General features: G+C 40.6%; 8 protein-coding genes and 1 long non-coding RNA gene across 18 annotated transcripts in view; 3 read left to right on the top strand and 6 right to left on the bottom strand.

Annotated features, from left to right (window-relative positions):
• Window positions 1–2,277: 2,277 nt before the first annotated feature.
• On the bottom strand, window positions 2,278–4,733 carry LOC118564157 (acyl-CoA-binding domain-containing protein 6-like). Its single transcript, XM_036141212.1, has 3 exons — window positions 4,252–4,733; window positions 2,808–2,872; window positions 2,278–2,449 (listed from the first exon to the last, which is right to left on the bottom strand). The coding sequence occupies exons 1-3, from the start codon at window positions 4,528–4,530 to the stop codon at window positions 2,293–2,295; spliced, it is 501 nt and encodes a 166-aa protein (XP_035997105.1). The 5' UTR covers window positions 4,531–4,733; the 3' UTR covers window positions 2,278–2,292.
• Window positions 4,734–11,960: 7,227 nt separating this feature from the next.
• xpr1a (xenotropic and polytropic retrovirus receptor 1a) lies at window positions 11,961–94,842 on the top strand. Its single transcript, XM_036141211.1, has 15 exons — window positions 11,961–12,454; window positions 17,132–17,183; window positions 63,439–63,540; window positions 69,836–70,056; window positions 70,208–70,357; window positions 71,000–71,083; window positions 71,499–71,580; window positions 72,778–72,965; window positions 73,071–73,250; window positions 76,887–77,052; window positions 79,289–79,489; window positions 87,641–87,807; window positions 89,704–89,843; window positions 90,724–90,948; window positions 93,647–94,842. Exons 1-15 carry the CDS (start codon window positions 12,386–12,388, stop codon window positions 93,702–93,704), a joined length of 2,085 nt encoding a protein of 694 aa, XP_035997104.1. The 5' UTR covers window positions 11,961–12,385; the 3' UTR covers window positions 93,705–94,842.
• Window positions 94,843–101,461: 6,619 nt separating this feature from the next.
• On the bottom strand, window positions 101,462–131,401 carry sin3b (SIN3 transcription regulator family member B). Of its 2 annotated transcripts, XM_036141210.1 has the most exons (19): window positions 130,923–131,401; window positions 128,782–128,888; window positions 126,954–127,107; window positions 122,700–123,062; window positions 122,227–122,382; window positions 119,566–119,691; window positions 119,241–119,330; window positions 119,007–119,126; window positions 117,595–117,804; window positions 117,279–117,395; window positions 116,879–117,117; window positions 115,525–115,708; window positions 114,234–115,095; window positions 112,533–112,702; window positions 112,273–112,446; window positions 109,121–109,213; window positions 108,935–109,026; window positions 108,640–108,838; window positions 101,462–102,759 (listed from the first exon to the last, which is right to left on the bottom strand). In XM_036141210.1, the coding sequence occupies exons 1-19, from the start codon at window positions 131,031–131,033 to the stop codon at window positions 102,523–102,525; spliced, it is 3,804 nt and encodes a 1,267-aa protein (XP_035997103.1). In that variant the 5' UTR covers window positions 131,034–131,401; the 3' UTR covers window positions 101,462–102,522. The 2 variants fall into 2 exon arrangements, with proteins under 2 accessions (XP_035997103.1, XP_012733330.2); XM_012877876.3 differs by lacking the exons at window positions 119,241–119,330; window positions 119,566–119,691; window positions 122,227–122,382; ... (2 more) ...; window positions 128,782–128,888; window positions 130,923–131,401 and having other exon boundaries at window positions 117,595–117,808.
• Window positions 131,402–131,580: 179 nt separating this feature from the next.
• Window positions 131,581–135,420, top strand: LOC110369484. Its single transcript, XR_002429099.2, has 3 exons — window positions 131,581–131,738; window positions 133,225–133,325; window positions 134,633–135,420. It is a non-coding gene; the product is annotated as an uncharacterized LOC110369484 (long non-coding RNA).
• Window positions 131,884–140,932, bottom strand: haus5 (HAUS augmin-like complex, subunit 5). Its single transcript, XM_012877935.3, has 19 exons — window positions 140,593–140,932; window positions 140,445–140,507; window positions 140,310–140,342; window positions 139,567–139,591; window positions 139,344–139,476; window positions 138,180–138,339; window positions 138,002–138,095; window positions 137,725–137,816; window positions 137,573–137,627; window positions 137,303–137,430; window positions 136,641–136,722; window positions 136,401–136,555; window positions 136,101–136,263; window positions 135,936–136,016; window positions 135,673–135,818; window positions 134,626–134,722; window positions 133,165–133,303; window positions 132,922–133,054; window positions 131,884–132,186 (listed from the first exon to the last, which is right to left on the bottom strand). The coding sequence occupies exons 1-19, from the start codon at window positions 140,688–140,690 to the stop codon at window positions 132,084–132,086; spliced, it is 1,980 nt and encodes a 659-aa protein (XP_012733389.2). The 5' UTR covers window positions 140,691–140,932; the 3' UTR covers window positions 131,884–132,083.
• Window positions 140,933–153,997: 13,065 nt separating this feature from the next.
• Window positions 153,998–161,304, bottom strand: rx1 (retinal homeobox gene 1). The gene is made up of 4 exons (XM_012877789.3): window positions 160,966–161,304; window positions 159,230–159,563; window positions 155,546–155,799; window positions 153,998–154,751 (listed from the first exon to the last, which is right to left on the bottom strand). Exons 2-4 carry the CDS (start codon window positions 159,540–159,542, stop codon window positions 154,272–154,274), a joined length of 1,047 nt encoding a protein of 348 aa, XP_012733243.2. The 5' UTR covers window positions 159,543–159,563; window positions 160,966–161,304; the 3' UTR covers window positions 153,998–154,271.
• A 10,728-nt stretch (window positions 161,305–172,032) lies between these two features.
• matk (megakaryocyte-associated tyrosine kinase) lies at window positions 172,033–191,168 on the bottom strand. Its single transcript, XM_012877755.3, has 12 exons — window positions 190,705–191,168; window positions 188,280–188,393; window positions 188,038–188,153; window positions 185,399–185,618; window positions 182,608–182,701; window positions 182,411–182,476; window positions 180,628–180,727; window positions 179,578–179,662; window positions 178,629–178,702; window positions 178,318–178,513; window positions 176,593–176,679; window positions 172,033–174,353 (listed from the first exon to the last, which is right to left on the bottom strand). Exons 2-12 carry the CDS (start codon window positions 188,391–188,393, stop codon window positions 174,126–174,128), a joined length of 1,380 nt encoding a protein of 459 aa, XP_012733209.2. The 5' UTR covers window positions 190,705–191,168; the 3' UTR covers window positions 172,033–174,125.
• A 61-nt stretch (window positions 191,169–191,229) lies between these two features.
• zfr2 (zinc finger RNA binding protein 2) overlaps window positions 191,230–242,385 on the bottom strand; it is a 56,458-nt gene continuing 5,302 nt past the window's right edge. For 5 of the 8 annotated variants that reach the window (XM_036141200.1, XM_036141202.1, XM_036141203.1 and 2 more), the window contains exons 4-19: window positions 223,575–223,809; window positions 215,622–215,950; window positions 215,271–215,459; window positions 214,837–215,077; window positions 214,411–214,592; window positions 213,044–213,163; window positions 211,744–211,889; window positions 211,206–211,341; window positions 209,302–209,507; window positions 208,430–208,598; window positions 204,178–204,352; window positions 198,354–198,442; window positions 198,105–198,200; window positions 196,473–196,584; window positions 196,189–196,286; window positions 191,230–192,791 (exon numbers count right to left, since the gene is read on the bottom strand). In XM_036141200.1, the coding sequence (XP_035997093.1) occupies window positions 192,627–192,791; window positions 196,189–196,286; window positions 196,473–196,584; window positions 198,105–198,200; window positions 198,354–198,442; window positions 204,178–204,352; window positions 208,430–208,598; window positions 209,302–209,507; window positions 211,206–211,341; window positions 211,744–211,889; window positions 213,044–213,163; window positions 214,411–214,592; window positions 214,837–215,077; window positions 215,271–215,459; window positions 215,622–215,950; window positions 223,575–223,809 (2,688 nt within the window). In that variant the 3' untranslated portion in view covers window positions 191,230–192,626. Of the gene's footprint in view, window positions 192,792–196,188; window positions 196,287–196,472; window positions 196,585–198,104; window positions 198,201–198,353; window positions 198,443–204,177; window positions 204,353–208,429; window positions 208,599–209,301; window positions 209,508–211,205; window positions 211,342–211,743; window positions 211,890–213,043; window positions 213,164–214,410; window positions 214,593–214,836; window positions 215,078–215,270; window positions 215,460–215,621; window positions 215,951–223,574; window positions 223,810–229,416; window positions 229,544–229,779; window positions 230,027–233,574; window positions 233,687–242,385 lie in introns of those variants that run through there. The other 3 variants (XM_021324231.2, XM_012877858.3, XM_021324233.2) reach the window with 3 other exon arrangements.
• The window catches only part of atcaya (ATCAY kinesin light chain interacting caytaxin a), a 32,215-nt gene continuing 24,427 nt past the window's right edge, over window positions 234,598–242,385 (top strand). Inside the window, exons 1-4 of one of the 2 annotated variants that reach the window (XM_036141206.1) lie at window positions 234,598–235,213; window positions 237,588–237,687; window positions 241,001–241,059; window positions 241,149–241,397. In XM_036141206.1, the coding sequence (XP_035997099.1) occupies window positions 237,611–237,687; window positions 241,001–241,059; window positions 241,149–241,397 (385 nt within the window). In that variant the 5' untranslated portion in view covers window positions 234,598–235,213; window positions 237,588–237,610. Of the gene's footprint in view, window positions 235,214–237,587; window positions 237,688–239,307; window positions 239,618–241,000; window positions 241,060–241,148; window positions 241,398–242,385 lie in introns of those variants that run through there. The other variant, XM_036141209.1, reaches the window with a different exon arrangement.

Below are 242,385 nucleotides of genomic sequence, written 5' to 3'. Positions count from 1 at the left end.
GCCATGACGCTTTGTTACACTAATGCAATCAGGTTCTTTTTCTTTTTTGAAGCGTGGGTGGTTGGTGCTTTTTGCTGGCTGTCCTCTGTTAGGCCGAGTCAGCAAGTATTTTCCCAGCACAGAATGCTGAAGAGAATGTGACGGGGTTCAATTGTGGTGGACAGTGATTCGTGATAAAAAAAAAAAGGGGGACATAAAAGGAGAAAAGAATGAAAAACGTGAGGGACGTGGAGGAAAAGGGCGAAGGGGCTCAAAATGAAAGGATGATCAGAGGGCACAGCAGACACAGAGTGCTCACGGACAATGAAAAGAAAAAACACAACAGTAGGTCAAAAAGAACATGTGAGAGAATCCTCTCTTCCTTCCATTTAAAAAAAGAAGAAGAAAAACAACATTTCCCATCCATCCATCCAGAGCTTACATTTGTAACTTTAGATCTACTCCTGCTGTTCACAGCCATAACGACGCCTAAGGGATCTCAAAACCATTTTATTAACTGCATTATTTTAAATTCCAAAGCGTGACAAACAGGTAATGAGTAGAGACGTTTTTTTTTACTGTCATAATAATATAATAATAATAGTAATATCATCTTTTTTTTTGTAATTGAAACATACATTGAAACATACATTACAACCAAATTTGTTCTCTGCTTTTAACCCATCACCCTTGGGGAGCAGTGGGCTGCCACTGTGCGACGCCCGGGAACCGTTTAACTGCAACATGTACAAAAGTAAAATTTAAGATAACTATGGACCAATCTGTCATGTCCACGTTTCATGACTTGATTTCTAAAAAATTAGCAGCAGCATATGATGCAGCCATATAAAAAGGCAGTGGAAGGGTCAAAGACTGGAGACTTGGAGTTGGTAATCTTGCCAAAAACTAAACAAACAAAAAAATCTCAGTTAAATTCAACATAATCATTCTGCCCAACTGTTTTATGATGTTTCTTGAGGATCACACACCATTTTGATGCAGAAAGGCAGTGACTGGCAGTACACTTCCTGGCTGTGCAAAGAACTACAGAGAATCGGGTGTTCTTTTTGACATATCCCTGCCCACCTCATTGACTTTACTTAACCCGAACATGGTTAGTTTGAAATTAACATGCCGAAAAACAACTTTTAAGGGAGCATCAAGTAAATGCATGGGCTGTTTAAAGACGTGTAAAAGCTTTGCTCCAGGGACAGAAAAAGGGAATGACTGCCGGGAGGCGTAACATTTTGAGGTTGTGACAAAAGACAAAGGTGATATTTGTAAAACTTATCTATAATGAGAATGAAACTGATGTCATCTCAGTCACTACGCGTGTGTTTGGTATTTGCTCCATTTGACAGTATTACAGGTCAACCAAACTATACTAAGAACCAAGGTGATGTTGAATATCTTCTAGAGGTAGACAACCTGTGAATTATTTAAACTTGAATCCAATTAAGACGCTTTGGTGTGACCTTGTGCTAAAACAAAAAAAACTTTAATGAGACAGAAGTATATAGATATATACAGGAGTGAGTCAAGATTCCTCCAAAACAAAGCAAAAGACTTATTGGGAGTTAGATAACGAATGAAACAAACCACTCATGTTTAGGGAGGTATTACTTTTTCATATAGGGCCTGATTGGTTTTGATCCCCCCGAAGATTAAAATAATTTAGATGATCTAAAAAAATGTAAGGGTGACAAAGAAGCATAAACAGAATACATCTGTTAGAGGAAAAAAGCTTTTCCACAGCTCTGTACGCTATGTGATTATTTTCAGCACTTTATCCTAACAATCATAAACTGATAGGCATATGGAGGTTTTAATGATCAAACCTGTTGTTGTTGTTTTTACTAGGTATGTATTCTACTGTCCTGTGGCAGCACAACTCTTCTGACAGTCAAATGACATGACGAAGTATGAAGCAAGGAAACACATTCAAGCTGACTGACAAGTTTTATTAAATTTATGTTATAAGGTTACTGATAAAAATAAAAGTATTTCAGAATTATATATTTATGCTGCATGTATAAAAGACATGGGTCACTAAAAGCTTGATCAAAAAACTATAATCTGACAGTGACATCTGCTGGCAAAGACCCTACACTACACCCACTCTGCACGTTTTACACAAAACAAGGTTAACAATGTTGTAATGAAGGATCGGGAGAGGTTTACACAAAGGCAATACATTAAACCAGACAGCTTTAAACACTGAAAATGTAAAAGTCGCACAAAAAGATTGGTTTTGCTCTTAGAATACAAAACATGTCCAGATACCTTGATGAGTTAAAATTTTCTCACAGCATGTTAAGAGCCAGAAAGCTGTAAATTATCACATCTGGATGCTGAGAGGTGCTCGTTTTTTACCTTTGTGGCGCCCTCAGGGTCTAACACGTTGACAAGGGAAATGTATTCTCGCATTGCCTGCTCCGGCTCCATGTCTCCAAGCTGCTTCCAGGCTTGCCTGTCATGATAACACAGTTCGGCTCACAATTCGGGACAGTTCCACTTTATGGGGTTAAATCTGGAACTGGGCTTGGTGCTTTGACAAAAAGACACAACGTTAAAGAAAATCTTACAACATAAGTTACAACAATAAAACCAGAAAAAGGTTTTATCTATGAGAAAAGAATGTGAAAAGAGCTTGTTACACCAAATGTTATTTAATTTCGACACAATAGCACTTACTCTACTTTTTTCCTCTACTATAATACACAAATGCAAACTTATATATAAACTTCATTTTTCAGAAAAATTATTACTGCATGTTGAACTGAAACAAAGCTAGAGTTGTTAACTGCTCAAATATTTAGGCAACATACCATTTTCGCTGTCCTTCAAAATCAAAGAAGCCAGGCTTTGATGTATTGCACTTTCCCACTTTGATCTGTTAATAGAAGCGGTAAACAATTAGCCGCCATAATATTTAATGAACCATAAAGAAGAGCTAAAACATGTGTGCCTATGGTGCGTTCCATTTATCCTCGGTAGTCGAAGTCCTCGACAGCCGGGTCGGGAAATTGAACTTGAACCTAAAGGTGGTATTACGAGTCCGAACGTTGGTGCAAGACCCGACTTAGTACTCTCTATTATTTATGTAACATTTAGTCAGTCATACAGATGCTGCCTTTCAGTGTTAATCAGACAGGATGTTTCAGCTCTGTTTCTTTGCACAAAGTACCACCCAGAACAGTGGTATAGTCATTTTTATTGTTTTAACAACAGTGTGAGCGTCCATGTTTTTTTCCCTACTGTCTGACAAGAGGGAAACTGGAACGCAAAAAAGGCCGCGATAATGTAACCTGCGACTCGCTAGTGCCGACCTCCGAGGCAAAAGGAACGCACCACTAGTTCATCCACAAACCTCCAAAGAGCTGGGAACTGTTAATGGCATGTACTCTACCTCGCAATAGTAATTATTGTTCTTAAAGTCTTACATGTGGTTTCATGTAGCAATTGCAAATGCAGATGTATTTTATTTTTACTTTATGAAACAGACCAGCAAAAATAGTGCAAGTTTTAAGAAAAATGAAGAAAAAGATTCTAGGGTTTACATTTAGTTTTTACAAATAAAAATCTTAGACATGTGGCTTTCATGACTTCCATCTGAACAGTGAAGGAGGGTATCAATCTGTGAAGCATCGGATCATCACAACTCTGGAGGAGCTGCAGAGATCCACAGCTAACTTGGCAAAATTATAAGTTGTGTATTGCACAAATTTGAACTTTAAGGCAGAGTGGCAAGATCAAAACCCATACTTAAAAGAAGGCCATAAAAATACCACAAGCCATTTAGGGAGCACAGCAAATGTGGAATAAGACACTGTGGTCATATGAAATATGATTTATATATCTTTTTGGCCTGTGTGAAAATTACCAAGTGTTGAGGAAAATTGACATTGCACGCCAGCCTGAACAATCCATCCCCACAGTGAAACATGGTGGCGGCCGCATCATGCTGTGGGGAGGCTGTCATTCAGCAGGGACAGGAAAGGTGGTTGGAGCTCAATGGGAGGCTGGCTGAAACTAAATACAGGGAAAGCCTGGAACAAAAGCTGTCAGAGGCTGATATTGAGTTGAGACTTGGGACAAAATATCTGTTTTCACAGATCCCTAGAACTTCTTGGGGAGGAAATAGCATGTTTGAATACTATTGGATGGCACCGAAGCACACGTTTGCCATTTTGCCTGAAGCCACACGGTGTCACTACCGAAATCCAACACACTCCTGTCTGTGGGACTGAAATTTTGATTTAAGTCGCTCACCTGCTTGTAGCGGGCATACAGGTACAGCAGCTGGTCCCTGCTGGCTGTCTGGATCAGATCCTTCACACGGTCGGCTGCCGACTCAAACTCCAGCTCCAGCTCGTCCCCCTCTATCTGGTCCCCCATCTCCATGGCGCCGCAGTCAAATTTACTCAAACCCAAGTCCGAATCAGAGTCCGAGCCGGCCCCGCCGAGAGGCTCCCCCGTGTCGGGCCGGGCTGGATCCGTACCGGAGCCCGTCGCAGTGTCCGGAGAGGACGACGGGGAACCAGAGGCCATTGTTATTGTTTACAACGAACCGCCTCCGACGACTAAGACCGCTGATCCGTGCGATGAACGTCAACAACAGACGCGCTGCAGGTGCAAAACATAAATCAGCGAAATATTGCAACGATTGTTTAAAAATCCGTCCGCCAAGATTCCTTATCAGTCGGATTTGTTTCGGCCGTTGGTCCGTCTCTGGTACGGTCGTCAAAAGGCGCCGGTCTAACTGACCTGCTGCTGAGATTAGTTCTGGGCTCCATGGTTCCGCTTCCTCCGAGAAACGTTCAGTTGGTAAGAAAATAAACGTTAGAAAAATAATATAATGATTAAGAAAAAATACATTTCATAAGTAGCATTTACATAACATGAAATCACCCTGTGGGATCTTTACTGTTTTTTTAGGGAGATGTTAAGTTGAAAAGATGAAATGTGTATAAAAACAATATTTAACTTCTTTTCTTTTTTTAAAATTTTACAAACTACATTAGCAATCTGTTTTCTAGTCTGAACAGCTTAACTGCTATAAAATTTTGTAAGACGGAGTTAAAACAGTATATTATATTTTATTAGAGCATTAGGCGTTGCAGATTCTATTCATATCACCTAGCTAGCTAACTAATAAGCCGTTAGCCAGACTCAACTGTTGAGTGTTCAAACGCCGGAATTTTATGTTAGACAAATCAACCAGTAACGTCATTATTTTTTTTAATAAAGATTTTATTCAACAGAAAATATTCAAGTCAGAAGTATTATCGGGTGCTATTACAAAATGGGAAAATGTAATTTATGAAAACTTCATTTAAAAGTGTGTTGTGAATTGGCGCTATATAAATAAAACTGAATTGATTTGAAAAGTTATTACTCTTCACCGGGTCTTATGGTGAATAAAACATTATGAAACGTGTAAATAAATAAATAATATATTAAAATATAATATAATAATGGAATTTTGAAATAACTAAATGCATATGAAGTTCTAAGCTTAATATTATGAAATATTCTTCATTCTCTTCATCGTGTTTTTCAAATAGTGGGGATAAAATGCATTGGCATCATATGTCCAGGTGAGGGTGCTATTGGAACAAGCACGTCCTACTAATTAGCTATTTTGGAACAACCATCCCTGTCTGGGTTGTTGGTTCAATTTAGGTCAAACTATTAAATGTTCTCTGGTTGCTCTCTGTACATGTTAAAAAAAAAAGTGAACGCAACTGAATTCATATTGCACTTCCATAATAAATAGAAATAGTTAGCTTAGTAGATTCTGCAAATGCATAAAATGTCTGTAGGTATGGGATTCTTATGTTATCATAATCTTAAGAAAAAACTCAAGTTTTCCGGTATCAGGGTATGAACACAAGGATGGAAATCAAAAATGGATAACATATCATATAATTGCTTTTATTTTAAAACAGAAAAGTATAGATTTTACCTACTGCTGTAATCATTGATTATTACTGTTTTATATTAGCAGTATCTAAAGTAAAAAAAAAATTGATACATAGAATAAGGTGAAATATTCGTTTTTAAATACATATTGTTCAGAATGTTAAACCTTTTTGTTTTTCTGCTATCAATAAAGTGAAACAAATTCAGCTACAGTCTGCAGTCAGCCACATATCAGACTTGCTGTTCGGAGCTCGGCAGCTGTCGTTTTTAAAGCAATGTTACCTTAATGAAAGTAAAATATTTTCCTATTGAAAAGTGATTGTAACTGGCATTGCTCAGCAACATTTGCGGGATGAGTAATCTAAAATGACTCTGTTTTTTATAATGCTGCAGAAAACTGATCACTTAAGCAGTGTGTCTGGTATCTTGGTAAAAGACTTTTAAACTACAGGGAAGAAATAAAGGAACTTTTTAGCTGTGTTGAAGCTGTAATGCTTTAAAACTTTATTATATTCTGAAGTAGGTCTGTGCACAATTGTCAGTGAGAAAATCCATATTTTCAGCGTCTTTCTAAGTTAAAAAAGTTAATAAAATAGGAAAATACAGGAAAATACCTTGAACGGTAAAAACTATTTCAGCGTGTCAACCTGGTTTTATTTACATTATACGACGCATTGAGAATGACCAAAATCAAGTTCAACAACTAACAGATATCAAAATAAAAAAATATAAAACATTTTTTAGAGATGTAAGTCTGTTGGCCAAAATTTGGTGACTTTGCTCATCCACTTGAATAAGAAAAGTTTATCAGTCAAAATGCAAAGGTTGTATCAACATTCTTCTTCCTTGATTTGACTATGTTAATCTTTTCTAGTTTCTCATCTGTACAATTTATAGGTAGGTAGGTAAATGGGCAGGCATTAGCTTGGTACTGATTTTTGAATTGTTTATATGTGTTGTTCAGTAAAAGACGATGAGTAAATTATGTTGTCTTACTCTCACAAACATTATGAGAGTGGCAAATAGTAAACTGCTCTGATTTGATTCTGTAACATTAAGTTTGATGAGCTTAGTCAGTCATTAGAGGCAGAAAACCCAAAACTAGGATGTAAAGTTATTTCACATCCACCTAACTGATGACCCAAACTTTTTTTTAATCCTAAACATACATTTTGCCTTGTTCAGTACATTAGTCTTTTGCTCTTCATATAAAAAAAATTCCATTTAAAAATAAATCTTACCTTGTTTTTAAATTATGATTGTATTTACAAAGAAAAAACAGCGATCTAAAACAACCAGGTCCTATTTGAAAAACATAAGTGCTCTCCTTGTTAAATAATGAATTGTTATTGATGAACAACATTTTTTGAGGGGGAGGGGACATCTTCAATAGCGACATGTAGGTCAGATTTCTACCAGACACGTAGAATTATGAAATTGCTTCAGAATGGACTGAAATGGACTCAATATCTCAAAAACGTCTGGCACTTTGTGACCTGGCAGTCTGTTCCGGCAGCTCCCGCTCAACTCTGACTTTGTCTTCTTTAAATCTATGTTTAGATGTGTTGTGGGTTTCTGTTTTTCTGTCTCGCTTTTACACACATTATGGAGCTGACCGTCTTGTGGACCACTTCGTTTTTATTTTCTCCTTTTATGTCATTTGTGTTCGGAGACCGTCTGAGTGGCAACGCTTCAATTGTTTGCACCAGAGCTGCTAGCTCTCAGTAGTTCCTTGTGCCACCTCCGATCGAGCGACCCAATATTAGGGCTGAACAATTAATCGCATTTTCAATATAATCGCGATTTTAAAAAACGCAATTTCCAAATCGCAGAGTCTGCAATTTTTGGCTATGTAACAATTGGGGAATCAGACACGTCCATTAGGTGTTGGTAAAATGTTTAAAGTGGGTTTGCCTCCACATGGAAGGGAAGACAGTTGCAGCAGTGAGATAATCTAATTGTATTACTTGTTTTAGAGTTTATATAATCATATATAGCATTAAGTACACTGCAAAAACGGAACTTAAAATAAGTAAAATGTTCTTAAAATTAGTGTATTTGTCCTTGAATTGAGCAGGTAAATCAGATTATTTGCCAATGGAATAAGACTTTTGCACTTAAAATAGGAACAACTCATCTCCATCACCTTATTTCAAGTGCAGGATGTCTAATTATCTTATTTTGGGGGTCAAAATACTCATCCCATTGGCAAATAATCTTTTTTACCTGCTCAAATCAAGGACAAATACACTAACTTTAAGAACATTTTACTTATTTTTAGACCCGTTTTTGCAGTGTACAGGTCAATCAGTTTAATACAAAGACTTGCTTGTTGGCTGCACTTTATGTTCAACAAGGATTGATGTCCAAATCAATTAAAAGCTGTTCTCTTGAATAATATTCTGATTAATAGAAACATTAAAAGTTCTTGTTTTAAATAGTCCTTGTTTACAAACATCTTTATTTAGAGGTCATTTTTGTTGCTTGTGGTTAATGCAGAGAAAGGTTAAAATTGCAATTTTGGTTGAAATATATTGTAGGCAGAACGCAATCATTACTGCTTCGAGTTTAGATGCTGTGGGTGTTTTAGCAACTAATCTGCACAGCGAGGAAACAAAATGATTTGTTGTTTGTATATGTTTAAAAAGACATGATAAATTAAACTGGGGGAAAAAATCACATTAAATTGCAATATTAAGAAAAAAAATCGCAATTAGATTATTTTCCAAAATCGTTCAGCCCTACCCAATATTCCCAGCGAGCTGAGGAGGAGGAGAGATTTTAATCGTGTTTCCCCGTCCTCCTTTCTCCCCACCTTCCTCAGAAATATCACCTGCTGCACCAGAGACAATAAAACGCTGGACTTCTTGTACGCCAACACCAGGAAAAGGAGGTTCAGATCCTGGTCCCCTGATGTGTTCAGGAGTTGAAACTTTAGACAAGACACACAATTGCTCTGGACTAGCTTTTAAAAGAGCTGTTGTTGAGAAGGTTCTCAGTGGCATTGTCAGGCACTGCTGGTGAGAGGTCCGTCTCCAAGGCCAGGTGGGATGGTTGGTTCAAGAGAGCCTTTAGATCAGGAAGCAAGGAGGAGATGAGAGCAGTGCAGAAATAAATGAAAAGGAAGATCAGGGATGGAAAAAACATCTACAGGAAGAAGATGGAGGACTTACTGCAGCAGAACAATGTGAGTTGGGTTTGGAAGAGTCTAAAAAAGTATTTCCGGTCACTAACCAAACCCTGAGGCTGTAGGACATTTAGGGTGGCTGAATAATCTGAACTAAGTCATCAGCTGGTTCGATCAGACGGTCTCCACAGCTTTGGAAGAACCCCTGTGTGGTACCAATGCTAAAGACCACAGATCCAAAGGAGGTCAGCAGTTACAGGCCTGTAGCGCTGACCTCGCATCTGATGAAGACCCTCGATATGTTGGTCCTCAACCATCTTTGCCCCTTGGTGAGGTCTTCTTTCCGCTTCAGTTTGCCTACCAGCCTGGTGCTGGGGTGGGTGATGCCATCATCTACCTCTTCCACCGAGCTCTGGCCCACCTGAAGAACCCTGGATGCACTTTGAGGATCGTGTTATTTCATTTCTCCATCGCCTTTAATGCCGTCTAGCCAGGTTTTCTGAGGGACAAGGTAGAGCTGTGAGGACAGGACCACCACCTGTTCCAGTGGATGCTTGACCACCTCAATGGGCCCCTACAACATGTGAGGATGCAGGACTGTGTCCCTGATCGGCTGTTCTGCAGTCCCTGAGGACCGCAGGAAGCTGTGCTGCCATCATTCCTGTTCACCCTTTACGTCTCCATCTACTCAGGTTCCCGTTCTTAGAAGTTCACAGATGACTCTGTCAGAGTCGGCCTCAAAAAGGAGAAAACGACTCAGACTCAGTACAGACAGGACTTTGTGGACTAGGGCCGATGGAACCATCTCCTGATCAATGCGGGGACCAAGAAGCTGCTGGTGGATTTCTGGACGTGTAGAGCCACCTCACTGACGCTGGTGAACATCTAGGGAATTGAGATTGTGGATTCTTTGAAGTACCTCAATGTTTAACTGAACAATAAGCTAGACTGGATACCCTGTTGCTCCTTTACAGGAAGGGTCAGAGCAGTCTCCACCTTCTAAGAAATGTTGTAAATTTGCCCTTACTGTATTCTTATTTATTTATTTTGTTTATGTTTATGTTTTATACCCACGTGTGTGTATCCAAATGCTTCCATTTGTGCTTCACTTTGCTGCTGGTACAGCTGAATTTCCCCTCTTTGGGAAAATAAAGGATATGTCTATACTAAAAGCAACACATTGGGTCTTGATTTACATAAAATCAAGAATAAATTAACATCTTTGAATCTAGAAAGAGTTAAAAAGCCTTTCCTAATGCCTTTATTGAACCAGAATGAAAGTCATTATTGACAGACAGAGAAAACATGGAATAGCAGTGAATCCTCCAAAGAGAATGGCTTACACTCCTCTGTTAAGGTCTGTGTTTATAGCTTCACAAAGGGCCTGCTGATGGCTCCCCATACTAAAATGAAAACTAGAAGAGACAGCTTCCTTCTGTTCAGTGGCCCCCAGACTCTGAAATTCTCTTCATTTGGACTTGATATCAGTGGAGTCTGGGGTCTCTTTAAAAAAAAAACAATTAGAAACATAGCAGTTTAAATGAGCTTTATATAAAAAAATTTGTTTTTTATGTATTGTTGGCTCTTGTGAAGCATTTTGTGATTTAATATCATGAAAGATACTATATATAAATACAATTTTACTTACTTTGCAATTTACAATTAGAAATAGATTGGCCAAAAGGGACACCTTTAAGGCAATTCAGAGGCAAAACCCACTTGAAACTAAGAAAATCATAACAGCAATCAAATGTGGTGGTAGAGCGATGCTCTGGGGCTGTTTTGCTGATTCAGAACCTGGACATCTTGCTTTAATTGATTAAATACAGCTCTTCTGGAGAGCAGAATTCAAAGGTTCCCTTTGACCGATATTAAAATTTGTTTGTCATTCTGAAGCATTTACATATGATAGAAAAGAAAAACAGAATCCTATCCTATCCTAAATAAGAGCTTTTTCGTGTCACTAAATCTGAGAAACTTCTTATGCAATAAAATCTATTTACTATGGCATTATAGTGATTGAACATCCTCATTTTCAGGTTATTAGGAATATGAATTTACATGTTGAAGTACACCCTGCTTAAAACAATTTTTCTTTACGGACAACCTTTTCCTAAACCAAAGCTAAAGTTAAGAAATACTAGAACAAAGGTTTAAATCTGAGCATAATAAAACTGAAACAAAACATGTTTTTGTGCAGAATCATAAACCAACTATTTTATGGTAGCCAACTATATTGTTCAGCTTTTAAAAGGATAAAAGTAAACTTTGCTTGTTATCCTGTTCTTTAAGGACTTCACGATGAGCTACAAACAAACAAACAAAACGGTAACTCGAACATCCAATTTGTTGCTGCAGATAAAATTGGACAGACTTAGTCCAACTTTGCCCTTACATTCTTATCCGTAAGAATTTTTTTAATCACAGTAAAAAAAAAAAAAAAGACAATTAGATTATCAGGAAAAAGAGTCTGCAACTCTCTGTTAGCCCATGCGTAGAGTTGCATGTATTTAAAGGAAAATATAGGCCACTTCTCTAATTTTATCTGTGAAGTTTGGGATCAAATACCCTTTGTTTTATTCTTTTGTTAAGAGTACAGGCTTAGGTCAATGCGGTTTAATAAACTGGCTTTAATGTCTATTGAATTAGTTATAATAATTCACATGCTTAGGCTCTATCTATAACAGAGACCCTAGCCTTTTTTCTGGGCATCTGTTGGAGAAGAAAGTATAACTAATCCAGCTGTAAAGTGTAGCTTCATTTCTGTTTTTTATTTATTTATTTTTATTGCAGACATGAAACAACGAGCTCTTCAGACTGCAAAGCCTATGTAGGGAAGCTGCTATTACCGAAGAAAGGAGCGGATTTCTGGAGCAGCAACAGTTATCAGGAGGTCCCAGCAGCGCGCGGCGCGACGCGGCGCCAGAGCGCGCCCTGCTGACGCAACCACGTCAGTGCTGCTCAGTTGCATGGCCGTCAGCAATGTCCCCAGAACGGCCCAGGGAGGGACCGAGCAAAGTCACGGAGCCACCCTCTCTCTCTCGCATTGTGCCGCCGGCCGGACCACCTGTTAAAGAGCAGCCGCTGCCGTCGCCTCGGTGCCGGCCGTAAAGTAGCATGCGGGACGGGATCTGCTCGGAGCGCACTGAGCGGGACGAGCCCAAAGTGAAGTGAGAAGGAGCGGAGAGAGCCGCGCTTCCGCACCGCACGTTCAGCCAGCAGCAAGTTGCCCGGCTGAACCACACACGCACGCGCACACACAGAGACGCACAAAAAAAAGTCGCGTCGACGGTAAAGGGGACAGACGCTCTCGGATTTAACGGAGCTTTTCAGGGGACATTGGTTTCAGCAAACATGAAATTCGCGGAGCACCTTGCGTCCCACATCACCCCAGAGTGGAGGAAGCAGTATCTTCTCTATGAGGTACAGTCAAATTCGTCCTGTAGGCTGTTAACAAATAAATGAGTGCTGGATGTGGACGTATAGGCGAAGAAGGATTATGTTTTCATGTCTTCAAAAGAAACGCAAAGATAACAGATATTATTATAAAATCCTTTTTTTAAAAAAGGCACCTTAAATCATTTCTTACAAATATGTTTACTTTTGAAGTTTAGCCTTCTCTTGAGAGCAATAAAAGACGCGAAAGATAAGAGATGCCCCATTGTTTATGGAGGTGGAATTGACTGCGGTTAAGAGCCAAAGGGAGCATTCAGGGTTTATTGTTGGTAGCTGAATTTAAAACACCTGAAATTAACCATTCAGCTTCTTTACCAGCTGAAAATCCTGAATATTTTTCTATATTTTAGTCATTCCCAATATTGTATTTGCATAAGCCGTAGAAAAATAAAAATGAAAAATTTTCTTCTTTTATTTTTTGCAAAGTAAGTATTGTCTTCTGTTTTATTTCTGAATTTTTTTTCCTCTTTTTTATTAGTTTTCTGTCTTTGAGTGGCTTTCCCCGTTTCTTTCAGTTTCACCATCATGCAGTTGAGGTTGCATAGATATAATGCAGGAAAAAATGGTTTCATTGTGGAAGGTCATAATTGCAGCAGACATCCAACATACTAGGAATTAATGTTTGATGTTTATGTTTCTGTATTTGTTTAAGGTAATCCAAATTGTATTGTAATTTGTTGCAAATTTGGACATTTATATGTCCCCTTTCCCCCTAATTTAAAGAAAATAGCTAATCATGGTTTTTTTTTTAATTGAAGATAGACATAATTAATATTTGTCACATTTAACAGTAATGGCTGCCTGTAATATTCACCCAGCAGTATTTTGATCAACAGGGTAAGGTGTCTTGTCAGCGATGTTTGCAGAAGTGGAGCGGTAGATCTTTGTTTATGCACATGCTCTTTGTTGAGGGATGTGCAGGACTTGAGGAGCATGTTATTTTTCACAACCTACATCTTACTGGAGGAGCTGTGGCGCAGACATGCTGCCCAGTTCCATTTAGTTCAATGAATTATAGACAAAGACCCTGTTCTCGTCACCCTGTGAAACCTACACCCCAGACCTAGCAGAAACTCTCTGCGGCTGTGTTATTTTGGTAACGGGCTCTGGATATTAATATTAAGTTTGAAAGTCACCTAGGTAGGCATGGAGAGCTCTCCATCTTGAGGCAAACAATCTGCTGCCATTTTTGTGGAATGAACATACTTTTATTTATATATATATATATATATATATATATATATATATATATATATATATATATATATATATATATATATATATATATATATATATATATATATATATACACATATACATATACACATATATGTGTGTATATACACATATACATATACACATATATGTGTGTGTGTGTCTGTGGCTGTGCGGTGTCTCTACATGTTTGTAGAGGAGCAGACTGATCTTGGGGACAGATGCATGGCCATACCAGCCATTTTACACCTCCAGTGTTTGCCAGAGCACTCACTGACCTGAGATGGATGATGATAGATTTTATTTCTGTCTTCATTGTATAGGTTTAAATGTTTGTAAGTGGTTAGAATTTTATGCTTGCATTTATAGTTTGTTGTATTTTGGCTAAACGTGTCCATATACTATAAGAAATTAAACGTGTTAAACGTCTAATGTAACGGCTCAGGTACTCTACAAATACTACATCATTCAAACAGAGCCGAAGTCCGTATGTCATGCTTTTCGTCAGCAAACGCAGTCTCTATAAACACTTTAGTGTTGAATTTCATTGACTATTTAGCTGTTTTCTTTGTAAATAGTTAAATCGCAGAGTTGCCCGCCTGTTGATATGCTTTCTCCAGCCAAAGAGAAAGACTGTGGATGTGTTTGTGCCTCCGAAAGGAGCCTCCAGTCTTTGTCTGACCTGTAAACACTATCAGCACCTGAGTGGGCGGAACCGCTCAATAACCGCTGCTGTGGACTGATCATGGACATCTTAATTAAAGAATTCGATGCCCCCGGAAAGTCAACATATAAGTTCAAACAAGTGGATTAAAGACATAAATTGAGTCATCTTTAATCTTGCAGCGAATATGGTTTAATGTTTACAAAGCAGAATATCTGTTTTATATATGATATGATATATACATTTGTATACTCATGCAGAAAACAACTGCGGCAGTGTAATCCGGTTATCAGCATTAAATGAAACATTAACATATCGTCTAAACATAACAGGTGTTTTTTACCAGCTCACAATGCAGAAAATGGACGCTTGTTTACATCGCCGTGTCTTCGGTTGGGGGGAACGTTACAGCCGTTCAAGTCTAAATTGAATATAGTTTTAGATAAACTGTCTTTTGTGTGCTGTTATTAATTAGCCCACTGGCCAGTTTTCCCTCTTCTCCTTTTTTTTTTACGTGCTGTATTGTGTGGGGGGAAAAAAAGTTGCCACCCGGGTAGATTGGTCAGCCCGTTTCTATGCAGATTAGAAAAATGCGGCAAAGTGAGTGTTCTGGCAAACAATGGCTTTAGTCGGCGAGGCACTTCATTCAAACCTGGAAACATCGACAAGGCGATTGAGCGACGGAATAATTAGGTGTGTGCTTTATCCTGTGGGATTGTAGGTATAAACCCTATATGCTAAAGAGCTGTTTGTTATGTAAGTGCACGTCCTTCCATCACCAGAGGCTTGTCCAGGAGGACGGTAGATGTATAAGGATGAGAAGGTTTTTTTTTTCATTTTGATGTAAAACAGTTTATTAAATCTCCTCAACAGTTTTTGGATCTCTTTTTACGTTTTAAGTCCAACATGGAAGTGAATAAACGTGTGAAACCTGTTCAGCGCTGATGTGTTTTGTCTGGCTGTGCGGAACAGTCTGCAGAAAGCCTGAGAGATAAAGATGTAGGTATATTGGTGTGTGGGCGAGAGAACAAGGTCTACTTTTGCATTTTATCTGTTCACTCATGTCATTTCTGAAAACCCGAGGAGGAGGAGGAGAGTGCGCGACTCCCGTTTCCAATTTAAAAACCAAATTACCGTCTTGATTCAAACTAAATGTGGATGTGATTTCAGTGGCTTGTTGGTCGTTCAAAGGTCAAACGTTGTACCTTGTCTTTATCTTAATTAGCCTGAGTGTTGTAGTGTGGGCATTGTAACAACTACATAAATCATTTGTACCAAGCAGTAGACGTGCTATTCATATGCAAAATACTACAGTATCACCATTATGTATACAACAGGCATGGCACAGCAACTGCTGAGAGGCCCCCCCTTTCTATACCTCCCTCCTCCTTTCCATCCACACCTCGTCGTTCCTCCCCCACTGGGAAGACATCTGGTCCCTTACCAGACCTGCCCTCTGCACTCCTCCTCCCCCCTCTTCCAGCCTCTCCTCCCATCCTCTCCACTCCTCTTAATGTACAGATCCACTTAGACGGAGCTGCCGTTTTGAGTGATCCATTGGCTTTCTGTTTGAGCCGCAGATCTCTTCATGCCTCGGAAGGGTCACTCGCTTGTGATTACATATAGCTCTCTGGCACCGAGATGCGTCGGTCAGTTTAAATTCAGCACATTGTGGCTTTTGAAAGGATTTGTCCCTGGGAGAACGTTTTTTGAGGAAGTGCATCTTCACTACTTTGTTGTAAAAAAGCAAGAAGAACCAATTTTCCTAGACAGAGCTGAGAACAGATACACTTTCAAGAATAGCAAAACATATTTCTTTTACTGTAAACCCGTCTGTACATGAGCATCACATAATCAAGGGTTAATTAAATGCTCCGTGCAACATTAATGTCAAAGTTTTTTTCTTCCCCTCTTAAAATCAGTGTAGTTTTTGGCCAAGTACTAAAGATTATAATGTGGATGTGCATGTTTTAAGGTATTCCTAATATGAAGTGGTGCTTGCTTGCAGGAGTGTAGCGTTCATCACTGTTTTTCAAAGATTTAGATTTCAAAAGTCAAGATGAGCAAAGGTTCCTATTTGTCAGTCGTTTTAGTTGGTGTTTGTTGCAGGTTTTATGTTATCTGTCATAAGCACCCTTAAAAATGTGCAGAGACTTACTGCTTGTTCGTACATGCTCCTCACAGGTGCAGTATTTCCAGTTGAGATGTCTTAGCTGGAAATACTCCTGAGTTCTCTGTGGACAGACGGTACAGTGATAGTGCTTTTGGTTACAACCGATATGCTGTTCATAGTGAGGATTGTTTATGTCTTTATAGAAACTGAAAACATGTACTGAGGCAAATCTGTATTAATAATGGGCGAGTAGAATCTCAGACAGAACTGCTGAATGGGACATCTGCAAATGAGATTGAAAACTTTTCTACCAATAGTTTGTGCAATGGTTTTCCTGTGCATCTGGCTTTCTCCCATGGTCCATAAACATGACTTAGTGTAATTGGTCTCTCTAAAATTATTAAAGGATCACCTGAAAGTGTCCATATAACTTTAGTTTTTCAATAGGCTGGATGTAATGGGATTTGAATCTAACTGTATGATTGAATTGTATTAAAATGACCCAAACTGAATTAAAACTCAATCTAGACAGAACTGGATTCCTTGTAAATTGATCTAAATTGGACCTGTGTGTATTGTATAAGAGCCCTGAGATCATATTTTTTAATGAATGGGTCAATGGCATTCATTCTTACTGTCATGTCTTCCCCAGGCCTTCAAGGACATGCTGTATGGGGCCCAGGACCAAGCCCCAGCCGTAGAAGGTAAGGACCCTCACTGTTTGGATAAACAAACCCAGGCACACAGACGCACAGAAACCCTCTCAGACACACTTAGATGCCCCCTGTTTGGGCATCCCCAGAATAACAACCCTTCATCTGCTAAAAATAGGTTCAAATTACTGCTAACCTGTTGCCACACTCTCCACAGTGTGACTCAACAAGTCCATAGTCAATTATTATATCATTACCGTTCCACTTCACTACCTTCGCTATGTCCACTGCTTAAATGAACAGATAGCAGCACAGGTGGAGAGAGGAAAAACAGCTAACGGGTTGTTTTGGATGCTTAATAAACGTTTATGAAATTCCAGTGTTGGTGAGAAACCGGAGGTGTCTGTGTGAAATGATTCCTCCTGTAGTTGTTAAACCATCCTAAACTGTCTAGAGCCACGTACCGCAGGCCCGAGTGGTGTAGCAGAACTCGGGGTTCTGTGCCAGCTTTGCTGTGTGCTGCTGCTAACAGAGCAAAGATAAGAAAGGGCACTGGCTATAATTACTCTGTGGCAGTAGACCGCAAGTGATGTGTACCGGGGGAAAGAATTCGGACCATTTGCTTTTTATTTCAGATGGAGGTAAACAACTTTCTTCAGTTGCAGGGCGGAAGTATATTTCATGACGCCGCGCTGCATCGCCAGTGACTGACGGCGTGTGTCCAGATCCAGTGGGGAAAAAAAATAGAACTTGACCTACATGTGGCGGCACAAACACGACTCCGTTATCTGCTTTAAACAAAAGTGTGTGGTGGGCTAGTTTTGTCAGTGATCCTCGTGGGCTGCAGCTCACAGGGTCTGGTGAGGATGGGAGAGTGACGTGACTCCCTCCATGAGCAATGAAGATGTAACATACTCTCAGTGAGCACGTGTGGATGAGCGAGCTGTCTGTTTGTGCGAAGAACCGGAGCGAGAGCCAGCTTGATAAACTGAAATCCGTTTCATACATTTGCTCACTTGGTTTTAGATTCCTGCAGATATGAAATAAAGCCGGTGGGATGCATGATGGAAATTACCGGATTGAAATCGGATTTATGCGTTTACATGGTTTTATTTTCTGTAGACACACAAGTGCGTGTGTTTGCCGTTGTGTAACGTCTGCGTTTTTAAATGACAGAACGGCATTTATATGTTAGATAAAAAAAACACACACGTTGTTTGATGATAACCTATGAGGCCTGTCTCTCCTTTGACTAGGGTCTTTAGGTGCTGCAGGGCAGGCCCAGTGTGTGTGATGAATTGTTTCCTGTCTCGTGTATAAACTGTAGTCGTAGGTCACTGCTCTGTCTCTGTCAGCCTAGCATGACATATGGGAACGTTTCGTTTGAGAAAAGACCGAATTGATCAATCAGCAGAGAAACATAATGTCTTATTCAAATGGGGTTATTATAACATTTCCAAATTTTGCTGCTTAATCAAATTGATTCATATTCATATCACACTTTTGCACAGATTATATTTGCATAGACATTAATATCCTCCGTAGTATTTTTTTTGTGTTCAGTGCACTAAGAAGTATTTAAATCTTTTACCTCTGATTAGTATTAAGGATGAACTTACAATCTTTTGCACTTTATAAAATTCATCTATTTTATCTATTTTCCTTATCAGTTGGAATTATTTTATTAGTGTTAATCTATTTAATTCCTTTACAGATCCATTATAAGTCCTTATCTTGGAAAAAATAACTATTACTAAGCCGGATTAATGAAACAGAGCAGGGCGTAAACTTCAATCCTAAAATGACAAAATGAAAGTACAAATGGACTTATTGTAGAGGACTAATAGTGTTAGATAAAATACGTCTCCTAAGATATTCTACAGATGTTCTTTGCTTTGGGATTGTCAGGGGAAACAGAGACTGCAATATAGGCAGCAGTAGAAACAAATAGCATTATTGAGCCCTGAGAAATACGTTCTCCTGTGCCCGGCTTTGTTTCTCCATTGGAAGAGAAATAAGATCAGCAGCTGTTATTAAATATAGGCCGACTGCATTGCTTTCTCTTCATATCTGGTAAATTAGATTAAAGTAGGGCAAACCAGTCAATTTTATTAATACTTTCACTTTTGTAATGAAGGCGGAAGGAATTCTGCCGGATTTCAGGATCAGGACACCCCTAGTTGTGTAGTTTAGCCAACACAACCTGCTTAAACAGTTGTGTTAAATTTAAACATTTTCCACTGTTATGTCAGAGGTAGAAATAATCCAAACCTGTCACCTTTAAGTTTATGTCAATGAAGGCTGCTTGATAACAGGAAAAATCCCATTCCCTGTTATTTTGGTCGATACTGAAAGAACAATTATTGAGCAAAATTGCTCATCAAGTTTGGAAACAAATTGCATTAAGAACCAAGTAATTGAAATGTAAAGCAGAGCATTATAAAAATCTTTTATTAATATATTTCTTTGCGTATTGGATTGTTTGTAGCCAAAATTGAAATTAAATTAAAATTAAATGCAAATTTGATTGCATGCACAGCCCTGTTTTTGATAACTGCATCCATCCATCCATCCATCCATCCATCCATCCATCCATCCAGGTCCACTTATCGTAGCAGGATCGTGGGGAGGCAGGTGTCCACTTCAGTTACAGTGCAAGAAGCAGCCTGGCTGGTAATTGGAGGCGGGTTACACCCTGGACGTGTTGCTAGTCAAGACAACAAATAGATACACAGCATCCATGTGCAGTAACAACATAATGATGTATCTTTAATAAAGCATTATAAAATAAACACTAATTCAAAAAGTACCAATTATCATGTTTCTATTGCGTTATGAGGATTTGATTAGAGGCTGTCTTCCTGTTTTTTTTTTTTCATTTTCTGTTTTCGGTCATTTCTCTTGCTTCAATATTTTGGTATTCAGAAAGTGTTTCGTTTGCCTGAGGGAGACAGTTTATTGAATTATAACAACTTGCTCACCCACAACGTTCCCTTACTGGCCTGCCTGCTGCACCTGATTAAGATGTGAGCCGTCCAGGAATGCTTTACCAGCACATTTCAAGGTCTCTGTCCAGGTTTCCATATTGTTAACGGAGTGCAAGACTAGGGCTGCACAACACTGGGGAACTAAGGAGCGCCGTCACTGTAATGAGCGTGTGCAGGAATATAGGACACAAAATCAGATCCAAGTTACGTTCTTTTAATCACCGGATTTTAGGAAGATATATTTACATAATTAAGATACGGTATCTTTATTCAAACTTATAATGACCAGTACATGACCCTTGATCCCTGATGCCTTATTCTAAATCGCTCCCTTTTCTTTGGTCCATGTATAGCTGTAATTAAAGCACACCTGTCTGAGTGCTCTGAGTGACAGTGGAAAACAGAGAACAGCTGGTTCCTCGTTCTTTATCCATTGGAATGAGTTACGCCACTAGCTAATTCAATTAGCGTTATTATTACACTGATAGAAGTCTTCTGAGATTAAATACGAAACATTGACACAGATCTGGGTTATGTAAAGGCGTGGAATAGTGTCTAGAACAATGTTCGTATGTGGAGAGATTTTTGTGTCCTTTTGTTTTGGAAGCCATTCATTCATTTGTTCATTCACCGAGTCTTTGTTTCTGCCACCAGCCTGTTAATGGCCTGTCCATTGTTTTGATGTTATCTATGCAGGGCTGCGCTGCTTTGTTGAACAGTGGATTAGATTATTATTGATGGTACTGGGAAATGCACATAGAAAGTGAGCCCAAGCCTCAATGTTGAAACAGTGGGATGCCACATTATTAACTTAAAAATCAGGGAAGAAGCTGGAGAATTTTCCTTTTACATCATAAGCTCTTGATATCAACGATGAATAAATTACACTACAGAGAAGCCAGGAACCCTGATTGGAGCACGGCTTATGTTAGACTATTATTTTCAATGTGGCGGAGGCTCTCACCACCTGTTCTCTGCGTGGCTGCCCTGGTTCTTGGTTATCAGTTGATGTAAGACTCAAAAGTCATGTTCTTCTTTGTTCTGCGGGGAAATTTAACACCACAGGTGATGTGTTTTTACCTGGGTACCCCATATATGCGTTTTATTGTCTTTAAACAGTGTTTTGATACTTGCATAAGGACCCCCACATACCAGGGGACTAAAGTACCTATACATTTATCCACCTTGCATACAATGTTTCCGCCGATTTGAGGCTGTGCATCCCATGACCATTGACCATGCAAGCCACAACCAGGACAATAAAACATCTGAACTTGTTTTGTATTTCATTTTAAGCTTTAAACCTGTAATAGTGCACTGATGAGCACACGTTGCACGTCTGTGGTTGTATATCTGTAACACAGGGATATTTATCAAGCAAACTTGAATTTGTTTGTTAAGTTTTTAAAGTATTGTTAGTGTTTCAAATCAGTGTCGAGGCAGGCAAGTCAAATATCTAAAGGCATGAAACAAACGGCAAGAAAGGTTACCTCCCTATGTGGGCAGATGGAAGTACAGATGAATCAAATCACTGATCAGATGAGAACAAACCTTTCATTGTTGCATCATGGACACCTGTTCCATCAAAGCCATCAAAGCTTCCTGCACTGCAGCTTGCAATGTCTTTGTTCGCTCAGCTCCTGTCACCGTGTGGCTCGCCGCTCTAAGGACTTGTTAAAGCTTTAATGGCTCCCAAATAAACAAGGTACCAAACATAAACAATAAAACACTCACTTGGCACCGGTCATGGGTTAGTGTGAGATTGTCCAAGTATGATGATGTCCAGTAAAATGATCCTGGTATTACAACATTAATACAGTAATAAAAACAACAACAGCCTTGAATCTAGAAAAAAACAACAATTATTCCCAGTGTTGCCAAAACATAATGTATTCCTTATTATGGCAATAATGATGTTATCTGTAACATTTGTTCATGGTTCAGTGGTTTTTAGGATAAAGTCTTAAGCAAAAACATTAAATAAACACCTTTTTGAAATGTAGTTTTCAAATGTTTTTTTTACATGGCCTAATCTACCTGTTTTTATCTGACCTTTGAGAAGGCCTGCAGTCAGCTGCTTGAGTATCAGCTTCTGAAGAATGATGGGTGGAGTCCCTTTAATCTCCTTGCAATCACTCCATGTCATGACCAGAAATGTTTCTAAACAGTCAACCTCGCCTTTCTTGTAATAGAGGGAAGGGTTGTTTTAGTCAGTGACAGTGTGCAGCAACAGGTGGGGGAGGGGATGTGCTGCATTACTCTATACTCTGTAAAATAGGAGAAAAAGATGGCCACTCTCTCTGGAATCTCATTTTAAAGGAATATATGCTGAATAAGCTTGTCTGCCAATCTTTAAACACTTTCGTCTGTTCAGGACGGACTGAGGCTGTGGTTTTTCCAGCTACAGTTAGGTTAGTGTAATGTTACTTACTTCCTAGGTCACCGCATGAGCCATCCATGTGATGAGCCATTAGGAACTAATACAGAGTGTCAGGCAAGCATCTATTATGACTCACAAAATCAGCAATTGACTTTAGATATTCGTCTTTGGACTGTGAGAAAAAACTGTGGCCTTCGGTAAGAACTAGTACAGAAGCAGCACTTTTAAATTCTACCCAGAAAAGCCAAATTCAGCTAGGCTCCAACCCCAGCCCACCTGCTTTGACCAAGTGCAAATTTAAACCTTTTTCTAATGAATATTTCTGTGTCTGGACCTTTCATGCCTCGTCAAAGCACCAACATGAGTAATGAATACAAATCATGGTAGCTGTGCTCTTATGTGGCTATCCATGCTGCCTGCTCGCCCGCCATTTTGTCCACTGTTTTCACACCCATGATGAGGGGTTAGTCAAGAAGCCGCTTGGCTGTGTAATACAGAGCTGATTGTTATTCTGCATGCATACATGTTTGAACAGCAGCTGTTGTTATAACTGTTCTTGTTCTTTGTTGGAGTCCTTCATCCATGCGAGAAAACACATTATAAACTATGTGATTTATTTACTTATTTGTTTGTTTGTAGTTTTGACAAATTTTCAGGAAACAATTATGCATAGTTTGTTTTTGTATTTGTCTCTTTGTTTTTTTGCAAGGATAAATAATTTCTGACTAGTTTGTAATCTAAAACATTAACAATAGGGCACCGTACACAGGTTGGAGGAATTTTAGTGTTTATTCCTATTGACTAGGTTAGCATCTGGTCAGAAATCCATTCTGAGACAGTGAAACAAGTCTTTCCCAGAGTCTCAAAAAGCCAAGACAATTCCACAATTTTAAGCCAGTGTGGTGTTCAATGAGGACAAATTATTAAGACAACCAAAGTGCTCACAGTTGCAACAGTATATCTAAGATCCCAGTAAAACCTGCTCTGCCAAGCTGAACAAAGATGTTCACAAGCCAACCAAAACAGATCAGGGTCAGGGAATAAAGGTATATATCAAAGGTATATATCTGCAAACAGCAGATTTTCTATTTCCCTAAACTGAGTGCTTAAATAACACATGCACCTGAGACAAAACATAGATATCTCTGTTGTGATGCATACTGACAGATCCTAGCAGGTTTTATGGAGGTCAGGCAGTCAGTGGGATTAAAAAAAAAACAGAACTGGGCAGGGGACATATGGACATGCAGAAAGACAGGTAGTCATGCTGAGGAGGGGGTAGTGGGACAGTGTTTTTTTTTTTTATCCAGGGTCTCCCACCCACTTGCATTATTGATAGGTTCTTTGACAAGCTGCTGCTCCTCCCCATCTCAGCACTAATTGATGTTTTTTTTTTTTTTTGTGGGGGTTGGTTCCATGTGTAGTTCTTAATCACGGCTCCGCCTACATTGAAATAGTGAAAACCCATCAGAGTTTAAGGCCACTGAATGCTTTCTTCTGTAGCTCCAAAGCAAGTAAATTTCTCAGCATCGTTGAGGCGAGCTTCAAGCTATGGAAGTCGTACACTAGTCCTTCGATGACGCGTCGAAAGGAAAAAGATTCAGCACAATCCGGGTCAATACGAATCTAAGATTACTACTCCAAGGTCAGGGACTCACTGAGCAAAGGAAACGAGCAATGACAAAGGAGATGGAGTAATTGATCAAAGAGTGAATGAAAAAAGATGGAGGACGCTGCTTTGTGTTTGCCTTGGTGGTAATAAAATAATTATTAGGGAGTCATTTTAAAATATAGGGCACCGAGAGCGTTTGTCAAGGATCAGTGTGGATCAGGAAAACGGAACAGAAACTGGCGGAGAGGAAGCAAAGTCCTTCACACAGCAGACAGACAGACTGAGTGGGAGGTCTCTGGGCACGTCTCCAATGCATGTTGCCCTGCATTAGCACTATAGCCGTCCCGCAAGAGAAAGACGGTGAGAGAAAAAGAACCTCGGCAGATGAAAGTCTTCTATCTGTCCATCCATTATTCATCGATGAATTAGATCTTGCTTGAATGAAGTTGAGGAGAGAGGAGGAGAAAGAGCGACTGAGGAGAAAAGGGTTGTGTTTGCGTGGAAAAGAGCTTGTTAAACATTAAACAGTTGGAAAAAATGATGTTTATTTTATTTGGGGAATTCTACAACAAGAGCAGGTTGCTGAGATGAGGACAAACAATCATGTTGTGTATTCTGGAAACGCGGCGGGCGGGGGACAAAGGGGAAGGAAAGGTTAATCTGGTCATCAAAGGAGTAAAGATGGTCATAAATCTTTACACCTCCTAAACATAACTATGAGGGGTTTTAAGGCTCATGACTTGCCCTGTCAAATGCTATCCCCTGTTAGCACTAGAAACATTCAGGACATCTGCACTGCTCTGATTTTATGAGGCAAGGCCAATTTATTTGTATAGCACATTTCAGTAAAAAGACAACACAAAATGCTTTACATGATTAAAATATAGGAAAATAAAAACTGAATAAAAGCAAGTTTGAATAAAATGTAGAAAAAATTAAACACAATAAAACATAGGAAAATGGAAACTAAAAGCAAATATTACAAACAGCTGGACAACAAACTTGAACTAATGATGTTTCAGTAAATCAGTATAACTAGAACAATCAAAGGCAGTCCTAAAGAAAAGTGTTTTTAATCTTGATTTAAAGGAACTCAGGCTTTCAGCACTTTTACCGTTTTCTGGAAGTTTGTTCTGCTTCGCCGTGTTTGGTTCTGGTTCTAGGTATGCAGAGTAGGCTGGAGCCATAAGACCTGAGTGAGAATACTGCAGGAACTTAAACTTGGTTTGTCCTTGTGTGGTGCAGAACAGGGCTGGTGAATATCTCCAGCGGCCATTGAACCCTTAACAGGTCTTCGATCCATCACAGAGCAACACAGGACAGAACCAATGTATGAAGAGAACCAATGTATGAAGAGAACCAATGTATGAACATTACCGCTTGCATTGCTGCAGATTATAAAAGATACTAGACCAGTTCTGGCCTTTGTGAATGCGGCAAAATTAGCTACAGCTTTAATTTACCTATAATATACGTAAATATAGACAGGCTTTTCCCTAAACGCATTCATATTATCTCTTTTAAATGCGGACAAACTGCATCAGCTCAGAGACTCTATTTGCTCATTAGAGGAGCTATATAGGTGCAGATTTCAAACCCTTTGTGTACTTTTAGGATTAAAATTACGTGCCTACTCAGATTTTCACACATTTAGCATCCGTCCATGGCTTTGGGAATTTGCCTGATTATCTTTCAATCAGGGCAAGAGAAGAAAATAGCTCTTGAGCTCTGCATTAAAAACAAAAATCAGTACATAGATGCAGAAAGTTGAACACAAATCCTTAAAAGGCAGCATCCTTCTGTGAAGTATTTTGTTTATCCCAATGAAAATACAGTTTTGTAAAGTATAGATACAACAATAGATTAGTGGAACTGGATGCCATGTAGCACAGCTGGGGTCAGGTATTTGAAGCATCAGGGACCTCAGCAATCTCATGCATGGAAGGCACATGAATGTGATTATATCTGTCATTGTTGATTGTTTTTCATGTTTTAGCACTTGCAGAGCTTTCAAACTGGAGGAAACCTCAGTTATTAGATAAGTTGTTTCATTAATCAAATGTTAAGAAACCTAATTGACAGCTCTGGCAGCCAGCCAACAGGTCAGCAGCGCCTGCCGGGGCGAATTTTGCAAATTTATTGTAGCAATGAAAACAGCGTGCTGAAAATAAATTTGCAGCTTTGGGTGTCATGAACACTGACATCACATCTGTGTTTTAACAGACTGGATGAATGGATAATAGAAGACACCACAACACAGGAGATAATGATAGACAAGGAGGAAAATACAGACTCTTGACCTTATGTTTTTGTCTTTGATTTTCGCACTCAGTTGTTCTCTGCTCTGTACACACAACTCAATAAAAGAGGTTTCACATCTATGCTTTTAAAGCTACGCACTCTCCCAGAGGTAGCCGCTCTGTGTAGAGTGAGTGGGTGTGATCGTGAACCACAGGTGATGACAAGTGGGCCATATGCTGATGTATTTTTATTTTTGCTAGTGTTGCAAAAAGAGGACAGCCATTTAATCTTTTTTCTCTACAAATCAAATCAGAATATTAAAGAAACCTTGAATGATAGACAAATCGGACATTCATTTTTTATTTTTTTTATATCTTAGTCTTTAAGTTATGTTATTTTTTTAAATTCTCAGCTCACATTATCTATTTTGATTAAAAATAGTTGTGATTTCGTGCAAAGCATGCTGGCTTGATGAGTTTATTCTTTGTATTTAATTAGGTGAGTATCATTGGGTGCTGGTGAGACACAGTGTCCTTCCATTTAGCTCTGTGCTGTCCTTTCTTGTTTCTCTGGAGAGAACTTGGCTCAGATTGGCTCAGAGGCATGAAAACAAGGTTACCATGTGGCATCAGATTGCTTTTCCCCCCCTCTTTATGTTGCAGTATTGCCTCTCAGATGATTATCGGTAATATCACAGGTGTCAGCGCCACAACTGACCACTACTACTGCGCTCTGAAAATATTTACAATGATAACCATCCGGTTTTTATACAATTATTATATAATACCAAGATTGACCTCTTGAAAGTCAATTTTACAAAAGATGAATGCATGTTTGATTATTGGATTTTAAGGGTGCCATCTACTACATTGGAAGAGCATTAACACCGCTTAAAGTTTTCCACATTCGGTCGCCGTACAACCCAAAACCTGAATGTATCTTATTAGGATTTTATGTGATACAGCCACACAAAGTAGTCCGTATTTATAAGGGGGAAGGGAAATGACACCTGCATTTCAGAAGCTTTTTCTCTGATATTCATAAATATAATCCACTAATTTGCTTTTCTCAATCAATTAATATTATAACAAATCCCAAAACATTGACCTTTGTGGTTGCAGAATGTGAAAAGGTTCAATGGCTGGGAATACTTTTTAAAGACAGCATTTTGGAATTTGTCAGGATTGTATGTTACTTTATTTTTTTTCTCTATTCTGCTTTTGAGTAGGGTGGAGATACTTACCAAAAAATAAGTATGTCCAGTTCCCACCTCCTTTCCAAAAGGAAGGCAGCGAGGGTTCAGAATGCCAGATGAATAGAAGAAAATAGAAAAAAGGGAAGGTGACATTGGTGATAATTGAAGGAAAGGAAGCCAAATCCTTAGGGTGCCGCTATTCTGAGATGTTACATTTGCTTGTATAAATGATGTGGGGGGTAAAAAAGAGAACACAGTAAGAGCCGTTCATAAAGGTGTTTGATAAATTGTTATCCCTTGTATATTGTTACTCCTTTCCTTTTGTGTCAGAGCTGTGATTTAGGTTTAACTTGTGTAAAGAAGTGGGAATTTTACGTTTAGGGAGCAGAAAATAATTAGTCTAGATTTATTACTTTTCTTATTTACCCTGCATCGTCTTATAATCCTGAGAGAGATCAATAATTCACAGCTATTCCCTCAGTCTGTCTGTCTTTATATTAAATGATGAATTATTAACAGTGTGCGAGATGGGAAATCTGTTGGATTTTCCTCTTGCCCATAAAACTTCAAAAACTGCTCTGTCACTCAATAGGAGGGTAAGAACAGCTTATTGGTTCAGTGGGTCAGCGTATGTTTCTAGATTTATGTCATATCAGGGAAATGTGTTGGGGTTAGACACTGGAAGAAACATGTCGCAAGTTTTACCCACATGTTTATTCTTTTTGTTGAGATTTGTGCCTTAAAATCCCCATGTCAGGACCTCCATTGTTTATTTCATAGTTCACCGAGCCTGTTACAGTATGCAGGCCTGAGGTATGATGCATATTTTATATTCTAACCATCGTGTGATTTATGTATGAAACAAACGGAATCTGCAGTCAAGTCATGACAATCAAGCATGTTTGTGTCTGTTGGTATGTTCGTTGACTTATACAGAGAGTGGTCTCAGTAGCAACTTTATAATTACAGACCTCCTTTTTGAGCTAATTTCCAACAGAAACAACTGTTTGTGTCTGTTTTGCATTTTGTCTTCAGGCAAACTGCATGGCTTCTTCTCGACAAGTGCCATCTGATAATTAGGCCCCCTAATCACCCTATTAATATGCAGCTCAATTGAGCAGAGAACAGCCTATTGTTCCCCTGGTAGATTAATAGCAGACATGTGTAAAAGGATCATCGAAGATTTTTCTTTTTTTTAATGACGATTAATGTTTTTGTTTTTTAGGTAAATTGCTGTATTGTTTTTCTCCGAAGAGTTTGCTTTTATTGCAGCCTGCAGTTGGCTTTGGAAAATGATAATAGCATTCAGTGACGGAGGTAGTGGCAGTGTGTATGCTTTAAAATAAAAATAAAAACTTAACCCTGATCTCTTTACCTTTTTGTTGAGTAGAAGCTGTGCCCAACTTTTTCTGTTACAGTTACCATGGCACCTCAGAAGGAGCCTGGAATCATCTGAGCCTCATTTTGTCCCCAAGACATTCAGGTTACAAACACAATAAAGCCACAACATGTGACACTAAAGGGCCAGGGTGGTGCTGTGAATTATAATGGTATCTGGTGGATTCATGCTGGTTCCCCATGAGAGGATGAAACAAATTTGTAAAAGAAATAGTGTTAAATTTGGTAACAAATCCTGCGCATTACTGTACAAAAAAATTACAATATCATGAAAAAGTTCAGTATTTATTGTCACTCGTTTCAGAAAGTAAAACTCATAAATGTATTGCACATAGTATGAAATATCTTTACTTGTTATATTAGTGATGAATATGCCTTACAGATAAGGAAAACACACAATTCAGTTTTGCAGAAAGATTTAATGTTAAATAAGTCAATTAAAGAAGGGATGTTTAAAACAGAAATGGCTCATGAAAAGTATATTCTACGCCCCAAACACTTGGTCAGACTTACTTTTGCATGAATTACTGCATCAGTGTGCTGTGGCATAGAGGCGATCAGCCTGTGGTGCTGTAAAGATGTAATGGAAGCCCAGGTTGCTTTGATAGCTGCCTTCAGGGCATTCAGCATGTTGGGTCTGGTGTCTGTCATCTCCCTCTTGACGACAGCCCATAGATTTTCTATGAGGTTCAGGTCAGGGGAGTTTCCTGGCCCATCTAGAACAGGAACAGTATGGTCATTGAAGCAGCTTTTGGTACTTTTAGCAGGTGTAAAGGACCTCAAGCAACATGGATTGCAACATGGATTGCAAACTTTACTTAACGTCTAAGTCCATTAATGAATGAGAAGTGTATAAACAATTTTAGAAAGCCTGTTTTTAATTAATTGAACATGAAAACAGGTGTTTTGTTTTCAAAATTGATACTCCTTTTACGTTGATTAATTGCTGCAGGGCTTTAAGAGGAATTTTCGGGAAGGGTCACTGGGCGGACATGCACACAATAGATCTACCTCTCTGATACCTCTACAAGGTGCAGCCCTGATTTGGTTTTCACTGTACGCTGCTGCTAGAATAATGGGCTGAGTGGGAATTCGAAGCCCAAGTGCTCGATGATGTTAGATCCTGGCTGCTTCTCTTTATACACAGATTTAGTGAGTGACTACTCCGTGCTGCTCAGTGGCATCCACAGTGTGAAAGAAACTCACAAACATGCGTCACGCGCACATACATATTACACAAATGCCACACGTACGCATGTTCTGCACAGCATGCCCAGAAACAAGCCATGTGCCTCGTATGCTTCCTAAACACTATCTTTAGAGCACACAGGCAGTTTTTTTTTTAAAAATCGCTGTGCTGCCCAGCTTTACAATAACATTTATTAGATCTTAAAACAGAAGGAAAATTATGAAGCTTCTGGGTCAGCAAAGGGCATATGAAACACTTCAAATCTGTTTTTTAGCCATTTTTTTTGGTAAACTTAACACTTCTATTTATATTTTTTTTAAAGAATAGTTGTTGTGGTTAAGGATGATGCATTTATGCCTCTTACTTCTTCCTGGGGCTATCAGGTATAAATATTAGCTTACAATATCTCTAATCTGCTAAATTGTTTTGCATTTTTATCTTTTATTGTTTTTGGGGGAAAAGGTAAACAAGGTACTTCCTGCTCTTGTAAATCATGCTAATGATGACACTGAAGCACCCCAAGGTCAGTGCTCACCTAATCAGATTGAGTCAGGAAATTGCCCTTAATCTAATAACGTTAAGCATTGGATTCCTTCCTGCTTGCCAGGATGGTATAGGTAAAATGGGCAATATGACGGATCATTTATGAGTTAAGAGTTAACATTACAATGCAAAAAAAAATGGAAACAGAACCTTGATGCAGAGAGATGGCTTGCAAAACCGAATTAAAAATTAATGGTGCTACTTTCTGCAGCATGCATTATTCACTTTGCCTTTGTTTATGCTGATGGCCCACATGAGTTTGTGTGCGTATAAAGAATAATATCAAAGTCAACGTTGACAATCAGAGCTGTTCAAAAACTAGTCCATGTGTCTTTGCTTACCAGTACTTATGGGTTTCCCTAATTTGGTAAAGGTTTTAGTTAAGGTTCACCTGATGTGATGTCATCTGTCTAATTTAGAGAAGCACTAATCAGAATTTTTGTAGCCAGTTTATGGTCTTTTACCTGCCGATACAAATTTTTAGCAGATGTAAATCTATCTTTAATAAATATAGTAGTACAAAAGATAAGAATATCATTCAGTTCTTTCCATCCTTGCTGCCATGACTGGTCATAAATCCTTTATATATGGATCAGAAGTGACTGCACGCTGCTAAGAGTACAGCTGTAAAGCAGGATTTCACTATTATTTTAAAATAAAGGCAAAATGATGACTATTGCGATATTCTTAGATGTCCTTTGAATCCAAATGAAGCGATTAGCATGACTAGCACTGCTAAAACAGCAGTTCCCCTGTGAATTCCCCATAGCTGGGGCATTCAAAGTGTGGCCCACTTGGCCATTGGTGGCCCTTGGGATTATTTTGTGTGGACCCGACTGCAATCTAAGACTATTAGATTGAGTGGTTGTTGCAGATGGAAACCATTAGGGTAGGAATTTTAAATGAATCTGACAAATTAAAATCTATTCTTAAATGGAAAATGTTAGGCACAACACAAAATGTTCATTTTTTACTAACCATGATTTTTGCTTTGATTTTATGCTTGTAGTAAACAAGATCACAAATATCTAGTAACTTTTTCTTATACAGCGCTATTTACCGTATTCCATTATTATGGGCAAGAATAGGTTAAAGATGGTCTAGACCAAGAAACATCAACCCAAAAATAAGAAAACTCTGCCTTTCTTTTCATAAAGCAAAGGTTTGAGATCCTTTTTATGTTTTTGTTCAGTAATGACTCACAGATGCCTTTCTGAATAAATCAGAATTCTTTGTTTGTTTTGTTAAAATATTGCATGTTTATTTTATTGTTGAGCTGGTTAGAATAAAATAAACAACTATGCTGATAAAATCAACTAGCATGTTTTAAAAAAAAACATAAATGATTTTGTGCTCTGCAGGTATCTCCAGCTTGATGCCATGTTTGATTACATGGAGTGAAAGGTCTAAAGAATAAAACAGAGTACTTCATTCAGCTTTTCTATTAGCTTCCTAAAGTCTTGTCTTTCTTGCACTCTCTCACTGCCTGAACCAACCACAGACACGCTGTCCTTTTAAATGGCTTCCTATGTGTGTTCACTGACTGGAAAAGCTTGAAATATGTAGTTTGAGAACGGTTGATCACCTATCGGGGCCAATCAAGGTGAAAATTGTCTGACTCCAATTACCAGCTGATTACTCAGTGCATTGGTAGTCTAAATGCAACGCTTCAATATCACATGTAGTCCTTAATTGCCTATGTTGCAACTGTGGCAAAAGGTTAAGGAGGTTGAAAGTCAAGTTTAGGCTTGCTGCTCTCTAACTTATGAACTGTTATAAGTCCAATCATTCTGACATAACACAGTACATTGTGTGTGAGGCTTTTGTTGCATTTTGACTCCACAATAACTTCCCAGTTTTTGTATTTTGTTATGCAGCTGGTGCCTGGTAAACAGGAAGAGACTACAAGCAGGATAATTTGTACTGACATCTGTATAACTGAACCTTCAGGAAAGTTCAGTAAATGCAACTTTACAAACCACTGAGTAAAGCAGATTATATGAAACTGTTGCCTTTTAGCAAATATAAAGAATATATTTATGTTGGAACCTTCTGTGGTGCAATTCTTGCTGTATTGTTATTTTAGTAGCATCGCCTACCAAGAGGAAAATTTTAAGTTTAGCATGTATCAACAGCATGAGTAAACAGACACATGATAGTTCTTCTTGCTTTGTAACATTTTTTATTCTATGTGTCAAGTCATTTTCAACTACTAATATGTAATTTCAAACACTTAGAAGCCTTAGCTGTATTTACTCAGGTAAACCTTTATTTGCCTTGTTTTGAGTGTCTGGCTGTTTCCTTGCAATACCCAACAGATGCTCTCTCAGCTGTTTCCCCATCACTTCCTTAGTCATGCACTGAGTCCGCTGCCATTATCGTCACTGGGAGTTTACACATAAAACTGGACTGTGCTGACAGTAAAATGCATTCTGGGTAACCTCTGCAGAAGTGCCACCCCTGCCTAACAGTGGATTTTTTCAGAGATTGGGGAAAATGGGTTCTGCTTCTCATAGGAAACTGCCTTGTTTCATGTCAATCTATCTTCTAGCTTTTAAATATCTGCCATGTTACAGAAATATGTCTGCATGCTGGTGTGTGTGTGTGTGTGTGTGTGTGTGTGTGTGTGTGTGTGTGTGTGTGTGTGTGTGTGGGGGATATGTTAGTATGTGTGTGTGGCTCTTATCGAGAAACTGCAGCTGCTACTGTTGTGAGAGTAGCATGGTAGCCTGGAGGGACATCTTTAAACAACTTGCACACACCTTGGTTTCCTTACACCACGCTGACCAGACATACCGACCTGAACAATTATGAATAGAGTCAACATTTTTCATTTACTTGTAATATATATGATGGACCTGTTGGACTCTGGAGAACGAGGAGAACATCTTAGTAATCAAGCTTCACTTTGCATCTTAGTTACTAATCCTGCCATATTAACAAACCGAATATGTCAATACTTACGGTGTGATCAGAAGTGTGTCTCCTCAATCTTAGTGTGCAACTAACTTTGCTATCATTGTCAGACATATAAATGCTGAGGGGTGCTTTTGCAAATGAGATGAGAAGCTTTGGTGTACTGTGTATAAATAACATGCATTGCTGCAATACTTTAACTTTATTTTTGATATGACACATTTGAGGTGACCGTTCTTGGTGTCATACATGATGAAGCATTTTAGGCTCTGGCAAAATCTACTGTATATTGGGTGTAAAGCTGCTTTCACACTGTTTTTTTTTTTATATTGCCATATATTCTGTGTTGAAAATATATTTGGTGAGTTTACAACCAGTAGTCTCACTTTCTTCATTGCCATCAAAATATTTCCAACACTCTGCATGTCTACAGCTAAATCTATGTATGGCCTGAGCATCAAGTTGAGTAAAAGTTCAGCCTACTTGAAACAAAATTAATTACGGAAATGCATAGTATGAAGGCACACCACTTCAAACATATTAGTATCTTAAGTAGTCCATCCAGGCAGTCCTTTGCAGTTGTGATGTTGCATATCTGATATTATGATGGCAAGTGTGATCTTTTATGTGTGCTGTACTGTAAATTTGTGCCGCTCAAGCGGCACCATGTCCAAAAAAATCAGTTTGGCAGACAAATTATATATGTTGCAATGTGAAATCTATAATGAGGTGACATTGTAAATGTCTTGTTCCTAGCGCATTCTCTCTTCTTACACCATTGAAGCGAAAGGCAGGTAGGCAATAGTGTGATGGGAATATACAGTAATGCTAGTTCCCTGGCCCCTTTCTGTTATTGGAATAGCCACCCTGTAAGGTAAAGGATAGCAGATTTAATCTACAGCTGCACTCGCTCAGCATTTGTCATGGTTACAGTAGAAAAGCCTGTGCTCTTGTTCTGCTTAGATTAATGACCTCAGTTTGGACTATTGACACAACACTTATCTGTTTTTATGAGTCCTGTGGCTTCTGTCTATAAACCCCAGAGGCGCATAGGAGTTCACACGCTAACAAGAGTGTACATCAACACACACACACACACACACACACACACACACACATCTTACAAGGCTCTGTTATTTTTAGCCTCCTATGAATTTTTTTTCTGTGTGTCGTTTTCAGCTCAGTCCTAATATGTCTGGGTCTAAGCTAAAAGGGTCAGCTGACAGACATTTTACGCAGCAAAACCTCTAAAACTTTCCCCCCACAACCACAGATGAGATGAGAGGAGCTGAGCTGAGCTGAACCAGGACAGGCGGTCAGAGCATTTATTTACTTTAGTGGTATTGAAGGTATAGGCTCTATTGCATCTTCATTGTTTTAATTGAAAGAGAGCAGGGATTTTTGATAAGTCAACTTTTTTTTATTTAAGAAGAATTTTTGTTCTTTAGTTCTTTTTTTCTGCTTGATGTTTGATATATGTTAAAACACAGTGAAAATCTAGGAGATACAGTATTTGAATTTAGAGATAGCTACATTTGAGATTGAAGAGAAAAGATTTCCTAATTAAAAAAATAAGTTGCTTTGACATGTCTTGTTGGTCAGAATTAGATTTGTGCTCAATTTTTGCACCAAAAGCTAAAAAAAGAAACTATTAGATCCTAAATCTTAGCATGATTTAAGATTTTAGATCTAACAACTAAGATGATAAAAAATAGCAATTTCAACATGCCCAAACAATCATCTGCTCTCACTGGTGTGGTTTTTTACTTAATGTTATTTTATCCCTGTTGGTACTGTTATTCTGAGTCTTTAAGTTCACAGTATTTCTCACTTGAGCCCACGGAGAGTCTACTCAGAGTAAAACTTCATCTCTCTCTTCATAGAAGACAAATGTGGACCAACAAAGTCACACACATACGCTCCAGCCTGTGTACACTCAATATTTGTACTGTTATGCAGCAATGCAGCAGATAAAAGAAAGCGAGAATGAGAAAAAGCAGATGAGTTGTCCCTGTAGGCTCCACTTCCTCTGTACCTACAGGATCAAACACAAAGCGTGAACTGAGCACCACAGGAAACGTCAGCCGCAGTTAGGATTACAGATTGCCTTGCCCAAACTTATGTCTGTCAAAGCGAGGGAGGTGATGTTTGTACGTGGGAGAGACAGAGGAGAAAGGAGTAACTGCGGTGACACAAACTGGTTCAGATACACAGCATGTAACACTTGTCATCAGGTGACATGCACACAAACATAATTTAAAACTGTGGAAGGTGAAATTGTGCTCTGGAAGACTCGAGTTTAAACCTCTCAGGTCTAGACTGGCTTTACCTGCGGGTTGCACTGGAGATATTATTGTAGATTAGAGCGACACAATATATGGAATCACAACTGTTTACGCAATTATAATGTATCCAATATCCTAATCGCAAAAAGTCCTATGATGTAATAATAGGTGGCTCAATTATTTCAGGTTCCAGGCATTAAAACTCTGCTTACCTTTGGTATATTTTGCCAGTTGCATAAACGTTTAATCTTGTTTTTGCTCACACCCCTTATAGATTTTAGAGAAAAACACAATAAAGCGAGAGGAAGTGATGGGGTCATCGTAATGATGGATAAGAGAGACAAAGATGGGGAATATGTTGGTTAATCGCTATCAATTTAGTCATGATATTCGTCAATAATATTGCAGTTTTAATGTGTTTCTGATATCTTGCAGCCCTTTTGTCTATTATTTTGAACAATATGCTGCATTTGATTTAAAAGATTCATATATTTTTAATCAACAGTTTAAAAACAAAGTTAAAACTGTCTTCTGTTTTACACAACTACTGGTGTGTCGATCCTGTAGAAAATGGTCTAGTAATAAATTCTCATACTCGGTTTAATTTATTCTCGTAGCACCTTTAGAGGTGCTCTGTTGAGGGTTGTAAGTACTTGGATCCGCTAACGGTAACTAGACAGTCAGGTGTATAATGAGTTAGTTGGATGTGATAATTGTGCCCTGTTGAACAGCAGCTGCTTGCCACTAGCCATGATTGGCTGAAGTGGAAATGGAGGCTCGTGATTGGCTAACGGGGGTTAGACTTGAATACAGGCTCCTGGTGATCGCTGCCCAGTTGCCTGGAAACAGCCATCCCTCTCTGTGTTAGTGGCCTTGGCAAAATGACAGACAGCATAAATGCTCTGCAGAGGAATGTGTCAATCTGTTGATTCTGCTGAAGATTTCTTTATCTGTTTGTTCGGTGGGTCTGTGTCATTCCATGAATCACGTCTCTTTATCGGCCTTGTTCACTGTGTTGTGGTACAAAGTAAAAAAAAAAAGAATAGAATAAAAATTGCAGTTTTTTTTGTCGAGTAAGCACAACATTTAGTCAATAAGATAAAAATGTTGTTTTGTCATGATTTTAATTCCAGTATCCGTTTGGAGGCGTTTTTCCTTTCCCTAAAGGCATTATTTGAGAGTTTCAGACCAACTGAAAAACCCTAGAAACCACAACGTTGTTGCTTTTTACTGGTTCTCCAAGTATTCTATATAATTTTGCTCTGTGTGCTGTAGATGCCAAGATACTTATTTAGCCTCCATATATTTATTCTAATACAGCCTACACGTCTCAGCAACGCTGCTTTTACTGGATGTAGGAAATCAGAAATCAAAATGTTTTTTGTTTAAACAAAAAGTTCCCGATAACTGTTTAATAATGACCCAAAAAATATTCAGCTCTACATTCTCTAACTTTGATTCCCTGTTAGAATAAGAAAACTAAAATGTCCCAACTGTGGCTGAATTTATTTAACTAAAACAGGGCCAACAGTTTATTTTGCCATTACAAATATGAACATATTACACTTTAACATATATATTTTTAAATATTCCTCACTGTATTATTTATTCAGTCACCCTTCTCGCTGCTCAGTATGTCTCTTTGTAATCATCACTACATCAATATGTACAGTATTGTGGTTGAAAAGGACAGTTTGGGATGTAATATCCAGGTGCCATGCATTAAAACTTCCCTAGCCAATGCTATTTAGAGTTCATGCCCGGATCTGATGTACATTTTAGTAACCGAGATGCTAAAGCTCCATTAGAAGATTTATTATACTATGATAGAAAAGAAAGAGAGACCCTGTATATTTAGGGGGATCATAGGTGCCCGAACAATGGAGGCACGGGCACAACTAAACGTCTATTGTTGCTGACCCATAAACATTTCATCACTGACTGCAGTCAATCAAAATGTATAGTCTGTATTAAGATGTACATTTAAACTTACAAATAAAAGAAAAAAAAAGAAATAATTTCCAAATCGTATTCCCCTTTTCCATCACCTTTGATGGAAAAGTCTAATTCACCCAATCTGTTTTGGAAATAATAGTCCTTTTATCACAGAGTGATCATACAGTATGAAGCCATGGGAAGAAAACGTAATGAAATTGAATCTGAATCCACTTTTTAAGCATCATAATAGTGCTATGCCTCTCTTAATTATCCCAAAACAGAAATAAATGCTGTAGAAAAGTTTGCAAGAGCCATGCAAACCGAGGCCTCAGACTGCTCAGCCCTGTCAGTCTGACACACGAGGTGTCATGCTGCCTGTGTCTTCTGCATCAAAGCTCCCCGCCATTCTCATGCAACAGCATCACAGTGATTATTTTCAAATTATGCCTAACAGTAAGCTGTTTCAGGTGGCTGATTAGTTCATCATAGCTGAGACGCCTAAAAGCGACAGCAAAAGGTTTTTATCTGTGATGAAACTCAAGGTCATGTAAACAGAACAAGGGCATCCTAGCCTTCGAAGACTTTATTACGAGTTAAAACCACAGAGCTACATGAACTTTTGGGTATATTTCTAGGATTCACATACAAGTCAAGCTAAATGTATTTTGTGGGATTTTTATTTTTATTTTATGACTCTAGTGGTCTTTTATTGTAAATGGATGAAGAGAGAAGGATAGTGACATGTGGCAAAGGCCTCGGGGTCAGGAGGCCCCTGCCCCACCGCTGTGCCCCTTTGTTGGAGATTTAAAGCCAAATCTGCTGGGTAGGCATGGTGCTCTAATCAAACCAGACACCGCAGGCAGCATCATTCTCCCTTAAACCATGCATACTCTGGCTGCACACAGGCTGGGAGTCCAGCAGACTGCCTACTAATTTGTTTTTCTTTGTGGCCAGACAGAGTAGGCCATGACTGCACACTCTCTCGGACACTTGTGGTCTGTTTTTGTTTGCGTCCCCGTTCCTGCCACCTCGCTGCAGTCGGTGCGCACGAGCCCTCTGAAGGAAGCACAGGCGGTTTGTGTTTGTCTCTCCGAGCGCTTGGCCACAGATTGCTGCCACACTGTGAGTGTCTTCTGCTTCTCATTTGTATTGCGGTCACAGTGTTGTACTGCAACAAGCATCAGGCGGTCTTCCATTCTTTGCGGACATGTCTCTAACTAAAAAATTGAGGGACTGGGAGAGAGTTTAAAACTGAGATAAGAGCACCAAAATGGGAATGAAGACTTGTTGTCATTTAAATAAAGGAAGACAGAGAGTTTGACACCGGAGACGCACATTTTTTTATGTGCAAACACAGAGTAAATTAACTCATTAAACCTATTAGGCTCAGTGGTTTGTTGAGTGGTGGCTGGAGCATAAACAGGCCTACAGATGGTCCGTCTGAGCTGAACTCTTGTTAAATAGCTTCATTAATACTTCTCTGAGCTGAAGTTGATGGGTTTATAACCTGTATAAGTCACGCCCACATGGGTGTAATGTATATGTGTTTTAGTTTCCTACCTACCCAGTTGTTTTAACCAACCAAACCTCCCCCGCACTTTTGTTTTTTTCCCCTGTAAAGGCCAGACTTTTGGGCCTCAGCTCAACTCCCAGTGTTGACATTGCTGTTGCTACCTTGGCCACTCCCTCGCTGATTGTCTCTGAAGGCCGCTGACACGCTCCCGGTGAACCCTCTTCTCAGTTGCCTTGACGACTGTTCTCTCACTGGGCGGGGTACCACTCACTTTCCCAGTGATGGTGCGATAAGTGCTACAATTATGTAAATTCTGTCCAACGAAAGTGTTTTTCCAGATCAATCATTGAGAGCTGAACAGCTCTATACGCGAGGCTTCCAGCGCTTAAATTCTATAGATAATAATCCATCCTGTATTGTTGAAGTGTGGCCTGTCTCCACAGCTATATTTCCCCTATTTCTACTTTTTTTCCAGAAATAAAAAAAGAAGAAAAAAAACAGTCAATGTTGACACTTTTTAGTTCCATATAAATTCGGCTGCTTGATAAGCTTTTTTTTTTTTACAAAAATCTATACAGATTTATTGTTTTTTCTCATAAGAGAGAATGAATATGAAGAAACTTAATCTCACTCTTTGTCTATACTAACTGTAACCAAAAAACACTTTACCAATTGCCTCCAATTGGCACTACATCAGGGATTGAGTACTCATCTTTACAACACCATCATTCTGTGCAACATGTGCTTAGGGTGTAGAACATGTCCTTTTCTCATTTTTGAAAAATAGAGATATTTATATAGCTTTAAAATTTCCACTCCAAAAATGTACAAAAATGTCATGATTTTAGGTGCTACTTGGTTTGCAATTTACAGCATTTTAAACTAAACATTTTTGGAAAAAATTGTAAAAGTTAAAGAAAAAATGTGGAATTTAAATATATAGATGCAAATACAGCTTTTTACTTTGTTTGTATTTTTGGAAAATGTAATTTCATTTATTTTGTAATTTTTAGTAGAAATAGAAATGTTATTTTTAATCTAGTTCTGTTCATTGGGGGTATGATTTTTCAGCATATTTTTGATTACGCTTCTTTACATTTAACTAATTTTGATTTTCTAACAGTTAGGGTTAAGGACGGAGGATTTTTTTCTTTATTTGTGTGTGTGTGAAAGTTGAGCTAACATTTAATTGCCAGAAGAGTCTGTGAGTATATCTACCATAGTCAGACTTTTAAGTATACACTAGTTATTAGAACCTTAAATCACCAGCTTTATCATGATATGATGTCATATTGATTTTTCGACATTTGCTGATATTACAAAGTCTGATGTGACAGAGATCGATAAGTTGCAATATCACCTGGCCTTTATTTGCATTAATATCAGCTCACACAAAGAAATATATGATTAGATCATTTTATTTCTAAACTGTTAAAGGTATCAGGCATTGAAATGATAATAATAATAATAATTAGCATTGTTCTTATTTTAAAATAATATTAATAATGATAATAATAGATCACCTGTTCACTCTAGTCTCGTGCCTGAATTTCAAAATAAAAGTACATCTTAAAAATGATGGATTAATATTTTCTTTTTGCATTGTTATAATTGGATCGTTGCTCCTTTAATCGATATATATATTGATGTGGATTGATGTATTGTTACACCCCTACTTGTCATAAATATACATAAAGACTCATCGAGGGGTTACATCTGAGCTTTGTTGAATCTACAGCTACACCCACTATGCGTGAAAATTTATTTTTTACCAGCGAATAACAGATGATTCACTGACACCATATTTGTACCGTATGCTCACGTGTATGTGTGTGCATGTGTAGAGGGGTCTGTTGAAAGGGCTCTTTTGAACTTCGGGTTAGTGCTGGTCTTTTGTTGTATGCCTGTCGGTCGCCCACGCTCTCTGCAGACCCCCTCTCAATCATGCAGTGTGAAGCCATCCTCTCCCTTCTCAACTCCCATCCTCCAACACAGCCACAGGCTCTTTCATCTATCCTCAGTTGGGCAAAGGATGGACTTTCTATGTGTGTGTGTGTGTGTGTGTGTGTGTGTGTGTGTGTGCATATTTGGTCTGTGACTCCCCCACTGTGGGGGGACAGCAAATGAAATGTGAACACTTGACTTTTCACCTTGTGTCCGTCTCATTCATTGTGTGCCATCAGCTGTACGAACATGGCAGCGTTTTTTGCGGATTTTTAGTAAGCACAAACACCAACACTTTGTGCGACATGTGTGTCAGCAGTAGAGGTGGATCGATTTTGTTCCTGGTGTTCCTCTAAATGGCAGTAGAAATGACATTAGAATACTAATAATCACTCCCTGACGTTGCTGATGATAAAGGTCAGCGGAGGCAAGGTAGGAGCAGGTTCTCCACTGGCGTGCTGCCCACAGTTGTCTTGTTTCACTCAATATAAGTAATGTATTTGTGTTTAGATTTTTTTTTCAAATCTGTTTTTTGCTCAACAGTCAACCATTGGAGACCATGGTTGCCTAATATCAGGTAAATTCCTAATGCTGCCAAAGTTGCGTATGGACTCGGAACCGTTTATTTGTTGCTGTTTATTTTATGCCCACTGATGCTGTAAAGGGTCACTCTTCCTACTACAGGACTCTTGATGCTTTGGAACCGACATTAAAACTGACCGTCTTGTTTAGCTGCTGAGCGAGTTTAGCAAACACTCTCATTTATTTATTTCACCACTAAATCTATATTCAATGATTCAGTCACAGGAGTTACCCTGTATAACTTCTCTAAAATCCCTCCTAACTCCACAGAAAGGTGTGACTGTGACAGACTTGGATCAGTTTCACCAGGGCAGACTCCTGTGTTCACTCCCTTTTATTGCAGAGCAGAACCGACAGATGTCCAGAAACACGGTGTTCTACAGTCTTAACTTTTTATCCTTTTACAGTTGAACTCCAAAGTCAAAAGACGTTTTGTAGCATTCGGATGTGTTTTATATGATTAAAGCCTGTTTATTCTATCTTTTTTATATAAAGTCCAGGATTTTTTTTTAAATAAAGGGTCTTCTTAAACCATTTCTGTCTCTGATATTGTTTTAACATTTAACTTTTCTTCCAGCAATTGTCTTGTTTGTCTCTCAGTATCCTTTGCCTTCTGTCCATCTGCTGTCCCCAGGTCCAAGTCCGCCGTAATCACTCCTCTTTAGCCTGGCGGCCCACACAGGACCTTTGCACTGACGCCTGCTCCCTCTCTGCCCCATTGCAGGATCATTCATAAACACGCTAAACAAACAGCTGGGAGAAATGCTGGGTGGGAAGAATCTGCTGAGCAGACCGCTGTAATTCAGACTGTTGCTACTCTCAGATGAAGTTACCAGAGCACATTGCCTCAAGCTTGGATTTGCCTGAAGCAATGTAGAAGCCAAGACTATGAGACTGGGGGAACATTTTCTCTTAAAGCTCCCTGCTTATGTGAATACAACAGGGTGCGTGAGCATTTTAGAGAACATTAAGCTGGATGTGTCTTTGCTTTGCCGTACATTTCGTGTTTACAGGAGTCTCGCTGTATGAGGACTATGTGTACTTTTCCTGGTTTAAAGCACAAGTGCTCTTTGAAGCACATTGTAAACGTCAGAGCTGCAGGGGCACATGTTGCAAAAACTCACAGACCTCATACATGGTGAAAGGTTAATGCAGCTGCTCCAAAACCCTGTAGGTTTACCAGAGCTGAGTTTATTACCTGAATTTAATGAAGCATAGCACATATACATTTATAAATCATGTTCTATAAAAACATATCACTGCCCATTTAAATTGCATGTTGGATATACCTACAGACCTTTTCTTTTGTAGTGCTTCTTTGTTTGTGCCAATACATGACCAATAGTAGCAGTGGATATAAGCCATAATTCAGTAAGCATCTTGGTCTTGGAGGAAAAATTCAGTTTCAGTGTTAACATATTTTGGGCAGAAAGAAATCCCTGCAAGAACACAGAAAAATAGACAAACCTGTTGGTAAAGTGACCCAACTTAGCAGGCTATGTGAAGCAAGACAGGTCTGCTGGTAATACACTTTACATAGAAAAATAAGTCATGTGTTCTTCCAGTTTGAGCTAACTGGAGCCCAACAGGCCGTATATCGGTATGTGACAATAAAATGCGAACCGTTCGCACTTTATTCGCACTCGCAGCCGAGTGCGAAGCGGCCGGGATGAAAATCAGTGCCTCCAAATCCGAGACCATGGTCTTGAACCGGAAAAGGGTAGAGTGCCTTCTCCGGGTTGGGGAGGATGTCCTGCCCCTAGTGGAAGAGTTCAAGTATCTTGGGGTCTTGTTCACGAATGAGGGGAAGATGGAGCGGGAGATCGACAGGCGGATTGGTGCAGCGTCTGCTGTGAAGCGGGCGCTGTACCGATCCGTTGTGGTGAAGAGAGAGCTGAGCCAAAAGGCAAAGCTCTCGATTTACCGGTCGATGTACGTTCCTACCCTCATCTATGGTCACGAGCTTTGGGTCGTGACCGAAAGAACGAGATCCCGGATACAAGCGGCTGAAATGAGTTTTCTCCGTAGTGTGTCTGGGCTCTCCCTTAGAGATAGGGTGAGGAGCTCAGTCATCCGGGGAGGACTCAGAGTAGAGCCACTGCTCCTCCACGTCGAGAGGAGCCAGTTGAGGTGGCTCGGGCATCTGGTCAGGATGCCTCCTGGACGCCTCCCTGGTGAGGTGTTCCGGGCACGTCCCACCGGGAGGAGACTCAGAGGGAGACCCAGGACACGCTGGAGGGACTATGTCTCCCGGCTGGCCTGGGAACGCCTTGGGATTCCTCCTGAGGAGCTGGCCCAAGTGACCGGGAGAGGGACGTCTGGGCCTCCCTACTGAAGCTGCTACCCCCGCGACCCGACCACGGATAAGCGGAAGAAGACGGACGGACGGACGGACGGACGGACAATAAAATGCTATGTTCTCTGAAATAACTTTGTAATACTTTGGACATTTCTCTCAATTTGAATGTCAAATTGATAGCTCACAAACGGTAGTCAACATGGTTACTTACGTCTATGTTGAAGGCCACTAGCTGAATACCTACACTAGAAGAGTAAATGCTGCACATCCAAATGTATGGTCGGTACCTGTGGATCCGTGTGGGCTGGTACCGCCACATCCATCAAAATAATGATTGCATGTGTTGAGCACAGCGTTTCTCTGTGGCATTTTAGGGTCCTTAAAGGACAATTGAAGCTCGCCGTAATGAATAACCCATCAGCTTGGCTGGGGCTGCCAGCAGCCACAAGGGCTCTATCTGTCACATCCATCACGAAAGGGATGGGTTGCTTACCAAACAAACAGGTGTGTGTGTGTGTGTGTGTGTAGACAAATGTGGAGGTTTGTTTGAACCTCTTAGATTCTGTGTTTAGGAAGAAGGATAGAGGAGGAAAATCTGATAACAGAAATGTTAATGGGGGTGGAAAGATGATGATGAGGGGGTTAGAGGGAGAGGTTGTCCTGGTCCAGAGGGGTTTGAGAGACACAAAGAGCTACAGCTCCCAGAGGACCTTTCTCCATCAGCACACCCTGCATATATTACCAGCTTGATTACGCTCATGATCCAACCAATAATGTAGCGATAATAATTCTCTTTCTCTCACACACACAAGCTTTTCACAAGCATGCTTACGTCCCCGTGGACAAACTCTGTGAGCTATCACGTGACTAGTTCCCATGGTTATTTTGTATTTTCCTCATACTAATTGTTCTTAACTGCACTAAATATGTTTTATCTTGGTTTATTTGTTATTCTTTAACAAGAATGAAAGAGAGAGAAAAAAATACTATTTTGTTATAAAAAGTGAAACTCTTTATTTTTAAACCTTTCCCATTCCACTAAAACAATCCTCAGAGAGTTACATGCTTAGGTTCCAGTTTCATCACCATTATTAGATTCATTACACAGCGTCTTCACGATGCTCTGGTAATTACAGCAAAAAGACTGATATGAAAAAATGTCAATTTCAAATTGCCTGGATAGATCAAATTTATATGTTGATATAATCTATACCAAAAAAGGGAATTATTCAAAGATACTCATTTGTGTCCAAATTAATTGCTTCATACATTGCCCAAATTGTCGCACTTCCTCTCACTGCAGCACTGCAATAACAGAGGGAAAGTATATGTGATTCTTTTTATCTACAAGACAAACACTAAAGAGTTGTTTGGAGGAACTTATGAGGCAGAATGACTACAAAAAAGGAAAGGAACGATGCTAAATGCTATCTGCAAGCTAATGCTACAAGCTAACTCTATGAAACTGGTGTTTTAAAGCAAAGTAAAAAGGTCAATAAAGCTCCTGGATCTGAAACAATGTAGTAAACCTCACAGGTGACATAAGCTAACGCTATCTGTTTCAATATTAGCTTTTCAGATTTAGACAATGATGCCATTCTGTTGGTTTGAGCTCCTCCATTGAGGTGCGCTTTCCAGGTGCCCAGTTTCAAACCACACAACACTCTGTTCCACTGCGGTAGGAATCAACACAGGAAAATATTAATTAGCCGACGACAGTGAGCTAATAAATAGAGAAGCCACAAAACAACCTAGTGCACCCCTTCATTATTCCACTATTTGATTTTAAAGGCATTGGAAGCTAATTAACCTAATAATAATACAGGTTATGACTGAGCCAGATTAAAGCTTGGTTTATGCTTGACGCATGTAAGTTCGGTGTCAAAATGAGACGCACTGAATCAAGCCGACACAACTTTTGCAGCATATAGACACAACGTGGCTTTTTCCCGCAGTAACCAATATTCTTCTAGACCCGAAGGTGCAGTTTAGGGCGCCTAAACTGCAAGCGTACACCACCACACTACATGTAGAAGGAGAAAACACAGTTGTTTTTAACATTTGTAATTCCCCCTTGTGTCCTCCAAGTTTAACAGTAAGTTCTTTCCATGAATTTTTCAATCTGTGGATCGTAGTGATCTTTATGGGCCTAATCATAATGGTGACTCTCTACCAGTAGAAGCTCTTGTTCGTCCGCCATGTTTTTCCGCACCGGACTGTCTGCATTGTTAGAAAATTTCCTGGGCAGAGCGGTGCAGAGAATTAGGGCATTGCGGAACGTCATTACTGAAATTACGTAATATGGCCACATGGCGCTATGCAGACCTCGCAGATGCATCAGACATAAACCAAGATTTAAAGAATGATTCTTTCTTTGTCCATCAGTAGGGAAATTTATTTGTACCATTAGTAAATTTACAGGCCAAATGGAAGCACACAGTGACGCATTAAAGATAAGCATTTATGACGCAGTAAAATAATTGCATGATTGAGTCAAAGGTACTCACTTCCATGAAGGAAGTGTATGTAGTTAGTTATATATATATGTTACTTATTCCTATGTTATATACATGTTAGTTTTATATTTATGTTGCTGTACTTATACTGTTAGTGTTACAGTTTTGTCAAACAAGGATATGACACCTAAATTATATATATCCTCCACGCGTTGGTTTTTACTAGTGTTGCGCCGATGCCATTTTTTGACCCCGATACCGATACCCGATACCTGGCTGTGCAGTATCGACCGATACCGATACCATACCGATACCATCTGTTTGAAACTGATGTGTGTGTGTATATATGAAGAACTGCATACTACCTAGGGTAGTAGAACTTTTTATTGCCTACCTGGAATGGGTGACGATAGTTGAATAAACTTTTGCCTCTCAAATGCCAGAATAGTGCAACTTTCATGAACTTATATAACATGTATAATAGTAGTCGGGAGAGAAAAGGCTGTGTTCAAGTGACATACAAACATCAAAATGGTATCTGTGCCCTATTTGTTGGTGCTTGCCGATACCGATACCACCATTTTAGTGCTGGATCTGGGCCCCGTCCGATACTGGTATCGGTATCGGCGCAACACTAGTTTTTACCCTGATTAAGAAAGTTAAAGTTCATTTTGTCATATTGTAAATATTGTTTTGCTTTTAATAAGAAATAAACCTGTGCCTTCAAAAGATTTTGTAATGGTACTGAAAATATTATCGAGCATAGAGTGTTTTTCGTGGCATCAGTATTAAGTTTGAAATGTTACTATTGTGACAAACCTGCTAAATACGTACCCAGAAAGACATGAACAGACAAGATTTATTTTGACAAGCAAACACACTCACAAACACCTCCAGGGGACCCTTCAATATGAAAGGATTTTTGTGTTTCGGTGCTAGGAGTGCTGTTTGTGCGTAAAGTGTCAGCATTAGACTAAAGGTTAGAAGGAAGCCTCAGGAGATGTTTTTTTCTTGGTTGCTTGGAGCAAATAGATCTATTTTTCTATCCATATATTGGTTGAGGGTAAAAAGATCTGAGTTGATTTATGGACCATTCAAGCTTTTTTTGGATCATATCTATTTTCCAGATGTATGTTTTTCTATATTTTCTCATTGTAGGCCTTTCCCTGCAGAGGAAGTGCATACACTGTCTCCATCTAAACTGATGTTCTCTGATATCTTTTCATTAAACATCCAGTTTAAATCATATTCTGGGAAACTTGTTGTGCGATATAATCTTCTTTTTGCCATCTGTCATGGACCAGTGATTTTTCATTCTTATTTCACAGTCCATTGGTGTGTACTGCTCTTTTTCTTCTGCTCTCTGGCCTAAACAGTCCCAGTATTGATTCTCAGCCACACAGTGCTGCTGTTTGCAATACAAAGGTACTAATCAACACCCATTGATCATTTTATGCTGAGTTCCCATTTCTTGTGCAATGTTTTTTGTTCAGCATGCCTGCAATAAATTGTCTCTGTTATGTTCTATTTTTTTTTTTTTAGTTTAATCTTCTGAGGATATAACTCCTGAAATATTTGTTTTAAAACACAATTTAAATTAGGAATAGATCAGGAACAGCGAGGCAGCATACTATCAAACAATCAAGCCCGACACATTCAATCATGTCACCATGACTGGGTCACATCCAGACGTGAGGGTAAACATTCATAGAAACGAATAGGGAACAGCTGCTCATTCGCATGCATGCACACAGCCACACGGTGATGGGAGAGGAATTGGCCACAACAGAGGAGAGGCCAACTCCTGGAGTTGGTTGCTAATGGCTACAGGATCCAGGGGAGCAGGAAAAGATGTCGATAATGACAATGTCACTCTGGGCCAATGTGAAAGCGCCTGAAAGGAACAGGATACCTACTCAAACTGATTCAGGACTATTGGTATATTTTTAGTGTTCACAGACACACAACTGCAGGGATACACAACTACACAGTGAAATGGAGCAACAGTTTTGTTCCAGCAAGGTAGCTGTGTGTTATTATAGTTATCAGAAATAGGCTCTCCTCCAAAAGGCCTTTTTGGCTCCAGCTGCAGTGTTTGAATTGATTTTTCTCCCCGAGATAACTGGAAGTATTTTGTATCTACTATATTCAGCATATGATTTCCCCCAACATAAATTCAGTATTATATGCTACATATAGCAAAATAATAATAATAATAATTCCTGTTAACTGTTAATTGACCAAACCACATTCAAGGTTGCACAATGCTGTGAAAAGCATTAGCCTTTTGCGAATCTCCTGTATTTGTCTTTTGTTCAATTTAAATGTTATAATACCAGACAGCCTTAGTAAATATAATATGTCATTGTCAAATGATTGCACTTATCAAGGGAATATATACCTATTAAAACTTCTTAACACTATATGAAAAAGTGATTGTCTCCTGTGCCACCAGGCGTTTGAGAAAATTTGCGATGAATGATAATCTGAATTGTGAATTTTAAATTTTTTTTTTGTTCTTTTCCTGAAACTTGTTAGTTTTACGCCAGATTTATTGACACACCTTCAAAACAGTTTTACTTTTATCTCATCAGTTCTGAGGATATTTTCACACAGGTCTTGGGGATCATCAATAAGTTTTTTGGCAAATATGTGACTTTCTTTTTTCTTTTCTTTTTACTTTTTGTCAGCAGTGCTTTTGATCTTGAAACCCTTCCTTGGATGCTATTTTTGCCCAGTCTCTCTCTTATCTTTGAAAACCTGCCTTAGCTGAGGTTGAAATTGAGGTCTGCAATTGTTTAGATATTGTTCTGGGTTCTTTAGTGAACTTCTGGCAAGGTTCACCGCTCTTCATGTGTTTCCTTTTTCTGGATAGTGGCTCTCACTACAGTTTACTGCTCTCCCAAAATCTTAGAAATGGCTTTTCTACTCTTTCCAGACTGATAGATGTCAACAACTGTTTCTTATTTGTTCTTTTTCGTCATTTTGAGGCATAATGTGTTGCTATTCGTAACCTTTTAATGTACATCATGTTGTTCAACATGTTTCTTAAATCTACAGGTCATAGAGTGATCAAACTTGAATGTGGTTAAATAAATTTAATTATGACTTAACAAGAGGGGCACTAAACTATTGTATAGTTTTAATTGCTTAATTAATTAAACAATGACGTATTCTGGTTAGACAAATGTGAAAATTAGTTTGATCTGAGGCATTTAGATGTGACAAAAAAGCAAAAATCACAACACTGCATGCTGCCAGCTGTAATTTCCGTATTTAATGTGCTAGCCTGTGCTTTTTATTAAGTCTGTCTGGTTCAGTAATGACAGAAATAATTTCCTTACTCCATCCATCAACACTGCCGCTTGTTTACAGCATCCACAACCAAAGAGGAGCTTGGAGGTATCCATGCAGTTTTTCAATTTCACCTAGATCTTGACTCTTATAATGTTCTCATCTTACATGCATACATTATATTTGATGAATACGAATATGTGTTCTGGTGAAGCTCATTTTGTAGATTAAAGGTAACTTTTGAAAATATCATCCTTCAAAAGCAGGTATAAAACATACTTTTAATTATGTCCAAGTTTCTGTATTAAAACGTAAATTTTTTTGTGTTGGTCTGATGTAACTTTCTAATCTTAAATGCTGTCTTTTCTTTTATTGTAATTATTGTATAATTTGCAGAAATCGGTCTGTGTAATTAATTTATAGAATGTGTTTCACTTACTGAAACGAGTGACTAAAATAAATTAACTTCTTAATGTTATTATAATTCATTGAATATAACCGTATATATAAATTCTGGTGCGTACTTTTAATTTAGAGCCTTTGATGTTTTTAGTAAATTTTAGTTGGGATTGATCTGAGACGTCCCCTGCATAATGATGCTCAATTCAGCCGTTTTAACAGCTGGCCATTAAAATGCCACTGAAGATGATGTAAGGACATGCAAACCCTGCAGGACAGCTCCAGTTCTCTGCTGTTTTAATGGTTACACTACAGATTCATTCAACTGATGATAGGAAGCTAGGCATATTGTTTCTTATTGGGACAGTAAACTACCAGTAATCTAGTTCATTGTGGTTTTTGGCAGGACTTTGATGGCTTCCTCTGCAATCTTTCAGTCTGTGTTATTTTCCGTTTGAGTGCGCTGAGTCTAGGATACCACAGTCATTTCTTCCACCTGGCTGCCTGTAGATCAGCAGAACAAGCTCAGCCAGGAGGAAAGATGAGAAGAGAAGTATCAGCGCACAAAGGAGGTGAGCATTAATGCACCTTCTGAGATGAGTGGGAAGTAATGACGGGACAACAAAGGTGCAAGGATGGAAAAGAGAAGCTAAATCGACAGATTAGAGGCTCCAGTCCTCCGCCCCTCTCCAGCGGGAGAGTGTTTCAATGAGGCATGAGCCACATTTTCAATGTGCTCTGATCTCTATTGACCAGATGATGATTAATATCAGTCATGTTTGCTGATGCTGAGAGCAGAACCTAAACCTTATTGTCGTTCTAATGAGCCGTGACCATGTAACCAGCCCTGACTAATGGCCTAATCTGACGGTGGCCGGTCCTAAAAAGAGATTTAACTCTAGATCTATTATACGTTACATCATGAGGGGTTCTTTTAACATTTTTCTTGCTTTGGTTCTTCTGTGTAGAGTTTAAGATCGAAAAAAAATTGTATCGAGCCATTAGATTGATGGTTATGGATATAAGAACAAATGGTTTTGGTTTGTTTTTATTGTTTTTTAAACAAAGTTGTTGATTTAAAGATTTGAAAGAAAAAAAAAGGTTTGTCTCTCTATGATGCAATCTTCATTTTTCCGCCTCATCACATTTAGGAAACAATTTTCCAGCAGCAGCTGAATGTTTTGCATTCATAAAACCTGTATTGCAAATACCAAAAGAGGCTCATACATATGCAAGCAGGGGCTGTGCAATCATGTGTTGATGTCTAATCATTTAGAGCAACAGGAATAGTCAAATGCCAGAGAGACTACGCCACGAGTCAAATGGTGGAATTTATGTTTGCCGTGTTGTTTTACTGTGGCTGTCTCCTACTTTGTGCAGACACTCGTGTCTCAGATGTATTATTGCATGTATTATACAAACTGTTTTAAAAATTCATTATTTAATGGAAAACTCCACACGGCAGATGTATGCAATCTAAGTTTATTCAATTGGAAACATTCAACTGACCTTTAAACTCATGAGTGTTGAAGAGACTTGAGTGACGACTCCCTAATGACCGATAATGGAGAACATCCCATTTATGACACATAGGTTAAAGCTTCAGCATCTAGTGCCAATATGGTGTATTCTTTTAGATGAGGTTAGTGTGATTGTTATACCTTTAGTTTGCCTGACATTTACCCTAGAATTATATTTTGAAGTAATAATTTCTGTAACATAGAGAGATTTTATGGATGTAACATAACTCGTGGTATGATGACCTTTGGTATAAATATCACATCTTCATAGTATCACAGTATTTGCACAAAAAATCTAAAAACCACATGTATTTCACTTCCTAATTGTTTTATTTGAGCAACAATAATTACCCTTACTCCTTCTGTCCATACAGATTATAATAGTATTATCTAAAATATTTTTGTTTTTAATTTGATTAATGCACTTCAGCTGAAATTTTTGAGAAAAAAAAACTTCTATATGTAGTTTTAGTGTTTAAGTAAATATTGTATTTGTACAGAATAATCACCATGTTTTTCTGTTCTGCTCTGTTATATCATAGCACAAGTTAAACAAGCTGATATTAGCTGAATTATTAACCAGGCTATCTGCCTGAGTTGGCAGCATGCAGACTTTCAGCTTGTAGCTTGACAACTGTACAGCAGCTTCAACACATTGTTACCTTTGATGGTAGCAGCCCATTCATTTTCAAGCATTGACTGTGTTTTTTAATACATATTATGATAAAGCATTCAAGAAATTGATAAATGATTCATTAAGTTACAACATATTTTTCAAAAAGCCAAGTAATTCTTCTCTGTAAAAGGGAAAAGTGTTGGGGCTCTTTTCAGCTAGCTAACCAGCAGTGTGCAGCAACTAGTTGGGGACTGGGGGGATATGGTTGCTCCATACAGCTTGATATAAACTGATGAGTTCAGGACTCTGTTTCTCTGACAGCTTGTTAAAAGGACTTTAGACCATGGGAATGACATGGCAGAAATCTTTAGTGATTTTCAAACCAGAACTTTTTAAACTTTTTAATGATGGCAATAACTTGATATAACAAAAGATGGCTTGAAAGAGCCCGTTAAGGTGGCATCTCCACAGGAGCGAGCGTGCCATGGTCTGGGTTTCTCTCCTGGACCTACTGCCCCCACGACCCGATCTTAGATAAACAGAGGAAAATAGATAAATGGATGGATATACGTTGGTACTGTTAAATATAATTGGCTAAATTTGCTTTAACATTGCAAAGTTCCAGTTGTATTTTCAACTGGAATAAGTATTAAAAGGTGTTAAAATGCTTTTTCATCTTTGGAAATATTTTTCATTTAAAAAAAACAACAACATTTTTCACGGGACATAAGCGAAGTCCTCTTATGTTCCTCTTCCCTCCAGAATGTTTCCACAGTAACGTTTCCCGTTAAGACCGCTGAAAGCAGACCTGCTGAAGAAGATTAGATTTTCCTTAATTATTGTATTATGAGAGATCTGAGCAGTACGTGAGTTTGCATACTAACACACTGATACATGTCCATAGCCTTTGTTAGACTGCTGACAGCCGTGGCAGACTGTAGGATATGTGATATTGACGATAATTATCAGATTAGAAAAGATAACACTGATGAGGCCCAGAATACAATTAGATTTAATACATACTAACCAAATATAGTGGAATAGATAGTGCAGTACCTGTATAATATTTGCACAGCAGACTTGATTGTAATAAATATATTTTAATGTTGTAAACTGCACAGGCTCAGATTGCCTGGTAACTTTTCAAGAGACGCAATCGAAGCCAAAATATCCTGGTGACGTTTCAGTGAAAGAGATGAATCAGGATTTATGTCAACCTGTTATCAGTTTGCCTTTTTCACGCAGTCCATATCTACCTGGAGAGCCGTGCAGGAAGTCAGCGAGACGCTGGGAGAAACCGTTCTGATCTTTAAGGCCATGTTCGGTGCTGGGAGGAGAGAGCAAAAGGTCTGGGCCAAACTTTCCCCTCATTTCTGGCTGTCAGAGATAAAACTTCACAGCAGCGGCAGCTTTGTAAATTAAGAAGCGTCTGAGAAGAAAGGAGTGAGAAAAAGAGAGAAGGGATAAAAAAACAAAATGAAGGGAGAGTGACTCAGACAGACGACGCATTGAAGGGCTTTTGTGTTTTCCTTTCCTCAGAAGAAGTGTTCAGCATTAATTAACTTTCCCTTGCTTGTCAGTGATGGTGTGCTGTTTTTTTTTAATCCTACATTACTGGGTCCATTTCTGTCCTCTGTCAGCGTCCACTTCTAACCCAACTTTATTCCTCTTATGCGTCCCTTGGACCTTCTCTGCACTTTGGACCCATGCACATTTAGGCTTTCACTAAGCTTCATTCACAGGGCGTTTTGATTCAGCAGCATGCTGTCCTAAATGAGTGTCCATCCTGAGGTTAACTACACTGTTCATATCTAGGCTTATAAAGGAAAAGGGGAAAGCTTAATAGGATATGGTTTAACAAACAGACGCACTCACTACGCCGCCCTTGGTAACCCAGTTGTCATGTAATGTCATGCAGGGGGGAATAGAGAAAACAAGCCTTTGAAAAACATGACCTATTTTATTGTTGCTCTCAAAAACTTTTGCCTGTTAGAGTAATTGTGTGAACTTTGTTTGAGGGCTTTATTTGGTAGTTGCTGCAGAGAGGAAAACGTTTCCGTCTTTTATATGTAGTTAGCTCCATTATTCTGAATGGGTAAACAATTTTAGGGTCTGCTTTTTGAGACATAACTACATATTGAGTTCATCTTCTCTGTGCCTTTGACTGAAAGTTACTGATTTACTGACTTCATGTCAACTAAAACAGGCCTCCCCCCCAGAGTCTGCAAAACTAATAAGAGAAGCACCAATAAATCTGCTGCTGATCGAACAGTTTTCAGCTTGTCTGGCCGTGAAAACTCAGTTGGAAAGTTAAAAAAAAAAAGTCAAAAATCTGATCTTTGTCCAAACAGTGAATGCATCAAACGTAGGCGTTAACAGATCTGGCTGAGGACAACACTCAGAATCAGAAAGAGCTTCACTGCCGAGTACGTAGTATTTTCCACATACGAGTTATTTGCTTTGTCTACACATAGACAGACATACAGTTGACATACATAAACGTAGAAATACTGTATATAAAGTGGGGTAAACAAATGCAAGTTGTTTAAGAATAAAATAATAATACAACTTTATGCAGAGAAAGGACGACGTGGCAGATATTTACGTGTGCATTATTTTGGGTTTGTGTTGTGCAGACGTATTGCAACGGGAGATGATATAGTGTACAGACATATATATATTTAGCAAAATATGAAAACACAGAATAAAAACAATTAAGAACTATGTGCAAAAATGCCATTTTATGCATAATATGAAACTAAATTAAACAGTATTTACATGCGATGACACATTTGTACTATCTGCAAGGGGGAAGTATCATCGGGGGACCCAGGCCTTGTTATTGAGGCTCGCTGCAGACAGGAAGAAGCTGTTTTAGTGGCGAGAAGTTCTGGTCCTGATGGACCGCAGCCTCCTGCCAGAGGGGAGACTCAGAAATAGTGCGTGTCCAGGGTGGGAGGGGTCAGCTGTAATAATGAGACAATCATTCCTGAATTGTGAAAGTAGTGGAGCAGTCTGTGATCTGGTAGTTTAAAAATATTATTACGTATCTGTTTTCTAATAAAATGTGATGAATTTACCTATGCAGTTGCTTTTGAGTTTAATCTAGCATTTTATCGTCTAAAGCGGTGATAATCCTTCAGCTGCTTAGACGTTTTAGCTTCTACCAGCATCTTAAGTTGTTCAGAGATTTGAAACCCTCTCCATACAACTTTTGACTCTATCTCTTCCTGTATCATGTGTCTGGTTATATTCCACCTTCTCTCTGTCTGCTAGGCTCTCGTATAATTTTTCAGTGTGTTTGGGTGTTGTATCTCTTTCCTCTGGTTCCTAGGATCATCTCACGCCCCATCTGGCCTCATCCCTCCACTCTTTTATTCAAGCGCCTGCTGGTAATTTGCCCATCCCGTGTCTCTGTTATGTCCTCTCTCCATCGCTCCTTCTCTCATCATCCACACGAGCGCAGCGAGCAAAACAAATATGTATTTAGATCTTCCCAGGATGTGTTGAGCATGGGATTCTGTTCATTGTTTGATATCCGCCCTTCTTAGTTTAGTTTTTGGAAGTGCTTTACTTGCATTGTATAAATAGTATAGAGCGTACTGGGATCAACAGTGGCTCTTCATCCTGCCTCGGGTCCTCCCTCGCTGGCATCCTAGCCCAGAGAGTGTGCATTCTTAATGCTCCCCTGGCCTCGATGAGCGAGATGATTGGTAGAATTAATTGTGGCTGGAGGGCTGAATGGGAATAAGTGAGAAAAAAAGGCGGGATGGAGGAAAGGGGGCAGCTGGGGGCTGGTGCTCATATTCAAGCACTTCCTTTAAGCTTGCCATCGGAAATCAGGTTTATTTTCATGCATTCTCTTTTCTTTTTTCTTTTTGGTCCCGCTAGATTAATATCAGGCCTGAATGAAGTCAGTCCTATTCTCTTTTATAGCTCAGTTTGGCTTTCTGTGTGATTTACACCTGTGGGCTTGCAAGGGGGGGAGATAACAGAATCCTCTACAGCAACAATCATAATGTAATGGCCTGCACGTATCCCCCAGAGAATAATGTTATCTTAGAGGTGTCGTTAAATGGGATTAATAGGCCCGAAAAAACAGGGACATGTAATTTGTGCGGGGTGTCTTCATCTGTGTGATTGTTTTAGCGGATTGTAAAAGACGATATGCTGTGTCCTCCACTCTGCAGTGTAATGACTGATGATATCTGAGGAAGCAGAGGAACCCAATGCCCCCCACACCCGCACTTATCTTTCTCTTTCTCTCTTAATTAAACACCGATTTTAATTGATATATATATCAACATCAAAACTTTATAAATTAAAAGTTTCTCATTATTGAGTTGGGGTTCATGTCAGGTTGTTGTCGTCTCCAAATCATTTTCCTGGTCAGCAGGTTTAAGGGTCTCCATGAAGGATTCATATGGCGGCTTTTTATGGGGTTGCTTTACAGAATGCCTGTATAGGAATATAAAAAGCTGGGGGTGGGGAGTGTGTGTGTCTGTGTGAGGGAACCGTTTCGGGGGTGAGTGCAGTAGGGTTCTGGGGAAGCTGTCTCATCATTTATTTATACAGTCTACAGAAGAAGGGGTTAGCGGAGAGAGAGAGAGGCTGCCGTCTACAAGCCGCCCTGGGAATACTGCAGGTCAAGAGTTGTTTTTCTAGCTACCAGCACAATTCTTTGTCTGGAAAAAAAAAGTGAAGCTGACAAATAAGCACAACATACCCGACTAAATCTAGTGTTTATACTGCAATTCTTCCTCCACATATGTCTTTTTTACTGGTTTAATTTAATGATGCAGAGTTTCCCTCCTTGATAGTGTATCGGGTGTTGTCTTTATTAGATTTTATATGAATATTCCTCTCTAACTATAGGAATCATCACGTTAGGCTTTGTGAACTTTGTAAACAATCATAATTACTGCCACCTATTCATATATAAGATGATGGGTAAAATTAGGTTGGCTTTTTTCTCATTTACTCTTTTTTTTTATCCATTATTGTAAAATCTTTCAGTTATTTAGTGAAAAAATACTTTGTAAACCATAATGATTTTAAACCACAAAGATTTGTTTGAATAATTTATCAGCCTGTTTAAGAGTGAGACAAAATGGGCGTCATAGTTGGACGCCTGTAAATTATAGTCATTAAATGTTGGTAAATATAATTACGAAATATTGATTTTTTTTTTCTCGCTGTTGATCTGGATGAAATAAATTCTCAATATATAGTACTTATGGTGGTAATACACACTCCTGCAGGGACAGGATGTTTATTCCCGACTGCTGTATTAAATCTTTCTCTCTCACACACACACATACAAGGCTGAGCTTTCATTTCTGCAGGGAACCTTTAAACGCTGACTGGAGGATATGCTGGAGGGTTCCTCTTTGTACCCTGCTGTCTGTATGCCAGCTTGGCTGCAGCCATCCTTCTGCAGACAGCCAAGATGCCACTTGTAAAGGAGGTCATTTACGTCTTAGAATAACCAAATGGCGTTGAAAGTTATTATTGAATCATGCAGAAGTCTACAAAATACTATATTTCTTGTTTAACTTTCTGTCGGCTTTGATTTTCTATACCTTTCATGGCTTTAAGCTCATTTTATGAAGGCTGTTGGACTCTTGGAAGTTGTCTGTGCCATCGTTTTTCCAGATAAGAGATAATGAGAAACCATGCTGTGTGACACAACAGAGACTCTACCTCCTCCGTCCACACGTCAAATCAACTTTGGGGATGAAACCGAAACGTTGACGCCATCTCCAAAATGTACAGATCTCATGCTAATGAGCTTTTTTTTCAGTATTCATATTTTATGGGTATAATAGGAATTTGGGCACTGTCAGTATGAGGAGTGTGGGATGTAGAACAGGCAAACTACATCTCTATGGTTGCTCTAACCGTTTATCTGGGAGTTTTCATTGACAAATAAAGTGGATGGAGTGAAATCAAAGATAAGCTGTTCTCTTTGTTCACATACATATCGTGCACTTATAAATGTATCAACACAGAGAGACGTGGGTGCATTCTGTGTCCTAATAATGATACTCCACACAAACTCACCAATGCATTCCTCAGTGTGCCAGGTCAGAAGTGACAGGTGCAAACTGATCATGATGCATTTATTCATACTGAATCCAGCTTCCTACATCCAGATATCCAACCAGACATCTGTGCAGGTCTCAGAGGTTTGTTGGGGAAGACTAGTGAACAAACAGCATCATGAAGACCGAGGAGCAGAGCAGACAGGTCAGGGGAAAAGTTGTGGAGTAGATTAAACCAGAGTTAGACTATAGAACAGTATCCAAGGACTTGAAAAGCTCAGAGCACTGGTTAATTTGTCACCTGGAAGTGCAAAGAGTATAGCACAAGTGAAAACTGGACAGACCAGACAAGGCAGTCAGAGAAGCAACTAAGAGGCTCATGGTAACTTCTGAAGAGTTGAAGAGATTCACGACTCGGGTGGAAGAATCGGCTGACAGAACAACTAGCAGTGTTGGATTTAATAAACCTCAGTGGAAGACTTGCACAAATAAACCCGTTGTTGAAGGAAATCCATACGATGTCCCGTTTGCATTATTAGTAAGTGGTTCCCAACCCTGGTCCTCAGGGGCCCCTGTCCCTCATGTTTTAGACGCGTCTCTATTCCAGCTCACCTGATTCAAATGATTGCAGGACCTCCTCTGCATGCCTTAAAGTGCTGCACTGTTAGGTCTAATAAATAAAATCCTAATAAAAAACATTGTTGTGTTTGTTTTGTTTTAGCATGATAAAATGTACGAACAGTTCTAGGGGTGTGAATAGATTTACCAGCTAATTTGGAGGATGCTGAGTATTGAATCCTTCAAAATTAAAGCACAAGAGCAGCTGTTTAGGTTTACAGATTTAAACCAAATTTTCTCATTAAGGTGTATGTTAATCATTCTACATTGTTTTTTCTTTTTTAGCTCAAAGTTGGGATAATGATCGGTTGAATGAATGGTTCGTTCTAACCCAGTTATTTTAATTGTAACGTTTGGTATGTGTGTTTAATGTTCCTCTATCCCTGCCACTTCTTGTTCACTTCATGCTTCACTGTTGTTTCCATTAGCCGTATAACCTTTTACTTTGAATTACCGAGCCGTTTGCTTGTTGCCTGCAGGTCTGACCCAAGCGGTGTATTAGCCCATCAGTCATTGTGTCAGGGTGCACCAGCCAGCCAGGTGCTCGATCACTTTCCCCAAGCAGCTAATGTTTACTGGTCAATCGTTTAGAAGTATAAATGTGGTTCCCTGCATGCAGTCATTCATCCAACCACCTGAAGCCGCCTGACAAGGTCCTGTTTACACAACCATTTTTGGTTGAAAACGCAAAAGATTAGTTGGGTCTCTACTGTTTGTGTGCACCACCATGGAGCGTGTTTTCTCTGAAAATGCCAGAATTTGAATACAGGTTCTGTAGTGTAATGTTTTGAAAACATCCTGGTCTCAGTTGTCGTGTACACAGGAAAAACTGAATCTGCCTGTTTGGGGACGCCCTTGCATTTGCGTGGGATGACTTAGCGGTGTTGAGTTTCAAGGAACATACCGTCTACTAGTGGCGTGTCAGGCTAATTATGCCATTTTAAATTTTCTACCTGGGTTTGTGCACAAAGATCATAATTAAAACGTTGTCATGTAGATGTGTTAACAGAAACGGAACAACAATCCTGTTTTCAATGTATCAATGATGTGTAAACGGGGCATGAGCGTGGCTCATAGCAGGTCCTGAGGCGTCTGAGCTCCCTGGGGTTTAATGACTGAACCTGTGTAGACATGTCTACACACATATGTAAACAGAAATGTAAAGAAAAATAAAATATTAAATTAATAATTTGATATTTAATCAATAGGTTTTTTCATATTTGTGAGGTCTTCCCTCCTTTTTACTACTGCTTTTGCTATTCAGTAGTGTTTTCTTTGACCATTCTTGAAATAATATTGCTGTTTCTCTTCTTTTTTTACCATATATAACAATTGTTTTAGTAGTTTTTTGTTTTTTTGCTATTCCCCATATTTTTGTTTTTATACTCAATGTGTTTCTTTATATAAAAAAATTGCCTTATTTCATGCTTCAATCTGACCAATTTTGAAATAAGTGAAGATATTTCCTCCCTCTTCTTTGGAAGCCACCCTTTAAAAGAAATCTAAATGAGTCCCTTATATTTCAGTTTGGGAATATGAGATGTGACATATATTTCAGCGTCTTGTGACAACATTTTGATGTCTCTCACATCATGATGTCTGTTTGTAGTGCTGCACATGTTAGAATAATTTTAAACTGCATGTTTGAACTGGAAAAATTAGATCTTTAACAATGTAAGACCTTTTGAGTGTTTTTTACTGAAATTCAATTTAATAAAACGCAGAATTCCTTTTCAAAACCAGCTCTGTAGATAACAGCAGTATGCGAGGCATCTAAATCTTTGCGCTAGACTTTGGATAATTCAGATTTTGCTATTATCTGGGCATTGTTGTGCAGTTTAGGATTACATTGTGTGATATGTTGCATTGATATTTTGCTATTGGGTTGCTCAAAAGCCACTCGCCTTTTTATGTTTTGAGTAAAAATTCTAATTTTGAATAGAATATGCTACTAAAACACCTCAAATTAATCACCTCATAGTTTGGTATTGCATTGGTTTGTAAGTACTGTTCATTAGTCCATGCTGTATTTAAGATGAAGTAATTGGTGATTTGAAGGGAGCTTATCAGACCACCAGAGGTGTTTATTTGTACCAAACATGTGTGTGTGAATGCGCTCTTTTACAATGACTTTCCATTGGCTGCATGTTGAACTCTGTCAGGTGTTGGGTAGCCTGTTGTGAATGAGGCAGAGGATTGTTTGAGACAGAGCATCAATACTGATTGAATTGGCGTGTCCGGAAAAAGACAAGGAGGGTTTAGTCAGACAAATGAGAGCCAGGAAGAAGCTTTTGATCTAATTCAGACTTTGAATGAAAGTCTGTTTGCCTGAGGTTTCCTGATCTCTTAAAGGAATATGCAGAGTTACAGGATTAGCTGTTTAGGTCACCTAATCATTAAGGAATACCTCGTCAGCAAAAGATGTTATCGCACGTTCAAGTTGCTCAGCACTTTCATGCTTTACCAGATGTATGAGTCCAGATGACATGAAAAAATGGACAGATGCAGTAACAGCTGTTGTATTGCAGTAGGAATACTCTGAAGCATGAATATTGAAGGTAACAATGCTAGCTAGTCTGCCTTTACTCACATGTAAACATGATGGACATCCCATTCTTAATCCAAAGTGCTCAAAACGATGGTGAGGACTTTGCAGTTTCAACTCTTCTGGGAAGACTTTCCAGAAGGTGTTGAATTGTGTTTGTAAGAATGTCTGGCTATTATTCTAAAAGGGCATTTGCATGGTCAGACACTGCTGTTGGATGAGAAGACCTGGCTCAAAGTCTCGTCTGTAATTCATCTCAAAAGTGCTCTGTTGAGTTGAGGTCAAGACGGTGAAGTCCTTCCACACTAAACTCTTTCATTCCCAAGTTTTTTGGACCTTGCTTTGTGCACAGATGCACAATCATGTTGAAAGAGGGGCCGTCCCAATTTCGTCCCCACAAAGTTGGGAGCATAAAATAGTCCAAAAGATTTGCTTTAACCCAAATTAATGGGATGATTACAACTCGTGAAAAAGACCAACACAGATTGGATTGGATTGAGACATTTACACCTGTGGAAACATTTTGGATTGTAATCGGTGATGTAAGCATTGGATACTGCTTGGCCATGGAAATGTATTTCATAAAGCGCTCTACATACTTCTTGAGGTAATCTAAAAGCCACCTGAAGTCTTCATGTCTGAACTTAATGCCTCTCCTGGGTCTCGGCACCATTTTATCGATCCGAGGGAAGAAATGCACACACTGAAAATCTCTTTCTGTAAGTATATTAAAACGACTCGCTGAACATAACTTCACAATAGGTGCAGCTCATCTAAGAGACTGTTTATTTGCATACGCCATTCATTTACAGTTTACACAACCCATCAGAACTTTCTTGGTCTCTCAAAGAAGGAAATCCAAACATGGTTTTATATTGAGAAGTTTTAACAGTTGTTTACACCTTGAAAAATCATTATTGATGCCATGAAGCATTCTGACAAACACCCAAGACAACAAGTCTGGCACTAAGTGTCAGGTTTTATCCAGCAGTTTTACAGATATGTTGTAAAATTAACCTTAACAGTCATTCCCATGGACCAAAGGAAGCACATAATCATCTTGACATGACGTGTGAGCATTTCATACCACCATTAGGTAAAAGGTCTGTGTGCTGTTTGTACAGAAACTTAGTTCATTACATATTTCACAAATATAATTACGCTTTCCTCGATAGTTGGCGACTTCTGCGCACTATGCGGGTCAGCATCTGCTGAACCAGCTCTGTGATTTTACTTGGTTTACCACTTTGTGACTTAGTTACTGTGGTTCCTAATCATTTCCACTTTGGTATAATGCCGCTAAGCGTTGACTGTGGAATATTTAGAACGAGGTGAATGTCATGACTGGACTTATTGCATGAATGGCAACCTATCACAGTAACACAGGAATTCACTGACCTCCTTAGAGCGGCCCAGATGTTTATTGAATCAGTCTGGATGACCAAATGCTGGATTTTATATGAGTGGGGTGATGGCAGGAAAACCTGAATCCAATGATTTGGAGGTGTCGGTGAATACTTTGGGCAATAAAGTGTCTAACGTCAAGATGTTAGATGAGTACTTAGCATCACAATTCTCTCCAAAACGTGGTGACATGGTTTCACCCTTCAGTGTCATTCGGCTTTAATATAAACTAAGCTTATATACGTAACTCCTCTATGTGAGTATGTTCTGGGTTTTATGAGAACTGTAGCTGGGCAATGATATTTTATATCCTCTCGCATGTACTCGTTTCTTCAGGGAAAATGTTATTTACCTTCTGTTTGCTTCTTTTTCTTCCTTTGCCTTCCAGTCACAGATGAAGACACGGTGAAGAGATACTACGCTAAGTTTGAGGAGAGGTTTTTCCAGACCTGCGAGAAGGAGCTTCTGAAAATCAACACGTTCTATTCAGGTATTATTTTACTCCAGACATTCTTTGGCTCCTGAACAGATTATACAGTAAATCAGATGAGTATGTTTTTTAGCCTGTGAATTTGATCAAGTCTAAATTGAACTGGCAACAGATTAATTACTATAAACGTCAATGGTTTTGTTTGCTTTCTTTCATAAAATTGCCATTAACAACCATACATTCATGATTACTCATATGAAGATGTACTTATGTAGGAAAGAAATGTGTTATCAGAAGCTTTTCAAAGTCAGTGTTTACATTTAAAAAGAGTCAGAGAACAGAATGAGTCCCCGTCTTATCTTTTAAACAAAGGTAACCTTGCTTAACCTTGTCCATCTGTCTAAAATAATCAATTCAAGTTCAGCTCCTGGCTGCTCAACACTGGTAAACTTCCCGAGCTTCTGCTTTTATAGAGGAGCTTGCAGCTATTCAGCTAAAGTAATATAATTTTATGTGCTGCTGATACATGCAACTTCTGATCTGATAAGTGTAATTAGTTATTATTGTGGCTCTGGCATCAAGGTTTATGTTTAACTTTGTACTAGAAATAAAAGTGTTTTTGATTCATATTGACATTAGATTTATTATTGCGCCAATACCTCCCTGTTGATCCAGTTTCATATAAACATAATTAAAGTTGGCCTATTATGTTTTTAAATTTAGCCAAAATCAGCCCCTTTGAAAGCAACTTTAACGTTAAACAATGGTGTTGCAAATGCTACTTAAAGGCTACTTTCCTGTCATTCAGAAGCCAGCCTGAAAACTGTTTTATTTGTCTTTGGTTTAATTTTGCTATTATAAGCTTTAAATATATTTTTCTTTCTTTGTCTAACCCTTATGAAAGTCCTAAGTACATTTTACTTCTAAAGTGTACATAATTAATTCATGGCTGTGATAAAAGAAATAGAATGAGCACAAAATCATGAGACGTCATCTAGAGTGGCGATTCACCACATTAGGGGCTGGCCCCTAACAGGGAGGGCTAGAGATCCCAGGGGGGTCATGATGCTATAATGCTACAGAAATGTTTCATATGTACAAAATAGCACACTAAATTACACTGCAATATTTCATTGAACCGCCATTAGGTTTGATTACGTCACACATTTGTGTGGCATTTTTTCGATAAGTTTCTGCAACGTCACAATATTTGTTTCCATCACTGTTGCATTTATTTTTCACCAAACCTTCTCCAGCACATCCCAAAGATTCTCAATTGGGTTAAGGTCTGGACTCTGTGGTGGCCAATGCACGTGTGAAAATGGTGTATTATGCTTCCTGAACCACTCTTTTACAATTCGAGCCCGATGAATCCTGCCATTGTCATCTTGAAATATGTCCGTGCCATCAGCGAAGAAAAGATCCATTGATGGAATAACCTGGTCATTCAGTATATTCAGGTAGTCAGCTGACCTCATTCTTTGGGCCCATAGTGTTGCTGAACCTAGACCTGAGCAGCTGCAGCAACCCCAGATCATAGCACTGTCCCCACAGGCTTGTACAGTAGAACTAGGTATGATGGGTGAATCACTTCACCTGCCTCTCTTCTTATTCTGATGTGGCCATCACTCTGGAACAGGGCAGATCTGGACTCAACAGACCATACAACCTTCTTCCATTGCTCCAGAGTCCAATATTTATGCTCCCTAGCAAACTGTAGGCTTTTTTGCAGTTAGCCTAATTGATTAGTGGTTTTCTTAAGGCTACACAACTGTTCAGTCCCAATGCCTTGAGTTCCCCTCACATTGTGTGTGTGGAAATGCTCTTAAATTCACTATTAAACATACCTAAGTTCTACTGTTTTTCTTTGATTTGATTTCACCAAACGCGCCGGTCACGATCATTCAGGATTTTTTTTTACCCCATTTCTTCCTGCAAAACAATCGTTTCCCACTGTCATCAAGTTTTTAATAATGCGTTGGACAGTACTTAACCCAATTTTAGTAGTTTCTGAAATCTCCTTAGATGTTTTCTCTGATTGATGCTGCCTACCAATGATTTGACCCTTCAGAAACAGACTGACATCTTTTCTGTGACCACAGAATATGTCTTTCAACATGGTTGTTTAAGAAATGAGAAGCTACTCATTGCATCAGCTTGGCTTAAATAACTTGTTGCCAGCTAAAAGATGACCACCCATGCAGTGATTATCCAATGGGAGGCTCGTACCTATTTGATTAGCTAAATCCAGGTGGCGACTTTCTTTTGGCCAGGCGGTGTATATGTGCACTATAAGCTTTTACCTTTTTTGTATCTTAACTCTGGAACAGCTTTGCTACTTTTTAGGCTTTTTTTGTGCCTTTTTTATTGCATATCTCTTTGTGTTTATAACAGAAACTCATCTAATGTGGTTGTTTATGTTGTTTGTTTTTTAATAAAGAGCTTTAAGAATTATATATACATTGACATTAAAACAACCAGGCTGTAAATAGGATAATTAAAAGTTTAGTAACAACTTGCTTTCTCACTCGAACAGTTTAAGTGGTGATATTCAGTTGCAGAATCAAAGCTGTCAAACAAATAAATAAAATGTAATCTAAATAGTAATTAAAAGCTCTTGTTCTTTTAAGGGAAACAAATGTGTATAGGAGGGAAAAGATGTATCAGAAGGCCCAATATTATTATTATTTTGCACAAAGGTTTTGTAACCAGTTACATTATCTTGCAGGTAAAAAAAAAAAAAGAAAGTTATTTTAGTGTTAGAAAACCCTGGGTCTAGTCTGGGTTGTTAGACTGAACCAGCCAGCAGCAGTCCTGCTTATGGGAGCCAGAGACCCTCGCGTGTATTTCAAGAAGCGAGGGAGACTGTGTGTGCTGTGTAACCTGAGATGTTCTCCATAATATATTCTGGTACCAGTACGTTGCTTCTTGAACTTCAGTTCATGGAAATGTGTCTGCAGTAAAGAGAGGTGGGGCCTCCGCTTGAGGCCATCTGCAAAACTGAGGTGGGTCGACAGAGAGACAAGGTTAACAGGGAAGATCGTTCCAGATCGTAATGATGGGACATTACGGGCTGATTGATGGCAAAGCCGGCAAACTGGGTAGAAGCCTTTAAGCTCGTCCTTAGAAGGATGTTTAGTCACAGAAGTAATGGAGGTTTTTCCTTTCTAACAAAGTGGAGTAATCCAATTATCAGTAACCTAGGAACTGATGTGGCTTAAGAGGACTCGCATTAAAGAATGTTTTGTTATTTAGGTCCATTATCTACTCTGGATGATTAAAACGGAGATCCTTTGCTTTCCGTAAAGAAATATGCTTGTTCAATCTTAGCAGGAGCAGAGCAATGTTGAATATATTTTCAAAAGGATAAGCAGAAAAGGACTATTCAAGCTGTTGTAACAGCAGTGGAGTCATACTACATCAGTAATACAGAGATTATCACTGTGTTTTCAGCCAGCAGGACATCTGAGGTGGATAAATATTCAGCCCCTGCACACACAACATCGATCCATTAGAACACAGGTGTCAAACTCAAGGCCCGTGGGCCAAATCTGGCCCTTCAAGGTAAATTATCCGGCCCTCGAGAGCCAAAAAAAAAAAGGCATATATCCTTTTATAGTGAATAAAGTGGCTAAAACTGTGCCTTCTGTAAGTGTAACCTACCCTAATATCAACTTTTTTTTGCAGATAAACTGTATAAACTGGGCCAAAGAGTGCTACTTTTATGTTACTGTGCATTTTTTATACAACCGTGTGAACTGGAATGAAATTATGAAATGAAAAGTATCATCTCTACACATGCAAGTGGCCCTTTTAATGACTTCATGATGCCAAAGTGGCCCCATATAGAAATTAGTTTGACACCTCTGCATTAGAAACAGGATGGTTCTTTTTCTTTCTGTTACCATATCTATATGACAGCATTTTCATTGCAAGCTCTGTGCACAAAACACTCGTTGAATCTCACCTGGAACACGCTAATCTCATACCAGGTGGGGGGGAAAACCCCAACAAAGAGTTTCCTCAGACAGGCAAAGCGTGTTCTCCTCCCTCACAAACCTCTACAGGTCAGTGAAAGAGGAGCCTCCTGGTGTGTCGCTGCGCTGTGTGGTTCTGCAGCCGCTCCCGGACTAACGGGAAGAACCTGCAGCGGGTGGTGAGGGCAGCAGAATGCGTTATTGGATCACGGCTGCCCTCCGTGATGGATATTTATACCTGCAGACTCCAGAAGCGCCATTGCAACAGACTCCACTCAGCCCGGACACATTTCCCCGCTCCCCGCTCCACTTCCATCTGGAAAGACAGTTTTTATCCACGAGTGGTCCAATCAATCACCCCTATCACTCGAAAGCATGTAGTAAATATCCAGATTGCTGCTGTCCTTTGTTTTGTGTGTGTGGGTGTGTGTGTGTGTAGTTATTCAAACAGGGAGGCAGGGTTGATTGGACCGTGGAGCGATGGAGATAAATGTGCGCTGCCTCCACATCACTCTGTCTGTTTCTCCCACTGAAAGGGGTCCTTGACCTCTTGAAGCCATTCTACTGCATTGCGCTGAAGTCCTGACTGTTGGACTGCAGGTTTATTATTGTGCATTAAACACCCTCCAGGAAGAAGAGCATGGTTTTGCTGCATTTGCAGGTGTTTTTTTTTTTAGCATAACAACTGTGTCTCCAAGCTGTGGTCGAACGAAAACCTTCACTGACTCTACTTTAGTTGTAAAATAAAACACCAGCGGCTGTCTAAGGTTCGTTAGCCATACAGATAAATGTCCCCTTTTTTTCTCCTTCGCTCCAGACTTCAGGTTTAATCTAAACCAGCTTTCAGAGGGCACTGGGTTTACTGGCTTCCCAAAGCCTCTTCTGTTGTTGTCTAGGAATTGTTATTACAGACTGCACAGTTCAAGCGGAGGGATTACCGAAAATTTAGACGTCAATAAAGAGCCGTGGCATTCCTGCGAGGGAGGTAGTGCGGTGGTGGTGTCAGGGTGAGTTCAGGCAAACGAGGCGTGAAAGTCACCAGCGAGGCCTCAGCGTCAGCGCTGTGACTTTATTAATTTAAAGGTGGGTAGGAAGCCGCTGTAGCCTTGATTTCCCAGACTGTCAGCCTGACTGCATGAATCACAAAATAATATATGCTGCTGCAGATATACAGCTGAAACCAGATACGTACTGTACATACACTTTATGCAAAGATAAATCCTTATCTGAGAGAAAGTCAGATTTCATGTCTTAGGTCATCTGGGATTACCAAAATATACCAAAGTATTTTTAGTCTAGGGAAGTAAAATATATTTTATAAATAATTTTACTTTCCCTAAGTTCAAATTCTTACATAAACTAATGATACTATCCCTTTAAAATTTTGGGGAACCCACATGATGGTGTCCTTGCCCTGTTAAGTTCTTACAGGTTTAGCAACATTTGAGTTAATTGAGGGCCACAGCTGTGGATGTATTTTATAGCAACACCTCAAACGGCAAAAAAAAAACTTCCAAGATTTCAGGAGAACCTCACCTTCACAAGTCTGGTTTAAATTTCCAAATATTTCCAAAAATGCCATCCGTTCAAACGAGTTTAAACACCATAGGAATGTCCAGCCCTCATTTCAATCGGGACAGAGACAGGTTCACATGGTGGTGTATTGAGGAAAAAAACTAAATGGAAATATTGCAACATCAGCCAAGGTGTTAAAATTTGAGCACAAATGGGTCCAAAGGTTAAACAAAGCATACCACCAGAAGACTCAGTTTCACCGTTTTTGTCTGGAGGACTGGGCCAGAACTCTAGTAAACAAAAGGTTGTGAAAGGTTACCCACAACCATTGGCAACTCTACCCGCTCCTTTGAGGAAACATCCTCAAAGGAGCGGAGGATGTATCCTTGACCCAGATAGTGGTTCCTCACTCACCCAGCAGCTTTCACATGCCACCTCTGCCTGTGTGCTTGTGTTTCCTGGAAATAACAGGAGGGAAGAAGGTTTTAAGAGGAACATTTCTACTGTTAAGTAGCAAACTCTTGTAGCTTCTTGAGGCTCTTTGAAGAACAATTTCCTCAACATTCAGAACAGCTGAGTTGTCTCCTCTTCAGTGGTCAGTTTCTGATTACTCAGAATTTCTAGTGTTGCAAAAACATTTTTGGTTTATTACTTTTTCTTCCTGTTGAGAGAAATGTATTTCAAAAATGACTCAATGCAGTAATGTATGCTTGCTGGGACGTCTAAATAATCTATTTTCTGCATGCTGGAATATATCACTTCCTCTGATGTTTCCATATTGATCTGTGAAGATGCCTTACCTTACGACTTACCTGAAGCCAAAAGTCTTTTTTTTCAGCACTTTTTCATCATTCTCTCTGTAGAAAAGCTTGCTGAAGCTCAGAGACGGTTTGCGACGCTGCAAAATGAGCTGCAGTCGTCTCTGGACGCCCAGCGAGAGAACAGCGCTCCGCCCAGCCTCCGCAAGCGCAAGACGATGTTCCACCTGTCGCAGGAGGAGCGCTGCAAGCACCACAACATCAAGGACCTGAAGCTAGCCTTCAGCGAGTTCTACCTCAGCCTAATCCTGCTCCAGAACTACCAGGTTCTCAGCACACAGCGTTATCATCACTTTGAATTTACACGAGCAGATCTGTGCAGCTCTGTTTCGCTGAATGTGTTCTGTACCGGTGTGCCGGACTTTTTCTTTTTTTTTTTTTTATTTAAATAACATCTTGGACTTGTGCCATCCTCAGAACCTGAACTTCACTGGTTTCCGTAAGATCCTGAAAAAACATGACAAGATCCTGGACACGAGTCGCGGAGCCGACTGGCGCGTGGCTCATGTGGAGGTGGCTCCTTTTTACACCTGCAAGAAGATCACCCAGCTCATCACTGAGACAGAGGTGACCGCTCACATCTCCACAAACCTTTCAGATTAGGGCTGTGGGATTTTGCAAACAATCTAAATTGTGATATATTTCAACCATAATTGCAATTTAATTTGGACTTTTCTCTGCATTAACCACAAGGAACAAAAATGGCCTGTAGATAAAAGGTTTGTAAACCAGGCGTATTTAAAGCAAGAAATTTTGCTGTTTTTTGTTAATCAGAATATTTTTCTTGAAGAGAATATATTTTTATTGATTTGGACATATATTCTTATTGAACATAAAGTGCAAAGATCAACCAACACAAAAGTCTATATATTAAACAATTTGACCAGTACTTAATGCTATGGTGAGATTCCTGAAAGTTTCTGGTAAAAAAAAAAAGTATTGATTATATGAACTCTAAAACAAATTAAAATTAGATTATCTCACTGCTGCAACTCTCTTCCCTTCCATGTGGAGGCAAACCCACTTGAAACATACTAAAGACACCTAGAGGACGTGTCTCATCCATTAATTGTTAAATAACCAAAAAAATGCAGACCTCTGTGATCTAGAAATTAAGTTTTTTAAAACTGCGATTATATTGCAAATGTGACTAATTGTTCAGCCCTAATTCAGGCCTTGTAATACTTGACAATTTACCTCTGTGCCTAGACCCTGGTCACCACAGAGCTGGAGGAAGGAGATCGTCAGAGGGCCATGAAGAGGTTGAGAGTTCCTCCTCTGGGGGCAGCTCAGGTCAGTTCAACTGATCACCTTTGCTTCTCAAATCTTTGCTGTGTTTGTTTTTAAGAGAAGTTAAAAGAGAAGCTTTTTATACACATTTCATAAGTGCTTCTCAGCTATTCAGCAGAAAAGATAAAATTGTAAGTTTCATATGCTTGTGGACCTTTTTACCCCATTGTTGATTTATTGTTGCTGTCTCAGTCTTCACTGTCGTTTCTGTCAGAAACTGTTTTCCCTCCATACACATAAAAAGTATGTATATAATATATTGAACATATAAAATAGATAAAAGCAGCCAAAGTGTTTTTTTTTCCCTTTAAAACACAAAATATGCAATAACAGAATCTGTGAGTTAATTTAAGCATAGATGCCCTGTTAAGGTATCTGATTAAATATGATTTTCTGTGTTTTTCTCTGCCTGGTGCAGCCTGCTATGGCCTGGACCACATTTAGAGTCGGTCTCTTCTGTGGCTTCTTCATCATTCTGGGTGTCGCCTTTGTTCTAACTGGTGAGTGATAATTAAAATCATGGGTTTTCACCATTTTCTTCTACGTTGCTGTTAAGGGTTTTCTATTTTTGTCCATGAGATAAATTGCAAAACTACAACAGGAGTTTTTAGTATTAATTTTTTTTCATCATACATAAACGCCCTCCACAACGCTTGGCCGTCATCACAGTTTAAATGGTTTAAAACTTTGAAGTTATTGCTGTAGATAATAGATGACTGTTGATAGTTGTGGGTCTAAAGATCCCATCTGCCTTGCCTGAGCGATACATACAGTCAGTTTTCTTGTCTTGCCGACTTTGAAGAGTGCATCAAAGAAATGGGTCTGTCACGTTATATTTATACCCCAGCAACAAAAAAAAAAAAAGAAAAAATGTTTTGAGTTACTTTTTAAAAGTTCTTAATCCCTCTGATTGATTTTAAGAAGGGTATGCTTTTAAAGGGGACATATGCAAAATCCACTTTTTTAGCCCTTGAATACATTTTGTTTGAACAATTGCATCAAAGTATTAGCTGCAAGTTACTAAACAAGGCCATGGACCTCCGGCTAACCAATTTTGCGAATCCGCTGTTTTTATTTCTCTTTTATTTTGTACTCCAGGCTCAAGGATGCCAAAGCTGCAAGTAGATAAATGCTCAGATGTTGGCTGTATTAACCTATATAATTAATTTCACCGTCCCTGTCATAGAGTGGAATCCTCTGTAGCCTGAAGGGGCGCGGGGAGTAAACTGCGTCCTTTAGATTTAAAGACACAGCACCAAAACGAGTTGCTCTCAGACGCGCCTCAGAACCGGGGTAAAAGAGGGGCTGTGGCGCCACAATGACGAGGAATTCAGACCAAAGCTTTGCAGTTCCACTATAAAGACCACAACTGGATGATTTAAATGCGAAAAGGAAGGCAATGAAAAGCATGATATGTCTCCTTTAAAGTATCGATGTGCATTTATTTTATAGAAATTTTAATGGCTGCTTATGTGGTACCTGTACGTTTTTGAAAATATTTTTTATGCAAGCTTTTTAAATAAATGTACTCATATTATAAGTTGGATCTTTTTTCCTGTAAAAAGCCAAAAACATTATTTCCATTCCATTTATTTGAGGCTTTTTGCACATCTTTATCACGGGGGGACCAGTAGGTTTGGAGGACTCCATTATCGAGCAAACTGTGTCACTTTTCATCTCCGCTCCGGTTCTCTTAGGTGCTGTTTTCATCCGCGACAAGAACATTTGGCCTCTGGTGAGGATCTATCGTGGCGGTTTCCTGTTGATCCAGTTCCTCTTCCTGCTGGGGATTAACACCTACGGATGGAGACAGAACGGAGTCAACCACGTCCTCATCTTTGAGATTGACCCAAGAAACAACCTGTCACACCAGCACCTGTTTGAGGTCAGCCCAGACGCTACGCTCTGCTGTCTGTGGTAATCGAAGAGAGCCGTGGAGTTGTCGTTGGAGCTTTGCTTAAATGCCGCTGTCTTTCTGTTTCTCCTGCAGATTGCTGGTTTCCTGGGTGTGTTATGGTGTCTCAGCATCCTCTCGTGTCTATTCTCAGAGTACACCTACCTGCCCATGCAGATCAACCCTCTTATTTTTTACGGCTTCGTGGTGCTCTTCCTCATCAACCCATTTAAAACCTGCTACTACAAATCCCGCTTCTGGCTCCTCAAACTGCTGGTTAGTCAACTTCTTAAATTGACAACCGTGAATCTCTCAAATGGAAACCAGTTAAGATGCTGATTAATCTTAATAATTATCTGTTTAATATAAGTTTTGATTTACAGCATTTTTGTTTTGTGTCAAGTTTCGCTACACATGTACTCAGCCATACCTTTCCCTAACAATACTATGATTTTAACAAAATAAATCACTATGTTCTGCATTAAATTCATACCTTAGTTAAACAGAAACGTCACTGCAGAGATATTAATGGTTTTCTCAGTTCGCGAAGAGAGTAGAACTGCAGTATTATACTGTTTTAGGGCCTGTAGGTTTGAAGATCTCTCATGCAGTGAGTTGTTTTGACTTGCTGGTGGCACATACCGTACATGCAGCCTCCGCAGTGCATTTGATATTCTGAAACAAGATTCAAGATGTCTGCATAAATCTCAGAGCATAAAGGCCAAGGTCTGCAACCAAAGCTGGATTCCCACGACATCACAGTCTAAGCTGTGCTTCAGAAGAAACCGCCGGGCCATTTGGATCAATATAGAGCCACATGGGCTCAGGAGTAGTAGCCTGGCATCCAGAACCGTAACCTGAAACTGTATTATGCAACATGGAAGCAGTACATCATCCCGGGACAGAAACACACGTGAGCTCTCTTGGCACACTCCCCATCAGGGGCTTTTCAATCGCAGGGACCTTTTTGTAAAGCATGGAGTTGTTTTCTAGGACTGTTATTTAACTTCATGACAGAAGAAATTTAGGCCCCGGTAGAGTTGTCGTCCTTTTGTCACTCACCAGAGATGTTTGGATGGACTTCTTTTGAAAGGAGAGCTCTAAGCATTTCAAGTTGTTTACATTGTTTTTGTCATTAGAACTCAGTTGTATCGGCTTTAACTTGTCTACAGCTTATAATTTCGGTTACCTTGAACCATTGGAGCTTTTAAGTCATTGATAAGTGCTTATAGCCAGTCTACAGGGAAAGAAGGAGTAACTTCTCCAGTCAGATTTGCTTTGTATGGGTTTTAAGCAGCTTATGTTCTGATTGAGGCACAGATAATCAACAGCCACGACCCCCCTGGATCGTTAACAGCAGACGCAAGACTCTACCCTGTTTGTATTTGTGGTTTATGTTTTTCTTTGGGACACGCCGCTGAGGCTTCATATATCAAAAAATTGTGAATAGTTCAAACTTCCTCTGAATAAAAAGTGATTTCTGTTTCATGGCGTTAACATTTGGGAAATAATCACAGTCAGCATCAGCAAGTCCACATCAGTGAAACCCTTTTAAAATGACGGCAGCAGTAGGTTTCAGTGAATTTACATACTCCATGTTCTGAAGCTTCTCTGCTGTGACAGTATTATGTTATGATTTTATTACTGATTAATCTTTTGACGATAGGCGTCTCTCTATCACAATCAACGGCTGAACAAGATGTCCGTCGACGCTCCCTGCTGTAGGAGAAGTTACACGTTTTGTGTCTGTGGATGCAATTTACATGAATGCTGTCGTTTTGCACCCCAAAGTGGAAAACAAACTTAAATGGGAGGTTCTGGGAAAATAGGTTTTTTGGGGAGGAAAAAAAATCCAGGACTTTTAACTCAAAGCAGGCCGTAAGATGGACATAAGGACAGTGAACATACTGTAGGTTGAATGCTGAGGCAAGCTGATGTTTTAGTTTAGTACGCTTGTACTGAAATAAGAGATCCTGCCCCTAACTGCATTTTTAAAAGTGTAATCTGGCTTTTGATGTTGCTTTTGGTGTACTGGCTTCTCTGTCACTGAGTGGCATTTCAGTGTAAACATCATTCCCGTGTTGTTTACACCTCCATATATTATTTAAACGTTTAGGCATCTGGAAATTTGCAGTCAAAGATAGAACCAGACTTGTGGACGTCCGCGATTCTCTTCCTGATATCTTTACTTATTATTTGTTTTTGTTTTTTACTGTAATGTCAGAAGGAAGCTGTGTGTTTACGGTTTTGCCTTTAAAAAAAAACACCCACAGGTGCTGCGTCATTTAAGTCAAGTGTCATGAATTAAACTCAGAAGCTTACAAAGCATCATTAGTGCATGTTAACATCAGAATTGGAAGAAGATATTTGATTTATTTGAGCTTTGTGTGTCTTGAGTTGTGCATTTTCCTGCTGTTGTCTTCTGGAATTGAAGCGTGTAGTGAACGGGTGTGAGGGATGCTTGTGTCTTCATCTCCTCAACGGAGGCAGGTACAATCCAGATATTCATCTGAAGCTGCATGTGTATTAAACCCCGTTCTTTGTCTCTGTCGCTGCAGGACAGAGGGTGGGGGGTGTGTATAAGTGTGTGTATAAGTGTGTGTGTGTGTGTGTTTTAGGGTTGGCTGGAGTGAGGCCGAGGCCAAAGGGTTGAGGAATAATAGAACAGAGCTTGTCTCAGGGGAGACGGAGGCTGTGACTGTGCAATCATTACCGGCATAGATCTATCAGCATGCTGATGCCCTGAGCTCTCCTGTCCCTCCTCCTCCATATAGACCCCCTCCTCCCCTATACAGGCGGCCCCTCCTCATGCTCTTGTCTTTTCCTTCACAGCGTCCCACAGTTCCCAGTGCGCTCCCTCCGCCCTCCTCCAGGGATGAGGCTGTAATCAGCCTTGATTGATTTGGCACCATCACAACAGCATAAGGGATTTTTTTTGAGCAAATCAGAGCAGATTTCTTTTTTATGATTCGCATGCAAATCAGTGAGTGATGTAGTATATCGCTTTTTCTTTTACTCTTATTAGATCTTTCAGTCTTGCAGTTCACTAAAATGTATTTTCGCCCTAAGAGCTAATAGGCTCTGCAACAGAAACCACTCACAAAAGGTTACAGTAGAACAAACCGCTGCAGATGTAACACGTGCGCACCCGTGGTATATTCAGTAAATGAAAACCTGCAGGATTAGCCCTGAGGCATCCGCGCAGAGTGGAAGTGGGCGCAAAATCCTCCTGATCGATACGTACTTTGATTGGCACGGTAAGAGAAACATGCAGAACTGATGAGCGTGTTTGTTAGTGTGTGCAACACAAAAAAAAAAGAAAAGGATCAATTTTTTCTGACATTTGGAGTGCAGAGAGGTTTTTCTCTGAGACTGTATACGGGGAGCCGCGTAGCGTCGCCGGCTGAATGTCAGATGAGGCCCGCGGGGTTAATGGAAAAAGTCGAGCAGGGTTGTATCATTTTACAAAGGTGGTCAATAGCTGGAGCTCCTGCCAAGCTCATATCCCAAATAACATGCCCATAGACGCAGCGCCAGGCCGGTGTGTGCTTGTGCATCGCTCCACTTATTAGCGACACAAATAAAACATGCACACCAACACAAAGCGTGACTCATCACAGCATCCTGCGCCGGGCCGATAAGGTAGTCCGGAGGATTTATTCTTCCCCGTGCTTCAGATTATTCAGAGCTTTCTCCCCGTCTTAAAATGTCTCCCTGAAACACTTCACCCTAATTATTGGATCACTTTGTCCTTGTTTCGCTTTTAACCGAGTGTGACATCTGAGCCACAGTCTGCTTTGGTAAGGTCATCCGTGGGGTTTTCTGAAATGCACCAGATGTTTTCCTTTTCAGGGCTTCTTTGCATGTCCTCTTCTCACCTTTTTATGTCTTTCCTCTCTGGTTCGCCTCCAGTTTCGCGTGTTCACGGCACCGTTTCATCGGGTGGAGTTTGCAGACTTCTGGCTGGCAGATCAGCTCAACTCTCTGGTGTTTGTGCTCATGGACCTGGAGTATCTCATCTGCTTCTACATATTTGAGCTTCAGTGGAGCGACAGCAAGGGGCTGCTGCTACCCCAAGGTGAGCCGTTGATTCAGATTGGCCCACAGCTAGAAGGTTCCTAGCTGCCTCCGCCTGCATGAATTACCTGTTTGCACGCCGACTTCCTTTTTGTTTTGGTCCAAAATCCTGCGTTTTGGTATTCACCCCAAGCTGTGTGATGTCCCCATGACGGACTAGCAACCTGTCCAGTCAGTATTATTCTTCAACATTTGCTCTTAGACAAGTTTATTTATTGTCCCACGCCTTGAACTGGTCCGGGTCCGTATGATTTTTTTTAATTTATTTACACGTCTTGCAAACAACAGCTGCAGTTTACACTAAGGTTATTTCATTTTTTTTTCTGCTGGAAATACATTATATGGTTATATGTTGTATATATTTAAAGAAATGTCAACCTTGTGTATATTAATATTTCAATGGCTCATATAATATTTTCTTTTCTTGTTTGTTTGGTGAGAGAATTGTCCATTTTAAGTTGTTCCTGCAGATAAAAGAAGTCAGTATCTATAGATGAGGCGCAGCACTGTGGTGCAGCAGTAGTGATGCCTGTTGGTGTGAATGTGAGTGTGAATGGCTGTCTGTCACTTTGTGTCTGCGCCTTTTCATTCATTGGATCCACTGTTCACACTGGGAACCTCCTCCTCACCTTGCATCACCCTCAACAACAATAATAATAGTGTTTAGCGTGCAAAAGCATTCATACCCCTTTAATTCTTTTCCCCACATTTTGTCCTAAAAAAATCACAAACCTAAAAGTTTGATAGTGGGATTAAAGCGATTGACAAACACAAAGTAGCGCATAAATGTGAAATGGAACAAGCTTTTCTACTGATGAAAGTCTAACAATGATGACCTTTCTGTGGTCCGCAGACGTCACCTAATCAATAAACATAGTTCACCTGTTTGTTGTTTACTTTTAGATCCAGCTGCTGCTTAAGGGCTTCTGATTTTAACTTTAATGATCAGACAGTGTCATGAACTGGTAAAGGAGATTTAAAGCAACGTTATGTTATAAAGCAACATCTCAAGCTTTGTTCGTCTCATGGAGGCTGAACAAGGAGAGCAATAACTAGAGAAACAGACCCATGGTAACTCTGGAGGAGCTGCATAGATCATAGCTCAGGTGGAATAATTCTGGTTTGTGCACTGCATAAATGGGGCCTTAAGAGAGGAGCAGCAAGAAAGAGCCATTGTTGAAAGAAAACCTCAAGAGGTCCCATTTGCCAGAGAGCATCTAGGGGACATATGGGAAAGAAGAAGCTCTGTTCAGATGAAAGTTAAACTTTCATCTGAACAGAGCAGTCCTTGAACGCACCAGTCTCCATCACACAGGTAATCTGTTGTGATGGCAACATTAAGCTGTCGGGATGCTTTTCTTCAGCTGGGACAGGGAAGCAGGTCAAAGTTGATGTGAAGATTCCCAAAAAAGTAAAAAAACAAAGCAACTGGACTTGTTTTCCGTAGTTGAAGACATTTTGCTTCCTCTCCGGGAAGCTTTCTCAATTCAAAAAGTCTGGAGTAATGTGGAGTAACAAGCTTTTACTTGCTTGTTACTCCACATTACTCCAGACTTTTTTTGGAATGACCATGACCTGGATGACTGAGAATCTTCACCAGCATATTGATGAGAAGAAGCTTGGAGCTAAATACAGGACAATCCAGGAGGAAAACCTATTAGAGGCCATGAAATATTTGTTACCGGGGTGGAGGTTCGTCTTCCAGAAGAACAAGGACCCTAAACATACATCCCGGGATACAATGGAGGGGTTCAAATGAAAATATATTCTTTTCTTAGAATACAAAGTGTAGACCCAGATCAGATGGAGAATCTGTAACAGCACTTCAAAGTAGTTCAGTAACGCTCTCTCCATCCAGTCCGTCTGAGCTTGAGCTACAACCATGCGTCTTTTTCCCTGTACACCACAATCATGCAGTACGTTGTGTTTTCTCATATAGTTGCACCAATAGTGGAGGAATTAAAGGTGTTCAAACACTCTTGCAATGTACTGCATGTGATAAGGGTCTGAGGTGTTTGGAAAATATGATGGATGTGATGCTAATTGCTGCTTTTTCTGTGCTCCCTCTGCTTCCATTCTGCCGGTTAACACAGAGCTAATGGATTAGAAATGTTTGGCTGCACAGAAGTCAATGTCTGACCGTCATAATGAAGAGTGATCCTGTGCTGGGAGGGATGCAGATAGGACATCATCCCCCAAAGAGAAAGAAACTGTAACTTTGTTGTGTTTTATTCCAGGTTCCAACGACCACATCTGCCACAGCTACTGGTACGGCCTGCGCGCCATCATCCAGTGTCTGCCCGCCTGGCTCCGCTTCATCCAATGCCTGAGGCGTTACCGCGACACCAAGAGGGCCTTCCCGCACCTGGTCAACGCCGGCAAATACTCCACCACCTTCTTTGTGGTCACCTTCGCGGCCCTCTACGCCACGCACAACGGTAAGACCCGGGGACAGGCGGCACATCGGTACAGCGGGATGACCGCTTCATGACTCATCTCTTCTGGTACTCGATATGATTTGTGCTGAGCAGAGACGATAGCATCATTTCCCAGACGCAGCGCCCGTAAAAGTCCCGTTTTGAATCATTGCAGACACACCGAAGAGAGATGTGAGACTTTCTGCCGCTTTAAATCAACGGCGCTGATGTGCTGCTGTGTTAGAAGAGCATGTCAACACACAAGCCTCTGAGTCTTTTGTGTGTGCGTGCTTGGGAGAGCAGAGGTGACCTTGAGTGCAATTGCTGGAAGCCGGCGTCGGTTTCCTTCTCTGTGCCCAGAGCTGTATAACGCAACGGAGAGGTTTGTCAAGCCGAGCTGCAGATAAACAAGATTCTGCTGTGATTCACAGTGTGGTTTCACTCTCAGGGCAGGAGGTTAGAGAGAGAAGAAATGTTCATTGGACAACAAATAGGAAGAAGAATCAAAGGGGCAGACTGCCACTGGAAATGTTGTGGGGGAAAAAAACACATAAAACATGAAGAAAATGATGGATTAACAGTCCAGTCACTCTCTGTGTGACAGCTTTGCAATTAGCCTGGCATTATTCTGATTGCAAAGACATGTCACACAGCAGCTCCCTTTCAAACTCTCCGATTTGTCCACATTGCTTCATTCAAAGTAGTTACCCCCCCCCCCCCTCCCTTTGACATGTATTTAATCTCTGGCATTTTCCCTCCAAACAGATTTACTTTTTCGGCAAAATGCCAGCGGTGAAACCTAATCTTCAGCCTTTCAAAGAGCTAAATGTTATTTCTCGCTCTGACTTTAGTCTTTTTCCTGTATGAATATGAATCGATACATTTTGCCTCTGATGCCGACCGCCGGTTCTTTTAGATGAACCCAAGCAGAGAGGCCGAGGCTGTAGAAATCTCTCCTTTTCCTTTTTTCTTTTCAAACCCACTTCTCGGTAGGAAAGACGTCCATTAGACCACATCCTCCTTCCTCCTCTGGTCTGAAGCCTGTGCGCCCTTCCATTAATGGCCTCTCTTCATGTGTTATTCTCTGTGAAGCTGTCTTTCATCCTGCATGTAATGGAGACTGAGGCCGACAGTTGGTTAAGTGGAACAGGAGGTTGGAGAGACGCTCTCCCGTGGATGATGATGATGATGGTGGTTGAGGAAATCGGCTGTTGTTGGGAAATTTGAAGGATCACGGTCAGTTGTAGCTCTTCTTTTTTTTTATGGAAAAAAAAAATAATTCAGCATCCAATCTTAGACTTCCTTCAAAAGAAACCTGCAGCCTCTCTTCCTCCACACTGGCGCCACGGCTGCCTGCGTTTCTCCGCAGCCCTGGCAGAGCCGCAGCCGGCCAGTGTCATGTTCACACCACCGGATCCAGCTGCAGACGGTGCCTCGGATGCCAGTCATTATCTGGCGACCGTCCCGGTGTCTCGTGTCACCTTCGCTGCTATCCTGATCACAGCCAGAAGGTTTAAGTGTTTCCTCGCTGTCAGACCGCCGCGCTGGTTCCTGCGAGTCGGTTCCCGCATTTAGATCCGGGAAAGCAAAAGGACAGAATACATCATGATGCTAATAAATCATGGAGCTCTCTCCGCCGCAAGGGGCTAAATTTAATAAACTGAGCGGAGTCGCATTTAGCGATCCGGAGCCGCAGCATTGGAGAGGTGTGTTTATTCTGCATAAACGGCTACGGAGGTATTTGTCTGTGTTGTGTCAGTCTTAAAGGGTTTTCCAAAAGAGTAGAGAGTCCGTCTTGCCAGTAGTAACTGGTTGAACTCGATCACATCCTCTGGTTTCGGCAGGCGTCCAGGACCCTTGCTGAACACTGTTACAGGCCTCACGCTGAAGCGGAAGCATTGTTTGGGATCAATACAGGATCAGATTTACGGCTGGCTGATTTATGGCCGCGACATTACAAGCCTAATGCTGATTTGAATTTCAGGGAGTTATTTAGAAATGACCGTTTAAGGCACGTTGTTAACTAGACGGGAGTGTTTCATATCTGGCAGGATGTGTGCAAGATGCACAGAGAAGTGCCTTACATGAATGAGGTGTAATTACCCCAATGCAGCACTCACAACAACCAAAGGTACCCCTGGCAAAGAGGCTTAAGGAGCCTCCGATTAATAATCTTTTTAATGCTGTAGCAGAAACATGTCCAGAGACATTCTCACTGAATGATAACCTCCTGGATAATATCAGGATCTCACTGTATTTACACAACAATTACTGTTTTCATTTAAAACAGAAAAGGAGCAGCTGTTTCTACAGTTGCCTAAATAGCATTGATTATTATAGTTATATTGTTAATACCGTAGCGGCATCTTGCCCGGTATTTTGTTCGGCTGCGCCGCCGTCCTGGAGAGGGATGTCGGCCGGTCTACTGCTGCTGCTGCTGGTGACCTCACGTCTGGAGAGGTCAACTCTGTCTTGCTCACAGACACAACTATTGCCTGAGCTTTTACTGTGATGAAATGCATGCGCTGGCTTTTATCTTCTAGACTTGAACGCTGGCTCTGAGTTTATCTACTTGGCTGTGTCTCTCTCCTAGACGAAGCTTCTTCAGAAGCTGCTATTGCAACCAGCCTTTTACTCTTCCATCACATTGAAAGTACTCCTTCAGTGAAGTACCCCAGTGCTGCGGGGCTTTTTGGGTGTCTCTGCTCTGTCTTCTCAAAGCCCCGGACGGTTGCGGCAGATGCTGGGTCAGAGTGAGCCTGGTTCTGCTGGACGTTTCTTCCTGTTAAAAGGGAGTTTTTCCTTCCCACTGTCGCTGCGTGCGTGCACTGTATGAGGTATTGCTGCAAAGTCAATGGCACAATGCAAGCGGCTGTCCACTGTCGCTACGTAATCATCCAGGAGTGAATGCAGGAGATCAGTGAGCCGATGCAATCTTGTGGGTTTCCTTAGGTAGAAAACTTTTTAACCAATCGGATTTGACTGGTTAGACTCTGTAAAGAGCCTTGGGATGAAAGCTGTTGTGTATTGCCGCTCTACAAATAGACTGATTTGATTTGATTTCATAAGTTGTATTCAGTTTGATTTTAAAACATGGATTTAAGCAAAGATTCAAAAATAAAACAGCTGTTAAATAGACCCCTTGCATCTGACGTCACAGTCACGTGATCGGGGGTGCGCGCCTCCATCTTGGTGGGCAGGCTAGCCTGACAGCCCGTCTACTACATGACAAAACGGGTGATTTAGAGCGTACTTTTAGTTAGTTTATTTTTGGAATCTAAACAATGCCTACGACTTGTTGTGCTCCCGGTTGCACACAGAGGCATTCCAAATCGTTGGATGTACGTTTCTGTCGTTTACCGAAGAATGAGGAAATAAGAAAGAATTGGATATTTTCAATGAAAAGAGCGCAGGCAGACCCTCCCAATGGACTGGAGGAGCCATCATTCTACGAGAGAATTTGCAGTCTACACTTCATCTCCGGTAAATACAACTTAATTCTGCTCTAGTCATTGTTGTACTTAAATAGCGGCGGAGGGGAGGTAGCTATCGCTACACGGGCCGGAGAAGCGCCCCGTGTAGCGATAGCTACCTCCCCTCCGCCGCTGTCTGAAGCAGCAACAGCGGCTTCTCCGGCCCGTGTAGCTGTCTGCTGCTACACGGGCCGGAGAGCCGCCTCCGCCGCCGCCACCGATGTCTCCGCCGCCGGAGAGCCGCCGCTGTCTGAAGCAGCAGACAGCGGCGGCTCTCCGGCGGCGGCGGAGGCGGCGGCGGAGGCGGCGGCGGAGGTGGCTCTCCGGCGGCGGCGGAGGCGGCTCTCCGGCCCGTGTAGCGATCGCTACACGGGCCGGAGAGCCGCCGCTGTCTGAAGCAGCAGACAGCGGCGGCTCTCCGGCGGCGGAGACAGCGGCGGCGGCTCTCCGGCGGGCCGGACAGCCGCCGCTGTCTGGAGCAGCACCCGCTTCCTGCTGCTCCAGACAGCGGCGGCTCTCCGGTCAGTGTAACGATCGCCACCTCCCCTCCGCCCGTTCACGGACGCTAGTACTTCTGTGTTTACGCTGCAATGTCGCCGACACCCCCACCCATTTTAACAAGACAAAAACACCTAAATAATCCGTAGTGAGTGATGTTTTTTTAACCTACCGGGCGGGTCTTCCTCTCTGCTTTGTGCTGTTACACAAACATGTCTGAACATCCATCCATCCATTTTCTGACCCGCTTAATCCCTCATGGCGTCGCGGGCGTTGCTGGAGCCTTTTTCCTGATATAAAATAATTGTAGCCGTCCAGTGGTTTCATGGCTTTCGTGCTCTCTTGTCCGTACTGGCCTGTGTGTTTATAAAGCAGCTGTGTCGCGGTACGAAACCCTTGGCCAGCATTTCACAGACTCGCTCCGTCCCTTCAGGCTTTTGCTGTGTGGATCTGGCAATCTGATACCATCAACCATCAATTTACTCTTAAAACGATCTTGTGATACGTTATCTAAAGAAGAAAAATACATGGAGAACTAGTCATTTCGTCAAATGGCGTGCCAACCAATATGGCCGCCACGCAAGGGGTTCTGGGTAACGGAGTCACGTGGTTGCAAGGGGTCTATTCAGTAATGAAAAATTTTCTTGCCCTCCCCCAATTAGAAATTTTCCTCCGAGTACGAATGAAGAAGCGTCTAGCAGACGCCTAATTGAGAAGGCGAACCAGTCCACTGCACGTCTCCCAAGGCTTTGCTGCTCCTGCTTCAACACGCTGCTGCTTCATTGCTCGACCCTCCTCCCGTGTTTCTCCTAGGCTTTGCTGCACAATGCATCCAACAGGAGAGGCGCTGGCTTACAAAAGCCGTGTAAGGAGTGTTAGAAAAGATGCAATGCTTCTGTGTGCGGCGTCGCTCTCTACAATTACAATGTTCTAGGGCTTTTTCTAAACATCTTTAAATAAAGGCAGAAGCGAGTGTTAATGAACTGCTTCGTTTTTAATTAGCGATTCCTGCCTTTGCAGCAGTTCGTACGAGACGCCAGTGAGGCCAACATTTTTTTGGCCCGGTGCACAATACCAAGATGGAGAACACGGCATGAAATCTTAGGTCATGTTGGGAAGTTGTTTGTCTTCCCTCAAATAAAAAGAAATGTAATTTGAAATTAGGAATATCAACGTCTGAGACACAAGCCGCCTGCTGCAACCATGTAGATCACGGCTGTTTGTCGTCCCGCTCTTTCTATTGTAACACAGTTTTAATAAGCAGGTATTACATGCACATTTTTTAACACTTGGCATAGCTTGAAGCAGTGACCGCCTATAACTAGTCAAGAGAAGCAATTAAGTTTTTAATCAACCAGAAGGATGAGGGAGGTCAAAAACATTTCCAAAGGTTGCTGTTGGATACCTGTAGCACAGACTGGCACCCTAGGATCTCACTGTCTTTATTTTAAAGCTTTTTTTTAACGTCTTCAACCCGTCTCTGTGAGAGATTCATGGCGGTGGAGGTGGAGCTGAAATGTTTGAAGCCTGATGCAATCAACTGGTTCCCTTATGTAGGAAAGTTTTGACCAATCTGTATAATCTGACCAAATCTGTATAATCTGATTGATTTTGACCTTGTAAAGTGCCTTGAGAGGACATGTTTCATGAATTGGCGCTATATAAATAAAATTGAATTGAACTGAATTGATGAAGGGAGAGCAAAGCTTGATTCCCAGGACCCTGCTGGAGTAGAAAGGAGTCCAGAACTGACAGCTTTTATAACTTAATTTCATCCGCTGCCTTATTCATTATCAGGGAAGAAGTTGCTGCGCTAACACGTTTACGGATGACGATAAAAGACGGAGTTTAGTTCATCTCTGCTTCCCTGACCTCTTAATTCGCCCCAGCTGAGGCCAGACTGCATGTCTGGTATTCAGATTCAGGCTGAAGGCTGAGCTGTCTCACCATGTTGGCAAATAAAAGGCGTGGTAAGATGACGAAATTAAAATACCTAATTGAAAAAAAATCCCACTCAGTTCCCATACATAATAACAATAAATGTGGTAAAATCAGATGAATTAGGTTACTGTTCCTGGATCTCTTCTGCAGCAGCAAGATTCCTTCTTTCTAGCCATAACTTCACCTCTGACCGCTTAGAAAGAGAAAACGAGGTCGTAGAGGCTTGGAGGATTTACCAGAAGGGTCTTTAAGCCAGGAGCTGAGATGTGAATGAAATTTCCATTATCCATTAGGTCCCAGGACGCCCCTCCATGCCTGATAGGCCTGTTTCACAGCAGAGAGGGGAGACTCCAAATAACAGGATTAGAACAGGTGTATTAACTTTGTCTGCATGCTGATTCTCAGTAGAGGCTCTACAAGCGGCACTGTGGCCGTTCTCATCAGACCATTTTATGTCCCGGTTGCTGTAAAATGGTATTACCTTGCTGAAGAAATGTGTTCCCATGGGAACAGATGAGAAATCATTTTAATAGTAAGGGGCTGACTGCTCTTGCTTTAGACTTATTTCAGTGAAACACGAGGATTTCAGAGGGACTAGACTGTGCGTGACAGCAGCCAGTGACCACCGTTTGCCCTACCTGGGCATCCAATCAATGTCCATCTCACCGTTTTAACCTCCTAACGGTTGAAACCAGCCTGGTGACAAACGGCATCCACAAACACAGAGGGGTTAAATAGCTCTAACCTGTTACACACTGAGGAAATCACCAGCAGATATTCTCCACTGAGGGGTCCATTGTGGAGGACTAGGTTTAATCTGCATCTGGGAGACGTGTGTGGCCGTAGGGACCGCTTCCAGCGCATTGCTCAGCAGACAGCAGACAGCACAATGGAGGCAGCGGTCAACAGAGCAGCGCCGCAGTAATTCTCTGTTAGAAACGTCCCCGTCCCCCCCGATCTAATCCCCGGCGTCTTGTTGGCCGGTAGCGGGAAGAAACAGTGACGATGACAAATTGGAGCGAGCCTGGACTCCGACTGGAAGCTGGTGTCTGTGGCTGTGTGAGTCAAAGTGGAAGGCCACAGGGTGCTGATTTATACACCAGCACCTACTGAGGGACAAGCAGATCACATCCACAGCGCTCCCACATGCCGGTGCTGCCGAGTGCAGCTGACTACGAACACATTAGACACTGCAGACTTCTGGAAACTGGTTTAATGGCTTTTAAATAAACAGAAGGCACCAGAATAATCTAATCTTTACCATTTCATCTCAAATATTCTGCAGTGGGAGCTAAGATGTAACGTGAGCAACAGAGAATGCTGGGTAACGGCTTAATAAATTAGTAAGGACCAAAATCACAGACGGATGGAGATAAATGGCGTTTATTCCTCTAAATCTTTTCCCAGCACTCAGAAACATCTACACTCTTTATACAGGTTAGTTTATATCGGTACTTGTTGATACAATTACCTGATTAAAAGCCGGTCGGTGATATTTCTATGAACGGTTCGGTTAAAAACATTTGGATTAAAAACCCCGTCAAATCTGTGATAATTTAGTCATTTTGAGCTTAATATCATCGGATATTTACTATTAGAGCTTGAGATATTCCTGACAAAACAGAATAGATTATTTCTCCTAAACTGCATGAATACAAACACAAAAAATAACTCTTGTATGAAAGTTTATAGTCTGTTGTATTTTATTTGGAAGATCTTTAGTGATTTTCAGATTATTTTTTCTTTAAATTGTTTATTAGATGAACCATTAAACTTATTTTCTATTGAATTCCAGGATCGCCTTTGTCTCCTAATTCTGTTTTGTATTAAAAAAAAAACATTTCATCATAGAAAAATGTAATATTGACATTCGCTTAGAAGACTAAAGCATTTTAATTTCAGGTAAAATGCTACAAATTAATTATATAGCTTGTTGAAGTTGTGTTGAGCCATGGCAATAACCTTTTCTGAACTCAAAATGTATTTAAGTGTTTTTAGAGTCTATGCTCCATAGGTTTTGCTTTTTACGTGTACATTTGTTGACAGCCATCCAGCTGTGAAAAAGTGGAAAAAGAATCATCTTAATATGGACAAAGGCAAAAGCAGCAGGTGCTTCAGGTCATCCATCATAACCATCTTTGCTGTTGAACTCATGGCCAAAGGGCGCCCCCTTGTGGACATGAGATTGAAGATGTTTTTTAGATCGCGGAATAGCTTCTTAAATGGTTTGACACCCGTTGGTTTTGTCTGTCTGTTTCAGAACAAGGCCACACGGACGCGGACATGTTTTTGTACCTCCTGATCGTGTTCTCCACCATCAGCTCCCTCTACACTCTGATCTGGGATCTGCGTATGGACTGGGGTCTGTTCGATCGCGGCGCCGGAGAAAACACCTTCCTGAGAGAAGAAATCGTGTACCCGCACAAGGTAGAGTCAGAGTGAGGGTAAAGCCGCATTAGACACAGAAACACACACTGACCCTGAACTTCTGAACCTGAATAACAAACATCTGCGGACCCTCTCTACCTTCATAAATATTACAATACCTCAGGTTTCTCCCTGGCACAGTCTGAAACAGCAATAAAATCCAGACTTCTTTTGGCACAAGCTTTCCTCAGGGATCATCGCTCCTTTTAAAGAGACAGTCCATTAGTGCAGGGGCGGAGCTAGAGCTGGGGCCGCGGTGGGCACTGGACCACCCTGAAATATAATGTCCCCCCCCCCCCAGGTGCAGCTCAAAAGGCAGCGGGGCAAATGATGCCTGGAAGAAGGAGAAGAAAGGAGGAAAGATTAATGACAAGACTAAGATTTGGACATACAGGACTTAAATCAAAAAGGATAATACATGTAATTGTGATCACTGAGGTCAGGATGAAGCAATAGAACCTGTTATACGTGCATATGACAAGTTGCTTTAGGTTTTGTTATATTTTTCAATAAACTGGTAATTATATATACAAATCTCATCTTTTTTGTGCCTAATGGGTTAGGTACCCAAATATATTGAACCTTTAGAAACTCCAATTTTAAAAGATTTTTTGATAAACAAGTTCATTGTCATTGTCTGTGGATCCTCTAAGGTAGCCTTGGTTCCCTTAATAAAAGTTTAGGGCTGCATCTGAAAACACCTAATTGATAAGGACTCTTCAGCCAAAGCTGAAGTGCGTCAGCGCTCGCCATGATAAGTGCTGTCCGAATAGTGTAATCAGTAAGGAAGGAGGTAGGAAAAGGATCCTGTATGCCTCCTATCAGGCATGATAGGTTCCATTAGTGCAGAAACCTCGTGAGGTCCCTCACTGGTGCTAAGGAGCTGTAAGGAATCCCACAATCCTTTGCGTGACATGAAGTATAAGCACAGCCCACCTCACAGAAAGTAACAAAAATGTCTGGAGAGAAGTGAGCGCTCACTTGTAAGTAGCACCATTTACTCCGTCACATTTCACATGACTTGTTGGTCATCCGTGTGGATCAGAGGTCTTTGTCCATCTCCACCTTTGTTGTCTACAGCAATGAGATCTGATTGATAAGTGGATCGGCAAAGTTTTAAATCAAAGGAAGCCATTAAATCGCCAGCTGTGATGTGATGAAATATAATGTATGTGTACGTATGTTAACTTTGAAAGTTCAACTATGATTGTTTGTTTATGTCTTGCATACAATGTATATATACAATTCATAAAATGAAAACATTTAGGGTTACTAAATAAAACTAAATCATCACCAGTATGTCGACTGTTTAAGAAGACAATAACAGGATATTGGACCGGATACTGTTAAAGGTATAAGTTTACCTTCATATGTTTCGGTTTGTATAATGAGAGCTTTAGCGGTTCGCTACATTTGTCTAACTTGTGTGTTTTGTAGTTATTTTTCGGAAGGCTAATGATCATCGTTAAAGGCTGTCCAAAGCTCCTCTCCTCCCCACGATAGAGTTCTTACTGTCGTCCTCATGAAAGGTCAATGAACGGGAGCTAGGAGCTATAAATAGACATTTTCAGATGCAGCCTCGCTCCACCACTGCATTAGCATGAATACGCTACCTGTAGTCAATCATCTGTAAATGGGAACGCCACCCCTAAACATTTAACAGCTGAGCACCTAGTTTACAAGGAACAGCAGAGAGCTTCTACATAAACTGCAGCTGTACCCAAAGCCAACAACCACAGAAAACAGTGCAAAAACAGCATTTACTAAACAGCAGTGATATCCAAATCTTTGTTGGGTTAATACCATCACCTATGCAAGGTGCATACTAACGCTCTGCTCATCAGTAAGGGTCTTCTAGCCCTACCCATGCTGATATCCCTGCTCCTTCCCGTCCAGGCCTACTACTACTGTGCCATCGTGGAGGATGTGATCCTGCGCTTTGCCTGGACCATCCAGATCTCTCTGGTCACGATGACCCGGGCTCACTCTGTGGGCGACGTGGTGGCCACCGTCCTGGCTCCGCTTGAAGTCTTCAGGTGAGTCTAAATAACATTTTCTCCTCACTTTCTGTAAACTTTAGTGAGGCTCTAAACCAGGGGTGTCAAATATACGGCCCGCAGGCCGGATCTGGCCCGCCGAACAATTTGGTCCGGTCCTGTGGCTAAATGCATTATCATTATAAAAAAAAAAAAAAATAAATATATATATATATATATATATATATATATATATATATAATTTTTTTTTTTTTTTTTTTTTTTTTTCCTAGTGTCCTGTCTGGCAATGTGGCAATAAGATACCACAAAGAGCTCATCAGATTTGACTTTCACAAGTGGACAAGATAAAAGGAAGAGAATGATAAAACAATTATTGAAAAAAACATGTATTTCATTTAATTGAAAATATGCAGTTCCTATATTGTCCACGAGGGGCGCTGTGTTTTAATTAGCAGATTAAGCTTCAGGTGTGGAAAAATTCAAATTATTTCTTAATTTTTATCTGTTTGATGTATTTTGTCATGCAGGACAGTGTTTTTAAGTTCCAAAAATTGTGAATAAATGTTTTTCAACATTGTATAATCACTGTGATCAGTTCTTATGCATAATGCACAAGTAAATGTTTAACTGAGTAAAAGCATTGTTGAAATTGCACATACTTTTCTTAAAAACGCTGAGGTTATTCATAATATATTGTGTGAAAGTGAAATTAACTTAATATAAAAATCAACAACAAGTCCACATTTATTAGTTCTATTTAATCTTGCAATGAGTTAAGTCGTGTGGCCCTCTTGAGATCAGATTAAGCTGTATGCGGCCCCTAAACCAAAATGAGTTTGACACCCCTGCTCTAAACAGACAGGATCACTAAGCTAAGACAGCCTCTCCCATGTTCTCCCCCTCTTTACCTGCCTGGTAGGCGTTTTGTCTGGAACTTCTTCCGTCTGGAGAACGAGCATCTGAATAACTGCGGTGAGTTTCGAGCGGTGCGCGATATCTCTGTGGCGCCGCTCAACGCTGACGACCAGACGCTGCTGGAGCAGATGATGGACCAGGAGGACGGCGTCAGGAACCGCTCCGGAAAGAAGACCTGGAAGAGGTCCTACAGCCTGTCTCTACGACGCCCCCTGCTGTCCTCCTCACAGTAAGGAATCACAGCCGGCCTTGCCGTCATGCATGTGCAATTATTTCCATTTAATTCAGGACTAAAGACAGAAATTAGAGTAGATTTATATTATATTTATAGAAAAAAGGCATCTCAAATTTGTAAAGACTACCCCACTTCTTCACTGTGTAGAATAAGGTGATCAGGTTCAGATTGACATGATAACCTCACACAGCTCCATCCTTAGTGGGTTGAAGATGATTGAGATATGGCTGAGGAAGAACATTTACACAAAATAGTAAGAAAATAATCTGAGAAAGTCCCTGAGCTCTTTGATCATGGACCTGCAGCTGTAATTGCAGTAAAAACAAAAAGTATCGACTCATGGGGGCTGAATACTTTTGCACAATGCCCTTTTCAGTTTTTTTTATTCGTAAAAGAAAAGAAAGGAAATCGTATGTAATTTATTTCTACAATTGTGTACCGCTTTGTGTTGGTCTTTCACATAAGATTCTAATAAAATAGATTTATGTGGTTGCAATGTGACAAAATGTGGAAAAGTTGAAGCCACTATAAATGTCTAATCTAAATGGGCCAGGGTTGATTGATTTTGGGCTAAGCCGTCGTCGATTTCTGTATATTCACCAGTATTTAGAACTCAGACCGTTGGATTCAAATCAAATCCTGCAGCAGCAGATTGTTTAACCGCTAGATTAGGGCCTGACTCTTAGTGGTAGATTGTTTTCACATCTAAAGGTACAGGTTTAACCTTTGTGTCGCGGCTGATCTGCTGCTAATAAACACCTCTGGCCCAGGAACAGAGGTGTCAAGACGAAGCCCTGTGGCTCTGCACCACCGTCACTCTATAAATGAACCCAACCCTGTTTGCTCTGTGTGAGAACTCACAACGCAGATTCTGTGTGAATCACCGACAACGAAAGCTGCCGAGTTGAAGAAGATATTTATTTTAGTTTGTAGACTGAAAGGAGGTTTTAGTTTATTATTAGTTATTGGTACGAACTCTTCAGACTTTGCTTCCTGTTCGTTATTCAGAGACTTCCTTCATCGTAGTTTATATCCGTTTTAAACTTATTACTATTTCCTCTGACATCGTCTAGGTATTTTCATTGCGTTTTTTTCTTTATATGTTTTAAAGTCTGCAGACGGTAACTTGGAGGTTTTAATTAGGCAAACCAGCTTTTCTGGCACCAAACGGAAATATGACTTCCTCCCAGGTCAGGTTTCTGTTATCTGATTATTTTGGTATCTGGTTGGCGGGCAACAGCGACTCAGTGTGTAGCTGTTTAGCAATCATGAAGTTCCGGTTTCCCCCTATCACATGTCAGTGTGCCCCTGGGCAAGGCACTTAACTCCAAGTAAAAGTAAAAGGCAGCCTCGTGCAGGTACAGGGTGTTGCCATCTTTACAATCATTGTTGGAAGTTCCCACCATAGGTTTTGGACATCATAATAAATGGAGACTGAGAGAAAGGTAAGGAAACCTAAACCTTTAGGTCAGTGAGTGTCGGCTGGTGGCCTTTTGAGGCTGGAGTTTCAGCAGGAATGATGACGAAGCCGCAGCATGTGGAAGTAGTAATATATTTATTTGTTGGTAACAGCATTCACTCTGACAACCAACCTACAACCAACCTCATTTACAGACACAATCACTGCCTTAAATACCCTCTGCTGATTAAGGGTTAAACCATTCTGCACTAGACAATTTACTACTAACTTTACCTATAAAATACAATATTTACATTATATAAATACACATACACATTCCCACCTATTTTTATAAATATTTTATCTTTTAAACCCACACCTAAAAACCCCTTAAAACATACGTGCAAAAGTTCCCCCCCTGCTTTTCCCATGGTCTCTCCCGGAACCTATAAATGGTGTCTGGACCCCTGGGGAAGCATTTGTCCAAACACCCTGGAGAGGACACAGAAAACAGGTAAGTCACCACATGCTAACACTCTGACTCATCTCACTTCTCACAGATCCTATACCATTTGCTTAAGTTTCCAGACAGTAGACCTTAGCTCCAAATAACAATTCTTCTTTTCACAGAGCCCACACCATTTCCCAATGAGGAGCAGCTGTGCAGAGCCTGAACAAAAGGCTACATGCTAATTATTAAAATATCCAATAAATATTCAATAAATAGTTAAAACTTCTTGTGTGCAAATGGTTTTTCTGTGCAAAGTCATGCTTAAAGTGCTGTGCTAAACAAAGTGCTAATTAAGGTGCAAGTTTACAGTGCAAAAGTATTCTTAAAGTGCAATGCCAGTTACTTTTCCTAAAAACAGTCCCAGTAATGAAGACCTCTTCATTACAGTGGGTTTATAATTACTTCATTAACTTTCTGTTGGGACCGGCTTCCTGCGATTTCAGCGTCAACTTTATTTATTTTAAATTTTTAAATCAGGAGATCCCACATGTTAAAACAAACATTTCGGGAGCGACTATCGGTGTAACCTTCCGGCACCGACTGGAAAAATGGTGCCGCATCTGCGTGTTGGTGTATGATTCAGTGCGATTAGGTGAAAGTGGCTGTAGTGTAAAGCACTCTGAGTGGTCGTCATGACTAGTAGAGCGCTGTATAAATTCAGTCCATTTACTGAACCTTTTTGAATTAAGTGCTGAAGAAGAAACATGTAAATACTTAAAGCAAAAAGCTGAACAGAAAATGCCAAATAATGACCAAATCCCACATTTTCTGTTTTTCTTTAGATCCAAGAAGGACACAAAGGTGCTGATTGAAGACACGGACGACGAGGCCTTCAGCTGAGTCCACTCCCATCGTCATCCACACACCACACTATACTATACTTATAAGGACCTTCTTTCTTTTGTTCCCTTCGTTATAGTGCAACATGTTGGCTTAAGCATTAGTGGGGGGGAAAAAAAGGAGGTCCTCGCATTAAACAGAAGTTACCTCATCTTTAAAGTCCCTTAAAGTGTAGAGTTGGTCTTTATAAGTATAGAAAACAGCAAGTATAATCCAGAGACACGCAAACACAAAGAGAAACCCGCTGAAGCACAAGCAACGTGTCATCTGGGTCCCGCTGAGGAGAGAGCTGATGCTACATTCACACACACGGACCGATGTCAAAGAAACCTTCTTCACCTTACCTACAGCAGCAGGCCGCACTGCCTGGGATTACCCTCTGCTTTTATTAAAATGGACTTCTTTAGTATCTGTATTTTTTATTATTTTTTTTACTTTGAGATGTTTGGGGTTTGGTTAAGTTTCTCTTCAGGACAGGCTGCAGACGACTGTTCACACGCCTTTCTAACACCGCTAGGATCTACAGGGAGAAGACGAAGCCAATAAAAAAAGACTAAAACCAGAAATCTAAGGAATGACTGAACATTCGTGGCAGCATATCTAACCAATCAACTGGTTTCAGCTTGTTGATTCTTTTTATACTTCCTTTTTGTTGAGTTTTGTTTGCTCTTTAGTTTGTAGTAAAACGTCAGCGAGCGATCACAACCCTCGGAGCACTTGCAGGGAAAGTGCGTTTACAACATTAACATGAAGAAAAAAAAAAAGGCGTTTCGATTCAGACGCCTTTGTTTGAAACTTCTTTGTTATATATTTTAAAGTGTATTACTACTATAGATGTGTTGTTTATACTAATAGGACTAGTTTGAACACCCTCACGTTGACTGTTGATGTATTTTATAACATGAAAGGTGCCACGAGAAACACAGAGCCCTGAGGTACTCCCCCAAACTTCAATTAGTGGATTTTAAATCTCCGATGTTATCTCAAAGTGCTCTTTTACGCCAACCACAGCTAAGGTGCATGCATTTCAATTAACACTGATTACCAAAGGTTTTTGTCATATGAATGTGATTCAAATGGGGATTACGTTTTATTTTTCTTCTTCCCCCCATCAAGTCTGCCTGAACGAGTCAAAAAGTTAGCATTTATAGCATAGTTTCACGAGATCTGCTTCTGCAGGCGCGTTAGAGATATGAGCTGACTTCTGGTCCCGTTTGAACGGCTCGCCGTGAAATACAAACGGCTCTTTGAACAGGTGCGTCTCAGTAAATATGAGTTCAGTACTTCAGTTCACAAAGGGGAACTGACATTCGTTACACACAGCGATGCGTCGGGTTTATTTCTGGGATGGTTGTGGAGCACAGAGTTTTCTAGCAGATCAAAGCACATTGATGTCACGGCCATTAAAGCCGGCTTTGGTGCCTTTAGGCGGTCTGGGCGGGAGCCAAGTCCTGCTGGACAATAAAAACCATCGTCTTCATAGAGCTTTGAAACAGTGAAGCAACTGGACTCTGCACCTTGATCTCCAAACAAACCAAAATGCTTTCATCTGAGCTTTGAGCCACTTAGCAGTTCAGTTCTTTTCCGTCTTTAATCCGAGGCGAGAGGAGCCTGATAATGTCTCTCGTCGAGGAGCGTCTTAATAACCTTGCAGCCAGAGTCCTGGGGATGTCTGTGCCCTTGACTCCAGCTGCTGTCAAAGTCTTGTGAATCTCCTCCAAACTCAGGTTATCCCGGTTAGTTCTCTGCCATACTTTTTCCTTCCACTCAACTTTCCATTGATGTTCTTACACATGGCGCTCTTTGAGCAGCAGTCTTCCCCAATGATTGCGTAGAGCAGAACTTTACCCTGACATCTCTGCCATGAAAACGACGGTTAGTTTAGACTAGATTAGATTAGATTAGATTAACTTTATTGTCCCAAAGGAAATTTGATTTGGGTTACAGATTCTGGCTGCTACATAGTCCAAACTATGCGTAGTTGTAAACCATGATCATCAAAACATCGGTCTCGCTTATTGAACGTGAGTGAACTTTTACCATTTACTGAGATGCGCCTGTGTCAGGAAGGACAATGAAAACAGAAACAAAAAAGCGTTTCATGCTCTGACGTTTACCGTCCAGACAGAGATGAATACGTCGTGTCTTTTTTTGGGGCTAAAGTCTTTGTGATTTGCTTAAATTCGTATCCGCTGCATTGCTTTCTGCTGCCGAACAGAAACATCACTGAAAAGAAAACGATACTTGCGTGCGCTCCGATTCCTGTGATCACAGAACCAGGGTGCTGACAAAAAACTAGAGGTTCTCCCTGCTGCCAGGTTAGTCTTTACGTTGACCTTTTTTTGCCAAAAAACGCGCAACGTCCGGATTTATCTCGTCGGAGCTTAATGTGAACCCGGAGAGTTTAAAGGGGGGAAACCTCTCTGTCCAGACACCACAACAGACATTCACACACACGCCACAGCCCACACTGCCTCCTCTCTCTCTCTCTCTCTCTCTCTCTCTGCGTCTTCAGAGTGCAGACACTTTTGTACAAAGGTTACGTCGTCTTGCCTGCATGCTGATCTTGTTTTGACTTTGTACATAGCTCTTAATTTATTCAGCATAGTGTTTATATCGGTAATCTTTGCACACACCGACAATGATGACATTTTTTTTTTATTTTCTCGGTTGTCATTTGTGCTCCTGGACAAGCAGTATTTTTCAGCCGATGAGGAGCTTTTTTTGTTGATTGTTCACAATCCTGCACTTTTTCTTTTTTTTTCCCCCCTCCTCTTCCTCTTCCTGTGTAAAGCTGTTGAAACGTGTTTGTATAAAAAGAGGAAGAACCGACATGTTTCGTTGTAACTTGTTGGTGGTTTCTTTGAAAAGCCTCACGGTGGGGTAGCAGGCCATGTGGGGGGGTAGGGGGGGTAGGGGGCAGATTCCTGAGGACGTTACGCTGTTTGTACATTTGTGAAAGTGCATGAAAATATTTGTGGCATCTGTTGTTGGTAGCTGTCCTGCAGACAGAAGCACTTTTGACACATTTCAGTTCAGCGCCGGGAAAAGACCGCGGTCCAAGAAGAGACGGAGCCCAGATCTGAGCCTGCGCCCTGGGAGCCTCTGTGTGTGGGTGGGGGGTGGGGGGTGGGTAGGGGTGGGGGGTGGGGGGGACGTTCAGACGGCCTGCGTCTGATCAGAGACGCTGAAAACAGGGTTATTTTGTACAGTTCGATGAGATGATGGTGAAAAACCCTGACATCCCGTGTTTCTACGATTTTCTGTCATCCACTGCTTGCTGAAAACTTCATGATGTAAAAGTGCTTAAATGTGTGACCCCCCCCCCACCATCCCCTCTCTCGCTCGATGTTTGTACCCCCTTTTCCTCTGAGCTATTTGAATGTGGTAGTACCTGTAGTTTGGTAGATGGATGTTCTGCTTTGATAAGATACTTTAAAAAAAAAAAAAGGAAACGGTTCATAAAATGTGGCTAAATGTGATTTTAAGAGAAATGAAAAACGTCTCAACCTGAGCATTTCTCCCCCCCCCCCCTCGAGTCGCTTTTACAGAGTAGTTTGTACATGTTGAGTGTTTAACGATGTTCTACGATGGTTATTTGTATTTCTGTATACACACTGGTGATCCTGTCATATCTGGGTTTTATAAACCGTGATTATTTTTAAAACTCACTCTTGTCTCTCGACCCTTTTTTCACCTTCTGGTTTTAGTCTCCATCTGATGACAGCCTCTCCCTGTTGACGCAGGATCGGCAGGATTTACAGACTGGTGAAGATTTTCTCTCATTTCCTGTGCGCAGGTGTTTTCAGTGCCCCAACAAAAAGGAGTCACTCCACCTTCATAGCCTGAAAATATTGCTTTTTTGGCAAAGAGGAAGCAAAAAAAAAAAATCAAACAAGAGCACACTTAAGGATTAAACATAATTAGGGATGTCCTAAAAATATCTTTTTTGTCCAGAGTAATTTAACAATATACCACAGAGATACATTAAATTTAATACATGTATCTGAAACCCACACACAGCAAATTAGATTTTACAGAATATACAAACTAGCAACTGCTTGAATTAAAGAAACTCAGAATCACACTTTTAATGACTGTGGTTTAAAAATGATTAAACCTCTTCATGACGAGCATCTTTAATTAAACGCCTTGCTGCAAACGATTCATAGCAGAAACACTGAAACAGCCTCTCCTGGACAAAGGCCTCCATTAATAGGAGGCCTGGAGGTTTGCAGGCAGGAGCTGACCTTTTTCAAATCGCGTCAGAGTTTTAATACCGTTGAAATCAGGCGACAAACCTTGGTGGACTTTGAGGTGGTCATCCTGTTTGAAGCTTCAGGTTCCTCGCAGACAGCACGACGTGTCCTCCCAGTATTTCCTCATCCTTGCTTGAATCCATCTTGCCCTCCACACACGCTGCAGGTTTCCAGTGACAGAAGGCAGCCAAGCAGCCCCAGAGTATCTCCAAGACACCGCCGTGCTTTATGGGAGGCACAGTGTTCTTCTCTGCTTCATTTTCACTTATTGCAGACACACCGCTGATCTATAGGTCCCAAAGCGTCTGATTTCTTTCAGCGTTTGACAGAACAGAGGCTCAGAACCTCGTTGGCTTCTTTATAGCTACAGCGGAGAGCAAACTGGAGCCGACCTTACTTGTGCATTCAGGTGAGAACCGCTGTACATCTTGGACTTCAGGCATAGAGATCTTCATAATGTGAACCTTACTCTGGAAACTGAAGGTCCGGTCTTCCTGCAGGTATTTTTCAATCAGTCGAGGGTTTTGGACCAGCTGCCTCCTCAGGTGTCTGGGGGCAGCCATTGGTGCCAACCTCTGCCACATCCACTGTTCCCTTACATTTAAAACAATGTTTCCCACTAAACCTCAAAGAGCTTTTGTCCTCTTTTAAATCTCTTTCATGTTAAACAAGGCAATGGTTTCTTCTCTGGAGTTTTTGGGTGTTCCATTTTATTCTATAAGAACAAATTTTGCTGGTCTTGTGGGCTATGTAAAGGTCTTTAGCCACACTTCTAACGAGTAGCATTACTTTCAGCCGTCTGGTGCCCGTATTCACAAAGATCCTCAGAGTCCTCTCAGAGAGCTTCTATCTTAGTCTAAAACATCATGCCTAGGAGTTTTAAGAGTGATTCAGATGGCTCGTTCATCAGATAGATCAATGCGTGTCTTGGTGCTTTTACGCACCAGCCTGGAAAGTGAGAAGCTCTCCATGCGGCGATCAAAACCCAGTGAAGGCGTCACACAGGCAAACTCCTACAAGACCATTTAGTAATCAACTTTACTAGACAAATTTGTAGCACCAGGCTCGGTGGCCCAATAGCTGTCAAGCGCCACAAAGTAAAAGACAGCTAAACAATATTTTAATAGTTCAATCCTAATTTTCTCTGCCCAGATAAAACTTCTCGCGTAAAGCGTTCAGATGAGCAGGGCGTCCAATAGGAGCAGTGAGTTGTGTAGCAGGTCTGATGAACACAGGAGACACGCCGTCTGTTCAACGCCATCTTCTTCAGGCAGTGGGGAAACACGCTTTGAAGTAATTAAGGGCAGCTTCTCTTCTCAGGAAATCTAGACATCTTTCAGCTACTGTCCTGCAGAAGCTCTGGCAGCTAGTCTTACTTTTGGGCCGGGTTTGGTCAACGGGTACATGGACATCACACCGTCCTTTGGTTTGGATCCTAGGTTGTTCTGAAGATGGAAGTCTTTTCCTCGGCCAGCGAGATCAAGACGTTCACGTAGATTTACCAAACTCCCCGGCGGGGAGTTTGGTAAATCTACGACGTCTCAGGATTCCAGTTGACGACTCCTTCCTGGAGTCAAGGAAATGGGTAAATGTTGTGCATTCTGGGAGGCAGCACCCACAAAGCATCCTCAGACTAAAAGTGGCTCGTAGTGGCGTCATTTTATAATAAAAAAAATTCTTAAAATGTCCCAATTTTTCTTAGAATTTTACCTCATTGACATAAAAGTTATTCACAAAGCATCTTAGGCCTTAAGAGGGCACCTAAAGTGACAAAATGTTAGGTGTAGTGAGGAAGACTTTTAGTGAGGCTGAGAGTCTGAAACAGGAAGATGGTGCAAACAGAGAGAGCTGATTGGCTGATCTACCCCCTAACCAGTGGAGGAAATGAGGACATAAACTTCTTTATCATACAATTATTAATATGTAGATAAGATAAACTTTATCATCCCCATAGGGGGAAATTAGTTTCAGCAGCCGGGTTACAGGTGCTTCTACCTAATGTCATTTTATTTAAGAATAAGCAAATAGTTGGATAATCATAAATAAAAAGTGGAGAAACTTACAAAGAATACATATAAAAGACGTGTTAAAGTATTTCCTGTATTGTATGATAATGTCAGTAGCCTAAATAGTCATCTAAAAGTTTGCTTGTGTGATGCTATCTCCTCGCTTCTGATTGCTGCGTGGAGTAATTCTCACTTTTCAGGCTGGTGCGTAAAAGCACCAAGATGCAGAGAGAAAACGATTAATTGATCTGCAGCAATACGCTTCAGATTCTGCCTATTTGTGCCACAATCCAAGGACCAATTTACCTTTCAACACTCCTCCATTCTCCTTCCAGAGATGACCGGACAGATGCAATGCTGTTCGTTTATATTTTTTTATTTAATCTTTCTTTTCTCCATTTCATGCCAGTGATTTTGCCAAAAATAAATGCTTTATACAAGCAGGCAATGCCAGTAAAATGCTGACAGGTGAGTGCGCATTAATATTAAAACAGACAAAGGTAGTAAATTGACTGGCGAGTTAAAATAAGCAAATCAAGGAGGATCTCAATAAGGTGATTCAAACCATTTTGATGCTGTGTGACAATCAATAAATTTGCTAGTTTTCATCATCATGAGACACTGATTTCTCTCCTTTGATCACAGGGAGCACATTTGTGTTTTTCTTGTACCACCGACAAATCACAGCTCTTAAAGGACAGCGTCACACCTAGCAACGGGGTCCCCCACACCTCCTCAGCAGGATAAAAATGTTTTCTTACTCCTAGGCAGCAGCTTTCAGGCTAAGATAGCAGCTCTCAGAGTCTTTGTGAACACGGCCACAGAGTTTTTTCTCAGCGTGTAGCTTAGTCCTCGTTTCATCTCGTAGCCGGGCGCAGCAATCCCACTTGGCACCAGGCTGGGGACGGACAGCGCTGTGTATGTCCCCCGCTGAGCTTAGAGTTTCTCATCCGTTTTAGAAATACAACACAATATAAAGTAACATCAGCTTTTCTCCATACTGCGCTCAGTGAAAACTGTTAAGTACACTGCAAAAACGGATCTAAAAATAAGTAAAATTTTCTTAAAGTTAGTGTATTTGTCCTTGATTTGAGCAGGTAAATAAGATTGTTTGCCAATGGAATGAGTATTTTGACCCCTAATATAAGATAATTAGACATCCTGCACTTGAAATAAGATGATGGAGATGAGTTGTTCCTATTTTAAGTGCAGAAATCTTATTCCATTGGCAAATCAGTCCTATTTACCAGCTCAAATCAAGGACAAATACACTAATTTAAAGAACATTTTACTTATTTTTAGTTCTGTTTTTGCAGTGTAGGCTTCAACTCTGCTGCCTTTGGGTGATCTTATGATGAAGCAGCATATAGGAGAACCTTTATTGGCCCCAAACGTCTCCATTGTGGGACATATTTCTATATTTTCATGTTCCTCATGTCCTCTACATCAATACTGGTGAATATCTGCAGCAACAAACAGCCGTCAGCCGATGTCTAAGAAGGTCACAACTAGGTTGTTTATTATCTGATAACTGATACAAGATAAACATTATACATTCTTTTTTTTTTTTAACACTGATGATACTTTGCTTTTATTTTCAATGTCAGTATGCAAAAGAGAACAATGCAAAAGAAATGTTTTGTAAATTCTTGAATGGTACATAATTTGACTGTTTCATTAATATTAAACTAATTCAATTTAAGCACTCCTGGTTGCCCCGGTGATAACTTGTTTAGCTACAACACAAAAAAGGAGGAAAAATACAAAAAAAAAAAAAAAAAAAAAATTCGAAGGGAAAAAACAAAAAAGCACAAACATCAAGAGTTGGCTGACAACAAATACTTTAAGGAATCACATAATCATCTTATGCATCGACTCGCGTAGATGCATATTATAAAAATACAGGATCCCTGTATATATGCACATACAGTAATAATGTAGATACTATAGTTATAAAGCCTGTTCTGGACACAAACAAAATGTAGAGAGCAGGATACACATACACACAAACATTTACCATTATCTCTCCATATAAACACACATGAATCAACCAACAGGAAGAAGGCTCTCTGGCTTCAGAAGCTAAAAACTACACTCAACATTTAAAAAAAAAGAAAAAAAAGAAAGAAAAAGAAAAAAGAAGACATTCACATTTCTGAAACAAATCCCGCCATCTCTGGGCTGATCGGCCGTCTCCGCTCATCAGTCCTGCTAACTTTAGTGCCACCAGAGAGGACACAATGATAGGTCTGCTGGTTGTGCAGTTGTGTCCGACCGACCCGTCGCTCAGAAACTGTTTCGATTTCATTGATTACATCAGAGTCTGTTGGTCCTCCTCCTCTTCCTCCTCCTCCTCCTCCTCCTCACTCGGCACGCTCACTCACTGACTCGGTCGCACTGTTTCTGCCAGTTTATTCGTCCACGAGTGAGCATGTGGGAGGGAGGCAGAGAAATGGGACTGTAGCTGGTTATGTCTGTGTTTAGTGTGCGGATGTCCTCTAAGTCCATGCATTTACCTGTGAGAGTGTGTCTGTCCCCCCCCCCTGCTGAGCTTCATGGCGAGGAGGGGGCTTTGCTACTGCTGTAATGAACCTGGTATCTGTTAACCGTTTGTCCTTTCAGCTCCGTGGACAGGCAGGTGGTCTTGCAGGGGATGAAGTCCTCCTCCTCCTCGCCCATTAGCCAGTTCTGCACCGAGCGCTCGGCTGAGGCGGGGACATGATTGGCCAGCCAGCTTTGGTGCCACTTGTCAAAGCGTTCGTGTTGGCACGCCGCGACTCTGTGCTGGGACTGCGGAGGGAAGAGGGAGGCGGTCAGAGTCCAAGAGTCCTGCACAATTTACATGTCAATCTACACCGCTCTGTCATTTTTTTAGAGGTTTACTATGAATTTATGCTACTTTTTAGCTCAAGGGTGTCAAACTCATTTTGGTTGAGGGGCCGCATTCAGCTTAATCTGATCTCAAGAGGGCCACACGAGTTAACTCATTGCAAGATTAAATAGAACTAATAAATGTGGACTTGTTCATTTTTATATTAAGTTAATTTCACTTTTACACAATATATTATGAATAACCTCAGGGTTTTTAAGAAAAGTATGTGCAATTTCAACAATACTTTTACTCAGTTAAACATTTCCTTGTGCATTATGCATAAGAACTGATCACAGTGATTATACAATGTTGAAAAAACATTTATTCACATTTTTTGGAACTTAAAAACACTGTCCTGCATGACAAAATACATCAAACAGATAAAAATTAAGAAATGATTTGAATTTTTCCACACCTGAAGCTTAATCTGCTAATTAAAACACAGCGCCCCTCGTGGACAATATAGGAACTGCATATTTTCAATTAAACAAAGTACATGTCTTTTTCAATAATTGTTTTATCATTATCTTCCTTTTATCTTGTCCACTTGTGAAAGTCAAATCTGATTAGCTCTTTGTGGCATCTTATTGCCACATTACCAGACAGGACACTGTCATTTTTCATTATAATTTTTTATAATGATAATGCATTTAGCCACAGGGCCGGACTAAATTGTTCGGCGGGCCGGATCCGGCCCACGGGCCGTATGTTTGGCACCCCTGCTTTAGCTTCATCTGTTACCCAGTCCTTTTGTTGGCAGCCCAGGGAAATGAGTCAGAGTCTTATTTTCTCAGAAGTCTAATTTATTTTGGCCACATATAAAGTTGTACAGCGTTGGACTCTATCCGTAGATAGAGAGAAGACCTTGAACATTACTACTCTACCCCTACGCCCTATGAAAAGAGTCTCAATACAAAGGAAGTTTCCATTAAATATAAACACAAATTAAATCAATGCTAATATTAATTCAAACAGTTAATAAGTAAATGACTAATGTAGCTTTAAACACAATCACAAAAAGGACAATTTCCAAAGAAGTAACCTCCAAAATCAAAAAGACAGACAAAGATGAATAGATTGATGACAGATGGACAAATGGATGGACAGATTTTGCCAAAAGTAGTCACCAGCTCAGCCAAATTATCAAAATCAGGTGTTACAACCTGATTTTGGCCACAGGTGGGTAAAACCAAGCACCTATGCATGTCGTCTGTTTTTATATACATTGGTGAAAGAACGGGTCGCTCTCAGGGGCTCTGGGGACTCCAGGGAGTGATAGGACGGCACCTGTCCAACAAAGTCCAGTCATCAATTTTCCTCTCTCCTAAATATTCCACAGTTAATTGTCAGTGGTTTTTTTTAACAAATACCACTGAGTGGAAGCGATTGGGAACGACAGAAACTCAGCCACCAAGTGGTCGGCCGTATACATGGCAGTTCATGGACGGGCAGCAGATGCTGAGCTGCATTGTTAGAAGGTCGCCAACTTTCTGCAGAGTGAATCACTACAGAATCCAGATTACTTGATGATGTTAGCTTGATGTTAGCTCAGGAGCAGCGCAGAGAGCTTCATGGAACAGATTCCCATGACCGAGCAGCTGCATCCAGACGGGTCTGGGTGTTGGTGGTCGGGGAGAATGATACTTGTCTGACTTTACTGTACCTAATGTAAAGTTTGGTAGATGGGACGTTCAGGTGTGGGGTGGTTATTCAGGAGCTGACCTTGGCCCCTTAGGTCCAGTCAAAGCAGCTCTGAATGCTTCAGCAGAACAAGAGCCTTTGGACAACGCCATGATGGCAGCTTTGTGGGAACAGTCTGGAGATGGGCCTTCCTCTTCCAACATGACTTCACAACAGAGCACAAAGCAAGGTCCATGAAGACCTTAGGAGTTTGTCTGGATGACCCTGACTGGCCTCCACCCAACCCCACAGAACACCTTTGGGATGAATTAGAGCGGAGACTGAGATTGTTTGGGCAGTAGTAGGTACTCATTACTCTAGGCCTTTTGAATTGAGAAAGCTTCCTGGAGAGGAAGCGAAACGTCTTCAACTACGGAAAACAAGTCCAGTTGCTTTGTTTTTTACTTTTTTTGGAAGGAAGCGGAAACTGAGAGCCCAAGTCCAACACCAGCGTCTGACCTCACAAATCTTCTGGAAGAATGGTCAAAAATTCCCATAAACACTCCTAAACCTTATAGAAAGCGTTCCCAGAAGAGTTGAAGCTGTTATAGCAGCAAAAGGTGGACCGACGTCATGTTGAACCTTATGGATTAAACGGGATGCCACGAGTCCCAAGTCAAGACAGGTAAGAAAATATTTGATAGTGTATATGGATTACCTTATTTTCATACCCACAGGTCAGATAGACCCAGTACGATTGAGGACTTTAGTTTATTAGGTTTTGTGTTCTTTGCGCTGATCTAAACTGGTGTGAAAACTTAAAGGTCCTTCTTAGTACCGACCTGCAGCTGTAACCAGATTTCTGCCAGCTTTCACATATGATTGCCACCTTGATACACGCGCACGTGAATGCGGCCATGACCGATGTTTTTAGAGAGCACGCTGGCACGTTTACATTTTCCCAAATGAAACGGGCTTTCCACGCAAACTAACCAGCTTGATTAGCGGTGCTGGTTAACGAATAAAGTCTCAAACTCCACGTGATACTCATTTTCTTATTCCATCCTTACAATGACTTAGAAAATACTTTAAAGCAATGTATTTGTAGAGAATAACAGAAATTAACTAACCAAGCATTGACATTAAATATCTGACTGAATTATTCTGCCTTTAACTCATTACATAAAGCCAGCAGGAGTTTGAAGGCAATGTGACGGGAGACGGGCGTTCTCTCTCGGCATGGAGAGCCTCGGCCGCCTGGTCAGCTGAAAGCAGCAACAGCGGACACCTCACATGACGTAAAGGCACATATTTCAGGTTTGCATGGGAGACTTCTCGCCTGAAAACTGTTTAAAGTTACTTTTATGTCACAGAACGTGTATTATATCCAACTTTATTCACAGCATTTCACACCTCTCTGCCACTGAGGTTTCTGTCCATGTGACGGCAACTAAAGGATCGCTCCGCCAACGCCGAAGTGTGCCCCTCTAACCCCCAACAAAGACGGTGTAATGGCGGTGATAGTGAAGCTTAAAGCGTTAAAAGAGCCATTTTTGCTTCATCTACCAACATTAAATAAAAAACATGGGAAAAAAATGTCCAAACGAGCTGTGAATCATGTCAGTGAGGATATTTCAAGGTAACAACAGACAAATCTATGTTAAAGCCCAAGTTAAAACACCAAACCTATAACCAACTTAAAATATAACTTAAAATGCTTACTGCAGACATCAAGACAAGAATTTACAGTGAAATTCTGTATTAGGAGCAGAAGTTTTACTCTATATATTAAACGCTTTGTGCAAAATCCCGAGTGCCGGTACGTGATCGTAGCTGACAACAAAAACTACGTAGATATCCAAAACAAATAAAACACAGCAGAACCAGAGTTTAAGCATTGCCCCTTAATTTAACCATTGACCATATAATGTTTAGGAACAAAAACTGAGTTACCTTCATACCGACGAACATTCGGTAGTTACTTGTTGATCACGGCTGTGTTCAGCTGCTCATGAGGTCGGTCGGCAGCATATCTATATTTTACATTTTACTAACCTCCTTTTAGGTTTCGGGAAAGGAATAGCTCTAACTGTTCGGGATAACGCGTGTCTGAATTGTACTTTTCCACCAACTTTTAATCATTTTTACAGATTTTTTTTTTTTTACAAAGTCACTGACTGCAATACCCTCATAATGTAACATCCTGGGATCTTGTTAAAGAGGGAGCAGCTCCTGCAGGTAAGGGGCGTTTCACTTTGACCAATCAGCGATCGCAATTAGTTCCAGTCACTGACGAGCCTCCAAGACAGGTGGCGTCACGTCAATTCTCCTCAACGCGCTATGAATCATGGGATAGGGTGGGCAGCGACAGATACACCGGACCCGTCCCTTAAATCAGGGACAGGGACATTTATCTACCGCACTTGAAGGAGTCGTGAACTGGAACAGCCTCCGTCACGGCGCTGTGACAGTCGGCCTATAAATGCAGCCGCTCACTAGAGACACATCCAATATTAAAACATTTCAAAAACCGTCCGTCCGTCCGTTGTCTTCCGCTTATCCGGGGTCGGGTCGCAGGGGTAGCAGCTTCAGTAGGGAGGCCCAGACGTCCCTCTCCCCAGCCACTTGGGCCAGCTCCTCAGGAGGAATCCCAAGGCGTTCCCAGGCCAGCCGGGAGACATAGTCCCTCCAGCGTGTCCTGGGTCTTCCCCTGGGCCTCCTCCCGGTGGGACGTGCCCGGAAAACCTCACCAGGGAGGCGTCCAGGAGGCATCCTGACCAGATGCCCGAGCCACCTCAACTGGCTCCTCTCGACGTGGAGGAGCAGCGGCTCTACTCTGAGTCCTCCCCGGATGACTGAGCTCCTCACCCTATCTCTAAGGGAGAGCCCAGACACACTACGGAGAAAACTTGTTTTGGCCGCTTGTATCCGGGATCTCGTTCTTTCGGTCACGACCCAAAGCTCGTGACCATAGATGAGGGTAGGAACGTAGATCGACCGGTAAATCGAGAGCTTCGCCTTTTGGCTCAGCTCTCTCTTCACCACAACAAACCGGTACAGCGCCCGCTTCACAGCAGACGCTGCACCAATCCGCCTGTCGATCTCCCGCTCCATCTTCCCCTCATTCGTGAACAAGACCCCAAGATACTTGATTTGATTTCAAAAACCTTCTCAATCAAAAGAAAAAAAGTTTCTGTAACAGTAATCCACATGTATAAACAAACTTTTTATCTAGATTTTTGTGGAATTTTTCAGATGTTATTTTTCTTTTTTTAGAGCGAGTTAAACAAACTGCAATCTTTTAAAATGGCTTTTTATCGATTACTTTCTCTGCATTTCTTGTCTCCACCCCTCTTCATCTGAAGGGTGGAGCGATGACGCATTTCTATTGGCTGGCGTGGATGTTGGCAGCATTTCTATTAGTCAAAGTCTTCTCTTCAGCCTCAATGCCCATGATCCTGCCGAAACGCTTCTCAGTTTGTGTCCATGCTGACCAATAGAAACGCACGTGCTTGCGGCACACGGGCAAAATGAAATGCATTTTTGCTCCTCCCTTCAGAGGAAGCCCCGCCCCCAGAAATGTGGAGTGGATAAAAGGAGGGAATGTAATCTGTGAAAAGCCATTTGAAAAGAATGCAGTTTGGTAAACTGCAAAGGGAAAAAGAACTAAAAAAATGTAAGTTCCACCTTCGTTTACACATGTTCAAAACATATCTTTTGTAGTTTAAGGCAGCCGCCACTGCTTCACTCATCCCTTACTTAAAAGAAAGACAAATTTTGCCTTTCGTAAATATTTCCAGTTGTGTTAAAACACAAATGGTTTGGAAACTTAAGCAAAGGCAGCGCCACTTGGCCCTCTTAGTACCACAGGCCGCACCAGAAAAGGCCAACATGGCAGAAAGCCGAAATACTCTGTGCCACAAACTCATTAAAATACTGCAAAAGTCTGTGTCTGTTTAGTCTTTTCCCGAATATACAGTAAAATAATCAGTACAACTATTTGAATGGAATTACTGGAAAAAGAAATCTACTTTGTCTTGATATTCTAATTATATGACCAGCACCTGTCTGTCAGGGTTTTCAGTATATCTGTACAATTTAAATGTCGCACTAAATCTCTAAAGTATGCAACGTGATGAGAATTTTGAAGAGGAAAAACAATCCCAACCCAGACTTACCTTCCTGGCTTTCACCAGCGCCCCGCGGCGGTACATGTAGTCCTCAGAGTTCATAACAAACACCATCTTGTGAGTGTTGAGTTTAAACCGACACTCCAGACTGCCGGCGTTCTCCACAGCCAGCTGCCGCTGCCACTCCCTCCGGCAGCGCATCGCCTCCACCTGCCACACCTGCCAGCGCCGGAAACGCCGCAGGTTCCTTTCACAACAAAGCAAATTGAAAGGAGACGGTTATAAAAAAAAAAAAAGCGTTTGCATAATTGCAGCACGTCCGTTCCGTTTCCACATCTCCTACCTGGGCAGAAACACGGGTTTGAAGAAGTAGCCTTCCTGAGAGCACAAACTGGACTCTGTTCCAACAAACTGCTCCATGTAGCTCGACAAGCACTGATAGAAACAAGAGCCATAAGCTTAATTATTTAACTTCAGACGTTTTTCCCCCCTTTCAGTGGACAGACGGGTGTAACATTAACATGGTTACCTGAACATCTAACGGATCATCAGCCTGAGCTTCCTCAGTGTCCAGCAGCTCGAGGGTCATCTCCACCTGACCTTTATTTTGGATAAACATCACCTAAAGAAAACAGATAAATACGTAAGAACAGGTTAGCTTCCTTAAAACTGATTTAAACTTATTTTAAAATGTTTCGACAAACAGAATGTAAATGTCCTGTTGTGTAAGTGCCTCTTCTATAACCTGAGGGATATGTTACACAGTAGATTAGGCACAGAAAGTGTATGAACAGCATTAATATACACATTTTTATAATGATAAAACTGCACACTTTTTCAGACTTTAGTTCACGTTTTCAGTTCCTTTTGATTATTATAGATTTAAAAGTTCACAGCAAATTTATGGCAGATTGCTGGAGAGACGATATAGATGACGAGCAGATGTAAAAAATAATGATAAACACGGATAAATGGATGGGTGGGACACGAATGATCGCCTGGCAATACAATTAAGTTTCCATATTCTACTTTTCTCCCAAAAAAAACACTTCCTGGCTGCCGTGCAGACCTGCATTAAGCTACGGTGGGTGGAGGGGCTCAGAAGGCAGACGGTGCGGTGAGCAAAATAAAAATATTCAGCCCAGCAGTAACGGCTGAAACTGCAAACGTCAGCCAGTAAGTTTCACATAATCTAAAGAAGTTTTTTTTTTCCTCCATCAAAGAGAAAGTAGGGAGTGAAGTTTCTCCAAATAACTAAACGTACCCCTGAACTCTCAATGATTGTGCTGAAGGCTTTCAAAGGCGCCTTCTCACTGAGAGGCTCCTGCACTTGGAAAGTAGTTATCCAGAGTTGTTGGTGCAAGAGGAAGTTTAAAAGGTTGACAGATCTGGCTGACTAAAGCAAGTTTAAATAAAGGAGCATTATATGCAACGGCTGTTGTCCAAAAAATGAAGCAGAAATTAAACCTCCAACATAATTTTTTAAAGCACTAAAAATTGTGAGAAAAGCTTAAATAAAAAGACCAAAGAGCTTGAACTTGAAGGAAGCGAATTAGGATCACTCTCACTCTCAGTTCTTTCTGATATCATTTGTATTATTTGAGACACGTAGCCCATAAATCTAATGATAAAATCAAATATTCAGACTCCCTTTAACTTCAGCGTATATTATTTGGCGTTTTTGTGCCAGACAATCACAAAATGAAGTTGAATGCAAATAAAAAAAAATTAAATAAATCACATTGTCATTTGTAACAAGCTCCATCAACACCCTAAATAAAATCATCCCTAATAGCTGCTTAAAGGAGCAATAAGTAAGATATTTACTGTAAAATTAACCTAAATCATTCTCATTTATTACCCAAGATGGAAGTAACATTCCCTATAAACAATCGGCTCTCTCCATCAACAATGTCTTGGTCAAGATTTTCTTCTTTCAAACCTAGAGGTACGATCTAGAACTACTTTGATTCAGAGTGGAGCCCCGTGTTTACTTCCTGGTTCCTGAGCCAATCATATGAGAGTTCCCAGGGTTGCCAACACAAAGCGCAGCATTTGGTATTTTATGTTGGCAAAAGAGCAGCAGCCTGCAAACATGGAAGCCAGTAAGAGAAACGGACCAGCAACAGAACAGAGTACATTATATACCTGTCCTGTGCTGTGGACGTAAAAATTCAGAGGAGTTTCACTGCAGCAATGGACCGCTGAGGAAAAGTCACAAGCTGTTGTGTACGTGTTGTTCCGATTTGAAACACTAGATGTCAGTATTACTTATTGCCTCTTTAAAGAAGATGTAGAATTGGTAAATAAAGTCCACCTGAGTGCAATTTAATCTCAGTTGAACACAGACTGGTCAGGTCAAGCTGTGGAGAAGTTTAATGCCTGACCAGGCTCGGTTATAAGACTATATTTCAACCTTCAGATGCCTCATGAATCTCTGTTCAACTACTAATTTGAAAGAAAAAGAAAAAAAGATGACAAAAATGCAATCCTGTCAACAAATGGACAGCAACAAGAAAAATAAACACTGACAAAAAAAACAGAATTAGCCAAAACTATGTGCACATAAGCTAAGCTATGTGTACAAGATGCTCTACCAAGACCAAAATTTAGCTTTTAGACCCAAATACAAGACTAACACTGAACAAACCATCTTCAATGCAAAACAAGGTGGTGGCAGTATGAGGCTGTGGAGATCCTTTTTATCAGCAAAGACAGGGAACCTGGTGAAAGTTGATGGAAAGATGAATGGAGATAAATATAGAGAAATCCTAAAAGAAAACATGACAGGCTGCTAAACAATGTAGTAGGAGAAAGAATAAAAAAACTGAGGGCTACACAAAACGGTGTTAAACTGACCTATTTACTAATTAGGTGACCTCTGAAGGCAGTTTGTTGCACTGGATGTTATTTAGGGGTCTCAGAGTAAAGGGGCTGAATAGTGTAGGGCAAACTTTAAAGGTTTTGTGCATCGGGCTTTCCTCCCCATAGGGCTGGGCGATATGGATTAAAAAATAAATCTCTGATTTTATCATACCAAATCTGATTAATCGATTTTTTCCTCCTTTTTGTTTCATAAAAGAAATTAAAGAAATTATTTTAAAACCTTGCTTTTTATGTCAAGCATTTCGTCAGGGAGTTGACCTGAATTCAAAGTGCAACTAAAAACAAGCTGTGAAACATGCTTGTAAAACAAGATGGCAGCCGTAACATTATAAACAATGAAAATATAACAAAACATTTGCTGCTAGTGGTATTACACATTGAGCTAAGAACAGGCTTCACTGCACTTGTGAACTTCAAACTAAGTTAAAATAAAGTAAATAAGTAAATGAAGTACCTCGTATTATGGTAAAAAAAAGTTTCCACTTAACAATATTTTGACAATACATTTGCCTAAACATATATTCAGCATCACATGCTGTTCTCTTCATGGAAACCCAATGAGTGTATTGGCAAAATAAAATCCAGATTTTCCAAAAATGAATTGTAAATTCGAATTAATCGATTAAATAGATTTATCGCCCAGCAGTACCTCCACCTTAGAGTTAGATGCTATTTTGTTTTGACCTTTCACACATAAGTTCGTCAAAGTTGGTGGTTGCAATGAGACAATACGAGAAAAGGCCCAGTGGGTGTGGAAACCTTTGCACGGTTCTGCTCTGGCGGCGCTCTGCTCACCTTGAAGCAGTTCTCCTCGGCCATGATTCTCTCAGCCTTCCACTGGTAGCTGGTCTCCCAGGCCGCTCTAACGCACTGGGAGGACAGGTTGCCACCCGCTGCGCCCCTCTTCCTCTCAGCCAGGTAGAGATCGACCACCTGCAGGCACACCTCGTCGCTCACCAAGTGCTGCAGCTGAGGGCGGAGGGGAAGACATTACAGCGCGACAGCTCGAAGGCCGATGGACGCCGAGAGAAACGATGAAAGCGAGGCGCCGCTACCTGCCGGATGATGTTGTGGATGACCTTGTCGATGGTAAAGCCGATGTAAGCGTGGATGGTGAACATCTCCCTCAGCGTGTCTTCGTACTGCGTGGAGTCCAGGTTGCCGTCCAGCAGACTGCGCACCATGTCCAGGAAGGCTGGGTAGTACTCCTCCAGCTCCACCTCGCCTGTGGGTTCAGAGGCAATGGGAGGATTTTTTCACACCGTTTCGTTACAGTCGCTTTCCGTCGAGGTGAAAGTCGGCATGTATTTGCACAGGAAGCCCAGAGCTGAGCGCCTCATGTAAAAGTGCATTTTCACATCTGAAAAATCTGGTTCAAAATCCCCCAAAATAGAGAATAGCAAGAGATTTTACAGCAAAGTGACATCTATTTTTGTCATTGCAATAATACATGTCACAAGAGTAAGAGCCCTTTGTATTCACTGCATTGTCATGTTTGTCAAAAGGAGCAAACAGTTTGTGGTCTTTTCTCAACCTCTGAGCGGAGCTGGACACAAAAACCTGCTAGATGCTTTGAGTTAAGAGGCAGCAGAGCTGGAGGAGACGGAAAAGTCCGCGGTGGACCAGCCACGTGTGTGTGTGAGATTTTAGAGATGGTGAGATTTACGTGGTGCATGTCTGCTCGGTCAACTAAAGCTTCAGTTCTTCATTTTTATCCATCAAACTCCAGAGATCGTAACCGATGGAGTTTGATGGAGCTGAGCAACGTCTGTCGTCTCTGATTAGATCTCATCTAACATCCAGACACTATCAGAGTTCCTGCAGTGTGGTTTTCTCCTCCACCGGTAACCTTCTGTATGACGTAAAAAAAAAAAAAAAACTATTTTCACTTCTCGGTTTGCTGGCAGCTCCATACCATCTACGGTCTTTTTTCTCATTCAGACTCCAAAATACGGCAACGGCGTGGACATGAGTGAGCAAACGGCTTGACGTACAATGCAGGCCCTCCTTCTGTACATGAACTCAGGTAATTCAGAGAGAAATTATCTATTTATGGCAAATACTAGACACGCCGCTCAACTCCTTTCAGAGCTATTCTGAAACGTATATCGCACCAGACACCAGTCTGACGTTCTGAACACATAAATCAAGCAAAAGAAGTTTTATAGAGCCATGGCGAATGCTGTGTATGCTGCCACTAACCACTTAGTCTCAGGGTCCCAACACATTGTTCATTACAAGAGCCATGCCTATGCCTCCATGCTTTTTCACACTTCAATTCCCGGTCTTCAGTCCTTTTTAGCCCATTTAAAAGTAAAACACACAATTTACACACGTCACCAACTAAAAACAGAAATGTTAAAAGCCCAGACATCAAATCTAAAACGCCGCCCACAAGCATGCCGTCACACACCAAGCAGGCAAACCCACTGCTTCAAACCTGCTTTTGGATTCAGTGAAAATCAACTTTCTGTGCTGCTTGTTGTTCCTGTTCAAGTAAAATGCTTTAATAAGAATACGTTTTTGCACTTTATTTGACATTAAAAAAACAGGAAACGAGGCTGAGCGTAAGGGTGAAGACGTCCGGCAAAGAGCCGCGGGCCGGGACTCGAACCCGGGCCGGCTGAATCGAGGACTGTCGTGCCCATGAGAATAAATTTAAACAACTACTGAACTTTTAGCAACACATACGCCGTTTTTTCCCTAGGGCACATCTTTTAGTCACATTGTGATTCATGCAGAGCGGTTTAACTCACTGGGCTGCTTCAGGCGGAGCTCCATGGCCAGGTCGCACGCCTTCTCCCTCCTCCCCTCGGTCACCAGCAGCCGCTCGCGGCTCTGCTCGGCTCGGTGGGCCAGCAGCTGCCGCTCGGCTTGTCGGTAGACCCGCAGCAGCCGCGAGCACAGAGTCTGGTGCAGCCGCAGAAAGAAATACCAGTTGTTGTTGACGAAGAAGAGGTTGTAGACGCCGTCCAGCTCCTTCTGGTGCTCGGCCTCAGGGTCGCGGAGGTCCACTTTCTCTCCGCCGGCCCCGGAGCTCGCCTCCATGGGAGTAGAGCCAGGGGTGGACGAGCCGGCCGCTGCAGCTTGGCTCATGCTACTGGGTACGGTGGAGGGCTCAGTGTCCGTGGGTTGAGACGGGCTGCAGCGCCTCCTCCTGGACTCGCCGTTGAGTTGCTGCTGCAGGTGGGGCTGGTTCTGGGCCGGCTGGGGTAGAGGCGGACCTCCTGCGGCGGCGGCTGCTGCTGCTGCTGCTCCCCCTGACGCATTGTTCGAATGGCCGCTGCCTCCCCCCCTGGCCGTCGCCGCTCCTCGTTCCCCTCCTTCCTCGAGGTCCGCCTCCTCGTCGGTCCATTCCTCCGTATCGCTGAGCTCGCCGCGGCGCGAGAAGAACAGATCGGGAACAAAGTGCTGGATGATGCGCTTGATGTGGTCCTTGTCATCCTTGTGGATGGTGGGCTGACGCTTCACGTGGTAGATGATGAGGGACGCCGCGTCTTCCAGGATCTGCTTGTCCTCGTACGTGAACATCATGTGAGGCTCGCTGGAGGACGCCGAGCCCAAACCGTTACGGCTCTGATGGCCGACGCCTCCTTCCTCTGTGCTCTGCTCCTGACGCTGAAACAAAACACACACACAAAAAAGAAAGATTTCAATGAAGATGGATGTTGAGGAGGCAAGAAATGATAATGGGCTCTAAAGGGTTTAAATCAGTGTGAGAAATTTCTGAGTCTCAAACAGCCAAATTACAGCTTCTCCTTAAACAGCTGCTGTAAGTGTAAGTCAAGGACAGAAAATTATTTATTTAATTTTAATTATTTAAAATTATCCAAAACTGTTTTATGGCTGAAATACACCCAAAATGCATCCAAGAGCCTTAAAAGAAACAGCAATGTCTGCCGTGATCATTTAATGATGGAAAACAAATTTTATCTTATGTGTAACAAAAACAAGAGGAAAAGGTTAACTTTTAAATGAGCAGGGATCAAAATTATAAACAGATGCATGATGTTTCTTTACAGGTTTGGTTCGACGTGAAGCTTTTACCTCATCATAGATGCTTTCGATCTCATTGAGGAGGCTTTTCGACCGTAGGGCCTTCATGTCATTCTGCTTGAAGTTGACTCCTTGGTGGTCCAGGGACTTCAGGTAGGCCTTCTCATACTGCTCTCTCCAAATCTTATTGAAACCCTGCTGGGCCTCTCTCCACTCCTCCTCCTTGGCTTTCAACCTGAATGGTGGAAAACACGACGGCGATTTATGGCACAAAGCACGGTGATGAACGTCAGGCTTGTGGCACATAGGTGTGCAGAATCAATGCAGTGTTGATTTAAACATCACCAGGCAGAGTTTAGCTTCACAACTAAATTGTACATCTCCACATTCTGCCAACAAGGTAAAAAAGGCATAAATTCTACTTTATATCCACTCATTTTTCTTTATAGCTGATTGTTTTTATGAATTATGAGAGTTATGAAATTATTTTCATGCTATATCTCGCTTCCCCTTTTTCCATAGCGTTTTCCAATAAGATGCTGGATCTGACCCACTTGAGATATAGCATCAGGTGGTGCTTAAGGGCAATCAGAGTCCTTCCCACAGGGCAAATATATTAACAATAAGCAGAGTGTGATAGACTGACACTTGAAATATAATATATCCTACCAAATATTTCAGACAAGCAGTCCTTTGCGACTGGATATTGCACATATTGATCTAGGGCTGGACGATAATTCAATAACAATGTTTATCAATCGATAGACGTGTGGTTCAATAGAAACAAAAAGGGTCAAAAAGTTCAACAGAGAAACAGTTTTCCTTCCCTTTGCATTCTAGCCTATCATGTAGGTTAATATTAGTCAACACATCCTCTCAACCAATCACAACGCAGAACCAGGAATGTTCAAAGAGTTCAAAGAGGACGTTTTTTTTTTTTCCTTTTTTTAAGACGAAGAAGTTTTGGTAAAAAGTTGGTTGAATAAAGGGTTGAGTTTGAATTCAGTGTTTGTGTGTTACTAAAAATAGGTCACTAAGCAACAGCATGGGCACTTAAAATATATGTTTTAATTTAACAATCAATATGATTCCCATTTTATCGACATGCTTTTTTTCTATAGCGTCCAGCCGTACCCTGATCTTGATTAGATAAGCTGTGCAGCTCTACTCGACACCGACAGTGAAATACGACAGATCAGCAGGTAAACATGTTGCTAAAGCTCCCTGTCAGCAATGCAAAGAAAGCATTTAGTTCAACGACACGCATCTTAAAAAAACTGGACATGTTTATTAGTTTAGATAATTTTATACCATGTTTAAATATAGAGATATGTGTTGTTGAACTTTTAGAGCAGAATAGTTAAAAACCCAGTTTTAAAAAAGAAAAAAAAAGGACAATCCTGACCTCTTGAGCACCACAGGCACAGCGGTGGCGGGACTCTTCTTCAGTCCCTCGATGATCTCAGGGGCCTTGTCGCCATAGATACGATACACAGCACGCCGCTGGATGACCTCAGAGGTCCCACCCAGGCAGTCGTCTAATCTGAATCTTTCCTGGTCCTCTTGCGACAGGCGAGACAGCTTCTTCTGTACGCTCTCCAACACCCTGATGGTGGCCAAATTCGTCTCTAGCACAACATCCAACTACAAGTGTGACAGACACGGCATTTAGACAAAGACGCGGTCGCACATTTAGTAACCATGCGACTTGAACAACAACATCTTTTTTAATAGACCTGGCCCTAGAAATAGATCAACCTCCATTTATTTTTAAGAAACATGAGCCACATTATAGTTCTGGTTACCTCGAATCTTTCATCCTCACAGCGGTGCAGTTGCTCTTCGTACGGCGTCTTCTTGGAGCTAACAAAGGTCGAGTCCTCGGACCAGGAGGGAAACGAGACCCAGGTGTCATTTAGGACCTTTACAAGCACAGATAAAAAACACATCATTAATCTATAATCAAAAACGGTAAAGTTTACAGTATTTTGTTAAGCCAAAGATGGAGCTACAGCTTTAGAATGTGAAACGAAGCATGAGAAAATAGGGGAGAGACCATTTTTTAAGACAAAAACAACACAGAATGTAACTATCTAAGAGTTACAGTCATAGCTCACGTACCTCTTTGCAAAGAGCAGTGCGCCCACTGCATTTTGGCTGCTGATAGGTCTTAGGCAACGCTCTGTAGCTCGACCCCAGGCGTTTGCAAGAGGCATAATCCACCTCTCTACCCCCTCCTCCTTCCATGTACCGATCCGAGATCCCCGACACAGCATGAGAGAGCTCTTTGTCCCCCAGAAATGACTTGAACTGAGTGTACAGCTCGGGAAACTTCCTGTAAGGACATGCAAGATGTCATGTATGAGAGACAAGTCCAGACGAAGGACAGTTAAAATATTGGTGTAAATGATTTAACGGCATCAGTTTTATGTCCTGAATCTAAATAAAATTTGTGCAAATCTTATGCAAATTTCTACGAACGACACTTTTTGTACAACAGTACCTCACAAAAGTACACCTCTCTGTTGTAAATATTTTATTACATCTTTTCATGGGACAATACTGAAGATATGACACTTTAATCCAATGCAACGTAGTCAGTGTACAGCTTGTATAACAGTGTAAATTTGCTGCCCTCCTAAAATAAGTCACCACAGCCATTAATATCTGAACCACTGGCAACAAAAGTTAGCACACCTCTAAGACAAACTGTTCAACTTGTGCCCAATCAGCCATTTTCCCTCCTTGCATCATGTGACTCCTTAGTGTTACTAGTTCTCAGGTGTGAACGGAGGGAGCGGGTGCGTTAAGTTTGGCGCCGGTGTTCTCACGCTCTCTCATACCGGACACTGGAAGTTCAACATGGCGCCTCATGGCAAAGAGCTCTCTGAGGATGTGAAAAAGTTAATTGCTGCTCCACATAAAGATGGCCGAAGCTATAAGAAGATTGGCCAGACCCTGAAACTGAGCTGCAGCACAAGACCGTACAGCGGTTTAACGGGACAGGTTCCCCTCAGGACAACCAATGCTGACCAAACAAGTTTGGTGTAGCTGCTCACCGGTATTCAGAGGCTTCTAATGAAAATAGAAATACGAGTGAAGGAGAAAGCCAGCAAACAATTGAAGACCACCCGACTCAGGACATGGATTACTAGAACTAGGTTTAGTGGTCTGACGAGACAGAGACAAATTGATCTGGTTCAGATGTTGTCGAGCGTGTGTGGCAGCAGGCAGGTGAGGAGAGCAAGAGTTTATGGAGGGAACCCCGAACGCCAACATGTACACACATACAGCCTGTACTCTGATTACATTGCATCAGAGTGTCATATATTCACTGTTGTCCCATAAAAATATACAATAAAATATTTAAGAGAGAGTGAGAGTCCTCACTTTTGTGAGATACTGTATATTATAATTAGGGTTAGTGCACCCGTAATAAAAACAGACTACATTTGTTTAAACACATGAATACTTCGCTTGAGGGCTTTTTTATGTTATCTTCATGCTTTTATGTTTTTATTTTAACCTCTCACCCCTAGGAATGGAGTCACTAGTTGTAGCAGCTCTGCCCCAGAAACCACTTCTTGGTTGAACAAGGCAATGCATCGCAGGAAATTCTCATACACTTCCTGGCTTTTAAACAGGCGGCGAACCTAAATGAATGAAGAGCAAGAACAACAATAATTCAGTCAAGCCAGTCAAACACAAAAAAGGTCCAAATAAACTGAAACAAATTCAACATAAATTCATGAAATCGGATACCTTACCTTATCGAAAAAGGAGAATTCTCTTAAGACGCCATGTTTCCCGACAGAAGCAAAGGACTGATCTTTGGTGCAGGGATACTTCATCTTTTTCTAATTAAAGAAAAAAAAAAGTTTGCCTTTTCTACTTATTGTACAACTTCTTTACATCAGTTCACTCAGTGTAAAACAGTAAGTTCTGTAATTATATTATCCCTATTATAAAGCTGCAAAGGCATTTGGAAAGAATATTGGATTTAGAGCTTCTGAGTAGATACTACAAATTGTTACATAAAAAATAAATCATTTTCACATTGCCAGGAGCAGCTAATCAGCACAGAGGGTTTACCTTGAGCAGAGGGGACATGGGCATCAGCAATGGTCTGGGCCTCTTTTTGTTCTGTTTGGTTATCGTGTCCTCTTCCTCTGGCTTTTTTACCTGCTCTTTTCCACCTGTCAGCGAGCTCCCTGTGAACTACACGAGAGGAAGCAGAAACAAACCAGGAGCTCAATTATAATTATTCAAAGAGGCGTTACAGTAACATCTTCTTATAGATAGAGGGTGTCCCCTAACATATTATATTCCTGGCGGGCCGCCATCCTTTAATCCCCCCCGCCCGCTAAGCGCTGTTTGTTTACCTGAAATGCTCGATGTTGTCGATGTTTGAGAGCAACATAAAACGGTCAGTAAAGTTCCCGTCTGGGAGAAAAGCTCAGCATAAGCTAACGCGCTGATATTAGCTTGACACACACCACATTACCCGGTTATTGAGCAGCACCCTCCTTCAGGCTGCGTCATCCTCCCACAACCCACTAAGACAATTACCGCCAGGATAACCCAATTTTTGGGGGGGAACCCTGAGATATTTGGTACAGGTGCAGAGGAAAGGCAAATAATATCAGAGCCGTTGTACAAAAAAAATAATTGGGAAAAACTTATCTGTGACAATGTTGTACACTCAGTAGTTTGGGGATACAAAATATTAAAGGCTTTTTATTATTAATTAAAAATTACCCAGCAAGTTTAGCAGTCACTTACCAAAGGTTTTAGACAACCATTAAAGTCTGTTTTTTATTTCAGACATTGTTCATATGCACTCTCTTGAAGGAGTATGTAGCAGATAGTTCAAATAGGGCTGGGCAATATATTGAGATTTAGAAAATATTGCAATTTATTAAAGAGGTGAGATTACATTGTTTATAGCAAGATGATCTATGCTGTGTTATATTTATACTTTTATGTATTCCAATTAGGGCTGGGCAACGATTAAAATATTTAATCGCGATTAATCGCCCTGATTAATCGCGATTAATCGCGATTAATCGCATTGTATTTACAAACTCCAAGAATGAATTCAAAAGTAGTGTAAAGAGCACTTTTATTTTAATGTTCTGCTGCCATATGAACAAAAGTGTTGTAACATTTGTAGCACTTATTTTATACTGGATATTTTCAACCCATCTATTGAATTTAGTGCACTAGTTGATCTTTTCTTCATAAGAGAACAAGCACTGCAGCCAAAATATGGCCTTTTTTGACCTGCTGTATATTAGCCAGTCCCTAAGCTTGATGTATCATGAAACTGTTGACCTTTTGGGTTTTGTGGTTTTTATTTTATTATTACAATTTAATAATAATAATAATAATAATAATAATAATAATAATAATAATAATAATAATAATGTTATGTTCAGTGTTTTTTCGCTAATCCACCTCTTATATATTTCAATCCTTATGTAATTTTGTCTGTGTTGTGTGCACCTGCCTGTTGCTTTAATCCTATTAATTTCCCCGTCGTGGGATAAAAAAAGGATTAGCTAATGTTATCTTATCTTAAATAACACTTTTTAATATATGTACTGGGTTCTTTCAAGGTCTTAATTACATGTTATGTGTGGGCTCCAGTAACATCCATCCATCCATCCATCCATCCATCCATCCATCCACTGATCTACCTGGATGTTCCCTGGAGGACTGAAACGCCTCAGTCAGAGACATCAGTCTGTGGGTCTGTCGGGGCAATGAGAGAAGTTTCGTCTCCTCTCTCCGTTTCTGGGGCTCGACGTTTTCATGTTTTTTCACGTGCTTAGAGAAATTTGTTGTGTTTCCACTGAAATGAACCGGCTTTTTACAAAACATACAGCTTGATTTCATTTACGGTATTAAAATAAAGCCGAACGGTGCTACTTCCTCTGTTCATGTTTTTTCGCTGCTGCGTTCTCTCTCAGCTGTTTGTGTATTAAGTTTGTGTGAGAGCTGAGTGCGCGGGCCAGGCTGAGCCTGCGTGCTGATTGGCTGGCGCCGCTGAGCCATGTACGAGAGGGGAGGGGGAGCGGGAGGGCTGCCGTGACAGCGCGCTGCAGTCAGCGTGCCTGCTGACTGACACTGACTGAAAGCATTTGAGCAACATGCGTTAATGCGCGATAAAATAAATATCGCCGTTAATAGTCTAATGAATTAACGCGAAATTAACGCGTTAACTTGCCCAGCCCTAATTCCAATAGGTTATTTTTCAGCTGAAAAACATAACACAGATAAAACATAACAGATAAATATTGTATACAGGCATTGAGCCTAAAATTATTTTTTTAGTCCATATCACCCAGCCCTAAATTCATTTAAATGTTCTAAATATAAAATCCTTAAAACAAGCCAATTTCATGAGCAGATGTCTTAGGAAAGGCTGAATGGTTGACAATATTCCCTTCCAGCAGGAATGTTTACTGCTCTGCATGAATCTTTATATTTTTGTGACTAATTAACTCATCACTATTTTTTTTTTTTTTGCAAGAACTACAAAAACCAGAACAAAAAGGTCATCGTTTCATATCTAAACTTACAAAGAATGGAAAAAATGGAAACGGCAAAACACATTGATAATAATAGGGTTTAGATCCGTTCTAAAACCCTGCATTAATCCTGTAAAGGAAACCGGTGGTAAAAGTGAAAATTAGTCAAAATATTAACAAGCTTCCATTTGCTTTAACATCTGTTTATCGTTTGACCTACCAGTGATCTCTTAGCGTCGGGCAGGAACTGTCCGAACTCAGCAAGTAGGTCCTCTTGTCCCTTGAAGAGACTGGCAACTTTGGAAAAGACCTCATCTTCGGTCATCCCGCTGCTGCCTCGGCCGCCTCGACTCTCCTTCACCTCCAGCTGCTCCTTCTGAGGCGTGGCGGGGGAACAGAAGAAGAGGAAGGTAAAATAATTTAGTCTGGCTACATTTTACTGTTACTACTTGCAAGGCAGGTTATTCTATAAAAAAAAAATACAGCACTTGTGAGTTTTTAAGAATGCATTATTATTGTTTGGTTTTATTTTTTAAAAATTAACCCTAAGTAATGGAGGACATAATTCCTGAAATACCAGAGCGATCGTCTGGTTTCAAAACGTCCAGTCAGCAATAAAACCTCTGAGGCGGAAAAGGACAGGATAATAAAAAAGACCACTCAGTAACCACAATATTCCTTAATATTTGGTACCTGATAAGTATGAAGAATTTCTAGGAAGGCTCTATAAATCTCAGGGTGGTCCAGGAAACGGTTTTTAATCTTGTTTACATAGCTAATGGCACTGTCAAACTCTACGGGGCTCGTCTCTGAAGCAGGCGGGGACACAGACGAGGTGGTGGCCTGACTGTGGCCCTCTTTGCTTGGCAAAGGAAGAGAAAGTTTGCTGGGAGGCTCTGTGGGTCCTGCTGAAGTTGAAGATAAGTTGTCTGATGAGGGGGCCTTGGCGTCACTGCTCTGGGGTGGTGCTGCTTCTGAATGGACGGCGGGGGCACTACCTGAGGTGGCAGCCACTGCAGGAGTGGTCAGAGTCTTTGCCGGCTGTCCTGGTGATACCTGCAGGGCAGATCAATGGAAAATGGATTATTTCTGCTATGACAAATTAGAAAACAAGTAGCACCAGTCATAAGCAGCTTCAGTATATCAGCATGTTTTTTTTTTAGATTAAATATAACCTCATTTAGTTTGTTTTAAAGCTTCAATGAAAAGGCGTTATCAACACATGTATGTAGAATAATGATGGGCCGTTATAGCAGTTCTGGTAAACCTAACTATAAGCATCCACAGTTATATTATAGACAAACTAGTATTTCATAAATGCATTTGATAAAAACCACTTTGGTGTGAAACCTCAGACATTTTCAGAAACTGAAGATTGATCATAAAAGTATTAACTATATAGAGAACTAAACTATACTGTATAAGCAATGTCATGCTATTTAAAACATAGCAATTACAAAAGGTACACTCAGATGAAAGTTATTGGCCTTATCTTGGAATTCAGTTATATTACTATAGCCGTAAATGTCTATAAAAGAACATTTGTTTAAAACTAAGGTTTCATTTTTGAATCATTAAGAATTTAATTTGAAATAGTAACAGTCTTGGACTGAATCCCAGATCGCTTCACTGCATTTGTAATATTTCTAGCAACTCAGAGGGAGTGGACATCTTTCTAATCCCTAAAAACATATATATCTATATTTTTTTGGGACACACTTTGAAACTTAGTGAAATGAATTGCTCTAGAAAATCTGCTCAAAATTCCCAGAGGCAACATGTAGCAAGATCATCAACACTAATTAAAAAGGCACTTGAAGCTATAATTGCTACAAAATGCGGTTCTACCTTTAGGAATGGGTGAACAGTTATGCACGCTAAATTTTCTGCCATTTTCTCCAATTTTGTTTTTTACTTCACAATAAAATAATGTTTCATCTTTAAAGTTGTGAGCATGTTCTGTAAATAAATTCATGCAAACTCTCAATGTATTTAAATTGCAGGTTGTGAGGCAACAAAACATGAAAAACACGAAGGGGGTGGTGTTAATACTTCTGCCAGGCACTACTGTATATAAGGTTTTAATTACGACGACAGTGATAGATTGGTTATGAACGTGTAATTTCCCTGCCACACCACTAGTAGGCAGTACGTTTTTTGAAACTCAAAAACACGCACATGCGTACAAAAACTCCCTGCTTAAAAGGACACCACAATGAAGTCCTATTGCACACATGCCAGGGTTTCTCCGTATAGGTAGATTACGTTTTTTTCTGTGTACACGTCAATGAAGACAGGGGTGTTCTTAAAACGTTACACTCTGGAATTGATTTTTTAGTTGTTAGCCTTTTACACGAACAGTAGAATGCTAACAAAAAATCCCCTTTTCACAAAAAAACCTTTGTGTAAACACGGTTTAAGAATCTCTTCATCTTTTGATCAAAATGACTAAATAAATTACAGACCTATATTTAATCTTCTTTTCTTATTTAAATTTGAGAAAATAGTTGCTTATCAAGTACGTGATTATTTACAGAGTAATAACCTGTTTGAAGAGTTATGCTCTGGTTTCAGAGCTCATCATAGCGCTAAAACAGCTCTGGTGAAGGTCACTAATGATATTCTCATGGCTTCAGATAATGGACCTGTGTCTATACTTGTCCTGTCCTGAGTGTTGCATCTGATACAGTTAATCACAATATTATTTTAGAAAGACTCAAACATGCTGTAGAGATCAAGGGAACAACAATAGGCCGATTCTTCTACAAGTAGAATGGGAGGGAGATCTTTTAGTTATCAGGCTCCCACTTTGAGTCCCCGTCTACTTTTACGGCTAGGCCAAAAAAGCATATAGTTAAAATGGCTTAGGTTATCCTGAGCTATCGCTGTAGTTATGCTACACTTAGTTTAGGCTGCTTGAGGACACACAGGGCACTTTCCCTCTACTACTCTCCTACTTTGTATTATTTTCTATTATTAAAATTTTAGGTTCTGTTTCCGTCATTTCCTCTTCATAGAAGGGATAAAGCCGATACGATCCAATATAGACTTCCGATACCAATGTATTTTACAGATGGAAAATTCTGATCTAAGCTGAGTCTGTACTTTATTTTTTGCTGAAAAGTCCCCAGAGTCTCTGCTAGCTAAGTGCTAACTGTGGGAAGGATTTCCTTATTCCGCCTCTCATGATGCGATCCGTTTCCGTTCAGGAAATCCCTCCCACAACCAACTAGCAGAGTTGCACTGAGCCTAGCACCGTGGCTCACCAACTTTTAATTACAACACACGTACTATATGGAAATATGTTACATTACAAACGGCGCAAAGCAAGACCGTAACTTATGTTTACAAAGGCGCTGTACCGTTAAGCGGAAGCTTCACCCAACCTACATTACAACAAAGGTGAGCATCTGAAAAAGCCCCCCCCCCCACCAAAAGAGCACAGGGATTTTACCCAGAGGGACAGACTGTGCACGGACTTCATAGTCAAGCCTAACCATTTCATACAGTTCCCACACTTTTTGCAGAGTTGACGAAGCAGGGGTAGAAAGTTTGATGAGCAAGTGGAGCACCTAACGCCATTCCAAAATCAAGGTAAACTTACAACACGGTGACCGCTTTAGGGATGACAATGATTGTTTACACTTATTTTACTTTTTTTTTCAAAAGTCCTTGATTTGTTCCCGTTTTAGTTTATTTAGCTGTGGTTTTCGTCCTTTTGTGTAAATGACAAATCGAGCACTTGAGCTACGTGCATTTCTTTTCCAATGTGTTTTTATAGAGCAGATGGCAAATAAACCAAACTGTTATCCAAATTACAGTATTGAGATCAGAAGAGAAAGAACGCGGATCGGCACAGCTTTACTTCATGGTAGCTACACCTGGTCTGATGTTTACCTGTGACAAAAATCAGAAGGAGGGCAACGGATGAGCTACTGCTGCCAGCAGTTGCAGGTTCTCCTTTAGATGATGGCTTAGCACTGTCTTTCAATGGTTAACCCCATCTCTCTCCTAGACAAAGCTATTGGCTGAGCTTAGACTGTGACCCGCTGTATGTGTCCTCTTTCATCCTATACACTTGTAAACCGGCTCAGAGCTTATCTGCTTGGCTTCGTTTCTCTAGTAGATGAAGCCACTAAGGGGAGCTCGTACTGCATTTTTACTTTTCTCTCACAAAGATGGCCCTTCCCACGGAGCCTGGGTTTTCTTTTAAAGGGGAGACTTCCTTTCCACTGTTGCTATATGCACGATCGGCATAACTACGTGCTACAAGTCAATGACAGGAGGAAATCTGCGGGAGTTTCCTTAGAAAAGGTTTTAGTCATTTGGAATAAAAATACTCAACTCTATTGTGCAATAACTAGAATCAATTGAAATGTATGTACTTGACTCGGAATCTGTTTGCGATTTAATTTAATCGCTTTGGTAAAATGCCTTGAAACAACATGTGTTGTGATGAGGCACTATATACAATAAAAGAAATTGAATTGAAATTGATATATTGTGTTGACTTTAAAATGAACAGCTGCAGATAGTTTTTGGGTGCGTTTTAAAGATTTTGTTAAGTGTCAGTTTTATTATTTTATAAATATTTCAAATGGTAGTGTAGCCTACTGACGGGTCTTAGAAATGCTTCAGGGTGCAGAAATAATAAGACTATATAAAACTGACTGAAAGCAATACCTATCCATACACGATTTGTTAGTTACATGTTGAATATGAGCATCGCCACACGAAACATTTAGAATATTGTGAATTTTATACAGCTGGTTTGTGCCTAACCAATACAATAAGAGTTGACGCTTCAGTTCTGAATCATTTTACTACCAAGTGGATACATTTTATAGTGAATTTTACTGTAAATTCGACTCCATTTTTTCTTACGGTGGAACAAAGGATTGGTTTTGAATTATCTTTAGGGCTGTAGGAGAAAAAGGGACGTCTTACCTGCGTAGTGAACGGCGATTGGAGGAAAGCCATTCCATTCTTGGGGACCTCTATCCGATAGCCTGGTGGCAGGAAGGCATTGAAGCCCAAAACGAGGTCCGGGTGCCCATGAAATAGTTGTGACACCCTGTTTATAACCCCTGGCGTGTCGATGCTATTTAAGAAAAGCAGACAAACATGTCAACAATGTGGGTGAAACAAAAGAAAACAATTACTTTCATCTCTTAATGATGAAAACAAACTGGCTCAGAACCTGCAGATTAATTAGAAATAGAGTCTAGATAAATTGTATTACATCAATCTCTAGTTTAAAGAAATTAGCTGTTGCATAACTACAGTAGGACGTTTTCTGAAAAACCCACTAATGAGCTCTAAAGCAAAACAGTTGCTTCTTAGATATTAACATCGTGCAAAGTAACCCAACAATCATCCAACTTTCGAATTTCTTTATGCATGAGACAAACATCTATTGGCTCAAATCAACATAACAAGGAAGCAGCATTTTGTTGTTATTAAAGTTTCTCACAGCTACATTTTTAGATTTTTATAGAAGATTCGAATGAACATTGAAGCTGTTAGTAAATCAGTGTCATTCCAGAAATTTCTGCTGCTGGTTTTAGACAGAAAAACGCAGCTAAAGAAAACTGTTTATTTAACTCTTAATGCAATATAATGGAACTGGTTTGGATGCTTAAAAGGGGAGTGAAGGCTGGATCAAGCAAGTAGCATGTACTTAAAATGCAATGTGTAAATATTAAGGCTCAACTTGTAACAGTGCAATGAGAAGGTTGTTACTGAAAAACATGGAAGCACCAGGGTCCTTATCGAGACAAGACCCTATCATTATTAAATTAATTAAAATTAAATATTAATTATTAATCACATTATAGTAAAGAAAGAAGTTCCAGTCTACAAGATCAACACTTCTCAAAGACTTATGAAACATTGTTCTGGCCCAAAAACTGTTTATTTTTACAGTCACAGTGGCTTAGTGGGTAGCCTTCTTGCAACTGTAAGGCTGTGAGTTCCATTCCAGCTTTCCTCGTCACATGCCGATATGCCCGTGGGCAAGGCACTTAACCCCAAGTTGCCAACCGATCTGAACTTTGGTGCTTAAGTGTAGCGGGAGCCACTGAGCGCTCAAAGTCGTCGGCATGACTAGAAAAGTGCTACATAAATTCAGTCTATTTACCCTTTTAGTGGTTGTTCAAACTGAGATTCTCTAAAGCCTTTTTTATGCTTTTGTCAGGGAAAATGCCGTAAGTGCAAAGTGACGTTTGTACCCTGTAACTGTTAGATTTAGTCTTAAATTATTTTGATAAACATTAACATTCTCTTAAGTAAGCAGTCAAGACTTTTTGAGCATCATTTCCAACACAGATGCATGGTGGCACAGGTGGCATAAATAAAATAATCATTATTTGAAAGAGCATACAGCTGTTGTGGGATTTATTGAATGCTGTATAGTAAGCAGCCCTTAAAAACAGACTAGTGATATCAAAGCATGGACAAAAAACTCATAAGAGCAAGGAACTAATTGGTTTTCCACTGCAAGTTCAGTTTCAAGTACTTTCTGCAGCTTCAATTGTTACATTTTCTGCATTAATGATGATAAAGGTTTTAAGTTGGTGACAATAACACTGTTCTAAGAAGCTGAGGTTCCTGTATGCTGATTAGTCCTGGTTGTACAGCGGTCAAGAGCACAAACTGATTGAACACAAAGCCCTGGAGGCGAATAGGAACTGTAACAATTACAAAGTAACTACATGATAGTTAGAGTTTAAAAGATGACAACTTTTAATTTATTTACATATATAATCAGTGATACCTCTGTGACTTGAACTCTTTCATGATGTCTAGAAATTTGTTATATATGCCAGGGTCATTTGCAAAGCGTATTTTGACTTGATCCAGATATGACAAGGCATCTTCAACCTAAAGACAGAGAAAACAGGAAGAAGGAAGGAAAACAAAATGAGTCTCATTGTATAAATCATAGTCACATCTCAAGGTGTGTTGAATTGAAGGACATTACAAACTCTTGATGAGACATTATGGATGTAATAGCTGAAAAAAATATCACTTCCATTATAAAGCTTTTCAGATCTAAATATTAACAACCACATAACTCTTTTACTAAATTAACCAACTACAATTATAAAAACCTTGTGAGCAAGCATTTTCTTTCGGTGGGTTTGTGTAATGTCAGTTTCTTTAGGTGCTCATCTAAAATAGTGCTGCCAGAATCCTGACCAACACCAAGAAAGAAGAGCCCAATACTCAAAGTTACTCAAGCACCACAGTGCTTTAAGTGTTGATAAAAAAAAAAAAAAAAAAACAATCCAGAGTACATTGTCAAGTATGAACCATTCATTTCATGCTTTGATGTACAAATGAGGATCAGCTTTGCTTTCCTTTGTTGTTGTTTTTTTTGGAATAAAATACGTCAATCAACAGAACAATTTATTTTCTTTTATGGGTTTGCAGATACAAAAAAACTTAATCAGAATTTATGACGCAGATCTCTAAGAATCCCAAAATCTGCAAACAAAAACAAAAAAAGCCTGATCAGCATCTCTGGATAAAAATGGATACATGGTTTGCTTATGCTTCTCCCGCGTTTATCATAACTATGTTTAATTGACGTATTGGTAATGCTTGTACAGCCAACCACTTGTCTGCGTCTGAAATCTATGTTATTTTGTCGGTCATGTTGCAAAAGCTCTGATCTAGACACCTCAAATCACCATGTGCTTATTTAGTCTTACTAAATAAAATAAAAAAATCAGGGCTAAAAATAACAATTTGACTGCAAATCTCCTGTAAAAGACAAAAGGTTACAACCTATTTCTATAAAATGTGTGTGTCTGTTGCTGTATTTCTTATATCAAATGTCTTAACTCTAATTTAACAATGTTATTTGCAATATTTTTTGTGAAGAACTTTAAATACCCTTGTGCTATGCAAATTAAACAAGCCTTATTAACAGAACGGGCCTAACATTTCTTATACATATATACACACACATCGCTTGCGAGTAAACCTGTATTCTCGTTATGCATTTCTATATATAAACGCGTATAACCATAATGGGGTAAAAAGTGAAGATAGGGCCACAGTCTAATAGAAAGCTGCATAAATGCCTGCCTCCCTGCTAACATTTTCAATAAGCAATTTAAAAAAGAAGGGGGGAAAGCAGCTTTGTGACGCCGTTTATAAATCTAAACTACCTAGAATTAGAAAATAAATAAATAAAGCAAAGCTTTGTCGCCAACAGTCTAAAGAGGGTTATTGTAGCTAACGCTAGCCGTCTGACGAAAAATAAGTCCCCCAACACTAAAAGCTACACCCAGCCGCATACACATTTACACAATACGATCAGTCCCCGCTGGGTCCTGGCCAACTGTATTGTGTCGGCCGGAGCAAAGCGTTTTGATTAAAAAAAAAAACACACACACACACACACACACAACAAAAACAAAAAAAACACCGCAGCCACAAAGACATGTGAAAACGAAGCTGCTAATCAACTGAAGTAGCCCTTTTCTCGGCTGGCCTGGCTTTACGTCCTCCACTTTGTTCGAGCTGGCTGAGAGAGAGAGAGAAGAAAAAAAATCCAACAAGAAGGAACTTCCCACAACCGAGCTCAGACTAAATGTTTGCTCACAGCAAGCTGCCCCTGATGGCGTAAATACACACAGAGAGAGAGAGAGACAAAATAAAAAAAAAGTACAATAAACTGAGCGCCCCGACTGTCAGCCGGGCTTTTGTTAAAGACAAAAAAAACAGCTTCCACGTCTAACCTTGCATGTCAGCGTTCGGCTGGTCGGCGATGAATTACTTTTATTATTAGCCCAGCGAGCTAGCAGCCGTTAGCCAGCCGTTCCTTTCACTACTCTCGACGGTTACCCCGGAGCAACAAAATGGTTGAGACACTTTTCCTCGCCGTCGTGCCCGCGGTCCTCTTACCTTGAGCTTCTGGAAGTGCTGCTGCTGCACTTGCTTTTGTGTTATCACGTAAGGCTTGTCTTGGATTTGGTTTATTTGCTTGGCGGCGCTGTGCGCCTGAATCTTCGCCATTATCTTCCCCGGCGCAGGGAGGCTCGAGAGAGCCGCAAGCACAACTTGAGAGGGAAGCTCCGCGCGGCGTTGCCCCCCGGTTGTTGGCTAGGCGACGAACCGTGTTCTCGGTTGGGGAGCCAGCCTGCCAGCGAGCAGCGGCAGACCCTACTTTGCTTAGCTGGACAGTCTCGACGAGCAGAGAGAAAGAGAGAGGGAGCGATACGGAGAGAGAGCGAGAGAGAGAGGGGGGAAAGCAGGCAAAAAAGACGGGAAACCCAGCAGAGTGGAGAGTGATGACAGACGAGCTGCTACTCGCTGCGACTTTGACCGAACATCGCGAGCCGAATCAGGCGAACGGAAAGCACGGAAGAGTCGGTCTGCAAGCTCGGAGACAATGGTTGTCGTTTTTTTTTTTTTTTTTTTTACGTATTTAAAATAACTATCGCCTGTCTCTTTAAATTCGGCGGCGGCGGTCTATCTTGGCGTCCGGAAGCCAGAGTAGGAGTGAAAAATAAGAAGAAGAAAAAAAAAAAAGAAATAAAAAACGGAGTGAAAAATTGAAGTGCGCAGCCGCAGCGATGGGAGGAGCCGAGCTCACAAGAATCAGATTGCTCCACTCCCCCTTCACTGCTACAAAAGAACAATGTTGCCCCGTGTAAAACGATAGCCGCATACTCACTTACGCTGGAAATAAAACTGCAAGAACGACGCTCTGCATGCCAGGTACCCCCTTTATGCAATTCATACCCATACTAAAAAAAAAACAACAACATATGACGAACATTTAGCGATCTTTAGCATTTCTCAGCGCAAAAGCAAAGGCATTCCTGCACAGCTGGGTTGGATCATTTAAAAAAAAGAGACAAAATGCATTTAAAAAGGTGTAATTTTAATGTATTATGTAAAACACGATGACAAATATTAGGAGCAACAACAAATGTAAAACACATGGGGAAAATGACAGTAATTTTAATTATATTTTGGATTTTGTCAACTCAGTGGAGTAATTTTGTATTTAAAGAGGAGACTAAAGCAGTTCCTCTAGTTTTGAACCCTTGAGGGAAAAAACTATGAAGCTTTTGCTGCAAGTTTCCACCTCTGAAGCCACTGCTGGAAAGTCAGTCCTCCTTTACTGAGCTCAGGTAGAACACGCTGGGCTGGTTTGTCCCACCTACATGTTTGGAAATGCAAAACAAAAACAGATTATTATGTTTATGTTTAATGCACTTGGAAAGCAAAAATAGCAATTTGATGGAAATGGCACATTCTAAGACATTAATGCTAATTGCCATCTGACCAATAGCTTAGGGAAAACTCAATCTTTCAGTAATAAAACTAAATATTATATTAAGCATAAAATGTCTTCTGTCAAGCAAATCAAACTTATTTTTCAGAAGTTATTGGTATTCAGTATTCAGAAAATACAGTACATGGAAACCAAATAGTTTGTTTACAATATGAGTGAAGAAACGGAAGAAATGGCAATGCGCTGGCACAAAAAGGGGGTATGAATTGGTCGGGGGGGGGGGACACTGAACAAAAGCCAAACCAAGCCTGTGTGAACACGGGCCTTTGTAACCCAATACTGTAATGTGTATTAAAATTATTGCAGATTGCAGCTACAATAGGAAAGTAGCTGTGGAGAGGGTATTCATAAAATGCTCTTAGACAGACAGTCTCTCGCATTCATTTTCCCTTGTAGGTGTAGGTGTGGTTTGGGTAGTGAACATACTGCATAAGCCGTCGCGTGGGGGAAGTATAATATTATTGGGGGAACAAAAACATTTTCAAAGCACAACGGGGTTTAAAATAAGAAGTTATTTTTTTACATGTGTTCTAAAAAAAAAAAAAAAAAAAAAAAAAACTAGCTTTAAAGCCAGTTATCTACTCCAGAAGTTTCCCTCACCAGTAGGAGATGGCGGTCTTGACTTGGGCTCCATAAGAAAGACCCTGACTACAGCGGTTGGCGAGACCTCTGGCTCTTGGTAGCAAAGATTTCAGAAGTTTTTGATCCTCCTCCTTGACTTTGGACAACAAAGCTGGAAAAAAAAAAAAAACTTTTACTAAACATGCTATACACTTTGCAAGCCAAATAAAAAACAAAAACAAAAAAAACAACTTACAGGCTGTTTTCAATTTCCGTTCATACCTTTTTGATCAGATGCACGCAGTTGTTCAGAGTCCTTTTCCACTTTCTGCATCGTGGCAGAGTAAAGCTGCAGCAACTCCCGCAGAAAATGCAGCTCAAGCTGCTGGGATTGCAACTGGGAGCACAACTCCTCTGGAGCCTGAAGCGTAGGCATGGAAAAGGTTAGTTACTGTCAAAAAAAAAAAAAACACATTCAACTAAAGTAGAAATCGAAGCCTTTTAAGAAACCTCTGCCTCCTCTAAACCAACCTGAGCATGTTTAAAGATGAACTAATGACATTTGTAAGTAAGAACAGACAGCAAGCGCTGTAACTGAGAATGTTAAACATACTTTATTTTGTTACTGTTTTTTAGTATTTCTATGATTAAGAATAAAGGCAGCTCCAGTTCAGTTCACCCCTTTTACTAATATGTAAAACCATTTTGTACACGTGTCGCCAATTTGTCCCCAACTCTTTCTATTTCTCACCTGTAAACAAACAAACACACACAAGAACTTAACCATTGTGCATCACTTTATAACGCTTGGTTATTATGCATTTTAATGATTCGTGGAGATAAATCACTAAAATGCTGAAATATAATACAAATCAACTTGTCTATTTTTCTCTGAGGGTGGTTCGGATTCTTTTGGGGTCCAGTAAATAATATTTGGATTTACCTGAAATTATATCAACAATGAGTGATTTTCCAATACTGTGAAGCTCTAGTTTAAAAAAAAATCAATAAGCAAAGCATTAACAAAATGTCCTCAGGGTGGTACTAAAAGACAGATGGTCAGATCTATTGTGTCAAAAAAGTTAGGAACAAAATTACAAAAAAAAAAAATTGCACAATATTTAATATCAGAAACCTTTGCGTCAGCTCATCAGCTGTGCTCCACTGCATGCAAGCCACTTTTGCTGATAAGTAGCACAGGCTGTCAACAGTTTGGTTATCTGGGCTTCTGATCATAAAACCTACATTTTTTTTAATGGCAATTTTTATTTCCTCTTAATGCTATAGCTTTTTATTGCCATATCTTATTTTTGATCATTATCAAGCAAATACCAGAATTTTCTATTTCCACACGGACATAAGTAAGACTGTTTTTTTAATGCTTTTGCTAACTTTTATTTTATCCACTTTGCATCAAGCGCCTAAACCATTTTAAGATAAGATAAGATAGGCTTTATTGATCTCACATTGGAGAAATTCACATGTCACATCGGCTCAGTAATCAGCAATCAGAAGAAGAAGGTTCCAAAGTAGGACAAGGTGCATCAGGTATATACAGTGTGTCCCCGTTTATACAGTGGATCAAAAAGAAGTTATAATAAAATAAAGATAAAAATACAAAATAAAACTAAGGCAGAGGATGTCTTATGTACATTCACGGTGACTTATATACATGTGTATTGACATATATTCAGGTGTAATAGCAGCAGAAGTCACTTCTACTTCTTACTTCCCAATATTCACCTTATAGAAGGGGAACGCCAGGCTCTGACGCAGGCTGTTGAAGCTGGAGGCCTGCAAGCGGTGAATGGACAACCACGACGCAGGAACTCTTTGTACTCTGAATCAAGAGGGGAAAAGACATTAGCAAATGTCAAAACAAGTTTCACATTACATAGTCGCTAAAGAGTTTGGCATGCATATGTATCCACTCCCCCTTACTCTGAAGTCCCCATTTAAAAGCCAATGAAAAGAATTCCTATCAGAAGTTGCCTATTCAGTCACTTAAATCCATTTGTATGCGATTCAGTTATCTAAATCCAGCTGTTCTGTGAAGGCTCCAGAGGTTTGTTAGAGAACATCAGTGAACAAACAGGAAATCAGGAAGACAAAGAAACAGACAGGTTAGGGATATAACTGTGGAGAAGCAGGGTTAGGGTCTAAATCCTTTAAATGCTAACAGTTCTTCATCCATAAATTGGAAATGGTATGCTACAACTGCAAACCCATCAAAACTGACGGGCCAGAAGAGGAGAGCATTAACCAGAGAAGCAGTCAAGTGGCTTATGGTCATTTTGGAGGAGCTGCAGACATCCACAGCTCAGGTGGGAGACTCTGTTGACAGAACGATTAGCTGACCACCAGCAAATGGCAAGAAGAAAAATCACGAACGTCTCCTTTGCAGTTTGTTACAATATTGGGGACACAGCAACATGAAACCGGGTGTTCTGATTGGAAGTGACCAAAGCGGTCTACGTGTAAAATGCAATGTGTGGAAGTAATAAATCCTCCTGATTATGTTTTTAGTAGTATATACTATTTTATAAGTCACAATGTTTTTTTTTTGTTTGTTTGTTTTTTTGCTGGGTACTGTTTCTTCTTCTGTGAATCTGTAATTCATCTTTAAGGAATCAAACTTGACACACTGAGAAGAACACTGGTCAGCTACTTTGAGGTGTGGTAAAGGATGCGACACGATATTTGTTGCGTTATCTAGACGTTACTATTTTACCCATTTCAAGCACAGTTTCAGATCTACGTTCTTTAGCTATCATCACCATGTGCTCTTACCCATCCACAGTCCTGCGGTCCAAAGCAAGAAGCGAAACTACTCCAAACTGTTTGGCCTCTTTAGAAACAGAGTTTCGTAGACCGCTGGCTGCACCTACTACGTCCTCAAACTGTGGCACAAGCTTTTCCTCAATAAATTCCTGCAACTGAAAGAAAAAAAGGGGGATGGAGCTCATGTCAACAGGAAAGCAAATGTCCCAACAGCATTTCAGTCATTTAAAGTCTTCTGTAATCATAAATGAACCAAAGGTTTACATTCAGACCTCTTTATGAAGATTAATCAGCTGCATTTTAGCTGAGGAGTTCCCCTTTATCAGACCTCTCAATTGCTCCTGCCTTAGAGCCTGCCAAAAAAAACCAAAACATGTTTTTGGATGTCTACAAAAATTGAACCAGTAATGATAATAGTAATAATTATTCCTTCCCACCACTAGGTCTCTGAAGTCCAGAATGCTCTGCCACTGACTGCGAAGATTTCTCAGTGCCTCCTGACGGTTCCTGGCATGTTGGTCGAGTTGAATACAGCAATCTCTGATATGATCCCGAGCTGCTGCCTGCATTACACACTGCAGTTCCACCTCCAACGCTGACCTTTAAACAATTCAGAGATGACATTTTAAATGACTATAGTAAATTAAACAATCAACATTCACAGATTATCTGGCCCAAAATTACACCTTGAATTGGAAGAAAAGAAAAAAAAGAACCTGCGCTATTGTTGGACTTACAGTGCTAAACTGTCATTGAGGTTTCCGTCTGCGATACCAGACACCTCTTGCTCAGCCTCTTTCTTACGAGCCTTCAACACATTCTTGAGCTGCTGGACTCTGGACCGAGTTTGGGACAGCTCCATCTGACTCTGCTGCACCTCTTCCCAAGCAGCCTAAAGCAAGGAGCATGATTAAATCCAACACACAACAGCACTTATAAAAAAAAAACAATACTAAATGTCGGAGAATATTTCGCACCTCTAGGAGAGTCTTGACAGGTGGTAACTCATCACACTCCTCTGCTGAGATATCCAAAAGGTGATCGCTTTCAAATCGGAATCTGCAAAGAGTATGGGGCAGATTTACCTGACTCCGCCAGATAGATTTGCTCCGCATATCCATCTGGAAACCTTCCGTTGAAGTAATTTTGGGAAGGGGCGAAAATACTGGTTAGCTGATTGGCCTATGTTGGTGATAGACGGGCCAAATAAACCAATCAGATTCCTCGTCGCTCTGTTACGAGCGACGACGAAAACACAACCACAAGCCAAGCTACTCTTGCTGCTGCAGGTAAAGGCTCGTTAGCTCAGCAAAGAAATACTCTGTAATTCCGATAAAACTTGCTCGATAGCCACGCTAACGCTAGTTTCATCGGCTGAAGCCGCCATGTTCTTTAGACTGAACTGTCGCACTTCCCGTTGCGTCACACCTCAACCCGCCTCAAAGCCAACGCTGATTGGACGTTCGTTTGGTGAACGGCTCCAAATTTTCTTCAACGGAGGGTAGCCAGACTGATCTGCGAGTGAAACCTTGAAAGCTCGCGAGATCTGGATGGTCTCACGAGGCTAGGGGCAGATAACTCTGCCACTAAATACTCCTAATTTGAACAAAACGCATCAAAACGACATGCAGTTACTTACCGCAGAGTGGCCACGTCCTGCGTCACATTCAAAGAAGCTAGTATGTCCTGCAGAGACTTTAGCTCTGTTACAGCTAAATGCTGCAGCGCTGAGAGGACATGGCCTGGAGGGTAGCTGCTCAACACTTTCTGATGAAATGAGAGAAAAAAAGCAATTAATTAAAAAAAAAAGTAATCATTTTACAGATCGGGACCTCTGGCGAGCCTAGGATACGTAACAGTATTTGCACATGTGTAAAAATAAACCCTGGAAGACCCTAAATGCACCGACCTCAGCAGTACTGAGCCAGTGCTGAAACACAGCCGTCCTCTGTTCACGAGTCATGCTGGAAGGATGAAACAATGCAATAAAAAAATAAAAAAAAAAGGTCACATCTTTGAAAATGAATATGTTCAAAACAGTGCGACAACTGTTGTTTTTACCTTCTGGGTGCAGAGTGCTGCACTTTCACTTCGCTCTCCTGTAAACAGCGGAAGAAGTGGATCCTGTCTTCGCTCAGCTCCCTCAGCTCACGCTGACAGAAACACAAGCAGGAAAGAGTCAGCTTCTTCACATGTGAGATGAAACTCTAGGCAATGCGCACATTTTCCAGTATTATTTTTGAATTCTCAATTTGGTCTTCTGAATTTACCTGGAGGTGCAACAGTGCTTTATATAATGAGTCTGATAAGAAATCCAACAGAAATCTGAAGCTCCTACCAGGACTTGAGGCACTGCTGCCGCCTTTGAATTGAGGCCCTCAGCTACGCTGCTGGAGGACTCGTCCTCAAACGACACCTCAGTCTCGGCTTTCCTACAATGCAACAAATCGATTCGTGACAGATATTTTTTAAATGTCTATAATCATATCTATTATCTGTGTGGATTTTCTGCTAACCTCTCCATCTGCTCCAGCACCAGGCAGCGGCCGCTTATCTTCTGCACATCGTCAGAGAGAGCCTTACGGCTGAGGACGCTGCGCTGTCTGAACGCCTTCAGGAGCAGTTCTCGGGTCTGGCTTTCCTCTATTTTAGTCCAGATGCGATTGATAGATTGCTCTAGAATTAGTAGTGAAAGTATCTTTAGTACAGAATCTTGGCACAAAAGAAAATACAGAGAAACACACTGCCCTGTAGCAGAGCGATATTTTAAAAGGGGCTGTGACAACAAATTTCCTTTTTCTGAGGTTTTGGGGGTATAATACAATCTGTTGATCACTGATGAGGCCGTGTTAATGTCTAAACTGAATACCAAAGGACCTGCTCAGGGACAATCAGCTTTGTTGCTTTGCTCAAAAACGGTCAGATCGGAAAACGAGTTTTCTGTCTACGTAATTCTCCCATCAGAGCAAGCACATCAACTTAGTAGAGCATATCATTACTGTACCCAAATGTTTTACTGAGGCGGGACATTTGGCATGACAGAACAAGCTGCTGTTATTGTTTTTGTTGTGAAACTCGTTGGAGAATTTACATATGCAGCAATATCAACTACATGAGATGGTTTACACAGTGATGTCATGGCACCTTTAACTCACAAACAACTCATTTATATTAATGTGTGTAATATCTCAAACGCAACCCTTTAGACAGACAGATTATATTTCAACTCCCATGCATTCGCCCTGTGCGTGGTATTAATATACTTGGTCAGTTCAGTGAACCTGCTTTGCCCATATGCCAACACTTGAAAGATATCAGGGGTCAGGGCTCTTGGATAATGGTAGGGACACGCCGGTGATGTAGGAAAAGAGGATGGGAGAGGAAAATGTGGTCTATGGCAGCGGATTCTTTTTTTAATTACAATAGTCAATATCACAGTTGCGTTGTATGTTTAATACATATTGTGCAGTCTACTCTTCCCCCCCAAAAAAATCTGTTTTAAACTGCTTGAAACCAAATTATATGCTAGTGACAACATTGGAAAATAGATAAAATTAGAAACTGTCACATTTTCTTCACTAATCTGTTTAGATTTACATTGGTGAGTGCACAATCCCTTTGCAACGCAAAATGTATAAATATGTCAAGTTATATTGGTTAATTTTTGATGAAGGACAAACCTTGTGTGGCCATTTGTTCCTCGGTTCCCCTGATCCAAGAGTCCAGTTGACTGATCTCGGCTCTCAGCTGCTCTATTTTGGTCTGAAGCTCTTTCCGTTTTGCTGCCTCACTTTGGCCTTGAGTTTGAATCAACTGTGCACATAAACACCCAAAACCAAAGTGAAATTCCACTGATTGTAAAATTGAATTAGACCTAATGAGAGAATGAAAAGCAACACCTACCTCCTTGTCTTGTAGTATTTTGTACCTTTGAAGTCATACAGTGAAGGACATTAACAGGTAACACAGTAAATAAAATACAGATTTGCAGGAGAACAGAGACAAAGGCACTGTTGAAAATATGTAAATGTGTACAATTGGGCATGGGCCGGTCACCTGTATGAAAAGCCAACTGATTCCGGTATGAAAAGCCAACCAAGCTGGTTTACCTGAGTACCTAGTCTAAATAATCAACCAGCTAATAACAGCTTTTTATACTCAAAGTGTTCTATACATCTTTATCTAAATAATCATGATTACTGTGTGATATTTATATCCAAGGATGTACACGAAAACCACCTAAAATCATGCCTAAATGCAATGTATGGCTGTCATTTCTTGACATATAATCAAATAGGGGTCTAAGTCATGGTGGAGGAACTACCAGCTAACCAGAATATTGAATGTTTATGGAATTTTTATAGTGGTGTTTTATGTGTAAATGCAGTGTGACGCATAGTTTGGACTATGTAGCAGCCAGAGTCTGTAACCCAAATCAAATTTCCTTTGGGACAATAAAGTTTATCTATCTATCTATCTATCTATCTATCTATCTATCTATCTATTATACAAACTAAATTGTGGATTAAGAACAACGTGAGCTATTTTCTGCCTCAATTACATTATCTATCCACATAATATAATAAGAATCCATTTCCTTGTATAGATGCAGGTTTAAAACATAAGTCAGAGCAAGCAAAGGATACCACTGAAGATTGCCTCGCATGATCCTCACATTCCTTTGAAAAACAGATTTGTATCATAAGCATGTAATAAATTGTTTTTCTCAACACCAAATTGCACAGTGTACATAGATTAAATTAGGGAAAAGCAGTGCTGACCTCTGTTGGAAGACGTGTTGGATCATGTATTTCCATATTGACTTTCCACTCCCAACACATAGTCTGGAGAGAGAGAAAAAACAACATTGCTTCAAGACAGCAAATAAAGGGGGTGGATTTACATTTAGTAATTCCAGAAGTAACTCACGTTTTTAAATAGTTGTCATTGGGCAGGCTGTCTGGAGGCAGATTGAATTCCTCAGTGGCCCAGCGTTTCAGTTCTTTCACCAGATTTCTATCCGCCATCCCAGTTAACAGCAAAAGTCGAGCTAGCTAAAGTTAGCAACAACGACGACTTAGTTTGCTTTAGAAGTAAACAACGTTTGGCGGCTTACACTATTAAACCTGCTTTACTCCACTTGGAGCGCAGCTTTACTTCCACAGACTACCCGGAAAATATAAATAATAACATGCACGTATTTGAAATGTTTGGACCTTCAACTTCCCGCCCGCGCACCATACTTCCGGTCAGCGTTTCCGTGGAGACAGCGCCCCCTCTCTTCACAGTCGGTCGTTGCCACGGTTACGGCGACTCGATTTGAAATAAAAAAGTAAAAATGAATGTCTCTTCAAGTTCAAGGTAATTTTATTAGAAAGTCAACAATATTAATAATGTTTGAATAGTATTCAAATAATATTATGCTTGAATAAGAATATTAAGAATTAAAAAGGAGTACATTTTCAGCAAAATGCTAAGTGATTCGCACTCACAGCAACATGCAAAAAAAAAAATTTAAAATAAAAACGTCATCTCTTATTTATTTATTCATTTGTTTATTTGTTGCTCCCAAATGAACCTTGACTTCTTCCATTCTTATGGTACAAATCAAATTTTCCTCAGGGTTGTCTAAAATCTTTCAAAGTTGAGGCTTTGAATTTGGTTAAGTGGACACTTTCACAAGAATTGTTTAGTTTGTGAAGGGTCTTAACTTGAGCACTTTCGAGGGGGGAAAAAATTCATATAAGTCATATAAGTCATATAATAGGCGGCTTATTAAATAAAATGACAATACATTGGATACTTGAGCAGTTTGTTGAAGCAGTATGTACACAATGTACTCTCAGTTTTCTCAGTTGAAACAGACCCATCTGTCTGACTCAGTGAGTGTAATGAGCTGTGGTTATGTTGTGGTGACACAGAGATATAAAGTTGTTTTTGTCATTAGCACACATAAGGTAATGCCATAGTATTCTATATTCTGACCTGGGATTGTCATATAAATGTTACATATGGTGGCCCCGAGAATGGAACCTGGAGGAACTCAACAAGTTTTCTTTTCCCAGATTTATAATTATCAAGTGACACAAATTAGTTTGGGGTCCGCCAAATAAGATTTGAACAATATTAGCACAGTACCAGACAATCCTACCCATTTGTCTAACATATCAATCGTCATTTTATCATTTGTGTCAAAAAAAGCACTGAGATCCAGCAAAAACAAAACAAGATTTGATGCATTACTATTAAGATATATGTCCTATAATGCAGTTCTGTTGTGTGGCTGAAAACCAGATGGGAAAGCACTGAAGAGGCCTTATATCCGCAACAAACCGGGGACCATAACCCACCACAACCACAAAAACACTATTTATATTTAATTTTTTTTTTAGAGAAAATGTTACTCAGATCAATTCAGATGCTCTTTCTTTTTTACGATAAGATGTAGACAAGTCAACAGATTTATACTCTCCCTTGGCTTTAAACAAATTTAATACAACACCAAGTTTTCTATTGCCGTGCACGTAATTTCCAGGTTTGAAATGTAGAGGGCGCTCCTGTTCCACAGGAAAATCTGTGATACCACCTAGTGCTGGAGTCTGAACTGTGTGCGTGCACGGATGATTAGTGTTGAAATATGAAATTTACAGTGATTACAGCCAGTTACCCTGTTGGTGCTGGGTAATTTTGTTCATGGTGTTATTGCTCAAAATACAGAGGCGCTTCAGGCAAAAATTACTCATTAAATAGATCCAAAATAGAAATTTCAGGATAAATCTTTAATTCCATTAAAGATACAGAGTCAATTCAAAGAGCAGGCTACAAAGGGGCAAAAAACTAAGCCGTTTTAACAACATGACTACAGATATTTTGAAATCTGTTTTATCTGATATTCTATTTAAACAGTGTTTTCTCACCATCTTCTGTTTTGATGTGTTTTTCTACATTTGTACGAGTTTGGCCAACGTTCTGATTCGCTCTTCAGATTCTCTGAAGAAACATGTTAAAATAATCTTTTAAGGCAGGCAGTCTAACCCTCAAAACTGTCCTCAAAAGCTTCCTCTACAACTTTTGACAGGTTTTTCTTTGAGGGAGGATGGCGGTTAAATATCACTTCAATAACCAACATCTTGCAAGTGTTAATAATCACATTCAAAATGATCCCTAATTACTACTCTAATAAACATTCTTCTCCTGCCTAGTGACAGACATTTACTGGCCCTCCAGTTAAAACTCAGTCTGAGACAACAGGCCCTTATTTCATCTATCCAGTACAGAATATTTTATTAGAGACAGCTATCATTGGACCATTTCTACAGAAGACATCCTCTTCAGCTTATTAAACCCTTTTGTCAAGTTTAAACCATATTTGCGTGCGGTTTATTTTGCTAGATGTATGTAAAACAGTCAGTGGCATCATGAAAAATCTAATTTAAACGGTTTTGGGCTCATTATGTTTTGCAAATCCTACTAAAATACCGCCTAGCAACACCAGAAGTGCTATGAAAAGAAAAAGGAAAAAAAAAAAAAATACTGATGCTTGATGAAATATTTGATAATCTAATCAAGTGTAAAGTATGGTTGTGACTCCGATTTATTTTTAGATCCACTCTCCAGTTCTAGATTATTTTTTAGCGGGATTACACATTCATGCTGGATGCGTCTAAGGAAGGATTTATGTATTTCCTACATCCAAAAACAGACAAATTTTGGTGCCACCTTACGATCTACAGGAATTTCCAGAGGTTTCTTACTGAGCCTTTTTCACATTTTACAAGTTACATAAACTCAAATAAAAACAGAAAAGCATGGGTTGATTTTATAATAAAGCCCCCTTTTCTGAAGCTACCCAATAAAATCCACTTTCTGTGTGTAATTTAATCTCAGTAATAACAGCTGTTCTAAAATGGGCTCAGAGGTTGGTTAAAGGACATTAGTAAACAAGCAGCATAATGAAGGGATAAAAATCTGGAGAGGTTTAAAGCAGAGTGAACGTATAAAACAACACCCAAACTTATTTATAAAAACAGAATCACAGAGCGTTGTTTAATCCAGAGAGGGTGTGGGCCAACCACAAACCTACAAAGATGTGTCCATCCACCCTGACTGACAGGGTAAGGAGAGCATTAAACAGAGAGTCAACCAAGAGGATCATGTTAATACTGGAGGAGCTGCAGAAACCCGTAGCTCAGGTGTAAGGATCCATCGACAGGACAACTATAGGCCGTGCACAGCACCACTTGCACAAATCTGCCTTTTAATGGAGGAGTAGCAAAATGCGAATACTTTCAAGGGAAGGGATATTAACATTTTGCAACCCGCTGTACAGTTGTAAAGCTGCAGTTTACGAAATGCACATTAAAAGGCAATGCAGCTTTAAAAAAAAAAGACAAAAAAAAGAAACAGCACCGCCATTAACGTTGCCAATTGTACCGATAATAACGACACAAAGAGCTTCCCTGTGAACCTCTCTGTGCGTTTTCTGTTGAGTGAGCCTATAGAAATTTACCACATTAGACAGACAACATAGTTCCAGAAGTGTGATGGAAGGATAATCCCCCCCCCCCCCCCAAACCCCAACACACACATACAAGTCACACACTCCTTGCAGACACACCCCCAAAGCACTGGCGCCAAATCCCCCCCTCTCACCCCTCCACCCACCCCTTACTGACCTCTAATTATGTCATGCGAAAAAGCTGTGTCCCATTGAAAGGCTCTCCTAATCAAACCCAATTAATTCTGCTATTTTCCCTTATTATCCTGCGCGAGGAACGCGTCTTTCTATTAAGACTGTTAACTCCAGCCGTGGTCCTCTCAGATCTACGGGAGGGCAGGAGCAAAAATAATACTCTGCACAATTAATCAATTAGTCTTTGTCGTCTCCCATCTTCCTGATGAATACAGTAACTGTGTAGGTGAGGCGTGTAGTGTCATTTGCAATTCCACCCAAAAATATGTTTTCGCAGGCGCCTTGATTTCTAGTTGGGTTTTTATTTTATTTTTATTTTTTTTCACAGAAAACAACCAAACTTTCCTTTTTTGCATTGTTGGGGACCCCGCCATCAATGAGCTTTTGGAGTAATTTTTAGATGCTGGCCCACTCCTCCAGGGTCCAGCCTTCTTCCATGTTTTCTCCATCTGTTGATATTGACCATCACTGTGGTTTACTTAAGTACCAAAGCTTTAGAAATGGCTTTGTAACCCTTTACAGACTGATAGATGGTCATGGATGGTCATTTTGTTCCTCATCTGTTTATGACTTTAGTCAGATCAGGAGACAACATGTCGCGTTTGAGTCATTTAGCCTACTTCATGTTGTCGTAAAGGTTGTATTTCAGTGATTTCTTGATTCTATAAGTCTGAGAGTAATCAGGCCTGGATGTGGGTAGTAAAGCTGGCAGCTTTTCTGGTTGAGACCATTGGGCCAGGATGGTTCGGATTGGAGGGAAGGGACTAAATACTGTCAACAGCACAAAAAACAGTCATATTAAAAAAGAAATAAATGTTGCAGAATAAGTTCAACTTTCTTCATGCTCTGCTCAACCTTATCGTAAATAAAACTGAAAGAAACTGCATCAGTGTTTTTAAAAAAATTATTTCCTAAGTATGTGTTTTTTAATTATATGTATCCTTGCTTTGAGGCCATTTTCCCCACGCTCTGCTAAATATTATTCAAAACAAGACTGTATTTTCAAGATCTGCTGTCAAGGCAGAATTGCTAGGTGTCAATTAAAGTATCTCTACTAAACAAACTTATGTCAACAGAAGAAATAGCTGCTTCCTTGAAATCCCAAGTGTAACATTTAACAAACAAACAAACAATTATTGTATGTCTTTACTGCACACCCAGAGAGAGATTTTTTTTATTTTTTTGGATTTTATCAACCCCAGGGATCATATTTAGCTTTTTATTTTAATATCAGTGAGGGTTGTCCAAAGTCAACGTGGATGAATGGGCTATTCTTCATAACAAACCTGACTTTTACCCATAAATACTCAACGGTTTGTGACTATTTGTCCCCGGGAATGATTGAAATGTGCTTGGCTCAGAACAACAAAGTGCAATCCCGGAGAATAATGCCCTCTCTGCTGGCTTTTTATTTTTTCCATTACTATTCACTGACGTAAGTGTTTAATTCTCGTTTCAATTAAATGTTGAAAATCTGTCCAAAATAAGGATTTTGCACTGCAAAAACAGAACTAAAAATAAGTAAATTGTTCTTGAAATTAGTGTATTTATACTTTATTTGAGCAGGTAAATAAAATAATCTGCCAATGGAATAAGATTTTTGCACTTAAAATAGGAAGAACTCATCTCCATCACCTTATTTCAAGTGCAGTATATGTAATTATGTTATTTTAGGGGTCAAAATACTCATTCCATTGGCAGATAATCTTATTTACCTGCTCAAATCAAGGACAAATGCACTAATTTCGAGAAAACATTACTTATTTTTAGTTCTGTTTTTGCAGTGTGGAGATTTTTGTCAGATTTGTCCACAGAATCTTTAAGACGGACCAATTTTCAAATTCAAAATAATCTTCACTATACATCATTATATTGCCATATTGATCATTTGTACAATCTGGTTTTCCGTTTATGGACTGATAAACTCTCATGTTCAGGAATGTTTTTGCACGTCTTTCCAGCTCTTACGTCAGTAACCAGTTGTATGCCTTTATTTATAGCAAACAGCACGTGTGTAACCCACACCTTTAATCTCATCATCTCATCAGCTGGGTTTACCTGTTCTCGTATTTTAAGGGCACATGAGGACTCGATGGCCGAATGGACACATCTGACTCCCAAGTTGCTTTCGAAGAAGCCGTAATCTCGCAAGTACTCTTACCTCTGCCAGTCTGTCACTTGAGGTCATGAGTGGTGCTAATGTTTTATCAGTCAAGTCAGGCCGTGTCTGTCTCCTCATTTGACTTAAATGATGACTGTGTCACAACTTCTGCAAAGTCACAACAGAACCCTTGTTCTCACTAAAAAGGTTTTGCACCTGAATGCAAACAAATTGAAACATTTAACAAGTTAAAAACCTTTGTTTTTTTATATATATGTCTAAAAACAGACTGATGTTGCTATGTGTTTAGCTGCATCATGCACAGGGAAGATTACAAACTGAGCTCCTGTATTTCACCATCATGTCCTGTTGTCGTGAGATTTATTGCTCAGAATCCATTAATATGCAGAAAATATGCAAAGTTTTTCACATTGTGTGAAAAATCTCAAATTCAGTAATTGATTAATGTAAATCTGTTATAATGTGATGCTCAAAAGACATACTGGATGCACAGAGTTGAAACAGCAACACAGCCCATGACATTGTCTTAATACTGCACCCTTCGCATTTATTGGTACCCCTGGTAAAAATGTACAGATATCTATTTTCTGTTTTTTTTTTTTTTTTTTTTTTTTCATAAACAAACCTTCACACTTGCGTGGAGCGAGCTTTGGGTTTTTTATTTTACCCACCTTACTGATAAACTTGGATCCTTCTGGTGTTTGTGGCTGTTCCAGTAGCTTAAACTTTAAAATTATGCTGTGCATTTACATTTTTCTGTGGACATTATCAGATTTATAAAGATGAACAGCTGCCTCACTTGAATAACACTTTCTCTTCTCCGTTTTAATGAGTGGCAAAGTGAAATAGATCTCTGCGTTATATCTTATTTATACCCGAAGGAAATAAGAAGCGTAATTGATACTTAGAAGTCCCTGGACACTCTGATCAATTTAAAAAAGCAGTTTAAATTAAAAATCCTTAAGTTACATTGAGGAGCTTTCTGTATGGAGTTTGCATGTCCTTTCTGTGTATGCATGGGTCCTCTCCAGGTACTCCGGCTTCCTCCCACCATCCAAAGACAGGCATGATTGGTTATTATAAATTATCCTTAGGTCTGACTTCTTTTTTTTCCTGAGTGTTTTGTGTACACAGTCATGTGTCTCTGTTTGCTCTGGGATGTGATAGATTGCTGATTTGTGTACCCAGCATGTATTAAGCTTGTACAGAAAATGGATAAACAGATGCTTTTTTTTTTGTTATTGTGGGCTTTATTTTCCACAGAGAACCAATGTACTACAATTGAAGGATGGATTTAAAAAAAAAAAATTCTGTTTATAGGTCACTAAATTCCAATAAAATGCTGATTTATTTATTTATATTAAGACAGCAGACACTGTATTTAATAAAATATATGTAACTCTTCATCAGTAGTTTTTTTTTCCCAGGCTGTTCTTTGTGCCAGTAACTCCTGCTCACATATTTACCACATGTGCTGGCGCTGATTATAGCCTCAAAGCAGCCCTGGCTGAGTACTGCCAAGCGGACAAATAGTTAGAAAGTTTCCGCCTGGACCCAGGTTGACTCGGCCCAGCCTGGGTACTAATCCCAGGAGCTGTCAGAAGACCCCACTCTGAACTCATCCTGTGGTACAGGAAAATGCTCTAATTGGGGGATTTTCTACATCATTAACCCTGATGAGCACCCTCCCTTCTTCTCTCTTCCTCTCCTCTGTGTCTCTTTTTCTTACAGTCCCACACTTTTCTTAACTATGTCTCCGTTTAAAAAATTCTCTTCTTCTACTAACATTGTAGTCTTGGTTTTATTGTCTCGTGTGGAAACTGTAATTTCCCCCATCTAATCTCTTTGATATGAAAACTAGAAATACTATGAGAATCACCTTGTGAAATAAGAAGGGGATACTGCAGTGCCTTGTAGTGAGGACAACTAATAGTTGTTCTGTCAACAAATCCTCCCACCTGAGCAGTGGGTTTCTGCAGCCCCTCCAAGCCTACCATTGACCTCTCCTTAGCTGCCCTGTCAGTGTAGATGGATGTCCATGCCTTGCTAGGGTAGCAGTTGTGCCGTATACATTTATTATTTATGTTTATTTTAGCTGTTGAAACTGCTTTTTTCCCTACTTAATTGTGTTTCTTTGTGTTTGTCCATCAAATAAAATCTCCAAAACATACACTGAAGTTTGTCTGAAAAGGTTTTCAAGGGGAAAGAATACATTTGCACTCTGAGTTTTTTTTAGTATAATATCCAAATAATTTCTGGAGATTTCCAACTGGGCTCGTTTTCTAGTTTAGATTTTTTATTTTTTTCCTCTTTCTTCAGTAATAAACTGAAGAAAGTTTTGTGGATCCCATGTGGCCAGATCTAACTTTCACATCAAAACAACATCTCTCTGTGTTTGTACCATCAATTAGTTTAATGTCAGAGAGTCAAATATTAGTTCTTGAGAAAACAAATTGTAAATGTACTCATATTTTTAATTAGGATGTACCTCTTCTAAAATTGTTGTAAACATTTACTCAAGCAGTTCATAGCTGTTTACAGTCAGGGGAAATGGACTTTAGAGCTCATTTAAAGGAGCAAAAAGCAAAATGTTTATATTTTAGATAGAAATAAATAAAAAAATAATGATGTGAAGAACTAAATGTAAATTTTCAGATGGATGACGTCACCGAAGGTGGGTAGTAGCTAGTTACACTTACTCAGTTACTTGAGTAACTTTTTTGAACAAAACATACTTTTACTGCACTGTACTTCTTACTTTTACTTGAGTAAATATCATGAAGAAGTACAAAAATGCACCAGAGAGACACATCTACAGATTATATTAAGGTGAGAGTTCTTGTTTGTACACGAGCTTTGTTGTTTTAATGGTATTTTCTCTCTGCTGAGCTTATTGTGCCGTTTACAGGTCAAGTAACCATACAGTAGATGGTAGATATTGTTATTGGAAGTACTTTGCTCTGTCCTAACTTGCTTGTATATACATTAACTGTTTGATTTCATAACTTTTATGTTGAAAAACATTGTTTAGAAAAGTGTTTCATCTGCTTGAATTTGTTACTTTGTAATTTTTATTGTTTGTACATTTTTTATGTTAGTCGTTAAAATACCACAGTTTGAAAATCATTTAATTTTTTTTTGCCTGATTGTTTACATAATTTTTAAATATTAAATCAATTGTTAGAAATATTCACTCATTGCTTGAATTGCCATCTGATCAAATACGTTTTTACTCTCATTTGAGTAATTTCTTGGTTGGGTGCTTTTTACTTTGACTTGAGTAAAAACATGTTGAAGTAGTGCTACTCTTACTTGAGTAAAGTTTCTGGCTACTCCACCCACCTCCGGACGTCACACCGCAACTCTCTGCTATGTTCTCCATTTTCTTGTCCACATTAGCCGGGCTGGACCGTGTTCACATGTGCACAGCTGCCACTCAGGGCTCAGCCCCTCCCTGCCCTAAAATACCACCGTCAGAGCAGCTCAGTGTTGGAGCAACATGGCGGAGAGCCTCCCCAGCAGATCAAAAGGTTCTCCTGCTAACGGCATAATAAAGTTATAAAACATTTACTTCTTCACTGTAAGAGATTAAAAGATTACAGAGACTGCACTGCATAATCGGTTGCCATGGAAATTACAGATAAACGGACTCCGGAAGCCAGAGTCTGACATACTTGGATTGGACAGAATGACTGTTTAGGGAAAAATGTGCAAGGACACATCTGCATATCATACTGTAGTATGATCTTCTCCACCAATGAGATGAACAGAACACTGATATACTTTTACACGCCCCTGAAAGGGTGGACACAATGTTTCCTATTTAATGTCTGTGTGAGAGAACAAACAGGGTTCTCAGGTACCGGTTGCGTTGTGTTGTTATAAGAACCCAGTACTGAAACTGTAAACATCCCTCTGCCTTTTAGATCAAATATGGTAAAATATAGTTACGGTTTGAAGAGTCTTTTTTTTTTATTATTACTACAGAATTCTATAATAGAAACACCACATTACCAGATAAAAGAACCAGGGGCGACCGTGAACAGGTCAGTTTTTTTTAACACTCCAAAAGGTGAGGCTGTTTTGCTGTGTTTTTGTCCTTTACAAATATACACATAGAAGGCGAAGCATGAGAAGGAAAAGGTGGGGCTGTGCTTTGTTTTGGTCTACAGACTGTGCTCAAGCACCACCTAGTGATGAAATATTGCTTATTGCTCCTTTAAGAAGGTTTTATTTAAATTTTAATACTGTCAGAAAAACTGTCGTTTTAAACAACATTACAATACTTGACTTTGGAAAGTGCCTTGAGATGACATGTTTCATGAATTGGCACTATATGAATAAAATTAAACTGAATTGAATTGAATTACAATACATGAAAAATCTAGCGTCTCCAAGGTGCCGAGCTGCCATTTTGGCGGTCAGAAGTTGACAGCATTGACCACCATCTAATCACTTTACGACATGTCAAAAATCATGCAAACTTTGCACCCGCTGGCTCATCCATATGTTGCTCAAAGTTAGAGTCCATTCAGAGCTCCATCTGTCCAGGAAAGTGATTCAGACTCTGCCAAGCGCTGGTGAGTGCGGCGCCACCGGTCCCCTCTGTGAACATGTGCAGCAGCGGCTCAGCCTGCCGGCAGACCTGCCTGCCCAGGGGCAATTAAAGAGCCTGGGCCCTGTGGTCGGAGCCCCCCCCCCCCCTGGGGTGCCCTGATTGATTGGAGTCTCATCTTCCTAATAGGCTGGCCCCCTGCCACAAAACCACAGAACAGCACTGTGTGCAACGGGAGGGGCCGAGGAATAAAAGGGCCCTTACATGACAGAAAGAGACGAGGAACACAAGCGTTTAGCTGAAAAGAAAGAATGTATGTCAGATGATAACGATTATACTGTAGTAATCTTGGATTGCTCTTAAATCCCAGCGAGGTGTGTGGGAAGGACTGGTGAGGGGGGGTCAACATGAAAGCTCTTCAGTGAGAAAGTGCAGATGAACGTTTCTATCAAACTAGATTTTTATTGTTCTTTCAAGAATGTGAACATTGATGGTCCAGACAAAATCAACTGGGAATAAAACAATAAAACTATAACTGTTACAATATCTTTTACAAGTTCACATAGAAAAAACCCCCACTTTACTAAAACCAATTCTAGTGCAATTTATTGAAACGCTATCTACACTTTGGCTTGTTCTTGGTCCAAACATCACATTTTTGTTGCATCCTAAAGAAACCTTTTAATGTGCAAAGGTAATCCTCAGTTTCTGCAAAAAAAACAAAAAAAAAAAACAAAAAAAAAAACATCACTAACCAAATGACACAAAAGAATTACGTGAGAACTAAAAACGAGCAGCAGATTCAAAAACTATTTTCCCTCTCTGAGCAGTATGAAAAGTAAATTTAACCAAAGAAAATACCTAAGGATTGTAATTATATCTGTTTGCAGTCATGATAAAATGAAATATTACAACAACACAGGATGCAATGACGGAAAAACAAAGGGATGTCCGAGTTTGCACTGTAAGATAATGGTTTTGCGCTCCCTCTTTTTTCCGTTATCAAGTCAAATCAAACGAGGTTCTACCTGTACGTGTTCAAGTTTGTGGGATGCAGGAACGTCTCGTAATTTGAAGCTGATCTTTCCTGTTTCGTATTGATTTTTTACAACCGACCTTCTCTACCTACAAGACAATTAGCGCCCGAAGCCGTAACAGATGGTAAAACACTGATTCTGTGTCCCTAATGACTGCAGCCTACAATCCATGCTTCTTCTCGTTTGATCAACAGGGGGAGAGAGAGAAAAAAAAAAAAAGAAACTTCCATAACAAAATGGGCCTATGTTGTCCAGCCGGAGACCGTTTCTCCCCCTTCGGTTTCAGACAAAGAGGATACACTTGGATCAATTGTGCCAAACAAAGACCAAACTATGCGGGGTGACGCATCACCCAGGACTCTTTCTGCTGCGCTGCACGTACACTCAGCCAACCAGCACTGAGCTGCCAACAGGTTTTCCCCTCGAACTGCCACTCAAGCAAAAAAGAGGGAGTCATTTTGCTGGATACTCTTGTCTGGTTCAACCCTCCCTTTGTTATTTAAAGCAGAATGGCAGAAAATAATCAGGATTGGTTTTGGTATGTCCCAAAAAGAATATCTGCAGGTATGTAGAGCTATAAATGTCCTCTTTGTCCCCATCCTCTGGTGACGTCACAGTATCTGAGCTATGGGCTTTAACACCTACCACATTTATGTTATACGTGTTAAGCTAGTGCCTTGGTGACGTATCAATCCCACTTTCCACATTTTGTTGGGAGAAGAAAAAAACAATGTCCTTGTATTTTACAAGGGTTTCATGTGATAGAGCGACGCAAAGCGGCAAATAAATATGAAGCGGCAGGATGGTGACGCATGCTTTTCCAACCTTTTCTACAGTTAAATGTGAAAAGTGTGGCTCACATTTGTATTAAACCCCGTTTATTCTGATGCCCCTGAATATAATCTGGTACGAATCAGAAAATAAGCGATCCATGTCCGTCTGTGTGCAATCCCATCTCAGTTTCTCTACGAAAGCCTCGTGGGCTTGAAGGCAAAGGAATACAACAGACTGGCCATGGGGGAAAAGCTAGTGGCCACGGTAACACTGGAGGGGCTGCAGAGATCTACAGCTCGGGTGGAAGAATCTGTCGACGGGACAACCTGTAGTCTCGCACGACACAAGTCTGGCCTTTATGGAAGAGTTGCAGTAAGAAACGCATCGTTAGTCCGCCTGCAGTTTGACACAAGCCTTGTAAGAGGCAAAGCAAACGTCTAGAAGCTGAACTCTTTGGTCTACATATGCGAAACATTATGTGAGGCGAAAACTGACACTGCACATTACGCCGAGCACAGCCGAGTTGGTACCTGAAGGCAGCCTCATACTGTGGGGATGTCTTATTTTAGCAGGGGCAGGGAGGCTGGTCAGAGGAAACGTGTTAGAGGCTGCAAAAAAAAATTAAGAATGGGGCACAGGTTCATCCTCCAACATGACAACTTTCAATATAAAGCCAGAACCTCTGTGGAAGGGTTCAGATCAAAGAATATTTTCATGCTAGAAAGGCCTAGTCAAAGTCCACACCTAAACCCCATTCAAAATCTGTGTCTGGTAACGATTTATGTTGCTAGATACTTTCTATCTGATCTGAGTTTGAGCTAATTTGAAAAGAAGAGCGGGGGAGGGAAGTGGAAAACTAGTGGAGACATACCCCAAAAGACTTGCAGCGCTAATAGTTTTGACTTAAAAAGGCTGAATACAATTGTAAGCCATGCATCTTATTTATTTTGTGTGTAAAAAAAAATAAATTAAACCCTGTATCATGTCCTTCAACTTCACAATAGTGTGAATACCTTTGAAAAATACCTCAGTACGGTCATGAAGATTGTCTGGGAGTTTAAAATAGTGTTTAATTTAAAAAAGAAAAGTGAATTCCAGCAGTTTAGTAGTTTCTTGGGTGCGAGGTGCGATGCTCCTAGGAGGAATATGACCCACTGTAATTGCTGCACCCAAGGCACAAAACGTCAACAAAATGAAAGGACAACAGATGACCAAATATGCAACCTCACAGTGGCTTTACTTTTGTGTCTTGGAGATGAGAACAAAAAGTTTAGAAAAATTAAAACAAAGTACCAAAAATGTGTTTTTTTCTTTTTCAGTTTTCACAGCTCAGTTTCACTTTCATTCTGTGGGAGAGCAGGCATGACAGGTGCTTTCCTTGCCTCCTTCTCCCCAGGATTGTCACTGACATGGACTGTCAAATGCTAGTCACATGGGTTGCCAGGTCTTGTCCATAGACTGGATGTGTTCCTTGGCTTTCATCCTCAGAGCGGCGATGCTCGAGCTGCGCTGGTCTACATCCTCCAGGGGGAACTTATCAGAGTATGGCGCTGAACACTGGTAAGGTGGGGGAGCCATGCTCTGCATCCCCTGACCCGTGGCGGGATGAGGATGAGAGTGCGGGTGAGGCGCGTGGGATGCGCTGTTGAGGAATCCGTGGCTGGAGTAGCTGGGCTGAAGGGCCTGAGCTGGACCCATGAAGCCTGGGATGCACTGGACGGGCGTGGCGCTGGACAGCGGGGAGGTCAGCCAGGGATCCAACGGGAGGGAGTTGGTGATCTGACCCATGCCGGTGTGAACCGGAGCCGGACGATTGAAGGAGAGCATGGGCGAGTCGTGAAGCTTCATCGTACTGGCGTCCATTTTTTCCTGCCGACGCCATTTAGCTCTGCGGTTCTGAAACCAGACCTAGAAGAGACAGAGTTGTTTATAGTCAACAGATTATTGCGACAACGTTGCTAAAATCACCAAAGACTCAGTGGGAAAGCGTCATCCGCTCGCATCCTTAAAGTGTAAGACCACAATCCAAGTTTCCACACCTATAGATAGATTTTGTTTATTGTTAGAAATCACTGCATGTTTTAATAGACGTTTTGATAAACAATAAAGTTTTAACTGAATAAATGAAACAGACCAGGCCTACAGCAAGAATAAACTATAGTGCCCTGTTTTAAATCATAAAACTAATCCTATTATTGGACAAAGATATGCATTTACAGCATGCATTTCTTATTGATGAAACTCTGCAAATGTCAATCTGTCTGGAAGCGTAACAAAGCCATGTCTACGGCTTCAGGACTCGAGTGAAATACAGGACTCGAGTGAAATACACCAATCTGTGGCCAGGTTGGTTTTGAAAACCTTTCCCCCTCTTTATATATATTAAGTAATATAATTTCTGTCATTTGCTTAGGTTACTTTTTTGGGTGTTTAAATGTTTACAACGATCTGAAACATTTAATGCAACATAAAGAGGACTAGCAGAAGAAATCTGGAATTTGGGGGGAAATACTTATTCATGTTTGGGGTTCACTTATTAAAATTTATTTTAAAAGCTTTCCTGACAGTCAAAATTATCGGAATATAAAAACAATAAAACTTTTTATCCAAAAAAAGGCACCTGGTGGACTAAAGTTAAGCTCAAATCTGCGTGTTTCTGTGCTCAGAGTAGAAATAAACGCAGGTCGAGCTGCACGTCTCACCTGGACGCGGACTTCCGGGAGGTTCACCTTCATGGCCAGCTCCTCCCGGCTGTAGACGTCTGGGTAGTGGGACTTCTCGAAGGCACGCTCCAGCTCGTGCAGCTGGTAGGTGGTGAAGGTGGTGCGGTTGCGTCTGTGCTTCTTCTTGGGTTGGTCGTCCTTGCACGGCTCCGGAGACTTGCCTTCGTCGCTCTCCGCGTTCTTACTGAGCTCTCCCAGCTCTTCGTCGCTCTTGTTCGCGTACAAGACGGCATCTGCCCAGGTTAGAAGAAACGCGATTGAGACATTACGTTCACTTTGTCCGTGATGTGTTTTTTTTTTTTTTTTTTTGGAGTAATCGAAACACTCCCGAGGAAATCAATCAAAGAGACAAAAGGCAGAGGCACAGTCCTGTTCTCATGCAAAAGCTGTAATGTCAACTTTCCAGCAGAGTGGACATTTACTTGACAAGTCCAACAATAGACTACTGTAGGTCAGCGAAGCAAGCAGTGGCCTGAACCTCAGTGGACCTTAAAAACATTCCTAATCGGATTTGGAAAAGTTGTTCCCTGCCTTTATCTTCTCTAGAGGTAAACTGTTGTTGAAGGGCATTTTAGGGATACTTTACTCTTTTGTTTCGTTCATGCTCAATTATTTATTGCATCATGGTGCATTAAAAGCAAACAGAAATCAGCTACTATGTTGACAGGTGATATCAGGCACCACGAGGCTCTTCCTGTAATCCTTCCCCTACAGTACGGATCATTTCTTAACCTGCCTCTATGCCCTTCTTCCTCGCTTTCATCAGTTTACATCACCCTCAACAACCTGGGAAACAGTGAAGTCCACAGGATGGTGAGTAGTGGGCTGTCGGGCGAATTAGATTAGCCAGTAAGTAATTCAATTAAAGAAAATACAGAGACGGTGATCCCCCCCCCCCTCCCAATCAGATCAGTTGCTCTTGTGAAGCGGCGACCAACGAGGAGTCGGTGTCTGCCAGGACTGGACCCGGTTCAAGGGCTGTACGGCGTTCAGCTCAGGCTGGATAAGATGTCAGTCACGGAAAGGACATCAACTCAACTCGCTTGCATAAGAAGTCCGTGTTTAGTGTCGCAGCAGAGAATAGTAACATTTTGGCGGCCTCTGCTTCGCAAGGTAAACCGTTTGCCCGAAGATGTGAGGCTTACTGTATAAGTGGCATGCTACACCAGACAAAACAATGAGATTACAATAAATAAATAAGTACATGAAATTACCACACTGAAATTTATGTAGCTAAAATTATGCATATTATATCAATAAGTAATATAATATAATATAATATAATATAATATAATATAATATAATATAATATAATATAATATAATATAATATAATAAAGAAGTGTCTGTGAGTGTTACCTATAGGTCCCAAAACTTCCATACTCACTTACAATAAAGCAATATATCAACAATTATTTAACTTTGCCCAAGAATAAGACCTCCTGATGAAATCATATATATATATATATATATATATATATATACAGTGTTGTATAGTAACGGAGTAAAAATACTTCACTACTGTACTTAAGTATATTTTGGAGTACTTTATACTTTTCTCGAGTATAACATTTTTGATAACTTCTGAACTTAATTGCATACTTTTACTTCAATACATTTTCAATGTTTGCTTTAGTTACTCGTTACAAAAAGAGTAACTAAACCATGTTCTTAGTATACACCCCCTGGTCTAAATTTTGCCTGCACTTGGTTGTGTACAATTTTAAAGTGCATAGCACTGACCTTACTTGAAGAAGGAAAACTGAAAGCTTACAAAAAGGTTGTATTTTCTATTTAAACTTGGTCTAAATTTCTCCTGCACTTGGTTGTTTATGTTATTTTAAGTGAATTTGACTTTCTAAGTTTACCAAAATCTAAAAAATGTCATTCAAACTGCATTTGCTTTGTTTTACTTTTTACTTATACTTTTTATTAAATTACTTGAGTACATCTATTTTTACAGTAATTTTCATACTTAAGTACAAGACATTTCAGATACTTTAAGACTTTTACTCCAGTAACATTTCAGTCAGTGACTTGGACTTTTACCAAAGTCATATTTTAGAGAGGTACTTATACTTTTACTTGACTCTGAGATTTCAGTACTTTATACAACACTGTATATATATTCTTCAATAATTATGTTTTCTGGTGAATTTACCTTCATGATTAAATCTGTGAACCTGCAGCCCCAGGTGATATTGCTCAGTGTAAGTTTATTTTCTTCACATTTTCAGTAACACTGTGGCGTTATAAAAAAAATGTTGGATGGAGTAATTTTATGCAGCACAGGTGTTACTTGGGGTTAAGAGGTAAGTAATCTGCTTTGGAACACAATGTCATCTTATATTCTGAGTTTCGATAAAACAACAGGCTGCGTAAGACTCCTAACGGAGGGTTAGTTTTTTTGTTAATGCGATGTATTGATGAGGATAAAAGACAGGTCGCCGTGGTCCTTTGCGCTGACAAACAGGAGCAGCAGCAGAGCCAAAGCAGGATTTGGGGGGGTTAATTTATCCACCTCTCATTAAGGAGCCATGACAAAGGCTAGGAGCTGACAAAGGCAGAGGTCAGGTCTGGTTCAGTGACCAGCTCTTGGTCTGTCAGCCCATCACAGCCACTGGTCTGAAGCCTCCCCACTGTTTCTCGGCCAGGACAACATCTCCACGCTGAGAGCAGGGGGCGAAGTGACACCAAACAGTGGAAAGAAAAAAGAAAAGCAGAGCTCATTCAGGAGGATCTGGACCAGCTTCACAGAAAACGTAGACATAAAGGGAGTGATGTCACTCCTGTTGATGCATGTCAACTTCACACAAAAAATAAAGCAACTAATAATCTCTCTGATGAAGGGGACTCTGTCTGAGATAACGGCGTTATTCCCGTGCTTTTTTTTTTTTTTTTGCTTTTTTTTTTTTTTTCCGCCAACCAACCACCTGCCTGATCCGGCATGTGAAAATAGCTTCAGATTAAAAACGTGGCAAATTTGATTCTGAGGCTGAACGATGACAATAACACCCGAATGAACTACTGTACAATCTAATCTGCAGAGAAGAGAAGATTAGGGAGGAATTCCACAAGGAGATGGGGATGGGATTGGTCTTGGGGACATAAACCCTCGCTACACCATCTTGTGCTGCGATTTATCTGCTCGGTTCAGTCAAACCAAACAGAATCTACATCATGTAACACGGGCTACATTTTCAATTAGAAATGTTAATTTGACGCCCGTGGAGATTAGTGCTTGTGGATATAATGCAGATTTTATCTGGTATTTTTTTATTTTACAGTCCCCACGTTTGTGGAACAGCTTGAAATGTTAACGTTGTTTGCTTGAATGCTGGTTTATTCTGGGTGTTCATTCAGACCGTGAAGCTTGTGATAAAACGTCTGTATAATTTTAGGGTCAAATGGTTTGAAGATTTTCTCGTTTGGACAGAACTTCATGTTGTAGAATCAGCGCTGAAAATCAATTTCCCCCAGAAAATCTCCCAAAAAAAAAAAAAAAAACTGAACTTTACAATCAATATCATAGACCTTCTAAAATGCTTTTAGCAATAAATAAATTAAAAAAAATCTGATATTATATATAAAAACATGAGTCCAGAGTAATTGATTCGCGCTGCTCAGCATAATGAAAGTGTTCCAGATGTTTGCCTCTACTCACCCTGGTACTGCTGCTGCTGCTGCTGTGTGCTGCCGTTTCTCACAGAGGAGAGGTGTCCGCTGTAGGACGGGTGAGACAAGATCTCCTGCTGCTTCACGTGTTCTCCCAGCCCGTCTAAGCCCATCTTCTGGGGACCCGTGGGCCCCGCGGGACTTAGCAAGGGGCCCTGGTCTTTATTGAAGCCCAGGATGACATCGATGCTGTGGACGCGGCCCCCGACCGCGCCGCCTCCGCCTTTCCCCATCTCGTGGTAGTTGCTGGGCGAGAGGCAGCTGTCGTCCACCATGCTCATGGTATCCAGGGATAAATGCATCCGAACGTCTGGGGCAGTCACCTGGACGGGAGGGGAGAAGGAGACCGGAGGAGGTCACAGCCCAGCTAACACGTACATGTGGGCCTCCGCATGAGTTTTGCGCAGTCTGGTTTGGGCCTGGCCTCACAATTGGCTCCAGATCAGGACCCATATGAGATGACTGAATATGACCCACATCTGCAAAGTCACTTGGGTAATGTACGTAGGACTCGGCTAAGTCTCACGTAGAGTGAAGGTAACTCAGTTAAAGCTCATTTGGGTCCAGCGTTTCACTCAAAGTTTCCCCTCATATGCCTAATGCAATTAATTTAAGATCCCAGAAGCAAACATTGGCTAAGAAACCTCCGGTTTTACGCTTAATGGCTCTCTCTTCAGCTCATTCAAAATCATGAACCAGAATATTATCTTCAGATGCCAAATCCAGTACTTAGACTGAGGAGCGCATTGTCGGACGTGACATTCAGTACTTTTAACCTTTTTCTGGTATAGTTTGCACCCACAGCCATGTATGAAGGCTAAAAAGTACCACAGTGTCATCGGATTATTTTAGATTAGATTAGTTACAATAAATAACTAGAAACAAATACAATACTATCCCCATACATTTAAATCAACATGTCATCAATAAATACTTAAGCTGTTTGCAAAAGCACTCACAGCAATTTTGACAACTCATCAAACTGCACCGAGCAGCAGAAAACACACCTTGGACCTATTTTGTCTGTGGGCCTTAGTGGGGGGGGGGGGGGGGGGGGGGGGGGGCACAGCTCTGCTGAAGACAATCAGTATAAAGTGGACTCAGGGTGCAGGTTAACCAATCATTTGACAGCTCCATTCAACGAGCCAGAGTAACAGCTTAGATCGCTCTTAATGAAGTTAATCAGTGCTCTTATAACTTCATGTAATTGAAAAAATAAAATGCCATAAAATATTTTTATTGTTATCCGAACATGTGTTCGTTAAATAATTGGCATATTTACAAAATGACAGATGGGTTATACATGTTGTGTCCAATTTTATTTGGATTATGACGTATTTTATCACATTTTTTACAATACTTTTCGAATAAACAGTTATTATTAAAATCATTTATTTTGAAACTCGAGGTAATTTTAAAGCAATGCTGCAGTGTTCATGAATATTCATTTATATAGCCCTGCTAAGTTTTATCTAATCCTTTTTCAGCTATGTTCCCAAAAAAGCCAAACAATTGGGTTTATAATTTTTTAAACAAACGAGCCACAGTCTTAGGTCGATTTTCATGTTCTTCTACATAGTTCTCACATAGATGGATAAAACTTTAAAAAAAACAAAACTAAAAGAGTCAGCAAGGTCAGTATTGAGAGACTACACCTCAGATGTGTTTCAAACCTTCAAGCTATGAAGGAACAGGCAGATGTTATCACTTTGAGTTTGTGCCTACCTGTTAGAAGGAAAAAAAACGATGACTTGCTGAAGCTGCTGATGCCGGCGCTCCACCTGCTCCTCTCAGCCTTCAACTTTACTTTGCCCAAATCACTTTTTTTTTTTTTTTGGCTCCTCCTGCAGCTTCTCTCAGTCCAGCCTGGTGACTGCTGTGCGTTCCTCTACGCGGCTCACCCGGTGTGCCATGAACGGATCCGGACAGGAGCTCTTCTATAAAGGTCCGACCTATAGGAGCCGGTGTGTTCAGCAGCTGAGCTCAGAGCAGCATCCACCCCAGATCGGAGAGCAGAGTGGGAGAGGAGTGAGACCGGGAGGGAGAGGTGGACAAAGCTGAGGAGGCGTAGGAGGTGAAACGAAAGGATTAGGACGGGCTTGTTTATTGCAATCCTTGCTCTCTAAGAGTGATTGGCAGCGGTTCTCTGCTCAACTAAGTGCTTTAAATGTCCACTAGAACATTACACTAACACTCACACTGAGGCCAGCCCGATGGAAGTCCTTTACTCATATAATTTTATGGTTTTGGAGGCAAAACAGTTATTATGTTTTCACAAAGCACACCCATCCTTTGTGAGACCGGATGAATTAAAGGAAATAACGAAACAATTAGGATGTCAGGAAGCAGCTGCAAAGAAATAAACATGTTTTATTCGAGTACTTTAAAACCTTGACTTTGATAGTTTTTATAATCACATGTGATCTACCTTATTAATCAAATGCAAAACAAAAGTGTGACCAAAATTCTGCTTCAACATTCTCTAAAATAAAAATTTAATCATACAGTCATTTAGGAAGTTTAAAAATGCATTGTTCACAATGATTGGCAATTGTTGGCATTATTACTGATAAAGATGGATAAAAAACAAACAACATGCTTATCTTTTATTGCAGTGACATAGTTTTAAACAAGACGTCGTTGAAAAAAAGTTAATTTCAGCACTTTTATTCAGTAAGAAATAGTACATTTTAACAAATTGAACAATTCCTATAATATCATTGTTACATAATCAGTTTTTTTTTATGTATGCTGTACTTAAAGTGTCAAGAGGCACGTTTGATAAGTAAATAGGGTCTTCTTGTTTCCTGTCGTGTAAGTTTGACATGACAAAGAGCTCAGTTTCATTTAGCCACTCCTCAAAATGAGAAAGACATGAGAACATGTGCCATTTAAGTAAGCCATATGTGTGTTGATCTTTATTTTTCAGTAAAAAATAAGGAAAGTAGCCCCTCCCCTAAATGTACCCGTATCTACTGTGGGGGTATCGATGAAAAAGATTATAAAACACAAATGTCATAGATTATGCTGGATGTGGGTTAAAAGTTTATTTTTGACACCAAAAAACAAAGTAGGCAGGATGGAAAATCCCAAGACTCATTGTTAGATTTTAACAGAGCTTTTTGGCAAAGTGGAGGAACATAGGTGGAGGATGATGTATTGGTTTTATTTGGTAAATAAAGCACAATGATCACCGTGACATCTTCTATGTGTTTTTATGTTAGTGAAACATCATCATACCAGAAAGTTGCACAGCCTCAAAGATCCATCCATCCATCCTGGTGCCTACCTCCAACAGTCTGGCAAACAAAAAAATTAGTCAGTTGCAATTAGGCAGTTGTTCAGGTAATTATCTGATGTCAGAGAAATACAAAGTATGAATATCTATAATATGTACAGAAAATCTCCCCTTTCACACATTTAAAACACAGCATTGCAATCATAAAACAATTAGCAAACCGCACCGTGTTCGAGGGAAAAATTACAATAAGTTCATGAAAATATAGGCTAAAATAATTATAATTATTACATTCAGATTGAATTTGCCTAACTTCAACTGCAGCTACTGACTGCAGGTCGCACTATTTAGTCTATTTTGCAGTTAAATGAATGACTTCACTAAGCAGCACGGCATTAAACCTTTTGTAAGGCGTGACGTAAGCGTGTTGCTTACGGTGGAGATGGAAAACAGCACCTCTGTAACCCTGCAAGGATCAACTGCATAAAGAAAACCAAGAGATAGGTGACACACAATATTTCCACAAGTGTGGATCAAGGGGCTTTAAAAGAATGTCAGACTGCATGCCCACAAGGCTTTTAACTGTGCGCATTGTGGAAAACGTTTCTAAAAGTATATCTGATTGGAAAAGGGAAGACAAAGTTTTCCTTTGTTGCTTCTGGCTACGTCGGGTATCAAGTTTAGGAAATATATTTATTAAAAGAACTTCTTCTCTTGAGATAAGGGTCAGCACAGATCCTGGCCGTCGTGTCTCTCGGTTAATAAATTGGTTGCACAACCAGGTCGTTCTTGATTCAATGAAAAGGTATCGGCTTCCAGATGGCACGAGGTTAAACAGCTTACAGGCTGGATGAGAGTGATCTCTCACGATAGTCAGGGATTCCCTGTCCCCCCCCCTTCAAAACAGCCTCCAAGTAGGGGAGGTAGATCCAAAGGACCCTCTAGATACCGTAAAGTACCACAGACATTTTGCCGGCCGCAGCCGCAAATCAGCTCAGCATGCTGATATTTGGATAGTGAAATGAAACTGGGGAAGACGAAGAAAGCCAAAAGGGGCCAAAGTAATTCATGCAACTCCAGGAGGACAGACCTGCACAGCCCACGTTTAAACCAGAGACTCCTTCCTCCTTTAAAAGTAAAGTTGTTCTTGCTTTCAAACTAACCAATTGCTCATTGACTTTAAAGTCGACTTCACCGTGAACTTGATCTGAATGGAACAGCTTATTTTGTGTGAGCTACAACCTTCAGGGGAGGACAACCAAAAGCTCATACCAGAGAGCACAAGCTACATCTACCACGATACAGGAAGTCATTCCAAATAAAATATTTAGCTAATGTGTAAAAAAATATTCAATCAAGTTAAACCTCTTTTCGCTTGTGGCTCCACATCTTTTTCATTTAAGGTTAATTCACGCTCCCATTTTTCTTTCTTTCTCTCACTTAATGTTCGCCCCAACCTCCCTAACGGGGGGCAAATCGTCAACCCAAGTTGATCGGAGACTTTCTGTCACACAAATACTAACTTGAGCCAAAACTTACTCGCCAACGTGTACAAACTTTCGCACACAGCGCACTCGCACAGAGGCAGGTGCAACCTCACAATTGCATGCAAACGCAAGGTGCGAGCAGCTGGTACAACAGTTCTCTGTGGTGTTTGGTGCTGCTGAAGCTCTGATAAAGACCGCTTCAACATATATATATATATATATATATATATATATATATATATATATATATATATATATATATACACATATATATATAATGTAGGGTATCATACAACCTTTAACTGCATTTACCATTGGGGGGGGGGGGGATTTGTCATTTATACAGAGCAAATGTGCCAATGACACTACGAGGCAACCAGACCTGCCACAGTTTTTTGTTCAAGCTGCAGAACACAATGCTTAAAAATACATCAAAATAAACACGTAACAGCTGTAAAAGCCAGAACAAAACGTCCTAAAGACCAGCACCCGGGGGGGTTTGGGTGCAAAAAAAAACAAAAATTGGCGAAGCTGCGAAATGGTGAAGACAAGAAATGACCCGTCCCCTTTTGGCAATCTCAGCAACATAAAACACTCGTTCTCAAAAACATAAACTTTGATTTGCGCCGTGCCAGTGGTACATCCATGCTCAGCTTGCTGCTGCTCCGTAGACACAGACCAACAGGGCTAAACATGTAATATCTGTCATCATTGTGAACGTACAGGAACTTTATCAGTGAATTAAAAGTATCTGTCTGGGACAGAAATAGCTCCCAGCTGAAGGTCAGTATAGCGTCACTCTGGCTCTGAACCCTTGACCTTTCCACACGTTTGTCAGTCTGATGAGAGAAATAATTTCAAATAGGTGACACACATATAAAAGTATTCTGCGGCGTGCAAAGATTGACGAATTGCTTACTTTGAAGGTCAGCAGCGTCTGAAGAAAACAGCCATGGAGCTGGAGAGAAGGGAGACTTTCAGACCTCTTTAGTCCTCGCTGCAGGATGCTTTGGCAGGTCAACGCTACATTTACCCCCCCCCCCACCTCACCCCCCCTGGCATGGTTAACAAACCTAAAATCTCTCACCCAAACAGTGGTGGAGCTTTGTGGTTAATTTTAGGCAGCAGATTTTGATAAAGAACACGAGAAGCTCACGCAGAGACAAACAAAAACAGGGATAGAGAAGCCGCTGCAAACAAGCTCCAAAGTCAAATGTTTGGCTACAATTCTTGTAGTCATTAAACTATTGAAATACAACTCAAACACACACACACACACCCTTGTTTACAGTGCAAAGTGAGGACCATTCCTTTACTTCCATAGACTTTCATTCATTTTCAAGCCTTTCTATGCCTAACCTAAACCCCTGGCCCAAAAAAAGGTTTAACTTTATTAGTAAAATGTGCAAAAAATGCTATTGCTCAGCTCCAAGTACAAGAACACACACACACACACACACACACACACACACACACACACACACACACACACACACACACACACACACACACACAAATACTGTCAGTTTTTTATTTAAACTTGACTTAAAAGTCGCTTTTTAAAATATTTTAGCGAAAGCTCAAGAATCAGATGCATCGGTGCATTTTACAACAAAGGTCAAAGGCAGGGATTGAAACATTACAATGCTGATCATAAACCTGACGTTTCACTCCAAAAACCCTTAATTATCCCCTAAGGACTTTAGGAAATAAAGTGATACATAAATGATTCCCATTTAAGCGTCCTACCCCTGATGAAAAAACATAAAAACCTCTGACTCTTCAACAAGCTTGTGGAGTACAATGATGCTCTACCCTCTCATGATTTTCCTGAAAACATTTTTGTCCTCCCAAGCTTTTCCTGATATCTTAATTGAGCATAAATTGGTTAAGCAGGAGCAGTGTAGTTGTCAAGCTGCTTAGTTTTATCAGATGACAAAGTTAAGTCCTGCTGATCCTATTAGAGGTAAAAGCAGCTAACGTGTAAATGCGCAGTGTCAGCTTAGTGGGGAAGGAGGGGAGTATGGGAGGGTAAATTCATGTGACCGTAAGATGTCTGTCATTGACACACACACACACACACACACACACACACACACACACACACACACACACACACACACACACACACACACACACACACACAGTGCCAGCTCTCTCTTCTGATTGGCTCTCACTGGATTTGGTTTTCCACAAACTGTGTAGGCTGTTTTACATGGTAACATCACTAAGATGTTGTGATTAATGGGGACCTTTTTTGGCTTGAAAGTCAACGTCCTTCAACCTGCCTCCTGCAGACTTCTGGGATAAGTTGGTTTAAGTAGAGCTTTTTTTTCAATCTAAATACAACATATATCTCTATATATCTACATAGCTATATAGATATCTACATAGATATATAGGTATATTTCCTAAATCTGCTTCTGTTGCATCAAGTGTGCCTAAAATGCTCCCAGTTGGCCCTGACCTCTCTAAGAGCAGACTTAATTATATTATGTAGACCTTTCTCTGTTTTGCCCCGTTTTCTTATCAAACTGCTTCACAATTTATGGCTCTCAGCTATTTTTCTCTCCTGAGAGGCTTAGGCTGTATAGTTGAAGACTGTGCTACAGGCCCCTTTTTTAGGATAATTGAAAGTTGTCAACAAATGCTCTCGATGCAGAATCACCTCTTCATTGACTCTTAGATTGGGTTTTCAACAACATCATAATGATGAGAAAACTTCTTTAACATTTCTTTTCTGACAGACAGTTGAGCCCCAAATTATTTATAACCTGGCAGATATAGATTTAAAATTATTTTTATTTGGGTTTGTGAATGGTGAAGCTGTAGAGTGGGTGCTTTACATACAGATGCAGGCATGAGGGGCTTGATTCCTCAGCACCTTTGTTGCCTGTCTTGTGTCCATCTCTCTCTGCTCAGCTCTTCTCTAATAACTGAATAAATGCCACAAGTGTCCGAGCATCTTTAGGAAAAGTGGAAAATTATTTGTCTTTATTCAACCAAGAAGCTTCTTTCTGATAGGAAAAGAGACAGGGATCTCTCATAAAAGAGGACAAAACAATCTAAAAGGAGGGTTTGAAATGAAACGATTTCCATTTAAAAAAACACTTGTCGAAAGCATTTTTTTACACACATCTCAATAATTTGTGGAAACCATTTTATTGCATTATAGCAATCAGTCAGACCCCTTTTTTATAAATAATCTCTGACCAGATTTCTGCATGTTTCTACTGGTCCTGATTTATCTTAGGTGATAAGCTGCAGGTCTTTGAGGTTGGAAGGCCTCCTTGCCATCACCCTAATCTTTAGCTCCCTCCACAGATTCTCTGTTAGATTTAAGTCAGGACTCTGACTGGGCCGCCCTAAAACATTAATATTACTTGCAATCACAAGAAACACGTTGGTAAAATTAAGCAAATACTTTAAACCTAAATCTTCCAGCAGCATGAGTGACGTTGTTCTCAGTTGTACATCTTAACAGTGACGTTTGCCTGCCTTCCTATATCTCATCGTTGTATTTGTTATGGTTGATTATCATATGCTAATCAATCACTTGATTGTCTTCTTGCTCTAGAAAATATTTTCAGCATTATTCTTCAATTATCCCAGTTTAAACTCCTCTACGCTACAATAGGAACAATTTGTTAACTTTAACTATGATAGATGTTTAAATCACCACCTTTTGCTTTTGTCTGTAGAAACTGAGAGAGTCCATGAGTCAAAGTAATATTTTAGGATTAATTTAGTTACAAAATGTCCTATAAAACATTTTGTAATAAAATGTTTTATAGGATCTATGTTTCAAGCATAATTAAAAACAGCTACAACTGCTCAGGAATGTATTTCACCTAAAGGTTTCACTGCTGCTGGATTTTCCAGTGCTCCTTGGAGACACGCCCATCTTAATTTAATAAAAACCTCTCAATTTTACATAGTTTGGTGAGATTTTATATTAATTTCAGAGTGTTATCAAGTGTAGACCATGAAAAGAAAGTTATCATCCCAATCACAGCTCCTGCTGCATGTGGAGTGAAAGGGAATATCAATTAAGTTCATTTAGTTCCTCAAGGCTTTGTTCTTGGGTCACATTTATTATTTAAATGGTAGCTATGATTACAGTATAACAACATCTCTTACCACATTTTTCTTCTTCTCTTGCGCTCTGTACTCTTTTCAGGTGTAGAACCAGCCCACTGAAACCCAGAGTGGTGCAACAACTGTCGGCTCCTTTAAATCAGAGCTGAAATAAGTAAATATTACTGCTACATTTCAGTAAAGGCTCAAGCTAATATGATCATTTTATCACTAATTAACTTTACATGTTTTAAATTTGCCTGTGATAGACTGGCGACCTGTCCAGGGTGTACCCCACCTCTCGCCCAATGACAGCTGGAGATAGACAGCAGCACCCCTCACGACCCCACAAGGGATAGACGTGTTAGAAAATGGATGGATGGATGGATGGATGTTTTAAATTTGCATTTCACAGACTGTTTATGTGAAGTCAGAACTTTAATGTATTTCTTCTGCCTCCATAAAGCACTTTGAATCGCCTTGAAAGGCGCTAAACAAAAATACTTGCATTGCATCCTGCAGACAAACAGTCTAAGTTGGGGAAAATCATCAGTCATCAATCAGTCGACAAATTTGTTCGTCATCCAAATTTTTTTCTCAACACATCTACCTAATTATTTGTTACCACCAAGTATTTCAACTGTGCCAGAATCGAAGTCGCAATCATTTTCAGCACCTTTGTCAAACAAGCGCCTCCTCTGTCAGATAGTACTCAAGAAACAGACAGCAGCTCTTAAGCTAATTTTGATAATTTAATTACACCTACCTACCAGTAGGTAAACCTTCACACTGCACTGCATGAGCATATGTAGTCTCATTTGCTGTGTAAACCGATATAATGACTGTCACGCAGAAAAGGGTCAGCTCCTTTTTCTAGCTCTAAAAGTATATTTTTTCCCCAAAAAAAATAAAATAAATATTTTAACCTGCAGTACAAAAACGATTTTACCACCCCCCCAACCTTTTTTTCCACAATAAATAAATATATATATATATATATATATATATATATATATATATATATATATATATATATATATATATATATATATATATATTGTCTATAAAAAGTTTTGTCATCATGATAAGCTATTCTCTAACCTTTATTGTTAGGCTTTATTTTTTGTTAATAGTATCAACATGCAAAAAAAGGTCCAAAACGGCTAATTTGCTTCTTAGATTGTTGCACTACAACCCTTGATAGCATGTTTTAAAGCTGAGCTTCTTTATCCAGCAGAATGAGACATTTCTTATGGTAAAGGTACAAAATACAACACAGTGTTTAAAGACTCCAGTTCATAGCTCTGAAATACAAGATCCCGTCTAGCGAGCTTTTCTTGTTTCCTTTTTGCACATCTTGAAAACATACATGCCAAATTTGTACTAGTGAAATTAAAAAAACTGCCTCTTTGTATTATTTCAGGTGGCGATATTCTGCTTTGGATCCGTTTGCAAACAATCTTCGACAACCTAACCTAACCTAAATTTGAACTCCGGTGAATCTGACCTGCTTACATGCTGCAGGTTTGTCTTGTGTGTCGCACACAGCTCCCTGCTCATTCCCAGCAGACTACACACCTGTTGGACGGCGGCCTGGCTACGAACTGTGGTCACATTAACGACCAATCAGATTCATCCTAGATTACCGTCTTGACCAATAATCTGAGCAAACAGGGCATCACTGGACTAAATTAAATGTTCTGATAGTGAGGGTGAAAAATATGATGTACAGGAAGACTTACAAGGTGAGCTGGCTCTTGTAAGAATGGCGCCCTGGGCGAGCCACTTCTTTTGTTGCCAAACCAATCAAAATGCAGGTAAATCTTTGAGATTTTGGAGGGGGGGGGTAAAATGCAGTGCAATGATGTGCAGCACATAACCGAGTGTCCCTGTTCTCAGCAGCAATTAGGGGTCGCAAACTCAACATATGGAGGTGCTAAATCCCCATTAACTGCTTATTTATAAAGAAAATAGGAAACATTTTGTGCTGCTATAACTTCCCCCATTCCTTTAATGCTGTGCTATGTATGTTGAACATAAACAAATGTATGGTTTATGTTCAACACACAACAGTAAGGATTTTTTCTAAAAAAGACTCGCGGAGGTCTGCAGTTCTCTCTCTTTTGGTTTGTCGCATGAAGTCACGCAGAGAAACAATATGTTGCAGGTGTGCCTCCATTTAGATCAGATGTTACGGATTAATTAACCAGTAATTGCTTAATCAGAAGGTTACGAAGCCATTAGATCATCACCCGGGCTTACCCGGGTGATTAGTTTAAAGTCATAGTAATATTTATGGAGCTAAACATGAGAAGCCTAAGTGATACAGGGAGAAAACAATAGTCATGTATCCTTTTATAGCGTATGTAAACTTCTGGTTTCAACTGTATAAATGAACGTACCCAATAAATTCAAACTTCTCTCATTCTCCCCTCAAAAAAAAAAAAAACAATATAGTTGTTTGCTTTGTGATAACTAAACCCCAGAAAAGGAGTGACAAGAATAAACCATAAAAATATTTGTTTCTTTCAAATATTTTCATTGAAGGCAGTAAAAGAGTGGCACAGTATCCACAAGTAATATCCTACAATTTCTTTCTTTTTTTTAAAACAAAACTTAAAGAGAAATAAAATGAAAAATACCAAATAACTAAAATGAAAAAAATAATTATTGTATGCAACCTTCTGATCATTTTTCTGATATGTTTATGGTTATATACTGAAATAATTTCAGTGCCTGATAAATAAAGGAGCCACGCCGGGGGTTTTTTTATATCTACAAATGTGAATAAAACAAAAACAGAAATGTAAATTGCTTTTAAGATACTCCCAATGGGGCTAGAGGTGTACCAGCCCATTAAGAGATGGATGGGTATTATAACCAATAATTTCTAATCCACGTTAACACTCAAGCACACACACACACATGCACACATAAAAACAAACATCTGGGGTTTTGCTTTTAATGGGCTAAATCTGTCTGCAAAGAAAAACAGCCGTCCGGCGAGGAGCCGATACCTCGAAGATGCTGCCTTCTAGGAAGAGCATCTCGGTTCTGGTGCTCAAATTGGCTCAGACAACCGGTTTCTGACCCGATCTGAACCCACCAAAATCTACTTAAACCATACCAAGATAAACCCTTTAGGTTAGGCCAAACCATTCATTTACACACTGCTGCACACACTGCCAGGTGCAGTCGCAGAAGCAGCTCAACTCGGTCCTGAGCAAGCTTTCTTGTGCACAGAGTAATGTGAGATAATGTGCAGAGGCCTGTTATCACGCTAACGCTGCTCCGAGCAGAAAAGGCGGTTTGCAGCGTCAGTAAGCGAGTTTAACTGGATATGTTAAACTCAACTCAAGATATCAACCTACACACAAAATACGTTTTGCTTTACACCAGCTGGGAGCCTCATAACACCGGCACGATGGAAATGTCGGATGCTTCGCGGACCAAAACAGAAATTGTTTACCGCGGCCTTCCACCGTCTCTTCGGGATCAGGTGAAAGCAACAGGTGACGGGTCATTGTCTGTTCAAGCCTGCTGCCACTTCAGCAGATTAGCTGTTTTCTAAGTCTTAGTAGAAAGCGCACCTTAAGGACTTAGAGCCTCCAAGAAAAGCATCTCAGCACACTCCTCGACATATGGGTGAAGGCTTTGTGTCCCGTTATCCACCTTCATCAGGACACAGACCGGAGCGGGGAGGCGTCCGGCGATTCTTACACTCCTCTTCAGCACAAGAAGCTTGCACCATCTTTTATTTATTTTTTTGATTATTATTTGTTTGATTTTTTATATATATATAGATACATAAATCCCTGAGCAGAAAATTGCTCCTCATCCCATTAGAGGCTTTAGAAAAAAAACACAGAGCAGATTGAACAAATCGTGGAGGACCCTCGCTCTCACCGTATGATAACAAGAGACAGAGGATCAAGCTGCAATTTGTGCTCCGTCCTCTGGGATACTGATAAACACCAGGCTTACGCAGACTTATGTCAAATGACATCTTTAATTTGGTCTTGTGACATGACAACAATCCCACAAAAGAGGCTTAATTCTGTGGTGAGATTTACTGTGGAAATATGTTAGTATTACTGGGAAAATTAACATTTTGTACTATATGTTTTGTTTAAAAAAAAAAAAAAAAAAAAAAAAGCAGACAACGATCAAAAAAATGCTGGAATAAATCATATGTAGGTTGCGATACACAAAACACGTGTATCATCGAAAATGTTCCCCCAAGATTAGAGAAGCACAAAAATATTGAGTACCTACAAAAGCCCAAGATGTCCCAGGAGGACGGGGGGATAACACAAATCGCTCTTCTAACCTCAATATTGAAAGAGGGGAAGGAAAGCAGGAATAAATGTTCATTTCCCTTTGATTTAGTCTCATGGAGGAAAAAAATTACATTTGAACGAATTGAATCAAAGTGCTCCCACGTATCTGATGACTCTGCTGCTGGACAAAAATCAGCAATTTGTTTGCTTTTGAAAATACACATAAATCCCCGGGAAGATCCAGAACTAAATGATGTTCTTAAAAGAAACAAAATCGTGCTTCATTCCAGGAAAAGTTAAAACACGGTCGGTTAAATCTCTTCATAAAACAAACAGTAAAACTCTTTACACTTTACATGCTATAAAAATCAACATCTAAGAAAAAAAAACTTTTTTGCTGCTGCTACATTTCTTTTATTGCTCGCTGGACGCTCATATAAATTATTAAAGCACTAAAATAACTTGTAACTAGCTGAACTCTGTCTCCTGATCCTTAACGTTGCTGCCATGTCTGCAATATTATAAGAGCTTCAACCGCCAGGGTCTCTTTTTTTTTTTGCCATGCTCGACCTGCAAAGCTGTAGGCTAAGATATGTTTCACTGATCTCAGGAGTCTCTCCGGAAAATCTAAGAATAAAGTGTACAGTGAAAGATAACCGTATTGGCTGCTGCAGCTTCTTTTCTCTGTCAAGTGTAAAAGAGATGTAGTCTCACATCAACATCATCAAGAACGACTGTAGTGAACTTGATTATGTTTCCGGCTTTTTGGTGACTTCTTTCAGCATCTTGCGGTCTGCTTTCAGGGTGAACTACCTTGGACAGCTACTCCCAGGGATGTTGGCTGTCGCCCTCAATGTCCTCCACTTGTAGTAGATTACTTTCTGTACAGTGGGATGGCTAACTTCAATTTCTTTTGAGAGCTCTTTAAACCCCTTACCAGAAGCAAAAACTGCTAAATTCTTCTTTCTGAAGGCTTCAGAAAGATCTTTTAAACCCTGGGAGTGTCTTTTTCGATCTCACCATCGAGGTCACTCTTATAGAACAGTCAGAAGCACATCACATCTAATGTTTAAAGAGGGAAATGCTTCAAAATGCTAAATAATGATGTTCTGATTGTGTGTACCTGAAGTTATATGTCTCTGCATAAATTAGGAAGAACACAATCAAAATACTGAAGTAGATTTTACGATAACATATTTCATTGTACATTAAAACCCAGCAGCGTCCTAATCAAGGAGGAGTTCAGCTTTTGCTAAAAATAAGGCCCTAGAGATCCTTGCAGAGTTACATTTTTCAATAAGTACGTTCAATAAGAACGGCGTTCGTTTTGTTTTGGTAGTTATCATGATAGTTACCATTTGTTTCATATTGTCTTCCATTATCTTTTTGCGCTGCTGCATTTTCCCTTTTTGGTAATTTTAATGAATTCCTCTTTGGTCAACAGCTGCTGTTTAAAATCTGCTTTGTAAATAAAGCTAAATCTGTTTTCTTTCGTGGAGCGGGATTATTTTTAACTTCTTTGTGGGAGAGGTTTCTCAGATTACTCAGTTTGGGCAGAACAGGTGAACCCAATGCCAGACAAATCCTTTCAGTGGCACAATAACTGGATGGGGCATGAGCCCAAGCAGTGGGTCTGGTTCGCTCGTCCTCATCGTCAGTGTGACCGTTGTTACCAGTCCATAAATTACTCTGGTTTCAGAGTCTTTATCCCACCGAGGACTCTTTTATGTCTCCAAACAGACGAGGACATGCCCAAATAAATTAAGTGCTGGTGCTTCACAGATGCAGGCTGAACACTTGAACTCAGCTCCTTGGTCCGGTCTTCGCTGCTTCTCGACACCCGGCCACAGGGCCGGGGCTCATTTTGCTCAGTTCCTGCTCAAATTTCTCCCTCAGTTTGGAAAAACTGGGTCTCTTCCGCGGCTCCTGCTCCCAGCAGAGCTTCATTATGGCGTAAACGCTGGGAGGACAGTCCTCCGGAGCCTCCATGCGATAGCCTCCCTCCACTTTCTCCCTCACTTCTGACAGAGACTAAATCACAGAGACAAAGAGGAGCGATGAGCAAAACTGGTAGATTGAACACTAATTATTCTGTTTATGCAGGATAAAGGTAAAAAAAAAATTATTTGCACTGCTGACTGTCTATTCATTGTTTACATATACATTTGCAATACCGTACTTTAACTGTAATATGCAATTACCTTCCACTGCACTTTAATTTAAATAGCTTCTGTCCAAACTTTATTTATTCATTTTATAGTAATAGCTACCTGTATATCATGCTCACAATTCTGCCTATAGTAATAGCCATCTGTACATATATTCATAGTACATGTAAACTCTGTTATAATAATCATCTGTATATTATGTTATTGTACATATCTGTAAAACTATTTATTCTGTTTATGCAGGATAATATCCACCTGTATATTATATTCAGTACATATCCAGCTGTAAATTTAGTTCACAATACTAGTTATCTATATGTTATACTCATATGACAAATCTATCAGTAAAATTCTGTTTATAATAGTATCCATCTCTATATTTATTCAGTAATATTTATTCATTGTTTATCCTACACTTGCTGCTATTGCACTTCTGGTTAGACCTAAACAGCATTTCGTTGCCTTCTACCTGTACCTGTGTAATGACAATAAAGTTGAATCTAATCTAAAACAATTTTTTTGTTAACCAAGAGGTTATGAATGTGTCATGATTGATTTTCCAGAAATCAAAATACTATATGCCATCCACCTGCTTGTTGAAATGTCTATTTTGCTTGAAAGAATAAATGTAATTCACAATGATTTTATTAGGAGAGAGAAAAAGTGAGATGCTTCAGGCAGCTGAATCAGCAGGCTTCATCTGCTGGAGACAATTAGTTGGATTTTGTTGGGATCTTGTAATTCAGCAGATTTTCTACAAGCTATAAAAAGTTTTAACGCACTCTGAAGATGACAGGGACAGAAACATGCTGCACCTCTAGGTATCTTGAAAGGATTTTGGTATAGCGGACCTACTCGATGAAGAGCTTCACTTGAAACCCAGACAACATCACATCATGATGCCTGTTTTATGCTACTAGCAGTTCTCTGTGTCGGAAACATCTTTTGCACACAGATTCACACTCGACGCTCAGTCTGCTGAGGACTACCGCGCTACTGCACTGATGCACTGCACTCAGAGAATAGACTTTAACATACATCTGTTAGTCTATAAATCACTGAATGAAGTAGCACCCAAATACATTACAGACCCTCCAGACCACTCAGGTCTTCTGGCTCCAGCCTGCTCTGCATACCTAGAACCAGAACCAAACATGGAGAAGCAGCATTTAGTTCCTCTGCTTCACTTATCTGGAACAAACCTCCAGAGGAATGTAAACGTGCCGAAAGCATGACTTCCTTTACATAAAGATTAAACACCTATTTATTTAGAGCTGCCTTTAAATGTTAAGGTTGAACTTTGCAGCCCAACCTGTCTTATATTTTTGCCCTGCTGCTACTATTCCACTGCAGGTTGTTTGCCTCTGTAATATTTTCCCCTCTGACTCTGTAATGCTTTTCTTTCCTCTGTTTTTGTTTTGTTCATGTGCAGCAATTTGATTCGTCTTGTTACTGAAAAATAAATAAACGTGCCTTCACTGCCTTGCCTTGATGCAGGGAGGCCGTACGGAGAGGAATTCAACATTACAAGGATGCCCTTCATCCGTCCTTTATGAACTATTTTCTCTTTTTATGTAATTCATCCTAACTGATGGTTATTTGCTGAAATTGTCAGACGTACCTCTTTATCGTGCTTTCAACGGTGGTCATTTCTTTTGATTTCTTTTGATCATTTTGTCAATTTATGACCATACACTTCAGTGCATTTTACTGAATTTTATGTGATAGATCAACACGAATTGTGTACCGTTGAAAAATAGCAAGAACAAAAAAATTGGTAAAAAGTGGTGTGCAGTAATATTCACCCCCCATGTATGCTGGTACTCCTAAATAAAACAACTTCCTTCAGAGGTTAATCAGGCAATCTAATTTCAGTGTAAATCCAGTTGTGAAGGTTTGTAGAGGATAATTGGTAAACAAACATCTTGAAGGCCAAGGAAAACAACGGACTGATCAGGGATAAAATTTAGTATCCAACACCTCACCCATCTGCAGCCAAGGAAACTAGTGAGAGCACTGGAGCAAATAGTGTCTATATGCGAAATGCCACGGTACGAAAGCAAAAATATTCACAAACGTCACAAATACGAGGCGCTACGTACCATCTTAGGATAAGGCTGCCGACCGTACGAGAAGATCTCCCACAGAAGAACACCATAACTCCAAACATCTGACTTTGTGGAGAACTTCTGCAGAAAAGCAGCAGATGCAAAGTGGAGATAAGACTTTGAGTGGAAATTAAATTCAGATTTGGGTCAAGCTAAAAAAAAAAAAAAAAAAAAAAAGTAATGAAATGAATAGTTACAAAAGAGGAAAACAGGTTCCTCTTAATTTCTGAGTCATTAACCTGTAAAGTGCGCAGTGGTGTATTTACCATCACAGGAAGCCCCTCTGAGCTGGAATTCCCCCTTTTCTAGTTATTGTTTCATGCTTAGGGTATTTAAGACTAAAATGTGAGCAGAAGGTCTGCAGATGTTAACAAATGGCACTTAGTAATGGGAGAAGAACATACACAGCCACTGGTTCAAATGACTGTCTTGTCTTTCCGTACTGACCAGAGACGTAGCTAGAACTAGGTTTTCTGCCGGGCCAAAAGAAAAACGAATGGGCCAAATTAGTATAGTTAAATTAAGTTTATTTGTAAGTTCACTATGTAGAATACACAATAAACGAGGGGAAGGAGAAAGGACCTTCTCGAATTGACAGCGATAAAAAAAGTACCTATCACCTATAAGATGATCACGGTGGAGTAACTTCTGGATCATTAAAACTGCAGCAGCCTCTCAAAGTCATTATTTCCCTTTCTGAACGCAACGTCACTCAGAAACGGTCGTCATCACGTCATCGTCCCAGATGTCCAGGACACACAAAATGTTATGATTGGAAACTTCTGCCGTTTTCTTTTATTTTATTTTACACAATATTACGGTTAACCATTAAAAAAGGGGGAAAATACGGTCGGTTTGCCAGCAAAACCAAACATTTTTTTTTTTTACCAAAAATAAAGTAAATAAATAAAAATGGTTTGACAACATGAATAAAAAAAATCTTTTCTTTTTGAAAATATTACAGCTGACTATAAAGACTATGAAACCCCTGACAATTGTTTTTCTACTGTAGGTCAATGACGTAATTTCTCACTGTGGCTGAGTTGCATCAAGCCTCTCTGTGGTCAGACATTCTGCCCCTCAGCTGCATCATTACATACGATCCAGCTGCTGATTTCCCCCTCCTCATCTTGAATATAACATTTCATAACCTGTCGTCACCTTTTACAGTGACAGGTTTGTCATCTCAACCTCCACCTCCACCTGGCATTACCCCCCCAGAATGCATCTGCTTGCATTTGGCTTGATACAGTCCCGCAGCTCTTAGGCGCATGACTTTCTCTGTGCTGCTGGTTTCCTGAGATAAGAACATGATGCTTGCTGTTTTCATGTTTGGGACAGGTGTAATTTACATTTTATTCTGCTTCATTTTATTTTATGATTAAGTTTTTATGATGACTTTAAGTGACACCCCTAAAAAAATACTTTTTGTTTTTTTAAAGGAAAGCCACTTGATTGGGTGGGCCCTGGTACAAAGTGGGTGGGCCTAGCCCCCCCCCCCCCCCAGGTCCACCCATAGCTACGCCCCTGGTACTGCCTGAGTAAAAGGGGATTTAGTCAAGTGAACTTGAATGTGAGCACATTTTTCAATAAATTGTTTGTTCAAATTAGATGTAAAAGCAGATACAAATTCTAAATCAGTAGATAAAGCAACATGAACAGTAAAATAAGTTAAAAAAAAGAATATATTAGTAATTTTTATTGAAATAGTTAGCATACTTCTTTCTTCAGAGCTTCAGGAGCAGTCCATTTGATCGGCAGCATGGCCTTGTCTGACTCTTTGGAGTCCACCTTTGCCAGGCCGAAGTCGCTGACCTTTGCCACGCTGTCGTCAGAGATCAGGACGTTTCGCGCTGCCAGATCCCTGTGGACAAGCTTCTTTGACTCCAGGTACTCCATCCCTTCACACACATCTCTGACCACAGCAAAGGCAAAGGAGAAAATACAGCATGGAGGACGTCAGGGCCTGAACTCTGCACATAAAAAGCCTCCTCTGAACCACACGGATACGGCGATTTGATTAGACTCACAGAGAAAAGCGCAGCAGCGTGTTACATTTCACAACCGATCGCCCTCTTGTCCTGAGAAAATTCACAAGGTTTCCCTGCAACGTGCAAAAACATCATCAACCCAGCGTTTAGGAGGAAACACAAAACTTTAGACAAACTATGGCTGCAATTAAAGACAGAATGAGTAGCAGGGAAGGGTTTAAAATTTCCCTGCAATTTGGCGCCCCCATGTGGCAGTAAAAACGAAAAAACATGCTTCTTTTGCTCAGTAAAAAAATAAATATGATCAGCAAAGAAGGGAAAGCTATCCCAGCAAATGTAAAATATGCAAAAAAATCATAAAAACAACAACAACCTTAATAATAATGAATAATAATAATGGTTTATTGCTGTAGATTTGACTGTTATAGCTCATTTCACCTGTCTGTATAAATCAAGAAGTTTGTTGTTAAATAAAAGCCAAATGTAAAAAAAACTTCACTGCCTCTTCTTTAGAAGCACTTTTATGTATCTTTTATTCACGCCGTTAAGATAAATTAGAAAAACTTGTGGCTTCCATCTTGTGATGACCACAGTGACTATAAAGGCACGATAAGCGTGACTTTATTATCTATTTTTAAAGGTTGGCACTGAATTTATCACGTTAATCATGGTTTTATATCAGCTGGTGCAATTAAGGGCAGCATTTTTCACACCTCTGGCTCGATTAGGTCTAAATTAATCTTATGGTTTTACTCGCATGTTTATTTGAGTGCCTCTTGCCAAATGCCTGTGCATAAATAAGCTGGGACGGACGGACGGATGTGAAAGTTATATTATAATTTGACGTCTTAAATTAAATTGGCCGAGGACACTAAAGATTAGGGTGGAGGCAGGGAGGCTTTCTATCACCACAGCCTCATCACCAAAGACAAATCCTCCACAAAAAAGCCGGCCCAGGGGTATGAAGACTTTTTGGGATTAGCGTTACCTTGGTCATGAGCTCAGTGACGATGTGGAGCCCTTTGTGAAGGACGACGCCCAGCAGCCTTACCAGGTTTTTGTGCTGCAGCTTCCTGAAACAAGAGAAACCCCCCAAGTGAAAGTGAGAGGTGAAAGCAAATACAAAGATGCACAGCGGCAGCCAGACGTCAGTGATGGTAAAAACAAACAACCTCAATGTGCAGGGTGCAAAAGTTTAGATTTATTTCAGATTTTCCCTCATCCATACAGGTTAAAAAAAATCTATGTACAGGCTCAAAATATATACATGCATCCCCCTACTAGCAGCTTATAAGATTCATCCATCTGAATCAAATCAACTTGTGAACTAAAGGAAATTTGTCAGGATGTTCAGGAACAAACCAAAACCAATCAGGGCTCAGGCCAATCATAAAGAGAAAGGCGGTTAAAAGCGCCGCAGACTGAGAGAGGGCAGATCTAAAAATAAGGGCCAGCTCAAAATTCAACGAGCTTGACCACCAAACGCCTTTTAGGCGAAGGTTTCAAGGAGCCACACCGAGGCTATAAAACAGTGTAGCAACCATAAAGCACGGTGTTGGCAGCATCATGTTGAGGTCCTGCAGAAATGATCCAAAATAGGTTTAAAGACTGGATGGACAAGGATGAAGCAGACTGAACCCTCAACCCAAATAAACAGCAGCAGTTCTGATGGGAATGGTGGTTCAAGATGGGCCAAAGGTTGCCAGAAGCTTGTTAAATGCTATTAAAAAAAAGTGTGGTTGAGAAGCAACTTGCTCCAGGACATTTAACTAAAAATTTCATTTCATTCTGCCCATGTTCGGATTACAAGCAAAATCCACAATAAATTCAAAACTTGTGCGACCATTTGTAGTTTTTAGTCCAGTGGGAGTAAAAAATGTCAGGCAAGTCATTGTAAAAGCCAGAAAATAAGATGCATTCATGCTCCTGATGAGTCTGTGGTAAAAGTAACCAGAACTGTGTGTAAGATTTTGGTGAATTTGACCACATCTGAGGATGTTTCAAGGTAAATCAAAGTGAAAACGGGTTCAGGACTCACGTCATAACAGCCGTTTCCTGCATGAAGGCCTGAGCTGTGACGTCACATTTTATGGTCTTCACTGCCACCATCTGGCCCATGTACTCTCCCCGATATACAGCTGAGGACCAGAAATCAAGCAAATTTGTGATTGCAGTATGATGAAATGCGGACAAGTTGTAAAGTGGACACTGTGGACATTTACAACCATCACATTTATATTTATTTTGGGCGACTGAGGCTCAATGGTAAGGGTAGTTGTTGGGTTCACGTCCAGCTTCCTCCTGCCACATGTCGTTGTGCTCTTTAGCAAGGCACTTAACCCCAGGCTCCCTACCGATCTGCGTATCAGTGTGTGAAGGTGTGCGTGTCAGTGAGTGTGACCGAGTGAATGTGGCTACAGAGTAAAGCGCTTTGATTGGCCCATAAGACTGGGAAACCACTAAATTTTGTCCATTTATCAATAATTATTTTTGTTTTAAACCGACTTCCTCTTGTCTGACTTCCCTTTTCTTGTTATATTTTCTATATTTTAAATTATAGTTTACGTTAAAATGTGTTGTAAAATCTGTGTCAGATAAGCAGGAAAGTGGAAAACTACAGACTAAATTTGAGTGTATCAAAGATATTTGTATTTTTTAAATGGCAGAATAATCAGATGTATATATTGTTGCTAACTTTCCTAAATATTTCCTTCAAAGTCAGAAGTTTGAATACACTAACATGCATTCAAATTACTTCTGACAGCTTAGATGGCAACGTCAAGGCTTTGTAAGTTTCTGATTTAACTCAAACCTGTGTCTGCAAAGTGTCTAACATGTTGTGTGAATTCACAGGAAAATGAAAAAAAAATCTAAAGAAATCAGCCAAGATAACTAGAAGATAAACGTGGACCTCCACAAGCCTGGTTCATCAGTGGGTGCAATTTCTGGGTACACTTATCCGTTTAAACAATTACACACCAGTACAAACAACATGGCAATGAGCAAACATCGTACCTTGTCCCAGAGAAATATTTCAGTGTGAAATCTGAGGATCAACCCCCAGAACAAAAGCAAAATGCCTTCTAAAGATGCTGACTGAAACTGGATATAAAGGGCCATTATCAGCATTATGTCTACACAGGCTGAAAGGCCACTCAGGAAAGAAGAAGAATCTATACCTAAAAAGCTCAGACGACAATTTACACAAAATTCACTCAAGGACAAAGACAATAACTTGTGGAGACATGTTTTGTGGTCTGATTCAATAAATAAAAATAAAAAAAGCAAGCTTTTGGCCTCAATGACCATGATTACATTTGGATAAAAAAGGGAGAGGCTTGCAGCATCATGCTGTGGGGGGGCTTTGCTACTGCAGGGAGAATTGAACAAAGTTTTCTAATGATCTTGTTCTGACATTTAACGTTTAAAAGTCACAACCGCTAAAAAAAGAAAAGAATAAGTTTAATTTTTACGCAGTGTATGCTAACGTCTGGTTTCATTTGTATAGATTTAGAAGTGTTGGTGTTTTGTTTGTGGAGGTGTGATAGAGGACCGTTCAGCGTGGGACCAAGTGTTGTCACACTCAAACCATTTGATAAATCTTTTATTAAGATCTCTGTTACGCCCTGGTGCTCCTTTCAGGGTGTGTATCACAGATGTATTAATAACTACTTGTCAAGCGGTGACACCATCTAGGGGCTGCGTGTTTCCAGCTATCATTTCTTACACCCTTCCTGTTAGAAACCAGGTAATTTCCTCCTGGTGGCACTGATGCGCACAGGAGCAGGCATTCTCATCACGTACACAGAAACAAAGCTCACCTCCAAATTCTCCTTCTCCAATGTTTTCTCCCAGAACCAGCTTTGTAATGTCCAGCAGCCAGCCAGCTACAAAAAGCACATAAGGACCGTAAATATTTCAGAAACATCAATAACTCATCGTGTTTTTTTCCAGCCAAACGGAACAGTGTTGTGTTTCTGCAGACAGAAATGGAGGCACAAGTTGACTCTGAGCTTACATTTAGACAACTCCTGCTCAGCTGACTTGGCTCCTTGTTTCTTCCGGGGCTTCGCCAGCGTTGTGACGAGGGAGCCTTTGTTCTTTGAGTAAAACTGCAACAAGGGAAACCAGCTCTATTTATAGCTTACTTCTCTGGAGAGATGACAGCTGCTTGGGCTGACATCATGAGTGTTATCGCTCAGCAGAAATTCGCCAAATAATGTAACTAAAGCAAGAATCATCCGGCGACGATTTGAGACACACTGGGTTGGTCCAGCTGTTCCTGTCATCTGTCCTCCCTCTGTTTCCTCAACAGGGGTGACTCAGGCATAAAGACGCCTGCAGCGCCGCTGATAAAGATGCTGCTGCGCCTCTCCAAACAGGCTCAGATGACAGAAGATATACGGGCAAACAAACCATAAAAGGGTCAAATTGAGCGTGGTATTACACAATATTTGGCAAGCTAGCTTTTTTCTAATGTTGTGAATTTGCGCTCCGTATATCAGTGATATACTAGATCAGTTAAATCGACACTCTAATTGCCTTAGGTGTCTGGCTTTAATACAGACATTTTAATGCAGAAAACAGGGATTTAAAATTGTTAGTGAAATGTCTTCACCAATGGGTGAACAGTTTCCTTTTACTTAACAGGACCAAGGTTTGCAAACAATAAACCTATTTTTAGAAAGGAAACCACTGACCGTTTTCTGTGTCTGTGGTGGAAAAAGACTAAAACCAACCCTCATCAAAGATCGGAAATGACAAAAAGGCGGACGAGTTTTCACCTCAAGACAATGTTGACATTTGTAACGCATCTTGACCAAGGTTAGAAATTCAACCCTTATAGAGCCCACATATTCTTTTGAAAAACACTTTAAAACCTGCAGTAACGTGGGAAAACTGCAGGTCTCAGCCTGATAAAAAGCATTATTACTATTATTCAATTCAAAACGTGGAACTCACATTTTATATTATTATATTATTGCAGACACACAGGGTTATATATTTTAAGCATTTGGTTGGTTAATTTTGATTAATATGGATTACAGCTAATAAAAACCCCAAATCAGTTTCTTAAAAGGTTTGGATTCTACATATAACCAATTTAAAAATACAGAACTTAATACAGAAATGTCATATTATGGCTTTTATGAGTCAGGGGGAAGACTTCTGGCTTGATAGTTTTCCAGCAGACAGTCAGTGAGAACCTCTACGATGAGGGTAAGCCACAAAAGAGCATTGCTAAAGAAGCTGGGTGATCACAAAATGCTGTTAGTAAGCAAATTAACGGTAGGTTGAGTGGAAGGAAAAACTGTGGAAGATTAAAATGCACAAGCAACAAGGACAACCAAAACCGAAAGAGGGCTGTGAACCAAAATCCCATTCAAGAGTTTAAGGGAGATTGAGAAGGCTGGATTGATGCTGCAGTCTCCGTCAGAGCTACACACAGTAACCAGCACACTCTAAATATTCTTCGCCAATTTTAGCTTTGTGCATTTCAACTCTTAAGATGATCTCAGGACATTTTACTTCTTTAATTGCAATCAATAATGAGATCATGCCACCGGTTTTAACCACTTTGTAAACCACAACTCTGCACACTGCAAAAACAGATCTAAAAATAAGTAAAATGTTCTTAAAGTGAGTGTATTTGTCCTTGATTTGAGCAGGTAAATAAGATTGTCTGCCAATGGAATGAGTATTTTTACCCCTAAAATAAGATAATTAGATATACTGCACTTGAAATAAGATGATGGAGATGATTTGTTCCTATTTTAAGTGCAAAAATCTTATTCCATTGGCAAATCATCTTATTTTCCTGCTCAAATCAAGGACAAATATACTAACTTTAAGAACATTTTACTTATTTTTAGCTCTGTTTTTGCAGTGCAACGTCAAAGGCTGAACGCCTTCATGTCACACTGCACTGATGCAGCAATTTGTGTAGAAAGAGCTGCAATCAAGTATTGAGGACATATGTTGCTCGGTAACGGGTCATACTTTTTGGCTGACTGACATTTCTGTATAAAAAAACCTTCCGAGTGAAGTTATAGACACTCTTCTAATGCTGGAAAGGAAAGCATTCATGATTAAGTGGGTTGGACTCAAGCGCCCCTCTGTCACCGTGTGGAAGTCAATGATGCTGGATGTTCTTGTGTTGAGAAAACTAGGATATTATATTGACGGAAAGATGGATATATTTCTGCAAAAATGGGGGGGGGGGACACAACACTCGAGGTTTTGGGACTTAACTTTTACTTGGATGTGAGTATGTTCTGTGGATGATTGTAGAGACTGGTGGATCTATGCTGAGTGAAACTTACGCTTACTTACCTCCTTCGCATACATGCGTCTAATGCTGCTAATGTTTGTGAGTTTTTTTTTTCCCCTTCTTACTTTTGTCATGTGAATGACCAGCTATCTCCGTATTCTTTTTTATATTGCTTTTTTATGACGTATCTCAAAAGAAAACAAAATCCTTCTGAGAGGTCTTTTATAAAATTTTCTTAGAGAATCTGAACTAATAACCATTTGAAATTTGTCATTCTCAGTTTGATGAATGTATGGGTTTCCCTTTTTGAACTGTACAACTGAGATGATATGTGTTAAATTTGAATGCGAGAATTCCTCTTAATAAATCGTCATCCTTAGATCATCTCAAGGTTACATTTCTGAAGAAAATGAACATGAGTCATTTAAGATCACCATCTTAGATGACCCAGGTCTCCTTATCAACTCGTTAACGCCTTTAAGATTTGAGTCCGACACATCTCTAAAAGCGATTTATCCATTCAGAGTATTTCAATTACTTCGATCATATCAATGAGGTTGTAGAAGTACTCTTTGTTGTCGATGGTCAGCTTGTTGTCCCGGTAAATCACTCGGTAATGGAAGACCTCACTGGAGGAGCTGACGCAAAGGACGTAGTCGCCCGGATGGCGGATACTCTCGCGCACCAGGAAGAGGCCATCCTCGGCTGGCTGGAGCTTCCCCACCGCAGCCGGACCGGAGATCTTCCCGTGAAACCAGCTGAGGAGAGACGTCACAGGGCTGGTAATTTGCCTCACGTGTGTGAGATAAACTTACATTCATAAACCAACCGAAAACAAGAAGTGCAACACAAAGCGAGATATGAGAGGAAATAGTCTAAGACAAATAGAAGAAATAACCAAAGAGGAACTTCTGATACACCATTCTTCAAAGAAAAGTGAAAAAAAGGCGAGAGTAATAACTATTTTATTGCTATATCATGTAAAATAAATAATAGAAATTGTGTAAAATGATTTCGGTTTTGAACAAATTTTACATTGAAGTAAGCAATATCATGCTGGGCAAATCCAGATTAAAAAACACATACTTTTACAATTTAAACGGGACAATATTGTCACACCAGTCCCTTCATCTCTCAAAGACTGGAGAGACAAACTGAAGAAACGGAGTCTGATTACACATCTAAGCATGTTGCCAACTCCACAGACAAGAACAGATCTTTGGTATTAATTTGTTGTTTTTTATGCGTTTAAATCACTAAGACAGTAGTTTTGTAGTTGACTATTTTTATAAGATAATTTTCTGTTGTAGGTCACAGATGGAAAACACCAGGATGTTATGCATTTTTTTTTAGACAGCAACGTTTCTTCTTTTGTGATCTAATGAAACCCAGCAGTAAGGGAAAGTTTTCATTGTCCCTTGTATTTTAGTGTAAAAGCACAAAGTTCACACCTGCAGGCCTTTTGCTGGCTCTTGAAAGCGAAATTATTATTCCCCTTCTGCTGATGTAAAATAATCCACCAATTGCAGAAATAATCCTTTAAAACTGAGCAGCTGAGGCCACAGGTTACGATTCGTCTGAATGAAGGTGCAGCTGCAACACGTACTCATGTTTGGACACGACTGAGCTTTAATAGGCCATGCTCTTATGATAATAGATAATCACACACCTAATGTACAAATTTAGCTAAACTGCTAACCAGTTCAGAAACACATCTGCCCAAAACAAACTGCTTTGCTGCAGCTTTCATACCAGAAGATGCTAACGAATTCTGACAGAAAACTTGCAGCACCACCTGGAATAAGACTGATAAAGCTTAAGAAAAAAGCTTAAGAAAGTCATTTGCTTTTACAACAACTGATGAAATAAAATCCACAAGATATGATGCAAATTTATTTAGCGTTTTTCACACTTGACATTTTTAATCCACAACCCAATCCAGCAGATGTGTGCATCTTTTTTACGTCTCTCAGGTTTTGAACAATAACCCGAGCAGACTCATCTACTGCACCCCCGTAACACAACTGTGAACATTCAATCTTTAAGGCTAAATTTCCACATTTCTACATGGCAGGAAGAGTGTATTTATGGGGAATTATGAAAAAGACATGATTCTTTTTTTAATAAAGTGCAATTTCATGCACCTCTTTAATGAATGTAGCATCTTTACCGTCCATCTGCTGTTTGTACGTCTAATTGAAACTGACAGAGTTGTGTGTCTGATTCTGCTAAGGTAACACCAATAAGAAAACAATGTTAACACAGTAAAGGGCATTACCATTGTTTTAAATTATGCTCTACTAGTCAGTTATGAACAATAGTACATTCAGGGTTTCCCAAAAGTACGGTACCCGGCCGCCAGGCTGTCTCTGTCAAGATAATAACCGCTAGCAGCTAGCAGCTAGCGTTAGCGTTAGCTTGTGTTGACCGGGAGGTTTCCCCCTGGACAGAAACTTCACCAACCTTTTTATGTGGCTCTCAAACATCGAGGTTTTAAATAATTTGACAATCCTATTATACCACCTTTGGTATCACTGTTACTGATGTACAAAAATAGTAATTTAAACTAAACAACGACGCTTATAATACAGTGGGGGAAACACCGTACATTCCTCTTTTGCTGAAGCAGAGATCAGTTTTACAGCTAACAGCAAGACTAAGTGGAAAAACAAGCTGCTCTGTGGTCTGCTACAGTGACATATGTAAGGGTAGTTTAAAAATGAACATTTAAAACTGTGTTTACACCAATCGGTGACATTTTTGTGGTCTAGCTTGTTTTGACAGAGGTGTGCTTTAGTCTTGGCACCATCCTGTCTAGGTGTTGTGACTGTAAAACTAATCTCTGTTTCAACACAGAGGAGATCTAAGTGAATCATCCGCTGCAGGTTAGATACTGACTGCTCGTAAATGCTTAGAGGAACCCCTTTTGTAAAAAAAAACAAATCGAACAATGCTTGTCAGATGGCCTACATTTGTGTCCCAAAGCACAAAGTACTTAATCTTGAGACGGTTTTTGCTTGCATCTCAAAGATCAGCCCACACAATGTGGTCACGTGATGCGCTTCAAAGACCTGACACTACAGGAGCTGCTCGCAAACGCAGAGCATGTGACCTGGCTTCAAACCTGATTAAACGATTAACAAAATGATTATGCGAGAGGAAGACGATGAGACATACGGCATGATGCTGAGGCTGGGGTCGACCCGTAGCGCCTCTCTCTCTCGCACGTTGCTGGAGTTTATGAGCCCCTCCTCTGCTGTGCTGTTGTGTCTGGCAACGTAAAATCCCTTCTTCTAATAGAAATAAAAATTGGAACAAAAGTTGCACGTTACATTTTGTTTCTGATTATCACTTCAGACCAAAAGAAACGCTGTGGTTTGAAAGCTTCTGCAAAACCAAGATGATTGATGAGGTAGTACCGTGCTTGTATTAACTATAGTGAGAATGTCTCCTTTGTGGTAAAGCAACTCTCCGGGTTTAGCTTTCCTGTTGTCAGACTTGGCAACACACTGAACACCAGGAGCCCAGTTCATCTGCGGAGGGAGAGGAGAGATAATAATGCAAGCGTCAGCCCACAAGCCTCCGTTCGGGCGTCTTACGTACACCCTAGAGGAAATGTAAACAGCAGAACATGATTGGTAATAGTCCACAAAGAGCCAAGCTAATTAACTAACAATAAATATAAATAAATATCACCCTATACCCAAACTTTCTGCTATTGCCAAGAAGTTGGAATCTGCTAATATAAAGTGAATACTGTGGATGCTCAATTCAATACAGGCTCACGTGTGCCACTCTTTATACATCTTTTCAAGTATTGGAACCAGATCACTTTCCTACATTTCCTTTGTAATAACCAAGACTGTTAATTGCAAAAAATCAATTTTTTATAAAGTAAATTTAACTGAATAAACTGAATTGGACCCTTGCTTATAATAAGCATGCTTACATTTAAGCTGATAAAACTGCAAAGACAGATTAGACTCTGTATATTTATATTTATTGCCTTGCCTTGTATTTTCCAGGTTTCTGTGCTTGGATCGCGCTGACAACAAAAGCCAGATTATTGGAGTAGGTCTAAAATCTGACACACATGACATGTCTGACCATTTTGCCGAGGTCTTTTTGTGAAACACACAGAAAACTTTGAGTTGTGAATGCCCAACGTTATTTTCATGGGCCAGATCGATTTTTCATGCAATTTTTAACTTTTTTTTTTTTTCCTTATTAAATTTAAAAGTTTTGAGAGCTGATGGAAAGCTGAGGACGTCTGATTTTTCTACAATCTAATTACAGGTATGTCAAAAACGTTTATCGAGAAGTTGGTTGGAGTTGGTTTGTTGCACACATGTTTAAAAATAGCGCAACATGTTTCCACCAGGGGCTTCTGTGGCTTAAGCAAGTTTAGTCAATGTCACTGATCACATCTAAAATAATTCAAAGATATTTATAAATATTTTCAAATGTGTTTTACATGCTAAATGCATTGTGTGTTATTAACTTAACTTAAAGGTTCTGAGAAAAATAAAAAATTATACTCAATTACTACAGTGACAATGAACCAAATTGTGAGGGTGATTGTTACTGAGAGTGTGGCTAATGGTTAATTAGGCTTTGCTATAATCAGTTGCAAAAGATGAAAAGTATACTCCTTTATTTTTAGCCTCAACACCAAAAGTTGGTATTTAAACAAGGTGTTGTTATTAAAGTACGCTGGAGTTTAAGTGGGAGTAAAAACTGGGTCAACCAACCACAGGCTGTACTGCCTAAAATTTAAATTTTTAGAAGATATTCATAAATATGCCCCATGCACTTTTTAAGAAAATCTATTAGCAGATGCTTGCCATCAGAAACAAACTTCTTGTGTCAATGAAAATGGCTTTAAAATGTTAAGGCCACAACACAACAGAACGTGATCTGAACGATTTCTGATGTCCTTTAGCCCAGTTAAGATCAGCATTCATGATTTAATAAAAAAAAAAAAAAAAAGAAGAAGAATAAGACAGTGGGGTAGAAAATAGTGTTCATTGATGAGTTCCAAGGTAAAAAAAAATAATAATAATCACTATTGACCAAAAAGCACCGTCTCATATTCGCCAAAAAACATCTTGATAATCTCCAAAACCTTTGAGAAAATATTTGATGGACTAAGGAGACTAAAGTAGAGCTTTATGAAACAAAGCCAAACACCTCTGCAGCATGTTTTGTTTCTTCAGGACACAGACAACATGCTGTAATTGCTGAAGCCATGTCCTCTGTAGCGGAAAACCCTGATGGAGAACATCCCGCCTTAAACTCGTGTACGCACAGGTCAAGCTGTAAGTCCACCTCTAAATGGCTCAGAAAAGGCTTTGAAAGGGTCCTAGACAAAATATGTATATAAATCCAATTTAGATCCTATGGCATGGCCCTAGAGGCTGTTCATGCGCAAAACTCCTCCAGCGAGGCTAAATAAAAAAAAAAAGAAAGAAAAAGAGGGCCGAAATTTCTCCACAGTGACGCATTACTCAATATTTGTCTCAAATGCTCGATTGCAGTCATTTATACCTGTGGCAACGTACCAAAATAATAGGTTAGAGACACATTTAGGTTTTCACATAGGGCTAGGTTATTTTTTTTCCTCTTAATAGGTAAATAAGTGTGAATTTTATATTTAATGCCTAACATTAAAATGTATTTTATCTTAAACAGTGGGTGAAAAATGTAATTATTATGTGAGGGGGCACCATCCATCTAAGAATCAGAGTCAGATCTTCTGCTCCTTCATGTCTACGCCGCTGTAGTCACAGATAAACCAACTTTTCCAAACCTAATCTAATGGGATGATTAATGGATTGCACCTACCTTGAGTCACAAGATTTGGGATGTGTGGGGTGACTTTGTTCAGAAATCGCGTGGATAACAAGGAGCGCAGCAGCGGAACAGGATGAAATCAAACGGGAAATGTAATCCCGCCGTGATGAAGCCAGAGGTGTCGGACTGAGGCTGAGGACAGGAGCGCTGACAGCTTGCTCAGTATTAATATTTCAGTACCTACGGCTCTCTGGAAACGCGCTGACAGCCCCTTTCAGAGGAACCACACTTTGAACTCCTCAGCAGAAAGAGCCAGATTTCCTCGCCGACTCCAGATCGCTTCCACGGCGCCGGCAGCCCAGCTGGATCCGTCTTGTGCAGCAGCCAGACATCCAGGACGCGCACTGCGAGCCACTTCCTCAAGATCCGGTAAGAGGCGCCGCAAAGAGAGGCGGCGCAAGAGATGACGCACTCTGCAGCTCCTTCGTCTGCTTTCAACACATCTGTTTTCCCCAGTATTTTTTTTTTTGACCTCTCCAAAAGAAGAAGAAGAAAAAAAAAAACAGGAAACAAAACGTCTGAAGAGTGTTTTTATTACCTCCTCTTAATTTTACGCATCACTACAAATACATTCAAATAATAGGACAGCGACGGTCACACTTCCCGTTTAAACGATACAAAAACAGACTGCGACGTCCTCGGTAATTAAAACTCATATATGAGGCTCTTTGTAAATAAACATCAAACTAAAACATGTCAAGTAATTCCCTCTGATCAGTTCTTAAAGTTGTGCAACAGTCCCTTCCTTTAACCCACACTTCCTTACTATGAACTGACACAGCACTAAACCACACGGTGTAAATGTTCCCCTGTCTCAGTCTTTTTTTAAACACACATGATACAGGCACAAGGAAGAAAGGCAAGGGACTTTAACCATTGGATCCGTACAGCAGATTTTCAGTCTTATTTTGCTGACTAAAGATCCCCCTAAACCTTCTTTGGAAGAAGAAGAAAAAAAAAGGAATTTCTAGGCATTATTATTTAAAAAAAAGATAGATCTATGGCTGCATACATTGTCATCTAAGTGCTCGGTTTCCTCTGGATACAAGTGTGCAAGAAAAGACCCCCTCCTGCAGAGGCAAACAAAGTTGCAAGAGAGCTCATAAAGACAAAACCTCAGGTTAGTTCCTGTCGATGTAGGTTTCATGATTTAGTTTAGCTTTGACTTGTTTTGGAGGTTTCATAAAGGGTATGAGCTCAACCCTAAAAGTCTCTTCGGGGTGTTTGTAAAACAGTTAAAAGGAGCTTTGGATGGTGCAAAAGTGACCTGAATAATTGTAAGCCATTAAAAACAAAACAAAAAAAGTTAGTTCATATATGTAGGCACCATAAAACATCACAGTACTGCGTGTGGCTCTTGCTCACACGTTGCAAAGCTTCCTATGTTTTTTCACAATGAAAAGTTTTTCAGCAGCAAATTTAATCCGGTGACTCCCCAGGAAATCGGGAGTCAGACTGAGCTGGCCTGAAGAGCAGCAGAGGCAAGCGCTAAAAATAAACGAATGATGTCTTAGTGTACGGGAGGACTTTAAGATGAAAGGACACAGGAGTGGTGTTGGTGGTTAAAAAAAAAATAAAAAAATAAACAAGAGAGGGTTCGGTTAAATAGTGTGCCGTGAAACCGAATTGGAATGACGCATCCTTTCACACGATTTTCATTTCCAACAAAGCCAAGCGCCTCTGCAGCTCCAAAACGCACCGCATTAAAACTGGTCTTCACCCATCAGCTCCAAAACCTCCTAAAAATACATTATTCCTCTGGATATGACAGTAGACGTGTAACATGAAGAGTCATAGGTTATATTTATACATGTACATCTGTGGGTTAAACCTTTTTTTTCTTCTGAGATTTAAAAAAAGTGACATTCTACCAGTCTCTAAACTAGCAAACGCCTCTGCTGAGCGGGCAAAGGTCAAGCTTCTTCCTTCTTGTCTTTTTTGCCCTCTCCCTCTCCTTCGCCCGTGTCGCTGACGTCCCGCCGACGTTTGCGGTTGCGTGCGCTGGCCTTGGACGCCGGAAGGGACTCCATGCCCAAAATCTTGTGGATCTGACGGAAAGCGAGGAGCCGCAGGGCATGCTGGGACAGAAGAAGACACCAAAGGTCAGGATGTGGAGCTTTTTGAGCTGAGCATTCAGCAGTTTCATTACGGAGCCTTTTAAAGGCATACTATGCAACATTTTTCAGTTAATTAATATGTTCCATACCGATTTGGATGATTAAATGAGTCATTTCAGGTCGAACAAAGGTTTTCTCGGCCACCCTGGTGGTCTGTGGGGGAAATACTGCACTTGCAATGGGGTACCGCGAGCGAGCTATTTTTAGAAACGTAACATCACGATGACGTCACATCGCGTGGTACGCAGTGGGGCAAGCTTGCATAGTCCGCCGCTGTTTTGCTGTAAAAGAGACGTGCGTTACCCTTGGTTTTACTCGGTAAACGACTGCTTTTTCCAAATCTAAAACCATGGTTTTTAAACATTGTTGCTATGGAACGTGCAACAGCGACTCGAGTTACGCTGATCGGCCGCATATGAAGGATGTTTTCTTCAAGACTGCCAAGGAGAAATGTGTACGCTTGGAACACCGGGGCGGTCGGCCTACACAACAGTTCAACCCGGAAAAAGTTACCAAATTCAAGTACATATGTAGCAAGCATTTTGTCGGAGGAAAGGGCACAACCGAAGAACATCCTGACCCAATTCCAGCGACATCAAGTCAAGGTAAGAGTATTTTGGTGGCCGACATGTTAATAAAGTAGCGCCTGCTACCATGACAGCATATAGGCTATCATGGTAGCAGGCGCTAACATGATAGCCTGCTACCAGGCTTACTCAAAAACATTTCAAATGAGACAAGCATTAAACATATACCGATCCCTGGACGGTGATTACAAACAAAAAAACGGCCGACGCTGCCATGACCGCCGCGCAGGAAAAAAAAAACAAAGCCTCCCGTTCATCAACTCGGCCAGTTTTCCGGTTTTTTAAGCCCTCGACACTCAAGCCATCGTTTGAGCTGAAGGTTGGTGTGTTCTTCTACAGTGCGACCAGTAAACCGTGCGCCTGGGACATCGTCTTCGAAAAGTTTAATGGCTGCAAAGTCGGTCATATCGCTGGTTCTGTTGCGTGTAATAGCTGGTTGCTCTTGAGTCGGTGACGTCACGTGCGCGGTATGCCATTGCAAGAGCTCACGGCCTGCACACACAGGCTCAGAAGTCTTGCTTTACGGCGAGAACTCCATGTGTTTTTGCCCTGCCATTCACTATATGCACGCGCGAAAGCAACAAAGAACCGCGTGTTAACGTCAAATAAACATGCAAGCATATAGAGTTTTTTTTATTTTTATTATTATTATTATTTATTTATTTTTTTTTAATGCTGGCAAGGCGGTAGCGTGAGTTTGGCGAGGCGGCCGCCTCGCCAAGATAGCGCTGCGGGAAGCTTGATGTTCATACCTTCACTGTGTTAGTCATTGTTTGTACTGCCGTTTTTTTTTCACTTTTCGTTGCGTTCGCCTGTCTGCTAAACTCAAAACAACCGTGCCTGTCTTGACGGAGAAACCAGAACAGCTGAGCATCTTTATGACAGTGCACTTTTGCTTTCGCCCTCTGGGGGGAGCCTCGCTGGAAAATCAACCCCGGTTGCATAGTATACCTTTAACATCTAATTGTGTCATATTACAGCAACAAACGTTAGCAGCCCTCCTTTGTGATATATTACCCCCAAATAAAAACCAACGCAGCCAACAGTCGTTAGAGGTCGTCTGATTAGCACCTTGTTAGTTAATGGCGTGCGAGCTAATGTCAGTATAAACCCAGCGGCTGTGTGGAGCCCTCAGAGGTTTGCTGGAGAATATTAGTGAACAAACGGCATCATGAAGACCAAGGAGACACAGCTCACAGGATCATGAGAGAGTTTAACGTAGGTTTAGAACGCAAAACAATATGCCAAGCTTTAAACATCTCACACAGCCCTGTTCAATTCAGCATCTGAAAATGAAAGGAGTATGGTACAACTGCAAATCTAACAGGAAATGGACGTCTACCTACACTGACAGACCGGGCAAGAGGTTATTATCACAGAAGCAGCTGAGAGATGTCCATGGAAACTCTGGAGGAGGTGCAGAGATGCACAGTTTAGGTTTGACAATCTGTTGAAAGAATTACTAGAAGCGATGGACTCTACAAATATGGCCTTTATTGTAGAAGCGTAGCAAGAAACCAATGGTGAAAGAAATCCATTAGAAGTATTGTTTGCATTTTGCCACAAGCCATTTAGGGGACAGGACTAGGGCTGAACGATTTTGGAAAATAATCAAATTGCGATTTTTTTTTTCTTAATATTGCGATTCAATGCGATTTTTTTTCCCAGTTTAATTTATCATGTATTTTTAAACATATACAAACAATAAATCAACTTGTTTCCTCGCTGTGCAAATTAGTTGCAAAAAGACCCACAGCATCTAAACTCAGAGCAGAAATTATTGTGTTCTGCCTACGATATGTTTAAACCAAAATTGCAATTTTGACTTTTCTCTGCATTAACCACAAGCAACAAAAATGGCTTCTAAATAAAAATGTTTGTAAACAAGGACTATTTAAAACAAGAACTTTTAATGTTTCTATTAATCAGAATATAATTCAAGAGAACAGCTTTTAGTTGATTTGGACATCAATCCTTGTTGAACATAAAGTGCAACCAACAAGCAAGTCTATGTATTAAACTGATTGACCTGTACTTAATGCTGTGGTAAGATTCCTGAAAGTTTCTGGCAAACAGTATGATTATATAAACTCTAAAACAAGTAATAAAATTAGATTATCTCACTGCTGCAACTGTCTTCCCTTCCATGTGGAGGCAAACCAACTTTAAACATTTTACCAACACCTAATGGACGTGTCTAATTCAATAATTGTTACATAGCCAAAAATCGCAGACTCTGCGATTTGGAAATTGCGTTTTTTTAAATCGCGATTATATTGAAAATGCGATTAATTGTTCAGCCCTAGACAGGACACGTGGAAGAAGGTGTCCCCACTGAACATACCGTCCTCATGGCAACATTGAGTCGGTACTACGATAAAAGCATTTAGACCAAAGCATGTTGGTATCTTAGAATGACCCAAAATCCAATGCGAGAAGTTGTGTTAAGACTTGAAAATGTATGTACAAAAACCACATGGGGCCTAAAAATTCAGTCTGTAGATGCGGAAAGCTTCCAGAGACAAACCCAAAAGACTTGTTTCAACGTATTGAATCAGAGAGGCTGAATGCAAAAAGCACACCACACTATTTAGATTTTTATTTTAAAATTATACTTTTTCTTCCATTTCACAATTGTGCACTACTCTGTGCCATTTTATCACAAAAAAATCCCACCTAAATACATAGAAGTTCAGTATTTTAATATGACGAGAAGGAAGAAAGGTTAAAGTGATACTTGGGCAAGGCGCTGTAAAGCTGTGTGTAGGTACCTGTGCGCTGGCGGTTATATCCTCCCTGGCTTGAAGCCTCATGCTCTCCAAAGCATCTGTTGGCTCCTTCTCACAGGGGTCCGTCAAACCCGGGCCATCTGTGTGGAGAAGAGACAAAGCAGTGACCAGCTGCACAGCTCTGTGCCGCCAGGTTACAGTATTCTTGCTGCAACACTGAGGCCACAAAGGTGAAAATTATAGATGTGGAGGAGTGCACAATTCATTCACATATTAATATTATGCTTTTAAAATGTTCTCTATTAAAGTTGTTGCTAATTTGTGACCTGGAAGCAGGATGCCTGTGGAGATGCACTCGAGGACCCGGCGCATGGCCTCCCCTGGGCTGAGCGGGCCCGTGGCGCTGCTGATCACCTTCTCCACCAGCAGCTCCATTGCCTGACAGGAGAAATATGCACAAAAACTTGTTTATTTATTTAGCGCTTTTCAGTAACAAGATGATTCAAAGTGCTGTGCCTGAACAGAAAAGCATTACAGAGGGAAATATTACATGGGAAAAGACAAACATTACAGTAACAAAGGAATAAGCTACATAAATCCTTGACTAGACTTTTTTTCATACATTAACAAACATACAGAAAGACTTAATCATTTTTATTCATAACAAGAACTAAGCTAAGTATATCCGAGGAGGTTTCTGATCTATAGTAATTCTGTCCAACCTTTCTAAAGCTGCATCTAGAATAACTTATTCTGCGTCATAGTTTTACAGGAACAAAATTCATTAGTTAAAATTTAAAGCATACACTGCAAAAAGGGAACTAAAAGTAAGTAAAATTTTCTTAAAATTTGTATATTTTTCCTTGATTTGAGCAGCTAAAAATGACTTTTTGCCAATGGAATGAAAATTTCTACCCCTAAAATAAGATAATTTAACATCCTGCACTTGAAATAAGATGATGGAGATTAATTGTTCTTATATTAAGTGCAAAAATCTTATTCCATTGGCAAATAGTTTGATTTATCAGCTCAAATCAATGAAAAATACACTAATTTCAAGAGGATTTTACCTACTTTGAGTTCCCTTTTTTGCAGTGTACCATATTTTTCGGACTAAAGGCGCACTTAAAATACTTACATTTTCTCAAAAATTGATGGTGCGCCTTATAATGCGGTGCATCTTATATATGATAACTGTTGTGCTTACTGACTGATTTTATGTGGTACAGTGCGTTCAGAAATCTGTTAAAATGTGTAAGAGAGAAAAAAAGAGAAAAAAAAATAAAGAAAGAAAAAAAAAGAGGAAAAAAAAAGAACAAAAAAAGAAGAAAAAAATAATAAAATAAAATGTGTAAGTACAATTTTGATAAGCAAAAAACTCCGCTCAATGGTTATTCGGAGCATTTCGGTACACTGTGTCACTACCTGATCGGACCTCTGAGCTGTCTACAAGACTGCCTGACGGTAATGTCGAAACTAAAAGTGCATTCATGTAAAGACCCTCAGATACTTTGGTGTGTTTCACAGGTCCGTGCGTACAGGTACGTGCAGAGAAATCATGTTATCATAAATTTAATTTTGAACACATTTTCAACATCCTCGACTGACAAAATGGACAGACACATGGTCCTCCTCTGTCCAGCTGTACATCTCCCGTCAGACACAGGGACTCTCCTTCGCCCTGTCTTCTCATTAAGACATTTTTATCAATTGCATTGAGAGTCCAGCTGACCAGATATATAATTTACAATTTGGAGGATATGTAAAAAGAGTCTCTAAAAAGATGGATAGAAGTAGAAGCAGGGAAGATACAGAGAGGAGAAAGAAAAGCGTTATCATTCACGGAGAGCCTAGTGGTTAGCAAACCACAATGACTGAACACTCTCATGTTTGGGTGAAAACTTTTACAATAATTAGTCATGCATCAATAATATTTTCCATGGTTGACAAAGACCTACCCAGCTGGGCAGCCTCCCCCAGGTAGGAACCCGCTGACACAGATCTCTCAGCACCCGAATGATGATCACACAGGACTGTAGACCATTTGCCCGAGCCTTTAGAGAAGGAAATTAGAAAGCCTCGTTAATTTCTGAAAACCTGGACTTCTATGTCATTACTGGTCTTTACTGTGGAAATATTTCACAAATTTATGATGATAGTTATATATAATATATAATTTATAGAGGCTTTTGTTTCTCAAACTCTACCTGAAACCATTTGGCATGTCGGAGAGCAGCCAGGTAGTCCAAACATTTCTTCTTATTTAAAACATCAGGAGGGTCCTTCTCAGACACATCTGTTGACAATAAAAAGCAGTTTTAACGTCGAGATCTTTCAAACCTTACGTGATGACAGCATTATGTGGCTCAAGATGTTACTGTGGACGTAAGAATTGGATTATTTCTCGTATTTCATGCATGCGTTATAAGGAAAACCCTTCGGTTGAGCCCTCAGGTAATCTCAGTCAGTAAGAAAACAATTCAAGGGGATTAAAAAAAACAAAACAGGCATCGATAAAAGCTCTCCGGTAGACAATTTCAAAAATGAGATAAGCAGTGGGGGAAAAAAAGGACAAATGAGTATTTAGAATGAAAACAGAAAAAAGAAATCTCATTTTCAGAGAAAACTGACTTCATGTTTGAATCCAACCTCCAGTTTGAGCTACACAGACACATGAGCTGAAAATCAAAACCTTCACACAATCACAGTTACGGGTTGGTTTGTCAAACACAGACAACTTATAAAACTATTCCTGGTTTCCTTCAAGAGTTTCATGGGCACCAGCTTGGAAACCAAAGGAAACAGAGCCATTGTTGATTGTGTTACTTTTGTTACTCCTTAATGATCAGTGAAGATGTCTGATAAAAAAAAATAAAAAAAACACATCAAGGGATATTTATTATGGAATACATTTCTGGTAAACACCACTTCAGTTTTGCAACGTGCACTGATCAGCCACTAAGTTTAAAATCTATACAGTTGTTAAGGACAACTGGGGGTCTATTCACACCAGGAAAGCCCTTTGGTCTGTTTGTCTGGTCCACACCAAAAGCGGACTTAATTATTTTTTCTTCGTTTGGTGCGGTTTGCTTTCACATTGCACTTTTTGCAAGTGAACTATAACTTGTGAAGATCGTTGCACCCACTGGACAGAAATTACTAGGGTGAGACGGAGCACAGACCTAAAAATGGAGGAATAACTATCATAGAAATCCTTTGAGCAGCACCTCTGTTTTGCATATCTGTGCTGTTTTTATTGCTGCTAAATCATTATTTCTAATTTTGGACCGATGTCGGGGAATGCATCCTGCAAGCCGAAGGAGTCCCACAGCATGCTGGCAGCAGAAGGCGAGTATGATTTCATTATACGTCACTGCTACAGTGGCATGCTCAGTCCAAAGATACAAATGTTTTCTATAGTTGGGTTGGATCAAGAATGTTTTGTATTCACACTACAAGCGAACAGCACCAGAGTCCGTTTGGAAGCGGACCGAGATCACCTCAAAAAGTGGGTGTGGGTCCGGACCAACAGTGGAGGTGAGCTCTGGTCCATTTAAAGAGGACCATATGTGACAGGTGTGAATAGACCCAAAGATAATTTAAAAATAAAAATAAATGTTCTGCTAGGAACGCTTTGGTTCTGACATCTAGAACAATGTCCTAAAAACAAGTAAACTATCTTTATCTGCCCATCACAGAAATGTGTGACTCTGCATCAATAAAACTATTGTACCTAAATAAAAAATTAAACAATAGTAATGACTGTGCTACATCTTCCCCACACCCTGAGGATTTAAAGGATCAGCTGCTTTACTGGTGCAAGACTCCAGGAAACTCCCAGAGTTTAATTTTAATGACTTAATAAGACCTAAACAACGTCATATAGTCCGTTTTGTGCCTGATCAGTGCATTTCCTTTTACTTTCTCTTTCAGGCTGAGATCAAAATATCTTATTTTTATAATTTTTATGTCACAATGAAAAAAAATCATTATTACTTAGAAAAAAAAATTATGTCACATCTACTTGCTCTTCCACTAGAAACATTGTAATTTATGTACAATGCCTCCAAGCTGATAAAACACTGAATAAAAAAATAATTATTTCATCGACAATAAACTCTGACCGTTGTGAACGTCTTATGATTTACATCCCACTCTGCCCAACAAGCCCACAAACCATAAATGAACAAAAACTAATTTAACATCCACTTTGAAACAAGAAATGTAAACATTATTGCCCTCCTTTTGAGAGAAAACCTCAAAGACTTAGAGTCTGTCTTTCATCCGTCTGCTTCAACATGAAACAAAAGCACTCAGTTAAAATGAAGACAGATCAAATGAAAAATATAACGAGGATAATGATAAACTTAACTAGCACGACAGGAATAATACGAAATCTGTAAAGTCAAAACATGCTTCTTTGTGTGTCGAATGTCTACGAAGCGACACCAAAAGTACCGGCAGGACTAAAAGGACACTTCTAAAGGAAATATAACAATCATATTCAGAACATCAAATATGGTTAGGAATGACTTAAATTCAGCAGAATTTCTTTGGCTGTGGGGCTTTCCACACTTCCATATTAGTGAGAACTGCAGAGGTTAGCCACCTTCCAGAGGAAAAACAAAACAAAAACGTGCGTTTTGAAGTCTACACTATCATACCACTTAGAATATAAAAATCCACCATTATTTTCAAAGACCCTCTGATGAGAGTTACATGAAGGTTGTATTATTTAGTTTAAAAAAAATAAAGTCAAAAATGGACGAGCTGTATGTTTTTTTCTATACCGTATTTTTCGGACCACAAGGCGGACAGGATTACAAGGCGCACCATGAATTTACGTGTATATGTGCGTCTTTGTCCACATAAAAGACACACAGGATAATAAGGCGGACTAAATATTCTTCCCAAGTGTGTATTATCACTCCGCCCCTCCGGTAGGGTGAACAGACATCCCCGATTTCTGGGGAAAAACGCCGTTTTGGATGACCTGTCTCCGGAAATGTCCCAGATTTCAGTCAGATTCTGCATTTAACAAAATCAGTGACGTCCTTTCTCTTCATTAGAGAAATTAAATCTGGTCACCTTACACCGCTCTCTGTCGGGAGGACAGAGTAGTTGGGTTACACTACCCTGTTTCTAACATAAAGCCAAAATAAACGTAACTTTTATATTGAATTTACTTGTTTTTTTGTTGCTAGCGTGTACTCCTGGTGCGGGCTGCCTTATATTGAATGCACTCCTAGTTTAGACATTACAATCAGGCAGTCTTGTAGACAGCTCATGGGTCCGATCATGCTCCGTATATCCATCACTGAGCTATATAATACACTGGAGTGCTGATTTTGCAGAAAAACTGAAGTCACTGGCCGCCATCTTGCTACTCCCTACTCTCACAGAACCCCATAGGATTTGGCTGCAACAACAAGCAGTTTTCTGGCTGTGTGAAAACGTTTCATAGGTAATTCTACAGTCAGTGGATGTACTAACACTATCAACTACTGGGAAATTAGGTGCTGAAATATTTTACATGTTATTCATATTAAATATATATATATATATATATGTATAAGTATGTGTATATGTATATATGTATATATATATATATATATGTATACATATATGTAAATATATGTTTTTGTATATTGTTATTTACATATTTATAAATGTTAAACATATATATTTAAATGAATAAAATGCAAAATATTTCAGCACATGACTTTCTCAGTACTTGATATTTTTAGAACATAACATAAAACTATGTGGCATTTGACATTTTAAAAGTCTTAAGCCCCCCCTGAACATGAGAAAATCCTCGTTATTCGATGCTGTAGCGCACATATTCCCTAGTTACTGGGGGGAAATAGGGAGTACCAATATGGCGGCTGGTGGCTTCAAAGCGACTCGTTCAAACAGACGGTGATTAGCACTCCAGTGTATTATATAGCTCAGTGATATCCATCGAGCTGAGCGGCTTCATTGCTTACCAAAGTCGTACTTACACATTTTAAAAGATTTTTTTAGCGCACTGTATCACATAAAATCGGTCACTAAGCACAACAGTAATCATTTATAAGGCGCATCATCAATTTTTGAGAAAATTTAAGGATTTAAAGTGCGCTGTAAAGTCTGAAAAATACGGTACTTGTTCTTAGTGGTATATCAGTGTGGTCTTCATTCCAGTTTGGCTTACAGGGTCAGCTAATACAGAACAAAAGCACAGATCAACAAACGCAGATAAAAATACAAAACTGACTGAAAACACTTGCACCATGTTTTCACAATTATGGGGAGATAAAAAAAAAACATAGTGAAATGTTAACAGTAACTGGAGCAGGAAAAGAAGTGGTTGCAACACAATGATTTGACACTTAATTCTGTACATAGGGGAAGTGAGCCAGTGTTTCCCCTACCGCTGTATTAGCCCATCATGTGCAGCCAAACATCAGGCACGCACAACGCATTGGTCCGATTCCTGGTCTTACGGTGAAGCTGGTTCTAAAAAGTTGCAGTTTCCAAAGTCACTAACGTTTTCCCATCATCAGGTTCCGGGAACAAGATAGGAGAGATAATCCCAGCGTGAGCAGAGTTTTCTCTGGCGGTAAGACCAGAGTCTGCCTGTGCTCACTCCTTCCTTCCTTCCTTTTTGGCATTTTCTCAGTTGTCTCCAACACTAACAGCTACAGGAGCGCTGCTCGTTACTGATATTAATAATGCTTTTTTTCCCTAGAAAATTTAAGTTTTAAGAAGTTAGAGCTGCTGGCATGTTAAGCAGCAGGCTGCAGGCTAGCTAACCGGGCCATTTGTCGAGCTAATTAACTAATCAGTTTGTTAGACTCCCAATATATAAAGAGCAGGACGAGGAATGATTACATTCTGTGCAATTAGCACATTTACTGTGTATGTCTGCTTAAAAAATAAGAATATGACCAATTGCTTTAGACTTTTTTATTTCACTACTTGTGACTGAGGCACAATTAGTGATTTTCATAACTATATAAATCTCTAATAACACATTGAAATATGATTTTCAAATCCTTGTTATGAGTATTTTAGACAACTGATTTTAAACTGAGTGACTCACTTTCTATACATGTCCATGCATCAATATAAAAAATTACAAATAAAGGCGCTGGAAAAACAAATATTACAGCTGTAATAAACAATGTAATATTTTAGCAGCAGCAATGCAACAATTGCTGCACTTCTTGTTTTAAGTAAAAGCAATTGGATCCTGTTATATATTTCTATTTTAAATTTGTGTGTCAATACCATGACTGTGTTTTCCTTTCGGTTATGGAGCAGTACTTTGAAATATAAACAGTGTTAACGAGCGGTTGTGGTGGGAAAGCAGACTCGGCCATCATGAACCCAATTAGTCCTTTCGGTGTTTGTCTGCTCCCCAAAAAGCCGCCAGCCTGGGGGAAATGCTGTCATGGCAATAGAGTCACTTTTAGTTATCAGTGCAGATCATTGTGATGCAGTTAAAGCACACTCCAGTACCTCATCATAGATAAAGCCTTTTGATAATGCAAGGATGACAGACTTAGCAAAAATGCAAAACGTCTGATTAGAAATGGTAGCACTCGTGAAGAGAAAGCCAATTGGGAAAAATTTTCATCCGTGGGCATTATCAGAACATAACAGTGCCTGTCATCTAATTTAAGGTTCTGGACATTTTTTTTATTTATCTTTTTACATGAGCATGCGTTCATGAAATAAACACACACCCTGTTGGCACAGAAAGGTCGGAGAGCCCGGCTTTTGATTCCCATTAGAGAATAAATGGCCGACTAGCGTAGCTGCAAAAACAAATGGGACAAATAAAAGGGTGATTCAACCGTTAAGGGTTAAAATAAATCTTAAATGTGGGCTTCGTTAAAATCCCAACAACTTTTCTTAATTCTGTGGATTACATTTACATCCCTAGATGGAGGAATAAGAGGGGAAATAAGGGTATAATAGGTGTATTACAGAGGTGAACTATACATTTGGTTGCTTGGTACTGAAAGCTTTGGCTTCTCTAACCTTTCTCGGCCGCTTTTCCTTCTGCCTGCTTGTCCTTCTCAGCAGCAGTGTCCTCCCTCATCAGCGGCGAGGTGAGAGAAATGGTCACCTGCATTTTGGGCTCCTGGCTTGAACATATCACGATGTTCGCCTCCTCGGGATGAGCCTGCACCTCATACTGATCTTCAGAAAATGTCTGCCGGTTAAAAGGACACTTGGATTACTCACTACAGAGGAGGAAGGGTGTATGGGTAAAAATAGCCCTGTTTGGTCAGGTTATGAGACAATGCTGCTGGGTTTTCTAGCCCTTGGTAAAGGACGTTTGGATTTTGTTGCCTCATTAAGGAATACAAAAGGTCACTACAGGGGATTTCACTAATGGGTCGTAAAAAAATGTATTTAAAGATGTCCCGTCTCACTCTGTAGGATTCAGGTGTCATAACCAGGCAGTAAATCTAAAGATCAGTGCTCCTTTAATAAAACATTCATACAGACACAGCGGGAGGGAAAAAAAGTGAAGATCACGTGATAACGTTGTATAAGTCGTCTCGTAGCGTTACACCAGAAGAACATTTGGGTTAAATATAGCAAAACAGTTATGGGAAAATTTCTCCCAGAGCTTGAGTTTCCAGATGATGCCACATGAAGCGGGTCTAGACTTCTAAACCGAACCGAAATAGACCGATATTTCTATTTAACCTAATTAGTAGGGCTGTGCATAAAAATCGATATAAAGATTAATATCGATATTTTTAAAAACGATTTAATATCGATATTCTGGCTTTCAATATCGATATACCTCCCAACCTCTAGGGGGTGTTATTACAGCGCAACCATTACAGTTCACAGCGAAGGAGAGCAAGTGAGACGAATTTGTGGAACGGCCGACAGGATTTTAGAAGCTCCTTTGTCCCTAAAATCAGATGTTTGGGCACATTTTTGGTTTCTGTGACACGTTAAATGCATTGAGGCAAATGCACTTTATTTTCCTGTTAATATGTCAGTGATCAATAAATAGAACATAAACATAATATTTGGCTGATTTTGGTGATTGAATCACTGAGCATTAATTCAAAGTAATAAATATCGATATTGGAATCAAATCAAGCTGAGCTATGTATCGAGAATCGTATCGTATCGGCTCATCCTAGATGATACCCAGCCCTACTAATTAGTGTGAGCCGAGTTGTCGTGGTATTTGTGCGTTCACAAACACACGAGAACCCATCTTGTCCAGCTCCCGCCTCAACCGTTCGGGACAGAACCAAAAACGGTTTGGGCCAATCACGTCGCAGTATTGTGGTTTAAGGCGGGACATACCGGCTGTGACGAAAGCAAGAGCGGCTGAGTCCACAGCCGAACCAATATAAACATGGCGGCACAGGAGGACGCATGCGAAGCTGCTGCTATCACATCCGTTTGGTGAGAATCCACAATTTCTTCTTTGAAAAAAGAACAGGAAAAAGTGCCTTGACTAGCTTAGCTTGTTGTGGTTTCTAATGGCGCCTGCTGCTTACATTTTCATTTGATAGCGTGATTGGCTAAAACCAACCTTTGGTAGGCGGGCACTAGGTGTTGCTTCACCCAATCAGCTCAGAGAGTTCTGCTGAATGTCCCTCCTTTGCCTGAACGGATTCGATGGGAGCAGAGCCACTTTGATAATGTGCAGAACAGAGAGCGGTACACATTATCAATCTGACTGGCAGCTTATATTTAATCAGACTTGGATTTAAATGTCCAAAGAGGATTAAAACCAGGAGCCAACTAGTATTTCCCTTGTTATTAGTACATAACATACTGCATGCTTTGCTAAGGTATTCATACTTCTTTAATGTTTTTATGTTTTGTCACATCACAGTTCACAACCATGAGGCAATACTCCGTAGAACCCCAGAGAAATCTTTTGGTTGTTTGTTTCCGTCAGTTTTGGACATCTAGAGATTATAATCAGTGTCAATCTTTCTTTGTGAAGTAGCTCAAACTCAGCCAGATTGGATGGAGAGCTTCTGTGAACAAAAACCTTCAAGTCTTGAGACAGTTTCATCTAAACTGGATTTTGGCCTGAAGCTTGATTAGGCCAGGCTAACAGGAATGTGCCGTGATCCAAGTTGTTTAATTACACCAATGGCTGCATGTTTACGGTCTTCCTGCAGGAACTTGCTACTCTACTCTAGTCCCAAGACTTTTGAATGGATCTGTATTATGGTCCATCCACCTTTCCATTAATTCTTTCCTCCTTGTTCTTCATGATGCTATTTTTACACTAATGTTCTCTGACGCCTTCACAGATTCACGGCATTTAAAGCACAAATTAAAAGAAAATTTAAGTGAGTGACTACTGAAGGGAAATGTCTGCACTAGATTTTAATTGAGGTTTATTGAGCTGAATGCATAAAATGCCCAACATACTTTCCGGGGTCTTTGTAAAAAAAAAAAAAAAAAATTAAACACTGTATCCACACTTCACGGATTTGTGTTACTTTGTGTTTGTTTACCAGATCCCAGTAAAATGCACTGAAGTTTGTAGTTGTAACATGACAAACTGCGTCAAAGTTTAAGGGGTAGACAATAGCTTTGCAAGGCGCTATATATAACAGAAGTCCAGATATGTCCCAAATCAATTGCAGAAGCCAATGTGAATTACGCAACACCAGAAGAGTATTTACATCGCTTCTCTTTTTCATGTTGCGGCCTCATTTAGAAGCAGATTCAAAAGATTTCACCCTTGAAAACTCTTCATAACATGAATTTTTTGCAAATACCGTATATGAAAAGCAATAAACTTAGAGATCACATGTACATAACTATCCACAGCCTATTTCTACTCATTGTCCTTGTGGTGTTGCTACAGCTTCGCTGCAGTCCTCTTGTGGTAAATTCAGCTGACTGAGGAGGATATGGAAAGGCACAGACGTGTCTATATAAGGGCCCACAGCTGACAGGGCACGCCTGAGCACAAACCATGAAGTCAGAGGAATTGTCTGTAGACCCCAGAGACAGGATTTTCTAAATGCACACATCCAAAGAAGAAGATCTGCTGCTTTCAGGACCCCAATGAGCAGAGTGGCCTCCATCATCGTTAAATAGAAGAAGTTCGTAACCACCAGGACACTTCCTGCAGTGGGCTGCCCATCTAAACTGAGTGAGCCTAAATCAGAGAGGTGGACAAAGACATGTTCACACCAGCCTGGCTCTGTCATGGCAGTCTGCCTGGAGTTTGCCAAAAGGCACCAGAAGGACTCTTGAGGCCGCGAGAAAACGTCAAATATTGAACTTTGGCATGAATGCAAGACGTCATGCTAGTAGGAAACCAGGCAGTGCTCATCACATGGCCAATACCTTCCCTACAGTGAGAACGGTGGCGGCAGCGTCATGCTGTGAGGATTCTTTTCAGTGGTGGGAACTGGGAGACTAATCAGGATAAAGGAAAAGATAAATGCAGCGATGTACAGTGAGATCCTGGATGTAAGCCTGCTCCAGCGTGTAAATGACCTCAGAATGGGAGACAGTTCATCTTTCAGTGGGGCGATGACCCGAAGCATACAGCCATAGAGATATCAGGGCTTCAAGACAACTCTGTGAATGTTCCTGAGTGATCAAGCCACAATATAGAACCTGGATTTGAGCTAACATCTCTTGGAGAGATCTTAAAATGGCCGTGCAGTGACATATCCCATCCAGCTTCATGGAGCATGAGAGGTTCTGCAGGGAGGAACGGGCCACACTTCTCAAAGACAGGAGCGCCAAGCTTGTGGGATCCTATTCAGGGTGACTTGTGGCTGAAATTGATGCCAAAGGTGAAGTAAGAAAGTACAGAGCACAGGCTGTGGATGCACGTGTACATGTGATTTCTTAGTTGTTTTCTTAGTTTATATTAAAATACATTTTTAATGTCAACATTATGGGATGTTGTGTGTAGAGCTTTAAGGCTAGATTAATTTAATATATTTTGGAATAAAGTTGTAATAAAAAAATTATGGAAAAAGTGAAGCCCTGTGAATACCACTGTGCTGCATGTCTGCTGACTGGAGATAAAGTTTTGACTGAGTGGAACTTACTTTTTTTAACTTTTGCGAGGATGAACTTTTCCCATTCGCGAACGGCAGCTAATTCTGCTTTGACGTTTGTGCAGTCAAACAAAAAAAAACAAAACGCTTTTCTCCTCTACAGCACAAACAGCTGCATTTTTCAGAAGAAACTCGAGATCATGAAAAAGACCAAGTGCCTCACACAAAACGACGAAAATAAGTCAAATTATGAACTGAGCCCTTACTGATAGTTCCTTCGGCAGCTGCTTGGCGATGCTCTTCAGTAATGAGACGGTGGGTTTCTTAGCAGTTAGCAGTATAAGCTCCACGTTTCTGTCCCCACGAAGCAGCAGGCCTTTCGCCAGGATCCCCACTCTCATCACACCTTTCAGCAGCCGGGCGGGGTTCTCAGCACTGCCGAGGAAAAAAAACAGCGCAGGACAAAAAAACGTCTTCATATATATTACCAAACATCCACACACAAACTAAAGTGGGGAATGAGAATTGTCTGCTCGTTTAACATTTATTTTGAAGCACTGACTTCTGTGAGTTTTTTATTTATAGCCGTTATGACTCAATACCCAAATGCAACCTTCTTCAACCAAACACGGTGATGAAAGTGTGCTAACCGGTAAACCTCAGAAAGTAAATGTAGATACTGACAGCTCTGAGCGTTTCTCTAAATTTAACCTTCCTTAAAATTAGGACTGATAAATGTCGGTTTACCGCTATAAATGATGTACGATAAAAGCAACGACATCAGACATGTAGTGGGTGAACAGCGTGTAAAGGTAAGTGCTCAATCAAAAGAGGGACGTAAAAGCTAAGAAGCAATAAAGTCAAATAAGACATAAATCAACATTTTATAAACTTTGAGATTACATTGAAAGTAAAAGGCTTTTGTGGGTTTTGATAATATTCAATTTATTAAAGACTTTAAAACAAACAGCTTTTTCTAATGCCACCAAGATACACATTCTGTTAAATGCTGTATCTGTAGCTCCTTATATATTATTTTAAACAGCACATAAAACGGTTGTAATATCTAGATACAAAAAGTCTATGTTAGATATGTCAGGCATCGTCATTTTACCCCACACGATGGCGCTCTACTTGCCTAGTCACTTCTTCTCCCCCAGTAGCCGTAGAGGAGGTCCCTGGTGCCTCCTTCTCAAGCAGGGAGTCTGACACCAATTTAAGAGCTCTCTCAGAATGGGAGACGATCCTCTGAACAGCTTGCAGCTCCTCTTCCACCGGGTAAATGGTCGAATGCTTGGCCATGATGTGACGATCGTCAGCAGAGTCGGGGCGACGGACGCAATTCTTTAAGCATAAAGAGGCTCATGGTCAAGGCTAGCATTCTGTTTTTTTTAAATGGCTCGCTAACAAACAACTCCTCGCTGTTCAAAAGTGATCTACACATAGTGAAAAACAAACGGCGTTAAAGTTATATAAACACAGCAAACATTTATTAAATAATTTTTTTAGGAGCGGCACCAAAATAGCTGCAGGTAAATCTGCTCTCGTTTTAATTTAGAGGCAGATATCTCAGTGGCATCATAGTGGCACAAATGAGCAAGATATTCAGATATTGGAATCTCCTTAAAGTGTTTTAAAAACAAATATGAAAATCATAAACTGGATCCTTAAAACATACAGGAAGCCAGTCTATACAGGCCAACAGTGCGGTGATATGCTCATGCTGTCTTCTTTCCAGCCAACAGGCAAGTTGCTGTATTTTGAACAATTAGATCTGCAATAAGACTTTTCAAACACATATTTTGGAGAGGGGCTACACGCTTGAGTTTAGCAGAACATTAAAACGATCCGTTTCATTGAAGGTAATATTCTCAGTGTTGTTTTCGTTTAGGGGTTTATTTCCATCCGTGACTTAATGACTAAGACAGCTTTGACTGACCCCAGTGGAGACATTTACAAGGAAACACACAAGAAGGGCCAAGGACAGAACCCTGAGGGATGTCATATTATAATGGGACAACTGCTGAATAATATTGACCAATACTGACAGTTAAAAGTCCCGTCCACGACATTTAAGATAAGATAGACTTAATTGATCTCACAGTGGAGAAATTCACGTGTCACATCGGCTCAATAATAAAAAGAAGGTGTCAAAAGGAGGAAAAGGTGCATGAGGTATATACAGTATGTCCACATATACAGTGGGGCAAAAAAGTATTTGGTCAGCCACCAATTGTGCAAGTTCTCCCACTTAAAAAGATGAGAGAGGCCTGTAATTTCCATCATAGATATACCTCAACTATGAGAGACAAAAGGAGAAAAAAATCCAGAAAATCACATGATTTTCTGGAAAATACCATATTTTCACCATATTTTGCAAATAAATTCTTTAAAAATCATGTGATTTTCTGGATTTTTTTTCTCCTTTTGTCTCTCATAGTTGAGGTGTGTCTATGATGAAAATTACAGGCCTCTCTCATCTTTTTAAGTGGAAGAACTTGCACAATTGGTGGCTGACTAAATACTTTTTTGCCCCACTGTATACAGTGGATCGGGGGAAACAAATAAATAAAGCAGAGATTTAAGATGACCTTTGTACATTTAAGGTGACTTATATACATATGGATTTGACGTTGTACATTAAAGTGGTACCAGGTAAAGAACAACAGTGAGGTAGTGAGATAACTATAACAGCTGAAGTCTCTTATTTAACAGGATTATTGCACAGGTTATTGCACAAGGTATTAAATAGTAATTGCACATCAGTTATTGCTAATAACTGATGCTATTTGGTGCTTTTAATGCCTGAACACAGTTCAAGATGTGGGAGGAGGAACTGATAGGGAGACCATGTCATGACAGGTCTAAAACAGATGAGACAGTGTCCTCAGGGTCAACAGGCAAAAATAGATGATAAATGTTAACGTTGATTCACTGCATGATTGCGATCGTAATGACAATCATATCAAAAAAATATCAATTAAGTCTTTAAATGTTTGCCACCATCCACCATGTAAACAAAAACAACTAAATAATGCTCACCAGCAGAGGGGGAACGGGCATACCGGGGCGGCTCATTAGGGGCGGAGGAGGCGGAGGGGGCATCCTGCGCCTCTGCTCTCCCCAGTACATCTGCTCCTCCTCCATCCTTCTCCAGTACATGTCCTCCTCATATCGCCTGTATGAACGAGGGATAATTGTTCTCATTCAGTTTCTTAAAAGCCATTTATCCAACAAGAAATCTTCTCACAAATATAATGAGGTTAACTGTGGGGGAAAAAAAAATATGTGGTAAAATGTTTTGTTTTGAGCTACTTCCTTGCTGACTAGTTAAAATATGTTTTGATAAACAAACAAGGAAAATCTTGTGAAAGACCGGCGTCACAAGCAGTCTATCCATGTGAGTCTTACTGTCAGCTGGTCAACTTCAGCCACTTCCCTTTTAGTGTCGTTACCTACGTGGATGTGTGGCTCATTTAGCCTTTTTTTTTTAGTCACTTCTATAGCAACAATGAAATCCTTCAACACTGACGTCAAAATAGGAATAAGTTTAGGCCTGTGATTAAGAGTCAAGTCTGACCTCATCTCCATGTGCCAGCGCTGCTCATCCTCCCTTTGTCTCTTCAGGACAGCCTTCTGCTTCTGCTTCTTCAGCTTGCTCTCTTGAAGCTTCCTGGCCCGATTACTGGGCTTTATCTCCACGGGAAGCTCTGGGTTCACTTTTTTCTGCATGGAAAAGCAAACGTGGGAACAATGTAACACAAATTTAATAGGAGTCATCGCACATTTGATAAGCGGTCAACAGGTACGGGTTTTTCAACTGCAGATACTCATTTTTTTATTTGTGTTGTATTAGGTTGATATAGTTTATTTGTTTTTGGGAAGACTTTTTTTTAAATCTTAGACCAGAATTATGCTGCATTCTTTCACATGAAACAGATATTAATAGGGTTGGATGATGGTTGGAGCAGCAGCTTCATATTCCATCCGCCAACACCTTATGTTTTACAGTATTTCAGCTTTCATCACCAAAAGATGTAAGCAGTCTGAAGGAATCTGGTTGTTTTTAATGAGAGTATTTATTTACACGCACACACACACACTTTAAAATTCGGCGTTTCAACAATTTTTACATTTTAAACATCGAGAATCAGTTTTCTAGATTTTATAGATGAAGTATTCCATCCATCTTATTTAAACTACGCTGTATTCATGTCGTCCACTATCAAGTATAACCAACCTTAACCTTCCTTAACTTTTTATTAGCGATAATAAGAGCAAATCAGTAAGTGTGTGCTGGACGGTTCAGGTTATAATTTATAGAAATCTGGAAGAACATGCTACAAGAAGGTAACTTTTAATCTCAATACTCATCAATATTCTGCTGTTAAAAGAAAGTCGATAACGGCACATCTTAAAAACACTAAGACCTTTACCAATTTAATTCTGAGACCTACTGCAAATGGAAACTATTCCTAACTTAGCTAGAGCTTAGGAAACTTGAACATTTCTATTAGTTCAGTCAAACACTTGTCAGTAAGAAACCTGAATCTACTTAAACTCTGCAAAAAGACAGGCTACAGAAACTAACTTTCAGTTCAGAGGAATATTTATAATGAAATCTATCATAGCATTTTGGTGCTTGGAGAAAGTAAACTGGGTAAATTAAGTGGAAGCAGAAATACTAGCAGCTCAGGAGATTTATTACTTGATTGCAGAAAACACTTATGACACTAAACCAGCGATGCCAACATCCAGACATTTCTTGCAACTCAGTTAAACTCCCTCTACTCTGTTTTTCAATAGATAATTGTGTTGTTAGTTGTAGTATAGATGTATCTGGAAGGGCCATTCATACAGGAACATCTGTATGCATTTACCTTGTACTGTAGTCGGTGTCTTCGTCCCTTTAGGTGCATGTCTTTAGCATTGGGGTCATTGAAGCTGCACTCACACAGTTTACAGTGAAATCGAATCACCTTTCCATCCTCGTTACGTACCTGAAAGTGCAAGACTACAGATCAATAAGTGAACATAAGTAAACAATCTTTTACTTAAGCATTATGCATTATGAAGCAAGCTATGCAGATACTTTATTGCAATTGTCAGAACATTGCAACATCTCGTTTCTTATCTTTTTTTTCCAGCGTTTGAAATAGACGTGCTTGTATTCACGGTCAAAAAATAAAGGTCAGAAAAGGTAAAGACATGGGTAACAAGTGCAAAGCTACATCAGCTGTTATGTTGTTAGCAGCTGTCAAGGTTTGGTTTTTGCCCTTAAGTTCATATCCACACGGTGCTCCACATACATCCAGGTGAGCTGCAATGACTGTTTGTGTAAAGGTTTTAGTGATTTTGGTTTCTTAGAATATCTGCTATCCTCCGTAGCATAGAAACACAAGCAAAACACTCCTCTCCATTCTTTTCACGTATAATGGCATAACATAATGATAACAAACACCCTTGTCTATTGTTTATATACCCACAATTTCTGTGTAATATTTCAAAAATCTTGATTCTGCTCTGTCTTCTCAAGCCGTCAGTCGTGGAGGAATGACCGCTCACACTGAGCCTGGTTCTGCTGGAGGTTTCTCTCTGTTAAAGGGAACTTATACTTACCTTCTTTGAAGTTGTTTCGAATGTGTAAGAACCTTTTTAATTACTAATCCACAACTTTCTATTTTCCTGGGGTATAAATCTGATACCGTGATTGGCTAAAACCAACCGTTGGCAGGGGGCGCTAAGTGTCGTTTCGCCCAATCAGGACAGAAAGTTCTGCTGAATACTCCTCCTTTCCTTGAGCGGATTTGATGGGAGGAGTCCCCGATTGATAATGTGCAGAACGTAGAGATCTTCACATTAACAATCTGGCTTGAAAGGCTAAATTCATTTAACTACTCTTCAAAATGGAGGAGTATGCATATATAATGCAGATCTGTATTAACCTTAATAAACTACTCGACTAATATTTTCCAGATCCAAAGAGAGTATATTAATTTAGTTTAAAACAGCTGGAAGGGGGGGAAACAAAACTGGATGGCAGCTCATATGTTTACTGCCACCAAACACACAGAGGGGAACGGTAAAGGAAGAATAAAGTATTCTGTAGTTTGCTGTTACCTTTATTCATTTAAATAACAGTTTCTGATATTTAATTGCGACACCAGCAATGGTTGTAAACACAAGCAGCAGTCAGAGAGAGCACACTGCTTTCATGGGGATGTGATTTATCCCCATTTTCTCTTACCTCCTCCACATAATCATGTCCCACAGGCTGGATGTCTCCCTGTCCTCCAGCTCGGTCGCCTTGCTCATCTTCAGCTTGTGGCTCCATCTTCTGGACGGACGGCTGAACAGGCTCCTCCGCTTTAACTGCCGCGGCCGTCACAGGTGCTGCTGCTGCTGCAGGAGCACTGGCCGCCTTATTGGCTGTCAAGAAAACCCAAAGTTTACCAGAGCACCCTGAAGCACACTGCACGACCACCTCTAATAGTAATGATAATAATTTTAGCAAAATGGCTCAACGTCATTCTCAAAACCAGTGTATCTGCAACACAACAGGCAATCTTCACAGAAATAAAACTATGCAACAGCGCAAAAACACTGAGATATATAGCTTAAGATTATGACGGTGTCAAATCTGTAAATTGTTTTAAAAACAAATCAAACCTACAAAAGGGAGTTAATTTGACGGGAGCTGGTTTCTTGATTGGCAGCGCTGTTTTGGCTGTGGTGTTTACCGCCGACTGTTTGGGCGTTACGGCCGGGGTTGAGATGGTTGAAACCGAGGCGGACACCGTGGATGGCGCCGCGGGTTTCACAGCTGTAGAGTTTGTTGTCACCGGGGCAGAGTTCACCAACACTGGTTCAGTGGAGGGGATGGGTTTGCCAAGCTTGGTGTGAAGCTTTACCACCTTTTCACGGATGACAAAGACAGACAGAGGAATGTTTGAAAAAAATGTTACGGCTGTGATGTAAAACCCTCAGAAAGACTTTTTTTCTTAGACTTGAAACGTCAAAGGAACACATCCCAGCAGATGAAGCACGGCAGCAGCCAGAACCTGCTGAAACAACCCTTGTTACAGTTCACAGACGGAAATAACAAACCTTCTGGTGTTTGGCTCCTCGGATATGAGCAGCATAGGCGTCCACCCCGGTGCAGGATACGTCACACAGTTCACAGCGTAACTGGGTCTGGACTCCTCTGGGTCCGTTGACGGTCCCACTTTGGCCCCCTGCCTTCAGGGCTGCCTCCTTTTTTTTATGTTTCTGGCCCTCGTTGTGTTCCCGGTACGTCTAAACACGAAACGAAAGAAGCACCGCTCCATTAAGAAAACACGCTTTAATTTTCACATCTTTACTTCTATAAGCAGCTATCATTAGCACTAACAATCTGTAAAAGTCTCAAAGATTTAACCTACAAAACAGATTTTCCCTATTTTTTTATCCACTGCCTACCTGAGGGCCTGCACAGCTGATCTTGCAAATGTCACAGTAATAAAGCTGAGACTGCTTGGGAGGCCCTTTGGGCCTTTGCAGCTTGTTCTGGTGGAAGGCGGGCTTTTTGTAGGAGTTTACGGCCGGGGTCGTCACCATGTTGCTCCCTGAGGTACTCCAAGAGGAACTTGTCAGTTGTTTTGGTGGCGGCTGGATTGAGGGCTGGGGCTGCTGGGGCTGCTGCTGCGGCGGAGGCTGAGGTTGGGACAGAGTTTGCTGAGCTGGCTGGTAATAGGTGGGGGTGGGTGCAGAAGTATAGCCAATAGAATCATAACTGGAGTAGCTCATGCCTAAGGGGAAGAGAGCAGAAACAAAGACAGAGGAGCAGCTTATAAAGATGTGAAAGCAAGCAGGATGTGGGTCATCATGAACAATCAGCTGTTACAAAACAAAAACAAGCTGTCCTTTAATTTCACAGCACAGACGCAGCATTCACCCAGCTACAGCTAATATGCAATAGGAAAATCATTTTTTTTTTTATTTTCACTTGGAGAGGGCTTTGAAGAAGAATATTAACCACAAGCAAGATATACATTCACCTTCCAAGCAGAAGCAACTATGGGGCATTAACTGCACACTCAGTTTTAGTTTTCACTGCAGCCATATTAAATGACGGAGGTGGTCACTTTTCCTTTTGCACCACAATTGTAATTTGATGCACTTTTAGCACAGATGAAGCTCTTTATTCAGCCTTGTTTGGTGCCATAATAAGAACATTATACAGATTTACTAACTAGCACTGACCTGGTTTTTTTTTTACATTGTTCCCAATCTGTGCTAATCTATAGGTTGCTCAGTACAGAACATTATTAAATAAGTACAGGTTTTAGGTAAAGGAGCAATAAGTAATAATGACACCGAGTGTAATTATTATAGCTAAATTCAAGATGACAAGTGAAGACAAATTAGCCAAAGTAAGTTGTTAGTGCTGAATAAACAGCTTTCAAAAAGGGCCAACAGCCTATGCAGTTTACTTAAAGAAGCAATAAGCAAAAATTCATTATTTTAGACAGATAGAACATAAAATAGTGATGTGAAGAACTAAAAGTCATATTTCAAATGGACTATGGCATGACGTCACACCACAGCTCTCTGTGTTGTTCTCTAGTCTCTTGTTTACACTGCCGGGCCGGACAGTGCGTGTACGTGCATGTGAACAGCCGCCACTCAGGGCTCGCTGCCCTAAAATACCACCGTCAGAGCAGCGCAGCGTTGGAGCAACATGGCGGAGAGCAACCAGCAGATCAAAATGTTCTCTTGCTAACAACATTATAAAGACATGAGGTACTTCACTAGAAATGTTGCTCCAAAAGGTTGGGTGAGGCTATTTTGCTCCTTTAACGGTCCGTCGCTGCCCTGAAACGCAACCGAATGCACTTCCCACCGACCCCACTGAATGTTACTTATAAAGGAAGGAAGATGATGCTGTATCCTACTGGCTTGCATGTTTTCGCAGGCTGCTGCTCTTTTGTCGACACAAAATACTAAATGCTGTGCTCGGCTTTGTGAAATCTTATATGATTGGCTCAGGAACCAGGAAGTAAACACGGGCTACACTCTGAACCGAAGTAGCTCTATACTGTACGTTTGATTTTGAAAGGAGAAAAACTTTTATAGGGAAGGCTTCTTCCATCCCAGGTGACAAATGAGAATGATTTTGTAATGTTCTGTTTCGGGGTTTGATTATGTTGCTTCTCTCATGCCTTTGGGTTTATTTCTTTTGTAGTTTCTGTCTCGTTTTAGGGGTTAGTCTGTAGTGTCTTAAGTAATCCGGTCCTTGTATTTATTCTTATTTTATGCTTAGAGTTTTTCCTCGGTCTTAGTTCTATCAACCTGTCAGTTTCATTATTGTTTCCACCTGCCTGTCGTTAATTAGCCCCTCCCTGTTTACCTGTCTGCACGCTTATTTATTCCTGCCTTAGTTCTCTGCACACTGCGAGAACGTCTCAGTTTATTCCTCACGTTGAAGTGACCGGTAAGAGCTTTTCAAGTCTCTGTTATATTTTTGATGCCCTGTCTGTTTTTGCCCGACCTGTTTTCTGTTTTTGGAGTCCAGTATCTGTTAACCCCAGATCGTGTTTTTGTTTTTCCCCAAAGTCTGTTATTAAACCTTTTTCTTTGAGCGCAGCTCCGAGTCTGGTTGATTAACGGGTTCATTCCTAACAAGTCATTACAGTACGTTCTCGCCAAAAAAATACCATGAACCCTTCACCGACTCGTTCCTTTTGTTCCGAGAGAGCAACGCTCGGCGAAGCCGGTCCCTTGCCCAGTTTACCGGCTCACGCCATTCACTCACCGGGTCTTTTCCTGGAGGCGGATGAGGGATCGATGCCGGAATCTTCTTTTGAGGTAACCCGGCTAGCGATCTGTCCCCCCGGTGTCGGTCCCAGGCGTCACCTCCTCGTCAGCGGCACTTTCCCGCAGCGATTCCGGCCAGACCCTCCCTTTTTTCTGGAAGTCGAAGCAGAGGTGGTGCGGGATCTCCGCCCGGACCTTTTTCCCGAGCCGACTTCATCCCCCTCCCCAGAAGAACAGGCACAGGAATCGCCGCGCGCTCCGACGGTTCCGCTCCGTCAGGAGGAGTCAGCATCCCCGTCGGGTCCGCCGTCTCGCCGCCGTAGGAGGAGGCGTTTACCTGCTGCTCTGCCTTCCACTGTTGCCGCGCAGCGGGTCGAGGAGCCAGCTCGGCCATTGACTGCGGCCGAACCTCAACCACAGGCCACTTCCTGTTCCTCAGACCCCGCTCCTTCTCCTCCCGCATTGGAGCTGCCCACAGCTCCCCCTGGTGGTGTTAATGACCCTGAGCATGAGGTCCTGGAAAGTAAAATAAGAACGTTTGCCCCCATCATTAAGCGCCTCAGGGAGGCTTTATTTCTGCAGTATTCAGAGGAGTTGGAGATAAAATTAAAGGAGGTTGAGGGACATTACAGGTCAGCCCTCCGGTCATTTTACAGCCGACCAAAGTCTGTCCCCGAGGGTCTGGAAGACGCCTCGGCCCCTGACTCAGCCCCCGAGGGTCTGGAAGACGCCTCGGCCCCTGACTCAGCCCCCGAGGGTCCGGCGGACGTCTCGGTCCCTGAACCTGTTCCCCAGGGCCAGGACGGGGCTCTGGAGGATCTGCCTCTGCCCAAGTCTCCAGAGGGGATTCTGGAGGACCCGCCTCTGCTCAAGTCTCGTGACACGTCGACCCAGGAGGGTCCGCCGCAGACGTCCGACGTGGGAACCCAGAGGGGTCCGTCGCAGACGTCCGACGTGGGAACCCAGAGGGGTCCGTCGCAGACGTTCGACGTGGGAACCCAGAGGGGTCCGTCGCAGACGTTCGACGTGGGAACCCAGGGGGGTCCGTCGCTGACGTCCGACGTGGGAACCCAGGGGGGTCCGTCACAGACGTCCGACGTGGGAACCCAGGGGGGTCCGGCGCTGACGTCCGACGTGGGAACTCAGGGGGGTCCGTCACAGACGTTCGACGTGGGAACCCAGGGGGGTCCGTCGCTGACGTCCGACGTGGGAACTCAGGGGGGTCCGTCGCTGACGTCCGACGTGGGAACTCAGGGGGGTCCGTCACAGACGTCCGACGTGGGAACCCAGGGGGGTCCGGCGCTGACGTGCGACGTTGGAACCCAGAGTGGTCCATCGCGGACCTGCGACGTTGGAACCCAGGGGGATCCTTCGCTCCTCGGTCATCCAGGACCTCAGAAGGGGATGCAACAACCGGGACCCCCTGGAGACCTAGAGCCTCATGGTGTTCTTTACGAGTCCAGACCCCAGATAGCCCTCATGGACAGTCAGCTCTGGGAAAGACTTTATTGGACGTCTCTTACTGAGACCCTCCAGGAGTTGATTCTGAGACTCCTGGTGGCTAAGGGTCTGACTTTGGTGCCTGAAGCCTGCAGCCCGGGGTCTCCTGGAACCTGCAGCCCGGGGTCTCCTGAAGCCTGCAGCCCTGTGGCCTCTGTAGTCTGTAGTCCTGTGGCCACCTCAGCAGCCTGTAGCCAGGCTCACACCTCAGCAGCCTGTAGCCAGGCTCACACCTCAGCAGCCTGTAGCCAGGCCCCCACTTCAGCAGCCTGTAGCCAGGCTCCCACTTTAGCAGCCTGTAGCCAGGCCCCCACTTTAGCAGCCTGTAGCCAGGCCCCCACGTTAGCTGCCTGTAGCCAGGCTCCCCCTTCAGTCGCCTGTAGCCAGGCTCCCCTTTCAGTCGCCTGTAGTCAGGCTCCCCCTTCAGTCGCCTGTAGCCAGGCTTCCCCTTCAGTCGCCTGTAGTCAGGCTCCCCCTTCAGTCGCCTGTAGCCAGGCTTCCCCTTCAGTCGCCTGTAGCCAGGCTCCCCCTTCAGTCGCCTGTAGCCAGGCTCCCCTTTCAGTCGCCTGTAGCCAGGCTTCCCCTCCAGTCGCCTGTAGCCAGGCTTCCCCTCCAGTCGCCTGTAGCCAGGCTTCCCCTCCAGTCGCCTGTAGCCAGGCTTCCCCTCCAGTCGCCTGTAGCCAGGCTTCCCCTCCAGTCGCCTGTAGCCAGGCTTCCCCTCCAGTCGCCTGTAGCCAGGCTTCCCCTCCAGTCGCCTGTAGCCAGGCTTCCCCTCCAGTCGCCTGTAGCCAGGCTTCCCCTCCAGTCGCCTGTAGCCAGGCTTCCCCTCCAGTCGCCTGTAGCCAGGCTCCTTCGTCGGTCGCCTGTCGCCAGGCTCTTTCCTCCGTCGCCTGTAGTCAGGCTCCTTCGTCTGTCGCCTGTAGTCAGGCTCCTTCGTCTGTCGCCTGTAGTCAGGCTCCTTCGTCTGTCGCCTGTAGTCAGGCTCCTTCGTCTGTCGCCTGTAGTCAGGCTCCTTCGTCTGTCGCCTGTAGTCAGGCTCCTTCGTCTGTCGCCTGTAGTCAGGCTCCTTCGTCTGTCGCCTGTAGTCAGGCTCCTTCGTCTGTCGCCTGTAGTCAGGCTCCTTCGTCTGTCGCCTGTAGTCAGGCTCCTTCGTCTGTCGCCTGTAGTCAGGCTCCTTCGTCGGTCGCCTGTAGCCAGGCTTTCCCTTCGGTCGCCTGTAGTCAGGCTCCCTCTTTAGTCGCCTGTAGTCAGGCTCCTTCGTTAGTCGCCTGTAGCCAGGCTCCCCCTTCGGTCGCCTGTAGCCAGGCTCCCCCTTCGGTCGCCTGTAGCCAGGCTCCCCCTTCGGTCGCCTGTAGTCAGGCTTTCCCTTCGGTCGCCTGTAGCCAGGCTTTCCCTTCGGTCGCCTGTAGCCAGGCTTTCCCTTCGGTCGCCTGTAGCCAGGCTCCCTCTTTCGTAGCCGTAAACAGGGCGCCGCCGCCGGTAGCTGTTAACCAGGCGCCGCCGCCTTTAGCCTGTAGTCCGGCGCCGCCGCCTTTAGCCTGTAGTCCGGCGCCGCCGCCTTTAGCCTGTAGTCCGGCGCCGCCGCCTTTAGCCTGTAGTCCGGCGTCGCCGCCTTTAGCCTGTAGTCCGGCGTCGCCGCCTTTAGCCTGTGAACCGGCGCCCTCCTCACCCTTTAGTCTGGCGCCTTCCGTACCCTTTAGTTTGGCGCCTTCCGTTCCCTGTAGTCCGGCGCCAGGCTTTATTTTCTCTCTCTCCAGGTCGCGGCGATGGGCCCTGAGGTTCCTGCTCCGCCGACGGCCTCTGAGGTTCCTGCTCCGCCGACGGCCTCTGAGGTTCCTGCTCCGCCGACGGCCTCTGAGGTTCCTGCTCCGCCGACGGCCTCTGAGGTTCCTGCTCCGCCGACGGCCTCTGAGGCTCCTGCTCCGCCGACGGCCTCTGAGGCTCCTGCTCCGCCGACGGCCTCCTGGCCGCCCGCCGGAGAACCCGTCACGCCGGGGCCGCCCGCCGGAGAACCCGTCACGCCGGGGCCGCCCGCCGGAGAACCCGTCACGCCGGGGCCGCCCGCCGGAGAACCCGTCACGCCGGGGCCGCCCGCCGGAGAACCCGTCACGCCGGGGCCGCCCGCCGGAGAACCCGTCACGCCGGGGCCGCCCGCCGGAGAACCCGTCACGCCGGGGCTGCTCGCCGGGACGTCCACCAGACTCTTATTCATTCTTAGAGACTGTTAGTTTGGACTCTCCCAATGTGGGTAGTTTTCTGTTTCAGACCCTGACCCTCCGTCCTGGAACCCCCTCCTCCCGCCCGGGCTTATTTATTTTGTTCTGTTTTGGACCTTGGTACACATGGAGAGCGTCTAGAATCCGCCCTTGAGGGGGGGGCTCTGTAATGTTCTGTTTCGGGGTTTGATTATGTTGCTTCTCTCATGCCTTTGGGTTTATTTCTTTTGTAGTTTCTGTCTCGTTTTAGGGGTTAGTCTGTAGTGTCTTAAGTAATCCGGTCCTTGTATTTATTCTTATTTTATGCTTAGAGTTTTTCCTCGGTCTTAGTTCTATCAACCTGTCAGTTTCATTATTGTTTCCACCTGCCTGTCGTTAATTAGCCCCTCCCTGTTTACCTGTCTGCACGCTTATTTATTCCTGCCTTAGTTCTCTGCACACTGCGAGAACGTCTCAGTTTATTCCTCACGTTGAAGTGACCGGTAAGAGCTTTTCAAGTCTCTGTTATATTTTTGATGCCCTGTCTGTTTTTGCCCGACCTGTTTTCTGTTTTTGGAGTCCAGTATCTGTTAACCCCAGATCGTGTTTTTGTTTTTCCCCAAAGTCTGTTATTAAACCTTTTTCTTTGAGCGCAGCTCCGAGTCTGGTTGATTAACGGGTTCATTCCTAACAAGTCATTACAGATTTTGGTTAATTTTACAGTACATTTCTTAGGGCTGTGCATAAAAATCGATATAAAGATTAATATCGATATTTTTAAAAACGATTTAATATCGATATTCTGGCTTTCAATATCGATATACCTCCCAACCTCTAGGGGGCGTTTTTTTTTTTTTTTTTTTTTTTTTTTTTTTCCCAGTGTCCTGTCTAGCAATATGGCAATAGGAATTGATATCTCAATGCCAGATAGAGCTCGACAGATTTTGCTTTTACAAGTGGAGCAAACGGCTTTCGCCATAGTGCTCCACTTGATTTATGCTTGTAAATAGCTTTATTATGATTCCTGCAAGGAGAATTTCAAATTATATGGACATGACAATGGGAGGGTAAAGGAAGAACAAAAAGTGAAAGAAGAAAAAAAAGAGTAGAGGTGAAAGAAAGAGGAGATAAAAGGGAGAGAATGATAAAACCTTCTTTGTCTGCTCCATCACCTGGAAAGAGACACAAAAAGAACAGCACAACCAACAGACATAAAGCAACAGATACACTCGAATAACACCTAGATGCCATTGCTAAATCATATATATTATTATGTAAGCTGACATGTGTAATGTGATATTTGAAAAAAGAAAGTGAAAGAACATAAATAAATAAATAAATAAATTACAAGATTACTGTATATAAGTGAACACTTAATACCTGGGACCCAGCACCTGTGGGAGATGTGAAAGTGCACTAGTTTAGGTGAACATTATCCAGAAATAGCTTGATAGTGATTGTGGAGAACCGAAGACCCTAGGGGGCGTTATTACAGCGCAACCATTACAGTTCACAGCGAAGGAGAGCGAGTGAGACGAATTTGTGGAACGGCCGACAGGATTTTAGAAGCTCCTTTGACCCTAAAATCAGATGTTTGGGCACATTTTTGGTTTCTGTGACACGTTAAATGCATTGAAGCAAATGCACTTTATTTTCCTGTTAATATGTCTGTGATCAATAAATAGAACATAAACATAATATTTGGCTGATTTTGGTGATTGAATCACTGAGCATTAATTCAAAGTAATAAATATCGATATTGGAATCAAATCAAGCTGAGCTGTGTATCGAGAATCGTATCGAATCGGCTCATCCTAGATGATACCCAGCCCTAACATTTCTTACTTATTGCTCTTTTAAAGTATCCTCAGAAAAGAAACAGACAAAAAACTGTCAGGTTTAATCTGTTGTTTTATCTCACCTGAGTAGGATGTAGCAGAAACTGTGGAGCTAAAGGAGGAGCCCGGCGTGTATGATGAAATGGGCGTTGGAGGCTGTTGGACGCTCGTGGACACTGGGTAGATGTTGTAGCTGGTTGACACAGCGCTGGACGGCACCAGAGGTTTGAGGGCAGTCACCTGCCTCTGGGCCAGAGGAGGCTGGTTGTACACGGTGGAGGGAGCTGGGCTGTAGGCGCTCTTCACTCCTACTGAGACTGAAACAACAAGAAGATGAAGAGCGAGCGAGTGTGAAAAAAGGTCTGAGTCCTCTAGGAAGATGCATTTCCAGGAACTGCTGGTAAGATCCGTACTTCATCAGGGAGATGTTCCTGACTTAGTCATGGTTAACCGAGTGAAAACACGGCATTTCACATCCATGGAAGAGAGTTAAGACATATTAAAATCAGACAAAAGGCCTTCAGACATCTTTAGAGCAGCAACAGCTAAGAGTCAACGTAATCGATCAAAAAACAATGAAGAGCTGAACGTAAAAATTGCTCTATAAAAAACACTGGTGTTGGAGTTACATAAAAATTTTCAGTCAATATTTGAACAGTAACAGATCAGATATGATATAAGCATTAAGAACTTGTGACCAACCTTAATAGTGAGAGGAATAACACAAACATAAACAGTTTTGTGTCAATAAAAAGACAAAAATTATTAGTTTGTCTTGCACCCTTTGAACTCAAAAGCTGGGCACACACGTCACAACTTTCAGTCGTGACAGATTTTGAGAAGACTGTCTGGTTTTTGTTTCCTGACTGAAAGACTGGTGATCACACACTTTAAGCTAGCTTCATACTCAACGGATTTAACAGGGCGCGAGAGTGTGCGCACCAAAAGTAAAGTAATCATGCCATCTCGGTCCCCCCCGACCCCCCCTGCACGGGTCCTATGAGCTGTCCCGGCGCGAGGTCTTGCACCTTCAAGCTTTTGTAACTTGACACAGACCGAGCACGAAAGTTTCATACAAAATGGGGGAATTTCAATGAAGCCCTCCCTGAACAAGTTGACTTGTACTGACATCAAATGGCGCAGAAGGTTCAAGCAGCACCGCTTTGTTAAATGCTGTGTTGTGACAGTTCTGTGACTGAAAACAGTAACAGCGTGTTATTGGCATACTTTCAAGGATGAGTTTATTTGGCGAGTTTGTGGGTGAACACAAGGCTTTTTTCTGTTTCCATCCTTTGCAGTGTAAATCAAGTCTGAAACAACAACCCACATTATGTAAAGCCATCAGCTTTTATTTAGTAAAGCAAAATGTTTTTGAACCTTTAATTTAAAAAAAAGATCCCTATGGGCTTTACAGACAGGCTGTATTCCCCATCTTCACGTCTGTCTGCAAGCAACGGGTGAACATCCCGTTGTCTTCTACGTCTGTAAGCCTTCGTTTATTTCTGTTAGCTGTCATATACGCTCCAACTATTCTTCATGATTGTTTACAATGCTGCGCACGGCCACTTGTGGGTGTGATGTCAACTGTTTCTTCCTTTGTTTACCGCATTTCCATTAGTTATGTCTTTATAATCTGTGTAGGTCATATCTTACAAGCCATTCAGTTTTCTCTATTCACGTTTTTTTTTTAACAATAATGGTAACAGTATTTGCTGCAGAGCTGCTAAACAAACAATTTTGGCGAATCTGGCATTTTTATTTTTTTCGCTATGATTTTGTAGTACAAACTCAAGGATGCTGAAGCTACAAGTGGATAAGTCAAAACGTTCGGTTGTTGGGCGTATTAATGCACACAATTCATTACACTGCCGAACGACATGGAGGGGAGCGCTCTGTGACCTGGAGTAAAGCGGGGAGTGAAGTGCCTCATTCGCATTTAAAGAGACAGCACCAAAACGAGTTGCTCTGAGAAGAACCTCAAAACAGGGGCAAAAGAAGGGCTGTGAGGCAACAATAACAACAAGTTCAGACCAAAGCATTGCAGTTCCACTTTATTTAGACCAAAACTGAAGGATTTCAATGCGAAAATGAAGGCATGATATGTCCCCTTTAAGGAATAGTTCATACAGTGAAGGTAGGGTTTTGTGCAGCACTTATCAATAGTCAGCATCTTATCTGAGGTACATTGTAAACAATCTGAGTTTGGATAAAGAGAGAGAAGCTCTAATAGGAGGGCTGAGAAAACGGCGAGTCAGACTGGGACCAGATCAAGAGAAAGATTTCAAACTTGATACCGATACTAAGAAAAATACTTGATACTCGACACCATTGTTGATACCTCCTCTGCAACATTTTTTGAAGGCACAGGGTTATTCCTGTCTAAAAGAAAAAAATATAATTAACCACAATAAGACCAACTTAATTTTAACTTCCTTTATTAGGGCAAAACCATTAAGATGGGGACAATACAGCCCCAAATATATCATTCAAGTTACACTTGTTTGGAAAACAGTCAACAAGATAACATTAGTATAAGTTATAATACTCTCTATGGAAGGGTTTGCCTTTGATTCGGTCTTGCACTTTTATTTTATCATAATTGCTTATTTTTAATGACTCACTACCTGTCAACTTTCTGTTCTGATACAATTAAATGTTACTACTGAGGGATAAATATAGGATCAAACTGTACTAAAATTAATTGTGTGTCAAAACATATTTTCTACAGCATAAACATGGATCTGGTCCATTGAAATATATTCAGCAGCATCCCTGTCCTATTTCAGCCTTTCTGGTAATTTTGCACCATATTTTCTTTAGTGATGAATTACATCAGGAGGGTACATTGCTTCGGGTTCCTACTTTTTTCTGCTCTAGCTGACAGTTTCAGTTTGGCTCTACCATAACCTGTTATTATAGGCTGCATTATTCTCCAACAGCGTTACAACAAAGAGAGGAATAATGGAGGGGGTGCGCTGGTTTGTTTTGTTGCATCACTATTAGGGATGCAATTATTACAGTCGACTAATCTATCGATTATTTTTTTGATTTGTCGACTAACAGCAATTATTTTTTGCGTGATCTCCATCATTTCAGTTGTTTGTAAAAATATTTTGGACTCACCTGTTCTGGTCTACACACCTTTGAACCCCTCTTTATTGCCTGTTTTTGTCGCTCTCCTTTATTAGCTTTGTTTTATATTTCTATCAAAGTAGAATTTTTTTAAACATAAAAATGTTTTTAAAACAATCTTTTGACCTTCAAGTGTTTAATGTTGTTTAATGTTTAAAAAGATTTTAAACTATAGCTCAGATAAAAAAGGGGGAGTATATTAACATGTTTGCAGTCAGGCTTGTTTTCTTTAATTAGGCAATATACCCAGCATGAATATTAAAAATTAGCTAACTTAATTATTCATTTCCAAATAATCTTCAACGCTCCAGTGAGACATTGAAGTTAAATAAAACTATCCCATCATGTAACTTCACTTTAATCTCAACCATTAATCTTAGTGATAAATGAAACACTGAAATAAACCCAATAATAACCGGTAGATATCATCTGATTGAATTGCTGCGGTACATTTAAAACAGTCTGCCCCATGAGGCCTCCTACTCCAGGACTGAGGAGCTTAATCACCCACTCAGCTACAGATGGATGAAGGGCAGCGAGAACGGACATAACAGGCATTTCACAACTTAGCCACATCTTGATAAACCAAGCAGATAATTTGACTTTACACAGCCACATTCTCGCCTAAAATCAATCTAAAAGTTCATTTTGTATCAAAGAAAGTGTAATGTACGAAACTTTACAAACTTTAGTGCCTTCTTCATCCTGCATGGAGCTGCAGCCATGCCAGAGGGTCATGTGACAGGGTTGCTCTCACTGAGCTATATAATACACTGGAGTGCTAATCGCCCGCTGTTAGAACAAGTCGCTTTGAAGCCACCAGCCTCCATATTGGTACTCCCTACTTTCCCTCAGTAACTAGGGAATATATGTGCTACAGCATCGAATAAAGAGGATTTTCTCATGTTCAGGGGGAGCTTAAAACTTTTAAAATGTCAAATGCCATATACTTTTATGTTATGTTCTAAAACTATCAAGTACTGAGAAAGTCAGTGCTGAAATATTTTGCATTTTATTCATTTATATATATATATATATAAAACATTTCTAAATATATAAATAACAATATACAAAAACATATATTTACATATATGTATACATGTATACATATACACATACTTATATATACATATATATTTAATATGAATAACATAAAATATTTCAGCACCTAATTTCCTAGTAGTTGATAGTGTTAGTACATCCACTGACTGTAGAATTACCTATGAAACATTTTCACAGTCAGAAAACTGCTTGTTGTTGCAACCAAATCCTATGGGATTCTGTGAGAGTAGGGAGTAGCAAGATGGCGGCCAGTGACTTCAGTTTTTCTGCAAAATCCGCACTCCAGTGTATTATATAGCTCAGTGGTTGCTCTTTGCTCAGCAAGAAACTGACGCTGTACTGCCCTCTGCTGCACCGTTAGTGATCTGCATGTGATTTAAAGTACCACTGAATGTGAATCTTTGAGACCGCCGCCATGTTTATACATTTTTAATGACGCGCCGGGGCATCAACAATTTTTCATTAGCGACATTGTCCATAATGTCGACTAATCGTTGCGGCCCTATTCATTAATTATTAGCCAACTAGGCTGTCAGCTAATTAGCCTTTTCCTGCATAGGTTCATAACGCAGTTAAACAGCGTTGTATGGTGCAAACCTGCACACCTGGGAACAACGGGAAAGCTGAGAACGACAGAACCCTGTACTTGATCTGTCTGTGTCCATGAAACTAATGTTTAAACAAAGCTTATGTCGTCTGGGAGGTTTACTAATACACTGTTGCAAATGCAGGCTCTTCACTGACCTTTTTGCTTTACTCTAAAAACGTTAATGTCGAGGCGTTAGCTTGTAGCATTAGCACAGCAGGTGCCGTTGTTCAGCATTTAGTTTTTTCTTATTCGTCTGACTTAAAGGTGCATAGCCACGTTATTTGACTTTTTTTAATTTATGCGTCAATCGCTCACTCTGGTTGCATGCGCAGTTTTTAGGAAAGATTATCACGTCCTGCTGACGTATTAGCTACTATTATGGAGCTTTGTGCTATGTTTTTGCTCAATTTGTTAGTAAATAAAGCCTTTCGTGTTTATTTTTTATAACAGAGGAAGTACGACACTGCGCATGCGCAGCACAAGTTAAAACAGGTTAAATCTACTGTAATTTACAAGCTGTATTCTTGCACAAAAGCCCTTTGCACAATCAATTCTGCTAATAGTAATAGTAATAGTAATTTATAAAAATAAACAAATGGTTTTAAAAATACATACCTGTACACTGTGACTTCTCCTGAATTGTTTACATTTCAATTGTTTACTTTTAAATCACTGCTGCACCGTATACTGTAATTTAATTTTACTGCAATTTACAAGCTGTATGCAACGAAATTTCGTTCTGCACGCACTCTGTGCATACAAAATGACAAATAAAGTTGTCTAAGTCTTAGTCTAACAAGGAAGCGACTATTAACAGCTATTAGCATCTCCAGGTGAAACAATACAGAAAGGTCCAAGATCCAGTGGAGAAAAAAAAAAAAAAAAACGCAAAAATATATGATTCCAGGATGGAAAAGACTGGGATGTCGCTGGGAATACAGTATGACCGTTGGTGTCCACTGAAGCGGACGCTAAACCTGCTAAGGCTCAGATGTGACCGCATAGTTGATTGACGAGAGTAAATGTTCTGATATGAGGCTCTTAAAGTTGCTGTAGATCGGTTTATTTAATTAATAATGGTCGATCTCTGATCAACATTACAATGTTTATAACAAAAGACGAGAAAAACGAATGTTGCTTACCGGTCTGGTAGTAGTTGTCCGTGGGTGTCCTCTGAGCTGGTGCTACACTCGTCTGGTAATACTGTTTGTTGTCGTAAGTCGTTACTGCAGCAGAGCGCACGTAGCTATAGCTATCCTGCTGCTGCTGCTGTTTAAAAAAAAAACAGAAACATCACAATAACAACGTAACCATAGCGTCCATTTTCAGGGACTCAAAAAAAAAAAAATCTAAACATTCCGTATAAAAGCTACAGCAAGAGCACCATAGACACATGCACTGTATTAAAATGTCTTTAAATCACCTTACATGCAACAAAAGAAGTAAGCTGGTAAATAAAAATGTAACCTGCAAATAAATGATAATAGAAGCAAAAGGAAACTGACCATGTCGGGGTATACCTGGTACGTCTGCGGGGTGGTGGTGGGCTGTGGTGGGTCGGGCTGTCTGTAGGTGTAGTCTGGAGGTGCCTGGTGGCTCTGATAGGCAGGGTAAGGAGCCGAGGCCACGGGCCGGGCTGCCTGGACAGGAGCCGGGGAGTATGAGGCGGTCACTGCGTGGGCCACAGCTGGAGCCTGCTGGACGCTGTAGCTGGCTGTAGAGGGATGGGAGTAAGCCGTGGGAGGCTGGGTACTAAAGGAAGAAGATAAGAAACATTACTATATATAACATATATGTTAGGGCTGGACGATAATTCGCGATAGGAAAAAAAGGGTCGATAAAACTTCGATATAGAGACAGTTTTCCTTCCTTCCTTTCAGCCTATCATATTAGTTGATGCTACAGTCGCTACTTCCTCTCGACCAATCGTAATCGCGGACCCAGAAACGCCGTCACAAAGCGCCGCCCTCTCAAACCACAACACAGAGCACGTGAATATGTCGCAGCAAGGAGCAGCGGAGGAAACGATCCCAAAACAGGGTTTTACTAGTTCACCAGTCTGAAAGAAATAAACCAGTGATTTGTAAAACTTGCAAGGAACCGATAAAAACAAAGTCTGGTAATGCAACAAACTTGTTTCATCACGTAAGCTGTGCAGCCCCGCACGACTCCGCGTCATCTTCGGAGAAATCTTACGGAGCTTCTTCCAAAACAAAGCAGGTATAGCAGCTAAACTGGGCTCCCTTCTTTGTGATAAAATGGTATTGGTATATTTATTTTGCTCATTTTACTGGTCACTTTAGTTTATTCTTTGTCAGTATTTAATAACATAACTCAGGTCTCTTAAGTTATTTTTCTTAAAAAAAAAATTCTATTATGGTTAAAAAAGTTTAATTGCAATTCTGTGTTTGTGTTCTTTATTACAATTAAATCCTTTAGCAATATCATAAAATGTCCAGGCAGAGCTGCACATAAAATATGGTTTTAAATATTTTAAGTCACTTTTGTTTCACCTGCTGGCTTAGGTCACCAATCTTTACCCAAAACAGTTGAGTAAAATGTTTCCAAAGACAAGCACTAAATCATAAATGAAATATTTTACAGCCATCTTGTCCGTGTCATATTTTCTTTCAGTCAGTTGGGCCGCAACAGCTCACTAACATTCGCTTTACAGTCGAGCTTTATCAGCATATCTAGACTCGTGCGGGAATTTATTTCCAGGGGTGCTTTTGTAATATATAAACATAAAACATGTTTACTGTTGACTTTGCATGACAATTATGGCATGATTTATAGAGCATTATCCTTTCTTTCACTGTGTAAGTGTAAATTATTATTTAAAGTACATGACCTCCATTTGTTCCCATTTCTGATTATTTTATCTAGGGATTAAAAAAATTGGCATTTTTTAAATAGAATATAAGCTTACGTTGGATCTCTTTTTACTTCAAGCTTTTTGATCATATTCACAGTACAGTTTCAAATTAAAAATACTTTACACATTTACAATTGTTAGTCATTTCTATTCCTTGATAAAATATTGTCAATGTTTTATTCCTGTTCTAAAGTATATCATACAATATACAAAGAAATACATAATTTTATCATAAATTGTCACCATTATCTTTACTATTATGCATCCTAGTTTATAAACAGAAGTTAACACTGTTATTACGGCGTAAAAAAATAGCTCAGTTTAACTGTTCAATGTTATTCGTGTTGTCAAGTAGCCTATTTAGTCAAGTTTTGGTAGGTTTTATTCTTAGAGCAAAAGTTGTATTTGCTTTATGAAGAGAGAATCTTACAGCCAGAAAAACTTTGATGGTTTCTTTTATGGATGGATTTAATTTTTACTTTTATTACTACAGCCGAAAGAGGCTATAAGTTCAAATTGTTTCCCCATAGTATGAATCTGCACGATGCAGCTTTGTATACACCGCAAAATTGCAATCACAAAAAGGAGATTGGATGCAATATTTGGTTAATATAGCTTAATCGCTCTGCATGTCAATATTTGGCCATCTAAATGCAGTTTCCACATGCCCAAAGCTTAGATGCATTTTAATAATCAAGATGCTGAAGCTTTCAGACAGCGTTGAGGATATCATGATGATGGAAAAAATGTGAGCTAAACGCAACCATATCAGTAGCAAAGTAGTATTGCAATTGGATGTCATCCCTATTGTGATGGTTTCGATAACAAGACCACATATGATGACTTTGGAATATTTACATTCATACCCCTGACAGATTCAAGTTTGAAGTCATCTTTTAATTTTACCAAAATGTTATTTGTTACTGAAGGTACTATTTAACGTTTCTGGGTGGCCCAGCAAGAGTCCTAAACTGAATCTGATAGAGTGGTGGCAGTGGAAGATTATTCATGGGAGTCCTTCCAACCTCAAAGACTGAAAGCTTAATCGGCCAAAAACAAGTATAGAAACGCCAGTTTTTAATAACGTTTATGAAAACAGAACAATGATGATTTGTGCTGGTGAAGGTTCTCAGTCATTCAGGTCATGATCATTCCAAAAAAGTTCAAAAACAAAACAACTGCACTTTTTTCCAAAGTTTGAAGACGTTTCGCTTCCAATTTAGAAAGCTTTCTCAATTCAAAATGTCTGGAGTAATGTGGAGTACCAAGCTTTATAGTACTACTCCAGACATTTTGAATTGAGAAAGCTTTCTGGATAAGAAGCGAAACGTCTTCAAACTTTGGAAAAAAAAAAGTTCAGTTGTTTTGTTTAATAACTTTTTTGGAATGATAATTCAAAAATGATGATAATTCAAAAACATTTTTAAATCTAGAATGCCAAGGTTCCCAACAATCATAGAAGAAATCTCCAAAGAAAATGTCCAAGAAAATAAAATCATACATATATGATATGACAACATTTGATACGGTTATCAGACCTTTTTTCCCCCAAGAATGTATAAAACATAAAACAAAGCACACAATTTTAAATTAGCGTTTTTGCCTCAAAGATCTAGCCTACATTAGACACCACCCTGTAAATTAAAATTTAAAAAGGGAAAAAAAAAACACTTCAATGTTATTGATGTTTCAGGCGTACACTTACATACTTTAAATTTAACATGTACGTAAACAAAAAACAAAAAAATCGGTGTCTAGGGTTGTGCAAACTTCAATGATGCACAGACAGACAGAGCTATAAATAATAATCCTGCTTACCAAATTTGTTGGCTGGGATTCAATGCAGAACAACACGTGGGAAAGGAAACCTTATTTACAGTACTGACAGCAAAACAATGATAATTCGTGTTGTTAGATTACTTGTCGGGATAAGAGAGATTTATAGAGACAAAAAAAAAACATATCTGCCGGCTGTCTCCCTAACCTGTTCTGCCAACCCTTCTTGCATGCACCTAGTTCTGCACATGCCAAAAACTTTACCGGCTTAGAGAGCTCGGCACAGCAAGCCTCCATAATCCCAAACACCGGCAGAAATGTTACCTGCCGCAGCCAACGAGCCGCGTACAGCCTGCTATGGCGGACTTTTCCTGTTATGTCACACTACGGCATGAAGGGAAAAGCCGGACGGCCTGAAGCCGCTTCCCGGCGGATGGATGTCCGCAATGTGGGGTTCATCTAATGTCAAGCCGCAGGTCGGTGAAACGCTGGCCTGCCGACTCGGTTAGCTAACGTTAGCTTAACCGTTACCGAACCAGAGGGGTCGAGGCAGCCCCCGGGCGACCCCGTCTCCTCCGACAACCCCCCCAGAAAACCGCAACCTCGACCGAACACCAACAGTGACAACAACTCATATGATGGGAAATACCTGTACTGTGGACTGGCACCATGCGTGAACCCGAAATAGTTGCTTGCAGCCATTTTAGCCGAGCTCCCCGCAAAACAGTACAGTACCACAGACTGGGACGAACAGCAGCGGAGCCGTGGAGCTCCACCTCAAGATAGTTCCCCCCCTTTCCCCGACTCATGCAGTGCCGAACATCAAGAAGGGTCTAAAATGGGCATATATCTGACTTAGACATAGCATCTACATTAGGGAGAACTAAATACTGATTTATTCAATATACTGATCCAAAAACATTATCAGTTTGTGGATTTTCATTGACTGTTTTGAACATTCCAATGAAATTCCACAGGCAAGTGTGCCAAAACGGAAGTACTTTGAAGTGTACTTCCGGTTGTAAAATCGCTGAAAAACCGGCTGGAAAAAAAGGTATATATATATATATATATATATATATATATATATATAAAATACTATTTATTAAAATAATTATATAGGTCCTACGAAAGCAGCATTTTTGTGTGTTTTGTGTTTATTTTAATTTCATATCCAAATAAGTAAATCTAAGTATCAATAGTTTGAATATTAATTCCTTAGTATTCAATATTTTAGAATTGTTTAATTATTTAATCCATTAATTTATAAAAAGATAGTAATAGTTAAAGATGTTATTATTATTGCTGTTGTTGTTATTATTATTATCAGTCAGTAACATCATTACATCGGAGCTGTGATGTACTAAGAAACAGCATTTAACAAAAAAGATGGAAGACAATTACTGCTTTTACATTTCAAAGAACAGATTTCCAAACCTGTATTTCAATGCAGACAGAGTGTTTAACAGGCTTTGGAGGAGTGATGGATGGCCTACATGGGAAAGTCACAATGCGGGACAACTGTAGCAGTGAGATGATTGGCTGGCTAAAAGTGAGGTAATGTGCTGCATACTTCATGTTGTATGACAAACTGTGGTGTGCTGTGTATGATAGAGATGGGGCAAGGAGACAGGGAGGGAGGGGAGGGGATCTGGGTGGAGAGAGCGGGAGAGATGCTGTTGCCAGGGAACAGCAGCGTAGAGGACGACGGAAAACAACTGCAGGATTATCTGGCAGGGTAAAGGACACAGAGACCAAAGCGCAATTGCCCCATGCTACTGTAGGGATAATTAAACTGGTGCCGTGGAGGATTTTGGACACGGAGATAAAATTTGGAGCTGGTGTAATTGTAAGGATGTGTATGAACCCACATGAAGAGTAAAAGGGGAAGCAAGAGAGAACTTCCATGGTGCCAGAGCAGATGCATTCCCATTAAAGGAATTTTGTGTCTTGGTGGGGTGGATGTAAGGGCTGAGAAACCAGCCGTCGGCTCACTCTGCACGCCCCAATCTCTTCCCAACAAAGGTGGCCAGAGCCGGAGGAGAGGAGGGGTGATCCAGAACAGAGGTACCCCCTGTTTCAAGACACCTGCTGCCTGCTAGTTGCTGACACTGAGGACACTGCAGGACTGTGTTTGTGCATATAGATTAATGAAAGACAGACTGACCCATGTTTCTCCGTTGACATGGGAGATTCTCCGCTGAAATCTTTGCTTCTGTGACTGAGGAGGGGGAAGACACTCAGACATAGACCTGAGAGAGGTTTGGAGGGGATCTCTCACCATTCACGTGAGTAAAGCAGCTTTATTTAACACCTTTACTCTGTGTTTTGCTTATTACCCTGGTCAGGCATCTGGTACTGATAACATGAAGGTTAGGTTGTCCACATTAATATGTGAAATTATTAAATTATTTTTTCATGGGATGTTTGATTTAGGGTGACCTGAAAAGGCGGTGGAGCCATTTTATTGTAAAGGTAATTCACACCAAACATGGTTGCGGTGGATTTTGATACAAGAAGTGACAAAAGTGTAGTATCTACTAGCAATCAATGGACATTTGTTTCATCACCTTACAAGTACAATTTTTTTCATTATCACAAGATGCACATCTTCAAAGCATTTAAAAGACTTAAATAGTCATTATGATTATATATTCTGGCCATGTTATTTCCATCAAGATGCAATCTGTCATTTTTGATACATTCTTCATTTATGATTAGAGATATGTGGAAATGGTTTCTCACCTCCGTGGGTTAGATGTTCTCCAGTTTACATTTACTCACAAGCATTGGCGCCAAAACTACCCTGATCCTATTCATTTTAAAGATCCATGTCCAGCCTTGACGTTTGAGTATTTTAGGGAAATGTTTTTTTTTATGTTTTTTTAATGTCTGCGTGTTATTTTTCTTTGCACATTTAAAGGGATGCTGACCTCCCTTGTCACCATACCTTAACTGTGTAAGGTTGAAGCACGTGTTGCAATTTGCTTTATTGACATTTGCGAAGAGAACAGTTGACAGGAACGTGCTCATAATAATAATAGTTACCCAACTTCATGTCTCAGCAACCCTTCCTTTAGGTTCTCTGTTCCCAAGTAGGTTCTGCCAAACAGCAGAAACCCTTCAGACATTATGGATTTAATATCAAGTGATTTAGACTTTCTAGCTCTAGTGTATGGGGGAACAGGCAGTCATCAAAGGGGCTTCTAGTGTGCAGGATTAAACAAACTATCCAGGGATGTATATATATATATATTTTTTTTATTAACGAATTATACTGGCAAAAGAAAGGACTGGGAAATCAAGTGGGGGATTTTTTCTCTAAAGGATTTCTCAAAATACATTTTTAAAAAAGGCCAAGGAAGAAAAAAAAGTAAATGTGCTTTGTTTATCATTGGGTAGATGGATAGTGGAGCAGTGGGTAGCACTGTTGCCATGCAGCAAGAAGGTCCTGGGTTCAAGTCCAACCCTTGCCCTGGTCCTTTCTGCATGGGATTTGCATGTTCTCCCAGTCCATGTGTGAGTGTGTGCGTGAATGGTTGTTTGTCCTGTTTGTCTTTCTGTGTTGCCCTGCGACAGACTGGCTACCTGTCCAGGGTGTATCCCGCCTCTCGCCCATTGACAGCTGGAGATAAGCACCAGCAAGGGATAGACGTGTTAGAAAATGGATGGATGGATAGATGACCTCGTGAGAGGCGTAAGAATGGAGCCGATCAGTTGGTATTAGTAAAACTATGGCAGATGAGCCAGTTTTAAAAGAAAATACATTTGATGCAGAGTATGAAACATTCTAATTACATTCCAGTCTGCTCCGATATTTTCCAGTTCCTTGTTGCCAAATCTTCCCAAAATCCATCCTCATTCACGGCTAGACATTACCTGCAGCTATACAGAATATAAGTACTCAATTTGAACACAGGAACAAGAAAAACCCAACAAAATGCACACAATAGAGTTCTGTTCAGATGCCTTGTGTGATGTCATCAGTTACTTGTCAGCAGAGGCTTGTTTTTCGGAGGATAGATTTTATCTCAGTTGTGAATTATATCAGAAATTGAATGTAAAAGTCTGCTGTGTACAGTAGCTTTAATGTATCTGGATATCCATCTAATGACTTTAGACCTGTTACAGCCACCACCACCTATTGTGCAGTCAACCATTAGGCTCTGTATTTCCTAAAGCATTCATCAGAATGTCACATATTTCAACCTTTTGTGGTCGTATGAATGAATGTTATTTCTGTAGTATAAAGCCTCCAGTGTTGATGGAGATCAAAAGGTAGGAGCGTGGAAGGAGCAAAGAGGTTTATGGAGCAAAGAGGGGGGATTAAGCCCGATCACGGTGCTCCACACTGGCCTCATAAGAGGAGGTTTGTCCGTACTGTTTGACTTTGAGGGGCGCTGAGCCCAAAAACAGGCTATGTCCCAGTCTGTCACATGCGTCTCACATGTGCTCCTGTGGGCAGGGGTTTGAAAACCATGTGACTCGTATTGGTCGGAGCCTTTAAATTGTAATGAAAGAGAGTCAATTATTTGATCAGAATCCTCCCTTTAGGGGAGTGTTCAGTACAAGATGTGTCTTCAGTGAGGCTTTGCAGTAGCTTTTTATCTCAATAAGGCACAAATGATGCTGATTAACAGATGTTTTTCTTCACTCCTCCAGATCCGTGCTGTTCCCTCCAAGGGATGGGCACAACGGAGGCAACTTTACGAATGGAGAACATGGAAGTGAAAGACGAGTGGCAGGATGAAGACTTCCCCAGGTCAGATCCTTCTACTTTCCTTGTCCTGTTTGGTATTCCTTTGTAAAACTCTTATTAATTTGACATATCCGCGAAAGGTTGGCGTTGGCAGATTTAAAACGTGCAACAAACACATGTCAGTACACGGCACCAAGTTGAGTGCACTGATCAAATAATGGGGGAATATTTTTTTTTATGGTGAATAAAGTCTTAATGTCTTGATAATATGGTATCGATGTCGGCCACTGTTATTTTTGCAAACATACACTCTTTTCTGGGAATAAAATCACTTTATTTATATCCAGCTTTCCCCGATGAGCCATCAGTGACTTGCAATAATATTCAAACACGTTGGACGGTTTCACATTTTCTTATGTTTAAGACACAAACTTCAGTGTATTGTATCGGTATTGTATGAGACAAACTAACACGATGCAACACAGCTGTGAGGTGGGAAAAAATATTTTTGTGTGCAAATAAAGTCTGGAAACTGTGGTGTGCATTTGTTTTTACCCCACCTTACCATGACACCCCTATAAAATCTAGTGCAACCAAACTAGTGCAAGCAAAGTTACTTAATTCTAAACTAGAGTCCAAAAGTAACTTAACCTTAGTATGAATACAGCTGTTCTGTCAAGGTCTTATAGGACATAAGTGAACAAACAGCATCATGAAGACCAATGAACATGGTAGATAGGTCAGAATTAAAGTTATGGTGTATAGTTATGGTGTATTATTGGTTTGTTATAAAACAATATATGAAGTTTTGACCGTCAGTCAAAAATGGAAAGAGCATGGCATGATTGTAAAGTGACCAAGACAAAGCTGTCCATCTAAGCTAAAACGCGCTGAGCAAGGAGAGCATGAACCAATCCAGCTGCCAAGACCCCCTGGGTAACTCTGGAGGAGCTGATCAGGTGGGACAAACTGTCAACATGACAGAAATTGGTCATCCAACCCACAAATCTGGCCTTGATGGAAGAATGAAAGTGAACTTTTTGGCCTATGTGCAAAATGTGGAAAACTAACCCCTTGAACACAACCTGCCCATGGTGGTGGTCACCTCATTCTGTTGGGAGGGCTTCCTTTAGCAGGGACAGGGATCCTGGCCAGAGTAGATGAGAAGATGGATGGAGCTGAGCATGAGGCAATCATGAGATATAAGTCATTCTCCTTCTACTTTACAATGACACGCACCTGCAAGTTGGCGTGTCCCATAAAATCCCAATGAGAAACATTGGTATTGGTTGGTTGCAACTTGGCAGAATATGACAAATTTTAAGGAATATGAATACTTGTACAAGGGCACTCTGTGTGACTATGCAGTTTTCATCATGGGATGCTGGTATGAAAACTTTTGCATGTTGTGTGAAATAAGTGACTTTATAAAGAGGTTTTAAAAATGTGGCATTTGATTAATGTAATCCCCAGGACATAAAAATACCAGATCCATCAGCAGATATCCTTCGTTAATTGTCTGTAAGAGATAATAATAGGAAGGTAGAAAAACTGTTGTTAGGTGATGTATGCAGGCTGGAATGCAGAGCTTAAAGGGAGAAAATGAAGCAGCAGGGCACTGTGGTGGAAATCAATCCCGGGTGCCCTCTTTCTCCCTCTTTCCTTGTTCCTCGTCAAATAGGGAGGCAGGAAGCTAGGGAGCAGGTGCAGCTTCGTCTGTAAATGGTCTCAGCCCACGTCATGTGATGCATCAGCAGTGAATGATCAACAACACCACTCCAGGAAAATGGTGGCAGCCTTTGGCTAAAGATAGACGCAGACAGTAGGAGCAAGCTGCAGTTGGATAGCACGGAGGGATGCTCTGCTTTAACGTTTCTGCCGCAAGCTGAGAGGAAAGGGAATGACTAAGCAAACCAAATGTCGAGGTGTGTGAGGTCAAAAAGCTAAACCGGATCTGCTCTGACAAAAGCTGCATCGTTTTTCTCCCCTGCAGGTAAGCCTCACTTGTTATCTGAGTTCATAGACTGACTGGCGATGATGCTACCATGAAGATGAACAAAAGAGAGGCTCGTGCCTTTGTTCAAATAAATAAAATCTCCTGCAGTGGGTCTTTGATTTTGTAAAAAGGGCTTTATTTTGGACCAAGGAGGCGTTGCACCAGTAATCACTGCGGGAGTCCTCCGGGAGTTTAGAGTCAGCCCCATGCCTGCTTCCCTGAGCTGCAGCCAGTATTTTGGGCTCTAGGGAAACACATGCTGTCACACACTGCACATACCGGCTGGTTTTTATAATGATGCACTAAAAGGAGATCTGCAGAATAGCCCAGCTCAAAACACATGTTTGCACTGTCCCTTGTAAAACTAAACTGTGACGACCTTGCACTTTAATGCATTTTTTTTTTTTGGGATTAGACCAACACAATGTAGTATATAATATATGTGGTTTTTGAAATGATTTAAACTTTATTCTCACAACTCTTACAGAATTTTCTGATTTGTACAGTACAGACCTGGATGTCTTACATACTGATTATTCCCACCTGAGCTTTGGATCTCTGCAGCTCCTCCAAAGTTACCATGGGTTACTTTGCTGCTTTTCTGTATCATGCCCAGTCTATCTGTTTTGGTAGGCGGTCACATCTCGGTAACTTTGTAGTTTTGCCACACTTTCCATTCAAAGATGTAGACCATTGAGGTTAAATTACACACATATTTTGACTTCTGAATCCAGTTGATTAAACTAGATGCATTTTGAGGTATCAGAAAAAAAAGGTGCTGAAGACAAGTGCATGGTACATTTTGTCCAACATTTATTTGTTAAGGAAGAAAGATCTGCATCCTTTACCTTCTAATTCATAACATTATATACAACTTTAATTAAATTTCTCATACAGAAATTCCAATGACATGCATTAAAGTTTGTGACTTTACTGTGACAAAATGTGAAAAAAGTAATTTTCCAAGCCACGATAAGCACATTTGCATTGTTTTGCTTATTGATTTCCATACATCAGCATGCACAACCAAAGCAAGCAGCTTTTGACTGGATTTGCTTCTCTGTTTGTGCAATAAACAGCAGGAAGGGAAACAAAGGTGGACCTTTTTTGTCAGACATTTATCTTCTATCTTCACTTCTTCTGCTTATCTTCTTCGCCTCGCCACCTCGTCTTTTCTGAAACTCTTACTGACAGCCCTGTAATCTTCTGGTCTCAAAGACGAGAATTTCCCTTCAGCTCACTACTCTTTTCACAGAGTAGGCGAGATCACCACTTTGATTAGTTCACTAAACATCACCCTCAGCCCAACAGTTCATGTTATAATAGGTCTCTGGTTTAAGACTCGTGTGCCTAGCTTAATAATGCATGTTTCCCCTCCAGACCTCTACCAGAGTACGGCGATATGGACCCCTCCTGTGGTCTCACAGACAGTCGAGTCTGTAAGTACAGAACTGTCACTGGTTAATTTGAACATGATACTGCATGAATATGTCATAAAGGGAGTCTGCCTTTCGATTTTTTGCCAAAGCTCCTCCTAACTCTTTACACGTGAGCCCACCTGGAGGAGGAGGTGGCGTGTCTTCGTCTCACCGCAAACGGCGCACACTGGTGGCCCCTGAGATGAACCTGTCCTTGGATCAAAGCGAAGGGTCTCTGCTGTCAGATGATTTCCTGGACACCCCGGATGATCTGGACATCAACGTGGATGACATGGATACACCAGATGAAACAGACTCATTGGAGTTCATAACCAACGGGAATGACTTGGAGTGGGAAGGTAGGTAGTAAATTACCATATGCATGGTCAGTGATAAAGAAAATAAAGCTAAATTTTTCAACTGAATAGGTTTCCCTATTGTATGAACTTTACGATGCTACCAAATTCTTTAAAACTACATCTATGACTATCTTCTTAATCAAAAACCCTGGCTCTACAGTTTTCTGTTTAACTAAGACATGGTCAAAAAAGAGGCTTTAAATCTTTATCTAGAAGGCATTGCTAAATGTTTCTGGCACGCTTCACCTTAGTCAACGGTTCCCTAAGAAAGAGAAAAATCCAAGATAGAGACAACACTTAAAACAAATGTCAGGCTTTGGGTTTGGGTTTGTGGGCCAAATTGCAGGACTTGAATGTTGAAGTGAAGAAGGATTTATTAAGTGACGAACGCAAGGCTCACAGGTTGGAAGAGACTAACAGGAACCAGGAACTTGGCAAGGTTGAGACTGGAACCTGGGTGGGATAGCAGATGACCTAACAAAGAGTGAGACTGAACTGGCTGACTGTATAGGGGAGGAGATGGGAGAAGCAGCAGGTGGAGAAAATTAAAACAGGTGAGAGAAGTAAAGGTAACTAGGCTGAACGAGAGTGAGGGCAATGGACTGGCAGGGGGAGGAGGGGAGCAGAATCTAACAGGGAAACATGAAGAATGACCAGAAAAGAGAATAACCTAACCGAACTAAAGACAGAAAATAGGAATGAAACATGAATAAACTACTAACATCTTTGAGAACAGAAAGCTAACTAGTGACAGAAACAAGAATCTTCAAATCAACAATACTAAAGGGTGCAAAGAAAAACACACTGTAGGATCCCCAGGGAACTAGAAGAAGTAATCAACCCCATAGGGATCATGACACCAAATATAAAGCTGCTAGGCACACCTTTCAGTTAATTAAGTGTGTGATATAGTTTATGACTTATAAAACTTGTCATGGTCACTTTTTCTGTTTGTTTTGCAGTTTTTAAAAATATTTAACCAAGCGTT

This window comes from Fundulus heteroclitus, chromosome 9 (genome assembly GCF_011125445.2).
Source record: "Fundulus heteroclitus isolate FHET01 chromosome 9, MU-UCD_Fhet_4.1, whole genome shotgun sequence".
NCBI classification, from domain to species: Eukaryota; Metazoa; Chordata; class Actinopteri; order Cyprinodontiformes; family Fundulidae; genus Fundulus; species Fundulus heteroclitus.
Note: the sequence above shows the minus strand (reverse complement) of the source record. Positions and strands in the feature narration are given on the sequence as shown.

Bases quoted from the DNA above. Each gene is read 5' to 3' on its own strand.
- LOC118564157 (XM_036141212.1), bottom strand. From the start codon at position 4,530: ATGGCCTCTGGTTCCCCGTCGTCCTCTCCGGACACTGCGACGGGCTCC. The intron at 2,873-4,251 runs GTGAGCGACTTA...TTCTATTAACAG, and splicing joins TGTATGCCCGCTACAAGCAG to ATCAAAGTGGGAAAGTGCAA. The intron at 2,450-2,807 runs GTATGTTGCCTA...TTATCATGACAG, and splicing joins TTTGAAGGACAGCGAAAATG to GCAAGCCTGGAAGCAGCTTG.
- xpr1a (XM_036141211.1), top strand. From the start codon at position 12,386: ATGAAATTCGCGGAGCACCTTGCGTCCCACATCACCCCAGAGTGGAGG. The intron at 70,057-70,207 runs GTTCTCAGCACA...TGCCATCCTCAG, and splicing joins TCCTGCTCCAGAACTACCAG to AACCTGAACTTCACTGGTTT. The intron at 87,808-89,703 runs GTAGAGTCAGAG...CTTCCCGTCCAG, and splicing joins AAATCGTGTACCCGCACAAG to GCCTACTACTACTGTGCCAT.
- sin3b (XM_036141210.1), bottom strand. From the start codon at position 131,033: ATGGCGAAGATTCAGGCGCACAGCGCCGCCAAGCAAATAAACCAAATC. The intron at 109,027-109,120 runs GTAACCATGTTA...TGTTTCTATCAG, and splicing joins ATGATCCGTTAGATGTTCAG to TGCTTGTCGAGCTACATGGA. The intron at 102,760-108,639 runs GTAAGTCTGGGT...TTCCCTCCGCAG, and splicing joins CGCTGGTGAAAGCCAGGAAG to TCCCAGCACAGAGTCGCGGC.
- haus5 (XM_012877935.3), bottom strand. From the start codon at position 140,690: ATGGCGGATAGAAATCTGGTGAAAGAACTGAAACGCTGGGCCACTGAG. The intron at 140,343-140,444 runs GTCAGCACTGCT...TGTTTTTCAAAG, and splicing joins CAACACGTCTTCCAACAGAG to GAATGTGAGGATCATGCGAG. The intron at 136,556-136,640 runs GTGCGAAATATT...TCCTTGCTTTAG, and splicing joins CTGTCAAGACTCTCCTAGAG to GCTGCTTGGGAAGAGGTGCA.
- rx1 (XM_012877789.3), bottom strand. From the start codon at position 159,542: ATGCATTTATCCCTGGATACCATGAGCATGGTGGACGACAGCTGCCTC. The intron at 155,800-159,229 runs GTGAGTAGAGGC...TAACCTGGGCAG, and splicing joins GCAGCAGCAGCAGTACCAGG to ATGCCGTCTTGTACGCGAAC. The intron at 154,752-155,545 runs GTGAGACGTGCA...TGTCTCTTCTAG, and splicing joins TCCCGGAAGTCCGCGTCCAG to GTCTGGTTTCAGAACCGCAG.
- matk (XM_012877755.3), bottom strand. From the start codon at position 188,393: ATGAACTGGGCTCCTGGTGTTCAGTGTGTTGCCAAGTCTGACAACAGG. The intron at 188,154-188,279 runs GTACTACCTCAT...TATTTCTATTAG, and splicing joins CTATAGTTAATACAAGCACG to AAGAAGGGATTTTACGTTGC. The intron at 182,702-185,398 runs GTAATTGAAATA...CCCTTGTTGCAG, and splicing joins ACCTCATTGATATGATCGAA to TTTTACTCAAAGAACAAAGG.